Source organism: Balaenoptera acutorostrata, chromosome 4, assembly GCF_949987535.1.
Source record: "Balaenoptera acutorostrata chromosome 4, mBalAcu1.1, whole genome shotgun sequence".
NCBI classification, from domain to species: Eukaryota; Metazoa; Chordata; class Mammalia; order Artiodactyla; family Balaenopteridae; genus Balaenoptera; species Balaenoptera acutorostrata.
Genome location: NC_080067.1, coordinates 690927 through 979284, shown reverse-complemented (window position 1 = coordinate 979284; position 288358 = coordinate 690927). Strand labels below are relative to the sequence as shown.

General features: G+C 41.7%; 2 protein-coding genes and 1 pseudogene across 2 annotated transcripts; 1 reads left to right on the top strand and 2 right to left on the bottom strand.

Annotated features, from left to right (window-relative positions):
- Positions 1 to 47649: 47649 nt before the first annotated feature.
- On the bottom strand, positions 47650 to 202521 carry LOC130708142 (uncharacterized). The gene is made up of 7 exons (XM_057545785.1): positions 202476 to 202521; positions 194803 to 194947; positions 187544 to 187633; positions 154584 to 154675; positions 139647 to 139831; positions 100676 to 100735; positions 47650 to 47818 (listed from the first exon to the last, which is right to left on the bottom strand). Exons 2-7 carry the CDS (start codon positions 194807 to 194809, stop codon positions 47650 to 47652), a joined length of 603 nt encoding a protein of 200 aa, XP_057401768.1. The 5' UTR covers positions 194810 to 194947; positions 202476 to 202521.
- Positions 202522 to 202785: 264 nt separating this feature from the next.
- LOC103004572 (fructose-2,6-bisphosphatase TIGAR-like) lies at positions 202786 to 205118 on the top strand (annotated as a pseudogene).
- Positions 205119 to 283326: 78208 nt separating this feature from the next.
- LOC103005697 (ubiquitin carboxyl-terminal hydrolase 17-like protein 6) lies at positions 283327 to 285757 on the bottom strand. Its single transcript, XM_007173538.2, has 2 exons — positions 284035 to 285757; positions 283327 to 283463 (listed from the first exon to the last, which is right to left on the bottom strand). Exons 1-2 carry the CDS (start codon positions 285755 to 285757, stop codon positions 283327 to 283329), a joined length of 1860 nt encoding a protein of 619 aa, XP_007173600.2.
- Between the last annotated feature and the right edge of the window lie 2601 nt (positions 285758 to 288358).

Sequence of the window (288358 nt, the reverse complement as noted above, 5' to 3'; positions counted from 1 at the left end):
ACAATATAAGTGATGAACATAAGTGAGAAAACCATCAAAAAAGTTAGCAAACTGAATTCAACAATACATTAAAAGGATCATACACCATGATCAAGTGGGATTTATCCCAGGGATGTGAGGATTGTTCAACATCCATAAATCAATCAATGTGATATGATACATTAACAAATTGAAGAATAAAAATCATGATCATCTCAAAACATGCAAGAAAAGTTTCTGACAAAATTTAACATCCATTTATGATAAAAACTTTCAACAAAGTGACTATAGAGGGAACATACCTAAACATAATAAATGCCATATGACAAACCCACATCCAACATCATATTCAGTGATGAAAAGCTGAAACTATTTCTTCCAGCTTTAGGAAAAAGACCTGGATGCCCGCTCTTGCCACTTCTATTCAACATAGTATTGGAAGTCATAGCTACAGCAATGAGACAAGAAAAAGAAAAGAAAGGCATCCAAATTGGAAAGGAAGAAGTAAAATTGTTACTTCTTCCAGATGACATAATACTATATACAGAAAATCCCCCAAACAACCCAGTCAAAAAATGGGCAGAACATCTAAACAGACATTTCTCCAAAGAAGACATACGGATGGCCAACAGACACATGGAAATATGTCCAACATCACTAATCATCAGGGAAACGTAAACTGAAACCACAAATGATATTACTTCATACCTGCCAGAATGGCTATCATCAAAAAGACAACAAATAACAAGCATTAACAAGGATATGGAGAAAAGGGAAACCTTGTGCATTTTTGGTGGGATTGTGAATTGGTGCATCTACTACAGAAAGAGTATGGAGACCCCTCAAAAAATTAAAAATGGAATTGCCATACAATCCAGCAGTTTTAATTCTGGTTATTTACCCTCCCAAAACCCAAAATCACTAACTCAAAAACATATATATGTACACCAATGTTCATTGTAGCATTTTTTACAAAAACCAAGATATGGAAGCAACCGAAGTTCCCATCCACGGATGATCAGATAAAGAAGATATTGTGTGAGTGTGTGTATATGTGTGTGTGTGTGTGTGTGTGTGTGTGTGTGTGTATATATATATATAATGGAACATTAGTCATAAAAATATGAAATCTTGCCATCTGTGACAACATTAATGGATCTAGAGGCTATTATGCTAAGTGAAATAAGTCAGGCAGAGAAAGATCAATACCATATGATTTCATTTATATGTGTAGTCTAAAAACAAACAAACAAACAAAACAAAATGATAAAACAGAGAACAAATATGTAGTTGGTGGTAGCTGGGGGAGGAGGGCAAAATACGTGAAGGGGATTAAGAGGTTCAGAACTCCAATTATAAAATAAGTAAGTCACTGGTGTGTAATATACAGCATAGGAATATGATCAATAATATTGTAGTAACTTTGTATGGAGACAGTTGGTTACTAGACTTATCATAATGGTCATTTCATAATGTATGCAAATGACAAATCACTATGTGGTATCCCTAAAACTAACATAATGTTGTAAATCGACTATATTTCAATGTAAATATAAAGGGAAAAAATAAAATTATATTTCCTAAACGGGGGAAGGGACAGGGATTTAATACTGGTATACCAAGGAGTTCTTCTACTATGTCACTTCCCATTGTTCTAAACTTCCTACCCAATACAGACCCTACCCTGGATGAGATAGAGCAAATATATTTCTCTTTCTCAACAGCATCATTATTTGATTGATTTCTATTGGTGGGGTTATTATGATTGAAGCTTCAGGATGAAATTTAACACCTGACACAGAGCACTTTATGAATTCTGTATAACTCCATATCTATGATACAAGAAAATCACTTCACTCTAGGACATCTATCAGTAGAAGGGATTATTGGGGACACCAATGTTCTTACTAAATACTGGCTCTTCTAAAGTTATTTTTCAATGTGGAGTTTGTTTCTGCTCTTACTTGGGAAAATGGAACTTTACACAAAGTTCTAATATTAAGTAGGAGTGCTAAGGGTCAGATTCTTACAAAAGCAGGAAATCAGGGGTTCTCTGTCTCTCTCTCTCTCTCTCACACACACACACACACACACACACACAAAACACACACACACACATGCACACACACACACACCGTGGCATGATTCTAGAATCTAAAAGTCTCCAATAGCTTCAGCACACTTATGAAGTTGGGCAGACTGATCAATCAGATGTGTAGTACCATACACTGTTGAATTAGTCTCTGTAAAAATAGACACTCCCACCTACTCACCATGCTGCTTCAGAGAACACACTTTGGGAAAACTCACAGAATGAAAAAATAATGTGTCCAGAACACATCAGATTCTACTCCCTAGATTAAAAATTTCTCAGAGGACTAAATCATATCCCAATATGCCCATATGAAAACACACACTAAAATAACCTCTACTTTATTATTCTTCATCTTCAGTGTTTTTATATGGCCACATATATACCTAAAAGGCTTTATACACCAAACATTGGGGAGTTTTTATTTCCAATTTTTTCCTGAGGTGGTGAAGATTTGGTGTCTCCATATTCTCTCTCCCAGCCCACTGTCTCATCAGAACAGCCTAACAATCAGCTGGCCCAGGGTTAGGAACCCGCCCTGCTCTTTCTCTCTGCTATTGTTCTCATCTTTTCCTCCAAGCAAGTACTATTCAATTCTCAGAATTGCAGAATGACCCACTAACAGTGTGAGAATCTTATACAAAATTGGGTTTGACTGAATTTTCTTCAATATTTCTTCATTTTATATGACCCAATGGTAATATAAGGAAACTTGCTTTTTTTTTTTTTGTAACATGAAAGCTATATGAGAGAAATTCCAGAAATTCTATGGCTACCCTTCCAACAACAGATGCTATGAGGATATGCAATACAAATGACTCAATATTCTATAGTATTTTGAGAGCACTCAAAGTTCTGTCAGCTCAAACTCAAATAGACACTACATCTGGTTAACAGGAAGTAGACCACAGAACAGGTTCAAAGCAAGATAGGTCAAGAGACCTACAAAAGCCACAAATAGAGTCACCATATACATATTTACCAGGATATTTTATAGGTGTATGAGATAATATACATATAAAGACTTTGAGTTCTCTATCAGAAGAGCAAAACTAATTCCTTTCTCCTGTGAGGACACAGATTTCTCAGAAGCAGTTGAGCCAACCAACAATTAAAATCCTCTAATTATCTAGAAACAATTAAAATGCCAAGCATTCTGGTAATACAAGACGGATATAATTTGATTTCTCAAACTTTGCCGGTATTCAAGAAAGTAAAATCTTTCATTTCAATACTTTTGGTTACACGGTTTGCTGACATGACAGTGGGAACCGCTTGTATCTTTCCCCATTTATGGACCCGATTTCCACCTTTATCTCCAATTCCTCCTGCATTAAAGCACTCTTTTTTTTTTTAACATCTTTATTGGAGTATAATTGCTTTACAATGGTGTGTTAGTTTCTGCTTTATAACAAAGTGAATCAGCTATACATATACATATATCCCTATATCTCCTCCTTCTTGCGTCTCCCTCCCACCCTCCCTATCCCACCCCTCTAGGTGATCACAAAACACCGAGCTGATCTCCCTGTGCTATGCGGCTGCTTCCCACTAGCTATCTATTTTACGTTTGGTAGTGTATATATGTCCATGCCACTCTCTCACTTTGTCACAGCTTACCCTTCCCCCTCCCCGTATCCTCAAGTCCATTCTCTAGTAGGTCTGTGCCTTTATTCCCGTCTTACCCCTAGGTTCTGTCATACAGAGTGAAGTAAGTCAGAAAGAGAAAAACAAATACCATATGCTAACACATATGTATGGAATCTAAGGAAAAAAAAAAGGTCATAAAGCACTCTTTTCAGGCAATCTTAGGTATCATATCAAGACCTCGAAATTAATTCACTCACTTACTCATTCATTCTTTTATATATTTGTTCAATAAATATTAAGTACTCTCAGAGGAACAAAGTCAAGGAAATTGGTTTCCCTTACCTCAAGGAGGGGATGGCAATAAACCAATGTCTCAGGTGCTATGAGCAAGGCAAGCTCAATGTACTAAGGGAGCCCAGACTTGGAACCTATCAGATGTGGACATTAAAGATGCCACCTGGAGGAGTGGCATTAGAAGTGAGTAGCAGCAGGTCATCCAGACAGAGAGCAACATTTTGGAAGCTGCAGAGCAATACAACCCCAGCCTGGTCCATTCGAGAAACAGCAATCTGTCCCATGAATCCAGAGCAAAGGGCAAGGGTGAGATCAGGAAGAAAGGGCCTTGAGTGCCCTAAGAAATCTAAACTCTATCTTAAAAGTCATGGGGAGCTACTTGAAGAGTTTTAACCAGGAATGGATATAATCAGATTTCTAAATCAGTATGTCTAAAATCCCACACCTTAAATTTCCTCACCCAGTTCTCTTCCAATGATGTCACAATCCCACAAACTCAGACTCTTTCTCAACTGTTCTCACACCTCATTAACTGACCAGCAAATCTTTTTGATTCTGGGTCCCAATTAACTGCTGAATATAATCCTTCTGCCACATCCTCTTCTCTTTCTGCCATAGGTAAAACCCACAACATGTTTTTACGAAAAATGTCAAGAGGCTTTAGTGGCAAGTGCCATGAACTAGCTCTCCAAAAGTCATTGCCCAGCCCCACTCCCTTTCTCATCTGCAACTGTAGAGGCTGGGAGCTCACCTACAGGATCTCCTTTACAGCCGGGGTGGGGGGGTGGGTCACATAACTTGGCTTTGGCCAACAGAATGTAAAAAGTTTAACAAGGGCCTCTGTGAAAGATTTTCTTTCATGATAAAAGGAGTGGCCATTAGAAGAGCAGAATATTTTTTCATCCTAGCTGCCATCCTGCTTCCTGTCTTTGAATTTGGTAATGATACCTGGAGATCTGGCCAATCTGCTGGGGGAAATGGAGAGAAAGAATAGAAAAACCTAGATTGTGACTGACCTCCTTGAGCTGCTGGACCAGCCCTCTTGTGATGAGATAACTATGTGTCCTCACGGATTAAACCATTGGTATTCTGGCTTTTTGCACCCAAACGCATCCTAACTGATACGTCTCCTAAACTGGGGATCTGTCTCCAGTCTTTCCCCACAGTGCCCCCTCATCTGCCATAACAGTGATCCCTCCATCCCAAATCTGATCACAGAATTTCCAGTCTGAAGTCCTGAAGGTAAACCTCTGAACAGAGGTCGGTGTCCCAGTTCTCACCCACCAAAGCCTCTACTGGGCATCTTGCTAGCCCCTAGGCTCACGGTACTGCTTCAGGTCTCTAATGCTTTACATTTGCTGTACCCCTGCCTGAAACGCTTTTACCTCTCCTGGCCAACTCTTCACCAGAAGGCCCCCCCGGGCAGAGTTAGTCACCTTTTTTTCCCCTGTGCATAATAGTCGTGGAAGATTATATAACTACTCACTCACATTCTTTCCGGGGGAGGAACACATCCTCACCCTGGCAAACTTGGCTTGCTTTGACCAGCGAGTTCTGAGTAGAAGGAATATGTGACACTTTGGGACAGAAGTTTTAGGAGTCGAGGCATGGTTTGCCATGCTGTCTCTTTCCTGCCTCTGATATGGAAGCAGGTGTGGAGGGCTTCAGCCAGTCTGGTCTCTTGAGCACAGCCCCCTTACTGACCTACAGTGCTGGTGGACAGACTTTTCCTATAAAGGGCCAGATGATAAATACTTAAGCTTTGGGGGTCACATATGGTCACTGTCCTATGTCACATATTTTTCCTTTTAGCACCATTTAAAAATATAAAACCCTTCTTAGCTCACAGGACGTACAAAAACAGGCCACAGCTGGATCTGTCCCACAGGCTGTAGTTTGCCACTGTTTTAAGCTGCTGAGACTTTCAAGTTAATTGTTACCACAGCAAACCGTGACCCATCCTGACTAATGTAACAGTATTTTGCCTAGACAATACTCTAGCCTTTATCACCCTATAATGTCACTATAAGCTCCATGAAGATAGTGATCATGTCTGGCCTGTGTGTCTTGTTCACCGCAAGATGCTATAGTTGAATGAGTTTTGTTTTTTCCTTTTTCTTCCTTTTTTATTCGGGAGCAGGGGGTAAAAGAGGACACGCAGGTTTCAGATTAAAATGTGTATTTGAAAAGGTCAAGAATGTAAACTGGTGGGTTCAGAGGCAAGTTCACTTTCAGCAGGTTCCCTCCATCAGAGTCACTCTGTAACGGGATGGGGCAGCGTGGCGCCTGCTTGGCAGGTGTCAGCATTTAGGGCCAACTTTGTGCCTCTCCCAGTCTGCCACTGTCCTTTGTGCCACAGTCAGGGTCTGTTCCCTTGTGTAGCCTCCAAGGCTGCAAATAAATTCAGGGCTGAGACCTGGGAACGTTTCACAGCACAAATCATTAAAAGATACAGTCTTTTAAATGGAAATATATTTGGACATTAAATTAGATACCATTTGCAAAACCATACATCCCCAGTTATGTTATTACTTTCTACTCTGCTGCCTGAAAAACTCCAGCCAGTACACTTACTATATAAATAATAGCAAACCAGACTCAATCTTTAAAAATCTAATTTACCTACACCAAGAAAAAAAAAGAAAAAGGGAAATTTTCATTTTTCTGAAACTTTTTTTTTTTTTTCTGGTCACATTTTCAATACATTTTGTCTCATGTAGCTTAAACATCACTTGGCAATTCTGTGATCCTTTTCTGGCAGTAAATAAACCTAGCACAAGGAAAGAGAAAAATAAAAATATGACAAGGCTGCCCCCTTGTGGTGATATGCTTTTGTGCCCACATGCACACACACACCACAGCCTATTTTTACAGTCTCTATAAATTCCAACTTTATTTAAACCTCCCCCAAAATATGATTTGGTTTCAAATCAATGATGTAAGATTTTAATTTAAACATAACCCCTCTTAAAGTTAAGAGTCTATAATGTCCATATTTATATCCATAGTGATAGACACTGAAAAACATATTTCATCACTATTTTATTTAAAATATTTTTAAAAATCATGTCAGATTTCTGTGGATTATCTTCTTGTTTTATACTCACTGAAAATAATGTCACCTAATGCACCTAATGCCCTGTCCATACAACATCTTTAGTGGAGAGAAACTGGACCAGGATAAGATTCTGTTCTGAGATTTATCGCTGCTTCTTTATTTGAAACTAGAAAAATACCGCCTCACTTAAAACTAAAAAGTCTTGAAAACTGAAAATAAAATTTAAATGAATAACCCCTGAGCATAAAATAGCAATAAAAATAAATAGTAATAAGTATAAGTTTAGGCAGAATGGCAATGAGGGGCAAGACAGAATCAAAGAAAGGTTTGCTTATTCATGTAAAATGAAGTAACTTTTTCTAGAGAACTTTTACAATTTGAGTGCAAGTAAAAATTATGTTTCCATTAAAGTTTGAGAGTAAACATGAAAGTGGGATATTTTGTTAAGTTTAACATGTAGACTTAATAATGTAAACTGCCTGCCCATTTTGGGTTAAAGGGTGGCTTGACTATATGCATTTATCTCATCTAGCTCTCAAAACCTTGCCAAAATGAAGGAAAAGAAATTTTCTTTGAAAAGTTACTCAGAGGGACAATGAGAATATGCTTGGTAACAACAGAGGATGAGATAATCCAAAGAATTTTTGGAAGATGGAAAGTAGATGAAGAACAGAATTCCCAACCCATGTGTCTTGAGAATAGGAAGGCCCAAAGGGAGCCCATTTAGAGCCCAGGGATCTTCCCAAAGGAGAAATGAAGTAAAAAGCTAAAAACATGAAATCAAGATCAAGTCCCCAGGTCCCTTCCCAAACCCACGCATGGCACTACCAGTAAACTGAGTTCCCTTTGCCACTAAGAGAAAAACAGATTGATTTTCCAAAGAAACTGAACCAGAAAGACACCAAGCAGAGAGAGGCTGAACTCATGGGAATTCAGTAACAATCTGTCAACTGAATGTGGCTCTGTGAGATCTCTTCATCCACACTACTCCCAGAATGACAGCAGACAGATGGACATTGCCTCAGGAAAGATACTGGAGATGCATTATCTGGAAAAAGTTTAAGTAATGACGTGGAAGATCTCCAAAGAAAAATGTCCACTGTGCTCTACTGAAGTCCACCAGATGACAGCCTTAACTGGAACACACAGAACTTCCAACAGCCTTTTTAGTGTCTTCCTCATAAGCATTAAGGGCCAGCTTAGCTCAACAGACATTTGAGGAAAATCTCCAACAGAAAATAGAGTGCAAATGAAACAGGAAAGAAAAAAAATAAAGACGGACCCAGAAGATACAGAAACAATGCAAGGTGCTGAAAAGTCGATATTATCCTGAGAGGGAATAAAAGCATCATTCCATGAAAATGGGATAAAGAACAGATGAAATTTGGGGTAATTAAAACTATGATCATCAAAGTAAAATATTCAATAGAATCAGCAGAAATAACTCTAAAGTACTAAGGGCTGAAAACTAAGAGAAGAATTATTTTTTAAATTAGATAATTTAGAATGCAACACCTAAGACTAATAGGAATTTTAGAAGAGGAAACAGAAAGCAGAGAGAAGAAAAGTAGTGAAGAAAGAATGAAGAAAAAATTCCAAGGACTGAAGTTTTAAGTCTCCAGATTGAAGAGCACACCTAGTGCTCTAGACACATTGAATGGAAAGAGACCCATCCAAAGCAGTGGATACAAGGAATATCCTAACGTTTCCAGATAGATAAACAACTCATGTATCAAACAATGAAAATAGGAATAGCATTGGATTTCTTAAGAGAAAAACTAGGTACCAGAAGACTGAAGTAAAGCCTTCAAAATTTGGGAGAATTATGATGTTCACTTGGGAATAGTACACGTAGCCCAACTACCAACCAAATATGAAGGTTTCCAAAAATATTTTGTGATATGCAAGCATCTAAAAATTATAACTTCAAATGGTGTTGGGAAAACTGGACAACCACAAGGAAAAGAATGAAACTGGACACTACTTTACACCATACACAAAAGTTAGCTCAAAATGGATTAAAGACTTGACCCCAAACTGTAAAACTCCTTGAAGAAAACATAGGCTCCTTGACATAGGTCTTGGGAATAAGTTTTTGAACTGACACCAAAAGCAAAGTAACAAAAGCAAGAAAGAAGTGGGACTTCATCAAACTAAAAAGCTTCTGCACAGAAAATAAAACCACTAACGAAATTAAAAAGCAGCCCACTGAATGGGAGAAAATATTTGCAAATCATATATCCAATAATACAAAGAACTCATACAACTCAATAGCAAAAAAACAAACAAACAAAAAAACCCCCTAACAATCCAATTTAATAATGGGCAGAAGATCTGAATAGACCTTTATTTCTGGTCATATTTTCAATACATTTTGTCTCAGGCAGCTTAAACATCACTTGGCAATTCTGTGATTCTTTCCTGGGAGTAAACATAGCACAAGAGAAAAATAAAACATGAAAAGGCTGCCCCCTTGTGGTGATATGCTTTCATGTGTATGTTTGCGTGCACGCGTGCACGTGCACACACACACACACACACACACACCACAGTTTATTTTTATAGGCTCTATGAATTGCAGTTTTACTTAAATCTGCATAGATAAATACCATGAGAGTAACTCGGGTATTAATAAGTAAAGAAGGGCAGGAGAAAGCTAATACATCATTCTAAGCTAAGAAGTTAATTTTAAGTTATGATTGAGAATTAGACAACTGTGGGTGAAAAAATTAATTTTCTCATTTGTAAAATTTTATGTAGCGTTAGGACGATCTTCTGCAGTTGAAAATATTGTGATGAAAACTGAATGTTGATGTATTTTTTATAGCCCTTGATATGTGCATTTGTCACCCACATGTCATAGATTATTACATAGCTCAACAATATGCTTATGTGGTGGTTGAAAAGCCTGCGTTCATGAAGTAGTGTTCTACAGAAAGAAAAAAATCTAGAAACCATTTATTTGGGAATTAAATGCTCAAGCATCCTAAGAGTACTTTATTCTCTCATTTGGGCAAAATACAACTCAGTCATTAAGAACTACACTAATCATTGTCCAATAAGTAGCCACTAGTCATATAGGGGTGTTTAAAGTAATTAAAATTTAATAAAATTCATATCCTCAGTCACACTAGCCACATTTCAAGTGCGCAATAGTCACATGTAGTTAGCGGCTACCATATTAGACAATACAGATATAGAAAATGCCCATCAGTGCAGAAGAGTTGCAATGATATATATGTCATGGAGAAGTAATGTACAGCATAGTGCCTATAGTTAATAATAACGTATTACATATTTGTAAGTTGCTAAGAGAATAGATCTTAGAAGTTCTCAACACAAGGGAAAAAAATTGTAACTATGTAAGGTGATAGATGTTAACTAGACTTATTGTGATGATCACTTCATAACGTATATAAATATTGAATCATTATGTCGTATACCTGAAACTGATATAATTTTGTATGTCAGTTACACCTCAACAACAGATTTAAATAAGAATTTTTTTATAAAATAAAAAGAAGATAATTCCAAAGCACTCTTTCTTAGGAAAGTACTAGAAGATACACTTCAGCCAAATAGGGAAGTTAAAAAAGAAAAAGACACAAGATGTAAGAAATAGACTACAGTTGGATAGGGGCATGAAAGTTCCAGGACAGTGTTTGTGTAGCAGACCTGAAGTCAAACCCAGTCTACATGACAGCAAACAGCTACAGGAAATGAGTGTCCAGAAAAACAACGTTGAGAGTAATGGTCATGTTGACTATGTGGAAATAGTACGGAGAGGGTTTTTATAATCATTTTGGAAGATCTGAGAAGAAATAATAGGTACATAGAAAACTAGGAATACAAACAACAAAAAAGGCTATTATTAACCCCAAGAAAAACAAAATGGCCTATGAAGAAGGAAAGTTAATCAACATTGAACAATAATTACACAGTAGTAATAATGTAAACATAGAATATTGATTTAACCCCAAATTGTGCTGTAAGTGTATTACAGGATGGTAGATGGGGAAGGAGAGAAAATAGGAAAACTGAATCCTCAACTATCACAATGGAAAATCAAAAGCAGAAGAAAGAGCTAAAAATAATTAAAAGTGGTTGTTTTAGGGAAACAGAACTGGGGGTTGCAATGGGGTAGGTTTCTCTTTATAAGCTTTTTAGCACTATTTTGTTTTGTAAACCATTTTGATGGATGGTGCTAGTTAAAGAAAATAAATATAAAAATTACTTTAAATAAGTTTATAAAGAAAATAAATCAAGCTACTGCAATAAAAGATTAACCTCAATGTATTTAAATGTACTCAAAGGAAATGAATACAGCTAACCTTAGCAAGAAAATGGAGTGTGGAGTCATCCGTTACTCAGAAAATATGGCCTGAAGAGTCACTTAAGACGGGTTAAACAGATCTATTAAACTATTAAACAAGTCTGTTTTGTAGTGTTTAATATTATATATACTATTTGTTATGAAATTCAGACACAATTTGTAATAATGCTTATGAATATAAATTGAAATACCTACATGTGTATAAATAGTAAAAAATCTTAAGGAAACAAGTCTAATTTATATAAAGAAAAACAGTAAAAAGCTTATGGTAAACAAAATTATAATTAATTTCAAATAATTAAGCCAATGTGTGTTCAAGATGAAAATTCACAATTAATTGGTCTCATTTTATATTTCACGAAGTACTAGCTTGAAATATTTCCAAGTAACTTTGCATTGAAAGTCATCTATAGAGTCTCTGTTTTTGGTTTTGGTTTTTGGTTTTGGGTTTTTTTTTTTCCAAATTGATGTAGCATACTCTCCTTATAAAAATCTGGACAGTAAATCTAATCATTGTTAATGAAGACACGGGTATGGTACCTGTGTACATTTGGAATTGCATTCATGAGGAATCAGTCTTCTAAAACTAAGAGACTCAGCTTTAAAGTTTTGTCATATGTCTTTTGCAGCAGCAACCTTTAGGACAGTGGTCTCCAAAGCTCGATGCCTAAGGCGATCCACTGGGGACAGTGGAGAAAAAATATCAAAGCCTCCATTTTGATTTTTAATGCACTGCTCTATATTTTATTCCGGTAGACTTTATGTACTATAGAATAATTGTACAATTATATAGGTACAGAATTTATAAATGAGCATACATATATTAGCTGTGTATTATCAAAAAATTTACTGATGGAATGACATGATTAAAAATATTTGCAAACCACCGATTTAGAGATTCCTCCCTACTGTTGTTGGTCAACTATTAATAGTCCATGAGAGTAATTGTTTTATCAATGAGATTTTTATGTAAGCCTTGTGGTAGTAAAAATCTAGAGTAGATTCAGGAAAACATACAAAAATGGGGAATAGAATACCACAGATTTACAAAAGTAGGCAGAAACAAAGGGAAAAAGAATCAATGGGAATGCAAACAACCAGAAAGCAATCACTGAGATGGCAGCAGTCAGTCCTTACATTTCAATAACCACTCTCAGTGCTAATGGAGTAAATTCAAACAGAAGACACAGGTTTGCTGGATGGATGGACATATATACACTACCAAACGTAAAATAGATAGCTAGTGGGAAGCAGCCGCATAGCACAGGGAGATCAGCTCATAACCATTCTCAGTGCTAATGGAGTAAATTCAAACAGAAGACACGGGTTTGCTGGATGGATGGACATATATACACTACCAAATGTAAAATAGATAGCTAGTGGGAAGCAGGTGCATAGCACAGGGAGATCAGCTCCATGGTTTTTGACCACCTAGAAGGGTGGGATAGGGAGGGTGGGAGGGAGGGAGATGCAAAAGGGAAGAGATATGGGAACATATGTATATGTATAACTGATTCACTTTGTTGTAAAGCAGAAGCTAACACACCATTGTAAAGCAATTATACTTCAATAAAGATGTTGAAAAAAAAAAAAAAAAGAAGACCCGACTATATGCTGCCTGCAAGAGATGCACTTCAGCTTTAAAGACACACAAAAGCTCAAAGTGAAGGGGTGGAAAAATATATTCAACAGGAGTGAAAATGAAAAGACAGTGGGGGTAGTAATACTTATATCAGCCAAAATATACTTTAAGCAAAAAACAGTAGCAAGAATCAAGGGAGGTCATTATGGCAAAGGGGTAATTACATCAGAAAGATACACCAATCATAAGTCTGTATATATACACCCAACATCGGTGCAGGTAAGCATTTTAAGCAAATATTAACAGATCTGACGGAGGAAATAGACAACATTACAAAAATGTAGGGGACATCAACATCTATTATACTAATGATCAGCAATGAATAGTAATATTATTATTAATTATTAATATAATATCAGTAATCATTAATAATATGGATGGTTGTTAATGATTATTAATAAAAATAAGCAATGGACAGACCATCCAGGCAGAAAATCAATAAGGAAATGTTGTAATTGAACCATACTTTAGACCAAATTGAATTAAGAGACACATATAGGACATTCCATCCAACAGAAGCAGAATACACATTCTTCTCAAGTGAGCGTGGAACATTCTCCATAGATAGATCATATGATAAGACACAAAACAAGTCTTAGCAAATTTAAGAAAATTGAAATCATACCAACTATATTTTCTGAACACAAGGGTATGGAACTAGTAATCAACAAGAGGAAAGCTAGAAATTTTACAAATATGTAGAAACTAAACAATACACTTTTGAACAACCAACATATCAAAAAATAAATCAAAAGGGAAATTTTAAAAATATATTGAAACAAATGAAAATGGAAGTACAACATATCAAACCTATGGCATGCTGCAAAGGCAGTTCTGAGATGATGTTTTAGTGTTAGATGCATATGTTAAGATATTAAAATGGTCTCAAGTAAAGAGACTAAATTTACACCTCAAGAACTTGAAAAAAAATTAAGCCCAATGTTAGCAAAATGAATAATAAATATCAGAGTGGAAATAAAGGAAACACACACCAGGAAAACAATAGAAAGGGTCAACAAAACTAAAAACTGGTTCTTTGAGAACATAAGCAAAATTGACAAATTATTATCTAGAATAACTAAAAGAGAGGAAAGAGAGAGAGGTTTCAAATAAATAAAACCAGCAACAAGACAGGAGACATTACAACTGATACTATAGAAGTGTATAGGATCATCAGAAACTAATATGAACTATATGCCAACAAATTATATAATCTAAAGGAAATGGATACATTTCTAGAAACACACAACCTACCAAGGATGAATTATGAACAGAAAATCTGAACAAATAACAAATAAAGACATTAAGTCAGTAATCAAAGATCCTCCAAACACAGAAAACCACAGGACCAGATGGCTTCACTAGCAACTTCTACCAAACATTTAAAAAAGAATTAACGCAAATCCTTCTCAAAGTCTTTCAAAAACTTGAAGAGTTTTTGAACACATCCAAAATTGTTCTACGAGGCCAGCATTACACTGATACCAAAGCCAGATAAGGACATTGCAAGGAGAGAAAATGATAGCCCAGTATAGCTGATGAACATAAATACAAAAATTCTCAACAAAATGCAAAACTTTTAAAAAAAACAGTGTCTCTCTGAAACAGGCAACTTTATATGTCTATTTAAAGTTGAACATAGAAATGGAACACACTTCTGTGTTTGCTGTGTGAAGTAAAACGTTATTCTTGTATGTTATCAAGTTGTAATTGTTGGCAATATTTGTATGAAATACTTGGGAAGTAGTTATATTGAAATAAGTATTCATTATTTATCTGACTTCATATTTGACGGAGTGTCTTGTACTTTAGGTGTCCACCAAAATCTACAGGAAGTGTGGCTCAACTGTTCAGGTTCAGCAGCAATGACCTCTAGGATCTCACTGGAAAAAGATGCCATTTGATAATCCAGCAGCTAAGGTATTTTTCAGAATTATGTAATATTCATTTTCGTATCAGGGAGGGTAAGCTTTATATCTCATAGGGAGAGAGAAGACAATATTTAAATCCTTACCTGTTATCTATTTTATGATCTTTTTGGTAATGCTTTATAGTACATGCAGGATATTAATAAAAATTACATATATTATATACTTGTATATATATAAACACACATGTATGTATATTATATATGTAAATGTAAAACAGCATTGTGCATGGGCTACTATTATAGGTGTAATTACTTACATAATAGTAGTCCTGCGCAGTGTTCCTTTGCTGGTGCTTGGACGGTGACCCTTCAAATGTGGAGATTAGTGTGACTGTAAGTTTATATTTTCCTCTGGGTGCAACATGAAAGCAGAACCCAACATGCTGTGAGTAAAGACTTCTGTTGCTGGCGTGTTGTGTTGTGTGGTGTTGGCAGTTGAGATAAAAGTGTCCCTTTACTACATTAAGCTTTTGAAGAAATAGAGACAACCATTTAATCAAATATGCAATCTATCTTTTATAAACTCATACATATCAGAGAGTTTTAGAGCGATGTTCTATCTCAGTCATGGATTTCTTTCTTTTTTTTTTTTTTTTCAAACATCTTTATTGAAGTATAATTGCCTTACAATAGTGTGTTAGCATCTGCTTTATAACAGAGTGAATCTGTTATACATATACAATATGTTCCCATTTCTCTTCCCTCCTGCATCTCCCTCCCTCCCACCCTCCCCATCCCACCCCTCTAGGTGGTCACAAAGCACCGAGCTGATCTCCCTGTGCTATGCGGCTGCTTCCCACTAGCTATCTATTTTACATTTGGTAGTGTATATATGTCCATGACACTCTCTTACCCTGTCACATCTCACCCCACCCCCTCCCCATATCCTCAAGTCCATTCTCTAGTAGGTCTGTGTCTTTATTCCCGTCTTGCCACTAGGTTCTTCATGGCCTTTTTTTTTTTTTTTCCCTTAGATTCCATATATATGTGTTAGCATACTGTATTTGTTTTTCTCTTTCTGACTTACTTCACTCTGTATGACAGACTCTAACTCCATCCACCTCATTACAAATACCTCCATTTCATTTCTTTTGATGGCTGAGTAATATTCCATTGTATATATGTGCCACATCTTCTTTATCCATTCATCTGTCGATGGACATTTAGGTTGCTTCCATGTCCTGGCTATTGTAAATAGAGCTGCAATGAACATTTTGGTACATGACTCTTTTTGACCTATGGTTTTCTCAGGGTATATGCCCAGTAGTGGGATTGCTGGGTCGTATGGTAGTTCTATTTGTAGTTTTTTAAGGAACCTCCATACTGTTCTCCATAGTGGCTGTATCAATTTACATTCCCACCAACAGTGCAAGAGTGTTCCCTTTCCTCCACACCCTCTCCAGCATTTATTGTTTCTAGATTTTTTGATGATGGCCATTCTGACTGGTGTGAGATGATATCTCATTGTAGTTTTGATTTGCATTTCTCTAATGATTAATGATGTTGAGCATTCTTTCATGTGTCTGTAGGCCATCTGTATATCTTCTTTGGAGAAATGTCTATTTAGATCTTCTGCACATTTTTGGATTGGGTTGTTTGTTTTTTTGTTATTGAGCTGCATGAGCTGCTTGTAAATCTTGGAGATTAATCCTTTGTCAGTTGCTTCATTTGCAAATATTTTCTCCCATTCTGAGGGTTGTCTTTTGGTCTTGTTTATGGTTTCCTTTGCTGTGCAAAAGCTTTTCAGTTTCATTAGGTCCCATTTGTTTATTCGTGTTCTTATTTCCATTTCTCTGGGAGCTGGGTCAGAAAGAATCTTGCTGTGATGTATGTCATAGAGTGTTCTGCCTATGTTTTCCTCTAAGAGTTTGATAGTGTCTGCCCTTACACTTAGGTCTTTAATCCATTTTGAGTTTATTTTTGTGCATGGTGTCAGGGAGTGTTCTAATTTCATACTTTTACATGTTCCTGTCCAATTTTCCCAGCACCACTTATTGAAGAGGCTGTCTTTTCTCCACTGTATATGCTTGCCTCCTTTATCAAAGATAAGTTGACCATATGTGTGTGGGTTTATCTCTGGGCTTTCTATCCTGTTCCATTGATCTATATTTCTGTTTTTGTGCCAATACCAAACTGTCTTGATTACTGAAGCTTTGTAATATAGTCTGAAGTCAGGGAGCCTGATTCCCCCAGCTCCATTTTTCGTTCTCAAGATTGCTTTGGCTATTCGGGGTCTTTTGTGTTTCCAGACAAATTGTGAAATTTTTTGTTCTAGTTCTGTGAAAAATGCCAGTGGTAGTTTGATAGGGATTGCATTGAATCTGTAGATTGCTTTGGGTAGTAGAGACATTTTCACAATGTTGATTCTTCCAATCCAGGAACATGGTATATCTCTCCATCTATTTGTATCATATTTAATTTCTTTCATCAGTGTCTTATAATTTTCTGCATACAGGTCTTTTGTCTCCTTAGGTAGGTTTATTCCTAGATATTTTATTCTTTTTGTTGCAATGGTAAATGGGAGTGTTTTCTTAATTTCACTTTCAGATTTTTCGTCATTAGTGTATAGAAATGCAAGAGATTTCTGTGCATTAATTTTGTATCCTGCTACTTTACCAAATTCATTGATTAGCTCTAGGAGTTTTCTGGTAGCATCTTTAGGATTCTCTATGTATAGTATCATGTCATCTGCAAATAGTGACAGCTTTACTTCTTCTTTTCCGATTTGGATTCCTTTTATTTCTTTGTCTTCTCTGATTGCCGTGGCTAGGACTTCCAGAACTATGTTGAATAATAGTGGTGAGAGTGGGCAACCCTGTCTTGTTCCTGATCTTAGTGGAAATGGTTTCAGTTTTTCACCATTGAGGACAATGTTGGCTGTGGGTTTGTCATATATGGCCTTTATTATGTTGAGGAAAGTTCCCTCTATGCCTACTTTCTGCAGGGCTTTTATCATAAATGGGTGTTGAATTTTGTCAAAAGCTTTCTCTGCATCTATTGAGATGATCATATGGTTTTTCTCCTTCAATTTGTTAATATGGTGTATCACATTGATTGATTTGCGTATATTGAAGAATCCTTGCATTCCTGGGATAAACCCCACTTGATCATGGTGTATGATCCTTTTAATGTGCTGTTGGATTCTGTTTGCTAGTATTTTGTTGAGGATTTTTGCATCTATGTTCATCAGTGATATTGGCCTGTAGTTTTCTTTCTTTGTGACATCTTTGTCTGGTTTTGGTATCAGGGTGATGGTGGCCTCGTAGAATGAGTTTGGGAGTGTTCCTCCCTCTGCAATATTTTGGAAGAGTTTGAGAAGGATAGGTGTTAGCTCTTCTCTAAATGTTTGATAGAATTCGCCTGTGAAGCCATCTGGTCCTGGGCTTTTGTTTGTTGGAAGGTTTTTAATCACAGTTTCAATTTCAGTGCTTGTGATTGGTCTGTTCATATTTTCTATTTCTTCCTGGTTCAGTCTCGGCAGTTTGTGCATTTCTAAGAATCTGTCCATTTCTTCCAGGTTGTCCATTTTATTGGCATATAGTTGCTTGTAGTAATCTCTCATGATCTTTTGTATTTCTGCAGTGTCAGTGGTTACTTCTCCTTTTTCATTTCTAATTCTATTGATCTGAGTCTTCTCCCTTTTTCTCTTGATGAGTCTGGCTAATGGTTTATCAATTTTGTTTATCTTCTCAAAGAACCAGCTTTTAGTTTCATTGATTTTTGCTATTGTTTCCTTCATTTCTTTTTCATTTATTTCTGACCTGATCTTTATAATTTCTTTCCTTCTGCTGGCTTTGGGGTTTTTTTGTTCTTCTTTCTCTAATTGCTTTAGGTGCAAGGTTAGGTTGTTTATTCGAGATGTTTCCTGTTTCTTGAGGTAGGCTTGTATTGCTATAAACTTCCCTCTTAGCACTGCTTTTGCTGTGTCCCATAGGTTTTGGGTTGTCGTGTCTCCATTGTCATTTGTTTCTAGGTATTTTTTGATTTCCCCTTTGATTTCTTCAGTAATCACTTCGTTATTAAGTAATGTATTGTGTAGCCTCCATGTGTTTGTATTTTTTACAGATCTTTTCCTGTAATTGATATCTAGTCTCATAGCGTTGTGGTCGGAAAAGATACTTGATACGATTTCAATTTTCTTAAATTTACCAAGGCTTGATTTGTGACCCAAGATATGATCTATCCTGGAGAATGTTCCATGAGCACTTGAGAAAAATGTGTATTCTGTTGTTTTTGGGTGGAATGTCCTATAAATATCAATTAAGTCCATATTGTTTAATGTATCATTTAAAACTTGTGTTTCCTTATTTATTTTCATTTTGGATGATCTGTCCATTGGTGAAAGTGGGGTGTTAAAGTCCCCTACTATGATTGTGTTGCTGTCAATTTCCCCTTTCATGGCTGTTAGTATTTGCCTTATGTATTGAGGTGCTCCTATGTTGGGTGCATAAATATTTACAATTGTTATACCTTCCTCTTGGATCGATCCCTTGATCATTATATAGTGTCCTTCTTTGTCTCTTGTAATAGTCTTTATTTTAAAGTCTATTTTGTCTGATATGAGAATTGCTACTCCAGCTTTCTTTTGATTTCCATTTGCATGGAATATCTTTTTCCATCCCCTCACTTTCAGTCTGTATGTGTCCCTAGGTCTGAAGTGGGTCTCTTGTAGACAGCATATGTATGGGTCTTGTTTTTGTATCCATTCAGCCAGCCTGTGTCTTTTGGTGGGAGCATTTAATCCATTTACATTCAAGGTAATTATCGATATGTATGTTCCTATTCCCATTTTCTTAAATGTATTGGGTTTGTTATTGTAGGTGTTTTCCTTCTCTTGTGTTTCTTGCCTAGAGAATTTCCTTTAGCATTTGTTGTAAAGCTGGTTTGGTGGTGCTGAACTCTCTCAGCTTTTGCTTGTCTGTAAAGGTTTTAATTTCTCCATCGAATCTGAATGAGATCCTTGCTGGGTAGAGTAATCTTGGTTGTAGGTTTTTCTCCTTCATCACTTTAAGTATATCCTGCCACTCCCTTCTGGCTTGCAGAGTTTCTGCTGAGAGATCAGATGTTAACCTTATGGGGATTCCCTTGTGTGTTATTTGTTTTTTTTCCCTTGCTGCCTTTAATATGTTTTCCTTATATTTAATTTTTGACAGTTTGATTAATATGTGTCTTGGCGTGTTCCTCCTTGGGTTTATCCTGTATGGGACTCTCTGTGCTTCCAGGACTTGATTAACTATTTCCTTTCCCATATTAGGGAAGTTTTCAACTATAATCTCTTCAAAAATTTTCTCAGTCCCTTTCTTTTTCTCTTCTTCTTCTGGTACCCCTATAATTCGAATGTTGGCACGTTTAATGTTGTCCCAGAGGTCCCTGAGACTGTCCTCAGTTCTTTTCATTCTTTTTTCTTTATCCTGCTCTGTAGTAGTTATTTCCACCATTTTATCTTCCAGGTCACTTATCCTTTCTTCTGCCTCAGTTATTCTACTATTGATCCCATCTAGAGTATTTTTAATTTCATTTATTGTGTTTTTCATCATTGCTTGGTTCCTCTTTAGTTCTTCTACATCCTTGTTAAATGTTTCTTGCATTTTGTCTATTCTATTTCCAAGATTTTGGATCATCCTTACTATCATTATTCTGAATTCTTTTTCAGGTAGACTACCTATTTCCTCTTCATTTGTTAGGTCTGGTGGGTTTTTGCCTTGCTCCTTCATCTGCTGTGTGTTTTTCTGTCGTCTCATTTTGCCTATCTTACTGTGTTTGGGGTCTCCTTTTCACAGGCTGCAGGTTCGTAGTTCCCGTTGTTTTTGGTATCTGTCCCCAGTGGCTAAGGTTGGTTCAGTGGGTTGTGTAGGCTTCCTGGTGGAGGGGACTAGTGCCTGAGTTCTGGTGGATGAGGCTGGATCTTGTCTTTCTGGTGGGCACGTCCACGTCTGCTGGTGTATTTTGGGGTGTCTGTGGCCTTATTATGATTTTAGGCAGCCTCTCTGCCAATGGATGGGGTTGTGTTCCTGTCTAGCTAGTTGTTTGGCATAGGATGTCCAGCACTGTAGCTTGCTGGTCGTCGAGTGAAGCTGGGTCTTGATGTTGAGATGGAGATCTCTGGGAGATTTTTGCCGTTTGGTATTACGTGGAGCTGGGAGGTCTCTTGTGGACCAGTGTTCTGAAGTTGGCTCTCCCACCTCAGAGGCATGGCCCTGATGCCTGGCTGGAGCACCAAGAGCCTTTCGTCCACACGGCTCAGAGTAAAAGGGAGAAAAAATAGAAAGAAAGAAAGAAAGAGGCTATAATATAGTGAAGTAAAATAAAGCTATTGTAAAGCAAAGCTATACAGACAAAATCTCACCCAGAAGCATATACATATACACTCACTAAAAAAAGGAAAAGGGGAAAAATTAATATCTCCTGCTCCCAGAGTCCACCTCCTGAATTTGGGATGATTCGTTGTCTATTCAGGTATTCCACAGATGCAGGTACATCAAGTTGTCTGTGGAGCTTTAATCCGCTGCTCCCGAGGCTGCTGGGAGAGATTTCCCCTTCTCTTCCCTGTTCGCACAGCTCCTGGGGTTCAGCTTTGGATTTGGACCCGCCTCTGCGTGTAGGTCGCCTGAGGGCGTCTGTTCCCCGCCCAGACAGGACGGGGTTAAAGGAGCAGCTGCTTCGGGGGCTCTGGCTCACTCAGGCGGGGGGAGGGAGCGGTACGGAGGAGGCGGGGCGAGCCTGCGGCGGCCGAGGCCGGCGTGACGTTGCACCAGCTCGAGGCGCGCAGTGCGTTCTCCCGGGGATGTTGTCCCCGGATCCCGGGACCCTGGCAGTGGCGGGCTGCACAGGCTCCCGGGAGGGGAGGTGTGGAGAGTGACCTGTGCTCACACACAGGCTTTTTGGAGGCGGCAGCAGCAGCCCCAGCGTCTCACGCCCGTCTCTGGGGTCCGCGCTGATCGCCGTGGCTTGCGCCCTTCTCTGGAGTTCGTTTAGGCGGCGCTCTGAATCCCCTCTCCTTGCGCGCAGCGAAACAAAGAGGCAAGAAAAAGTCTCTTGCCTCTTCGGCAGCTGCAGACCTTTTCCCGGTCTCCCTCCCGGCTAGCTGTGGTGCGCCAACCCCTTCAGGCTGTGTTCACGCCGCCAGCCCCAGTCCTCTCCCTGCGATCCGACCGCAGCCCGAGCCTCAGCTCCCAGCCCCGCCCGCCCCGGCGGGGGAGCAGACAAGCCTCTCGGGCTGGTGAGCGCAGCTCGGCGCCGAGCCTCTGTGCGGGAGTCTCTCCGATTTTCCCTCTGCGCCCCTGTTGCTGTGGGATCCGCGCTGATCGCCGCGGCTCGCGCCCTTCTCTGGAGTTCGTTTAGGCGGCGCTCTGAATCCCCTCTCCTTGCCCGCCGCGAAACAAAGAGGCAAGAAAAAGTCTCTTGCCTCTTCGGCAGCTGCAGACTTTTTCCCGGACTTCTTCCGGGCTGGCTGTGGTGCACTAAACCCTTCAGGCTGTGTTCACGCCGCCAGCCCCAGTCCTCTCCCTGCGATCCGACCTCAGCCCGAGCCTCAGCTCCCAGCCCCGCCCGCCCCGGCGGCTAAGCAGACAAGCCTCTCGGGCTGCTGAGTGCTGCTCGGCGCCGAGCCTCTGTGCGGGAGTCTCTCCGATTTTCCCTCTGCGCCCCTGTTGCTGTGGGATCCGCGCTGATCGCCGCGGCTCGCGCCCTTCTCTGGAGTTCGTTTAGGCGGCGCTCTGAATCCCCTCTCCTTGCCCGCCGCGAAACAAAGAGGCAAGAAAAAGACTCTTGCCTCTTCGGCAGCTGCAGACTTTCTCCCGGACTCCCTCCGGGCTAGCTGTGGTGCGCTAACCCCTTCAGGCTGTGTTCACGCCGCCAGCCCCAGTCCTCTCCCTGCAATCCGACCGAAGCCCGAGCCTCAGCTCCCAGCCCCGCCCGCCCAGGCGGCTAAGCAGACAAGCCTCTCGGGCTGGTGAGTGCTACTCGGCGCCGAGCCTCCGTGCGGGAACCTCTCCGCTTTGCCCTCCGCACCTCTGTGGCTGCGCTCTCCTCCATGGCTCCGAAGCTTCCCCCCTCCGCCCCCCGCAGTCTCCGCCCGCGAAGGGGCTCCTAGTGCGTGGAAACCTTTCCTCCTTCACGGCTCCCTCCCACTGGTGCAGGTGCCGTCCCTATTCTTTTGTCTCTGTTATTTCTTTTTTCTTTTGCCCTACCCAAGTACGGGGGGAGTTTCTTGCCTTTTTGGAGGTCGGACATTTTCTGCCAGCGTTCAGTGGGTGTTCTGTAGGAGCAGTTCCACGTGTAGGTGTATTTCTACTGTATCTGTGGGAAGGAATGTGATCTCCACGTCTTACTCTTCCGCCATCTTCCCTCCCTTCCTCAGTCATGGATTTCTGAGTAAGTGTCAATAATACTAAATTATTTGCATTGCCTTATACACTTATATGAGCTACTATAGTTAGAAGTGACCTTGAAAACATAATTTAACACTTCCAACTCAGAAGATTCTGAGTGGATATGGTGATTTTCCAATTTTTTTTTTTTTTTTTTACTGTCACATAAGTCCTAGGTTGAATCAAGTGTATAAAATAATTTTGCCTGTGTCAATGGCACATAACACAAGACAGTAATTGCTAAATTATTCAGTGAAATTTTACAAAGGGTTCTGATATCTTAAGACATGAGGGGAATTGTCTTCATTACTAGGGACTTAAGCAGTGTTTTTCTTTTTTTTTTTTAAGGCATGAGAGGATTTCCCTATATTAAGCACAGTCTCTAGAAAAAGATCACAATGTGATTACTTTGATGCAACTTCATAGACAACATAAAGAAAAAAAATCTCTTGAAAATTGAGAGCTGGGTCTATGCCACTGTCAGTCCTTTAATGCTAATCAGTTCTGATCAATCCATATGATATAAAATATATGACAGAATGCCATCATTTTTAATAAGTTAATTGTCTGAAAAATAGATTATTCTGTCATCAGTTAAATTATTTAAGAAGCACAGGATTAGCGATCTGATTTAAGTAAAATGTATAGGATTACAATTTTGATATGTCCAAATACTTTTGAAACGGATGCTGTAGAGTTTTCTGTGTGCTTTTTTAGTTCAATGCCCATGGTGGTCTAATATTCCCATATGTTTACAAGCTTCTTACTTTGATTTTTAGTTTCAGACTTTCATACAGGAAGGCTTTTCTTTCTTTCTTGAATGTAGTCTTAAGAAGCTTCTGTTGGTAATCAAATCTCTTAGTGCTTTTTTTTTCCTTATCCACTACAGATATTTTATCTAAGTATCCAATTCTGACAGTCTTAACATGTATTTCTCTGTGTTTTGACTTCTAACAAGTCTGTGGAGATTTTGTTCTCAACTTTGCAGTTTATTTTTATCACTGCTTTTAAGTTTTTCCTTTCTTTTTTGGTGTTGTGCAGCTTGGCTATAATTTCTAATGTGTATTTCTTTATTTTTCTATTTTTGGAACAAGGCATATCTTAATTCAAGATTTGTGTCTGGTTTTTAAATGTAGAACTATTTACTATCTTGTGACCCTTCATCCTGGTAGCATAGTTCCTTCCGTGCTCCATAATTTATAATAATTTAGTTCTTATATTTGGGAGCTCTCACATTTTGGATGTCTCAGATCAGTGTATTTGTTTATTACAGTTGACTTGGGACAAGATGATCAGTCTTGCCTTGTGGTCAGTCAGTGAGGGGGCACTGGCTTCTCACTTTTATTACTCCTCTGAATCTTTCTCTTGACTTGTTTCTGGTATTTTAATTTCGGCTCTATTGGCCGCTTTAAGGATACTTGTAAATTCTGAGGTTTTTACTTGTCTACATTAAAATAATTATCAGAAAATATATTATTTTTCTCTAAAAACATAAACATCCATATTGTTTACAAGAGTAAATACTTCACCTAGATATTTTCTAGCAGACAACAGTGTCTCAGGAGACATCCTTAGTTTCTTAAGAGAGTCCCTGCTAAAACTCAAATATTTAGGAAACCCCATGTAAGCACAATTTGTCAGTCAGTATGGGTCTTTTTATTCCATATCAGCTTGACCTAACCAAAGTTCAAGGATTCTTCTAGACATTATTGATGACAGCGTCATAAAAACTTATCTCTATATGCAAAATTTTGTAAGCATTCAGAGCTGTCTCATTTTACCGAGAACAAGGGGTAAGACCTAATGCTAGAAGGTTGACCTCATTTGGGTGCTCAGGCATACTGTTCAACAAACACTGGACCAACTGACAGAAACAGAAGAAGCTTGGTCATTAAATTTTTTTTTTTTTTTACAATAAAAACTTTCTTTTCAGAGAATTTTTAGGTTTTGTGAACAAAAAAAAGTACAGTGTCACTCATCATTCAGATATGCAAGGCTTAAGTCACAATCCACTGCAGGGGCCCAGCAACAGTGTGCCCTGAGGGGAATTCAGGATAAAATAAACAAGTTGAGGCATTCTCTGCTATGGAGAGCTGAGCCTCTAGAGAGCCAAGATGCATATCTAAGAGAGAACATCAATGACCCCAGATTCTGTTTAGAAAAACACTAAAATTATTAACTTGAGATATCTGTTCTTTGTGATTAGCAGTAATCTCTTACCAAGGTGTATGCTTGACTACATGTATCTCCCAGACAAAAACTTCATGTATATATATGGTCCCTCCTCTACCTCTTCAGAGCAGTTTACTCAGAGCTCCTGAGTCGCTGCCTCCTGGGCTAGAGTCCTCAGTAAGTCCCCGAAAGAAAAAATTAAAGCACAACTCTCATGGTGTGTGTTTTAAGGTTGACAGTTAACAAAGTAATTGGGAGAAAGGTACAGAGAGTTCCTGTGTACCCCCGTCCCCGCACATGCATGGACTCCCCTGTTATCAATATCCCCACCAAGTTGGTACATTTGATACAAGTGACACAACCTTGACACAACCCTAGTCCAGAGTGTGTATTAGGGTTCACTTTTGCTTCAAAAGTCCTCATTAAATGCTAGCAAACCAAACTCAACAACACATCACAAAATGATTATAGGGCTTCCCTGGTGGCGCAGTGGTTAAGAATCTGCCTGCTAATGCAGGGGACACGGGTTCAAGCCCTGGTCTGGGAAGATCCCACATGCCGCAGGACAACTAAGCCCGTGCACCACAACTACTGAGCCTGCGCTCTAGAGCCTGCGAGCCACAACTACTGAACCCGCGTGCCAAGAGCCCGTGCTCCGCAACAAGAGAAGCCACCACAATGAGAAACCTGCGCACCACAACAAAGAGTAGCCCCCGTTTGCCGCAACTAGAGAAAGCCCGTACGCAGCAATGAAGACCCAACGCAGCCAAAGATTAATTAATTAATCAATTTTTAAAAAGATGATACACCATGATCAAGTGAGATTTTTACCTGGGATGCAAGATTTGTTTAACTTACACAAATCAATCAGTGTGATAAACCGCATTAATAAAATGAAAGATTAAAAAATGATTGTCTCAGGGAATTCCCTGGCGGTCCCGTGGTTAGGACTTGGTGCTTTCATTGCCAAAGGCCTGGGTTCAATCCCTGGTCGGGAACTAAGATCCCGCAAGCCACGTGGCACGGCCAAAAAAAAAAAAAGATTGTCTCAACAGATGCAGGAAAAACATTTCACAAAGTTCAAAACCCAGGCATGATAAAACTGAACAACAAAACAGGTGCAGGAGGAACTTACCACAGTAAGTATAATAAAGCACCTTTATGAAAAGCCCAACCTCATATTATTAACAAGGGGAAGCAGTAAGCTTTCCCTCTAAGTTCTAACTGAAGGCAAGGATGCCCACTGTCACCATTCCTATTCAATACAGTACTGGAAGTCCGAGCCTGAGGCATCAAGCAAGCAAGAGAAATCAAACACCTGAATGTGTGCAAGACCTTAAAGGCTGGAGGAAAGGGCTTGGAGCCTGCCCCCCCCCACCGCCAGTGACAGCACACTTGCTGAGTTGGCTACCGCAGGCCACAAGGGATGGTCCTGGTCCAGGCGCTCTTCTGCAAGCTTTCCATTTACCTGCCTGAGCTATCCCTCCTCTCCTGGCCCCCGCTGCTTTTCTCTTGCTTCCTCACCTCTGTCTGTGGAGAACTTACAATGGCAGGTGCGGGTGACACATCCTCTTCCTTAGCAGATGGCAGCCCAGCAACTCCTGCGAAAGGTCCAGCAGAGGCCCACACAGACCAGGCCCCCTATACAGCTATGGCCCCTCACTCCCAACTGCCAGCCCAGCCCCGCAGCTGCTGACAGGGCCGGGAGCATGGCCTGAGGTGCCCCTGTAGGTGCTCCTGCCGCTTGGAGGGGATGTTTACAGACCTCCATCCAGGCACAGCTGGGGAGGGCTGGCCGGCCGGGTCAGGCTGCCCAGGTCAGCCAATCCACACGCATCAGGGGCTCACAGTTGCAGAAAATGGGTTTTGTTGTTCTGGCCCGGTACTAGGAACAGCTGTGGAGCTCTGAGTGTCAGGGTGAATATGGGGCGGCAGCTCTGGCTTGTTTTCTAATCATTTTAACTGGCCCAGGAGTGGGAGGCAACTTCCAGAAGACCCTCTCCTCATGAGAGAATTCAAGGAGTCAGGGAGAGGAGGGGTGGTGGGTGGAGACAGTAGACCTGGTGCCCCGGCTGCAGCGGAAGCCTCTGGAAGGGAGGGAGGCCGCACAGTGAAGCCTAGGGTCACAGACCTGTCAGAGCTGCTGTTTGTTAGTTCAAGCCCTGCTCTGAGGTGCTCTGTGTCAGCTCTGAGCGACAGGTGTGCTGGGGGTGCTCTGCAATGAGGGCTATGTGCACGGTTCCTGTGTGCCCAGCCCTGCCGGGGTACCTGTCCAGGTGAGCTCCATATCCAGGGAGGGGCCTGACCACGAGAGCCCCATGGGCTGCTGGGTACCTGTCCAGGTGAGCTCCATATCCTGGGCTGCTGGGTACCTGCTCAGGTGAGTTCCATATCCTAGGAGGGCCCTGACCACAAGGGCCCCATGGGCTGCTGGGTACCTGCCCAGGTGAGTTCCATATCCTGGGATGGGCCTAACCACGAGAGCCCCGTGGGCTGCTGGGTACCTGCCCAGGTGAGCTCCATATCCTAGGAGTGCCCTGACCACGAGAGCCCCATGGGCTGCTGGGTACCTGCACAGGTGAGTTCCATATCCTGGGAGGGGCCTAACCACGAGAGCCCCGTGGGCTGCTGGGTACCTGCCCAGGTGAGCTCCATATCCTGGGAGGGGTCTGACCACGAGAACCCCGTGGGCTGGGAGGGGCATATGAACAAGCGTCCTCTGTGCAGCCGGCACAGAGCTATTTAGTGACTTACCCATGGGCAGTGCTGGGATGAGATGAGAACCAGGATATGCTGCAGGCCTCTGAATGCCGCCCTGGCCCATCTAGAGCAACAAGGTCAGTAGGTGGGTGCTGGCTGCTGTACTGGGTGAGGACGACCCCACGGGAACCTCTCGTTTGTCCCATTTGAAAACATGGAGGTCTCCCCGGGACAGCCTGCCCTGGAGTGGGTGGGAGCTCCTGGTGACCCTGTTGGGGACAGAGCAGGGAGGGACCTGGCAGGAGTGGGTGGGAGCCCAGGCAGAGCCATGGGGCTCTGGGCCCGAGGGGGCCTCTCTGGGTCTGAGCTGGGAGTGGATGAGCAAGTATAGTGAGCGTGACCCAAGAAAGCTGCCCTGGTGACGTGGGCTGAACCCACTTCAGGATGGCAAGCCTCCCGGGTGACCCCAAAAATAGGGTTGTAAGAAATCTTGTTTAAAGGCTTTGTAACATGAATCTCACTGAACGGGAGGTTTTGCAAAGCTAATCCCCACAAAGGGGTGACGTAGAGTCTGCCAGGAGCGGGCAGACACCCCGGGTGGGCAGTGGGTGCAGACCACACTCTGCAGCCCCGCGTCTCGGCTTCTGGGGGCTTACGTGGCTTCTCAGAGCCTCAGCTTCCCAGTCTGCTCAAGGGGTGACGGCAACATGGATTGACTAGTAAGTTGCTCAGAGCAAGGTATTCAGAAAGGGGTCTTGTGGAAATTTCCCAGAACTGTGTCTTTAAGAGAATCCCAGATCCCATTTCCTGTGGGTCGGCCTGTAGGATCAGGAGAGCGGATCCAAGCAGATCTGCAGTGGAGCCCAGGGGTGGGCTGGGTTTGGTGGTCCTCCTGTTTCCTGAATCACACAGGGAGGCTCCAGTGTTCATCCCACGTCTGAAAGTGTCCGGACCTCAAGGTCCAGCAGCCCCCGAGCCCTGTGTCTGGGCCCCTGGGTGGTGGGCAGGAGAGGCTGGCCGCCTCCTCAGCCTCTTTCTTTGCCAGCACGTGCCAGGGCCAGGCTGTCTTCAGGGAGAAGCAGGGATGGAGCGGCATCCCGTGTGGGAAGAGGCCACAGGGCAGCTTGTGTACACGCACGTCCACACCAGGAATGCTGGGCAGTGGGGAGGAACTCGGACACTGGGAGGTTTAGCTGGTGGGCCTGAGTAAGCAGATCGGGGCTGGAGGGGGCGTCCCGTGGAGGGGGTGGGTTGAGCTTCACCGATGCCGGGCCTCAGACTCCACCGGCCTTTGCTCTCCTGGTCACTGGGGAGGAGGAGCTGAACGGTGTTGGCGAAGTGACCACTTTCATCCCCAGGCCCTGCCAGCGTGGGCCCCTCGGGTTATCGGGGAGCCCGGGGAGTGCGGGTCCAACCGTGCCCACCAGGGAGGCCTGGCTGGTCGGGCAGGAAGCACTGGTGTGGCCAGCACGTGTGCAGAGGCTTCTGAGCCCGTGTCCGGAGGGAGCTCTGTCCCTGCGTGTAGGTTTCAGGTCCACACCTGGAGATCAGCTTCTAGTGGGCTCGGTTTATTTTCTAGACACAAAGTCCTGACATCCTGTGTGTCCACTGCCCATGGAAAGGCACGTCTGATGTGGTGACGGGTGCTGCCTCTGGGTCCTCCTGACTGAACCAGTGTCCCCGTGTCATGACTCTGTGGGTGGTGTCTGGGGGGGGGAAGATGAGAGCGAATGGTCCAGGCCCCCGAGGGGCTGCACTCTCCCTGGAGCCGGTGCTGTGGCCGTAGCTGTGCCCCCCACTCACCCCACGGGCAGAGACCACCGTCCCCTTCCAGACGAGACGAGGCAGTCGGTCTGACACCTGCCTTGGGGCCTGTGGCCGCCACGTGGAGACAGTCAGCCGGGGACACGAGGTCAGGGAACGCTTTCAGTGTGTTTGCAGGGCAGATGTGAAAGCGGTGCAGATGCAGAGCTGCCTGCAGAAGCTTCTGTGAACACTCCTGAATTCTTTCCTGAGAATATCGGGGGGGCATTCAGGCAGCAGGGCAAACAGCCTGTCTGGTGGGGGGCATAGGCAGGGGCTCAGCCGGCCAAACCCCAGAACCGCTCCCAGGATGCAAGAAGTGGGTCTTCCACCTACTAGACGTGGAGGGAAGGGGTGGGGTCTGCAGGGCCGCCCTCACCTTCAGGCACCTGCTGGGAGGCTCATGGGGCTTAGCACACGCTCAGGTGCTCAAGGCTAAGATGGGTCACGGTGCACAGTGGGGGTGCACGGTTGGGGGGATCCCTGGGCCGGCTTCCTCGTGCCCCCTCCTCCCCTCTAGGGTCTCCAGAACGTCTCTTCCCCAATGACAAAGGGTAAAACCATGACATTTCTCCCCAGGGAAGCTCACTAGAGACTTGGCCCTTGGCTGGGGGCTGGTCACGTGGTGTTTTCTGCCCTCACCCTGCAAAATGCCAGTGCCCAGAAGGGGAGCCGGGGCTCAGCATGAACCACATGCTTTGTGCAAACAGCACGGGCGCAGGGGGCTGCCCCTAACGGGAGGCGGGAGGGTTTAGATCAGGGCAGGGAGCTGCTCACCAGCTGTGTCAGCTTCCTGGAGTTTACATGACAGATGACCACAAACGGAGGCTCAGAGCAACAAAAACCCATCCTACCTGTGCTGGAGACCAGAAGACTGAGACCAAGGTGTCTCAGGGCTGAGCTCCCTCCAGAGGCTCCAAGAGAGGGTCCTCTCTGCCTCTTCCAATTTCTGGAGTCTCCAGGCAACCCTGGGCTTGTGGCCGCATCCCTCAAGTATCTGTCTCCATCTCAGGTGGTTTCTCCTCTGTCTGTCCTCTTCTGTCTCCTATGAGGATACCTGTCACTGGGCTACCTTCATCTCCAGGTACTTAACTAATTATAACTGCCAAGACCCTATTTCCAAACAAGGTTCCATTCCCAGGTTCCAGGGGTCAGGACGTGGACACAATTTTTAGGAGGGGGCATTCAACCCACTACAGCACCCCAGTTCCCAGACACTAGCCTAGAGCCATCTGTGCTGACTTTTTTTTTTTTTAATTAATTTTTATTGGAGTATAGTTGCTTTACAATGCTGTGTGAGTTTCTGCTGCACAGGAAAGTGAATCAGCTATACGTATACATACATCCTCTTTTTTAGATTTCCTTCCCATTTAGGTCACCGCAGAGCATGAGTAGAGTTCCCTGTGCTGTACAGTCGGTTCTCATTAGTTGTCTGTTTTATACATAGTAGTGTGTATATGCTGACTGACTTCTTTAGGACATCAGCCTAGCGATGTTCTGTCTTTCTGCACAGAGGAATCTTTTGCTTCAGGCACTTGGGGCAGGAAGTGCTGGTGGCAGACCTTCCAGCATTTCCAGGGGCCATGCCGAGATGTCATCTCTGGGAGTGGGGGAGCATGGCCAGGGCCCCAGGTACACACTCTACACTGACCTGACTGCTGGATGGTCAGACACCTGCACCGGACTGCGCACCCTCAACAGGCTGCCCTGTTCCCTGCACCACTGCACCTTCTACCACATAGACAGATGCACTGTGTGCGGACCTATGACCGTGACGTGTGGACAGGCAAGTTGGGTGGGAGCCCTCCTGCCTGGATTGTGGACTCCCACCCACCACAGAGTCTCCAGTCCTGTCATGGACACCCCCATCCTGTCATGGACCCCGCTTCTGCTGTGGAGACCCCCAACCCATTAGCCCCCCAAAGAGGCCTGCTGGGAGGGGTAAGAACTCCATCTAAAAGAAGAGACAGGGCGGCCCTAAGCACAGCAGTAGGGGATTACTGGGAGTACTTGGGTGCTTGTCTTCCAAAAAATCCAGGATGTCAGTGTCCAAGCCATGAGGGCTCCAACTTGCGTGGTCCAACTCAGCCTGCAGCTGGGGTCACCTGGGGCAGGGGTTGGTTCAGGGAAAGCATATCCTTGGGTGATTTTCCAACTCTACCTCCCCTCCCCCACCTTGGGCACCGCCCCCAACCCCTCGTCCCCCAGGGCATTTCACAGACGCCAGAGACTGGGCCAAGGAGGGAGGGAGCTGGCCGCTCCCTGATTCACAGGGCTAAGGTGCTCCTTATATAGGAGGGCCCTGGACTCAGCTTAACTATAACTTGGGGTCTTCTACACCTTACCTGGTAGAGGGGTCCTGCAGATTCTAGGGCTCTGAGACCACCCCTACTTCTGACCCTGACTGCAGGGCTGGGGGTCCTGAGACCACCCTGGGTTCTTTTTTACTTGGAGGCTCCCAGAACTCACTGAAGCTTTATACTCAGGGTCAGTGTTGGTTATGGTGAAAGGACGCAGATAAAATGAGCTGAGGGCAGAGGTCAGGAGTAGAGCTGGAGGTCCGTCAAGTTTGGCCGCCTAGGGAAGCTCACCTGAGTCCTGGGGTGCTGATTCAGAACATACACAACCTCCTGGAGAAAATGGACCCAACTTTGCCATGTCCTGCCACCTAGCTGGCCTGTAACAGAGTCACCAAAAGGTTTTGTTCTTTCCCTGATTCTTAATTCCTTTAGAATTCAATATTTTACTCTCATAAATGTTTAGTGTCCTTGTAATAAATCGTTAAAAAATAAATATGAACTAATGTACGTTAATTACTCCATAAATAAGTGATGAATGGATTACACTTAACATATAATTTAATTATTTTTTAGAATTATTAAAGTAATACACATTATAGAAAATGGAAATATCACCTAAAGGAGAAGAGAAGAGGTTTGCAAATCCCACCCCCCAGAGGTGACCGTCTTGCATGGTTTGGTGCATCTCTCTTACACTCTGTCTCTCTCCTTCTGTCTCCTTCTGTCTCTGTCTCTCTCACACACACACAAACACACACACAAGCAGATTCATCTGCATCTATGTTGATTTCACATCCATGTGGTCTTAACGGATGGGATCCTGGATGTAGATGATTGGTCCTCGTGTGTCCCACATAGAGAACCCTGAGGTCTCCCCTGTCATCAGGTCGACACCCTGCCCCCACTTTCTCAGCTGCACAGCATCCATTCATTCAAGCAAACCAGTACTGTTGGATCCCATCCCCTCTCCATGAACATTCCCGTTGTTGCCAAATCCCTACTATTTCAACCAGTGCTGTGATGGATGTGCTTGAAAAGACATCTTTAAAAAATTGTTGAAGAACTTTAGTGGGATCAACTCTAAGGATCAGCGCTTCTGGGAAAGGGATACCCCTGTGGGACTCTGAGGGGTTCTGCACACTGTTCTCCCAGAGAGGACTGTCGGTTCACTCTCCCCTCTAGGGGATCTGCTGGGGCCTCTGCTTCCTCACGTTGTCACCAGGGCTGGCGGTCACCAAACTGACAGCCAGTGTGCTGGTGACCAGTGCTGTCTCCATAGTGTTTACATTTGCGTGTGTCCTCAGCTAAGAGGTCAAGCGTCTCTAACATTGACTGGCGGTATGTACTACCTCTCCTTGGAAATGCCTGTGTTTGTGTTGTTTCTTGTTAAAACATTGGTTTTCAAAAAGTTTTTGGACCACCAGCATGTTAAATCTTTCTCTGGCCTTGGGTTATGAGGAATGCTTTTCCAGTTTATGGTTTGTCTTTCCAGTTGTCTGTCTTGGTTTTGTGTTTATTTGTTTACTTGTTTTTGATTGTTTCTTTGTTGTTTTGTTTTTATTTTTGCCACTGAAGAGCTAAGCATTTTCATTCTGTATTCTAGTTCTGGTGTCACACTTAGAAAATCAGTGCCTACTTCAAGATTATGTACACATTTACTAATAGGACTTCATTTTGTACGTCTCTTTTTTTTTTAAATTTTATTTATTTATTTATTTATTTATTTATTTATTTTTGGCTGTGTTGGGTCTTCGTTTCTGTGTGAGGGCTTTCTCTAGTTGTGGCAAGTGGGGGCCACTCTTCATCGAGGTGTGCGGGCCTCTCACTATCGCGGCCTCTCTCGTTGCGGAGCATGGGCTCCAGTCGCGCAGGCTAAGTAGTTGTGGCTCAAGGGTCTAGTTGCTCCGCGGCATGTGGGATCTTCCCAGACCAGGGCTGGAACCCGTGTCCCCTGTATTGGCAGGCAGATTCTCAACCACTGCGCCACCAGGGAAGCCCCGTACGTCTCTTTTTTAATCCAGCTGGGTTTTCCTTTCAAATAATAAAACAAAAACAGAAATTTACAAGTGACCTCTTAAAATATGTGGGCAGAAACAAAAAGCCACCTTTTGTATGGTTTTATTTATAGGAAACATCCAGAATAGGTAAAGAAACAGAGAGAGAGAAATGGAATTAGGTACTGTCAGGGGCTGGGGGAGGGAGCAATGGGGACTGCATGATAACTGATAATAAGTGATGTTGACCATTCTTTCATGTGTCTGTTGGCCATAAGTATGTATTCTTTAAAAAAATGTTCAGTCTTCTGCCAATTTTTTACTTGGGTTTTTGTCTTTTGAAGGTTGACTTGGGTGAGTTATTGGTCCATTTTGGGTATGAACCCCTTTTTAGATACATAGTTTGTAAATATTTTCTCAGGTTCAGTAGGCTGCCTTTTTGTTTTGCGTATGATTTCCTTTGCCATTGGAAAACATTTTAGTTGGATGCAATTCCATTGGTTTATTTGGCTTGGTTTCCCTTAAGGAGACAGGTCCAAAAAATATTGCTAAGAGCAAACTGCATACTCTGCAGTATGTTCTGCATTGTCAAAGAGCATAGTGCCTATGTTTTCTCCTAGGAGTTCCATGGCTTCAGGTCTTACATGGAAGTATTTGATTCATCTTAACATTAGTTTTGTAGATGGTATTGAGAAAGTAGTCCAGTTTGATTCTTGGGCATGTAGCTGTCCAGTTTTCCCAACACCATTAATTGAAGAGGTTATCTTTTCCCTGTTATATATTCTCACCTCCTTGTCATAGATAAGTTGACCATAGAAGCCTGGGTTTATTTCTGGGCTCTCCATTCTATTTCATGGATCTATGTGTATTTTTTTGTGTGTGCCAAAACCATACTGTCTTGATGTTTCTAGATTTGTAGTATAGTTTGAAATCAGGGAGGGTAATATATCCAGGTTTGTGCTTCTTTCTTAAGATTGTATTGACTATTCAGATTCTTTTGTGTTTCCATACACATTTTAGAACGCTTTGTTCTAGTTCTCCAAATAATTTCATTGCTATCTTGATATAAATAGCCTCAAATCTCTAGATTACCTTGGGGTGTGGAGAACCATTTGAGCAACACAAATTCTTCCAATTCATGAGCACAGCATATCTTGTCATTTATTCATGTGGCCTTCAGTTTCTTTCATCAAGGTCTTCCAATTTTCTGAGTACAGGTCTTTTAACTCCTGGGTTAGGTGTATCCCTAGGTATTTTATTTTGGTTAATGTCATTTTCATTGGGTTTATTTTCTTTCTTTAATATTTGTTTATTTGGCTCTATCAGGTCTTAGTTGCAGCATGTGGGATCTTCATTGCAGCATGTGGGATATTTTTTTAGTCGTGCCATGCAGGATCTTTAGTTGTGGCATATGGGATTTCATTCCCTGACCAGGAATCGAACCCGAGCTCCCTGCATTGGGAGCACAGAGTCTTAGCCACTGGACCACCAGGGAAGTCCCAGGGTTTATTTTCTTAATTTCTCATTCTGATAATTTTTTGTGAGTGTATAGAAATGCAGCTGATTTGTATAGATTAATTTTGTATTCTTCAACTTAACTGAATTTTCTGATGAGGTCTATTTGATTTTGGGTGTCATTTTCAGGATTTTCTATGTAGAGTATTGTGTCATTTACCGACAGTGACAGTGTTACTTTTTCCTCTGCCATCAGATTACTTTCAGTTCTTTTTTTTTTTTCATTTAATTATTATGGCTAGGGCTTCCTAGACCATGTCAAATGAAAGTGGCTAAAGTGGTCAAGGTTAGAGTTAAGTTTAAGCATAACTTTTCCTCTTCCCCTTTGTCAATCAAAATAAGCAATAAATAATCAATACTAAAAATAGAATAAAGTTTTCTTTGAGCCAAACTGAAGACTAACCCAGAAAACTGCTTCCCAGATTACTCTAAGAAACTGCTCTAGAGAAGCACATTTTCAGCAGTTTCATTTTCTCAGAACAAAGAACACTAAACAAGTCAGGGATACATTTCTATATGGTTTCAAAAAACAGACCAGGACATAGAGGTACAGCACATACAGCATGGGCTTGGCACCTGGGAAGGGAGTCTTATCCTCAAAGGGGTACAGTCATTGGTGTCCCAGGAAGAGGGGCATTTAATCATGATTTTTAACATGTACATTATTTGTTTCTGGTCAGTGTGCTCTTTTCTTTAAGAATTAAAGCAGATGTACACTGTATGTTTGATAGGCCAAAAACAGGCTATTTTTGTTAGCATAAAATTCAAGTTAACTCACGTATAAGCCAGAATGACTTCCCTATATTTCAGTATGTGAAAATTTCTTTTATCAATTCCCCCCATTTGATCATATATCTTTCAGTAGAAAGCATTAATTATCAAAAATTGTCCCTGGAGGCTGGGATGGTCATTGTTCCTGCCCTGGGTTCATTCCATCCCTCGGTTCTAAGCCTCTTTCCTCTTTTTTCCCTTAGGAATAGAGTTGCCTAGATATTCTCCTTGGGGGGCAGGTAATTAATTGAATGTAATGGATAAGCACGGAGATATATTGACAGGGAAGGATTTTCATAGTCTATACATTTTATCAGCCATATCAAATTGTCACACAAACATTGTGTGTGTGCTTTTATTAGCAGTAGACTGGAGGTACGCAATGATACATGTTATGAGAAGCTTGATAGCTAAGAAAAGAATAATATGTATTATGAAAATGATAATTATATGTAAAGCAGAGTGGAAAAAAATGTCTATTCCTGAAGGGAGCCAACTAAACAGGTCATTTAAAGTGTCAGTTTTGCTTACATCTGGCCTTTTGAGAAATTCTTTCTAGGTGTGTCTCAACTTCTCCAGAGGTATTAATATAAGTGCAACAAGTAGTATAAGCGATAGCACAAATACCTCCTTGTTTAGCCAGTAGAGGATCTAGTATTAATTGAGCTAATAAATTTAGGGATGTCTGCTGTGCTACAATGTTGTTTGCAATCTTTTCAATTATTTGACCAATGATGGCTGATAGATTTCTGAGCATAACTTTGTTGACATAAACTCTTGCATTAGGAGCCAAGATTCCCAAAAGATTTTTGCCACCAGATAACTTGGTATTTTGCTAACATGGATCTCTTGACTCTGTCTCTTGAAGAGAGAAAAGAGGGTCATCTATTTCCTGATGAATAGACAACGGGGTAACATAATGTCCTAATAAACATAAACCTGCTATCTGTCAGTTATTAAGACATTTATGTGCCCATCCTTGGGAAGGTGAGTCAATTCCAATACTACGTATAAAGACAAAACTGGGGCGGGGGGGGAAACAAGTGATCCCTCCCAGAATGTTCTCATTGATAGCCTCATTAATTGGGGGTTTTGTTCAGATGGTATTAAACCATGGGTCATTTCTCTTGCAGGCTTTCCAAAAAACATTTCTATGGAATTTGGTATAAGGGAGTTGCTGGCATAATTTTCTTGCGTTTTTAAAGACATTTTTCAATTAAGTAAGAGACAGAGCAAAGGAGTCCTAGGGTGAGTTGTTCTCAGTCTCTAAGGACTTAGGATAGTATGAAACGATGGACATATTAATATGTTAAATAATTTGAACCTGAAAGGTTATGCCAGAGGGAGGTTGGTCTAGGTAAGTGGTTATATTAGTGACATCTGAAAAGTTGATGACAGGAATTATGAGGGGCTTCTATTGGTCTTATATTGACCGAGGACTTTGATGACAGATCCGACAATTGGTAAGATGGCCCCCAGTCACTATACTCTGTGACAACTTTACTAAAGAATTTTCTTTTCACCCTGTACATTGGGGCAAAGTATAGTCAGAAGTAAAACAGTAACTTTAAATTTTGATGAAGAGACAGACATTTGGTAAACAGTACAGTTAGGTTAGTAGGGTGAATCTTACAGGCCTGGTCCAGACTCTTGGGTTAGCTGTTTACTACTGCTGTCATCCTCTTCTCGTCCTGGCTTGGTGGCATTGATCTTAGTCAAAACCAGGTGTCAGACGTAGGGGATGAAGTCCATTCAGGTGGAAGGGTCTTTTTTAAAATAGAGATGTGAATCCATGAGTCTATGCCTTCTAATTTGGCAGTCCATGGATTAGTGATTAATACTTGGTAAGGTCCTTTCCAACGTGCCTGCAAAGAATCTTCTATTTTAGGTCTTTTCCAAAAAACCAAAATTTCCAGGTTGTAATCCATGATCCTTAAGGTCTTCATCTCCCGGGAGCTCACTGTGAAAGGAGTTAGCTACTAATTTTTCATTTTCCTTAAGTGTTTTACTAAGGCCCTGACAATAATGTAATATATCTCCTTGGAGTGAGGTTGGTTCATATACTTTTTCATCTAATCGCATAGGCCATCCTGTTATGATTTCAAAAGGAGACAGCTGATGTTTACCAAAAGACATAGATCTAAGGTTGTGAAGCGATAGCAGAAGAGCTTTTGGCCGTGAGAGATTAAATGGTTCTGGGAGTTTTGCTAATTGCATTTTGATAGTGTCATTAGTCCTTTCTACCAATCCGGAAGACTGGGGATGATGAGTGCAGTGAAAATGCGGCATTATTGGCCAAATGTCACAAATAGGTTTAATTATTTGTTCAGTTAAATTAGTTCCCCAGTCACTGTGTAATTCAGAAGGACTTCCCCAAATAGGAATTATATTTTCTAATAACAGTTTACCTACTGTTAAAACTTCAACCCAGTGTGAAAACATGCAGATCATTACCAAGATATACTGACTTCCCTGACATGGTCAAATCTGTACAAAGTCCAATTGCCATACCACAGAAGGTCCCTTAGGAAGGGGGAAGTTGGCCTGGTGATCCCTGAAGTGACTTTCCTGGATTATATTTAGGACATATATTACAACAAGCGTATACTTTATGAGCCACCATGGGAGAAAGTTTCCAAATGTACTGTTTACCCATAGAATCATTTTCTCAGGTGCCCAATTAGTTAAGGAATGTACAATATATGCTGGAGCAAGAGCAATTGGGCTCCAACAGGTACTATAGGTTTAATATCAGGTCCAAACCATATCTGTGTGACAGGGTTAAAAATTCCGCCCCCCCCCACCTTTTTTTTTAACATCTTTATTGGAGTATAATTGCTTTACAATGGTGTGTTAGTTTCTGCTTTATAACAAAGTGAATCAGTTATACATATACATATGTTCCCATATGTCTTCCCTCTTGCATCTCCCTCCCTCCTACCCTCCCTATCCCACCCCTCTAGGTGGTCACAAAGCACCGAGCTAATCTCCCTGTGCTATGCGGCTGCTTCCCACTAGCTATCTATCTTACATTTGGTAGTGTATGCCACTCTCTCACCCTGTCACATCTTACCCCTCCCCATATCCTCAAGTCCATTCTCTAGTAGGTCTGCGTCTTTATTCCCGTCTTGCCACTAGATTCTTCATGACCTTTTTTTTTTCCCCTTAGATTCCATATATATGTGTTAGCATACTGTATTTGTTTTCCTCTTTCTGGCTTACTTCACTCTGTATGACTGACTCTAACTCCATCCACCTCACTACACATACCTCCATTTCGTTTCTTTTTATGGCTGAGTAATATTCCATTGTATATATGTGCTACGTCTTCTTTATCCATTCATCTGATGATGGACACTTAGGTTGCTTCCATGTCCTGGCTATTGTAAATTCTATTTACATATTTACAATGAACATTTTGGTACATGATTCTTTTTGAATTATGGTTTTCTCAGGGTATATGCCCAGTAGTGGGATTGCTGGCTCATATGGTAGTTCTATTTGTAGTTTTTTAAGGAACCTCCATACTGTTCTCCATAGTGGCTGCAGTAATTTATATTGCCACCAACAATGTAGGAGAGTTCCCTTTTCTCCACACTCCCCCCTGCATTTGTCATTTGTAGATTATTTTTTAACATCTTTATTGGAGTATAATTGCTTTACAATGGTGTGTTAGTTTCTGCTTTATAACAAAGTGAATCAGTTATACATATACATATGTTCCCATATCTCTTCCCTCTTGCATCTCCCTCCCTCCCACCCTCCCTATCCCACCCCTCTAGGTGGTCACAAAGCACCAAGCTGATCTCCCTGTGCTATGTGGTTGCCTCCCACTAGCTATCTATTTTACATTTGGTAGTGTATATATGTCCATGCCACTCTCTCACTTCATCCCAGCTTACCCTTCCCCTTCCCCATGTCCTCAAGTCCATTCTTTAGTAGGTCTGTGTCTTTATTCCCGTCTTGCCACTAGGTTCTTCATGACTTTTTCCCCCTTAGATTCCATATATGTGTGTTAGCATACTGTATTTGTTTTTCTCTTTCTGACTTACTTCATTCTTTATGACAGACTCTAACTCTATTCACCTCACTACAAATAATTAAATTTCGTTTCTTTTTTGGCTGACTTATATTCCATTGTATATATGTGCCACATCTTCTTTATCCATTCATCCGATGATGGACACTTTGGTTGCTTCCATGTCCTGGCTATTGTAAATAGAGCTGCAATGAACATTTTGGTACATGACTCTTTTTGAATTATGGTTTTCTCAGGGTATATGCCCAGTAGTGGAATTGCTGGGTCGTATGGTAGTTCTATTTTTAGTTTTTTAAGGAACCTCCATACTGTTCTCCATAGTGGCTGTATCAATTTACATTCCCACCAACAGTGCAAGAGTGTTCCTTTTCTCTACACCCTCTCCAGCATTTATTGTTTCTAGATTTTATGATCATGGCCATTCTGACCGGTGCGAGATGATATCTCATTGTAGTTTTGATTTGCATTTCTCTAATGATTAATGATGTTGAGCATTTTTTCATGTGTTTGTTGGCAATCTGTATATCTTCTTTGGAGAAATGTCTATTTAGGTCTTCTGCCCATTTTTGGATTGGGTTGTTTGTTTTATTGTTATTGAGCTGCATGAGCTCCTTGTAAATTTTAGAGATTGATCCTTTGTCAGTTGCTTCACTTGCAAATATTTTCTCCCATTCTGAGGGTTGTCTTTTGGTCTTGTTTATGGTTTCCTTTGCTGTGCAAAAGCTTTGAAGTTTCGTTAGGTCCCATTTGTTTGTGTTTTTATTTCCATTTCTCTAGGAGCTGGGTCAAAAAGAATCTTGCTGTGATTTGTGTCATAGAGTGTTCTGCCTATGTTTTCCTCTAAGAGTTTGATAGTGTCTGACCTTACATTTAGGTCTTTAATGCATTTTGAGTTTATTTTTGTGTATGGTGTTAGGGAGTGATCTAATTTCATACTTTTACATGTACCTGTCCAGTTTTCCGAGCACCACTTATTGAAGAGGCTGTCTTTTCTCCACTGTATTTGCTTGCCTCCTTTATCAACGATAAGGTGACCATATGTGTGTGGGTTTATCTCTGGGCTTTCTATCCTGTTCCACTGATCTACATTTCTGTTTTTGTGCCAGTCCCATACTGTCTTGATTACTGTAGCTTTGTAGTATAGTCAGAAGTCAGGGAGCCTGATTCCTCCAGCTCCGTTTTTCGTTCTCAAGATTGCTTTGGGTATTCGGGGTCTTTTGTGTTTCCATACAAATTGTGAAATTTTTTGTTCTAGTTCTGTGAAAAATGCCAGTGGTAGTTTTATAGGGATTGCATTGAATCTGTAGATTGCTTTGGGTAGTAGAGTCATTTTCACAATATTGATTCTTCCAATCCAAGAACATGGCATATCTCTCCATCTATTTGTATCATTTTTAATTTCTTTCATCAGTGTCTTATAATTTTCTGCATACAGGTTTTTTGTCTCCTAAGGTAGGTTTATTCCTAGATATTTAATTCTTTTTGTTGCAGTGGTAAATGAGGGTGTTTTCTTAATTTCACTTTCAGATTTTTCATCATAAGTGCACAGGAATGCAAGAGATTTCTGTGCATTAATTTCATATCCTGCTACTTTACCAAATTCATTGATTAGCTCTAGTAGTTTTCTGGTAGCATCTTTAGGATTCTCTATGTATAGTATCATGTCATCTGCACACAGTGACAGCTTTACTTCTTCTTTTCTGATTTGGATTCCTTTTATTTCTTTTTCTTCTCTGATTGCTGTGGCTAAAACTTCCAAAACTATGTTGAATAATAGTGGTGAGAGTGGGCAACCTTGTCTTGTTCCTGATCTTAGTGGAAATGGTTTCAGTTTTTCACCATTGAGAACGATGTTGGCTGTGGGTTTGTCATATATGGCCTTTATTGTTGAGGAAAGTTCCTTCTATGCCTACTTGCTGCAGGGCTCAATGGGTGTTGAATTTTGTCAAAGCTTTCTCTGCATCTATAGAGATGATCATATGGTTTTTCTCCTTCAATTTGTTAATATGGTGTATCACGTTGATTGATTTGCATATATTGAAGAATCCTTGCATTCCTGGAATAAAACCCAGTTGATCATGGTGTATGATCCTTTTAATGTGCTGTTGGATTCTGTTTGCTAGTATTTTGTTGAGGATTTTTGCATCTATGTTCATCAGTGATATTGGCCTGTAGTTTTCTTTTTTTGTGACCTCTTTGTCTAGTTTTGGTATCAGGGTGAGGGTGGCCTCACAGAATGAGTTGGGGAGTGTTCCTCCTTCTGCAATATTTTGGAAGAGTTTGAGAAGGATAGGTGTTAGCTCTTCTCTAAATGTTTGATAGAATTCTCCTGTGAAGCCATGTGGTCCTGGGCATTTGTTTGTTGGAAGATTTTAAATCACAGTTTCAATTTCAGTGCTTGTGATTGGTCTGTTCAAATTTTCTATTTCTTCCTGGTTCAGTCTCGGCAGGTTGTGCATTTCTAAGAATTTGTCCATTTCTTCCAGGTTGTCCATTTTATTGGCATAGAGTTGCTTGTAGTAATCTCTCATGATCGTTTGTATTTCTGCGGTGTCTGTTGTAACTTCTCCTTTTTCATTTCTAATTCTATTGATTTGAGTCTTCTCCCTTTTTTTCTTGATGAGTCTGGCTAATGGTTTATCAATTTTGTTTATCTTCTCAAAGAACCAGCTTTACTTTTATTGGTCTTTGCTATCATTTCCTTCATTTCTTTTTCATTTATTTCTGATCTGATCTTTATGATTTCTTTTCTTCTGCCAACTTTGGGGTTTTTTTGTTCTTCTTTCTCTAATTGCTTTAGGTGCAAGGTTAGGTTGTTTATTTCAGATGTTTCCTGTTTCTTAAGGATTGTATTGCTATAAACTTCCCTCTTAGAACTGCTTTTGCTGCATCCCATAGGTTTTGGGTTGTCGTGTCTCCATTGTCATTTGTTTCTAGGTATTTTTTTTATTTCTCCTTTGATTTCTTCAGTGATCACTTCGTTATTAAGTAGTGTATTGTTTAACCTCCATGTGTTTGCATTTTTTTTTTTATTAATTAATTAATTTATTTTTTTTTGTCTGTATTGGGTCTTCGGTTCGTGCGAGGGCTTTCTCCAGTTGCGGCAAGCGGGGGCCACTCTTCATCGCGGTGCGCGGGCCTTTCTCCATCGCGGCCCCTCCCGTTGCGGGGCACAGGCTCCAGACGCGCAGGCTCAGCAATTGTGGCTCACGGGCCCAGCTGCTCCGTGGCATGTGGGATCTTCCCAGACCAGGGCTCGAACCCGTGTCCCCTGCATTAGCAGGCAGATTCTCAACCACTGCGCCACCAGGGAAGCCCCCATGTGTTTGCATTTTTTACAGATCTTTTCCTGTAATTGGTATCTAGTCTCATAGCATTGTGGTCGGAAAAGATACTTGATACGATTTCAATTTTCTTAAATTTACCAAGGCTTGATTTGTGACCCAAGAAATGATCTAACCTCGAGAATGTTCCATGAGCACTTGAGAAAAATGTGTATTCTGTTGTTTTGGGGTGGAATATCCTATAAATATCACTTAAGTCCATCTTGTTTAATGTATCATTTAAAGCTTGTGTTTCCTTATTTATTTTCATTTTGGATGATCTGTCCATTGGTGAAAGTGGGGTGTTAAAGTCCCACTATGATTGTGTTACTGTCGATTTCCCCTTTTATGGCTGTTAGTATTTGCCTTATGTATTGAGGTGCGCCTATGTTGGGTGCATAAATATTTACAATTGTTAGATCTTCTTCTTGGATTGATCCCTTGATCATTGTGTAATGTCCTTCTGTGTCTCTTGTAATAGTCTTTGTTTTAAAGTCTATTTTGTCTGATATGAGAATTGCTACTCCAACTTTCTTTTGATTTCCATTTGCATGGAATGTCTTTTTCCATCCCCTCATTTTCAGTCTGTATGTGTCGCTAGGTCTGAAGTGGGTCTCTTGTAGATAGCATATATACAGGTCATGTTTTTGTATCCATTCAGCCAGTCTGTGTCTTTGGTTGGAGTATTTAATCCATTTACATTTGAAGTAATTATCAATATGTATGTTCCTATTACCATTTTCTTAATTGTTTTGGGTTTGTTATTGTAGGTCTTTTCCTTCTCTTGTGTTTCCTTCCTAGGGAAGTTCCTTTAGCATTTGTTGTAAAGCTGGTTTGGTGGTGCTGAACTCTCTCAGCTTTTGCTTGTCTGTAAAGGTTTTCATTTCTCCATCAAATCTGAATGAGATCCTTGCTGGGTAGAGTAATCTTGGTTGTAGGTTTTTCTCCTTCATCACTTTAAATATGTCCTGCCACTCCCTTCTGGCTTGCAGAGTTTCTGCTGAAAGATCAGCTGTAAACCTTATGGGGATTCCCTTGTGTCTTATTTGTTGTTTTTCCCTTGCTGCTTTCAATATGTATTCTTTATATTTAATTTTTGATAGTTTGATTAATATGTGTCTTGGCGTGTTTCTCCTTGGATTTATCCTGTATGGGACTCTCTGTGCTTCCAGGACTTGATTAACTATTTCCTTTCCCATGTTAGGGAAGTTTTCAACTATAATCTCTTCAAATATTTTCTCAGTCCCTTTCTTTTTCTCTTCTTCTTCTGTGACCCCTATAATTTGAATGTTGGTGCATTTAATGTTGTCCCAGATGTCTCTGAGACTGTTCTCAATTCTTTTCATTCTTTTTTCTTTATTCTGCTCTGCAGTAGCTATTTCCACTCTTTTATCTTCCAGGTCACTTATCCGTTCTTCTGCCTCAGTTATTCTGCTATTGATCCCTTCTAGAGTATTTTTAATTTCATTTATTTTGTTGTTCATCGTTGCTTGTTTCCCCTTTAGTTCTTCTAGGTCCTTGTTAAATGTTTCTTGCATTTTGTCTATTCTATTCCCAAGATTTCGGATCATCTTTACTATCATTATTCTGAATTCTTTTTCAGGTAGACTGCTTATTTCCTCTTCATTTGTTAGGTCTGGTGTGTTTTTACCTTGCTCCTTCATCTGCTGTGTGTTTTTCTGTCTTCTCATTTTGCTTATCTTACTGTGTTTGGGGTCTCCTTTTCATAGGCTGCAGGTTCGTAGTTCCCATTGTTTTTGGTGTCTGTCCCCAGTGGCTAAGGTTGGTTCAGTGGGTTTTGTAGGCTTCGTTTTGGAGGGGACGAGTGCCTGTGTTCTGGTGGATGAGGCTGGATCTTGTCTTTCTGGTGGGCAGGTCCACATCTGATGGTGTGTTTTCGGGTGTCTGTGGCCTTTTTATGATTTTAGGCAGCCTCTCTGCTAATGGATGGGACTGTGTTCCTGTCTTGCTAGTTGTTTGGCATAGGGTGTCCAGCACTGTACCTTGCTGGTCGTTGAGTGAAGCTGGGTCTTGGTGTTGAAATGGAGATTTCTGGGAGATTTGCACCATTCGGTATTAGGTGGAGCTGGAAGTTCTCTTGTGGACCAGTGTCCTGAAGTTGGCTCTCCCACCTCAGAGGCACAAGCCTGATGCCTGGCTGGAGCACCAAGAGGCTTTCATCCACAGAGCCTCTAAAATCGAGTCCATTGACTTGTAGAAGTTTGTCAGTTTCTTGCTTCAACTGCCAAGTGCTGGGGTAGTGGGTGCTGCTTCAAGGAATCTTGAAGGGAAGATCCTCAGCGCAAATAATCCTGACAGCTGCTAGGGCCTTGCCCCAATATTCCCTGACTCGTGCTGGCTAGCCACGAGCAGCAAGGCTCCTGGCTGGCTAAGCCAAATTTTTTACCTAGTCCAAGATCACTCTGCTCACTGCATGACAGGCCAAAAAATCAGGAGATGAGGTGTTGAGGCAAGAGATAGAGACTTTATTTGGAAAGCCAGCAGATGGAGAAGATGGCAGACTATAGAGTCCCCAGAAAATCATCTTCTGTAGATTTTTTAATGATGGCCATTCTGGCTAGTATGAAGTGGTAACTCATTGTAGTTTTGATTTGCATTTCTCTAATAATTAATGATGGTGTGCATCTTTTAATGTGCCTTTTGGCCATTTGTATGTCTTCTTTGGAGAAATGTCTATTTAGGTCTTCTGCCCATTTTTTGATTGAGTTATTTTTTATTTTGTTGAGTTGTATGAGCTGTTTGTATATTTTGGAAATTAAGCCCTTGTCAGTATCATCATTTGCAATCCAAGACCATGGGACACTGTTCCATATCTTTGAATCATCTTCAATTTTTTTATTAATGTTTTTCTCAGCATATAAGTCTTTCACCATTTTGGTGAGGTTTATTCCTAAGTAGTTTATCGTTTGATGCGATTTGAAAGGGATTGTTTGTTTACATTCACTTTCTGATATTTCATTGTTAGTTTAAAGAAATGCAACCCATTTCTGATTGTTAATCTTGTATCTGCTACTTTGCTGAATTCATTTATTAGTTCTAGGTTTTGTGTGGAGTCTTTAGGGTTTTCTATATATAGTATCATGTCATCTGCATATAATGAAAATTTTACCTCTTCCCTTCCAACTTGGGTATCATTCATTTCTTTTTCTTGTCAGATTGCTGCAGCTAGGACAGCCAATACTATGTTGAATAGAAGTGGTGACAGTGGGCATCCTTGTCTTCTTCCAGATTTTAGTGGGAAGGCTTTTAGCTTTTTACTGCTGAGTATTGTATTGGCTATTTTGTCATAAATAGCTTTTATCATGTTGAGATATGTTCCCTCTATACACAATTTTATAAGAGATTTTTTTATCATTAATGGATGTTGAATCTTATCTAATGCTTTTTCTGCATCTATTGAGGTGATCATTTGGTTTTTGTTTTTCTTTTGTTGATGTGGTGTATCACATTGATTGATTTGCCTATGTTGAACAATCCTTGTGACCCTGGGATGAATCTAACTTGGTCATGGTGTATAATCTCTTTTATGTGTTGTTGGATTTGGTTTTCTAATATTCTGTTGAGAATTTCTGCATCTATATTTATCAAAGATATTGGCCTGTATTTTTTTTTCCTGTTTTTGGTAGTGTCTTTGCCAGATTTTGGTATCAGGGTGATGGTGGCTTCATAAAATATCACTGGGAGTGTTCCTTCCCTTCAAACTTTTGGAAGAGTTTGAGAAGGATCATATAAGTTCTTCTTTGTATATTTGGTAGAATTCGCCTGTGAAGCCATCTGGCCCTGGACTTTTGTTTATAGGGAGGTTTTTTCTTATTATTATTACAGATTCTATTTCAGCTCTAGTGATCAGTCTGTTTGAGTTATTTATTTCGTCTTGATTCAGTTTTGGTGGGCTGTAAAAAAAAAAAACAAACATTTTTAGATTGGTTAGTACCTAAGTATTTACCATGTATTAGACCACAAAAGTGCAAAGGAAAAACTTGAAATATTTTTTCAAATAAAAAAGTATTGAAATATTGTTCAAGAAATTGGGTTAATAATGCCAATTACAATAATGGCAAATTGTTTAAGCTTTAAAACTACTTTATCTAAGATGTATATTATATGGTAATTGTTTTATTGGTTTTAATTACAAGGAGTGTATTTTCCTTTCCACTTTAATTCTTTATTTTACCTGTATCTTGTGAAAAATGTTTAATTGCACATAATATTAAAAAATACACTTTAATAGAAGATATTAGTCTATTTACATTTACTCTACTACTGTACATATTTAGGTTTAGATTTACCATGTTATTGTGTGCTCTTTTTTTTTTTTTTTTTTTTCAAACATCTTTATTGAAGTATAATTGCCTTACAATAGTGTGTTAGCATCTGCTTTATAACAAAGTGAATCTGTTATACATATACAATATGTTCCCATTTCTCTTCCCTCTTGCATCTCCCTCCCTCCCACCCTCCCCATCCCACCCCTCTAGGTGGTCACAAAGCACCGAGCTGATCTCCCTGTGCTATGCGGCTGCTTCCCACTAGCTATCTATTTTACATTTGGTAGTGTATATATGTCCATGACACTCTCTTACCCTGTCACATCTCACCCCACCCCCTCCCCATATCCTCAAGTCCATTCTCTAGTAGGTCTGTGTCTTTATTCCCGTCTTGCCACTAGGTTCTTCATGGCCTTTTTTTTTTTTTTTCCCTTAGATTCCATATATATGTGTTAGCATACTGTATTTGTTTTTCTCTTTCTGACTTACTTCACTCTGTATGACAGACTCTAACTCCATCCACCTCATTACAAATACCTCCATTTCATTTCTTTTTATGGCTGAGTAATATTCCATTGTATATATGTGCCACATCTTCTTTATCCATTCTTCTGTCGATGGACATTTAGGTTGCTTCCATGTCCTGGCTATTGTAAATAGAGCTGCAATGAACATTTTGGTACATGACTCTTTTTGACCTATGGTTTTCTCAGGGTATATGCCCAGTAGTGGGATTGCTGGGTCGTATGGTAGTTCTATTTGTAGTTTTTTAAGGAACCTCCATACTGTTCTCCATAGTGGCTGTATCAATTTACATTCCCACCAACAGTGCAAGAGTGTTCCCTTTCCTCCACACCCTCTCCAGCATTTATTGTTTCTAGATTTTTTGATGATGGCCATTCTGACCGGTGTGAGATGATATCTCATTGTAGTTTTGATTTGCATTTCTCTAATGATTAATGATGTTGAGCATTCTTTCATGTGTCTGTAGGCCATCTGTATATCTTCTTTGGAGAAATGTCTATTTAGATCTTCTGCCCATTTTTGGATTGGGTTGTTCGTTTTTTTGTTATTGAGCTGCATGAGCTGCTTGTAAATCTTGGAGATTAATCCTTTGTCAGTTGCTTCATTTGCAAATATTTTCTCCCATTCTGAGGGTTGTCTTTTGGTCTTGTTTATGGTTTCCTTTGCTGTGCAAAAGCTTTTCAGTTTCATTAGGTCCCATTTGTTTATTTGTGTACTTATTTCCATTTCTCTGGGAGCTGGGTCAAAAAGAATCTTGCTGTGATGTATGTCATAGAGTGTTCTGCCTATGTTTTCCTCTAAGAGTTTGATAGTGTCTGCCCTTACACTTAGGTCTTTAATCCATTTTGAGTTTATTTTTGTGCATGGTGTCAGGGAGTGTTCTAATTTCATACTTTTACATGTTCCTGTCCAATTTTCCCAGCACCACTTATTGAAGAGGCTGTCTTTTCTCCACTGTATATGCTTGCCTCCTTTATCAAAGATAAGTTGACCATATGTGTGTGGGTTTATCTCTGGGCTTTCTATCCTGTTCCATTGATCTATATTTCTGTTTTTGTGCCAATACCAAACTGTCTTGATTACTGAAGCTTTGTAATATAGTCTGAAGTCAGGGAGCCTGATTCCCCCAGCTCCATTTTTCGTTCTCAAGATTGCTTTGGCTATTCGGGGTCTTTTGTGTTTCCATACAAATTGTGAAATTTTTTGTTCTAGTTCTGTGAAAAATGCCAGTGGTAGTTTTATAGGGATTGCATTGAATCTGTAGATTGCTTTGGGTAGTAGAGACATTTTCACAATGTTGATTCTTCCAATCCAGGAACATGGTATATCTCTCCATCTATTTGTATCATCTTTAATTTCTTTCATCAGTGTCTTATAATTTTCTGCATACAGGTCTTTTGTCTCCTTAGGTAGGTTTATTCTTAGATATTTTATTCTTTTTGTTGCAATAGTAAATGGGAGTGTTTTCTTAATTTCACTTTCAGATTTTTCGTCATTAGTGTATAGAAATGCAAGAGATTTCTGTGCATTAATTTTGTATCCTGCTACTTTACCAAATTCATTGATTAGCTCTAGGAGTTTTCTGGTAGCATCTTTAGGATTCTCTATGTATAGTATCATGTCATCTGCAAATAGTGACAGCTTTACTTCTTCTTTTCCGATTTGGATTCCTTTTATTTCTTTGTCTTCTCTGATTGCCGTGGCTAGGACTTCCAGAACTATGTTGAATAATAGTGGTGAGAGTGGGCAACCTTGTCTTGTTCCTGATCTTAGTGGAAATGGTTTCAGTTTTTCACCATTGAGGACAATGTTGGCTGTGGGTTTGTCATATATGGCCTTTATTATGTTGAGGAAAGTTCCCTCTATGCCTACTTTCTGCAGGGCTTTTATCATAAATGGGTGTTGAATTTTGTCAAAAGCTTTCTCTGCATCTATTGAGATGATCATATGGTTTTTCTCCTTCAATTTGTTAATATGGTGTATCACATTGATTGATTTGCGTATATTGAAGAATCCTTGCATTCCTGGGATAAACCCCACTTGATCATGGTGTATGATCCTTTTAATGTGCTGTTGGATTCTGTTTGCTAGTATTTTGTTGAGGATTTTTGCATCTATGTTCATCAGTGATATTGGCCTGTAGTTTTCTTTCTTTGTGACATCTTTGTCTGGTTTTGGTATCAGGGTGATGGTGGCCTCGTAGAATGAGTTTGGGAGTGTTCCTCCCTCTGCAATATTTTGGAAGAGTTTGAGAAGGATAGGTGTTAGCTCTTCTCTAAATGTTTGATAGAATTCGCCTGTGAAGCCATCTGGTCCTGGGCTTTTGTTTGTTGGAAGGTTTTTAATCACAGTTTCAATTTCAGTGCTTGTGATTGGTCTGTTCATATTTTCTATTTCTTCCTGGTTCAGTCTCGGCAGTTTGTGCATTTCTAAGAATCTGTCCATTTCTTCCAGGTTGTCCATTTTATTGGCATATAGTTGCTTGTAGTAATCTCTCATGATCTTTTGTATTTCTGCAGTGTCAGTGGTTACTTCTCCTTTTTCATTTCTAATTCTATTGATCTGAGTCTTCTCCCTTTTTCTCTTGATGAGTCTGGCTAATGGTTTATCAATTTTGTTTATCTTCTCAAAGAACCAGCTTTTAGTTTCATTGATTTTTGCTATTGTTTCCTTCATTTCTTTTTCATTTATTTCTGACCTGATCTTTATAATTTCTTTCCTTCTGCTGGCTTTGGGGTTTTTTTGTTCTTCTTTCTCTAATTGCTTTAGGTGCAAGGTTAGGTTGTTTATTCGAGATGTTTCCTGTTTCTTGAGGTAGGCTTGTATTGCTATAAACTTCCCTCTTAGCACTGCTTTTGCTGTGTCCCATAGGTTTTGGGTCGTTGTGTCTCCATTGTCATTTGTTTCTAGGTATTTTTTGATTTCCCCTTTGATTTCTTCAGTAATCACTTCGTTATTAAGTAATGTATTGTGTAGCCTCCATGTGTTTGTATTTTTTACAGATCTTTTCCTGTAATTGATATCTAGTCTCATAGCATTGTGGTCGGAAAAGATACTTGATACGATTTCAATTTTCTTAAATTTACCAAGGCTTGATTTGTGACCCAAGATATGATCTATCCTGGAGAATGTTCCATGAGCACTTGAGAAAAATGTGTATTCTGTTGTTTTTGGGTGGAATGTCCTATAAATATCAATTAAGTCCATATTGTTTAATGTATCATTTAAAGCTTGTGTTTCCTTATTTATTTTCATTTTGGATGATCTGTCCATTGGTGAAAGTGGGGTGTTAAAGTCCCCTACTATGATTGTGTTGCTGTCAATTTCCCCTTTCATGGCTGTTAGTATTTGCCTTATGTATTGAGGTGCTCCTATGTTGGGTGCATAAATATTTACAATTGTTATACCTTCCTCTTGGATCGATCCCTTGATCATTATATAGTGTCCTTCTTTGTCTCTTGTAATAGTCTTTATTTTAAAGTCTATTTTGTCTGATATGAGAATTGCTACTCCAGCTTTCTTTTGCTTTCCATTTGCATGGAATATCTTTTTCCATCCCCTCACTTTCAGTCTGTATGTGTCCCTAGGTCTGAAGTGGGTCTCTTGTAGACAGCATATGTATGGGTCTTGTTTTTGTATCCATTCAGCCAGCCTGTGTCTTTTGGTGGGAGCATTTAATCCATTTACATTCAAGGTAATTATCGATATGTATGTTCCTATTCCCATTTTCTTAAATGTATTGGGTTTGTTATTGTAGGTGTTTTCCTTCTCTTGTGTTTCTTGCCTAGAGAATTTCCTTTAGCATTTGTTGTAAAGCTGGTTTGGTGGTGCTGAACTCTCTCAGCTGTTGCTTGTCTGTAAAGGTTTTAATTTCTCCATCGAATCTGAATGAGATCCTTGCTGGGTAGAGTAATCTTGGTTGTAGGTTTTTCTCCTTCATGACTTTAAGTATATCCTGCCACTCCCTTCTGGCTTGCAGAGTTTCTGCTGAGAGATCAGATGTTAACCTTATGGGGATTCCCTTGTGTGTTATTTGTTTTTTTTCCCTTGCTGCCTTTAATATGTTTTCCTTATATTTAATTTTTGACAGTTTGATTAATATGTGTCTTGGCATGTTCCTCCTTGGGTTTATCCTGTATGGGACTCTCTGTGCTTCCAGGACTTGATTAACTATTTCCTTTCCCATATTAGGGAAGTTTTCAACTATAATCTCTTCAAAAATTTTCTCAGTCCCTTTCTTTTTCTCTTCTTCTTCTGGTACCCCTATAATTCGAATGTTGGCACGTTTAATGTTGTCCCAGAGGTCCCTGAGACTGTCCTCAGTTCTTTTCATTCTTTTTTCTTTATCCTGCTCTGTAGTAGTTATTTCCACCATTTTATCTTCCAGGTCACTTATCCTTTCTTCTGCCTCAGTTATTCTACTATTGATCCCATCTAGAGTATTTTTAATTTCATTTATTGTGTTTTTCATCATTGCTTGGTTCCTCTTTAGTTCTTCTACATCCTTGTTAAATGTTTCTTGCATTTTGTCTATTCTATTTCCAAGATTTTGGATCATCCTTACTATCATTATTCTGAATTCTTTTTCAGGTAGACTACCTATTTCCTCTTCATTTGTTAAGTCCAGTGTGTTTTGAGCCTGCTCCTTCATCTGCTGTGTGTTTTTCTGTCGTCTCATTTTGCCTATCTTACTGTGTTTGGGGTCTCCTTTTCACAGGCTGCAGGTTTGTAGTTCCCGTTGTTTTTGGTATCTGTCCCCAGTGGCTAAGGTTGGTTCAGTGGGTTGTGTAGGCTTCCTGGTGGAGGGAACTAGTGCCTGAGTTCTGGTGGATGAGGCTAGATCTTGTCTTTCTGGTGGGCACGTCCACGTCTGGTGGTGTATTTTGTGGTGTCTGTGGCCTTATTATGATTTTAGGCAGCCTCTCTGCCAATGGATGGGGTTGTGTTCCTGTCTAGCTAGTTGTTTGGCATAGGATGTCCAGCACTGTAGCTTGCTGGTCGTTGAGTGAAGCTGGGTCTTGATGTTGAGATGGAGATCTCTGAGAGATTTTCGCCATTTGGTATTACGGGGAGCTGGGAGGTCTCTTGTGGACCAGTGTTCTGAAGTTGGCTCTCCCACCTCAGAAGCACGGCCCTGATGCCTGGCTGGAGCACCAAGAGCCTTTCATCCACACGGCTCAGAGTAAAAGGGAGAAAAAATAGAAAGAAAGAAAGAAAGAAAGAGGCTATAGTATAGTGAAGTAAAATAAAGCTATTGTAAAGCAAAGCTATACAGACAAAATCTCACCCAGAAGCATATACATATACACTCACAAAAAAAAGGAAAAGGGGAAAAATTAATATCTCCTGCTCCCAGAGTCCACCTCCTGAATTTGGGATGATTCGTTGTCTATTCAGGTGTTCAGCAGATGCAGGCACATCAAGTTGTTTGTGGAGCTTTAATCCGCTGCTCCTGAGGCTGCTGGGAGAGATTTCCCCTTCTCTTCCCTGTTCGCACAGCTCCTGGGGTTCAGCTTTGGATTTGGACCCGCCTCTGCGTGTAGGTCGCCTGAGGGCGTCTGTTCCCCGCCCAGACAGGACGGGGTTAAAGGAGCAGCTGCTTCGGGGGCTCTGGCTCACCCAGGCCGCGGGGAGGGAGCGGTACGGAGGAGGCGAGGCTAGCCTGCGGCGGCCGAGGCCGGCGTGACGTTGCACCAGCTCGAGGCGCGCAGTGCGTTCTCCCGGGGATGTTGTCCCCGGATCCCGGGCCCCTGGCAGTGGCGGGCTGCACAGGCTCCCGGGAGGGGAGGTGTGGAGAGTGACCTGTGCTCACACACAGGCTTTTTGGAGGCGGCAGCAGCAGCCCCAGCGTCTCACGCCCGTCTCTGGGGTCCGCGCTGATCGCCGTGGCTTGCGCCCTTCTCTGGAGTTCGTTTAGGCGGCGCTCTGAATCCCCTCTCCTTGCGCGCAGCGAAACAAAGAGGCAAGAAAAAGTCTCTTGCCTCTTCGGCAGCTGCAGACCTTTTCCCGGTCTCCCTCCCGGCTAGCTGTGGTGCGCCAACCCCTTCAGGCTGTGTTCACGCCGCCAGCCCCAGTCCTCTCCCTGCGATCCGACCGCAGCCCGAGCCTCAGCTCCCAGCCCCGCCCGCCCCGGCGGGGGAGCAGACAAGCCTCTCGGGCTGGTGAGCGCAGCTCGGCGCCGAGCCTCTGTGCGGGAGTCTCTCCGATTTTCCCTCTGCGCCCCTGTTGCTGTGGGATCCGCGCTGATCGCCGCGGCTCGCGCCCTTCTCTGGAGTTCGTTTAGGCGGCGCTCTGAATCCCCTCTCCTTGCCCGCCGCGAAACAAAGAGGCAAGAAAAAGTCTCTTGCCTCTTCGGCAGCTGCAGACTTTTTCCCGGACTTCTTCCGGGCTGGCTGTGGTGCACTAAACCCTTCAGGCTGTGTTCACGCCGCCAGCCCCAGTCCTCTCCCTGCGATCCGACCTCAGCCCGAGCCTCAGCTCCCAGCCCCGCCCGCACCGGCGGGGGAGCAGACAAGCCTCTCGGGCTGGTGAGCGCTGCTCGGCGCCGAGCCTCTGTGCGGGAGTCTCTCCGCTTTGCCCTCCGCACCTCTGTGGCTGCGCTCTCCTCCGTGGCTCTGAAGCTTCCCCCCTCCGCCCCCCGCAGTCTCCGCCCGCGAAGGGGCTCCTAGTGCGTGGAAACCTTTCCTCCTTCACGGCTCCCTCCCACTGGTGCAGGTGCCGTCCCTATTCTTTTGTCTCTGTTATTTCTTTTTTCTTTTGCCCTACCCAAGTACGGGGGGAGTTTCTTGCCTTTTTGGAGGTCGGACGTTTTCTGCCAGCGTTCAGTGGGTGTTCTGTAGGAGCAGTTCCACGTGTAGGTGTATTTCTACTGTATCTGTGGGAAGGAATGTGATCTCCGCGTCTTACTCTTCCGCCATCTTCTCTCCCCCTCCCTGTGTGCTCTTTTTTAAACCTAGTCTATTCTCATTATTTTCTATCTTAACTATTCTGTATTAATTTAAAAAAATCAATTCTCCTTTCTACCCTTCCTCTTTGAGGATTAGATATGAAGTATATCCTTTTTATTAATCTCAAATTTTCAGCTTACTTTTAAAAAGTAATCACAGTGTCAAGTATTTAATACCTCTCACTTCCACCTTGACAAAACATGGATATTTAAATGCTTATATAATTACCTTCCCTACCCTATATTATTTATTAGTGATATGTATAAAAAACAACTAAAGACATGCAAGGTTTATAAGGAAATGACAAATTTCAGAAAATTTAGAATCTAAATACACTCTATACGTAGCTCCAAGATAAGACACAGAGAATTGTTAGACATGCAGTGGCCCCCTGGTTCCCATTCTAGTCACTACCCTTAAGGTTTACTATTGTTCTGGTATCTAACAAAAAAATCAGTTTTCCTGTGTTTTATATTTTATATAAATGAAGTGACACAGCAGTAACTCTTCTGTATTTGGCTTTTTTATTACTTACGTTGTTTGTAAATATACCTATATGGTTGCCTGTTGTTGCAATAATGCATTGTTGTTCTTGTAGATTATTCCATAGTGTAAATATTTAACTATTAAGTTATTCCAATGTGTATTACAATATGAGTGATTTTCAGTTTGTGTCTATTGAGAATAGCACTGGTATTTAAATTCTAGAACGTGTGCTTTGGTGATATGTGTATAAATTATTGTTCATTATATATGTAGTAGTAAAATTTTCAAGTCATAAGTTTCATGTGTTTATCTGTTTTAAATACTTTTAAATATTTTCCAAACATTTGTATGAATTTCCATACTCACCAGCAGGGAATGAGATTCATGGATTATACACATTTTTGCCAGAACGTGATAATTCCTGTCATTTTCACTTCAGCTTTTTGGCTGATGAGTGATAATTCCAGATATTGGTTTTGTTGCATTTCCTTGATTACAAAAGAAGTCAAGCAGCTTTTGATATGTTTACTTAACATTTTGTATTCTCACTTTTGAAATACCTTTTGGTATGTTTTCCACATTTTTCCTATTGCATTAACTTCTTATTGAAGGACTTCTTATTTAGGAGTTCTTTATATATGTTTGGTATGTGTTCTTCTCTCTTTCTGTCTCTCCTTCTCTGTCTTCAGATGATTGTCAATTTTTAGTTTTCGTAATTTCTAATTTGTTATTTTCCCCTTTATAGTTAGTCTTTTTTTTCACACACACACTGTATTTTATTTTTACAAGACATAAATAGACTGACACCAAGCATTGTAAATGGATGACCACAACAAAAGCAACAATGATTGCAATTATTAAATACGAAACACACTCATGCTATGTCATAATATTGACATTCAGTCCAGTAATCCTCCACTGTAACAGCTCCTTTACTTTGCAGTGAAAATTGATTTGTATATTCTTTGCCTCTGAGTCCTTGTGGGATTTTTTTTTAATTCAAACAGAAAGTCACAAAAATTATAATCATCCTCATCAGTTCACTCAGTCCCATGTAATTAATTTTTTTTTCATCTTGATCTTTTGTCAGCACTTTTATGAGTTCATCAGTTTTTCATTAGAGTTCTGAAAATGCTTATTCATTCAGTTCAGCAGTACAGTCAGTTACCAGAAACCTGTACTTGTCAGAGTCTTTTCCATGAATTCCTTGAAGATGAAACCCTTTTATAGGAACATATTTGCAAAAGCATCACAGCAGAACACCCAGAACCGCCTGTAAATGACAAAAGACTTAAAAATGACCATGGTTAAAGATTAGATGAAAGTTCATAATAATGCAATTGACAAGGAAATTTAGTTATTTCTGAGATATACATTTTAAAGTAATAACTAGAATTATGACATAACATTATACCAGAACACATAAGATTTTTAGAAATTTCATGTAATGTCTGAAACATTTATATTAACATATTTCCATACAAATAACCCAATGAAAGTTTAGTATTAGTTGTTTTTATTTGTTTTTTTTATACTGCAGGTTCTTATTAGTCATCAATTTTGTACACATCAGTGTATGCATGTCAATCCCAATCGCTCAATTCAGCACACCACCATCCCCACCCCACCACAGTTTTCCCCCCTTGGTGTCTATATGTCTGTTTTCTACATCTGTGTCTCAACTTCTGCCCTGCAAACCGGCTCATCTGTACCATTTTTCTAGGTTCCACATACATGCGTTAATATACGATATTTGTTTTTCTCTTTCTGACTTACTTCACTCTGTATGACAGTCTCTAGATCCATCCACGTCTCAGCAAATGACTCAATTTCGTTCCTTTTTATGGCTGAGTAATATTCCATTGTATATATGTACCACAACTTCTTTAATCATATGTCTGTCCATGGCCATTTAGGTTGCTTCCATGACCTGGCTATTGTAAATAGTGCTGCAATGAACATTGGGGTGCATGTGTCTTCTTGAACTATGGTTTTCTCTGTGTATACGCCCAGTAGTGGGATTGCTGGATCATATGGTAAATCTATTTTTAGTTTTTTAAGGAACCTCCATACTGTTCTCCATAGTGGCTGTATCAATTTACATTCCCACCAACAGTGCAAGAGGGTTCCCTTTTCTCCACACCCTCTCCAGCATTTGTTGTTTGTAGATTTTCTGATGATGCCCATTCTAACCGGTGTGAGGTGATACCTCATTGTAGTTTTGATTTCTCTAATAATTAGTGATGTTGAGCATCTTTTCATATGCTTCTTGGCCATCTGTATATCTTCTTTGGAGAAATGTCTATTTAGGTCTTCTGCCCATTTTTGAATTGGGTTGTTTGTTTCTTTAATATTGAGCTGAATGAGCTGTTTATATATTTTGGAGATTAATCCTTTGTCCGTTGATTTCTTTGCAAATATTTTCTCCCATTCTGAGGGTTGTCCTTTCGTCTTGTTTATGGTTTCCTTTCCTGTGCAAAAGCTTTGAAGTTTCATTAGGTCCCATTTGTTTATTTTTGTTTTTATTTCTATTACTCTAGGAGGTGGATCAAAAAAGATCTTGCTGTGATTGATGTCAAAGAGCGTTCTTCCTATGTTTTCCTTTAAGAGTTTTATAGTGTCCGGTCTTATATTTAGGTCTATAATCCATTTTGAGTTTATTTTTGTGTATGGTGTTAGGGAGTGTTCTAATTTCATTCTTTTACATGTAGCTGTCCAGTTTTCCCAGCACCACTTATTGAAGAGACTGTCTTTTCTCCATTGTATATCTTTGCCTCCTTTGTCATAGATTAGTTGACCATATGTGCGTGGGTTTATCTCTGGGCTTTCTATCTTGTTTCATTGATCTATGGTTCTGTTTTTGTGCCAGTACCATATTGTCTTGATTACTGTAGCTTTGTAGTATAGTCTGAAGTCAGGGAGGCTGATTCCTCCAGCTCCGTTCTTTTCCCTCAAGGCTGCTTTGGCTATTTGGGGTCTTTTGTGCCTCCATACAAATTTTAAAATGATTTGTTCTAGTTCTGTAAAAAATGTCATTGGTAATTTGATAGGGATTGCATTGAATCTGTAGATTGCTTTGGGTAGTAGAGTCATTTTCACAATATTGATTCTTCCAATCCAAGAACATGGTATATCTCTCCATCTGTTGGTATCATCTTTAATTTCTTTCATCAGTGTCTTATAGTTTTCTGCATACAGGTCTTTTGTCTCCCTAGGTAGGTTTATTCCTAGGTATTTTATTCTTTTTGTTGCAGTGGTAAATGGCAGTGTTTCCTTAATTTCTCCTTCAGATTTTCCATCATTGGTATATAGGAATGCAAGAGATTTCTGTGCATTAATTTTGTATCCTGCAGCTTTACCAAATTCATTGATTAGCTCTAGTAGTTTTCTGGTGGCATTTTTAGGATTCTCTATGTATAGTATCATGTCATCTGCAAACAGTGACAGTATTATTTCTTCTTTTCCAATTTGTATTCCTTTTATTTATTTTTCTTCTCTGATTGCCATGGCTAGGACTTCCACAACTATGTTGAATAATAGTGGTGAGAGTGGACATCCTTGTCTTGTTCCTGATCTTAGAGGAAATGCTTCCAGTTTTTCACCATTGAAAATGATGTTTGCTGTGGGTTTGTCATATATGGCCTTTATTATGTTGAGGTAGGTTCCCTCTATGCCCACTTTCTGGAGAGTTTTTATCATAAATGGGTGTTGAGTTTTGTCAAAAGCTTTTTCTGCATCTATTGAGATGATCATATGGTTTTTATTCTTCAGTTTGTTAATATGGTGTATCACATTGATTGATTTGCGTATACTGAAGAATCCTTGCATCCCTGGGATAAATCCCACTTGATCGTGGTGTATGATCCTTTTAATGTGTTGTTGGATTCTGTTTGCCAGTATTTTGTTGAGGATTTTTGCATCTATATTCATCAGTGATATTGGTCTTTAATTTTCTCTTTTTGTAGTGTCTTTGTCTGGTTTTGGTATCAGAGTGATGGTGGCCTCATAGAATGAGTTTGGAAGTGTCCCTTCCTCTGCAATTTTTGGGAAGAGTTTGAGAAGGATGGGTGTTAGCTCTTCTCTAAATGTTTGATAGAATTCACCTGTGAAGCCATCTGGTCCTGGACTTTTGTTTGTTGGAAGATTTTTAATCACAGTTTCAATTTCAGTGCTTGTGATTGGTCTGTTCAAATTTCTATTTCTCCCTGGTTCAGTTTTGGAAGGTTATACCTTTCTAAGAATTTGTCCATTTCTTCCAGGTTGTCCATTTTATTGGCATAGAGTTGCTTGTAGTAGTCTCTTAGGATGCTCTGTATTTCTGCGGTGTCTGTTGTAACTTCTCCTTTTTCATTTCTAATTTTATTGATTTGAGTCCTCTCCTTCTTTTTCTTGATGAGTCTGGCTAATGGTTTATCAATTTTGTTTATCTTCTCAAAGAAGCAGCTTTTAGTTTTATTGATGTTTGCTACTGTTTTCTTAGTTTCTATTTCATTTACTTCTGCTCTGATCTTTATGATTTCTTTCCTTCTGCTAACTTTGGGTTTTGTTTGTTCTTCTTTCTCTAGTTCCTTTAGGTGTAAGGTTAGATTGTTTACTTGAGATTTTTCTTGTTTCTTGAGGTAGGCTTGTATAGCTATAAAATTCCCTCTTAGAACTGCTTTTGCTGCATCCCATAGGTTTTGGATCGTCGTGTTTTCATTTTCATTTGTCTCTAGGTATTTTTTGATTTCCTCTTTAATTTCTTCAGTGATCTCTTGGTTATTTAGTAACGTATTGTTTAGCCTCCATGTGTTTGTGTTTTTTACGTTTTTTTCCCTGTAATTCATTTCTAATCTCATAGCGTTGTGGTCAGAAAAGATGCTTGATATGATTTCAATTTTCTTAAATTTACTGAGGCTTGATTTGTGACCCAAGGTGTGATCTATCCTGGAGAATGTTCCATGCGCACTTGAGAAGAACGTGTAATCTGCTGTTTTTGGATGTAATGTCCTATAAATATCAATTAAATCTATCTGGTCTATTGTGTCATTTAAAGCTTCTGTTTCCTTATGAATTTTCATTTTGGATGATCTGTCCATTGGTGTAAGTGAGGTGTTAAAGTCCCCCACTATTACCATGTTACTGTCGATTTCCTCCTTTATAGCTGTTACCAGTTGTCTTATCTCTTGAGGTGCTCCTATGTTGGGTGCATATATATTTGTAATTATTATATCTTCTTCCTGGATTGATCCCTGGATCATTATGTAGTGTCCTTCCTTGTCTCTTGTAACATTCTTTATTTTAAAGTCTATTTTATCTGATATGAGTATAGCTACTCCAGCTTTCTTTTGATTTCCATTTGCATGGAATATCTTTTTCCATCCCCTCACTTTCAGTCTGTATGTGTCCCTAGGTCTGAAGTGGGTCTCTTATAGACAGCATATAGATGGGTCTTGTCTTTGTATCCATTCAGCAAACCTGTGTCTTTTGGTTGGAGCACTTAATCCACTCACGTTTAAGGTAATTATTGATATGTATGTTCCTATGACCATTTTCTTAATTGTTTTGGGTTTGTGTTCATAGGTACTTTTCTTCTCCTGTGTTCCCCACTTAGAGAAGTTCCTTTAGCATTTGTTGTAGAGCTGGTTTGGTGGTGCTGAATTCTCTTAGCTTTTGCATGTCTGTAAAGCTTTTGATTTCTCCATCGAATCTGAATGAGATCCTTGCTGGGTAGAGTAATCTTGGTTGTAGGTTCTTCCCTTTCATCACTTTAAGTATATCATGCCACTCCCTTCTGACTTCTAGAGCTTCTGCTGAGAAATCAGCTGTTAACCTTATGGTAGTTCCCTTGTATGTTATTTGTCGTTTTTCCCTTGTTGCTTTCAATAATTTTTCTTTGTCTTTAATTTTTGCCAATTTGATTACTATGTGTCTTGGCCTGTTTCTCCTTGGGTTTATCCTGTATGGGACTCGCTGCACTTTCTGGACGTGGGTGGCTATTTCCTTTCCCATGTTAGGGAAGTTTTCGACTATAATCTCTTCAAATATTTTCTCTCGTCCTTTCTCTCTCTCTCCTCCTTCTGGGACCCTTATAATGCGAATGTTGTTGCATTTAATGTGGTCCCAGAGGTCTCTTAGGCTGTCTTCATTTCTTTTCATTCTTTTTTCTTTAGTCTGTTCTGCAGCAGTGAATTCCACCATTCTGTCTTGCACGTCACTTATCCGTTCTTCTGCCTCAGTTATTCTGCTATTGATTCCTTCTAGTGTAGTTTTCATTTCAGTTATTGTATTGTTCATCTCTGTTTGTTTGTTCTTTAATTCTTCTAGGTCTCTGTTAAACATTTCTTGCATCTTCTGGATCTTTGCCTCCATTCTTATTCCGAGGTCCTGGATCATCTTCACTATCATTATTCTGAATTCTTTTTCTGGAAGGTTGCCTATCTCCACTTCATTTAGTTGTTTTTCTGGGGTTTTGTCTTGTTCCTTCATCTGGTATATAGCCCTCTGCCTTTTCATCTTGTCTATCTTTCTGTGAATGTGTTTTTTGTTCCACAGGCTGCAGGATTATAGTTTTTCTTGCTTCTGCTGTCTTCCCTCTGGTGGTTGAGGCTATCTAAGAGGCTTGATGGGAGGCTCCAGTGGTGGGTAGAGCTGACTGTTACTGTGGTGGTCAGAGCTCAGTAAAACTTTAATCCACTTGACTGTTGGTGGGTGGGGCTGGGTTCCCTCCCTGTTGGTTGTTTTGCCTGAGGCAACCCAACACTGGAGCCTACCTGGGCTCTTTGTTGGGGCTAATGACAGACTCTGGGAGGGCTCACACCAAGGAGTACTTCCCAGAACTTCTTCTGCCAATGTCTTTGTCCCCACGGTGAAACAGAGCCAACCCCTGCCTCTGCAGGAGACCTTCCAACACTAGCAGGTAGGTCTGGTTCAGTCTCCCCCGGGGTCACTGCTCCTTCCCCTGGGTCCCGATGTGCACATTTTTGTGTGCGCCCTCCAAGAGTGGGGTCTCTGTTTCCCCCCGTCCTGTTGAAGTCCTGCAGTTAATTCCCACTAAGCTTCAAAGTCTGATTCTCTATGAATTCCTCCTCCTATTGCCGGACCCCCAGGGTGGGAAGCCTGATGGGGGGGCTCAGAACCTTCACTCCAGTGGGTGGACTTCTTTGGTATAAGTGTTCTCCAGTCTGTGAGTCACCCACCCACCAGTTATGGGATTTGATTTTACTCTGATTGCGCTCCTCCTATTGTCTCATTGTGGCTTCTCCTTTGTCTTTCGATGTGGGGTATCTTTTTTGGTGAGTTCCAGTGTCTTCCTGTCAATGATTGTCCAGCAGCTAGTTGTGATTCTGGTGTTCTCACAAGAGGGAGTGAGAGCACGTCCTTCTACTCTGCCACCTTGGTTCCTCCTATAGTTAGTCTTTTTACCTGTAGCAAAACTAATTTTTTTATTTTAAACCACAGAGGTGTTTTCTTTTCTTCAATAAATTTAATTATTAAGCTTTAAATTTAATTTAGCTTTCTAAACAAAATCAAATTGTTGTATCATAGTGAGAATTTTTTTTCAATTCTGGCTAGAAAATTACCTTTATTCAGAAAATGTTGTATTCAGCTTTCTTTTCATTTGCTTCTACCTCTCATTGATTCACAGAGGTAAACATCACTTCATCCATGGCCCTGACTTTTCCCTGAAGTCTCATGGTCATTCTCACCAACTCTTTTTGCCTTCTGAAATCTTTAGCAACCCCATTGTATCACAAAAGCAAAAACCTTCCTTGGGCTTTTTCCTCAGAGGATTCATTATTCTCACATTTTAAATGGGAGATTGCAACATGTTAAGAGAAGATTCTACAAGGGTCTCAAATTTTTTCACATCTTGTATCAGCCTCTGCTTGCACACTCTGGTCAAGGATTTTTGTACGACACACTGATGGAAGATGCCAATTGTTTCTCTCATTGGGGCAAAGGACAGATTAATTACCTGACAAATAAAATAAAGACAGTGTCTTGCTCCGTTCAAATGCTGGACAAAATTACTTGCATCCTAATTAAAAGTTTCAGGTGACTGAAGCTTAAGATTTCTAAGCTTTAATCCATACCTACTCCATGCACAGCATCCAACTGGACTACTTTACATCACCCTGTGGGATTGTGTGTACAGAGGAACAGATAAAAACTTAAAACTGTTGTTGTCTGTTTGTGTCATAAAAATAATTTTTGTCTTATACTAAGGTATCTAAAATATTTTTTCTAAAAATCTATAAAACTGTCAGGCTAAAATAGTGGAATTTCAAATGTGGAAAAATCTAAGACCCTTCAAATTTCTTTCCACTTTTGGTGACTGATGGGGTGCCGTTGAGAGATATGACTTTCTTAAACAAAATAGATAAGGCTTCTTCATAAACCTGACTGGGAATTATGAAAATATTCCCTGGAAAAAGGTAGAAATTCTCTAGGCCAAGTAATGGGTAACATGGGGTAAGGGCCCTCTGTTGTTGTACATGTTAATGCAGATGATGTCAGAGGTGAGGATAAAACAGCCTAAATATACTTTATTTTTGTTTGTTGTACTATTAGTAAAAAGAGGAAGAGTCAAATAGTCACCATGGTTGATATAGCAAATGGGCTGCTTGAAATTACACAGAAGTGTACTTGCTTGTATTTTCTGTGCAGTTACTCTCTTTTTTAGTGTGCCTTGGTATCTCCGTCAACTTATACATCAACTCCAGCATCATTAAGCAGAAATCCAAGTCTATTCTTTGGAATTATGAGGAAGGGAAGAATTGAACTATTTATAGCATGTTTTATACAGGTATACATGTCAGCATCCTTTTCTATGTCATGCCATGTGTGGAGGGTCAGTAGGTTCAGAGGAGTCTGGAAGCACCAAGGTCTGTGGGGTTAATCATGGCTGCAATCATGGGTAGAAAAAAGAAGTCCCTTATCCTGGTCACTGTCTAGATGCCTGTAGCTCCAAAGAGAAGAAGGCAGTAGAGATCTCAGAGAGAAGAGCCAACATTAAACAAAATGTCCTCATTACTCTCAGCAACCTCTCATGATAGTCTCCCATATCTCCTTGAATCCCCACATATTGCACAGGGGATAGTGTAATATCACTAGAGCATGTGACTCCTTCAGATTAACATTATTATTGTTGAAAAAATAAAACAGGTTCAAGTGATTGATAGGGTTTGAAAAGGGTTCACAGTGGGTGGGAAACTACTGTAACAATGTAGACAGAACTCTTTGGATAGATTCATCATCTTGTGCTTTTGTTTTTGTTTTGTTTTTTGCTGCTTCACAATCTATAGTAGATTGGTGTGTTACATGATGTACTCCCCCATCTTAAAAGTTTAGATGGAGCACTTAGGAATAAGTTTGTTAGTGAGGCAAACTCCCCGGCCCTCGGTCAGCAGTGGGCGCAAAAGGATTTAGCCCAAATGCTTTCATCCTTTGATGTCCAAAGTTTTCACTATATGAATGATGTTTTGTTTGTTGGCAGTTGAGGAGCCTTTGTCTCAATATCCCTGTTTAAAAAGTATTATCACTGTCTGCCAGAAAGAATATCTGACAAAATAGGAAAAATCTAGAGTTATTCTTAACAATTAAGGGTTTTGGGGATTTTATAATAAATATAAATTTGCAAAACCTTTAACATGAAAGGAAAAATCAATTAACTCTGTGGTCACTGCTATGGTGTAAACATTTGGTCCCTCTAATTTTCAGAATTTGAAACCCAGCTCCCATGTTGATGGTATTAAGAGGTGTGGATTTGGGGAAGTGATCAGGTCATGAGGCCAGAGACCTCAAACATGGGATTAGTGACATCATAAATGTAGCCCAAAGGAGCTCTATTGCCCATTCCATCATTTCATTGAACAGCAAGACCCACTTTATGAACCAGAAATTGGCCCCTCACCAGATACTGAGTCAGTTGGTAATTTGTTCTTGAACTTTTCAGCCTCAGTCACTATGAGAAAAGAATATTGTTGTTTATGAACTACCAAGTTTCTGATATTTTGTTTAGCAGCCAAAGAGCTGACTGAAGATAAATATCTCTGAGCTTGAAGACATATCAAGAGAAACCTTCAAATCTCAAAAGAAAAGAGAAAATGGGCTGGAAAGAAATCAACACAACAGAATAATCAAACAACTAAAAATGCTATGACATATACATAATGGGTATAGCAGGAGGAGAATAAAGATAGAAGAGAAGATAGAAAAGACTTTTTTAACATGACTGAGAATTTCCCCAAATAAATGTCTGACACCAAAATCACAACATCCAAACTCAGACAAAAATATGAAAAGTAAACAAAGCTACCGACTGATATCACTCAGGAACATAGATTCAAAAATCCTCAAAAAATATTAACAAATCAAATCCAACAATGTTTTGAGAGAACTGTATGTCATGACTGAGAGGGATTAATCTCAGGTATGCAAGGCTGGTTCAACATTCTAAAATCAAGTAATTATATCCATCATTATCAACACCCGAAAAAAGAAAATTATCATATCAATAGATTCAGAAGACCTTTGAAAAAATCCAACGCCCAAACTTCATAAAAACTATCAGTAAAATAGAAATAAAATGGAGCTTTCTCAAGTAGATAACAAAAATTTACAAAAAACTTTCATCTCACATCATGCTTAATGGTAAAACAAACAAAATCCTCAAGCTTTCCCACTGAGTTAAGGTAAAAAGCAAGAATGACCCCTTTCATCACTCCTTTTCAGTATTTTACTCAAAGGCCTTGCTAACATGATAAGGCAAGAAAAGAAATATATTAAGATTGGGTAGAAAAAACTAAAAGTAGCCCAATTAAAAAGTGAACCAACACATTTTACAGACACCTCACCAAAGAAAATAGACACTTTGCATATAAGTATATGGGAGAATAATCCATGCTGTCATTAAAATGCAAATTAAAAATACAATGTTATACTAATACATAACTCTTAGAATGGCCAAAATGTGGAACAATGACAAGAACACATGTAGAGGATGTGGGGCAATAGGAACTCTCATTTGTTATTGGCGGAAATGAAAAATAATACAGCTATTTTGGTAGGCATATTGACACTTTCTATGATATTGAACATACTCTTACCATACGATCCAGCATGTGTTCTCATGGATACATACAGGATAAATTTGAAAATACATGACCATACAAAAACCTGCATGTGGATATTTCTAGCACGTTTATTGAATATTGTTAAAATGTGAATGAAACCAAGGTGTCCTTCAGTAGATGAATGAAAACATAGAGTATATTCTAAGAATGGAGTAATATTAAGCACCAAATAAGTAAGCTATCAAGCCATAAAAATACATGGAGAATTCTTTTTTTTTTCCTTTGAGGTATAGGCAATTTTTTAAAATTTAAATTTTATTGGCGTATAGTTGATGTACAATGTTCTGTTAGTTTCAGGTGTACAGCAAGTAATTCAGTTATATATACAAATTTATAAATATATTCATTCATTTTCATATTCCTTTTTTAAAAAGATTTATTTATTTTTGGCTGCGTCGGGTCTTAGTTGCAGCACTCAGGATCTTTGTTGAGGCATGTGGAATCTTTCGTTGCAGGGCGTGGGCTTCTCTTCTAGTTGTGGCATGTGGGTTTTCTCTTCTCTAGTTGTGGCATGGACTGCAGCACACTTGGGCTCTGTAGTTTGTGGCATTTGGACTCTCTAGCTGAGGTGCATGAGCTCAGTAGTTGTGGAACGTGGGCTTAGCTGCCCTGTGGCATGTGGGATACTAGTTACCCAACCAGGGATCGAACCCACATTCCCTGCATTGTAAGGTGGATTCTTTACCACTAGACCACCAGGGAAGTCCCATTTTCGTATTCTTTTCACATACAGATTATCCCAGAATACTGACTAGAGTTCCATATGCTATACAGTTGATCTTGTTGGTTGTCTATCCTATATCTATCTTATATATAGTAGTGTTTGTATGTTCATCCCAAACTCCTGATTTATCCCTACCCGCCAATTTTTCCCTTTGATAACCATAGTTTGTTACTGAGACTCTGTTTCCATTTGGTAAATTAATTCATTTGTATCAATTTTTAGATTCCACCTATAAGTGATATCATGTGATATTTTGTCTTTCTCTGTCTGACTTACTTAGTATGATTGTCTCTAGGTCCATCTGTGTTGCTGCAAAGGGCATTATTTCATTCATTCTATGGCTGAGTAATATTCCATTGCATATATGTACCACATCATCTTTATCCATTCGTCTGCTGGTGGACATTTTGGTTCCTTCCATTTGTTTGCCACTGTAGTAGTGCTTCACTGAAGGTTGGGGTGCATCTGTGCTTTCTAATTATGGCTTTCTCTGGATATATGCCCAGGAGTGAAACTGTCTGATCATCTGGTAGCTCTATTTTTATTGTATTGTATTGTATTGTATTGCAGTATAGTTAATTTACAATGTTGGTTACTTTCTGCTGTACAGCAAAGTGAATCAGTTACACAGATACATATATCCACTCCATTTAGATTCCTTTCCCATATAGGTCATTAAAGATATAGAGTTCCCTGTGCTATACAATTGATCATTACTAGTTATCTATTTTATATATAACAGTGTATATGTCAATCCCAATCTCATAATTTATCCCTCCCCCCTTTCCCACCTGGTAACCATAAGACTGTTTTCTACATCTGTAACTCTATTTCTGTTTTGTAAATAAGTTCATTTGTACCTTTTTTTTTTTTTTTTAGATTCCTACTATAAGCAATATCATACAATGTTTCTCCATAATTTTCAGACTAATTTTACCCAGGATGACAATCTCTAGGTCTATCCATGTTGCTCAAAATGACATTATTTCATTATTTTTTATGGCTAAGTAATATCCCATTGTATATATGTATCCATATCTTCTTTATCAATTAATCTATTGGGAAACATTTATGTTGCTTCCATGTCCTGGCTACTGTAAACAGTGCTGCAATGAACATGGGGGTGAAAGAAATTTTCAAATAACGTTTTTCTCTGAGTATACACCCAGGAGTGGGATTGCTGGATCATATGGTAGCTCTATTTTCAGTTTTTTAAGGAACCTCCATACTGTTTCCATAGTGGCTGTTACCAGTTTACATTCCCACAAATGGCGCAGCAGGGTTGAATTTTCTCCACGCTTTATCCAGCACTTCTTTTTGTAGACTTTTTGATAACGGCCATCCTGACTGGGGTGAGGCGATACCTCATTGTAGTTTGGATTTCCATTTTGCTATTAATTACCAATGTTGACAACCTTTTGCTATTGCTTTTCAAACAGTGTAAGTAAAAATTACCTCTTGATATTGGATTCTTAAAAGTCAACCCGGTTCTGAATTCCTTTTCCATTACATACACTAAGATATTTTTTGAGGGCAGTTGTCACTTATAGCCCCCAGGCCTTCCAAATATGAAGTGGCCATAAGCATCAAGATTAAAGTTGTTGTTATAAGGATCTGACACAAGACAGCAGAATGTCTTCAAGAACAACACTTTACTGGGAAAACCAAGGCCTTAGGGAAAGTCCTGTACCTAGTTTGCAATTTAGAGTGGAATGTGCCTGATGAAACACCCAAGGGCTGTGTCTCATTACTTCTTCTCCCTTACCCTACATGCCCCAGATAAATCACAACCCCTGCAAAACCGCCTGTTGAGGGTGTTAATTTCCAGAGGTGGGGCAACTCAAATAAAGGAGGATGGAAGAGAGAACACCACAACAAGGGGATGTGGAGACCATGTAAATTTTCAAAGCACTTTCATCCCAGAGGGTCCACCAGCTTTGGGTGCCCATGGCTGGGTTTGGCTGTAGAAGGTCCAACATGAACCTGAATATTGTGGTCCCATGCAGAGGGGACCAGGCACTACAGGTCCAAGGGGGGGTTGCATTTCCTGGCATATTCTCGAGCTTCCTCAAACCCATGACAGTCCAGCCTTGGGCCCAAGCGTGCTCTGACTCCAGGGATGTGACACCAGCCTGGGTCACCAGTACTTAGGGGGATTCAGCAACCATATCTTAATCTTTTAATTTCTACATTATATTGGAGTATAGTTGATTTATAATGTTCTGTTTCATTTTCTTTTTCTTTCTTTCGTTCTTTCTTTCTTTCTTTCTTTTTTTCAGAGTATAGCAAATTGGTTCATTTCTATAGAAACTTCTCTATATTTTCTCAGAGTGTTTGGTATACAAGTCATTACAGTGTGTTGAGTAGAGTTCCCTGTGCTATGCATAGGTCTTTGTTGATGAGCTATTTTCTATACATAAGGGTTTCTATGCTAATTCGACCACCTAATTTATCCCTCCATTCCTCCTTTCCCTTTTCATAACCATAAGTTTGCTTTCTAAGTCTGTGACTCTGTTTCTCTTTTGTAAATTCGTTCATTTTTGTCCATTTTTAGATTCCATCTCTAAGTGATATCATATGATAATTGTCTTTCTCTGTCTGATTTATTTCACTTAGCACGATCATCTGTAGGTCCATCCCACTTGCTGCAAATGACATTATTTCATTATTTTATGGATCAGAAATATTTTCTTGTATATATTTCCCACATCTTTTTCATCCATTCGTATAACAATAGACATTTTGGTTGCTTCCAAGTTATGCCTATTGTAAGTAGTTCTGCAGTGAACACTGCATGTGTCTTTTCAAATTATGTTTTAGCCTGGGTATGTGACCAAGAGTGGAATTGCCAAATGGTCTGCTAGCTCTATTTTGACATTTTTTAGGAACCTCCACACTGTTCTCCGTAGTGGCTGTATGCATTTACGTTTCCACCCACAGCGTAGCAGTGTTCCCTTTTCCCCACGCCCTCTCCAGCACTTCTTGTTAGGAGACTTTGTGTTAACGGCCATTCTGACTGGTGCGAGGTGACACCCCATGGTTGTTTTGATTTGCATTTCCCTGATAATTAGCCATGTTGAGCATCTTTTCATGTGCTTCTGTTTTTTAACAGTGTGAGTAAAATTTATCTCTTGAAATCGGGTTCTTGGAAGCCTGAGCCTGATTTGAAGTCAGTCTCTATTACCTGCCCCAAGACACTTTTTGAGAACACGTGGCATGTGCAGCCCCACAGGCCTTGTGACTATGCACTGCCTATAAGCACCTGTTTTCTAGCGGTTGTTCTGGGAATCGGCCACAAGGCGGCAGGATTTCTTCATACCCCACTCTGATTACTCAGGGAACCTGAGCCTTAGGGAAAGTCCTCTTCCTGTGTTATCAGAGTGGAATGTGCCTGAACAGACACCCAAGGGCTTCTGTTTTTTTACTTCTTCTTCCTTATCCTTCTTCTCATGGACTAATCTGGACGTCTGAAAAACCATCTATTGAAGTGCTGTCTTCCAGAGGCAGGGTGACTCTAAGGAAGGAGGCTGGGAGTGGGAACCCCGCCTCGAGGTGATGTGGAGACTAGGTGACTTTAAATCTCTTCTAGCCCAGAGGCTCCACCATCCTTTTGGGTGCCCAGGGCTCGGTTTAACTGTAGGAGGGACTGCCTGGCCCTGGAGTACATCTTCCCAGTGCAGACGGGACCAGGCACTACAGGTCTAAGGAGGGTGCTTTCTGGCTCATCTGTCCCAGGTCCCTCAGTCTCATGACATTCCCACCTTGGGAACCAAGCCTGCTCTGGCTCCATGGTGGGACACCAGCAGTTGGAATATCAGACTCATCACTGAATTACAGACTTTTATGGTCATAATTTTTGAATATTATTATTGCTTGGAACAAACTAACAACCTTTATCAGTGAGAATAATATTAAAACACTTTAGGACCCATTACAGATTGGTATGGAATGTCACACATCTAACCTCTCTCCACAACCTCACCTCAACTTTTAGCAATATGACTTCTTCCCATGTGGCTATGGCACCCCAGAAAAATTCATTCTGTACCCAGACACAGACCCTGAAGGACTCTCAGAGTGAAGTTTAAAAAATACTCATTTGTGCACCTAAATTTCTAATCACATTTTAACAAACCTAAGGGGATAAATGGACAGTACAACAGTAACAGTAGGGAATTTTAATTGTCTACTTCCTTCAATGGGCAAATCATTCAGACAAAAATATCAATAAGAAAACTCTGCAAAAGAATGACACATTAGACCATGCAGACTTAACAGACTGATATCAAATATTCCATTCTAACGCCGAATACATTCCTAAATGCACATGGGATATTCCCTATTATAGATCACATACTGGACCATGAAACAACTCATTAAATGTAAGAAAACTGGAAACATATCAAACATTTTTTCTCACCAAAATGCCATGAGAATAGAAATCAACTATAAAACGGCAAAAAAAAAAAAAGAAAACATGTTGAGGCTAAATAATAAACAACCAATGGATCACTGAAAAAGTCAAGAAGAAATTTTAAATTGCAAAGGAAAATGAAATCATGATGATCCAAAATACATGGGATACAGCAAAAGGGTTATAAAAGGGAAGTTTATACCATTACAAGTCTACCTCAAGAAATAAGAAAAATATAAACAACCTAGCCTTACACCTAAATAACTGGGAAAACAAGGACAAACAAATCTCAAGTTAGTAGAAGAAAATAATCATAAAGATCACATCAAAAATAAACCAAATAGAGAACTTCTGCTGCCAGTGACCTTGTCCCCCTGGTGAGCCAAAGCCACCCCCTACCTCTGCAGGAGACCCTCCAACACTAGCAGAGGGCAGAGAGCAGAAGCAAGAAGAACTACAATCCTGCAGCCTGTGGAACAAAAACCACATTCACAGAAAGATAGACAAGATGAAAAGGCAGAGGGCTATATACCAGATGAAGGAACAAGATAAAACCCCAGAAAAACAACTAAATGAAGTGGAGATAGGCAACCTTCCAGAAAAAGAATTCAGAATAATGATAGTGAAGATGATCCAGGACCTTGGGAAAAGAATGGAGGCAAAGATTGAGAAGATGCAAGAAATGTTTAACAAAGACCTAGAAGAATAAAAGAACAAACAAACAGAGATGAACAATAAAATAACTGAAATGAAAACTACACTAGAAGGAATCAATAGCAGAATAACTGAGGCAGAAGAACGGATAAGTGACATGCAAGACAGAATGATGGAATTCACTGCTGCAGAACAGACTAAAGAAAAAAGAATGAAAAGAAATGAAGACAGCCAAAGAGACTTCTGGGACAACATTAAACACAACAAAATTTGCATTATAGGGGTCCCAGAAGGAGAAGAGAGAGAGAAAGGACCAGAGAAAATATTTGAAGAGATTATAGTCGAAAACTTCCCTAACATGGGAAAGGAAATAGCCACCCAAGTCCAGGAAGCACAGAGAGTCCCATACAGGATAAACCCAAGGAGAAACACGCAGAGACACATAGTAATCAAATTGGCAAAAATTAAAGACAAAGAAAAATTATTAAAAGCAGCAAGGGAAAAACAACAAATAACTTACAAGGGAACTCCCATAAGGTTAACAGTTGATTTCTCAGCAGAAACTCTAGAAGCCAGAAGGGAGTGGCAGGATATACTTAAAGGGATGAAAGGGAAGAACCTACAACCAAGATTACTCAACCCGGCAAGGATCTCATTCAGATTTGATGGAGAAATCAAAAGCTTTACAGACAAGCAAAAGCTAAGAGAATTCAGCATCACCAAACCAGCTCTACAACAAATGCTAAACGAACTTCTCTAAGTGGGAAACATGGTCAAAGGAAATACATATCGATAATTACCCTAAAGGTGAATGGATTAAATGCTCCAACTAAAAGACACAGGCTCGCTGAATGGATACAAAAACAAGACCCATATATATGCTGTCTACAAGAGACCCACTTCAGACCTAGGGACACATTCAGACTGAAAGTGAGGGGATGGAAAAAGATATTCCATGCAAATGGAAATCAAAAGAAAGCTGGAGTAGCAATACTCATATCAGATAAAATAAACTTTAAAATAAAGAATGTTACAAGAGACAAGGAAGGGCACTACATAATGATCAAGGGATCAATCCAGGAAGAAGATATAACAATTATAAATATACATGCACCCAACATAGGAGCCCCTCAATAGATAAGGCAACTGCTAACAGCTATAAAAGAGGAAATCGACAGTAACACAGTAATAATGGGGGACTTTAACACCTCAATTACACCAATGGACAGATCATCCAAAATGAAAATAAATAAGGAACAGAGCTTTAAATGACACAATACACCAAATAGATTTAATTGATATTTATAGGACATTACATCTAAAAATAGCAGATTACACTTTTCTCTCAAGTGCTCATGGAACATTCTCCAGGATAGATCACATCTTGGGTCACAAATCAGGCCTCAGTAAATTTAAGAAAATTGAAATCATATTAAGCATCTTTTCTGACAACAATGCTATGAGATTAGAAATCAATTAGAGGGGGGAAAAACGTAAAAAACACAAACACATGGAGGCTAAACAATACATTATTAAATAACCAAGAGATCACTGAAGAAATCAAAGAGGAAATCAAAAAATAACTAGAGACAAATGACAATGAAAACACGACAATCCAAAACCTATGGGATGCAGCAAAAGCAGTTCTAAAAGGGAAGTTTATAACAATACAAGCGTACCTCAAGAAACAAGAAAAATCTCAAATAAACAATCTAAACTTACAACTAAAGGAACTAGGGAAAGAAGAACAAACAAAACCCAAAGTTAGCAGAAGGAAAGAAATCATAAAGATCAGAGCAGAAGTAAATGAAATAGAAACTAAGAAAACAATAGCAAACATCAATAAAACTAAAAGCTGGTTCTTTGAGAAGATAAACAAAATTGATAAACCATTAGCCAGACTCATCAAGAAAAAGAGGGAGAGGACTCAAATCAATAAAATTAGAAATGAAAAAGGAGAAGTTACAATAGACACCGCAGAAATACAGAGCATCCTAAGAGACTACTACAAGCAACTCTATGCCAATAAAATGGACAACCTGGAAGAAATGGACAAATTCTTAGAAAGGTATAACCTTCCCAGACTGAACCAGGGAGAAATAGAAAATATGAACAGACCAATCACAAGTAATGAAATTGAAACTGTGATTAAAAATCTTCCAACAAACAAAAGTCCCGGACCAGATGGCTTCACAGGTGAATTCTATCAAACATTTAGAGAAGAGTTAACACCCATCCTTCTCAAACTCTTCCCAAAAATTGCAGAGGAAGGAACACTCCCAAACTCATTCTATGAGGCCACCATCACCCTGATACCAAAACCAGACAAAGATACTACAAAAAAAGAAAATTACAGACCAATATCACTGATGAATATAGATGCAAAAATCCTCAACAAAATACTAGCAAACAGAATCCAACAACACATTAAAAGGATCATACACCATGACCAAGTGGGATTTATCCCAAGGATGCAAGGATTCTCCAGTATACGCAAATCAATCAATGTGATACACCATATTAACAAATTGAAGAATAAAAACCATATGATCATCTCAATAGATGCAGAAAAAGCTTTTGACAAAATTCAACACCCATTTATGATAAAAACTCTCCAGAAAGTGAGCATAGAGGGAACCTACCTCAACATAATAAAGGCCATATACGACAAACCCACAGTAAACATCATTCTCAGTGGTGAAAAACTGAAAGCATTTCCTCTAAGATCAGGAACAAGACAAGGATGTCCACTCTCACCACTATTATTCAACATAATTTTGGAAGTCCTAGCCACAGAAATCAGAGAAGAAGAAGAAATAAAAGGAATACAAATTGGAAAAGAAGTAAAACTGTCACTGTTTGCAAATGACATGATACTATACATAGAGAATCCTAAAGATGCCACCAGAAAACTACTAGAGCTAATCAATGAATTTGGTAAAGTTGCAGGATACAAAATTAATGCACAGAAATCTCTTGCATTCCTATAACCTAATGATGAAAAATCTGAAACAGAAATTAAGGAAACACTCCCATTTCCCATTGCAAGAAAAAGAATAAAATATCTAGGAATAAACCTACCTAGGGAGACAAAAGACCTGTATGCAGAAAACTATAAGACACTGATGAAAGAAAGTAAAGATGATACCAACAGATGGAGAGATATACCATGTTCTTGGATTGGAAGAATCAATATTGTGAAAATGAGTATACTACCCAAAGCAATCTACAGATTCAATGCAATCCCTATCAAATTACCAATGGCTTTTTTTATGGAACTAAAAAAAAAATCTTAAAATTTGTATGGAGACACAAAAGACCCCAAATAGCCAAAGCGGTCTTGAGGGAAAAAAATGGAGCTGGAGGAATCAGACTCCCTGACTTCAGACTATACTATAAAGCTACAGTAATCAAGACAATATGGTACTGGCACAAAAACAGAAACATAGATCAGTGGAACAAGATAGAAAGTCCAGAGATAAACTCACGCAGCTATGCTCAACTAATCTATGATGAAGGAGGCAAGGACATACAATGGAGAAAAGATCTCTTCAATAAGTGGTGCTGGGAAAACTGGACAGCTACATGTAAAAGAATGAAATTAGAACACTCCCTAACACCATACACAAAAATAAACTCAAAATGGATTAGAGACCTAAATGTAAGACCGGACACTATAAGAGGAAAACACTCTTAGAGGAAAACATAGGCGGAACACTCTATGACATAAGTCACAGCAAGATCCTTTTTGACCCACCTCCTAGAGAAATGGAAATAAAAACAAAAATAGGCAAATGGGACCTAAAGAAACTTCAAAGCTTTTACACAGCAAAGGAAACCATAAACAAGATGAAAAGACAACCCTCAGAATGGGAGAAAATATTTGCAAACAATTCAATGGACAAAGGATTAATCTCCAAAATATATAAACAGCTCATGCAGCTCAATATTAAAGAAACAAACAACCCAATCCAAAAATGGGCAGAAGAACTAAATAGACATTTGTCCCAAGAAGACGTACAGATGGCCAAGAAGCACATGAAAAGCTGCTCAACATCACTAATTATTAGAGAAATGCAAATCAAAACTACAATGACGTATCACCTCACACCAGTTAGAATGGGCATCATCAGAAAATCTACAAATAACAAATGCTGGAGATGGTGTGGAGAAAAGGGACCCTCTTGCACTGTTGGTGGGAATGTAAATTGATACAGCTGCTATGGAGAACAGTATGGAGGTTCCTTAAAAAACTAAAAATAGAATTACCATATGATCCAGCAATCCCACTACTGGCCATATACACAGAGAAAACTGTAATTCAAAAAGACACATGCACCCCAATGTTCATTGCAGCACTATTTACAATAGCCAGGTCATGGAAGCAACCTAAATGTACATCGACAGAAGAATGGATAAAGAAGATGTGGTACATGTATACAGTGGAATATTACTCAGCCATAAAAAGGAACGAAATTGGGTCATTTGTTGAGACGTGGATGGATCTAGAGACTGTCATACAGAGTGAAGTAAGTCAGAAAGAGAAAAACAAATATCGTATATTAACGCATACATGTGGAACCTAGAAAAATGGTACAGATGAAGTGGTTTGCAGGACAGAAATTGAGACACAGATGTAGAGAACAAATGTATGGACACCAAGTGGGGAAAGCAGCAGAGGGGTATGGGTGGTGATTGATGAATTGGGCAATTGGGATTGACATGTATACACTGATGTGTATAAAATGGATGACTAATAAGAACCTGCTGTATAAAAATATATATATATTATTCAAGTCATCCAATGAATAAATAAATAAGTAAATTTAAAAAATAATAATGAACCAAATAGATACTAAGAAACCAATAGAAAAATTCATTGAAAAAAATCTGGTTATTTTAAAAAATAAAAGAAAATGATAGGCCTTTATCTATACTCATCTAGAAAAAAAAGATCGAATTAAAAAAAAGAGAAGTCTCAGTTAAAAGAAATTGGAAAAGAAAAAGGAAAAGTTTCAAATAATAACACAAAAATGGGAAGGATTATAAGAGCTTACTATGAACAGCTATACAGCAACAAAACGGACAACTTAAAAAGAAATGGAAAAATTCCTAAAAATATAGAATCGCCCAAGACTGAATCAGGAAAAAACAGAAAATATAAAGAGACAAATTACCAGCAATGAATTTGAATCAACAATAACAATAATTTAAAAAACCCCAACAAACCAAACTCAGGGCCAAACAGCTTCATAGGAGAATTGTATGAAACACTGAGAAGAGTTTAAACCTGTCCTTCTCAGACTAACACCCCCCAAAAAAAATTGCAGAAGAAGAAATGTTTCTGAAATCATTCCATGAGGTCACTATCACCATGATACAAAAACCAGACAAAGATACCACAGAAAAGTAAATTACAAGCCAGTATCACTGATGAACAAAGATGCAAATATGCTGAACCAATTTTAGCAAATCAAATTTAAGAATACAATAAAAAAAATCATATACCATGATCAACTGTGATTTATCTTGGGGAAAATAAATTTATATGATATACCTTATTAATGACTTGAAGAATAAAAATCATATGGTCATCTCAGTAGATGCAGAGGGCTTCCCTGGTGGTGCAGTGGTTAAGAATCCGCCTGCCAATGCAGGGTACATGGGTTTGAGCCCTGGTCCAGGAAGATTCCACATGCCACAGAGCAGCTAAGCCCGTGCGCCACAACTACTGAGCCTGCACTCTAGAGCCCGTGAGCCACAACTACTGAGGCTTGCGTGCCTAGAGCCTGTGCTCTGCAACAAGAGAAGCCACACAATGAAGGACCTGCACACCACAGTGAGGAGTGGCCCCCACTCGCCACAACTAGCAAAAGCCTGCGTGCAGCAACGCAGACCCAAAGCAGCCAAAAATAAAAATAAATAAATTTTTTTAAAAAATTATTTATTTATTTATTTATTTATTTATGGCTGTGTTAGTTCTTCATTTCTGTGTGAGGGCTTTCTCTAGTTGCGGTAAGTGGGGGCCACTCTTCATCACGGTGCATGGGCCTCTCACTATTGCGGCCTCTCTTGTTGCAGAGCACAGGCCTCCAGACGTGCAGGCTCAGTAATTGTGGCTCACGGGCCTAGTTGCTCCACGGCATGTGGGATCTTCCCAGGCCAGGGCTCGAACCCGTGTCCCCTGCAGTGGCAGGCAGATTCTCAACCACTGCACCACCAGGGAAGCCCCTAAATAAATAAATTTAATTAAAAAAATAGATGCAGAAAAAGCCTTTGTAAAAACTCAACATCAATTTATGATTCTCGGGGGTGGAGTCAAGATGGCGGACTAGGAGGATGCAGAATTCGTGTCTCTGCACAACTAGGGCGCCTATCAGGCATTGGTAGGGGACCACGGATACCTAAGGGGATGGGAGGAACCCCCAGCGACCGGGTAGCACGTGGTGGGGGAGAGAGGGGGGAGGAGAAGTGGAGGTGGGATGGGACTGGTGCCCCTGAGGGGAGGCTGGGGGAGGGGAAGGGATCCCATGCCCAGAGAGGGAAGGGGGGAACCTTTGGGAGGGCAGAGGATCAAAAGGGAGCATGGCCAGCCTTTCCCCTGCCTGCTTGGGCCCCAGGGAACCTGCTGAGATTTCAGGCCTGATCCTCTGCCCACCCAGGCTCCCTCCAGACACATGGGTCCTGAGGGAGTGGGAGGGAGGGAAGGGGGAGCAAAAGTAAAGGCCAGACCTATGGGACCGGCACCCCTGAGGGGCGACTGGGGGAGGGGAAGAGTTCCTACACCCAGAGGGACCCACCCACTGTTAGGGGTCCAGCGGCAACGGGAGAGACCCTCGGGAGAGCAGAGGAAAGGAGAGGAGAGTGGCCAGTAGTTTCCCTGACCATCTGGGCACCAGGGAGCATGTCAGGCTCCCAGGCCTAATCCTCTGCCCTCGGAGCCTCCCTCCTGCAGCACAGAGCCCAAGTCCCGCCCCTACACCCCCACCCAGGGCCCCACCTCTGCACTCGGAAACCCCCTCCCTCCAACTGCGCTGGGCCTAAGCCCCACCCATACACCCTCATTCAGGGCCCTACCTCCAAACTCCAGAACTCCATACTCCAGAGGCCCCCCCTTTCCACATGCTGCCGCTCCCCTTCAGGACAGGTCCTAAGCAGACGCCCGGCCCCAGGCTCAAACATCACCCCCCACTCGCCTAGGTCCTGCTCCACCCAAAACCCCGCCCCTGCCTAAGTTCCACTCCTGCCTAAACTCGGCTCCCATAGCCAAGGCTTTTTTTTTTCCTCCTCTTTTAAATTGGGGTTCTGTTTTACCTTGTTGATTCACCGTAGTTGATTCTTTTATATTTTTATTTTTCCAATTTTACTTTATTCTTTCTACTTTGTTATTGTCCTCTCCTTTTGGCTTGTTCCCTCTCCTTTTGTTTTTTCTTTTTTCTGTTGTAGTTTTATTTTACCTTGTTGCAGTTGTTTCAATTATAGTTTTATTTTTCCTAATATATTTTTTATCTTTCTAATTTTATATTGTTTTTTATTCTTTGAAATCGTGCTGCTCCTTTTTTTCTTTCTTTTTTTATTTATTTTTTTGCTGCGCCACAAAGCTTGTGGGATCTTGGTTCCCAGGCCGGAGGTCGGGCCCAAGCTTCTGTGGTGGGAGCTCTGAGTCCAAACCGCTGGACTAACAGAGAACCTTGGACCCCAGGGAATATCAATCAGGGTGAGGCCTCCCAGAGGTCCTCATCTCAGCACCAAGACCCAGCTCTATCCAACGGCCTGCACAATCCAGTGCTGGACGTCTCAGGCCAAACCAGTAAGACAAGACTACAGCACCATCCATAAAAAAAAAAAAAAAAATGAAACGACAAAAAAATTTCTTACAGATGAAGGAGCAAGGTAAAAACCTACAAGACCAAATAAATGAAGACGAAATACGCAACCTACCTGAAAAGCATTCAGAGTAATGATAGTAAACATGGGCTTCCCTGGTGGCGCAGTGGTTGAGAATCTGCCTGCTAATGCAGGGGACACGGGTTCGAGCCCTGGTCTGGGAAGATCCCACATGCCACGGAGCAGCTGGGCCCGTGAGCCACAACTACTGAGCCTGCGCATCTGGAGCCTGTGCCCCGCAACGGGAGGGGCCGTGATAGTGAAAGGCCCGCGCACCGCGATGAAGAGCGGTCCCCGCACCGCGATGAAGAGTGGACCCCACTTGCCGTAACCAGAGAAAGCCCTCACACGAACCGAAGACCCAACACAGCCAAAAAATAAAATAAAATATAAATAAATAATAAAATAAAGTAGCTATAAAAAAAAATGATAGTAAACATGATCCAAAATCTCGGAAACAGAATGGAGAATATACGAGAAACATTTAACAAGGATCTAGAAGAATTAAAGAGGGAACAGTGATGAACAACACGATTACTGAAATTAAAAATACTCTAGAAGGAATCAATAACTGAATAACTGAGGCAGAAGAACGGGTAAGTGAGCTGAAAGATAAAATGGTGGAAATAACTTCTGAGGAGCAGAATAAAGACAAAAGAATGAAAGGAATTGAGGATACTCTCAGAGACCTCTGGGACAACATCAAACGCACCAACATTCGAATTATAGGGGTCCCAGAAGAAGAAGAGAAAAAGAAAGAGTCTGAGAAAATATTTGAAGAGATTATAGTCGAAAACTTCCCTAACATGGGAAAGGAAATAGTCAATCAAGTCTAGGAAGCACAGAGAGTCCCATACAGGATAAATCCAAGGAGAAACACGCCAAGACACATATTAATCAAACTATCAAAAATTAAATATAAAGAAAACATATTAAAAGCAGAAACGGAAAAACAACAAATAACACACAAGGGAATCCCCATAAGGTTTACAGCTGATCTTTCAGCAGAAACTCTGCAAGCCAGAAGGGAGTGGAAGGACATATTTAAAGTGATGAAAGGGAAAAACCTACAACCAAGATTACTCTACCCAGCAAGGATCTCATTCAGATTTGATGGAGAAATTAAAACCTTTACAGATAAGCAAAAGTTAAGAGAATTCAGCACCACCAAACCAGCTTTACAACAAATTGCCAAAGGAACTTCTCTAGGCAGGAAACACAAGAGAAGGAAAAGACCTACAATAACAAATGCAAAACAAATAACAAAATGGTAATAGGAACATACATATCGATAATTACCTTAAATGTAAATGGATTAAATGCTCCCACCAAAAGACACAGACTGGCTGAATGGATACAAAAACAAGACCCATATATATGTTGTCTACAAGAGACCCATTCAGACCTAGGGACACATACAGACTGAAAGTGAGGGGATGGAAAAAGATATTCCATGCAAATGGAAATCAAAAGAAAGCTGGAGTAGCAATTCTCATATCAGACAAAATAGACTTTAAAATAAAGAATGTAACAAGAGACAAGGAAGGACACTACATAATGATCAAGGGATCAATCCAGGAAGAAGATATAACAATTGTAAATATTTATGCACCCAACATAGGAGCACCTCAATACATAAGACAAATGTTAACTGCCATAAAAGGGGAAATCAACAGTAACACAATCATAGTAGGGGACTTTAACACCCCACTTTCACCAATGGACAGATCATCCAAAATGAAAATAAATAAGGAAACACAAGCTTTAAATGACACATTAAACAAGATGGACTTAATTGAAATTTATACGGCATTCCATCCAAAAACAACAGAATACACTTTCTTCTCAAGTGCTCATGGAACATTCTCCAGGACAGACCATATCTTGGGTCACAAATCAAACCTTGGTAAATTTAAGAAAACTGAAATCGTATCAAGTATCTTATCCAACCACAACGCTTTGAGACTAGATATCAATTACAGGAAAAAAGCTGTAAAAAGTACAGACACGTGGAGGCTAAACGATACGCTACTAAATAACCAACAGGTCACTGAAGAAATCAAAGAGGAAATCAAAAAATACCTAGAAACAAATGACAATGAAAACATGACGACCCAAAACCTATGGGATGCAGCAAAAGCAGTTCTAAGAGAGAAGTTTATAGCAATACAAGCCTACCTCAAGAAACAAGAAAAATCTCAAATAACCTAACCTTACACCTAAAGCAATTAGAGAAAGAAAAACAACAACAAAAAAACCCCCCAAAGTTAGCAAAAGGAAAGAAATCATTAAGATCAGATCAGAAATAAATGAAAAAGAAATGAAAGAAACAATAGCAAAGATCAATAAAACTAAAACCTGGTTCTTTGAGAAGATAAACAAAATTGATAAACCATTAGCCAGACTCATCAAGAAAAAGAGGGAGAGGACTCAAATCAATAAAATTAGAAATGAAAAAGGAGAAGTTATAACAGACACTGCAGAAATACAAACGATCATGAGAGATTACTACAAGCAACTATATGCCAATCAAATGGACAACCTGGAAGAAATGGAAAAATTCTTACAAAAGCACAACCTTCCGAGACTGAACCAGGAAGAAATAGAAAATATAAACAGACCAATGACAAGCACTGAAATTGAAACTGTGCTTAAAAATCTTCCAACAAACAAAAGCCTAGGACCAGATGGCTTCACAGGCGAATTCTATCGAACATTTAGAGAAGAGCTAACACCTATCCTTCTCAAACTCTTCCAAAATATAGCAGAGGGAGGAACACTCCCAAACTCATCCTATGAGGCCACCATCACCCTGATACAAAAACCAGACAAAGATGTCACAAGAAAAGAAAATTACAGGCTTATGTCACTGATGAACATAGATGCAAAAATCCTCAACAAAATGCTAGCAAACAGAATGCAACAACACATTAAAAGGATCATACACTATGATCAAGTGGGGTTTATCCCAAGAATGCAAGGATTCTTCAGTATATGCAAATCAATCAATGTGATACACCATATTAACAAATTGAAGGATAAAAACCATATGATAATCTCAACAGATGAAGAAAAAGCTTTTGACAAAATTCAACACCCATTTGTGATAAAAAACTCTCAAGAAAGTAGGCATAGAGGGAACCTACCTCAACATAATAAAGGCCATATATGAAAAACCCACAGCCAACATCATTCTCAATGGTGAAAAACTGAAACCATTTCCTCTAAGATCAGGAGCAAGAAAAGGTTGTCCACCCTCACCACTATTATTCAACACAGTTTTGGAAGTTTTAGCCACAGCAATCAGAGAAAAAGAAAAGCAATCCAAATCAGAAAAGAAGTAAAGCTGTCACAGTTTGCATATGACATGGTACTATACATAGAGAATCCTAAAGATGCTACCAGAAAACTACTAGAGCTAATCAATGAATTTGGTAGAGCAGCAGGATACAAAATTAAATTAACGCACAGAAATCTTTTGCATTCCTATACACTAATGATGAAAAATCTGAAAGAGAAATTAAGGAAACACTCCCATTTACCACTGCAACAAAAAGAATAAAATACCTAGGAATAAACCTACCTAAGGAGAAAAAAGACCTGTATTAAGAAAACTATAAGACACTGATGAAAGAAATTTAAAATGATACAAACAGATGGAGAGATATACTATGTTCTTGGATTGAAAGAATCAAATTCGTGAAAATGACTATACTACCCAAAGCAATCTACAGATTCAATGCAATCCTTATCAAACTACCACTGGCATTTTTCACAGAACTAGAACAAAAAATTTCACAATTTGTATGGAAACACAAAGACCCCGAATAGCCAAAACAATCTTGAGAAAGAATAATGGAGTTGGAGGAATCAGGGTCCCCAACTTCAGACTATACTACAAAGCTACAGTAATCAAGACAGTATGCTACTGGCACAAAAACAGAAATATAGATCAATGGAACAGGACAGAAAGCCCAGAGATAAACCCACACACATATGGTCACCTTATCTTTGATAAAGGAGGCAAGAATATACAATGAAGAAAAGACAGCCTCTTCAATAAGTGGTGTTGGGAAAACTGGACAGCTACATGTAAAAGAATGAATTTAGAACACTCCCTAACACCATACACAAAAATAAACTCAAAATGTATTAAAGACCTAAATGTAAGGCCAGATACTATAAAGCTCTTAGAGGAAAACATAGGCAGAACACTCTGTGACATCACAGCAAGATCCTTTTTGACCCACCTCCTAGAGAAATGGAAATAAAAACAAAAATAAACAAATGGGACCTAATGAAACTTAAAAGCTTTTGCACAGCAAAGGAAACCATAAACAAGACCAAAAGACAACCCTCAGAATGGGAGAAAATATTTCCAAATGAAGCAACTGACAAAGGATTAATCTCCTAAATATACAAGCAGCTCATGAAGCTCAATATCAAAAAAACAAACAACCCAATCTAAAAAATGGGCAGACGACCTAAATAGACATTTCTCCAAAGAAGATACAGAGATTGCCAACAAACACATGAAAGGATGCTCAACATCACTAATCATTAGAGAAATGCAAGTCAAAAGTACAATGAGGAATCACCTCACACTGGTCAGAATGGCCATCATCAAAAAATCTACAAACAGTAAATGCTGGAGAGGGTGGAGAAAAGGGACCCCTCTTGAACTGTTGGTGGGAATGTAAATTGATACAGCCACCATGGAGAACAGTATGGTGGTTCCTTAAAAACTAAAAATAAAACTACCATATGACCTAGGAATCCCACTACTGGGCATATACCCTGAGAAAACCATAATTCAAAAAGAGTCATGTACCACAAATTTCATTGAAGCACTATTTACAATAGCCAGGACATGGAAGCAACCTAAGTGTCCACTGACAGATGAATGGATAAAGAAGATGTGGCGCATACATACAATGGAATATTACTCAGCCATAAAAAGAAATGAAATTGAGTTATTTGTAGAGAGGTAGATGGACCCAGAATCTGTCATACAGAGTGAAGTAAGTCAGAAAGAGAAAAAGAAATACCGTATGCTAACACATATATATGGAATCATAAAAAAAAAAAAAGTTCTGAAGGACCTAGGGACAGGACAGGAATGAAGACACAGATATAGAGAATGGACTTGAGGACACAGGGAGGGGGAAGGGTAAGCTGGGACTAAGTGAGAGAGTGGCATGGTCATATATACACTACCAAATGTAAAATAGATAGCTAGTGGGAAGCAGCTGCATAGCACAGGGAGATCAGCTCGGTGCTTTGTGACCACCTAGAGGGGTGGGATAGGGAGGGTGGGAGGGAGACGCAAGAGGGAGGGGATATGGGGATATATGTATACGTATAGCTGATTCACTTTGTTATACAGCAGCAACTAACACAACATTGTAAAGCAATTATACTCCAATAAAGATGTCAAAAAAAATAAAATAAGAAACAAAAAGATAAGGAAGGAGAAACTCACATAACCTCCATAAAAGAACTTTGTATGTGCACAGTTTTTCCCAGGCCCCCATAAGCAATGGAAGAATACGTAGAACATACAGACTTTCACTGGCTGTGGGGAAGACTTTGGCTCTCACTCTGATTGCCATGGAGGATCACTGGAACAGAGGGAAAATCCTTAGAGAATTTAGGAGCATGATACGAGTGGAGCAGGAGATGCATCTCTGGGACAGCAATAACCTAGGCTTCTCAAAATAATTTCCATTGAAGCAAAGCTTCCCAAACAACATTTTAAAGCGTAGATTCCTCCTTCACATTTGGACATCACACTTGTGCTATCTGCTTTATTCATTCCCACCTACCTGGGTGTATGACTGTTGTCTCCCTTTCTTCACATCCCGGCTCTTTCCTTTGCTCAAAAAAGGTGATCAGATTCAGCTTAGAGACAGCAAGACGTGTTTATTTTAAAAGGGACATGACTCATCCTGGGGATTCTACAATTTCCAATCCAGTACTGTGTTCAGCAGAGAAGAGAGGACACTATATGTTATAGAAAATCACTTAGCCAAATAGTATTTCCTGACAGCCACTTTAAAACACTTAGGAAGTATTTTTAAATTGCAGATCCTAAAATCTACTTCCAAATACTCAGTCTATTCAAAATAAGGAATAGATATTTGATTTTAAGATGTGGGCAACAATATTTTTCCTCATTTTATGAATATCTAGAATTATCACTGATCTAGAGTGACAGATGCAGATCAGCTCAAAAATGAGAAGGATGAGATGAAACATCTTGAAGATTTTCTTTGCATCAACAAACCCCTGTTTCCTTGACATAATTTCATTTCTCATTTGTGCTGATTATATTATAGCACTTTAAAATACTTGAACATATACTATAGGACTCTTGTTTTCTTTTCCTGAAGATACAAAAATTAATAAACAGAGTAACTGTGACATGACGGTGGAATAAAAAGGAAATTTACAGAACATTTGCTAACAAAAGTGTGAAAAAAAGTGAGAATGATAATTTTCCAAAGGAATCTACAAGTAAAGGGAAATGAACTAGACAGGGGGAGTTTTCAGATTAAATGCTATGGTTTATGCAGGTCTCTCAGTAAATACGTCCAAGGCCCTGTTAATGATAATTGTAAAATTATTAGCTTCTCAGTTGAGGAATCTGGCAGACAGCCCCTGAAGCAAGTGAACAAAATTGACATCAGCTGTACTGGGACAAACTGATATCACCTGCCCCATGCACACAGGACTAATCATCATTGCTGTGATAGTTTTGCAAAAAAAAAAAAACAAAAAACAATCAGGAGATCAGGGTTCAGCACATTTAAAGCCACATGTAACACTCACATCCTGTACTCTTGTGTATTTTAAATAGTAACTCTTTCCTTGATGCAACTGAGAGATCTGTTTATTTTCAGAACTTTGAGTTACTCTGGACCATATAGCAATCTGCATTATTGGTGAGTTTTCATAATCCTAGTCTACATAGACTGATGCTGCATCCAGACAGGACCTAAACATTACATAGTCTCCTTCTTCACTGATATCCCAGGACCCAATCTCACATTCAGTGGGAATCTGTGTATCAACACATCCCCAAGTTGATCTGACAAAAAGGGAACATTTTCAACATTTGCACGTCAGTAATCCATGGCAGGAATTCTTTATTCTGTAAAGGGAGCCTGGATGGAGAAAATGAAGAGAAGCAATGGGATATGAGAGAGGAATAACCAAAAGCTCTACCCTAGGCTACCAGTAGGAAAAACAGAAAAGTATTGAAAACAAATTTGTTAGGCAGGACCACCAGAGGTACAGAAGTAAATGTTTGTAAATTCTAAATACCTGGGATTTCAACAAGAAAAAGGAACACAGCCTCTGACTTGGGTCACAATATTTCCCTGAGAACCTGCATTTCTCCCACTTCCTCATCCATTTCTAGCTGTCTTTCTCAGGCGATTTTATGTAGAGAAATCACACATGTACATCCTTAAAGGCACCAGCACAGCACCTTCACCTACTACCCCCGCACTCAGAGACAGAAGAACTTTGAAATGCAGAAAGGCCGTGGTCCCCATCCTTTGTCACATGACAGATTCAGAAAAAAAATGAGCTCATACATGGAGACCAAAGGTGATCTTCTCCTTCCCTGTTATCGTGTGCCTCACATTCAGCCACAAATTCTGCTACAGCAACAGAGCATGTGATTTGCACTGACCTGCCCTGCCCACAAAGACTCCATTACCTTTCCTTGATCCAAAAGCTGGATTAAACTCTCACACCACAAAAATATCTGAGCGCCCTCTTGCATAATCCTGGTTTCACCCTGGCATTGCCTGGAGAACATAATGAAAACAAATTTACTTGTAATCTATATCCATTATGTTCACGTGAAAATATGTTGTACACCTGAATCAAATACAATATTGTATGTCAACTTTACGTCATTTTAGAAAAATACACTCTCACCCAGGCCAACAGACAAAATCTGTGAGGGAGGTCCCAGGTGATAGTACTTATTAAAACTCACCAAGTCATCTTTATTGTAAGCCTAGAGTGATAAGCGCTTATGTAAATAGTGCCTCTAAAAATTTAAATATGTATACAAAGCTTTCCAGGACCCTTGGAAGAAATTTGATTCTGTAGAATTGGAGTGCGGTCCATGAATTGGCATCTTTAACAAGTTCCTTCTTTGTTCCAATGCTGCTCCCCTAGACCCGTTTTTAGTAGCACTACACTACAGAAAGCAGGCACAGCACTCCTGAGCCCCTTATACGAAGCAACTTATCACAAAATGATTACTGCTCATTCCAATGAAAACCACCATCACCTTGATCCTGAGGAATTTGTTTCTAAAATGAACCTGAAATACTGTATTTTTCTCCTTTTGTGTCCAAGGAGAAAGAGCTCTAGTTTAATAAGTCATTTTTAAAAAGTTATAAACATGACACGACATTCTGGGCAAGAGATAAAACACCCACATTTTAGGGCCCCCTGGACCCCACTGCCCTTCAAGTCAAGTGATGGGCTTTAGAATCAGTCAGCTGACCACTCCATCTCACCAGTTAGTGGTTAAATCATCTCCGCCTCAGTATTATATTCCTGACCCAGCATTAAGCCACTTTCTGACCCTGAAACCTGCAACTTCAAAAGTTGGGAGCTTCACGGTTATCCCAGCCCCGAACATAGCTTTGGGCATAGAGGCTCTGATCACTGATGGTTCAACAGATGATTAGAGAGACACTTCTGCTGAGGCCAGGGGTGTGAGGACGAGAGGAAGAGGCTCAGATGGAAAGGGAAGAAAGAAGTTTGGGAAGAACTCTCAAGAGAAAGGCAGCAGGGATGAACAAAGCCGACCCACCAAAATACCACTGCTTTTACAGGCTCCACCTTCAGACCACCAGCTCTGTTTTCCAGATTCCAACACTCACACAAGCCTGCAGCTTGAAAACTGCCAGCCCAAAATTCAAGCAAGAGACTTCTGGGTGCAGAGTCCTGCCTCTGGTGAAAGAAAAAGCATTCACAGTGCACACAGCCTGCCAGAGTGAACGGCCATTATGACACTTGACCAGGCTTTAAGTTCCCATTCCCATTTTGATGGCTGAGGGATGCCACCTGTGTGCAGCACGCCAATGTGGGCCGTAAAGTCAGGGGCGCATGGTGATAAACCCCCTCCAATCTAGGCACCTCCTTAGTGTTACAGCCACCCACCTTCAATTCCATTGCAGATTCCGGAGGTCTGAACTGCAGGTGGGCTCCACCGGTGCTCCGGCGCCCTCTAGCGGCCAACACTCTAACAACTACTCTCAACCCCGCCTCCGGCCTCCTGCCTCAGTTCCACAGCTGCACGGACTAAAAACTTCCAGCCTGAGTACCTTCCCCTTCTTCCTCTCATCACAATGGCGTGACCTACAGAGTTTCAGGGTCCTCTGAGATCAATACACCTTAATCCAAAGAAGTGTGTTTCAAGAATGAACCTGGGGGACTTCCCTGGGGGTCCAGTGGTTAAGAATCTGCCTTCCAGTGCAGGGGACACGGGTTTGATCCCTGGTCAGGGAACTAATATCCCACATGCTGTGGGGCAACTAAGCCCGCATGTCACAACTACTGAGCCCACACACCTCAACTAGAAAGCATGCGTGCTGCAAACTACAGAGACCATGTGCTCTGGAGCCTGTGTGCCACAGCTAGAGAGAGAAAACTCGCATGCCACAGCTAGAGAGAAGCCCACGCACCACAATGAAGAGCCCACATGCCACAACAAAATATCCTGCATGCTGCAACTAAGACCCGATGCAGCAAAAAATAAAAATTAAAAAATTTTAAAAACCCAAAACAATTAAGAAAATGGCAGTAGGAACATACATATTGATAATTACCTTAAGTGTAATGGATTAAATGCTCCAACCAAAAGACAGAGACTGACTGAATGGATACAAAAACAAGACCCATATATATGCTGTCTACAAAAGACCCACTTCAAACCTAGAGACACACATACAGACTGAAAGTGAGCGAATGGGAAAAGTTATTCCATGCAAATGGAAATCAAAAGAAAGCTGGAGTAGCAATATATCACACAAAATAGACTTTAAAGAATGTTACAAGAGACAAGGATACAAGATTAACAGACAGTAATTTTTGCTGTTCTAAACATTAATAATGTACTATAAGAAAGAGAAAGCAATAAAATATCTTTATTATCTCATCAAAAAGAATAAAATAAATAGGAATAAACTTAACTGAGGAGGTGAAAGGCCTGTACTCTGAAAACTATAATACACTGAGGAAGGAAATGGCAGATTATACAAAGAAACAGAAAAACACCCCATGCTTTTTGAAGAATTAATATTGTCAAAATGGCCATACTACCCAAAGTGATTAGCAGATTTAATGCACTCCCTATCAAAATAAGCACAACATTTTTACAAAACTAGAACAAATAATCCTAAAATTCATCAAGAACCACAAAAGAGCCTGAATAGCCAAAGCTATCTTGAGGAAAAACAAAACACCCCGCAGCTGGAGGTATCACACTTCCTGAGTTCAGACTACACCACAATGCTACAGTAATCAAAACAGCATGACACTGGCACAAAAACAGACACAGAGATTAATGGAATAGAACAGAGAGCCCAGGAACGAACCTACACGCTGAATCTATGACAAAGAAGGCAAGAATACACAATGGACAAAACAGCCTCTTCAATAAGTGGTGCTGGGAAAACTGGACAGCTACATGTAAAACAATGAGATTAGAACACTCCCTAACACCATACACAAAAATAAACCCCAAATGGATTAGAGACCTAAATGTAAGATGTGAAACCATAAAACCCCTCAAAGAGAACATAGGCAGAACACTTTCATATAAATGATAGCAATTTCCTTTTTGGATCTGTTTCCCAGGGCAAAATAAATAAAAGCAAAAATAAACAAAAGGGACCTATTAAATTTAAAATTGTTTGCAGAGCAAAGGAAATGTTAGACAAAATGAAAAGATAATCTAGAAGATGGGAGAAAATATATGCAAATTACATGACAGAGAAGGGGTTAATATCTAAAATATATAAACAGCTCATATAACCCAATATCAAAAACTCAAAAAGCAAAAAAAATAAAAAATAAAAAAATGGGCAGAGTACCTTATTATACATTTTTCCAAAGAAGATATAGCCAACAGACACATGAAAAAATGTTAATCACTAATCATTGGATAAATGCAAATCAAAACCACAATGAGGGGCTTCCCTGGTGGCGCAGTGGTTGAGAGTCTGCCTGCTAATGCGGGGGACACGGGTTCGAGCCCTGGTCTGGGAAGATCCCACATGCCGCGGAGCGGCTGGACCCGTGAGCCACAATTGCTGAGCCTGCGCATCTGGAGCCTGTGCCCCGCGACGGGAGGGGCCGCGATAGAGAAAGGCCCGCGCACCGCGATGAAGGGCGGTCCCCGCACCGCGATGAAGAGTGGCCCCCGCTTGCCGCAACTGGAGAAAGCCCTCGCACGAACCGAAGACCCAACACAGCCAAAAATAAATAAATAAATAAATAAATAAATAAGAAAATCCTTTAAAAAAAAAAAAAAAAAAACCACAATGAGACATCATCTCACACCTGTCAAAATGGCTACCATCAAAAAGTCTACAATTAACAAATGTTAGTAAGGATATGGACAAAAGGTAACCCAAGTACACTGTTTGGGGGATTGAAAATTTTTAAAACCACTATGAAAACAGTATGGAGGTCCTCCAAAAAACTAAAAGTAGAACTACCATATTAGCCAACACCTCCACTACTAGGTATATGTCCAAAGAAAATGAAAACAGCAATTTGAAAAGACACATGCACCCCAATGTTAATAGCAGCACTATTTGCAATTGCCAAGACATGGAAGCAACCTAAATGTCCATCAACAGATGAATGGATAAAGAAGATGTGGTATGAATACACAATAGAATATTACTCAGACATAAAAAAACAATAAATCCTGCCACTTACAACAACATGGATGGGCTTCAAATGTATTATATCTAGTGAAACAAGTCAGATAGAGACAAATACTCTATGTTCTCACCCATATGAGGAATCTAAAAAATGCAACAAAGGAGTGTATATAACAAAACAGCAGTAGACTCACAGAGAACAAATTAGTGGTTACTGGTGGGGAGAGTGAAGGGAGGAGGGAAAGATAGTAGTTTGTTTCTCTTAATGAATACTCCCATGTATTAGATAAACAAACAAGGATATATTGTACAACACAGGAAAATATAGCCATTATTTTGTAATAACTTTAAATGGAGCATAACCTATAAAAATATTAAATTGCTGGGCTTCCCTGGTGGCGCAGTGGTTGGGAGTCCGCCTGCCAGTGCAGGGGACACGGGTTCGAGCCCTGGTCCGGGGGGATCCCACATGCCGCAGAGCAACTGGGCTCGTGCGCCGCAACTGCTGAGCCTGCGCTCTGGAGCCTGTGAGCCACAACTACTGAGCCCAAGTGCCACAACTGCTGAAGCCCATGCGCCTGGAGCCCGTGCTCCGCAATGGGGGGGGCCGCCGCAGTGAGGGGCCTGCGCACCGCGGTGGGGGGTGGCCCCCGCTCGCCGCAACTGGAGGGAGCCCGCGCGCAGCGGCGGGGACCCAACACAGCCAAAAATAAATAAATAAAATAAATAAATTTATAAAAAAAAAAAAAAATTAAATTGCTATGTTGTAACCCTGAAACTAATGTAATATTGTAAATCATCTATACTTCAATTTTAAAAATCCATATGGTAGGCAAATAGATTTTAAAAAATCAATTATATATTGTGTACAAGAGATTCTTGGTAACTTTAGGTCCATATATAGGATAAAATTGTATGACTGGAAAACATATTCCATGCAAATGATACCTGACTGGTCTAATGTCAGGCAACATGGACTTGATGTCAAACCTCTCAAACAAACAAAGCATATCACATAATGATAAAAGGATTAATTCATCAAGAAATTATGACAATTATCAATATGTATGTACCCAGCATTGAAGTCTCTATACATACAAATAAAATATTAACAGATATGAAGGGAAAAATGTACAGAGATAAAATAATGGTAAGAAACATCAATACCCAACTTTCAACACTGTATAGATCATCCAGATAGAACGTCAATCAGAAACATTGGAGTTGAAATTACATGTGATATCAACAGACATATATAGTATGTTCCACTCAACATCAGCAAAATGTCCATTCCTGGGGACACAAAGAACTTTTCCTAGGATAGATCATATGTTAAGCCACAAAACAAGTCTTCAAAAATCCAAGAAGATTGAAATCATATCCAGTATCTTCTCCAACCACAGTGGTATGAAACGGAAATTCAATATTAAGAAGAATAATTGAAAATTCGAGAACACTTAGAAATTGAACAACAAGCTCCTGAACAGCCAATGCATACAAAATAAATCAAAGGGAAATTTTAAAAATCTTAAAGCAAACAAAAGTAGAAACACAAAGTACCTAAACTTATGGAATACAGGAAAAACAACTCAATTCAGAGATAAGTTCACACTGATAAATGCATATATTAAAAAAAAAGTTCTTGAGGGGAGATCAAGATGATGGAGTAGGAAAATCCTGAGCTCACCTCCTCCTATGGACACACTAAAATTACAACTACTTACACAGAAATTATCTCTGAGAATGACCTGAAGACTAGCGGAGAAAATTTTCTACAACTAAAGATGTAACGAAGGAGAAACCTCAAGGCAGGTAGGAGGATTGGAAACATAGTCTAGTTGGAACCCACACATCCAGCACAGTGACCCACAGTTGGAAGATATCACAACTGTATAGGTCCTCCACAAGTAGGGAAGGGTCTGAGCCCTGCATCAGGCTGCTCAGCCCTGGGTTGCTGCACCGGGAAGAAAAGAACACAGGAGGTCTGGCTTTGAAAACCTGCAGGGCTTACTTTCAGGAGACCTGGAGGCTAAAGGAAACTAAGGCTCTGCTCTCATAGGGCACACACAAAACCTCACATGTTCTCAGTCCCTGTGCAGAGCCAATAGTGTGAAAGACACCTGGGTCAGACCCAAGTGCTAACCTCGGAGAGCTTCCTGGAAAGGCAAGAGGTAGCTGGGACTCCTGCTAGGGACTGAGACACAGGCAGGAAAATTTTAGACTCTTCTCTCTAATTGATTAGTATCAGGGTCCTGTCCCATCTACCACCATGCCTAGAACAGTGATGCACCGAAAGCCCTTACAATTACACAGGTGGGTAGGGTAGGACCCAGACACAATGGGTCCTACCCTACCCACCTGTGTAACTGGAACACCACAAAGCCACCCATAATAGAGGGCGGCCTTGCCTACGTGCACCCTGACAGCAGTCACATACTGCAGGGCCTCACAGTCATTTAGGCCAGGGTCCAACACCACCTACCAGCTTGTCCACAGTAGTTGGCCCTGCTATAACAGAAAGGTGCATGCAGCCCACATAGGGGACAGCCCTGGAGCATCTGGCTCTGCTAGCCAGAGAAGAATGTGCTGCTGGCCTTATAAACCATCTCCTATATAAGTCCACTTCTCCAAGACCAGGGAATGTAATGAACCAAACCTAATGAATAGAAATGCACATAGAATTAGGAAACATAAGGAAACAGACGAATATGTTACAAATGAAGTAACAAGACATAACATGAGGAAAAATAATAGACAAAACAGAGATAAGCATCCTACCTGAAAAAAAAAGTGTTCAAGGTAATGATTATAAAAATGCTCACCCAAGTCAGGAGAAGAATAGATAGACACAGTGAGCATTTCAACAAAGAGTTAATAAAGTGTAAAAAAGAACCCAACAGCTGAAAAATACAATAACTGAGATTAAACAGACACACACACACACACACACACACACACACACACACACACAAGTGGGAAGCAACATTAGATTATATGATACAGAAGAACAGATCAGTGATCTGGAAGACAGAGTAGTGAAAATCACCCAAGCTGAATAGCAAGAAGAAAAAAGAATTAAGACGACACATAAAGAGACCTCTGAGGTAACATCAAGAATACTAACATTAGCATTATAGGTGTCCCAGGAGAAAGAGAGAAACTGGCAGATAATTTATTAGAGGATATAATAACTGACAACTTTCCTAACCTGGAGAAGGAAACAGACATCCAGGTCCAGGAAACACAGAGCCCCAAACAAGATGAAGACAAACAGGTCCACATCGAGACACATTATAGTTAAAGTATCAAAAATTAAAGATAAAGAGGGATCATAGAAACAGTGAAATAAAAGCAGTTAGTCATGTGCACAGTATTCCCATAAGACTATCAACTGACTTTTCATCAGATTTTGCAGACCAGAAAGGAATGACAGGATATATTCAATGGGCTAAGAGGAAAAAGCCTACAACAAGCATACTCCAGCAGTAAGATTATTATTCAGAATTGAAGGAGAGATCAAGAGTTTCCCAGACAGCAAAAGCTAAATGAGTTCATCACTAATACAGCAGCCTTATAAGAAATGTTGAAGGAATTTATTTAAGTTTAAAAGAATTGTCACTAATTCGTTACTAGAAAACACACAAAAGTATAGGTCTCTCCGGAAAATGTATACATACAGTAAGGGTAGTAGACCAAACACTTATTAAGCTTATGTAAAGGACAAAAGGCAAACAATATTTTTTTTTTAAAGAAAGGTCCCAAATACATCAGAAATGAAAGAGACAAAGTTACAACAGATAGCATAGAAATACTAAGTATCATAACAGATTACTACAAACAATTACACACCAACAAATTGGACAACTAGAAGAAGCGGATAAACTCCTAGAAACATAAATCTTCCAAGATTGATTCAGGAATCAATAAAAAATCTAAACAGATCAATTACTAGTAATGAAATGGAATCAGTAATCAAAAAAACTCCCAATAAACAAAGTCCCAGGACCAAGTGGCTTCACTGATATATTCTACCAAACATTGAAAGGAAAGTTAACATCTACCCTTCTCAAACTATTCCAAACAATTGATGAAGGAGTGCTTCCAAACTTATTTTCTGAGGCTAGCATCACCCATATATGAAAACGAGACAAAGGCATTACAGTAAAAAGTAAATTACAGGCCAATACCCGTGATGAACATAGATGTAAAAATCCTCAACAAACATTAGCAAACTGAATCCAACAATACACAATTAGATACAATTAGAAGAACTATACACCATGATCAAATGGGATCTATCTCAGCAATGCAGGAATGATTCAATATATATAAATCAATTAAGTAACACACTTAAATTAAGATTGGCATAACAAAGGATAAAGCTCGTATGATCAGGTTAAGAGCTCAATCAAAAGCATTTAACAAAATTCAAAATTTGATTTATGAAAAAACTCTCAACAAAGTGGGTTTAGAGGCAACGTGCCTTTATATAATAAAGGGCATATATGACAAAATCACAGCTAACACCATACTCAATGGTGAAAAGCTGAAAGCATTTCCTCTGAGAATAGGAGCAAGACACAGATGCCTACTCTCACTGCTTTTATTCAACATAGTATTAATAGTCCTAGCCAAACCAAAAGACAAAAATAAAAATTAAAAGTGGGATCTAACTTCTAGAGTAAGTAAAACTGTCACTGTTTGCAGATGACCTGATAATATATAGAGAAGGGCTTCCCTGGTGGTGCAGTGGTTGAGAGTCTGACTGCCAATGCAGGGGACATGGGTTCGAGCCCTGGTCTGGGAAGATCCCACATGCCGCGGAGCAACTAGGCCCGTGAGCCACAACTACTGAGCTTGCGCATCTGGAGCCTGTGCTCCGCAACAAGAGAGGCCACGATAGTGAGAGGCCCGCGCACCGCGATGAAGAGTGGCCCCCACTTGCCGCAACTAGAGAAAGCCCTCGCACAGAAACGAAGACCCAACACAGCCAAAAATAAATAAATAAATAAACAAATAAATAAATATATATATATATATATAGAGAGAGAGAGAGAGAGAGAGAGAGAAAGAGAAAATCCTAAAGATTTTACCAACAAATTATTAGCATAATGAAATTCAGTAAATGTGAAGCATACACAATTAATATGCAGAAATATGTTATTTTCACTGCACTAATAAAAAACTATCAGAGAAATTAAGAAAAAAATATTTACTATTGTATCAAAAATAATATCTAGGAATAAATTTAACCATGGAGGTGAAAGATTTATACCCTGAAAAGTATAAGACATTGATGAAGGAAACTGAAGATGACACAAATAAATAAAAAGATAACCTATGCTCTTGGATTGGATGGAAGAATTAATGTTTTTAAAATAGCCATACAACTCAAAGTAACCTACAGATTTAAAGCAATCCTTATCAAAATACCCATGCCATTTTTCACCAAACTAGGACAAATAATCCTAAAATAAATATAGAACCAAAAAATACACACATTGGCAAAGCAATCCTGAGCAAAAAGACCAAAGCTGGAGATATCACACTCCCTGACTACAAAGGTACAATGTTCACAAAAACAGACATATAGATCAATGTAACAGAATAGAGAGCCCAGAAAGGAATCCACACACTATGGTCAATAAGTCTACTAAGAATTATGCAAGAATATACTGTGGAGAAAAGACAGTCTCTTCAATAACTGGTGCTGGAAAAACTGGAGAGCTACATGTAAAATAATGAAATTAGAACCTTTCCTCACACCATACACAAAAAATAAATTAAAAATGAATTAATGGCCTAAAAATAATACCCCAACCATAAAACTCCAAGGAGAGAAACATCGGCAGAACACTCTTTGACATAAATTGTAGCAATTTTTTTTGGATCTGTCTCCTAAGGCAAAAGAAATAAAAGCAAAAATAAACAAATGGGACCTAAATAAACAAGAGTTTTTTGCACAGCAATGAAAACCATCAACAAAATAAAAAGTCAAACTACAAAATGGGAGAAAATATTTGCAAATAATATGACTGACGAAGGGTTAATATCCAAAATATATGAATGGCTCATACAACTCAATATCAACAAACAAACGATGTAATTGGTAGTGGACAGAAGATGTGAATAGAAATCTTTCCAAAGAAGACATACAGATGGCTAGTAGGTACATGAAAAGATGCTCAACATCACTAATTATTTTTTTTTTTTTTTTTTAATGAGGATCTTGAATCAGATGCGTATGTTTTGATTGATTGATTGATTGATTGATTTTGGCTGTGTTGGGTCTTCGTTTCTGTGCGAGGGCTTTCTCCAGTTGTGGCAAGCGGGGGCCACTCTTCATCGCGATGCGCGGGCCTCTCTCGTTGCGGAGCACAGGCTCCAGACGCGCAGGCTCAGCAGTTGTGGCTCACGGGCCCAGCCGCTCTGCGGCATGTGGGATCTTCCCAGGCCAGGGCTCGAACCCGTGTCCCCTGCATTAGCAGGCAGATTCTCAACCACTGCGCCACCAGGGAAGCCCTAATTATTTTTTAAATATTTATTTATTTGTTTATTTAGGCTGCACCGGGTCTTAGTTGTGGCGCACAGGATCTTTAGTTGCGGCACATAGGATCTTTTGTTGTGGCTTGCAGATGTCTTAGTTGCAGCATGCATGCAGGATCTAGTTCCCTAACCAGGGATGGAACCCAGGCCCCCTGCATTGGGAGCATGGAGTCTTACCCACTGGACCACCAGGGAAGTCCCAACATCACTAATTATTAAAGAAGTTCAATTCCAAACAGCAATGAGATATCAACCTCACACATCAAAACAGCTATCATCAAAATGTCTACAAATGAATTTTGGAGAGGATGTGGAGAAAAGTGAACCCTTGTACACTGTTGGTAGGACTTGTAATTTATTGCAGCCACTATGGAAAACAGTATGGAGGTTCCTCAAAAAGCTAAAAATAGAACTATCAATGGCTCCATCAATAAATCTCCTGGGTACATATCCAGAAAAAAAAAATGAAAACACTAATTCAAAAAGATACATAAACCCCAATGTTCATAGCAGCACTAATGACAATGGCCAAGATACGAAAGCAATGCAAATGCCCATGAATAGACAAATGGGTAGAGAAGATATGGTGTATATATACAGTGCAATATTACACAGCCAAAAATAGAAGTAAATTTTGCCATTTGCAGCAACATGGATGGAGATTAGTATGCTTAATGAAGTAAGTCAAAGGAAGACCAGTACAGTGTGATATCATTGATATGTGGAATCTAAAAATAATAAAAATGGATATGCAAAACAGAAACAGACTCACAGTTATACAAACTAGTGGTTACCAGTGGGCAGAGGTGGGGGGAGGAGCAAATTAGGGGTATAGGATTAAGAGGTACAAACTATGTATAAAATAGATAAGCAACAAAGATATATTGTATAGGACATGGGCTTACAGCCATTGTCTTGTAATAACTTTTAATCAAGTATAATCTGTAAAAATTACTGGATCACTATGCTGTATACCTGAAACCAATATAATATTTCAAATAAATTATACTTTAATTTTTTAAAATAAATTAAATAAAAATATACATAATTAGGTAGAGGAGCTGAATACATATTTTCCCCCCCAAAAAAATTACAGATGGCCAAAAGGCACATGGAAACATGAGCAACATCATTAATCATCAGGGAAATGCAAATCAAAACCACAGAAAGATATCAGCTTACTGTTGTCAGAAGGGCTATCATCAAAATGACAAAAATTAAAAAGTGTTCCTGAGGATGTGGAGAAAAGAGATCTCACCTGCATTGTTCATAGGAATGTAATCCAGTGCAGCCACTATTGAAAACAGTATAGAGGGTCCTGAAAATAAATATAAAAAATAAAACTACCATGTGACATAGCAATTCCACTTTTCGTTATTTATCTAAAGAAAACAAAACAAAAAACTAAAGAGATATATACACCACTATATTCATTGCAACATTATTTACAATAGCCAATATATGGTAGCAACCAAAATGTTCAATAATAGATAAACGGATAAAAAAGTGATATATATATGTATATGCGTGTATACACATATATACATATGCACACATACATATACATATACATGTATACACATATACATATATACATATATAGTTATATACATTACTCATCCATAAAAAAGATGAAATCTTGCCATTTGTGACAACATGGATGGACCTAGAGAGTATTATGCTAAGTGAAGTCACATAGAAAAAGACAAATACCACATAATCTCACTTATATGTGGAATGTGAAAACAAAACAAACACAACAAAACCAGTCTTATAGACACAATGAACAAATTGAGGATTGCAAGAGGTGAGGTGAGGTGAGGTGGGTGGGTGTTGGGCAACACAGGTGAAGGGGAGTAAGAAGTACAAAATTCCAGTTATAAAATTAAAAAGTGGTAAGAATTTAATATATAATATAAAAATATGGTTCATGATATTGAAATAACTTTGGATGGGGACACATGGATACTAGACTCATCATGGTGATCATTTTGTAATATACTTAAATGTTCAGTCATTATGCTGTACACCTAAAACTAACACCATATTGTATGTCAACAATTCTTCAATTAAAAAAATAAGAAAGAAAGAAAAAGGATGCATGCCCTGACACCATTTTACCTGAGCCATTTCTTGGGAGTGTGTTTGTAACGAATAGCCTTGGGGAAAGAGGTAATGTTTCTCCCACAGATAAACAGGAAGCTTGCTAACCTCTCATATTGAAAGCAGTGGAGTGTGCAAACTCAGTGTTCCTCAGTGTAACACAACCAAGTACATGCATAGTATCCAACTGGATCCCTCTGTGTCATCCCTGTGGGAACTGAGAGGGATGGAGAACAAATAAAATATTATGCTCATGCTTGCTGTGCCATAAGTAATAAAATCTTTTCTCTCTAAAAAATTTTTTTCTATTAAACAACATAACTTTGCAACTAAAGGAACCAGAAAAAGAACAAACTAAGTGCAATGAAGGAAGAATAAAATAAATAATAAGGATTAGAGCAGTTATAAAAGTAATAGATACTACAAAAATAGTAGAAAGATTAATAATATTTAGGAGGTTATTTTTGGAAAAGATGAAAAAAATTGACAAACTGTTAGCTAGAATAACTAAGAAAAAGAGAGATCAAAAGCTTTTACATTGAATTAGATCCCGTTTGTTTATTTTTGTTTTTATTTTCATTACTCTAGGAGGTGGATCAAAAAAGATCTTGCTGCGATTTATGTCAAAGAGTGTACTGCCTCTGTTTTCCTCTAAAGGTTTTATAGTGTCCAGCTTTACATGTAGGTCTTTAATATATCTGGAGTTTATTTTTGTGTGTGGTGTTAAGGAGTATTTTAATTTCATTCTTTTACATGTAGCTGTCCAGTTTTCCCAGCACCACTTATTAGAATGGGAGAAAATATTGTCAAATGAAGCAACCGCCAAGGGATTAAATCTCCAAAATATACAAACAGCTCATGCAGCTCAAAATGAAGAAAAAAAAAAACCCAATCAAAATATGGGTGGAAGATCTAAATAGACATTTCTCCAAAGAAGACATACATATGGCCAAAAAGCACACGAAAAGATGCTCAACATCACTAATTATTAGAGAAATGCAAATCAAAACTACAATGAGGTATCACCTCACACTGATCAGAATGGCCATCATCAAAATATCTACAAACAGTAAATGCTGGAGAGGGTGTGGAAAAAAGGGATCACTACTACACTGTTGGTAGGAATGTAAATTAGTACAGCCATTATGGAGAACAGTATGGAGGTTCCTTAAAACCGTAAAAGTAGAACTACCATATGACCCAGCAATCCCACTCCTAGGCAGATACCTGGAGAAATCCATAATTCAAAAAGATACACGCACCCCAATGTTCACTGCAGCACTATTTACAATAGCCAGGACATGGAAGCAACCTAAATGTCCATCAACAGAAGAATGGATAAAGAAGAAGTGGTACATATATACAACGGAATATTACTCAGCCATGAAAAAGAACAAATTAATGCCATTTGCAGCAACATGGATGGACCTAGGTATTGTCATCTGAGTGAAATAAGTCAGACACAGAAAGACAAATATTATATGATATCACTTATATGTGGAATCTAAAGAAAGGGTACAAAAACAGAAGTAGAGTCACAGATGTAGAAAACAAACTTCTGGTTACCAGGGAACAAGGTGGGGGAGGGATAAATTGGGAGATTAGGATTGACATATATACACGACTATATATAAAATAGATAACTAATAAGGACCTACTGTATAGCACAGGGAACTCTACTCAATACTCTGTAATGGCTTATATGGGAAAAGAATCTAAAAAAGAGTGGATATATGTATATGTGTAAGTGATTCACTTTGCTGTGTACCTGAAAATAACACAACACTGTAAATCAACTATACTCCAATAAAAATTAGAAAAGAGACCAAATATATGTATATATTTGTATTTGTGTGTATGTGTGTATATATATACACATATATATATACATATATATGTATGACTTCTCTTCTTCTCTCATATGTATATAAAGGCATTACAGTGATGCGACAGGGATACAAAGAACAATAGGAGACTACTAACTGTTAACAATCATATGCAAACAACTTGGATTACCTAGAAAAAATGGACAAATTCCTAGAAATGGACAAGCTACTAAGACTAAATAATTAAGAAATAGAAAATCTGAACAGGCCAGTAATGAGTAAAGAGAATAAAATAGTATTGAAAAACCTCTCAATAAACAAAATTCCATGACCAAACGGTTTCACTAGGGAATTATACTAGATATTCAAAGAGAAAGTCAATACTTCTCAAATACTTCCACAAAATTAAAGAGGAGGGGACACTTTCAAACCATCTTATGAGGCATTACCCCAATAACAAAACCAGACAAGGACACTATGAGAAAAGTACAGGTCAATATTCCTGAAAAACATGGATGAAATATACTCAAAATACTGGCAAACCAAATTCAACAGCACATTAAAGGGATCATTCAGCATGGTCAAGTGCGATTTTTGCCTGGATGCAAGGATGGCTCAATGCTTGCCAATCAATAAATGTGATATATCACATTAAGAGAATAAAGGGAAATATGGTCATATTAATAGCTACAGCAAAACTATTTGACAAAATCTAACCTCCTTTCATGATAAAGACTTTCAAGAAATTAGTTATTAAGGAATATATCTCAACATATTAAAAGTCATATGACAAGCCCAAAGCTAACAACATATTGAGTAATGAATCCTGAAAGCTTTTCTTCTAAGATTCAGAGCAAGACAAGGTTACCAGTTCTTGCCACTTCTATTCAGCATGGTACTGGAATTCCTAGCCAGAGCAAATAGGCAAGAAAAATAAATAAAATAAATCCAAATCATAATGGTAAAGCTAAATTTTCTCTGTTTGCAGAGGACATGTTCTTATATCTGGAAAACCCTAAAACTGCAACCTCCAAAAAATGTTAAAACTAATAAATGAATAGAGTAAGCTCCAGGATACAAATTCAACTTACAAAATTCATTTGTGTTTCTATACACTAAGAACAGAAACTATCAGACAAAGTTTTTAAAAATTCCCATTTATAATAGCACTGAAAATAATAAAATATTTAGGGATAAATTTAACCAAGAATGTGAAAGATCTGTACACTGAAAACTATAAAATACTGATGAAAGAATTTGAAGAAGACACAAATAAACAGAAAGATAGCCCATGTTAATGGATTGAATAAATTAATATTGTTAAAATGTCCATAGTACACAAAGAAATCTACATATTTAATGCAATCTGTGTCAAAATTCCAAGAGTAATTTTCACAGAAAATAGAAAAAGAAATCCTAAAATTTATATGGAAACAAAAAAGACCCAAAATGTCCAAAGCCATCTTGAGCACAAAGAGCACAGCTGAAGACATCATGCTTCATAATTTCAAACTATACTGCAAAGCATAGTAATCAAAGCAGTATGGTAGTAGTATAAAAACAGACATATAGAACAATGAAACAAAATACAGACCTCAGAAATAAATCCATATATTTACAATCAACTGATCTTTGATAAAAGTGGCAGGAATATACATGAGGAAAAGATGTCCCCTACAATAAATTCGTGGGAAACTGAATATTCACAAGCATAAGGGAGAAATTATACCTGTTATCTCATGCTATACACAAAAATTAATTCAAAGTGGTTTAGAGAATTAAATATAAGATCTGGAACTGTAAAATTACTAGAAGAAGATATGGGGGAAAAACCTTCTTGACACGGGTATGGGCAATGTATTTTTAGATATGACCCCAAAAGCACAGGTAACAAAAGAAAAAATAATAATAATAGTAATAAAAGAAAAATAGATTACATTAAACTATAAAGGTTTGAACAGCAAAGGAAAAATTTACAGAGAGAAGACAGTACATACAAATGGGAAGAAATAGTTGAAAAACATCTAATATATAAAATATATAATATGTTCAAACAACTGAATAGGAAAAAATAAAATAAATATCCTGATTTTATAAATGGATAAACAACCTGAAAAGACATTATTCAAAAGAAGACATATAAATGTCAAAGTGATATATGAAATGGTGCTCAATATCACTGATAGACAAGGAAATGCAGATTAAAAATCACAATGAAATATCACCTCACACTGATTAGCATGGCTATTATCAAGAAGATAAAAGATAAATGTTGTCAAAGATGTGAAGAAAAGAATGGTACCCTTGTACACTCTTGGTGTGAATGTAATATCTGTATTCTCAGGTTTATTTAAGTATTATTTATAATAGCAAATATATGAAAATAATATGTGTCTGTGGACAGATTGATAGAGAACTTACAAAACTCAATAGAAACAAAAAAGCATTCTAATTTAAAAATGGGCAGAGGATCTGAATACACATTTTCACCAAAGAAGACCTACAAATGACCAACAGGTACGTGAAAATGTACTCTACATCACTATCACTAAATGAAATGCAGTTTAAAACTACAATGAGATCAACTCACACCCGTCAGAATGACTATTAGAATGACTATTATTATCAAAAAGACAAGAAATAATAGGTTTTGGTGAGAATGTGGAGAAAAGGAAACTTTTATGCACTATTGGTGGGAATGTTGGTGCAGTCACTATGGAAAATGTTACAGAGGTTTCTCAAATGTTTAAAATTAGAATTATCATATGACCCAGCAATTCCACTTCAGGGTATTTATGCCAAGGTAATAAAATCACTATTTCAAAAATAAATCCATACTCCTGTCTTCATTGCTGCATTATTTAAAATAGCCAAGAAGAGAAAACAACCTAAATGCCCATCAATGGATAAATAATTAATGAAAATCCTATGCACAAATACACACACACACAGAGGGAGAGACAGACAGACAGACAGTGAATATTATCCAGACATAAAAAAGGTCACCATCATGCTGATGCCAAAACCAGACAAAGATGAAAGAAAGAAAAGGAAGGAAGGAAGGAAGGGAGGGAGGGAGGGAGGGAGGAAGGAAGGAAGGAAGGAAGGAAGGAAAGAAGGAAGGAATGAAGGAAGGAAGGAAGAAATAGTTAAGAATCCACCTGCCAATGCAGGGGACATGGGTTCAATCCCTGGTCCGGGAAGATCCCACATGCCGTGGAGCACCTAAGCCTGTGCGCCACAACTACTGAGCCCATGCTCTAGAGCCCGCGAGCCACAACTACTGAAGCCCGTGCACCTAGAGCCATGCTCTGCAACAAGAGAAGCCACCTCAATGAGAGGCCTGAGCACCATAACGAAGAGTAGCACCCACTCGCCGCAACTAGAGAAAGCCCGCATGCAGCAACAAAGACCCTGCGCAGCCAAAAATAAAAATAAATTAATTAATTAATTAATTTTTTTTAAAAAAGAAAGAAAGTTACAGGCCAATATCTCTGATGAATATAGACACAAAAATATTCAAAAAATACTTGCAAATTGAATCCAACAATACATTAAAAGGATCATACACCATGGTCAAGTGGGATTTATCCCAGGGATGCAAGGATTTTTCAGTATCCATTAACCAATCACTGTGATACACCACATCAACAAATTGAAGAATAAAAACCATATGATCATCTTAATAGATGCAGAAAAACTTTTGATAAAATTCAACACCAATTTATGATAAAAACGTCTCCAGAAAGTGGGCATAGAGGAAACATACCTCAACATAATAAAGGCCATATATGACAAACCCACAGCTAACATCATACTCAATGGTGAAAAGCTGAAAGCATTTCCTTTAAGATCAGGAACAAGACAAGGATGTCCACTCTTGCCACTTATATTCAACATAGTTTTGAAAGTCCTAGCCACAGCAATCAGAGAAGAAAAAGAAATAAAAGGAATCCAAGTGGGAAATTAAGAAGTAAAAGTGTCACTGTTTGCAGATGACATGATACTATATATAGAAAATCCTAAAGATGCTACCAGAAAACTCTAGAGCTCATCAATGAATTCAGTAAAGTTGCAGGATACAAAATTAATACACAGAAATCTGCTGCATTTCTATACACTAACAATGAAAGATCAGAAAGAGAAATTAAAGAAACAATCCCAGTTATCATAGCATCAAAAAGAATAAAATACCTTAGGAATAAACCTATCTAACATGACAAAAGACCTGTACTCTGAAACTATAGGATGCTGATGAAAGAAATCGAAGATGACACAAGTAGATGGAAAGATGTATCATGTTCTTGGATCAGAAAAATCAATATTGTTTAAATGACTATACTACCTAAGGCAATCTACAGATTCAATGCAATCCCTATTAAATTACCCGTGGCACTTTTCACAGAACTAGAAAAAAATATCTTAAAATTTGTATGGAGACACAAAAGACTCTGAATAGCCAATGAAATCTTGAGAAAGAAAAATGGAGCTGGAGGAATCAGGCTCCCTGACTTCAGACTATACGACAAACCTACAGTCATCAAAACAGTATGGTACTGACACAAAAACAAGATTCTTTTTGACCCAGCTCCTAGAGAAATGGAAATAAAAACACAAATAAACAAATGGGACCTAATGAAACTTCAAAGCCTTTGCACAACAAAGGAAACCATAAACAAGACCAAAAGACAACCCTCAGAATGGGAGAAGATATTTGCAAATGAAGCAACTGACAAAGGATTAATCTCCAAGATTTACAAGCAGCTCATGCAGCTCAATAACAAAAAAACAAACAACCCAATCCAAAAATGGGCAGAAGACCTAAATAGACATTTCTCCAAAGAAGATATACAGATTGCCAACAAACACATGAAAGAATGCTCAACATCATTAATCATTAGAGAAAGGCAAATCAAAACTACAATGAGATATCATCTCACACCGGTCAGAATGGCCATCTTCAAAAAATCTAGAAACAATAAATGCTGGAGAGGGTGTGGAGAAAAGGGAACACTCTTGCACTGTTGGTGGGAATGTAAATTGATACAGCCACTACGGAGAACAGTATGGAGGTTCCTTAAAAAACTAAAAATAGAACTACCATACGACCCAGCAATCCCACTACTGGGCATATACCCTGAGAAAACCATAATTCAAAAAGAGTCATGTACCAAAATGTTCATTGCAGCTCTATATACAAGAGCCAGGACATGGAAGCAACCTAAGTGTCCATCATCGGATGAATGGATAAAGAAGATGTGGCACATATACACAATGGAATATTACTCAGCCATAAAAAGAAACGAAATGGAATTATTTGTAGTGAGGTGGATGGAGTTAGAGTCTGTCATACAGAGTGAAATAAGTCAGAAAGAGAAAAACAAATACAGTATGCTAACACATATATATATGGAATCTAAGGAAAAAAGAAAAAAAAAGGTCATGAAGAACCTAGTGGCAAGACGGGAATAAAGACACAGACCTACCAGAGAATGGACTGAGGATATGGGGAGTGGGAAGGGTAAGATGTGACAAAGTGAGAGAGTGGCATGGAGATATATACACTACCAAACGTAAAATAGATTGCCAGTGGGAAGCAGCCGCATAGCACAGGGAGATCAGCTTGGTTCTTTGTGACCACCTAGAGGGGTGGGATAGGGAGGGTGGGAGGGGGGGAGATGCAAGAGTGAAGAGATATGGGAATATATGTATATGTATAACTGATTCACTTTGTTATAAAGCAGAAACTAATACACCATTGTAAAGCAATTATACTCCAATAAAGATGTTAAAAAGAAAACAGAAATATAGATCAATGGAACAGGATAGAAAGCCCAGAGATAAACCCACGCACATATGGTCAATGAATCTATGACAAGGGAGGCAAGACTATACAATAGAGAAAAGAAAGTCTCTGCAATAAGTGGTGCTGGGAAAACTGGACAGCTACATGTAAAAGAATGAAATTAAAACACTCCCTAACACCATACACAAAATTAAACTCAAGATGGATTAAAAACCTAAATGTAAGGCTGGATACTATAAAACTCTTAGAGGAAAACATAGGCAGAACACTCTCTGACATAAATTGCAGCAATATCTTTTCTGAGCCATCTCTTAGAGTAAAGGAAATAAACACAAAAAATATACAAATGGGACCTGATTAAACTCAAAAACTTTTGCACAGCAAAGGAAACCATAAACAAAACAAAAACACAACCCACAGAATGGGAGAAAATATTTGCAAATGATGCAACTGACAAGGGATTATTCTTCAAGATATACAAGCAGCTCATGCAGTTCAATATCCAAAAAACAAAGAAGCCAATCAAAAAAAATGGGCAGAAGACCTAAATAGACATTTCTCCAAAGAAGACATACAGATGGCAAAGAGACACATAAAAATATTCACAACATCACTAATTATTGGAGAAATGAAATCAAAACTACAATGAGATATTGCCTCACACCAGTCAGAATGGCCATCATCAAAAAACCTACTAACAATAAATGCTGGAGAGGGTGTGGAGAACAGGAAACCCTCCTGCACTACTGGTGGGAATATAAAGTGGTACATCCAATGGAGAACAGTATGGAGGTTCCGTAAGTAACTTAAAACAGAGCTCCCATATGATACAGCAACCCCACTCCTGGGCATATATCCAGAGAAAAACTTGGTTCAAAAGGGTACATGCAGCGCTGTTTACAATAGTCAAGACATGGTAGCAACTGAAATGTCCATCAACAGAAGAATGGATAAAGACGATGTGTTATGTATATACAGTGGAATATTACTCAGCCATTAAAAAGAATAAACTAATGCCATTTACAGCAACATGGATGGACCTGGAGATTGTCATACTAAGTGAAGTAAGTCAGACACAGAAAGACAAATATTATATGATATGGCTTATATGTAGAATCTAAACACAAAATGATACAAATTAACTAATTTACAAAACAGAAACAGACTCACAGACTTAGAGAATAAACTTATGGTTACCGGGGTGGTGGGGGAGGGATAGACTGGGAGTTTGGGATTGACATGTACAGACTGCTACATTAAAAATAGATAACCAACAAGGACCTACTGTATAGCACAGCGAATGCTGCTCAATATTCTGTAACAACCTAAATGGGAAAAGAACTTGAAAAAGAATAATTACATGTATATGTAGAACTGAATCACTTTGCTGTACACCTGAAACAAATACAACATTGTTTATCAACTACACTCCAAGATAAAATGAAAAAAAAAATTTTTAAAGTGTGAAGTCACAGTAGCTTCCAGGAGATTTCAAGTGATCCTTGTTTAATGAAATGTTTCCTTCAGTTTGTACTCAGCAGGTTATGTGGTAATTTCTTTCATAAGCTTTCCATTTCAGCCGTATTTATGACTTTGGGGTGACTTAGCCTTTTTAGTTAAACATGACACTTAGAAATACAACCTTCAATTCCTGTTCTCAGTCAAAGCCCATGCTTTGAAGTCTCTTGGTTTGATACAAATAAGCCCATTTTCTCCCCAGAGACACCATTACATGGAAGTGGGTGGGTGGCAGTGGGCCAAAGCTGTCCCCTAGATGCCATCAGTTGGCCAAGCATATGGTTTCCTAGGTCCTACCGATAAGATTAAGAAGAGGTTGCACTGGGAAAACTGGACAGCCACATGCAAAACAATGAAACTAGACCACTATCTCATACCATGTGCAAAAATCAACTCAATATAAATGAAAGACTTGAATATGTTCTGAAACCATAAAAAGAAGGAAATCCTGCCATGTGCAACAACAGGGATGGAGTTTGAGGACACTATGCTAAGTAAAGAAGTCAAACAGAGAAAGACAAATACTGTATCATCTCACTTATTATTGGAATCCTTAAAAAAAAACTGGAATCATAGAGAGAACAGATTGGTGATTGCCAGATGCAGGTGGTGAGGGGTGAGCAAAATGGGGAAAAGGGGACAAAGGTATAAACTTCCGGTTGTAAGATAAATAAGTCATAGGGATGCAGTGTATGCATTGTGACTATTGTTAACAATACTGTATTGTATATTTGAAATTTCTAAGAGAGTTCTTAAAATTTTTCATCACAAGCAACAAAAAAAAATCTAATTATGTGTGGTGATGTATGTTAATTAAACTCGTGGTAATCATTTTGCAATATATATATTTCAAACCATTATATTTTATGCCTAAAAGTTATACAATATTATGTCAATTACTTATCAATTTTTAAATACAAATACATTTTCAGAATACTTCAAATATTTACACACAGAAATTTAAAAATTGCCTCTCCAGAGACAGCATAGGTGGAACTGTTATACCATTATAGCACAAAATTGATTAGTGTAATAGTCATTCTATTCATTTGAAGGGGGGAAATATGGTTAAATTATTACAGGCAATATTTTAAAATTTGATAGAGTTAAACACATTTATTATGAAAGGAAAAGAAAACAAACTGCTAGAATACTGTATATTCCCTGTAATAAAACATTATAGGAGACATGAATCTTCATGGTAAAACTGAGTGCTCTTTGAACACAGATAAACATATCAACGGGCCCCAGACCATCGTTTCTCATTAACATTGTGCTGGCAGACTCAACCAGTGTTCTGTGGGATAAAAACAGTACAGCGTGTAATTTTGGAAGTCATGAGCAAGTGCTTTCACTATGGGCAGATGATGTGATGGTCTACATGGCAAATCTAAGGAAAGTAACAGAAAATCTGTTAGAATAGGATATTTCAGCAGAGTTGTGGGGTGTAAGATCAAGCTATGAAAATCAAATATATTTTCAATTAATTAAAAGATTATTTAGCAGCCATATTTAAATGTTTTGAGGATAAACCTCAGAAGAGCTGTGCAAAGCATTATGAAGAAAATTATATTTCTGGAAGTCATAAACATTAAAAAAGTAGAGAGTGGGGCTTCCCTGGTGGTGCAGTGGTTGAGAATCTGCCTGCCAATGCAGGGGACACGGGTTCGAGCCCTGGTCTGGGAAGATCCCACATGCCGTGGAGCAACTAGGCCTGTGAGCCACAACTACTGAGCCTGCGCGTCTGGAGCTTGTGCTCCGCAACAAGAGAGGCCACGATAGTGAGAGGCCCGTGCACCGCGATGAAGAGTGGCCCCCGCTTGCCGCAACTAGAGGAAGCCCTCGCACAGAAACGAAGACCCAACACAGCCAAAAAATAATAATAATAATAAAATAAATAATAATTAAAGGTGCTAATTAAAAAAAAAAGAGAGTGACCCAAATCCATATTTAGAAAAATTGATAATTCTCTCCAAACCAATGTTTGACTCCATCAGTTCCAATCAACTTATCAATGGATTTTTCTGGAAAATGACCAGATTGTTGAAAAATTAACAAAAGTACAGGGCCAAAATTAGCAAAGAAATATTTGAAGAAAAAACAGCATAAGGAACTTACCCTACCATAGACAGTGATCTGTTGTAACAAAATAGTAATGAAAAGAAGGTGATGATGGAATAATAATAACCCTAAGATGAAACAGAATACATAGCCCTTAAACAGACATTCATATATAATAAACACTGAAATATAAGTTGGTTCTTATATTGAATGGATAAAACTTTAATATATCCTTACATTAAATTATTTACATAAATGAAAGCTAGATGGATCAAGTGATAAGAATGAAATTTGAAAACATGAAAACATTCAATAAAATTTTTTAAATAAACACTATGACTTCAGAACAGGGGAGGATTTATTTAGGAAGATACAAAATGCAAACTACAAAGGAGTATATTAATATTCTGACATTAAATTAGTAAATGCTGTCTTGAAACAGTTTAATCTTTAAAACGGAAGGATATATTATAAATAAACATCATCCAGAACAAAATAAGGTCCAGAATAGATTAAAAAAGAAAAATTTTATAAACAATTGAAAATAACTCACAAATAACAGAATTATGACTATGACTGGGCAATTTACAGAGAACTAACTTAAGGTGGTGGGCAATATATTCCACTATAAACACCATCACTAGTAATCAAAGAAATGCAAATAAAATCAACCACAGGGCTTCCCTGGTGGCGCAGTGGTTGAGAGTCTGCCTGCCAATGCAGGGGACACGGGTTCGAGCCCTGGTCTGGGAAGATCCCACATGCCGCGGAGCAACTGGGCCCGTGAGCCACAACTGCTGAGCCTGCGCGTCTGGAGCCTGTGCTCCGCAACAAGAGAGGCCGCGACAGTGAGAGGCCCGCGCACCGCGATGAAGAGTGGCCCCCACTTGCCACAACTAGAGAAAGCCCTCGCACAGAAACGAAGACCCAACACAGCCAGAAATGAATAAATAAATACATAAATTTATTTAAAAAAATCAACCACATATCATATACATATAATTCATAAAAATTTGGACATTAACCAGAAGGGTTGTTGATGTGGGGAAATGGAGACTCTCCTCCAGGTTAGTGTTGGTGGGATGGATTTAATCATTCTGGAAGATAGAAAAAATGGTCTGATGGAGTAAACTTGAAGATGCACAAAAAGATGCAGCAGCAATTCCATTCCTCACATTCTGTTTATAACAACAAAGATATGTGCCTAAAACTATTCACAGCAGCAGCGCTAGTGAAAGGGAAATATTCACCAGTGTATCTATGTAAAGAAACAACAATAAAACACAATGACCTAGAGATACATGTGTCAAGATGGTAACTTTTCAGAAACAAGTATCAGACTGAAAACAAAACATGCAGAATTAGTGTACTGGCACATGCACAAAATAAGCATTAATTGGGGGAAGAGCAGAAGGTGGTAGGGGTGGTGTTTAGTGGTCAAGTAGTGTTCCAACTCATCCCCACATGGAGAAATAGGTATATGGAGGACTTCTGTCTCTGAGACTGTATGACTTTTTGTTTTAATGGCAAGAACATAGATTTTTTAAAATATTATTTTATTGAAGTATAGTTGATTTACAATGTTGTGTTTAAGTCTGCTGTATAGCAAAGCAATTCAGTCATGCATACATATACTTTTTCACATTCTTTTCCATTATGGTTTATTACAGGATATTTAATATAGTTCCCCATGCTATACAGTAGGGTCTTGTTGTTTATCCTCTATATATAAAAGTTTGCATCTGCTAATCCCAAACTCCCAATCCATCCCTCCCTCACCCTCTCTCCCCCTTGGCAACCACAAGTCTGTTCTCTATGTCTGTGAATCTCTTTCTATTTCCTAGATAATTTGTGTCATATTTTAGATTCCACATATAAGTGATGTCATATGGTATTTGTCTTTTTCTGACTTACTTCACTTAGTATGCTAATCTCTAGGTCCATCCATGTAGCTGCAAATGGCATCATTTCATTCTTTTCTATGGCTATATACATATACATACACACACACACACACACACACACACACACACACACACACACACACCCCACATCTCCTTTATCCATTCATCTGTCAATTGACATTTACGTTGTTTCCATGTATTGGCTGCTGTAAATAGTGCTGCTATGAACATAGGGGTGCATGTTTGTATTTATACAAATTATAGTTTTGTCTGGATATATGCCCAGGAGTGGGGTTGCTGCAGAATATGGCAACTCTCTTTTTAGTTTTTTTGAGGATCCGCCATACTGTTTTCCATAGTGGCTGCACCCATTTACATTCCCACCAACAGTGCAAGAGGGTCCCCTTTCTCCACACCCTCTCCTGCATTTGTTATTTGTAGACGTTTTAATGATGTTCCTTCCGACTGGTGAGAGGTGGTATCTTATTGTCCAACTTCCCCAACAACACTTGCTGAAGAGAATATCTTTTCCCCATTGTATATTCTTAGCTCCTTTGTCTAAGATTAATTGGCTATAGGTGCGTGGGTTTACTTCTGGGTTCTGTATTCTGTTCCATTGATCCATATGTTTGTTTTTGTGCCAATACCACACTGTTTTGATTCTTGTAGCTTTGTAGTATTGTCTGAAGTCTGGAAGGGTTATGCCTCCTGCTTTGTTCTATTTCCTCAGTTTGCTTTGACAACTCTGAGTCTTTTATGGTTCCATATAAACTTTAGAATTATTTGTTCTAGTTCTGTAAAAAATGTCATGGATAATTTGATAGGGATCACATTAAATCTGCAGGTTGCTTTGGGTATTATGGCCATTTTAACAATACTAATTCTTCCAATCCAAGAGCATGGGATATCCCTTTCTTTGAATCATCTTCAATTTCCTTTATTAATGTTTTGTAGTTCTCAGCATATAAGTCTTTCACCTACTTGGTGAAGTTTATTCCTAAGTAGTTTATTGTTTGATGTGATTTTAAAGGGGATTGTTTGCTTACATTCCCTTTTTGATATTTCATTGTTAATGTAAACAAATGCAATCTATTTCTGTATGTTAATCTTGTATCCTGCTACCTTGCTGAATTTGTTTATCAGTTCTAGTAGTTTTTGTGTGGAGTCTTTAGAGTTTTCTATATATAATATCATGTAATCTGAATATAATGACAATTTTACCTCTTCCCTTCCACTCTGGATACCTTTTCTTTTTCTTGTCTGATTGCTGTGGCTGGGACTTCCAATACTATGTTGAAGAGAAGTGGTGAGACTGGGCATCCTTGTGTTGTTCCAGATTTTAGTGGGAAGTCTTTCACCTTCTTACCATTGAGTATTACATTGACTGTGGGTTTGTCATAAATAGCTTTTATTATGTTGGGATATGTTCCCTCTATGCCCACTTTCATAAGGGTTTTTATCATGAGTAGATGTTAAATTTTAGGAAATGCTTTTTTTGCATCTCTTGAGATGATAATGTGGATCTTGTCTTTTAATGTTGTTGTTGTTGATGTGGTGTATCACATTGATTTGTGTATGTTGAATCATCCTTGTGACCCTGGGATAAATCCAATGTGGTCATGGTATATAATTTTTTATGTTATTTGATTTGGTTTGTTAATATTTTGTTAGTAGTTTTTGCATCTATATTCATCAGAGATATTGGCCTGTAATTTTATTTATTTATTTATTTATTTATTTATTTATTTATTTATTTATTTATTTATTGGGTAGCATCTCTGTCTGGTTTTGGTATCAGGGTGATGCTGGCTTCATAGAATGTCTTTGGGTGTAGTGCTTCTTATTCAATCTTTTGGAAGAGGTGGAAAACAATTTGTATAATTTCTTCTTTGTATGTTTGGTAGAATTTCCCTGTGAAGCCGTCTGGTCCTGGACTTTTGTTGGGAGGGAATTTTTTAAATTACAGATTCTACTTCACTTCTAGTGATAGGTCTGTTCAAATTGTCTGTTTCTTCTTGGTTGTCGAATTTGTTGCCATATAATTGTTCATAGTATTCTCTTGTGTTTTTCTTGTTGTTGCTGTTATTTCTGTGGTATTGGTTGTAGTTTCTCCTCTTTTATTTCTTATTTTGTTTGAGTTCTCCCTCTTTTCTTCCTGGTGAGCCTGGCCAGAGGTTTGTCAATTCTGTTCACCCTTTCAAAGAACCAGCTCTTGGTTTTATTAATTTTTTTCTATTTTTTAAATCTCTATTTTATTTATTTATTTACTCTCTGGTCTTTATTATTTCCTATTAACTTTTGCCATTTTAATTATAATATGTCTTGGTGTAGGTCTGTTAGGGTTCATGTTGTTTAGGACCCTCTGTGTTTTCTGTACCTGGATATCTGTTTCTTTCTTTAGGTTTGGGAAGTTTTGATACTTTCTTCAAATACATTTTTGATACCCTTTTCTCTTTTCTCTCCTTTGGGGATCCCTATTATGTGTAGATTGACATGCTTTATAATATCCCACAGGTCTCATATTGCTTTTATTTCTTTCTTTCTTTATTTATTTTCATTTGGCTTTCTGTCTGATGTTCTGATTGGGTGATTTTCATTACTCTATTTTCCAGATCACTTATTCACTCTTCTGCATTATTCATTCTGTTATTCTTTGCCTTTAGTTCAGCTTCTGTCTTGACAAATGAGTTTTCTAATTTTTCTCACTTCCTCTTCATACTTTCTTCTTCCTTTTTACAATAATCTGCATTTCTGTCCCTAGCCCTTCTTAATTCCCTCAATATTTTCCTTATCTCTTTTTTGAACTTGGTGCCTATTAGCCTGAATAGGTCTGTTTTATTGTTTGTTCTTTCAGAGAAATTCACTTGATCTTTTAATTGGGAGTCCTTCTTCTGCTTCTTCATTTTACTTATATTTCTCTTACTCTATGAGTTTAGGAGAAACAATTATCTACTTTGGTCTCAGAGGGCTGTTTTTATATGCAAGCATCCCTCTGTAGCCTGTTTGAATTTAATATTTTTGGTATGATGGCTGTTGTTAGTATGAATGCCTGCCATGTCTTTCCTCAGTGTGTGTGGCCATTATCTCCTTGATAGGGGGTGTGACTGGTGGTGTGGTGACCAGTGCCTGCACTGGATATTGTATGGGGCTTCCTCTTTGCTCGGTGGTTGTCACAGCTCTGTCAGGGGCAGGGTCTGCTCCCTAGTTGTTGGAGTAGAAGACCCCAGATTCATTTCTAAGCTTCAGTGTGAGGTAGGTTGTATTGGAGTACTCCCTGCTGGGAGAGGGGCCGCTGAGTATTCCTCCTCTGGAGCTGTCCACTAGGGAGTGTGCTCTGTGGCATCACCTGTCACCCACTGTGTGGGCTCACAATGTACACTGTTGTTGGCATTGCCCTTGGTCCCACTTCAACTGTGGGAATGCAGGCAATAGGCCCTGGTGTCCCTCAGGTGCACTGCTCACAAAGCAACCCATGCAGATCCACAGGGGCTGATCCACTGAAGTCAGGTACCAGGACTGCAGTAGCTGCACACCTGGACCCACCATGGAAGCAATGAAAGCAGGCCACACCCCAGCCCAGCCCAGCCTCCATGTGCCTGTTCCCACAAGGCCCACAGCTGCTAAGGCCAGACCCATTCCAGCCATGAGAACATCCACTGTCCACTCAGATGCCCCACAGGCACTGAGTTTACAAAGTCAGTGCAGTGGTGTACATCCATGGATTGCACAGCCGCAGGGAGCAGGCTTAGGTTTCAGCCCTGCTTTCTAAGGTGCACGGTCCCTGGAGATCAGCTCCGATTTCAGCCCTGCCTCCACACATGGAGAATCTGCTGGCTGGTGCTTGCGCTCTCCCAGAGCTCACAGGGGTGGCACCAAGAAAGAGGCTGCTATGGTGGCCAACATCTCCCTTCATTCCCCTCAACAGTGGTGCTTTACTTCTATGGCAGGCCCAGGCTTCTTCTGTGTACACACCTGTTTGTGGCTGTGTCACACTCCAGACCCTTCAGGCTGTCTTCAGGCAGCCAACCACAGTTCTCTCCTCCACTCAGTCCTCTGAAACCCAAGTTTTGGCATCTAGCCCCTGCATGTACCAGCAGGCATGCTTCTTAGGCTGGGAACTGCAGCGAGGTAGCACAGATCCTCTGTGCCAGTCTCTCTCTGTCTTGCCTGCTGCAAACTTGCCGCTGTCTTCTCCTTCAAGCCTCTGAAACTCCCTTTCTGTCCCAGCTGATCTCCCTGCCAGTGAAGGGGCTTCCCAGGGGAGGGAACCTTTCCTCTTTCACAGTTTCCTCCCAGGGGTGCAGGTCCTGTCTGGTTTCCTTCTCTTTTTTTTTTTCTTTCATCATATCTGGTTACGTGGAGATCATTCTTGCACTTCTGAGAACGTGAGATCTTCTGCTAGTGTTCAGTAGGTATTCTGTGAGGACTGTTTCACATGTAGATGTATTCTTTCTGTATTTGTGGGAGGAGATGAGCTCCATGTCCTTCTATTCCACTGTTTTCATTTCATGTCTATGACATTTTTGCCTTTTATCTTCTACTTCAGGAAATCAAATAATCAATGCCTAAATGAGACTGACAGAGGCCCAAGGACACAGCAAATATCAGGGTTATTACAGAAACATCAGCCCCATAGAATCCCTGAAGCCCAGAACCTGAAGAAGCAAAAGAGGGGACAAACTGCCTTAAAAAAGACATTAGTCATGTATACTCCCTGCAAGAGTGTATCAAAGGGCTTGTTTCCACTGATTTTGACAAGAGGTACTACAAAGGCACTTTAAGTAAGTTTCCAATATAATAGGGAAAAAAACTATTACGTTGGCATTCTAATGTATTTTCCCCTGAACATCATTGAAGCTCGGTGCCTCTTCATATGTAAAATTATCATTTTTATTTCTTTTACAGTGAAATTTAATTTCATATGTTCAAAATATTTTTATTTGTTCACTTCTGTTTTTTCTCTTCATTGAGACTCAATTCAAATATAATTTATATATATGGTATCTTCTCCCACGGCATTCTTGCAAGCCAATTACTGTCCACACGGTCCATAAAAAAGCTGTCAAGAAACTTGTTTTCACAGGTCACCTACCACTCAGGACACCTGATATGAGGGCATCTGCCATGCACAGCCTTACATAAAGTGCTCTGTACTGAGCTCTTTGCTCTAAACTTGTGGACATCATTATTCCCTCACAACCTGTACCCAAGTACATTGGCCAGTGCTCAAACATCATTGCCAAGCTGATAGCCTGTGCTATGATGTTCCCGAGCTTGCCACCAAGACATTTGGTCTGGACCATGTCCTCAACCACAAGGCACAACTCAAGTGTCTTGAAGTAGACTCAATGCCCAGACCATAGCCTGTCAAACATAAAATTGGCCAAGACTCCAAGCTCAGGCACCAGGCAAAAGACCTGCCCAGGACTCCATCCAGACTTGCTAGATCCTCCCCTACACCCTATACCCCTCCCCCCAAAAAAAAGTAAGACTCAGGTCCTTTTTATCCTCTGAGGATACCCAGAGACCTGACCTGTTGAGTTGTCCATAGTCTCCATCCTCTTCCCAGTACAACTGGACTTGGATACAAACAGGCACACCAGATGACCATGAGGAAATCTGCCCCACTGCTAAGCACTGACCCCCAGCCTCACCTCACCTCACCTCACCTCACCTGAGCCCAATCCAGGCCTGCACTGTCCTCCAGCCCCCACCATGTATGCATGTCCCAGACCAACCCCTCAGAGCTGCTCTCATGAGATGGGACAGGGGATGGCGCACTGGGTCCAGGTTCAGAACGACCCTTGCATTTTGTCCTCCTAAGAAGTGTCCCCTGCAAGTCGTAGGTCTCACATCCTGGAGGAATCTGAGTGACACTGACGCACATCCCAGTCCATGTTCTCCTTGCGGACCTCCTAGTCTCTTCTGAGGAGAGTGACCCCCCCACACACACACACATGGCAGAGAAGCCTCAGCCTCCAGGCTAACATGTCTTGGACGTGACTACTGAAGTAGGAGAGAGAAGAAAAGAGCAGACTTTGTCTCAGGAATCAGCACTCCCCCAGCTGTGGGATATGTAAGAATTTTGGAACACCAAATAATATTGAGGGTTTCACAGCCCACGTCTTGTAACGTTATGAATTATGTAACTTTAACTTACGCATTAAAAGGAGATTACCGGGCTTCCCCGGTGGCGCAGTGGTTGAGAATCTGCCTGCTAATGCAGGGGACACGGGTTCGAGCCCTGGTCTGGGAAGATCCCACATGCCACGGAGCAGCTGGGCCCGTGAGCCACAACTACTGAGCCTGCGCGTCTGGAGCCTGTGCCCCGCAACGGGAGGGGCCGCGATAGTGAAAGGCCCGCGCACTGCGATGAAGAGCGGTCCCCGCACCGCGATGAAGAGTGGCCCCCACTTGCCATAACCAGAGAAAGCCCTCGCACGAACCGAAGACCCAACACAGCCAAAAATAAATAAATAAATAAAATAAAGTAGCTATAAAAAATTAAAAAAAAAAAAGGAGATTACCAAACTGTCATATAAAGTATTTAGTAAATTAGAAAATTTTTAATTGTTCGCTACTCCTTTCACAGTGTATAAATCACTATGCTGTACAGCTCCAACTTCTATAGTACTGTATGTTGATTATATCTCAATAAAACTGAAAGGAAAATATTAGTAAATTAATAAGAAACTGAGTCAACACATTGGAAAATATAAAGCTATGTCAGTAGGAAAGCTATCAATGAATTTAAATTATTTGTATTCCGTGTGCAAGTGACTGGAATTTGGGAAACTCTGGATAAAATAGACACCTATGGGGATGAAAAGGTCTGTACTTTTTAAGCTGAGTCTTTCCTGAAACTAGAATGTTTGTCTCTGAGAGAGAGTTGAACTGATAACTATAATGGAGGATACTGTCATCATTTTATATGCTTAATTATTAAAAATCACTTGAAATGACATTTGGTTAGTTTCTTCGTAATGCGATCCTCCCAATGTGATATATTGTACAAATATTCTCACTTCCAATCATCTTTTATAAGTTTTTTCTTTTTTTTGTCACCAAGCTTTATTGAGTGTAAAAGAGGACCTTCGTAGTCTCAGTGTATTCTATGTCCCTGAACTGTGTTCAGATTTCAGACTTTTAGGCATAACTCTGGCCTCCTTGTCAGAAAGTGCATTTTAACAGTATTTTCATGTGACTTACATGCACTTTTTTTTTTAACTAAGTAGGGCAAGTGTACTTATTCTCAATTTGATAGCATTTTGCATAAGCTTTCCTTTAAAAATATTTTTAAATAATGATGCCCAGAAATACTAATTTACTGAATCCTTTTAAGTCCTAGGCATGGGAATTTTTAAATGTTTTCCAAGTAATAATGATGTAAAGCAAAGAGAACTCCTGGAGGTGAAGAACAAGGGTGACAGCTCCCTGATTTCTTCGTGTCTTTTTCCAGCATGGGAAGAAACTCTGACCTGGGTCAAGAAACTGTGGGTGTTTTATAGAGAGTGGGGTTCTGTTAGGAGGGGCAAAGGACCTAATCATTTTTCCATGTGAGAATCTATCACATGGAAGTGTCTCTCTCTCTCTAGGACTTCTTCTCAATGAATGAAGAATGGGAGACTTCAAGTGGCCTCCTAGTTGAGGCCTCAAGACCAATGAAAAGATAAAAGTAAAGTAAAGGAAGCTCAGGGTGAGTTACTCACTTTGACTTGAATATACTTCAGTAAGGAGTTACATCAGCATTATGATTGAATGAGATGTGCCTCATCATACCCCTCTTTAACGACAACTTGGCTTCACTCACAGACCAAAGTGTCTTTGTGGGTGCTGTGGAATCCAGCACCATACATCAAGGGGAACATGAGGAGTCTCACCCACCCGTGCACAGGGTATTAGGCACAGAGAACTCAGTCCCAGCTGTGAACCTTGTGGTCATGTTAACTGGCTCCACACCCTCTTGGCTACAGCCTAGGGGTACCTGGAAAATCCTGTTTTAATCCATCTCTCATGAACAAAAGAGCCTTTATGTATATTCAGGTTTCTTGTAGAGAAGTACTAGCACAATACTGGGGGAAAAAATTTGTGCGAGTTTGGATGAATTGAACAAAGTAAAAGGAATAGTTTCACTTTACCAACATCATGCCTCCCCCAATACTGAACAACTTAGGGCCAAGAGGGCTCTTCCTGGCCCATGATTTCTCCTGCAGAGGCAAGTGAGAGCATGTGAGTGAACATGTGGCTTCTCCAACTGTGTGGGGTGCTGCCCAAAAGGCCCACTGATTTCTTGCCCCATCCAGAGTGCTGGATTAGGAGGTGCATGACTGGGGGTGGGTGGGAAGAAGTAGCAGGTAGAAAGGCATTGATGTGCTGCAGATTCTACCTGCTATATCCCAGACTCCATCAAGAAGTCCATCCATGAGCGAATAGGGGTGCCTCACCCATGGATCCTCCCAGCTGACTGATGGGCACCCTCAGCGCTCTGCACACCTTACCAACACAAATCCCCACACTGTGGCCAGTTCACCATGTGTGCTATCAACCAAGGCAGTGAGGGCAAGCTTTGGCAGACAGCCTGAGAAAACACACAGAAGGCTGACTCACATCTGTAGGCCAGAGACAGACCGTAACTTTCTACATTAGCACTACCCTTATGAGAAAAAAAGGGGCTCTATCAGCCCCCAGTGTATTGTGTTGCAAGATCAAAATACAGCAAATAAGCTCAAGAATTCTGCCAAAAGATGAAATAAGAAGTGTGAAACAGTTTTATCCATAGAAGGTCTGAGAAAGCCTCAGAATTCCTACACCCAGAGGGCCGACAGAAGGTGTTTCTCTCCTGAAGACAATTAGTAAATGCTGGAGTAGGTGGCTGCTACTTCAAAAGTGATGACAGCAGCACAGGATGCCAGGAGCATTAAAAACACCCAAGTAGATTCCGCACTAGGAACTCCGGTTGGAAGAGCCGGGTGCGAGGCCTCTGCACGGTGACCCGCTGTGAGCAAGTGAAACCGGACTAAGCACAAGGAAAAAAAAAAAGGTTGCTGTTATGCTGTTATATTGAAGAAAGAAATGAAAACACTAAGAAAATGTATTAGAAATCAGATTAGATCAATGGGAAATCAGGTTGACTGTGGACACTGGACCACATGCTCTCTTTGGGCAGTAATTTTTAATGCTGTGTGGACGAAAGGCTCTTGGTGCTCCAGCCAGGCATCAGGGCCGTGCCTCTGAGGTGGGAGAGCCAACTTCAGAACACTGGTCCACAAGAGACCTCCCAGCTCCACGTAATACCAAACGGCAAAAATCTCCCAGAGATCTCCATCTCAACATCAAGACCCAGCTTCACCCAACGACCAGCAAGCTACAGTGCTGGACACCCTATGCCAAACAACTAGCTAGACAGGAACACAACCCCATCCATTAGCAGAGAGGCTGCCTAAAATCATAATAAGGCCACAGATACCCCAAAATACACCACCAGACGTGGACGTGCCCACCAGAAAGACAAGATCTAGCCTCATCCACAAGAACTCAGGCACTAGTTCCCTCCACCAGGAAGCCTACACAACCCACTGAACCAACCTTAGCCACTGGGGACAGATACCAAAAACAACGGGAACTACGAACCTGCAGCCTGTGAAAAGGAGACCCCAAACACAGTAAGATAGGCAAAATGAGACGACAGAAAAACACACAGCAGATGAAGGAGCAGGCTCAAAACACACTGGACTTAACAAATGAAGAGGAAATAGGTAGTCTACCTGAAAAAGAATTCAGAATAATGATAGTAAGGATGATCCAAAATCTTGGAAATAGAATAGACAAAATGCAAGAAACATTTAACAAGGATGTAGAAGAACTAAAGAGGAACCAAGCAATGATGAAGAACACAATAAATGAAATTAAAAATACTCTAGATGGGATCAATAGTAGAATAACTGAGGCAGAAGAAAGGATAAGTGACCTGGAAGATAAAACGGTGGAAATAACTACTACAGAGCAGGATAAAGAAAAAAGAATGAAAAGAACTGAGGACAGTCTCAGGGACCTCTGGGACAACATTAAACGCTCCAACATTCGAATTATAGGGGTACCAGAAGAAGAAGAGAAAAAGAAAGGGACTGAGAAAATTTTTGAAGAGATTATAGTTGAAAACTTCCCTAATATGGGAAAGGAAATAGTTAATCAAGTCCTGGAAGCACAGAGAGTCCCATACAGGATAAACCCAAGGAGGAACACGCCAAGACACATATTAATCAAACTGTCAAAAATTAAATATAAGGAAAACATATTAAAGGCAGCAAGGGAAAAAAAACAAATAACACACAAGGGAATCCCCATAAGGTTAACATCTGATCTCTCAGCAGAAACTCTGCAAGCCAGAAGGGAGTGGCAGGATATACTTAAAGTCATGAAGGAGAAAAACCTACAACCAAGATTACTCTACCCAGCAAGGATCTCATTCAGATTTGATGGAGAAATTAAAACCTTTACAGACAAGCAAAAGCTGAGAGAGTTCAGCACCACCAAACCAGCTTTACAACAAATGCTAAAGGAACTTCTCTAGGCAAGAAACACAAGAGAAGGAAAACACCTACAATAACAAACCCAATACATTTAAGAAAATGGGAATAGGAACATACATATCGATAATTACCTTGAATGTAAATGGATTAAATGCTCCCACCAAAAGACACAGGCTGGCTGAATGGATACAAAAACAAGACCCAGATATATGCTGTCTACAAGAGACCCACTTCAGACCTAGAGACACATACAGAATGAAAGTGAGGGGATGGAAAAAGATATTCCATGCAAATGGAAATCAAAAGAAAGCTGGAGTAGCAATTCTCATATCAGACAAAATAGACTTTAAAATAAAGACTATTACAAGAGACAAAGAAGGACACTATATAATGATCAAGGGATCGATCCAAGAGGAAGGTATAACAATTGTAAATATTTATGCACCCAACATAGGAGCACCTCAATACATAAGGCAAATACTAACAGCCATAAAAGGGGAAATTGACAGCAACACAATCATAGTAGGGGACTTTAACACCCCACTTTCACCAATGGACAGATCATCCAAAATGAAAATAAATAAGGAAACACAAGCTTTAAATGATACATTAAACAATATGGACTTAATTGATATTTATAGGACATTCCACCCAAAAACAACAGAATACACATTTTTCTCAAGTGCTCATGGAACATTCTCCAGGATAGATCATATCTTGGGTCACAAATCAAGCCTTGGTAAATTTAAGAAAATTGAAATCGTATCAAGTATCTTTTCCGACCACAACGCTATGAGACTAGATATCAATTACAGGAAAAGATCTGTAAAAAATACAAACACATGGAGGCTACACAATACATTACTTAATAACGAAGTGATTACTGAAGAAATCAAAGGGGAAATCAAAAAATACCTAGAAACAAATGACAACGGAGACACGACGACCCAAAACCTATGGGACGCAGCAAAAGCAGTGCTAAGAGGGAAGTTTATAGCAATACAAGCCTACCTCAAGAAACAGGAAACATCTCGAATAAACAACCTAACCTTGCACCTAAAGCAATTAGAGAAAGAAGAACAAAAAAACCCCAAAGCCAGCAGAAGGAAAGAAATTATAAAGATCAGGTCAGAAATAAATGAAAAAGAAATGAAGGAAACAATAGCAAAAATCAATGAAACTAAAAGCTGGTTCTTTGAGAAGATAAACAAAATTGATAAACCATTAGCCAGACTCATCAAGAGAAAAAGGGAGAAGACCCAGATCAATAGAATTAGAAATGAAAAAGGAGAAGTAACCACTGACACTGCAGAAATACAAAAGATCATGAGAGATTACTACAAGCAACTCTATGCCAATAAAATGGACAACCTGGAAGAAATGGACAGATTCTTAGAAATGCACAAACTGCCGAGACTGAACCAGGAAGAAATAGAAAATATGAACAGACCAATCACAAGCACTGAAATTGAAACTGTGATTAAAAACCTTCCAACAAACAAAAGCCCAGGACCAGATGGCTTCACAGGTGAATTCTATCAAATATTTAGAGAAGAGCTAACACCTATCCTTCTCAAACTCTTCCAAAATATTGCAGAGGGAGGAACACTCCCAAACTCATTCTACGAGGCCACCATCACCCTGATACCAAAACCAGACAAAGAAGTCACAAAGAAAGAAAACTACAGGCCAATATCACTGATGAACATAGATGCAAAAATCCTCAACAAAATACTAGCAAACAGAATCCAACAGCACATTAAAAGGATCATACACCATGATCAAGTGGGGTTTATCCCAGGAATGCAAGGATTCTTCAAAATACGCAAATCAATCAATGTGATACACCATATTAACAAATTGAAGGAGAAAAACCATATGATCATCTCAATAGATGCAGAGAAAGCTTTCGACAAAATTCAACACCCATTTATGATAAAAGCCCTGCAGAAAGTAGGCATAGAGGGAACTTTCCTCAACATAATAAAGGCCATATATGACAAACCCACAGCCAACATTGTCCTCAATGGTGAAAAACTGAAACCATTTCCACTAAGATCAGGAACAAGACAAGGTTGCCCACTCTCACCACTATTATTCAACATAGTTTTGGAAGTGTTAGCCACAGCAATCAGAGAAGACAAAGAAATAAAAGGAATCCAAATCGGAAAAGAAGAAGTAAAGCTGTCACTATTTGCAGATGACATGATACTATACATAGAGAATCCTAAAGATGCTACCAGAAAACTCCTAGAGCTAATCAATGAATTTGGTAAAGTAGCAGGATACAAAATTAATGCACAGAAATCTCTTGCATTTCTATACACTAATGACGAAAAATCTGAAAGTGAAATTAAGAAAACACTCCCATTTACCATTGCAACAAAAAGAATAAAATATCTAGGAATAAACCTACCTAAGGAGACAAAAGACCTGTATGCAGAAAATTATAAGACACTGATGAAAGAAATTAAAGATGATACAAATAGATGGAGAGATATACCATGTTCCTGGATTGGAAGAATCAACATTGTGAAAATGACTCTACTACCCAAAGCAATCTACAGATTCAATGCAATCCCTATCAAACTACCACTGGCATTTTTCACAGAACTAGAACCAAAAATTTCACAATTTGTATGGAAACACAAAAGACCCCGAATAGCCCAAGCAATCTTCAGAACGAAAAATGGAGCTGGGGGAATCAGGCTCCCTGACTTCAGACTATATTACAAAGCTTCAGTAATCAAGACAGTTTGGTACTGGCACAAAAACAGAAATATAGATCAATGGAACAGGATAGAAAGCCCAGAGATAAACCCACACACATATGGTCAACTTATCTTTGATAAAGGAGGCAAGCATATACAGTGGAGAAAAGACAGCCTCTTCAATAAGTGGTGCTGGGAAAATTGGACAGGAACATGTAAAAGTATGAAATTAGAACACTCCCTGACACCATGCACAAAAATAAACTCAAAATGGATTAAAGACCTAAGTGTAAGGGCAGACACTATCAAACTCTTAGAGGAAAACATAGGCAGAACACTCTATGACATACATCACAGCAAGATTCTTTGTGACCCAGCTCCCAGAGAAATGGAAATAAGAACACAAATAAACAAATGGGACCTAATGAAACTTAAAAGCTTTTGCACAGCAAAGGAAACCATAAACAAGACCAAAAGACAACCCTCAGAATAGGAGAAAATATTTGCAAATGAAGCAACTGACAAAGGATTAATCTCCAAGATTTACAAGCAGCTCATGCAGCTCAATAACAAAAAAACAAACAACCCAATCCAAAAATGGGCAGAAGATCTAAATAGACATTTCTCCAAAGAAGATATACAGATGGCCTACAGACACATGAAAGAATGCTCAACATCATTAATCATTAGAGAAATGCAAATCAAAACTACAATGAGATATCATCTCACACCGGTCAGAATGGCCATCATCAAAAAATCTAGAAACAATAAATGCTGGAGAGGGTGTGGAGGAAAGGGAACACTCTTGCACTGTTGGTGGGAATGTAAATTGATACAGCCACTATGGAGAACAGTATGGAGGTTCCTTAAAAAACTAAAAATAGAACTACCATATGACCCAGCTATCCCACTACTGGGCATATACCCTGAGAAAACCATAATTCAAAAAGAGTCATGTACCACAATGTTCACTGCAGCTCTATTTACAATAGCCAGGACATGGAACCAACCTAAATGTCCATCATCAGATGAATGGATAAAGTAGAGGTGGTACATATATACAGTGGAATATTACCCAGCCATAAAAAGAAATGAAATTGAGTTATTTGTAGTGAGGTGGATGGACCTAGAGACTGCCATACAGAGTGAAGTAAGTCAGAAAGAGAAAAACAAATACAGTATGCTAACACATATATACGGAATCTAAGGAAAAAAAAAAAGGCCATGAAGAACCTAGTGGCAAGACGGGAATAAAGACACAGACCTACTAGAGAATGGACTTGAGGATATGGGGAGGGGGTGGGGTGAGATGTGACAGGGTAAGACAGTGTCATGGACATATATACACTACCAAATGTAAAATAGATAACTAGTGGGAAGCAGCTGCATAGCACAGGGAGATCAGCTCGGTGCTTTATGACCACCTAGAGGGGTGGGATGGGGAGGGTGGGAGGGAGGGAGATGCAAGAGGGAAGAGAAATGGGAACATATTGTATATGTATAACTGATTCACTTTGTTATAAAGCAGAAGCTAACACACTATTGTAAGGCAATTATACTTCAATAAAGATGTTTAAAAAAAAAAAAAAAAAAACACCCAAGTAAGCTAACACAACTAAAGGATTACAAAAGGCTTCCAGTTATTAATCCCAAAGATTCTGAAACCTGCAATCTATGTAACAAATAATTCAAAAACACTGTTTTAAAAAACCAAAAGACAATTCAATGAAATCAGAAAAAACATGAAGAAAACAAAAATAGACAAAAACTGTAAAAAAAAAAAAAAAAAAAAAAAAAAAAAAAAAGAACCAGCAACATCCTGGAGCTGAAATGAAAAATGCAATAGAAAAATCTATAGCTACAATAGCTTTTAAAAAAATATGGGGCTTCCCTGGTGGCGCAGTGGTTGAGAATCTGCCTGCTAATGCAGGGGACACGGGTTCGAGCCCTGGTCTGGGAAGATCCCACATGCCACGGAGCAGCTGGGCCCGTGAGCCACAATTGCTGAGCCTGCGCGTCTGGAGCCTGTGCCCCGCGACGGGAGGGGCCGCGATAGAGAAAGGCCCGCGCACCGCGATGAAGGGCGGTCCCCGCACCGCGATGAAGAGTGGCCCCCGCTTGCCGCAACTGGAGAAAGCCCTCGCACGAACCGAAGACCCAACACAGCCAAAAATAAATAAATAAATAAATAAATAAATAAGAAAATCCTTTAAAAAAAAAAAAACTCCTTTAAAAAAAAAAAAAAAAAAAAATATGCCGAATTGGGGACCTCCCAGTGGCGCAGTGGTTAAGAATCCACCTGCCAATGCAGGGGACATGGGTTCGATCCCTGGTCTGGGAAGATCCCACATGCCACGGAGCAACTAAGCCCATACGCCACAACTACTGAGCCTGTGCTCTAGAGCCCACGAGCCACAACTACTGAGCCCTCGTGCCACAACTACAGAAACCCACGCACCTAGAGCCCATGCTCCGCCATAAGAGAAACCACCACAATGAGAAGCACATGCACCGCAATGAAGAGTAGCCCCCACTTTCCGCAACTAGAGAAAGCCCGCACGCAGCAATGAAAACCCAACAGAGCCAAAAATAAATAAAATAAATTTTTTTTAAAATGCCGAATAAAATGAACTATATTGTAACATTAAAAATATAAAGGGAGAATTAAAAATGGAACATTTGTAGGCCTACAAAGATAAGTTTCTATCAGCATAAAATGGACTGTTTTAACTATGAGATATTTTATGTATGCCTCATGGTAAACCCAAAGCAAACATTTTTAGTAGAATCACAAACAAACACTAAAAAAGGAAACAGAGCATACCAACATGGTAAACCACCAACTACAAACACAGAGATAACCAGAGGGGAAAAAAGAAACAGTGGAGATATAAAAGAATCAGAAAGCAACTAATAAGATGGCAATAATAAGTCCTTACATATCAAAATTCACTCTAAATGTAAATGGATTTAATTCACAAAGCCACAGAGTGGCTGGATGTATAAAATATATATAAGGCACAATTATATTTTGAATATAAGATACTCATTTCAGTTTTAAGACACACATATACTCAAAATAAAGAGATGGAATATTATATTCCATGCAAGTGGAAGCCAGATAACGTGGGGGTAGCCGTACTTATATCAGACAAAACAGACTTGAGGATTTCCCTGGTGGCACAGTGGTTGAGAGTCCTCCTGCCAATGCAGGGGACGCGGTTCAAGCCCTGGTCCGGGAAGATCCCACATGCCGCGGAGGAGCTGGGCCTGTGTGCCACAGCTGCTGGGCTTGCACTCTAGAGCTCGTGAGCCACAGTTGCTGAGCCCACGTGCTACATCTGCTGAGGCCTGCCGCCTAGATCCTGTGCTCTGCAATGCCCCGCTCGCAGCAACTGGAGAGGTCCTGAGCACAGCAATGAAGACCCAATGCAGCCAAAAATAAATAAATTAAATAAATAAATTAAAAAAAAAACAGACTTTAAGCCAAGAACAATATCAAGACACAAAGAAAGTCATAATATAATGATACAAAGGTCAATATATCAAGAAGATATAACAGGGGCTTCCCTGGTGGCGCAGTGGTTGGGCATCCGCCTGCCAATGCGGGGGACACGGGTTCGAGCCCTGGTCCCAGAAGATCCCACATGCCGTGGAGCGGCTGGGCCCGTGAGCCACAATTGCTGAGCCTGCACGTTTGGAGCCTGTGCTCCGCAGCAGGAGAGGCCGCGATAGTGAGAGGCCCGTGCACTGCAATGAGGAGTGGCCCCCGCTTGCCGCAGCTGGAGAAAGCCCTCGTGCAGAGGCGAGGACCCAACACAGCCATAAATAAATAAATAAAATTAAAAAAAATTTAAAAAAAAAAGATATAACAATTGTGAATATATACACACCCAATATCAGAGTACCTAAATATATTAAGCAAATGCTGACAGACCTGAAGGGAGAAATAGGCAATACAATAATAATAGGGAACTTCAATACTCCTCTCTCAGCAATGGATAGATCATCCATATAGTAAATCAATAAAAAAAAAAAAAAAACACTGGTCTATATGTTACACACAATGGACTTAACAGGCATATATAGAACATTCCATCCAGCAACTTGTTCTCAAGTGCACATGGGACATACTCAAGGATAGATCATATGATAAAATGCAATGACATCTTAGCAAATTTAAGAAGATCAAAAGCATACCAACTATCTGAACACAATGATATAAACCTAGAAATCAACAAGAAGATATCTGGAAAATCTACAAAGATGGGAAAACTACAAAGTACACTTCCAAAAAAGTCAATGAGTCAAAAAGAAATCAAAAGGAAAAATTTTTTAAAGCCTCAAAACAAACGATAATGGAGACACAACTTACCAAATCCTATGAGATGCTGCAAAAGCAGTCCAGAAAGGAAAGTGTATAGTGATCAGTGCAAACGGTAAGAAATTAGAAAGTGCCTAAATAATCTAACCCTACACCTCAAGGAACTAGAAAAAAAAAGAAATTGATCCCAAAGTCAGCAGTGGGAAGAATATAATAAAGACTAGAGTGGAAATAAACAAAATAGATACAAGAAAATCAATAGAAAGGATCAACAAACTAAAAGCTGGATTTTCAAAAATATAAAACTCACAAACTTTTACCTAGACTAGGAAAAAAGAGACAAGACTCAAAATTAGAAATTCAAGAGGAGACATGACCACTGGTACTACAGAAATACAAAGGATCATAAGAGACTACTATGAACAATTATATGCTAACAAATTAGATATCCTACAAGAAACTGGTAATTCCTAGAAACACACTACCTACCAAAATTGAATCAGAAAGAAACAGAAAATGTAAACAAACCAATAACAAGGGATTGATTCAGTAATCAAAACACTCCCAACACAGAAAACTCAAGGACCAGATGACTTTACTGGTTAATTCTACCAAGACTATGAAGAATTAACACTAGTAATTCTCAAACTCTTCCAAAAAAAACTGAAGAGAAAGGAATACTTCCAAACTTGTTCTATGAGGCCAGCATTTTCATGACACCAAAGCCAGATGAAGACTCTGTAAGAAAAGAAAACTACAGGCCAATAAAACTGATTAATATAGATGCCAGGGGCTTCCCTGGTGGCTCAGTGGTTGAGAGTCTGCCTGCCAATGCAGGGGACACGGGTTCGAGCCCTGGTCTGGGAAGATCCCACATGCCGCAGAGCAACTGGACCCGCAAGCCACAACTACTGAGCCTGCGCGTCTGGAGCGTGTGCTCCGCAACAAGAGAGGCCGTGATAGTGAGAGGCCCGTGCACCGCGATGAAGAGTGGCCCCCGCTCGCGGCAACTAGAGAAAGCCCTCGCATGGTAACGAAGACCCAACACAGCCATAAATAAATAAATAAATAAATTTAAAAATATATATATATAGATGCCAAAATTCTGAATAAAATATTAGCAAATATAATGTATTCAACAATACATTAAAAGGACTATACACTGTGACTAAGTGGGATTTATCGCTGGGGTGTAAGAATGGTTCAACATACACAAATGAATATGCGAGATACAACACAGTAATAGAGTAAAAATAAAAATCACACGATCATTTCATTAGATGCAGAAAAAGCATGGGACAAAATGCATCTTTCTATGATTAAAAACTGAACAGACTGAGGATAGGGGGAACATACCTCAACATAATTAAGGCCATATGTAACAAGCCCACAGCTAACATCACACTCAGTGGTAAAAAGGTAAAAGCTATTCCTCTAAGATCAAGAACAAGACAATGATGCCCACTTAATCACTCTTATTCAGTATAGTACTGCAAGTATTTATATTAGCTGGAGCAATTAGGTAAGACAAAGAAAGGCATCTAATTAAGAAAGGAAGAACTAAAAGATGATATGATTTTCTATATAAAAAATCCTAAGAAATCAACAAAAAAGTTGTAACTAATCAACAAAGTAGGGAAAATTGCACTGTATAAAATCAACATACATAATCAGTTGTATTTCTATACACAAAGAGTAAAACATCTCTCTGAAAAAATAAAGAAAACTATCTAAATTAAAATAGCATCAAAAATAATAAAACACTTAGGAATAAATTTAACAAAGCTGTGAAACGTCTCTGCATTGAACACTACAAGACATTCATAAAATAAGTTGAAGACTCTAACAAATGGGAAGATACCTTATGCTCATAGATTGGAGGAATTTCTAAGATTAAAAAGTCCTTAGTTCAACACCATCTGTAGATTCAAAGAAACTACTCTCAAAAATCCAATGACATTCTCCACAGAAATTGAAAAATCAATTCTAAACTTTCTACTGAACCAGAAAAGAACTGAATAGCCAAAACAATTCTGAGAAAGAAGAAAACCAGTCATCACAGTTCCTAATTTCAAACTCTACTACAATTTATACTATTTAAAGCAGTATGGTACTGGCATCAAAATAGACACCCAGACCAAAGGGACAGAATAAAGAGCCCAGAGTTAAACTCCCACATATAAGGTTAACTAATTTTTGACAAAGTAGCCAAGAACAACCATGGGGAAATAATAATGTCCTCAAAAACTAGTGTTGGAAAACCTGGATAAACACAAGGAAAAAATAAATTTGTACCCCTATCTTAACCATTCAAAGAATTAACTCAAGATGAATCAAAGACTTGAACCTAAGACCTGATACTATAAAAGTCCTTAAAGAAAGTAAGAAACTCCTTTACATTTGTTTTGATGATGATTTTTTTAAAATAAGACACCAAAAGCACACACACACACACACACAAAAAGCAAAAGTCAACAACTGAGAATAAATCAAACTTAAAATCTTCCGTACAACAAATAAAAAAATCAACAAAATGAAAAGTCAACCTACTAAATGGGAAAAAAATGTAAACCCTATATTGGATTAGGGACACATAATGAAAATACATTTTAAAAACCTCATAAAACACACATGAAACCAAACAATCCAACATATGAATGGGCAAAGGAAATAATTTTTTTTTCAAAAAGACATATAGATGAGCAACAGGTATATGAAAATGTGGTCATCATGATAAATCATAAGAACAATGGAAATCAAAACCACAATAAGGTATTACCTCACACCTGTTAGAATGGCTATCACCAAAATGACAAGAGATAATGAGCATTGGTGAGGATTTGGGCAAAAGGGAACACTTGTGAACTGTTAATGGGGATATACTTTGTGCAGCAACTATGGAAAACAATATGAAATTTTCTGAAAACTTTAAAAATACATATACTATATGATCCAGCAATTCCACTTCTGGGTATTTATCCAAAGAAAATAAAAGCATTAACTTGAAAAGATATATGCACACCCCCATGTTTATTGTAGCATTGTCCACAATAGCCAAGACATGGAATCAGCCTAAGTTCCTATCAACTGATGAATGGATAAGACAGATGTGATGTCTATATTTATATATTATCTATATTTACATACACACAATGTATATTATCAGTCATTAGAAAAAAGGAAATTCTACCATTTTCAACATTGACTACTTTGGGTAAATTATGTTGAGATAAGTCAAAAAGAGAAAGAAAAATACTATGTAATATCACCTATATGTAAAATTTTTTAAAAAGCCAAACTCATAAAAACAAGGAGTAGAACATTGGTTACCAGGGGCTGGGGTGTGGAGAATAGGAGAGATGTTGTTTAAGGGTACAAACTTAACTAATAGTAAATAATTCTTAAAGATCTGATGCACAGTCCAGAGAATATAGACAATGGTATTTTCTTATAATCATCAAACTTGCTAAAAGACTAGAACTTAATTTTTCTAAACACAATAAAGAATTAATAAAGATAGCTACTGCTACAATGGCAATCATAGTATAATATGTAAATGTATCAAATCACCATGTTGTACACCTTAAATTCAAATAATATTATATGAGAAATATAAGAAAAAAAGAAATGCTAAAAGTATCATCAATATCAAAACAGATCAAGCAGAAGAAATTTTCTGTGAGTTAGAAGACAGTAAGCTGAAACTATCCACTCAGAGGAGAACAAAGAGAAAGACTGAAGAATGACTATGTGATCTAAAGGATAAAGTCAAAAGAAACGTTCTGTGAATTATGGAGTTTTAGAAGGAAAAGATAGAGACAGAAGGCTAATTTAAAGAAACAGTAGCTGAGAAATTTCCAAATCAGGGGAGAGATTTGGATATCCAAATTCATCAGTTCATAGGGCACCAGACACACTCAACTCAAAAAAATATCTTCTCCAAAACACAGTATGGTAAAACTGTCAACTGTCAAAAACAAAGAATTTTAAAAGCAGCAAGAGGAGAGAAGCTTATAATTTACAAGAGAACCCTCATAAGGTTATCTGTTGATTTCTCAGCAGAAATCTCACAGGCCAGGAGACAGTGGGATGATAGATTCAAATTGTTCAATAAAAAATGCCAACCAAGAATATCCTCTCCATCATAACTGTCCCTCTAAAATGGAGAGATTAAAAACTCTTTCCAAAAAAAAAAGAAAAAAGAAAAAAAGCTGAGGGAGTGTGTCATCACTAGATCTGCCTTAAAAGAAATTCTAAGAGTTCCTCAAGCTAAAATAAAATAAAATAAATAGTATGACAAAAACATGAGAATACACAACAGATGTGTAAACATAAGTATATAATTAAGGCAGGAATACTTAAATAGTGTGATATGGTGGTGTGTCAACCAGTTAACTTTAGTATAAAGGTTAAAGTATGTGATTATTAAAATAACTGCAGCAATAATCATTTTAATGTATAAACAATACACAAAGGGGTAAATTGTACACCATATACAAAAATTCATGGAAGGAAGTAAAAGCATAGTTTTATGTTTGTGTGATGGAGTTAAATTGTTATCAACATAAAATAGACTGTTGTATCTATAAGATGTTTTCCATGAGCCTCATGGAACTGCAAAGCAAAAACATATAGTAGATTCAAAAAATAAAAAGACAAGGAAATCATAATATACCATTACAGAATATCTCTAATTGACAAAGAAAGACAGCAAAAGAGGAAGAAATAAACAAGAAATGACAAAACATCCAGAAAACAGTAAGATGGCACTGGTTAATCCTTACCTATCAATAATTACTGTAAACATTAATATATTAAATTCCTTAGTCAAAAGTCACAGAGTGGCTAGACAGATAAAAATCCATGATCAAACTATAAGCAACCTATCAGAGACTCACTTCAGTGTTAAAAACACAAATAGGCTCAAAGTGAAGCTTTGGAACAAGATATTCCATACAAGTGGAAACCAAAATAAAGCAGTGGTAGCTACAGCTCTACAAGACAAAAAAAAAAAAAAAAAAAAAAAATGTCAAAAGCTGCAACGACAACAACCAAAATAAGGTCATTATCTAATGATAACACTGTCAATTCATCAAGAAGACAATCATAAATAAATACGCCTTAACAGTGGAGGACATGAATATGTTAAGCAAATACGAACAGATTTGAAGTTAGAAACAGACAATACAAAAAAGGGTAGGGGGCTTCCCTGGTGGCGCAGTGGTTGAGAGTCTGCCTGCCAACGCAGGGGACATGGGTTCAAACCCTGGTCCGGGAAGATCCCACATGCCGTGGAGCAACTAGGCCCGTGAGCCACAACTACTGAGCCTGCGCGTCTGGAGCCTGTGCTCCGCAACAAGAGAGGCCGCGATAGTGAGAGGCCCGCGCACCGCGATGAAGAGTGGCTCCTGCTCGCCGCAACTAGCGAAAGCCCTCGCACAGAAACGAAGACCCAACACAGCTAAAAAAAAAAAAAAAATCCACCAGAAAGCACAGCCTCTCAGACGATTTCCCCTGCTCTGAGCAACTGTCCACCAAACGCACACTTGCCAGTCCCCTTAAGCGGGGGGTTGGAGTTTCAATTACTATGATCAAAAGGAAACCATCTACATAGGAAAATAACTCATGCAGAACACTCGCTCATTACAAAAAATAAAAAAGGGTAGGGATCTCTCATACCCAACTTTCAACAATGAATCCAGAAAGAAAATCAATGAGGAAGTACTGAACTTGAATTATACATTAGACCAAATGGACTTAACAGATAAAAACAGAACAGTCCATCAAACAGGGGCAGAATACATATTCTTCTCATGTGCACATTGAACATTCTCCAGGACAGATCATGTGATGGGTCACTAAACAAGTCTTAGCAAATTTAAGATGATTGATACCATACTAAGTATTTTTTTCAACCACAATGTTAAGAAATGAGAAATGAACAACAGGAAGAATCTGGAAAATTTACAAACATGTGGAAATTAAACAACACGCTCTTAAAGAACCAATGGGTTACAGAAAAAATTTTAAAATAAAAAATAAAAAGACAGAACCATGAAGAAATAAAACAATCTGAACAGACCAAATTACTATTAAGGAGATTGAATCAGTTCTCAAAAACCTCTCCTGCAAAAAATACCAGGATTAGATTGCTTCATTGGTGAACCAAACTTTTAAAGAAGAATCAATACAAATTATTTTTAATTAGGTAAATCCTATAAATCTATTTGTGGGTAATACATTTTGTATTTTATAAATACACTAGGAGAGATATACACACAATGATATAAAATAAGTTAGAGCTATTGGTTTTGAATCCTTGATTTAGAAAATAATTATCATTTGAGTTGATCTACATTTCAGAAATTTAACACAACTGAGAATATATTAGCAATATGATTCTTGTAAACCTTTTTGAAAATACAAAGAAGTAATAAAGAAGAGTATGTCTGTTGCATGAGGATGTAGTATAACGGAAACTTACAAGAACAAGGCTTGACCAATTACAGCCTCCACTTGAAAAACCAATGTCTTTAATAAACAAAGATGAAAATGTTCATTTTCCAAAGGAAACTGCAAGCCAAGGAAAACTAAGAAGAAATGGGAGTTTCCAGATTTACTGTGGTGGTTTATGCACATTTCTCTGTGAATCACACCAAACCCTTACTAAAGATAAAAGAAATATATGAACATCATAGAGGAATCTTGCAGAAAGCACCTGAACCAGTGAACATCAGGTGTATTGGGACAAATGATTATCAGGTGACTGAAGCTCACAAGACATTATCACTGCTGTGGTATTCTCAGTGAAAATGCATAAGAAAATCATAATCTAAAACTATCGTGAAAAAAATGTCAGTTTTATGCAAATTTCAGTCCACACACACCTCCCATGCTCCCTGACTCTGTGTATTTAAATAGTCTTTCTTATCAATATAGAGAGCAAGTCTCTCCTAATTACTTTTTTTTTCCCCAGAACTTTGAGTTATCTGGACCACTAATGTCATCCCATTTAAAAGTGCATTCTCTTAATCCCAAATTGTTGCATTCAGATGTACATTAATCATTTCACTTTCCCCTTCTTCACTAATAGTTCAACATCTGAAATTATCCCATAGGGAATTTTGCATATTAATGCCTTCCCATGTTGATCTTTCACAAAGGGAATCATTTCAATAACTGAATGTCATTAATTCATGGTGAGAATTCTCCATGCTCTGTAGGGAGCCTGTATGCAGACAATGGGAAAAAGGCTCTGGAATACAAGGAAGAAGTATTCTAAAGAGCTGACTTTGACTATCACAAGAAGGAAAAAAATAAGTAGTTAAAAGCAACCTTGCTAGGCATGCACATAAGAAGTAGAGAATTAAAGATTTGCAGGTTCTCAATCCATGACATTTCAGGAGGAAAATCAAACACGGCCTCTGACCCAGGACAGGACATTTACCTGAGACGCTGCCATTTCCGACTCTCCTTCCTCCTGCTCTGGGTCCTTTTCTCATCAATATCGTGTTGAGGCACCACATCAGCATCTTGAAAATATGCCTTCAACACCGTCAGCACAGCTTCTTCACCTCTTCCCGCAGCACCAACAGGCAAAAGGTGTTGACCTTGAAACGCTGACAGGGCAACCTTTCAAAAAAGAGATTCAGGAACAATGAGCTCCTGCATGGAGAACAAACTTGTGAGCTTTTTTTTTTCCTGCCGACACATGTTCTCCTCTCACACGGACGCCCAGAAATCCTGCTACGGCACAGAGTAAGTGGGCTACGCTGCCCTGCCCCTTCCAATCCCGTGTAGAGCAGACACCGATGCCTCCCCAAAGGAAAGAGGACCAAAGACTGGAAGCAACTCTCACCAACGTACCCAGCAGCCCTCGGGGTTCAACCTGGCCTAAACTTAGAATCACCTGGAGTTAAAACAACACGGATGCTCCCACCCAGATCACTAGACAGACGCTGTGGGGAGGGCACAGGTGATGGTATTTCTAAATACTCATCACGTAGTACTAATGGGAAACTGCATGGGAACCAGGTAGCAAACATTGCTTCTGCAGCTTCAAAGAGCGTACAAATTCTGGGGGAATCAGGGCCCCACTCTAAGTTATGATCCTCCTGTGGGTCCCATGAAACGGCATCTTTAACAAGTTTTTTGTTGGAGCAGGTGTTACTCCCTCAGACCCGTATTCAGCAGCACTGAGCTAGAGCTATCAGGCATAGCACACCTGAGACCACTGAGTAGTGTGAAGGCTTCAGGTAACAACTCCCAGAAGTGCAGGTTCCCTGGGCCTGATTCCTAGGGGCTGAGCTTCTCTTGGAATAGGTGTGGCCTTGCTGTTGCCTAGGGTAGATGCTGCTGGGTTGGTGGAAATCACGTGGTGGGTTTAGGGATGTGTGAGAGGTCACACTTAGAAATCTACCCAAAGGCACTCTTAGTCCTCAGGTCCTCTAGCCCCCTCTCCTCTCAGGGCCCACTTGACCCACAGGACTCCCGGGGGTAGAGCATGACCACCTGTCCTCAGGTGAGCTGAGACTCCACACCCCAAAAGATCCACAGCATGAAGTTGTTTACATCACAGATCTGTTTGAAAATAAACCAAATGCAGCAATGAAGGGTGGATTAACATTTTGGGCTGGGAATGGACAGAAGTCTTTGAAAATGATGTCATGAATGCATATTTGATGATTAACAAAGGCAGTCATGATCTATACTAAGTAATAAACCACATTATAACTGAATTAGCAGGTCAGAATTTTTTTTTTTTAATTTATTTTTATTTATTTTATTTTTTTGTCTGTGTTGGGTCTTCGTGTCTGTGCGAGGGCTTTCTCCAGTTGCGGCAAGTGGGGGCCACTCTTCATCGCGGTGCGCGGGCCTCTCACTATTGTGGCCTCTCTTGTTGCGGAGCACAGGCTCCAGACGCGCAGGCTCAGTAATTGTGGCTCACGGGCCCAGTTGCTCCGTGGCATGTGGGATCCTCCCAGACCGGGGCTCGAACCCGTGTCCCCTGCATTGGCAGGCAGATTCTCAACCACTGCGCCACCAGGGAAGCCCCAGAATTTTTTCATCATCGTGTGTTTGTCTATGTGTGTGTCTTGTAAATTGTGGTACCACCGTTTGTCCTCCCCATCCCCCCGTACGTATTTATACTTCCTCACATTTTTTAAAGTGCATTGATTAAGGTAAAAATTAGGGAAAAGCATATCTACTTTTTCAAATATTCTTTGAGAATTCTGAATCTTTTAAAAATTTTATTTAAAAATTTCTTTTTAATTTTTATACAACTTTAAAGGTTAATTTCATTTACAGTTATTATAAAATATTGCTCATTTCCCCCATGTTGTACAATACATCTTTAAGCCTATCTTACACCCATAGTTTGTACTCCCCACTGCCCAATTCCTATATTGCCCCTCTCCCTTCCCCACTGGTAAACACTAGTTTGTTCTGTATGAGTTTTGTTATATGTACTAGTTTGTTGTATTTTTTAGATTCTACATATAAGTGATATCATACAGTATTTGACTTTCTCTGTCTGAGTTACTTCACTTAGCATAATGCCCTGCAAGTCTGCAAATGGTAAAATTTCATTTTTTCGTGGCTGAGTAGTATTGCATTGTGTGTGTGTGTGTGTGTGTGTATCTCTCACATCTTTTATAATTTTTATTTTATATTGGAGTATATTTAATTGACAATGTTGTATTAGTTTCAGGTGTACAGCCAAGTGGTTCAGATATAAGTATATATGTACTTTGTCAAATTCTTTTCCCATTTACATTATTACAGAATATTGAGTAGAGTTCCCTGTGCTATACAGTAGGTCCTTGCTGGTTATCTAGTTTAAATATGTGGATATGTCAATCCCAAACTCTCAATTTATCCCCCCCCCCAACCTTGCCCCTTTGGTAACCATAAATTTGTTTTCAAAGTCTGTGAGTCTGTTTTGTAAATAAGTTCATTTGTATCATTTTTTTTAGATTCCACATATAAGTGATATCATATGATATTTGTCTTTCTCTGTCTGACTTACTTCACTTAGTATGATAATCTCCAGGTCCATCTATGTTGCTTCAAATAGCATTATTTCATTGGTTTTAATGGCTAAATAATATTCCATTGTATATATGTATATATGTACCACATCTTCTTTATCCATTCATTTGTTGATGGACATTTAGGTTGCATCCATGTCTTGCTATTGTAAATAGTGCTTCTGTGAACACTGGGGTGCATACACCTTTTCGAGCTACGGTTTTCTCTGGATATATGCCCAGGAGTTGGATTGTTGGATCATATGGTAGTTCTATTTTTAGCTTTTAAAGGAACCTCCATGCTGTTCTCCATAGTGATTGTACCAATTTACATTCCCACCAACAGCATAGCAGGGTTCCGTTTCCTTCCACCCCGTCACTAACATTTCTTTGTAGACTTTTTGATGATGGCCATTCGGATTGATGTGAGGTAAAACCTCATTGCAGTTTATTTATTTATTTATTTTTGGCTGCGTTGGGTCTTTGTTGCTGCACACAGGCTTTCTCTAGTTGCGGTGAGCGAGAACATGGGCTCTAGGTGTGCAGGCTTCAGTAGTTGTGGCACGTGGGCTCAGTAGTTGTGCCTCGTGGGCTCTAGAGCACAGGCTCAGTAGTTGTGGTGCATGGGCTTAGTTGCTCCACAACATGTGGGATCTTCCCAGAACAGGGGTTGAACCCGTGTCCCCTGCATTGGCAGGCGGATTCTTAACCACTGTGCCACCGGGGAAGCCCCATCATTGCAGTTTAGATTTGCATTTCTCTAATAATTTTTCAACATTGATGTACCTTGGGTAAATTATGCTGCGATAAGACAAAAAGAGGAAAGACATTTTTTGCAGCTAAATTTCTTCAAGATTCATCCATGTTTTAGCATATTCCTAGATCTTTTCCTTCTAAAGACTGAATAATATTCTATTATATGTGTATACCTGTTTATCCAGGAACTAGTGGATGAACACTTGGGTTGCCTTCATACTTTAGCTACTGTGAATATTACTGCTATAAACATTGGAGTACAAATATTTCTTCAAGACACTGCTTTCAATTATTTTGAGTATACCCCGAAGTAAAATTACTGGATCATGTAGTAATTCTGTTTTTCAATATCTGAAAAGTCGCCCTACTGTTTTGCAAAGCAGCTGTATCGTTCTACATTCCCAATGACATAGCACAATGGTTCCAATTCCTTCACATACTTGTTTTCTGCTTGTGTATGTATGTGTGTGTGTGCATACAAATATATAAATATGTATTTAGTGAATGGAGCATCTTTTCAAGTGCTTACCGTTATTTGTTCATCTTTTTTTTGGAGAAATATCTAGTCAAGTCTTTTGTCCATTTTTGAATCAGGGTGTTTGCTTTTTGTTGAGTTGTAGCAGTTCTCTGTATATTCTGAGTAGAAAGTCCTTCTCAGATATATGGCTTTAAAATATTTTCTCCCATCTTGTGGGTTGCCATTATATTGTTTATGATTTCTGATACACATTTTTTTAAGAAAATTAGGTATTGCAAGTTATTTATTTTCTTGTTAGTTGTGCCTTTGTTGTTCCTTTGTTTCATATTGAAGAAAACACTGCCAAATCCAATGTCATGATCTCTTGTCCTATGTCTTCTTCTAATACTTTTATTGTTTTAGGTCTTATACTGAGTTTCCTGATACATTTTTATTAATCTTGTATATGATGATAGGTAAGCATCCATCTTCCTTCTTTTGCATGTTGACATCAAGACTTCTCAGCACCATTTTTTGAAGACTGTCCTTTCTACTTTGAATGGTCTTGGCAAATTGTCAAAAATCATTTGGCCATATATCAGGGTTTACTTCCGATTGCTCTATTCTATTCTAGTGGTCATAAATAATGGAGAAAATGGTATAATCTATCCAAGTTGATGAAGAACATAAAGAAATACCAGGACTGGATTTAGAAGGGCAATATAGGAGAGCAGGAAGTAAAAGGGAGTATGAGAGAAGATCTCGTATTTGCAAGCTCATGGAAATATGATCATGCTAAAACCACTAAAAGCCTGACCCTGAACAAGAGAATAAATGTTTTAGAAGGAAACGTAACACTTACCCATCTCTGGGAAATATAGTGTGGGCATAAAGATAAACCACACAGAAATATATGTAAAAGGGAAGGGTTTTCCTGGTGTGAGAATATTGTGGGATTTGAAATACAATTTACTTCTGTTCTACCATTGTCTCTAAAATTTATCAAAGTGTATATACCAGCAATTCCAATTCTGGTAATGTGCTTGACAGGCTTGCATATGAACTTCAGCAGACCAGTAAATGTACCTTCACTGTAGGACTGTTCCCCAAAACAAAACAAAAAAAACCCTGGAAAGACTATAAAGAGGAATATAGGTAAATTTATAATATCAATACTTTGTTAACACACACACAGATGCAATGATGGTTAACAGTCCAAAAACAGAGGGTGAGCATGTGTGCAAGATGTTAATCCCCAGGCTGGTGGTGGGGTTCAGAGTTCAAAGGTAACACAAGTAGAAAAGGCTTTTGTCAAGTCCTTGATTTTTGAGTTAGGTAGATTCACAGGTAACTTTTATTTCAAGATGAATGTATGCACTATACAATTTTTTAAATCAGGAGAAGTAAACATGAGTGATAAGGAATTTCAAACTGTTACAATTCAAACAGGATATTAAGAAAGATTAAGTCATATGATTTAAGAATGAAGTAAAGAGATTGTCTAAGATGATGGTGTGGAAAAACCCAGAGCTCAACTCCTCTCCCCAGGGCATCAAAATCACAACTATTTACAGAACAGCAACTGATGGAGAAGACCAAAACCTACCATAAAAGATCTTCTACAGCTAAGGACATGAAGAAGGCACCACAACAAGACAGGTAGGGGGGGGCGGAATCTCGGTATAGTCAAGACCGTACCCGCAGTGGGTGACCCACACATGGGAGAATAATTACAATTTCAGAGCTTCTCCCAGAGAGCGAGGGGTATGAACCCCAGATTGGGCTCCCCAGCCCAGGGTTCCTGGGCTGGGAAGAAGTGTCCCTAGAATGTTGGGCTTTGAAAACCAGTAGGGCTTATTTTCCAGAGAACCAGAGGACAGTGTGAAATAGAGACTCCACTCTTGAGGTGTACAGAAAACCCCACATGCTCTGAGACACAGGGCAGAAGCAGTCATTTGAAAGGATCCTGGGTCACACCTACCTCCTGATCTTGGAGAGTCTCCTGGAGAGACAGGAGGCAACTATAGCACACCCGCAGGGACACAGACACTAGCAGCAGCCATATTTGGGAGCTCCTTCTACCTTGTGAACACTGGTACCAGCAAGCATAATTTCAGAATCCTCCCTCTAGCTTATTAGCCTCAAGACTTAGCCCCACCCATTTCCACCAGACTATAGACACAAGGAGTAGGATGCCACAGGCCAAGCAACTAACTGAGCAGGGACACAGCCTCATCCACCAGCAGACAGGCTGCCTCAAGACCCTCTCAAGCCCACAGCTGCCCCTGAACCTGACCCCAAACACTAGAAGCGCCAGGACCAGGCTCCACACACCAGAGCACAGGAACTAGATCCAGGACCCCCAGGACCCTCCAGCCAGAGACCCTGGTTCCCAACTCTTCCCACCAGTGGGCAGGCACCAGCACCAGGATCCCTGGTCCCTCCCACAAGTGAGCCTGCTCTAGCCTTGGGACCAGCCTCACACACCAACAGGCAGACACCAGCCTCAATACCACAGCCCAGCAGCCTGTGAAACCAGCCCACACACTAGCAGTCCAGAACCAGCCCTAAGACTGGTGGGGCCCTGGCGCCAGCCACCACTGAGCCTGCTAGAGCTTCACAACCAGCCCACTTACCAGTTGATGGACAGCAGCCCTAAGAATACTACAGCCCAGCAGCCTGCAGACCCAGCCTAAACACCAGCAGGCCAGCACCAGCCATGGACTCAGCTGGGTCCTGACCCTGCCCATCAGAATGCCGACACAGGATTTGGGACGCCCCAGACCCCACAGCCAGATGTGTCAGGAACAATGGTCCGACACCACCTCTGGGAACCCTGGGCTCTACAGCTAGAGCCCAGGACCTGGCTCTGCCTGCCAGTAAGCCAGCATAGTCCCAGGACTTGGCTTTACACACCAGTGGTTGGGCACCAGCCCTGGTATCTTCTGGACCTCGATTCTACCCACAAGTGAGCCAGCAGTAGATTTGGTGTCACCCATGGTTGTGCAGCCAGCTACCTCATAATTCTGTCCCACCAAGCAGTACTTACAGGCTCCATACAAGGCAGAGTCTGGCAAACAACCAGACTGGGGGCAGCCAAGCCTACAGGAACACCCACAGTAGTCAGCCCACCACAACCCAGCAGCCCACATAGGGGGTATACCTAGAGCATATAGTTCTAATGACCAGGGAAGAGTGAGCTGTCGGGACACATACAACATCTCTTACAAAAGGCCACTTCTCCAAGGTCAGGAAATGTAACTAACCTACCAGAAACACAGCAAGAAAATGAGGTGACAGAGAAACATGATCCAAATGAAGGAAAAAGACAAGAACCCAGAAGAAGATCTAAGTGAAGTGCAGCTAGCCAATCTACTCAAGGATGACTTCAAGGTAATGATTGTAGAGATGATCAAAGAACTAAGGACAAGAATGAATGACTAGAGTAAGAAGTTAGAAGTTTTTAAAAAAGAGTTAGAATCTTAAAGAACAACATTACAGAGATGAGGAATACAGTAACTGAAATGAAAAATACACTGAAAGGAAACAATTGTAGACTAAATGATATAGAGAAATGAATCAGAAAACTGGAAGACAGAGTACTGGAAATCACTGAAGGTGGACAAGAAAAATAGAATAAAAGAAATGAGGACATTTTAACAGACCTCTGAAACAACATCAAGTGTACTAACATTGGCATTATAGTGGTCCCAGAACGAGAAGAGAAAGAGAAAGAGGCAGAGAACATACTTGGAGACACAAAAGCTGAAAACTGCCTTAACCTGGGAAAGAAAACAGACATCCAAGTCCAGTAAACATAGTAAGCCCCAAACAGGATCAACCCAAAAAGGACCACACCAAGACTCATTGCAATAAAAATGGCAAAAATTAAATATAGAGAGACTATTAAAAGGAGCAAAGGAAAAGCAACAAGTTACAAACATATAAACTAGCATAAGGTCATCACCTGACTTTTCAGGATAAACTCTGCAGACCAGAAGTGAGTGGCATGGTATATTTAAAGTGATGAAAGGGAAAACCCTATAACCAAAAATATTCTACCGAGCAAGGCTATCCTTCAGATTTGATGGAGAGCTAAAGTTTTACAGAGAAGCATAACTGAAAGAGTTCAGCATCACCAAACCAGCTTTATGAGAAATGTTAAAGGGGCTTCTCTAAGTGAAAAAGAAAAGACCACAACTGAAACATGAAAATTATGAAAGGAAAAACCTCACTGGTAAAGGCAAATATTCAGTAAAGGTAGTAAATCAACCATGTACATAGCTAGTAGGAAGGATAAAAGAAAAAGTAGTAAAATCACCTATGTTCACAATAGGAAGTTAGGGAACACACAAAACAAGTAGGTATGAAATATGATATCAAAAGCAGTACTTGGTAGGAGAGTAAAAATGCAGGGTTGTTAATATGCATTTGAAATCAAGAGATCAGCAACTTAAATTAGTCATACACACACACATATAAACGTCATGATAACTATAAACCAAAAATCAATAATAGATAAACACACACAAAACAAACAAACCTACAAAAAAACTGAAAGAAATCCAAACGTAATATTAAAGATAGTCCTCACATCACAGGAGAAGAGAATAAAAAAAGAAAGGAATACAAGAAATTAAAGAGGAATTCCAAAAATACCTGGAGACAAATAAAAATGAACACTGAACGATCCAAAATCTATGGGTCACAGCCAACAGTGATACAAGTTTAGTCTCAGGAAACAAGCAAAGAAAATCAAATAAACAACCTAACATTATACCTGAAGCAACTAGAAAAAGAAAAAACAAAACTCAAATTTAGTAGAAACATAGGAATTATAAAGATCAGAGCAGATTTTTTTAATAGCAACTAAAAATTCAATAGAAAAGATCAGTGAAACTAAGGGCTGGTTCTCTGAAAAGATACACAAAATAGATACACATTTAGCCAGACTCATAGAGAAAAAAAAGAGAGGGCCCAAATCAATAACATCAAAAATGAAAAAAAGAGAAGTTACAAACAACATAACAGAAATAAAAAGGATCACAAGAAATTAATGTGAACAACTATATGCCAATAAAAGGAACAAAGTGATGAAATGGACAAATTCCTAGAATTGTACCATCTCCCAAGACTGAACCAGAAGAAATAGAAAATCTGAACAGAGAAATTGCCAGTAATGAAATAGAATCAGTAATAATTAAAAAAAAAAGAACTCAACAAACAAAAGTCAAGGATCAGATGGCTTCAGAGTTGAATTCTACCAAACACTTAGAAAAGAGTTAACACATAACCTTCTCAAACTGTTCCAAAATATTGCAGAGGATGAGGTCAGTACCATCCTCATACCAAAATCAGACAAAAATATCACAAAAAAAAGAAAATTACTAGGCAATATCACTGATGAACATTCATGCAAAAATCCTCAAAAAATATTAGCAAACTGAGTCCAACAATATATTAAAAGGATCATACACCATGGTCAAGTGGCATTAATCCCAGGGAGTCAAGGATAGTTCATCATCTTCTTATCAATAAATGCGATAAACCACAGTAACAAATTTGAAGAATAAAAACTATATAATCATCTCAATAGATGCATAAAAAGTTTTTGACAAAATTCAACATCGATTCATGATTAAAAGCTCTCCAGAAACTGGGTATAGAGGGGACATACCTCAACATAATAAAGGTCATTTGGAGAAGGCAATGGCTAACATCATACGCAATGGTGAAAAACTGAAAGCATTTCCTCTAAGATATGGGACAAGTCAGGAATGCCCACTCGTGCCACTTTTATTCAACATAGTATTGGAAGTCCTAGGCACACCAAATCAGACAAGAAAAAGAAATAAAAGTAAACCAAATCAGAAAGGAAGAAGTACAACTGTCACTTTCTGCAGATGACATAACACTGTACATAGAAAATCCTAAAGATGCCACCAGAAAACAACTAGAGCACATCAATGAATTCAGAGAAGTTGTGAGAAGCAAAATTAATATACGGACACCAAGGGGGGAAGCGGTGGTAGCGGGTGGTGGTGGGATGAACTGTGAGATTGGGATTGACATATACACACTAATATGTATAAAATAGATAACTAATAAAAACCTGCTGTATTAAAAAAATATATATGGATCTGCTGCATTTCTATACACTGACAATGAACTATCAGAAAGAGAGATTAAGGAAACTATACCATATGCAATCACATCAAAAAGAATAAGATACCTAGGAATAAACATACCTAAGCAGGTAAAAGACACGTACTCAGAAAACTATCAGACATTGATAAAAGAAGTTGAAGGTGACACAAAAAGATGAAAAAAATACTATGTGCATGGTTTGGAAGAATTAATACTGTTAAAATGACCCTACTACCATATATATATGATATATCTCACATGCTGTTTCATTTCACGTAGCTCTTCCTACAATTCCAGGCTGAGTTTGTTTCCAGGAAAATATATTATTTCAGATACATATCTGTGCACTCAAGACTCCTCTGTAATCCCAGGTTATTTAAGAGACTTCTGCTTGACACTGCCTAGATTCTGAAGCTCCACTACAAGCATTAATAAAGTTATATTTACATAGGTATTTATACGATAATCAAACAATAATGCAATTACAATTGTATTATGATTTATTGCTTCTTTTGGAGCATAAGATTGTCTCATTTGCCACTCTCTTGTAAATGACTGTTTACAAATTATGCTTAGGACTTAGAGAGGAATGAATCTACAAAAAACTGACCAATGTGCAAATATCACCAATTTACATACATCTCACAAGATTAGGAAATTCTCTAATTTTTGTCAAAGAAAAATAAAGCCTGGACGCTCTGCAGTCATGAATCAAGGGAATGCAGGGGACTAGAGTTAAGAAACAGACAGTAATCAATGCAGCAGAGTGCACTGTCCACCAGCTGGGATTACTAAAAGGCACGAAACAAACGTGAAATATGGAGGAGAGGGCTACAAAGACACAAAAGTGCCCACCAAGACAAGGGCGCTTTGGGTGGCTCTAGATTCAGGGAAGGATCTAGGGAAGATGTTAGTGCTATGGATGTGTTGAATCTGCTGCCTGTGTCTACTCAAGATGAAACCATAGAGACATGGATCAGATCATGAGCACCTAACATGAAACTTATCAGGGAATAATAACAGTCCTACAATCAGTAAGAAGGTGATTCTGTTATGAAATAAAGCATAACCGAATCCCCAATCCTTTTCCTGTTATCAAACATAGCATACTCCATTACTATGATATACTTACAAATCTTGTTCTTCCAACAGTTTAGATATATATTTATCTGTTTTCCTAATTATTTGTCATTACAGTTTAAGTTGGTGGTAATTTATTTTTTTATTTTAGTAGTGACAAGTTTCTATTTAGGTATAAAGATTTATTTAATAGGCCAATACCAATTATTCAGAAGACTTAGTGACCTTAACTTAATATAGATGCTCTCATTGAAATACTACAGAAACCTGCTACATGACCAAGTTGGATTTAATACATGCAAGACAGGCTCAATATTAGGACAGCAACAAAGGAGTCATTTGTTTCTGTGCCTGAACAAAATGGAATACCACCTATCACAGGAATTGTTGAATAGTATTGTTGTGTGCCTTAAAGTAGTTGTTATAAATCACTAATATTAATAAAAATGTGCAGGGTAAAAAAATCACAATTTTACATCCTATTCTCATCAATTTCTTAACATCTGAGTGAAGTAAAACTATTAGCAATGAAGATAGATGTGCGTTTTATGTTATTTTAACATACAAGATAGTTATGCAAAAATGGAATCTCTCATGTGTAAAATCTTGTGCATTTTGTTAAATTGAAATCATACATTTTCACTGATAGAATACGTTCAAAACAGAGCAACTATCACAAGGTACATTTGAGCCTGACTTCTGCTCTCTGAAACTCATGATTATACATTCACATTCCTTAAGGACTGATTCCTTTTCTTCAAGAGGGAAGAGCACCTCATCAAAATGAACCAACCACTGATGATGGCAGCAGAAGAGAGCTTCAGTCTCCATTGAGCCCTCCATACACCCTAAGCTAGAGGACACATTTCTCTCCAGCAACTGCCATTTGCATACAACGTTCTATGCAGGACTAAATGACTTATATACGTTTCTCTTAGCCTTTACCATAAGCATGTGGTGTTACAGGCTCAAACCTGCAGTAATCCTGAACATTTAGTCTCTGATTCTGTCATTAATATGAACAACAGATTGGTTTCCGCACTTAAGAGTATATTAAAAGTCAGGTTGCAGCATTACTTGGATTCAGCACCAAGAATCAAGGTCATTGTGAATTACACTAAACTACATTAGAAGCCACAATGGGCTGATGCAGGAACTATAATCCCAAACTCTCTTTACTAGTTCAGCTCAAGGTTCAGAATTATTTCATCTTCCTGTGTGGCTCTGGCACTGGACCAGAATCAAACCCTGAAGAATCACTTTTTCTGAAATGAACATTTACCTAGATTCCTGATACCCTCCCTTCCACGGAGAGTCATCCCTTCAGATACAAAGAAAACATTGTCACCTGACTCCTTTCTGCTGCCGGGATGGTGGGCTCAGTGTGATGGTCAAGACAGCCAGTACCTACACTGGAGGGAGACAGGCATAAACCAGGTGTAGGTTTGTGATTCTCTGACCTCACCTCCCCTCAAAACTGCACATATCTTTTCACCTGTAGGTACAATAAGAGAACAGTTTGGGGGAATGGAGGATATTTGTGAAAAACTTTATCCCAGTTGTTAATTACCAAAAACAGCTTCAATCTACTAGTTATTTCCAAGGAGATCATTGAAGAGTTTTGAGAGACTCTTTTTTGTTTTGTTTTACTTTATCCCAAAAGTAAAAGTCAGAGTCTCATGTGAAGGAAGCAGGAAATACTGAGTTGATTGTGGAAACTGGAAATACACCGGAGACTGGAAGATCTTATAGAGGCTATAAATAATGCTTGAATCAAAAGTTTGGTGGTGGGACTTCCCTGGCAGTCCAGTGGGTAAGACTCTGCACTCCCAATGCAGGGGGCCGAGATCGATCCCTGGTCGGGGAACTAGATCCCACATGCATGCCGCAACTTAGGAGCCCGCGTGCCACAACTAAGACAAGAGAGAGAGTGACAGAGACAGAGAGAGACAGAGAGAGAGGGAGAGGGAGAGAGAAAGAGAGGAGGAAAAAAGCAAAGAAGGAAAGAAGGGAAGAAAGGCAGGAAGGAAGGAATTGGTTCATTGAATTAAACAAAACAATATTTAAAAAGAAAAAGGTTGGTGGCCCATCATGGGGAAATAGAACCAACCTGAAAAAGCTCCCAATGGCCAAGTGTACAAAAACTTGAACAACAAAATAAAGAGCATGGAACTGAATGATAATACAGAATATTCAATAAATACATAGGATTCCATATCAATATTAAAATATAATTGTAGAAATAAATGGAGACAAGGAATATATTTCTTACATAAGGATGATGAATAATATAGGGAGTTATTCCTCTTTTAAAGTGGGGAAGCTTACTTTATCCCCTTAGCCCCTCCTTGCATATGAGATGCACTTAGTGATTTCCCTACAAAGAATAGAGTATGGAAAACAAAAACACAGTAACTTCATGGTGGAGAAACCTGGCAAATACGTTAAACAAGTGATTGACCACTTTAATGATAAATCATGTCAATTACCAAATGACATGACATGATGAGAGGTGGAAGTTTTCTCCAAAATAATTCATTTTTTTCTAATCATGAGGAACACATAACACAAACTCAACTTTAGAGGCATTCTAAGCAGTGTCTCATCAGTATTCCTCAAACTTGTCAAGGTCATGAAAAATAAGGGAAGACTGAGAGAGGGTCATAGAGCACAAGAGACAGGGAACATATGATGACTATATATACCTAATGTTCTGGACTGGGTCCTGGAAGAGAAGAATGACATAGGGTCAAAACTGGTGAGATGCGGGCTTCCCTGGTGGCGCAGCGGTTGAGAATCCGCCTGCCAATGCAGGGGACACAGGTTCGAGCCCTGGTCTGGGAACATCCCACATGCCGCAGAGCAACTGGGCCCGTGAGCCACAATTACTGAGCCTGCGCGTCTGGAGCCTGTGCTCCACAACAAGAGAGGCCGCGATAGTGAGAGGCCGCGATAGTGAGAGGCCCGCGCACCGCGATGAAGAGTGGCCCCCGCTCACCGCAACTAGAGAAAGCCCTCGCACAGAAACGAAGGCCCAACACAGCTAAAAATAAAATAAATAAATAAATAAATAAATTTATATAAAAAAAAAAAACTGGTGAGATGCAAATGAAGTCTGGAATTCAGCTAACAGTATTGTAGCAATGTAGATTTCCTAGTTTTCACAAATGCACCATGGTAATATACAATGGTAACTACAGAGAAAACTGGATGAAAAGATATTTGAGACCTCTCTGTATGACCCTGCAGCTTTTCTACAATTCTAAAATTATTTTTAAAATATTTACTTAAAATTATATAAAAGCTTATGTTTTGTTAACTGATTACCTCTTTGAGTTTATACCCTTTTTTATTTTCTATGGAAGGCATTTTAACTCTTTTCTTGATTTCAAAAATAATCAAACTATTAAACAAAATAGATTCATATACTTTGCCTTCTTTGTTATTCCAAATTTAATGAAAAGATCCTCTGTAAATGTGTTTTATAGAGGTCAGAAATACAGGATTCCATCTTGCAACCTCTTTCTCTGTCAATAAACGGGGTAACACAGGAAAATCTTCCTTCTACAGAGTATAAGAATCCATTTTTCAAGTACACCAAATCTCTAATCAATCGTTTTCTCTTACATGCTGTTTCCCTAAAATTCAGCTGAAACATCTTCCTCTGTTCTTTGTAGTGACCCCACAGCTCATTATTCCAGTGTTTACTGGAAATTTTTCAGTAATTTAATCTATGTCAATAAGCATGATATTTCAAAGGTCCACCATTCATGACAGCAAGAGACATAAACCTAGGTTTCTCAAAATAATTTCCATTGAAGCAGAGCTTCCCATACCACATTTTAAAGGCTAGATTCCTCCTTCAGCTTTGGACATCACACCTGTGCTATCTGCTTTATTCACTCTCACCTACCTGAGTGTATGACTGTTGTCTCCTTTTCTTCACATCCCAGCTCTTCCTTTTGCTCAAAAAGGTGACCAGGTTCAGCTTAGAGACAGCAAGACCTGTTTATTTAAAAAAGGAACATGACTCATCCTGGGGATTCTACAATTTCCAATCCAGTACTATGTTCAGCAGAGAAGAGAGGATACTACCTGTTATAGAAAATTATTTCACCAAATAGTATTTCCTGACAGCCACTTTAAAGTACATAGGGGGACTTCCCTGGTGGTGCAGTGGTTAAGAATCCGCCTGCCAATGCAGGGGACATGGGTTCGAGCCCTGGTCTGGGAAGATCCCACATGCTGTGGAGCAACTAAGCCTGTGCACCACAACTACTGAGCCTGCGCTCTAGAGCCCGTGCTCCACAACAAGAGAAGCCACCGCAATGAGAAGCCTGCGCACTGCAACAAAGAGTAGCCCCCGCTCACCGCAACTAGAGAAAGCCCACGCGCAGCAACAAAGACCCAATGCAGCCAAGAGTAAATAAATAAATAAATTTATAAAAATTAAAAATAAAATACATAGGAAGCAATTCTAATTTGCAGTTCCTTAACTCTACTTTCAAAAATAAGGAACTCTACCAAAAATAAGGAATGGATACACAACTTTAAGATGTGGCAGAAACAGTATTTTATTTCATTTTATGGATATCTAGAATTATCACTGATTTAGAGTGAAAGATGCAGATCAACTCAAGAAATGAGGACAAGATGAAACATCTTGAAGATTTTCTTTGCATCAACAAAGATGCTGATTATAGCATTTTAAGATAATTGAATCAATACTATACAACGGTTGTTTTATTTTCCTGAAGATACAAAAAGTTATAAAGAACAGAATAACTGTGACATGACTGTGGAATAAAATGAAAATTTACAAAACAGTTACTAACAAAAGCCAGTATCTCCAGTTAGTAACAGTTAGTACTGTTTTGTAAATCTTCATCTTATTCCACAGTCATGTCAGTTATTTCTAGGTGTCTTTCTCAGGCCATATGATACAGATAAACCACATGGGTGCATCTCTGAAGGCATCAGCACAGCGCCTTTACCTGCTACCCCACACTCAGAGGCAGAAGGACCTTGAAATGCAGAAAGGCCAAGGTCCCCTATCATTTGTCATGTGACAGATTCAGAAAAAAATGAGCTCCTACATGGAGACCAAAATGTGATATATTCTCCTTCCCTGTTTTCATATGCCGTTCCGCCTCACAGTCAGTCACTAATTCCGCTACAGCAATGGGGAATGTGGGTTGCAAGGACCACATGTCTTTTCTTGAACCAAAGGCTGGACTCAGCTCTCACATCACAAATATATCTAAGAGCCCTCTTGCTTAATTCTGGTTTCACCCTGGAATTGCCTGGAGCATGTAGTTTAAAAAAAACTTATTTGTAATCATCTATATAAGTTATGTTGTTCACCTAAAACTATGTTGTACTATGTTGTACTATGTTGAATCAAATGTACACTGTAGGTCAATTAAACTTTTTTTTTTTTAATGTGCTCTCAGGCAGGATCTGTGAAGGAGGTCACAGGTGATACTGGTTATTAAAGCTCACCATGTCATGTTTATTGTAAGACTAGAGTGATAAGCATTTATGTAAATCGTGCCCCTCAAGTTTAAATATGCATACAAAGCATTCCAGGACCCATGGAAGAAACTGTGGTTCTGCAGGTTTGGAGTGGGGCCTATGAATTGGCATCTTTATCAAGTTTCTTATTTGTGCCGATGCTGCCTCCTCAGACCCGTTTTTAGTAGCACTGCACTTACACTATACAATTACCACGAGGATGTAAACACCGGGACTCACCTTTCTGTCTCTTCTTCTGTTTCCCTACGATTGATTTTAAAAAAAAAAAAGTTTGCATGCAATAGATGCTAACTATTGATAGTGGAGGAATACAGAAAAGAAGGGTATCTTAGAAGTTCAGAGATTTTTCATTGTTTTCTGTTTACTGTCACTTCTTTTTCCTAATAGGGTAGATAAAGTTTTACGTTTATGAGTAAAAGTCTATCATCAGTTTTTCTAACTGGATGTATTTTTTATTCTCCCATCAGCGACACGAGAGATTAATTGTTCTTCACTGGTGTCTAGCATAAATTTAAAAATGCGATCTATATGAATGCAAATTACTCAGCCTTAAAAAAAGAACACCCTTCTTTTTGGGACAACATGAATGAAGCTGAAGTACATTATGCTAAGTGGAATAGGACAACACAGAAAGGAAAATACTGTATTATCTCAATTATATGTGCAATCTACTAAAGTCCATCTCATAAAACAGCAGAATCTTGATTGTCAGGAACCTGCTGCGGAGGAGATGGGAGATGTTGTTCAAATGGTACAAAAATGTGTTTCTGCAGGACGAATAAACTGTAGAGATCCAAGTACAGCCTGGTGAAACAGTTCATTATAGGGTACAGTATACTTGAGATTTGATAAGAGAGTGTATCTGAAGTGTTCTCCTCAGAAAAAAATGCAAATAAGTGAGATGACACATATGTTAATTACCCTGAATGTGGAAATCATCTCACAACACACATGTGCATTTTTTTTTTTTAAAGGATTTTCTTATTTATTTATTTATTTATTTATTTATTTTTGGCTGTGTTGGGTCTTCGGTTCGTGCGAGGGCTTTCTCCAGTTGCGGCAAGCGGGGGCCACTCTTCATCGCGGTGCGGGGACCGCTCTTCATCGCGGTGCGCGGGCCTTTCTCTATCGCGGCCCCTCCCGTCGCGGGGCACAGGCTCCAGACGCGCAGGCTCAGCAATTGTGGCTCACGGGCCCAGCTGCTCCGTGGCATGTGGGATCTTCCCAGACCAGGGCTCGAACCCGTGTCCCCTGCATTAGCAGGCAGATTCTCAACCACTGCGCCACCAGGGAAGCCCACATGTGCATTTTTGAACTTGAACAACTACTGGATCTGCAGGAATGGAAAGCAGGGTGCTGGATGGGAGGGGTCATGAAATGCAGAATTTAATGAGAAATTAAGACTCCGAAACACTCACTATTTGCCCTTCACATATCTGCTTGTGGGTTTCAGCAAAATGTGAGCACCTTCCACTGGGGCGTGGGAGAAGCAGCCAACCAAACACTGATCTCCTGTGACCTGTGCAGTGAGGGGAGGACCCAGGGTGGGTACAGACCTGGACACAGCCTCTTGAGGGTGTAGATCTGGGCAGGGCTGGGGAAGGAGCTCGCTCCCTGCACTGCCCTCCCTCTCTCTGGGACATTTCCCTCACTGTCTTTCCTAAGCCTGCCCAACAGAAACTTAATTTCCGAAGTTCATATTATTTTAACCCATTTAGTCACTTCCCCACCTATTTTATAAAATAAAATAAACAGTTTAACATAAATAAAATTTTCTGGGACAATTATACTAGAAACTCTTTTCTTAACAAGTTCAAAGAAAAACAAATCGTTGTCATCATCATCACCATCATCATAACATCTTCTGACAGTTGATGGCCCCTCAAGGGGTGATATCAGGATGTACACACAACAGCGAAAGGGAATTGGCCCAAATGAAGCCGAAGTCCGCTACACATCACTCCTTTTTTTTGAACCATCCACACAATCCTGAATTCAAACAATTAACCATTTGCAACAGCCTTTGTGTCAGGCTCTGTGAAAGAGTTCAGGTCACATCAGCCATTCACAGATATCTTTTCACATGTTCCCTGTGCTACAGAACATGTATTTCCTCAGAGCGGCCACGTGATAGAATTCTAACCAATGATATAAGAGAGCTGTTCAGGGGAGGTTGATATTCCCCAAGTCAAAAAAAAGTGGCTTCACATCAAAATCCCTTTGTGCTATCAGATTCACACAGCTTCCTTCCTGTTGCATGGAACAGGGTTAGATGTTTGACTGTGGGGCAACCATACTGGGTTATGAGAGAACCAAAATGTGCAAAACGCCTGCATGTAGACAACACCAGAGAGAAGAAGTAAAAAAAAGAAAACGTAGCTCATAAGTTTTCTCAGCCATTTTTTCCAGCTATGAGCATCTACCTATATGCACTGTGTACATAATACCAAATATACATCTTTTCTATGCATATGCATTAGTCCGTTCTTGGTATAACTGAAAACAAACCACTAGCTGCAGAAAAAGACACATGATTATATTTCACTTATACCAATGTTAAAAGTGAGCATAAACTGCTACCCAAATCCATTGTATCAATTAGCACAACTGAAAAACAATCCTCTTTCCATTCCAGGCAAGGTTGATAAAAAGACAGCACAGGCTATGAAAAAACTCAGGAACTTCTAGCATAAAAATGAAATAACCTGTTTGAAAAAGAAATGCTCCCTGCCTCTGACCAATGGACTCTTCCCCCAATTATTTGACGCCTGGTATAGAACCCAGAGCACATGACAAGGCCATCACTCTGTTGAGAGGAAGTGAGGATGCTTCCTGCCACCTGTGGGTCAGCTTCCCTGGAAGGTCACTCGTTTACAGTAGATATATTTTATGTTGTGGGGATGTACCTGGCACCTAGTTTTCTGTTAAACCACAGCATATGCTGTGCTGACCTGCCTATCACAGTGTCCAGAAGGCTTCCTCATCTCCACATCTAGTCTGCCACGGGACATTTGAAAGCTATGTTCACAAAATTTGTTTCATTCCACACCCCTTCTCCATCAAATTGCCACTGATCTGAGCCTGGGAAAATGTAATAATCTCTGTATATGAACAGCATCCCGTCCTCAGTACTGCCCAGGAAATACTTTAAATCATGAGTACAGTATCTGATTTCCTGGATTCTCAGGAACACAGCACATTTGGCAAGTCTCCATCTCTGTCATCTGTACATCAGAATACACCACCACCAGCTGCCTAAGACCTGGCGTGAATGTGGGGAGCTTCCTTGCACTTTCCTACCTGCATTTCCAAAGTACTCTCCATATTTACTTTCAATAAAAAAGTAAATCTCTCTAAAACAACAACAACAACAAAAAACACCATTGTCTTATTTTATCAGTCTTCACACATCGCCTAGTGCTGCCTGAGTTAAAATTCTGGTCCACTGAATCTGCTCTACTCTTATCACAATTAAGTGATCACAATGTTGTATTTGAATCATATAACTGACCTCAAATTCCTCACTTAAATTTCTCATTGCTTTAGAAAAAATTGAAAGTACACATGAGAAACCTGCATGGATGACTGCGGGTGAGGAGAGCAGTGAGAACCCTGTGTCCATAACGAAGGCAAAGAAGGAGAATGACTGTGATTCACACGTAGCAAGGATGGCGATGAGGATAAATTTAAAAAGAAATGGAGGACTTCCCTGGTGGCGCAGTGGTTGAGAATCTGCCTGCCAATGCAGGGAACACGGGTTCGAGCCCTGGTCTGGGAAGATCCCACATGCCGCGGAGCAACTGGGCCCGTGAGCCACAACTACTGAGCCTGCGCATCTGGAGCCTGTGCTCCGCAACAAGAGAGGCCGCGACAGTGAGAGGCCCGCGCACCGCGATGAAGAGTGGCCCCCGCTCGCAGCAACTAGAGAAAGCCCTCGCACAGAAACGACCCAACACAGCCAAAAATAAATAAATTAATTAATTAATTAAAAAGAAACTGGAAATAATCAGGAAATGAAACAAGTAGATTTTTCTCCTAAATTCAGGGTGTGTCAGTTGTGCAGTCCAAGAACAGGTATCCTCTCTACACATGCAGAAATCATGCAGTTCTTCATCCTGCACATTTTCTGTCTTTTACATCATGCTTCAGCATCATTCAAATTGGAATATTTTTCTCCTAATTTTACAAAATGTATTAAACACCCATCACCATCATGTGTGTTTGTTCACCTCATATATATGCCTAAACAACCCCATGACTTATGAATTCTCCAGGTTTTCACCTGATCTAATTTTTACAGTAAAGTGAATAACTTTGATAATGTTACATATAAGAAGTGGAAGAAACAGTAACTGAAGAAAAGCCATCTTAGTGTTCCTCTCCAATTAAGAAGTAATAAACTGTATTAATTTTAAAAATCAACTTAATATGCTCACTGGGGAATTATGGTCATCTTTAAATTAATTTCTGAACACCAAAAAATTAATGAAAACCATCCTAAAAATACCTCAGCGTATAATAAAAGCAATAGTTCATGAGTTCTGGACAAATGAAATCATAAACTAGATTTTTCATGATTAATGGGCAAGTAAAAAGATGGTTTGAGAGCATCTCAACCATAATTCATGACATATGGAAAAAATGAATTCAATGTAATGTAGACCAAATAGATTTACACTACAAATCTACCAGTGTCTTGAGTTTGTTAGCACTTCATCCACCATTTTGAAATTACCAGTTGTGATACTATATTTCTAAATTATTTCTGAAGCTATGCATATACCCAAGCACTCTTCCTTCTTAGTTTTAGCACTCCTAAATATATCTTCATATATTTACATTTTGCATCCCCTGTAGATCAAAACCATGAACAACAGTTTGTGTTCCCTCTGCTGAGTAAAGAAACATGTGCAAAGAAAAATATAGTGTCAAATATTACAAATATCTGCTCAGAAGTTCAGAAGTATGGATGTTCATTACACTTATTGTGAATTTGCCAAATTAACATTTAAAAAATAGAGCCCTCGCCAAAGCATGGTGAGCTCCGGTTCAGTAAAAGACCAGAAGGGAAACTGAAGTAGATGACTTTATTACTCACAGGTCCTGAAATAATTAATAGCAAACCTTGAGGGCCCGTTCATGAAAGCCAAGGCAAGATGCAGGCAGACAGCGTGGCAGTACTTGGGCTCATGCCTTCGTCAGTGACAATGGGTGAAATTCTTTGGGTTTCCAGGCTTAAGTGTGTATTGTTGAGTTAAAACCAAAATGAGCAGGATTCTCATAAGCTCTGAAGGTCTTACTGAAGGGTTCCATGAGAAGAGGGACCAGGGTTTCTGGAAGACAGAGGATCACAAGGGCTGCTGGGGAAGACACAGCAGGAACTTACATTTGCCTGTGAATTTGCAGCCAGTTTTCTAGTGCATGTGCTCACAGGAATGGTTGGTGTCAGTTCAAGGCACCTGCAGTTTGCCTGGCTACACAAAATGATTGCTGAGGAAGCAGTATCAGGCAGTGGTTTTGGTAAGCTCTCAACAATCCTCCTGTATAAACCTTGCTACAACTACCATAATGTGCCAGCAGTTACAAACAGGAGGAAAAGATACAATATACAAATTATGAAAAATATAATCTCAAACGACTTGAGTGCTAAGACAAGTAGAAAAGGGATTACTATAGATGTCATCCCACTCTGTCCTTAAATAGTTTTTTTGTGATCATCTGTTACCTAAAATAATGCTTAAATAATATGGAAGAAGTTAACTTTCATTTATTATACAAGTTTATCATATTATTTAAAATTGAGTTTTATTAATTAACACACATTAAGTTCACATACAGCCTAAATAAATCTTTAACAATCCACTTATGATTCTCTATCAAAATACAGATTACAGAAATTCAGAGTCATTCTTGTTCTTCTGATAGAATGATCTGAGATTGTGATTTATATCATTTACAAAAAAGAGGCTAATTATTTAGTAAACATGCATGTACATTACTTTTATAACCACTTATGGAAGGGTTACCTATACTTTTCTTGGATACCAATAAAGTAATTTGAGAGTTGAATGCTATTAATTATTGTTTTCAAATAATCTCAAATAAAGCCAATATAAATATACTGATAACAATTATACCTGTCCAAACATTCATCCCTTGATCCTGTGATCAATACCAACAAATAAATTTTATAAGTGTTTGTCTTTAGATTATTTTCCACAATATTCTGATTTAAAGTAATGCCGAAAAAGAGTTATTGACTGAATGCTTTCTACTACGTATTCTGGTATTTAATTAGATTTTATTTTTGATTAACTACTTACATTTTTTCATCATTCAAGTTTCTTTCCATTATGAACTCTCAGGTGTCTTCTAAAGTATATATTTAGGACTAATATCTTTAATCACTTACTACGTTTGTAGGGTTTCCCTCCACTTTGGACTCTCCGATGTTGAGCAAGGTGACAATCCTGATTAAAAGCTTTGTCATATTCTCTACATTTGCACAGTTTTCCCTAGTAGTAAAATGTCTAGAAAGTTTTGAGAGCCAGTTAAAGGCTTTGGCAGATTCCCTACATTTGTGAGGTTTCTCTCCAGCATGAACTAATGCTGAGTAAGATATGAACACTGATTAAAGGCTTTGCCCCATTCTTTACATTTGTAAGGCGTCCCTCCAGTATGGATTTCCCTATGTCTTCTTAGATTTAATGACTGATGAACGCCCTTCCCACATTTATTACACTTGTAACGTTCCTCCCTAGTATGAATTCTCTGATGCTGAGTAAGACTTGAAGACTGGTTAAGAACATTACCGCACTCACTGCATTTGGAAGTCTTCTCTCCAAAACGAACATGCTTAACACACAGTAAGATTAGAACTTTGATGAAAGACATTTCTACATTTATTACTTTTATAATGGTTCTCTGAAAATTGAATTCCCTGATGTTTCATAAGATTTGAGTCTGGGCCAAAGTTATTCCCTGTTTCAAGGCATGGATACCTTCTTGCTCTATTATAAATATTCCTGTGATTGTTGAAGATAAGAGCTCTTGTTTAAGGCCTTACTCATTTTATTGCACATGAAAAGTTGTTTTGTATTACCTATACTATGATAACTATAGAACAACGCTGGCTGGATCAAGACTCTCCCATTATTATCAACATTACAGGTTTTAGAATAGGGAGAAATTTTTTGTTGGTTAAGGAATAAAGAACACTTGCTAGTGGATCTCCCAAACTGATATTGGGATTTTTTTCTTCATTTTTAAAACTCTTGTTTTCATATGTGAGTATTTGCAGTATAGACTAGATGACTTTCCAGGTTTTCCAAATTTCCATTCAGAGAATGTGTATAATTTTAAAATGATGTGCATTTTTACATACAAAAACATATTCTTCTGCCAAAGTTACTGACTTAAAGTGGAGTTTTTCTCAATTTGATTTATATCCTTGGTTTATTTTGGCAGTAATGTTTTTCCTATGGGAAATTTTCCTAATATGATTATATCCATAATAACATCCTTTTAGTCCCTCATATGCCTGCTTACATTCCCAGTCTATCATTAAGTGTAAATTTCCAAGGCGACAGCTTTCAAATTTTCTGAACAGCACTTTTAAGAATAAATCTTCTATGTCTGGCTTTTTTGGCATCAAACCTGGGATGTCATGAAAAGATACAGATGAAAGATACCAAATAAATTATCCCACCTAATAATCTCAGTGAAGATACTCTACAGTATTAGGTATATTTGACAAATGGTTACCTAAATTAAGAATAAAACAGAAATTACCCAAGTAAAATCGTAAGTGAAAGCAGAGATATAATAAATAATGCTATAGAAATAAAAGTAATTATAGGAGGGTACTATGAACAATTATACAACAAATTTGACACTTAAAAAATACATGAATATCTAGAAAGATACAGCCTACTTAGACTTTAGCATGAAGAAATTTTAAAAATCACATTAAGCTTGCAATTATTAGGCAGACAAAAATACTAATTTTAAAGAATTCCCAACAACAACAAAAAATCTATGAACCAGATGAATTAACTAGATAATTCCAACAACATTTCAGGAAAAATTAATACAAATTCTCAACACATATTTCTGAAGTTTGAAGAAGGGAGAAATTATCAGGACACTTTCTATTAAGCCAGCGTTACCCAATATAAATTAAAGCAAACTACTGGAATATAATGAAGATTATACATGAAAAGACCACAATTATCAATATACTCAATAGTGGAAGACTGAAAGATTTTCCTCTATATTCCAGAAAAATGTAAGAGTGCACATTCTCACCACCTGGATTCAACATAGTACTGGATTTCCTAGTCAAAATGATCATACAAGGGAAAAAAGGCATCCAAACTGGAAGGGAAGGAGTAAAATATCTCTGATTACAGATGACAAAATCTTATGTAGAAAAACCTAAAGCATCCACATTAAAAAGAAAATAAGCACAGAAATCATAAACAAATTTAGCAAATTTCAAAATACAAAATGAAACAAAAACTAGTTGAGTTTCTATACACTAACAAAAAATAATCCAAGAAAGATATTAAGAGTATATTTTCATTTACACTAGCTTCAAACAGAATACTATATTAGGCATTAATGAAGGAAGTGAAAAACTTGTATGATAAAATTTGTTAAAACTGCCGGAAGTAACTCGAGAAGATACAAATAAACAAACACACATTCCATGTTCCCAGATGGGAATACTTATATTATTAATTGTCAATACTACCCAAGGTGATCTATAGATTCAGAACAGTCTCTTTCAAAATCCCAAAGACACCTCTGACAAAAATAGAAAAGTTCCTTCTAAAATGTATGTGGAATATCACAAAACATTGACTATCAAAACTAACCTGATAAAGAAAGTGGAAAGTTGGAAGCATGACACTTCCTGATTTTAAATATACTCCAAAGCTATAGTTTTCAAAAAAGGGTAATGCAAACATGCAGACAGAAAAAGAATAATTGATGAGCACAGAGAGCACAGATAGAAGGTCTCATATTTATGTCAAAGAATCTTGAACCAGCCTATAGCACACGACTGGAAATGGATTGTCTCTTAAACAAAAGGCACTGGAAAAATTGGATGTTTACATGTGGAAAGAATGATATTGGACTCTTACCTAATGCCACATACAAATGTTAACTCTAAAAGGATTGAAGGGACTTCTCTGGTGGTGCAGTGGTTAAGAATCTTCCTGCCAATGCAAGAGACATGGGTTCGAGCCCTGGTCCAGGAAGATACCACATGCTGCAGAGCAACTAAGCCCACGCACCACAACTGCTGAGCCTGCTCTCTAGAGCCTGCGAGCCACAACTACTGAGCCTGCACACAACTACTGAAGCCCACATGCCTAAAGCCCGTGCTCTGCAATAAGAGAAGCCATGGCAACAAAAAGCCCCCGCACCATGACGAATAGTAGCCCCCAATCTCTGCAACTAGAGAAAGCCCATGTACAGCAACGAAGACCCAACACAGCCTAAATAAATAAATAATAAAATGATTGAAGATTTAAATACAAACCTATAACTTATAAACCCCCTAGAAGAAAACATAGGAGACATTTTTTATGACATTCGATTTGGCAATGATTTTTTGGATATGAAACTAAAAACTCAGGCAAGAAAAGCAATACAGTTGAATGGGATGACAACATATGTAAAAACTTGCCCACATTAGAGGAAACAGTCAATGAGGGTGGAAAGGCAACCTGCGGAAGGAGAGAAAATTTTTGCAAAGCATGTATCTGCTAAGGAGGTAAGGTATAAAATATATAAATAACACCTAGAACACAATAACATCAAAAAACAAGTAATACAATGTATGGGCTGAAGATTTAATAGACATTAATTTAAATAAGATATACAAATAAACAACAGAAATGTGATAGATGCTCAAAATAAGTAATTATTATGGAAATAAACAACACGACCACAATGAGGTATCACCTCATACTGATTAGGATGACCACTACATACATATATATACATTCATATAGTATATAGCAAATGTTGACAAGGATATGGAGAAATTCGAATCCCTATGCATTGTTCAAGGAAATATAAAAGAGTATAGCCAGCATAAAAAATAATATGGAGTTTTCTCAAACAATTAAAGATAGAATTATATGATCCAGCCCTCCCACATCTGGGTATGTATATAAAGGACTTCAAAGGAGCATCTGTTAGAGATATTTTCACACTCAGTTACTTTGTAGCATTACTCACAAAATAAGTAATAGATGGAACCAGTCCAATATTCATGAATACATGAACGGTTAAGAAATGTAGCATATACATACAATGGATCACTATTCAGCTTTGAAAAAGTGATGGATCTTGTCACATGATACAACGTGAATAAATCTAAAAGACTTTATGTTGTGATATGCAATAGTCACAAAGGAACGGACAGTATATGACTTCCTTTATGTGAGCACTCTGATAATGAAAAAGTGGAATGTTAGTTGACAGAGGCTTGGAGTACAGGGAAATGAGGAAGCGTTTGTTTAACAAGTATTCAGTCAGTTTTTCATGATGAAAGTATCCAGAGATCGATGCCATAATCATAATTATATTCATTATATACGTGAATATAATTAACACACTGAACTGTACAGTTAAAAATGGTTAAGATGATAAATATTATGTTTTACCCACAATTACAAATTAAATACCCAAAATAGAAGTGTAAAACTTATCAAAAATTACTTCTTTTTTTGACATTTCCCTTGACCTATGGTTACTTAAAATCATTCTGTGTAATTTCCATATGTTTGGGGATTTTCCAAATATCTTTTTAGTATTGATTTCTAATTAAATTCCATTGTAGTCAGAGAATATTTGCTCTTTATTTTCAATCCTCTTCTTATAAATTTATTTTATTTATTTCATTTTTGGCTGCGTTGGGTGTTCGTTGCTGCGTGTGGGCTTTCTCTAGTTGTGGCGAGAGGGGACTACTCTTTGTTGTGGTGCACAGGCTTCTCATTACAGTGTCTTCTCTTGTTGCAGAGCACGGGTTCTAGCCATGTGGGCTTCAGTAGTTGCAGCACGTGGGCTCAGGAGTTGTGGTGCACGGGCTTAGTTGCTCTGCAGCATGTGGGATCTTCCTGGACCAGGGCTCGAACTTGTGTCCCCTGCACTGGCAGGCGGATTCTTAACCACTGCACCACCAGGGAAGTCCCCCCCAAAATTACTTTTAATTCAAAATTTTCTCTCACACAAATAACTTCATTTAAAAAGTAGATGAGAAATTAAGACTATTTCCATAACTACTCACCAAGATAGAATAAAGCAAACAGTGATCATTAACCAAGAAGACAAAGTTGATAAGTCATAAGCACAGTAGGGGTAATAATTAAACAAACAATCACATATATTATTGGCAACATATGGGAGATTCAAATTTGAATTCAACACCACATTGTCTTAAGTGTACTGAGTTGAAAATTATCATTTACAGACATGAAATATAGGTTAAAAACAAAATGAAATTAACTAATTTGGGGGAAACACACTATAAAAAAGGAAGCATATTGTTGTGGATTTTCTAAAGAAAAATAAGAGAAAATTTATTGACCTGAATTCTGAATACAATATATACGTACTGTTAAAAAAGAATCTTTCTAATTAACAATAATTTTCATCTGTGAGGGATAAATGAGGAGTTTGGGATTAGCAGATACAAACTACTATACATAAAATAAACAACAAGGACCTACTGTATACCACAGTGAAATATATTCAGTAACCTCTAATAAAAATGGAAAATATGAAAAAATATTTATGTATAAAGGAATCACTTTGCTGTATAGCAGAAATTAATACAACATTGTAAATCAACTATATTTCAATAAAAACTTATTTTAAGAAAGTAAGTTTTGGGCTTCCCTGGTGGCACAGTGGTTGAGAATCTGCCTGCTAATGCAGGGGACACGGGTTCGAGCCCTGGTCCGGGAAGATCCCACATGCCGCGGAGCAACTAGGCCCGTGAGACACAATTGCTGAGCCTGCGTGTCTGGAGCCTGTGCTCCGCAACAAGAGAGGCCGCGATAGTGAGAGGCCCGCGCACCGCGATGAAGAGTGGCCCCCACTTGCCGCAACTAGAGAAAGCCCTCATACAGAAACGAAGACCCAACACAGCCATAAATAAATAAATAGATAAAAATAAATTTTAAAAAATAAAAAAAAGAAAGTTTTATGCAAATTTTAATCCTTATATACTTCCTATGTTCTGCATTCCAAATAGTGCATTTAGTAAGGCTTACTTATTACATATTACTATTTAGTAAGGCTTTCTTATTAATATAGGGAACAGACTCTCCTTTATTTTTTTTTCCAGAACTCTGAGGAATTCAAGACCACTAAGGTCATCCTGTCTATTTATACATTTTCTTAATCCTACCCAAAAGCTGATCCTGCATCCAAATGTAAATGAATCACTACATTTTCCCATTCTTCCCTAGGAGCCTGAAACCCAACTCCACCACTATGGGACTCTTGGATATGAATGCCTTCCTGTGTTAATCTCTCAAAAAGGGAGTATTTTCAATACTTGAACATCATTAATTCATGGTGAGAATTCTTCAGACTCTATAGAGAACATGGAGGCTGACTATCAAAAAAAGGTTCTGGGAAATAAGAGAGAATTATTCTAAAATGCTGTTCTTGACTATCACAAGAATAAAGGAAAATAAAAGTATTTGAAAACAACCTCCCTGGGAACTTCCCTGGTGGTGCAGTGGTTAAGACTCCGTGCTCCCAATGCAAGGGGCCCGGGGTTCGATCCCTGGTCAGGGAACTAGACCAGGGATGCTGCAACTAAGAGTTTGCATGCCACAACTAAGGAGCCCACCTGCAACAACTAAGGAGCCGGCGAGACACAACTAAGACCCAGAGCAAACAAATAAGTAAATAAATAAATAAATAACAACCTCCCTAGGCAGTGAGAAATGGAATATTTCCTGCTGTATCAGTAAACAAAGGATGCCACAAGAATCTGCGATTGCAGCCCTCCAATGTGAGCCCTTGAGCCCTGAAAAAACCCAGGAAGGAAAGAATACCTGTCATCTAGCGGCCATCAGGCTGCAGCCACTCCCTACGGTGAGCCCTGAGGAAACTCAGGATTGTGAAAACACAGGATACAAGCCCCAGATAGGTGAGATGCATATCAAAGGAATGATTTCGGTGAGCCCAGACATCTTCCCATACATAGAAAAGCACTAAATTCCTTAACTTGGGCTAGTTGGTTTTCTTTAATTAACAATAATCTTTTGATGTTCCCAACTACCTGCCCTTTGTTGCAAGACTCCTATATATCCTAGCTCCCCCCTCACCCCCACAGCAGTTCTCTTAGAGTTACTTGACATGCTGGGCTTGAAGTCCTAAAAATTCCTACTGAATAAAACATAACTCTCGACTTTTAGGTTGTGAATATTTTTTAAGTCGACGGCAGGAACATCAAAAGTTCATGATTAACGTTTTGTAGGTTCTCAATCCAAGACACATCAGGAGGAAAAGCAGACACAGCCTCTGACCCAGGACAGGACATTTACCTGAGAAGCTGCCATTTCCGCCTCTCCTTCCTCCTGCTTTAGGTCGTTTTCTCACCAGTATTATGTTGAGGAATCACATCAGCCTCTTGGGAATATACCTTCAAAGATGTCAGCACAGCTCCCTCACCTGCTCTCAACACACCCACAGGCAAAAGGACCTTGAACTGCTGAAAAGAGTAAACTCTCCTGTCCTCTGTCTCAAGAGAGGTTTAGGAACAGTCAGCTCCTACAGGAAGATCAGGCTGTGAGGTTCTCCTCGCTGTCTGTGCATGTTCCTTCCTCATAGATGTCCACACCTTCAGCTACAATGAACTGTGTGGGCTGCACTGACTTTCCTCTTCCAAACTCAGGTAGAGCAGACACTGCTGCCTCTCCTTGGACTAAAGCTTGCGCTCAACTCTCACAAATATTCCAAGAGCCCACATTTAACCCTGGCCTCATCTTAGAATCACCTGGAGCACTTAATTAGCACAGCACTGATGCTCTCACACAACCAATAAACAGACTCTGTGTTGAAGGCACAGGTGATGTTATTTCTTAAGACTGGTCATCTGATCCTGGTGGGAAGCTGGAAGGGAACCACTTAGCTAAACTTTTCTCTTTTTTTCCCTGAATACAAATGAATACAATTTTTTTTTTCCTGAAAACACAAAGTGAATACAAATCCTTCTGTGATCAGTTCCCCACTCTTAAGAAGTTACGAATCTGCAGGTTTGTGGTGGAACCCATAAATATCACCTTTAACAAGTTCCTTCTTGGTGCAGGTATTTCCCCCCCAACCCCCATTTTCAGTTGCACTCAGCTAGAGAAATCACACACAGCACACCTGAGACCCCTGGAGTAGTGTGAGGATTTGGGGTGGAAACTTCTAGAAGCACAGGCTCTTTCAGCCTGATTCCCTGGGGAGGGGCTCTTCCTGGAATGGACGTGGCCCTGTCATTACCTAGTGCATCTCTACTTGGGGAAGGGAGGTGGGAGGTGAATGGCTGGTGGGAATCACATGGTGGCACTGGGGTTGTGTGAGGCTTTGCTGTAAGAATTCTTCCCAAGGTTACCCTGAGCCAGTAGGTCCTCCCACCCCCTCCCCTCCCTGGGGCCACAAAATGATTTGCAGCCTGACCACATCTCTGCAGGTGAGGGAGCCTCCAATTTCTCCAACTTCAGAAACCAGGGGAACGAAGGTGTTTACATCACAGATGTCTCTGAAAATAAACCAAAGGCAGCAATGGAGGATTGATTAAAAGTGTGTGATGGGAAGGGACAAAAGCCTTTGAAAATGATGCCATGAATGCATATTTGATGCACAAAGTCATGATCTATGTTAAGTAACAAGGCACATTATAAGTGAATAAACAAATGAGAATTTTTTGCTGTTGTTGCCCCGTTGTGTGTTTATTTCTGTTTTATGAATTGTGTTGCTACCGTTTGTTCTCTCCCCCATCTTAGTTACTTATATTTTATTACATTTTTAAAGGACATTGATGAAGGTAGAAATTAGAGATGCACATTCTTTTTTCAAATATTATTTGAAAGCACTGATTATTAAAATATTAAGTGTGCGAGTAGCGATACCAATATATATGTTTTTTAATTTTAAGATTTTCTTATAAAAGGTTTCGTTTCACAGCAAACTTGAGAGTAAGGCACATAAATTTCCCATCTACCTCTTGCTCCCTCACATTCATTGGCTTCCTCAATATCATCATCACCAGCAGAGTGGTACACTTCTAACCATTAATAAATCTTCATTGAATCATAAATATTTCAAGTCCATAGTTTACCTTATGCTTCACTTTTAGGGATGTGCATTCTATGGCTTTGGACAAATATATGACATGTCTCTATCATTATAGTTTTACACAGAATATTTTCATTGTCCTGAAAATCCTCTAGACTTAGGCTATTCATAGCCCCACCTCTGCCACCCCTTTGTAAACACTGAAATTTTTACTGTCTTACACGTATGCCTTTAGGAAATACCGTATTGTTAAAAATCATGCATTATGTCGCCTTTTCAGATTGCTGGCATGTGATGTGGGTCATCTTTCCATATGTTTATGTGCCAAGCGTCTATCTTCTTTGGTGAGCTGTCTGTTAAGTTTTTTGGCCCAGTTTTTAATCAGGTTGCTAGTTTTCTTATTTTTTTTTATCTTCCTATCCAATGTGTGTTCATTTTATTTCCTATTCTTGTCTAATTGCATTAGCATGGACATCTAGTACAATACTGAAAAGTGGGGAAAGGGGAAAACCTTGCTTTCTACCTGAACTTAGTAAGAAAGTTTTGTTTCTGACCATTAAGTGTGATGAAAGCTCTAAATTTTTTTTTGTAGATTTTCTTTATTAAGATGAGGAATCTCCTTTCTCTTCCCAGTTTACGGAGAATTTTTACCAAGAATGGGTGTTGGAGTTTGTCAAAAGCTTCCTCTGCATATTGACAGGATCATATTTTTTTTCTTCATTAAGGTGTTGATAAAATGGATACAAGTAATTAATTTTTGAGTGTTGAAACAGCCTTGCCTAACTGGGATAAATCCCTCTTGGTCTAGTGTACAATTCTTTTAAAACATTGTTGGATTCAGTTTGCTTCTTTTTGGTTGAGGATTTTTGCATCTTTGTTCCTGAGAGATATTGGACAGTCATTGTGAATATTAATAGTATTTTGTCTGGATTTGAATATTCTGGCTTTGACGTAGTCATTCACTGGGGAAAATTCTGAGTCATTATCATTTCAAGTATTTTTCATTCCTTTTTTTTTTTTTTTTTCTGGTATACCCATACACATATGATGCACTGTTTTAACTGTCACACAATTTTTGTATGTTCTGTTTGGTTGATTTTTTTTCCAGTCCATTTTCTCCTTTCTTTCACATGTGGAGGTTTCTACTGAAATGTTTTCAAGCACAGATATAATTTTCCTCAGTTGTATCAGGTCTACTAATAAGCCCCTCAAACACATTCTTTATTGTTGTTAGTTTGTTTTATGTAGAGCTTTTTAAAAAACTTTTATTGATATATCTCTCTGCTTCCATTGCTATCTGTTCATGCATGTTTTATATTTTATCCTTATAGCCTTTAATATATTAATTGTAGTTGTTTTCAATTGCTGCCTGAGAATTTTTCCAAATTTTAAGCTCTGCTTCTAGTTTGATTAATGCTTCCATATCTACATTTTTCCCACTTCCCCCCGTTTATTATAAGCATTTAAGAGAAATCAGACTGCTCCTACAACACTTTGCATAGAAACTTCCTCAGCCAAAGTTCCAATTTTATCGCTTACAAGAACTACCTTGCAGAGAATCCTAGGAGAGGACCACATTTCAGGCAAGCTCTTTGCCACATTAAAACAACAATGACCTCACCTCCAGTTTCCAAAGAAATGTTCCTCATTTCTGTCTGAGACCTCATCAGATTGAGCTTTATTTATTTGTTTATTTTAATTTATTTATTTAATTTATTTATTTTGGGCTGCATTGGGTCTTCGTTGCTGTGTGCGGGTTTCTCACTGAGGTAGCTTCTCTTTGTTGCAGAGCACCGGCCCTAGGTGCACGGGCTTCAGTAGTTGTGGCTCGCAGACTCAAGTTGCTCCACGGCATGTGGGATCTTCCCGGACCAGGGCTTGAACCCATGTCCCCTGCATTGGCAGGTGGATTCCTAACCACTGTGCCACCAGGGAAGCCCCAGATTGAGCTTTAGAGTACACATTTCTCTCAAAATTTTGTTTACGGACCGTAGGTATTCTCTGAGATGATTGAGGCTCTCTCTAGAGCTCTCCCCTATTCAGAAGGAACACTGACCTTTCACCAAAATTGCCCTTAATAGTTCTTTCACAGTGATACAGGCTTTTTCTGGCATGCAGTTTCAAATTCTTCTATATCCTATCCATTATGCAGTTCCAATAACACACATTTTAAAGTATTTTTTTTTTCAGTTGTACCCTTACTTCTCATACCAATTTCTGCCTTAACCTGTTTAATTTGCTAAAAATAATACCAGAGACTGGGTAGTTTATAAACAACTGATTTTTTTTTTTTTCTCTCACTGCGGTAGGGGCTGGGAAGTTCGAGATCAAGGCACCAGCAAATTCAGTGTCTAGTGAGGACACAACTTCTGGCTCAAAGAGGGGGTCCTCTAGCTATGTGGTCAAAGGAGAGTAACGGCAAAGGAGCTTTTCTGGGGTACTATGATGAGGGCACTAATCCCCTTTATGAGATCACTTCCCTCATGACCTAATTACCTCTTAAACTCACCACCTCCTAATACCATCAACCCTGCAGCTGGGTTTCAACACAAGACTATTGGAGGAACCAATGAGAATACTGATTATTCTTTTACTGCTGGAAGGTTTGAACATTGTAAATTGGCTTACATAGTCCCAATATACCTAAATTGGTAAGCAGGACTCTCAATTTTGTTGTTTTATGAGTTACTCATGTAGCTCATTATGAGCCAGACATGTAATAAAACCTTTTGAGAGGGATAGTGAGATCAAGTCCCCTGAACTGCCAACAAATAAAACATGATGACCATGGTGAAAACCTGGAACTTTAAAGGATGGAGGCACTCGGGCTACATCCTTGTGCACCACTCCTGGCAGAGAGAGGGATGTTGGTCTCACATCTAACTTCTCACTTCTCTACCTGTGCTTCTCCCCAGTGGAGACACGCCCTCTAAAACTTGTAAGATAGGGAAATACATCATGTAACACATCGATTCCTGCTATAGATTTTGAAGCAGCAAAAAATCATACGACATGGAATTCATCAAAAAGGTTGTATCCACCTTGTTATGGGAAGCTTCCTTCCCCAATGTAAACACATTCAAAACCCTGTGAGTTGAGGGTTTTTTTTTTTTTCTCCCTAAGTGATCACCCTAAGAGGATTTTAACATCTTAAAGTGTCAGCTGCTCTAGCAATATTGTACCATTCTCTGGACAAGCACGTGAAATAATTCAAAGGGCTAGTTATGGAAGCCTACCAAGAAGGGCTGCTTAAGATAATAGGAGTATTTCCTATTGGCTCATTTCCTTTTGGCTCTTCACCCTAAGATCTCTGCTAGCTTCCTCACTTTGTAGCTACCACTTATCTAGAGTGTAAACAAGATAAGGGGCTTCCCTCTCTCTGCCCATGAATGCAACCATGCTTCACCTCACAGTCCTTAGTGATTCCACACTCCCCTGTTCCTAGTGCCCCTACATTCATGACATCACATAAATCAGAAGGGTGACATGTGTACCTGTATAAAACACGCTAAAATATTTCAGTTTTTCCCTTCCTCATAATTCCCATAAATACATTTGGCTTTTTTTTTTTTTTTTTTTTTAGTGTATCCTAAGTAAGTATATTAGTTGCAAGAGGTATCAGAGCACATCAAAAGGAGGTGCCTAGGGGGCTTCCCTGGTGGTCCAGTGGTTACAACTCCATGCTTCCAATGCAGGGGGCGTGGGTTTGATACCTGGTCAGGGAGCTAAGATCCCACATGGCGTGCGGCACAGCAAAATAAAGTAAAATAAGATAAAATAAAATATTTTTTTTTAAACTTAAAAAAAAAGAAGAGGTGCCTACACACGTTACCAGCAAGATACAGTTCTGTTTAATTTCAAGCAGCCTATTGGCTCCCTGCAGCTCAACCAATAAACTTAACAATACTTTTGAATCACCCAAAGCTCTGCATCAATGTTGGTAACTCACTGATCCTCACTCCTTCCACCAGAAGGACAACAAAGAAAAACTGAGCACATCTAGGCTGCTTCCCTTATCCCCACTTTCCACAATTAGCTGCATTAACATATAGAACAATGGAAGGCACTTAACTTCCAACTCACCCACTACTCGGGCTAGAGAATTTGCTTCTTTTTTGGAAATGTTCTCATAATTACCAATCAGATGTATCAGTATAAAGGAGCCTCATTTATTCTAAGAAAGTCATGTATCTCTTGACATTCCATCATCACTAAACCTGGAAATAAATTTGAAGTGTCTTTGAATTTACCATATTTGCAAAGACCACATGTTAAGCTGACAACTGCATAGATTTTGAAAAATAAAACCCACATTTTAGATGCCTTAATATGAGACAAAATGCTTTATTTTTTATGACACAACAGGCAGCTAGAGTTTCATCATCACCTATCTTCCCTTATCCACCCCATATCCCAGGGGGTGATGCAAAGAGGTCCAAGTAGATGCTACACATGGGAGAGGTTTGGATCACAGCTGAGGATTCTTTAGTTTAAGACACCCCAATCTCTGAAAGCGGGTTGCAAGCAATCCTGCCCAACCTTTGATCAGAGTGAGACATTATGTTTATTATATTAGTCAGGCAATTATTCTGCCCTTTGCTGCAGTCAAAACACTACTTACATCTTCCAGTTTAGTGTGTGGTACAAAATTCTTGAACAGAGAGTGCAAGCTGAGGCTGATACAAGATGTGAAACAATATGGGAGGCCCATGTACACTCACCTCCTAACATGTTGCAAGTTCCCGTTTGAAATGTGGGAATAATCAATCCTCTGAGTAAAGTTTTTTGTCCTTAAGGACGACATTTATTTGTAGTACCATGGGATTGCTAAAGATTTCAGGAGGCAGGAAGAACTGGAGGGAATGACTATGAGAATTCACAGAAAATGTCAGATCCCTGGGTAAGATGATGTTTATATCAGGGAATCAATGAGACTTAAGAGCAATTGGAAAGAAAGCTGAATAATACATTTTAAGAATAAATGTAACTTTTTAGACTTGATAGAAAAATATTGTTTACTATGATACAAGAAACTGATTCTGTGTGGATTGCTAACCTAACTTTAAAGCTAAGTAAATAAATTTCTTAAGGGACTTCCCTGCTGGCGCAGTGGTTAAGAGTCCACCTGCCAATGCAGGGGACACAGGTTCTGAGTCCTGGTCCGGGAAGATCCCACATGCCACGGAGCAACTAACCCCGTGTGCCACAACTACTGAGCCTGTGCTCTTGAGCCCGCGAGCCACAACTACTGAAGCCCACGTGCCCAGAGCCCGTGCTCCCCAACAAGAGAAGCCAGTGCAGTGAGAAGCCTGCGTACTGCAACGAAGAGTAGTCCCCGCTCACCACAACTAGAGAAAGCCTGCGCAGCAACAAAGACCCAACGCAGCCAAAAAATTAAAAAAATTAAAAAAAATAAAAATTTCTTAAGAAAACAAAGGGGAATATCTCCATGGCTTAGAATAGGAAAATAATTCTATAACAGAAAAAAAAAATAAGTAAAACAATGAAAATCACAAATTAGATAATATTAAATTAAAAATTGATAATGATTAAAAGACACAGAAGGAGAGTCTGAGAGAGACTCATATTAAGCATGTACAAAGAACTCCTACAAATCAATAAGACAGCACAAGAACAGAAGTGCGATGATTAACCAAAAAACTTTTCAAGAAGAGGTTACTTAGTTCTTGGGTAATTAGGTTCAATATTAACTGAACATTTGAAAACGATGGTTCACTTTCATAGTAATCAATAAAGTGCAGCATAATCAATATCTGGAATTTTCACACATTAATCAGAAAGCTAAGATGATAATGACAGGAATTATTAATTGTTGGCATGACTGCATATAACTAAGAGTCTCATTCCCTACTGATGAGTATAAAAATAGACACTATCGTTTTGAAAATATTTGGAAGTATCTAAAAATGATGAACAGATGAAACAATTCCACTACTACATATATACCAATGATTAATTCATACTTGAATCACCAAAACACAAGTTCTAGAATTGATATACCAGCATTATTCTTAATAGACACAAACTGAAAATCACTCATGCTGATACACAGTGGAATAATTAATACTTAAGTATTTACACAATGGAATCATAAACAACAATGGCAAAGTGTGATTAACAACAACAGGCAACAATATAGTTATATTCACAAAAGACATAAATAAAAATCCAGGTACAAAAGTGTATATGCTCTGTAATCCATTTACATAAAATTAAAAGTAGGAAAATTTGATCTGAATTGTTAGATATCAGAACAATAGTTACCCTTTCTGGTAGTGACTAGGAGGGGAAACAAGTGCATCTGAGTGTCTAACGATTTTCTGTTTCTTTATCCAGGAGCTATATACAGAGTATATTCAGATTCTGAACTTCTGAAATTTGCTGTTTACATATAAAACGTCTCTGTGTCTTTACCTGTTTTTTAATACATATCTCCAATTTTTCAAAAGCAATTTTTATATCCATGAGTCACCAAAGTAGAAGTGGAATGCTTTAAATAATTGACACTGTGATCATCTTTTTAAAGTAAGCTAAAATTCTGAGATTATTAACTAAGATATACTGCTCATGTAATTTTCAAAGAGAAGGGATAAAAAGAATTATTTTTAAAAATTAATACAGAGGAGTTAAGATTAAAAAATAACAAAATAGAACAGGTTCAGTGAAGAACACACAGTAAGATGGAAAATCTAAACCTAAAAATGTCCATTACTATAGTAAACATAAATAGACTCATGCTCCTGTTAAAATCAAATGTTTTTTCAATACATGCAATTAGATTTTTTTCATGAGATATACATAAATTACAAGAATTAAAGTAAAAAACAGGAAATATATTCCGTGTAATTTTAAACAATTAAACTGTTAGCCTATGATATACTACTTAAAGTAGGTTTTAGTTTAAAACAATTTCTTATTATTGTAATTAATATTATTTTTCAATTTCTTGAACAATATTTCAATGTTACTATAAGGAAACAATTTGGATATACATATGCATATATATGTGTGTATGTTTATATGCACATATAGGTATACGATTTATAGATGTGTTTCATATACATACTATATACATACTTATACCCACATACACACATCATATATATATATATATATATATATATATATATATATATAAGCACACACACACTCACACTAATGTATTATGTATGTGTATATGTATATACTTTTTCCTTTGCTTCTTTGTAGTCTAATAGATGGAAAATATTTAGGTGGTAAAATAAGCTACCACAGGTTCAATGCATACAGGTTAGGTCAAGATAATTCTATTGTGTTAAAAAAAAATGTAGAATCCTCAATTCCACGTATCAGCTTCATAATGCAAATGCAAAGAGAACTATATTTTTTTTCTAAAATTTAAGAATACCCATTTTGCTCATTTGGTAAACTACAATCCACAACTTTTCATTAAAAACCTAGATTTATGGCTTGTCCCCTCCAAACCAATATTTCCCCACTCTTCCAATTTGAATGAAAGTCTCTATCAGAAAGTGATTTCCCCACATTAGGGAGAAGAACTTTGCCTCCTGAACACTCTCTCTGGCAAAAATGCCAAACTAGCATCCACATACGACAAGGAAAGAAACCCTACTCTGTTACGTATCTCCAACTGCAAGCAATTTTACCCCGGATATCATGTATTAAATATCAGGTCACAGAATGTCTTTTTAAAAAACAGCAAAAACAATCTTTGGGCTCTCTTTCACCCATTCTGGTTCTAACTGGATATTTCCAAATGAAAATATTTTATATATAAACAGCACATACAGCTCAATACCAAAAAAACTACCCAATCAAAAATTGGGCAGATCTAAATAGACATTTCTCCAAAGAAGACATCCAGATAGCCAACAGGCACATAAAAAAAATGTTCTACATCCATAATTATTAGAGAAATGCAAATCAAAACTACAATGAGGTATCACCTCACTCCAGTCAGAATGACCATCATTAAAAAGTCTACAAATAATAAATGCTAGAGAGGGTGTGGAGAAAAAGGAACCCTCCTATTGATGGGAATGTAAATTGGTGAAGCCACTATAGAGAACAGTATGGAGGTTCCTTAAAAAACTAAAAATAGAGGTACCATATGATCCAGCAATCCCACTCCTGAGCATATATCATAGAAAACTACAATTCAAAAAGCTACATGCACTTCAGCGTTCACTGCAGTGCTATTCACAATTGCCAAGACGGGGCTTCCCTGGTGGCGCAGTGGTTGAGAATCTGCCTGCCAATGCAGGGGACGCGGGTTCGAGCCCTGGTCTGGGAGGATCCCACATGCCGTGGAGCGACTGGGCCCGTGAGCCACAATTACTGAGCCTGCACGTCTGGAGCCTGTGCTCCGCAACAAGAGAGGCTGCGATAATGAGAGGCCCGCACACTGCGATGAAGAGTGGTCCCCACTTGCTGCAACTAGAGAAAGCCCTCGCACAGAAACGAAGACCCAACACAGCCATAAATAAATAAATTAATTAATTAATTGAAACAAAACAAAACAAAACAATTGCCAAGACATGGAAACAACCTAAATGTCTATTGGTAGATAAATGGATAAAGAGGATGTAGGGAGGACCTTCCTGGTGGTCCAATGGTTAGAACTCCACACTTCCACTGCAGCAGGGGGCCCGGGTTTGATCCCTGGTCAGGGAACTAAGATCCAACAGGCATGTGACACAGCCAATAAATAAATAAATAAATAAATAAATAAATAAAAAGAAGATGCAGTACATATATATATAATGGAATACTACTCAGCCATAAAAAAGAACAAAATAATGCCATTTGCAGCAACATGGATGTAACTAGAGACTATCATACTAAATGAAGTAAGTTAGAAAGAGAAAGACAAATACTATATATCACTTATATGTGGAATCTAAAATATGACACAAATGAACCTATCTATGAAACAGAAACAGACTCACAGACATAGGGAACAGACTTATAGTTGCCAAGGGGGAGGGATGGAGTGGGAGGTTGGGGATTAGCAGATGTAAGCTATTATATACGGAATGGATAAACAACAAGGTCTTACCGTGTAGCACAGAGAACTGTATTCAGTATCCTATGATAACCATAATAGAAAAGAATATGAAAAAGAATGTAAATATATATATATGTATAACTGAATCACTTTGCTGTACAGCAGAAATTATCACAACATTGTAAATCAGCTACACTAAAATTAAAATGGGGGGTGCTTAGCACAGAGTTACTCAGAAATGGGCACAGCTTTTCCTAGAACCCAAAAGCAGTGGAAGAGCAGCCAGATCATGCAGGTCGTCACAGGTCAAGACCAGGATTTTGGCTCTCAGTGTGGAGGTGAGGGATAATCCCTGGAGCCGAAGGAGAATACATGGAGGATTTAAGAGCACAAGAAACAGGCAGGAGATGTCCCCCTATGACAGTGACAGAAATAAAACTAGGCTTCACAAATATCATTTCCACTGAAGCAGATCTTCCCAAACCGTACTAGGTTTGACAGAGGTTTGACTTCCTCTGTGATCTTTGGACCTCTCACCTGCATCACCTGCGCTATCTATTCACACATGCCTGGGCATATGGCTACTGTCTCCATTCCTTTCACATCCCAGAGATCCTTCTTTTGCTCCAACAAGGTGACCAGTTCTGGCTTAGAGAACACAAGACCTGTCCATTAAAAAGAGCAACGTAAGTTTTGCTGTAGATGCGTCAATTTCCAATCTAGTATTGTGCTCAGGTGAGAAGAGAAGGCATTGTGGAATGTTAAAATATTTGAGAAATTAATTTCCCCAAAGACTGTTTTTTGAAAGAACATTTAAAATACTAGGCAACAGGTAAAAATCAGTTCCTGCGATCCATGTCTAAGTAATAAATAAGGGGTGGAAATCTGATCTTTAGTGTATTTTATACAAATGAACTTACAGAATGACCAGTAATCTAGGGTGAAAGATGCAGATCACCTCAAGAAAGAGGAAGGTTATCCATTGGCACATATATACAATGGAATATTACTCAGCCACAAAAAGAAATGAAATGGAGGTATTTGTAATGAGGTGGATGGAGTTAGAGTCTGTCATACAGAGTGAAGTAAGTCAGAAAGAGAAAAACAAATACAGTATGCTAACACATATATATGGAATCTAAGGAAAAAAAAAAAAAGGTCATGAAGAACCTAGTGGCAAGATGGGAATAAAGACACAGACCTACTAGAGAATGGACTTGAGGATATGGGGAGGGGGAGGGGTGAGATGTGACAGGGTGAGAGAGTGGCATGGACATATATACACTACCAAATGTAAAATAGATAGCTAGTGGGAAGCAGCCGCATAGCACAGGGAGATCAGCTCGGTGCTTTGTGACCACCTAGAGGGGTGGGATGGGGAGGGTGGGAGGGAGGGAGATGCAAGAGGGAAGAGATATGGGAACATATGTTTATGTGTAACTGATTCACTTTATTATAAAGCAGAAACTAACACAGCATTGTAAAGCAATTATACTTCAATAAAGATGTTTAAAAAAAAAAAAAGAAAGAGGAAGGTTAGAATCACGATCAAGCCTTTCTGACTATACCCACAAACTCCCAATTTTTCCTAAAAAGCAGGAACCTGAAGCTCTATCATAGGAAGCAGAAGATTTCAGGAAACAATCTACATGTGAAGGAATCCAAACCCTGTGGGTGGATAAGGAATTCTGGAAGAAAGGTATCCTCACTGAAGGAGACCAGTTTCCTATACTTCTCTAACATCACATCCCTGTACAAATCCTGTTGATATTGGTCCAGGCATTCCCACTCCTCTTGAGATAAATCTATGGCCACATCCTGGAATGTCAGCAGATTTTGAAATTAAAAGTACACATGCCATGTCGTCACAGGAAGAGTTCATTATGTGACCCAAGAAGAAAACAGCAAGTTAAGAGAACTGGTTTTAATTTAGAAGAGTGTCTTGAATTACCCAATAAGATCGTTTTGTACACAGTAGTATTCTCTGTTTATATTCAATGTATTTCTAACTACAAGAAAAGGAAATAACATGTGATTCACAAAACCACTTTACAGACTGTACTTATCTGGAAGACTAATTATAAAATGATGACATCAGCACAGGCATATGCATTTTTGAGTGTTTTATATATATCATACTAGATAAAATGTGTGTGTTTCTCAGAAGGAAAGGCCATGGTGAGATAGAAATGTACTTTCAATTTTGAACAGGCACACAAGTACACTGGGGATGCTGTAAAAATGCAGATCTCATTTAGGAATTATGGGGTAGTGCATGAGTTCCACCTTTTTAACAAGCTCATTTTTCACTAGTGATGCCACAGTCTCTGATTCATTAACCACAATTCTGAATAGCAGAGATAGTAAGGAAAGGTTAAGAATTCACAGTTAACTTGGAACTGTAAGTGTTTTATGGCTTTTACTCATTTAATAGAATAGTAAGCATACCAGCAACAATCCTTTTTTGAATATTTACTATATACTACGTATATTTCTAACATTTTTTGAAAAGTATTGAGTGCACCCCATAAATAATTTAAGAAAAATAATATTACTGTTTCTCTGTTTTGAGATATTTTGTCAAACACTCAGTAAATATTAGAGCTTGGGTTTTATTCCAGTTTACCCGAACTAAAATTTACCTAAAAAGAACAATTCAAATTCACAAAGACAACACTAATTAATGTTTACCGCAGATTCTTTAACTGGCAAGAATAACAGAATCAAGAAAAAAGTGGATCAAATGTTGACATTTCAAGCACACAGACATACATTTATTTGGGCACTTTGTACATATTAAAATTGATACTGAAGAAATTCATGCCAATGAAATCAAGATTATTTTAATTGAGTAAATATAAATCTATTTGTGGATGATACTCTTTGTGTTTTAAAGATACACAGGGTGAGAATATATACAATAGTATAAAATAAATTATCGCTACTGGTTTTGAATTTTTATTTCTTTGAAAACTTTTATTATTTTTGCTGAGCTATATCTTAGAAATTGAACACTGTTGAGCATATCTTGCTAATATGATCCCTGTGAACTTTTCTGAAAATACAAAGAAGTGATAAAAAAGAATATGTCTGTGATATGAGCGTGGAATATAATGAAAACTATCATAACCTAGGCTTGACTGATGAAAACCTGTAGCTGATGTTCTTGCCTAATAAAAATTAGTAACATGCTGAACGCTTAACTAATGGTGACCTATAGAAATGTTTTAAATCAATGACAAACATTGTCTCCATTTAGATTGTTATTGTACATTTTATATTACAGGGTCATTAAACTTCCATGGAATATTAGACATACAGGATTCCCACCTAATACAAACAGGCTTCCCTTATCTTTGAGGGTGCAACAATCAAAAACAGAAGTTCACATACACAGTAGAAAAAAAGGCATAGCATGTAGTCATTTGAGAGCTGAATTACATAAATTTTCCTTTTCAAAAACTCTCAAATAATGTTAATGTCAATATAAATAAGGATACATTGAAAATAATTATACCAGTTCAAATATCCCTCTCTTTGATCCTCTTATCCATACTAACAAAATTAAGTGTTTTAACTTTGTTTTATTTTCTATAAGTTCTGATTTAGAGTAATACCAGAAGAGAGTCATTGACTCAATGCATTCTACTATATATTCTCTAATATTTATTTAGATTTAATTTTGATTAAATACATTGGTACATTTTTTACATCATTCAAGTTTCTTTCCAGTATGAACTCTCTGGTGTTTTCTAAAGTGTGTATTTAGGACAAACGTCTTTCATCACTTATGACATCCATAGGGTTTCTCTCCAGTACACACTCTCTGATGTCGAGCAAGGTGACAGCTCTGGTTAAAGGCTTTGCCACATTCTCTACATCTGTAGATTTTTTTTGCCCTAGTATGTATTTTCTGATGTCTAGAAAGGATTGAAAGCTGGTCAAAGGCTTTGTCACATTCTTAACATTTGTAAGTCTTCTCCCCAGTATGAATTCTCTGATGTTGAGTAAAGCTTGCACACCATTTAAAGGATTCGCCGATCCTGTACATTTGTAAGGTTTCTCTCTAGTATCAAACATCTGATGCTGAGTAAGATACAAATGCCGATTAAAGGCTTTGCCCCATTCTGTACATTTGTACAGGCAATTTGCATTCCAATTTGCAATGAAAATTCCCTACAATCCTAAGCTATTACTTGTCTTTTTCACTTTTATCTCTCACAAGGGCACAGTGGGATTTTCCAGGAGCCACATGATGTATGCCAACACCATTGTTCTAACAACTAAGAGAACATGTGCTTGTAGGATTGGAATTTGGGGGTGATTTTGCACCTTACTCGTACACTTCTAATAACCAGACCGCATAGGTCACCTCTAATCACAAAGCCTCAAATAAATCCCACTCACTCTGTCTCTAAAGTACGGATAGCCATTATCACTTAAATCTGGCAGAAACCCCAACTTGGAAGCAGAATGTCTATATGAGGGAAGGAATAATTCCAATGGGAAATTTAACAGACTAGTAAGGAACAAACATGTTATTCAGTCATAGAGCCTTAGCATGGGGCGAAGATGCCGGCTAGGTACACGCAAAAGCAGCAAGTGCAGAGTGGCAGAGTAGACACCAGAGCCTGGTGCTGGAAGACAGGGGTTCTCAGCCCTGGCTGCCCATGAGGTGTACCGGGGGAGCTTTCAGAAGCTATCATGCCCATGTCCCACCTTCTAGGGATTCTGGTTTCATTGGTCTAGAGAGGGTCCATGCGTGGGAATGTTTTAATAACTCCCCAGGTAATTCTAATGTGAAACTAGTTTTAAGAATTACAATTACAAATGATGAAAGATACCAAAAAGTCCTTGCCTATTGAATAATATATTTTGATACAATACGAGCTGTTGCCTATACTTTATTCTTTCCATTCACACAGTCTTGGGGCTCTTCTTGAATTTGCAAACCAAAAGAGGAGGGGAGACACTAAATTTTTCAACTCATAAGGCACCTATGGTTCAACATTAACTTGGACCACTGCTGTCAGCAAGGCAGGACTTAAGTAAAGGTACATTTATTTTACAAATAGGTGGCCCAGCAAGCTAGAGAGCTTTCCAAAAAGTCATTCAGCAAAGTTGGGTTAAGCCAGGAATAGATCAAAATGTCAGGCCAAACCAGTCAGCCACATCCATAGCCTTTAGAAGGTCTGTCTTACATTTATTGGTCTGATCTAAACAGCTCAAAACAGTGAGGTCAGTTAGATCAACCTGGGCAAGACTGCCAGAATTCTGAGCTGCCGACTTTGGGACAGGATTTCCTGCTGCCCCTTGCCTGGTGTCAGACACCCTGCCCCAGTGACTGAGCCCTAACCTCTCCATGGTGGCCCACAGACTGCAGAGGAGTAGAATTTGGCCATGACCACAGGGCTCCTGACACATAAAGAGCTTAACAATATCCCCAGCCCATACCTACAATGAGCTCCTTCTGAAAGTCTCAAGTTCTTAAAAGTTTTCTCAACTGGAACTGCCTTTGCCCAGGAGACCCGTTAAACCTCAGGGCAGATTTGCATCTCCTCAGAGCAGATGATGACTGAAAAACAAACAAAACACAAAGCCAGGCATTTGGAAATACAACACATGACACCCTCAGAGGGCAGGCAGACCCTAACCAAGCCTGTCCAGGGGCCCAGGGCAGGAGGGGAAAGCGGAATGCAGCACAACACAAGTCAGGAAGCCCTTTCTGTGTCCTTTGGGTGAAGGCTGCCTCAAATGTTGTAATTTGGTTAACTGACCCCAGTCCTTTAGGGATGCTGGAAAAGAGGCTTCTTAGCCCCACAAGAATTCACCAGATCTCTTTGTCTTTGGATGAAATGACAGCCTGTGTGGAAATGAATCTCTCCCTGCCCTCTGCCATATGCCCTTCAGCATATGTGTCTTTCTTATAGTATTTTCAGTTTGTCTCATATCAGGGTGATTTGTGTTTATGCTTGTCTGTCTTCTCCACTAGATCATAAACCAGAAAGACAGATGTGGTGCACTTTGCACTTTCCCATGGTGGGAGCCAAGTATGTTTGTTGAATATGACAGAAGCTTCTAGAGATGAAATTTTCAAAGTGGCCTCAATTAACATTGAGTCGAGCAGCTCTTTAGCAGGAAGGCAGCCCGGTGGGTGAGCTGAGAGAGTGAAGAGGGCCACTGCAAGACTGGAGTGCAGGGAGAGGGTGGGGGGGAGGTGTCAGCGGCGTGCTGGCACATGCACGACCAGGGGCAGGATTTCAAAACCTCTCTTAACAGCAGCTCCTGAAAGATGTGAGTATCCACTGCACACTCCCGAAACGAACACCCAAAGGTGCACCAGCTGAGAAGGAATGCACTGCTTACAGCACCCTGCCACCAAGCCTACCCACAACATCTAGGCATTCCTGGCACCTGTCAGCCAAGCTCTGATCTGTTCAGACCCCCTGATCATCTTCTGAGAAAGAGTGAGATCATAGCTTTTGGAGCTGGTAGGACTTCAAGTCATCAATAATGTAACAGAATTCCCATAAACACTAAGGACTTCATATCTGACAGCTGCAAGCAAGAACCTAGCAGGCATCCAGAGGGTGAAATGCCATCACTCTCAATCTATTTTCCTGCCCCAAATTCATTTTTAATATATGCCATTCACCAAATAAATATGTATATTTAATATTAATGTGATAAATGTAACTCTGCCTACTTATGAACAAATAACTTCTAGAAACATTTCAGATCATAAGGCTAAATAAACACGTCCTTCACAGTCAGAAAAAGATGAGCCACCACTCCCCCACTACCACACACACACCTGCCCCCCCACAAATAAAGAAGAAATCAAATTATGTCAGTGCTGCGGTACATATTCAGGTCTGCTGGAATATAATTAGAAGGGCCAGAGATGTTTTAGAGTATAATTCCTCAAACCAAACTGCAAACCGTGACATGTAATATTTCCCCAATAAGAATAGAAAAAGATCTGTTCTGACCTGGTAGGGCACACGTCCTTCTTTTTCTTTTTCTCAGTGTTCTCAGACATCCAGTGAAGAGTGGTCCTTTATTTGGACAGCAACATGCACCTTCATCGAGGATAATTTCCTGTTAGTATCTATTACTGTTAAGAGGATCTCAGTCCACAGAGTGAAAACTGGGGCTGGAGGTTCTCCAAAAAAGCTCGTGCTGTCAAAGGCAATAGGAAAAGACTTTCTATATACATATATTGTAACTGCAGTTGCCTCCTAATAACCTCACTCCCTTCCTCTCTGGATTTGAATCACTTCACCACCCCATGGAAAGGCTTGAGGACAGCGGAGTGAGACTCTAGTGCAGACACAAGGTCCAAGTGACCGGACCAGCTTCCACTTGCTTTAAAAGAAGCAGAACTGTGAGGAGAGAGGCAAGAGAACCAGCCAACAGGATGTGTGTGGCTGGAGTTCCTGGCATGAAGTCTTGGCTTTCATGTTTATTTTTGGATGTATTTTTCTTAACCCTTTGATGCAAATTTCTGGCCTGGGAAGTAACCCTACAGTACAAGCTCCAACGTTGTTAAAAGTAAGTGCAATCGTCCGACTTGGAAGAAAGCAAGTCCCTTGGCTTTTAGGCCCCAGTTAATCCTCAGATGAGGGTGTCGGTCCCTGTGCATTAACAGGCAGGCCAGGGACTGCCCATCTGAGGATGGATCATGCAGTTCTACCTCATCACCCAGGGCCAGTAAACATGGATACAAAATACCGGTCCATCTTGAAAGCCTACCATTAATGTAGGCTGAAATTGTTTGCATGTTAAATAAAATATTAAAACACAACCAAAAGGCTTCTGAGATTTTTGTTCTAAGATATTATGTTTTAAGTATTTGGCTTTAATTTTTCTGACAGCCCAAGACAGATAGGAATATCAAATCTGTTCAAGCAGGAGCAGATGTCTCTGAGAAGTATATTTTTCCAACTTACCTTTTTAAAAGTACATCAGCAAAGACTAAGCTGCTGTTATTTCAAGAATTCCTATTCTCATAGTGGCTTGAAAGATTATTCATGGATAAGGGCTTTTTCCCCCTGCACAGTCCAAAAGAGGCAGTAAAAAGAAATAGCGAGGGCTTCCCTGGTGGCGCAGTGGTTGAGAATCTGCCTGTCAATGCAGGGGACACGGGTTCGCGCCCTGGTCTGGGAAGATCCCACATGCCGCGGAGTGACTGAGCCCGTGAGCCACAATTACTGAGCCTGCGCGTCTGGAGCCTGTGCTCCGCAACAAGAGAGGCCCGCACACCGCGATGAAGAGTGGCCCCCGCTCGCCGCAACTGGAGAAAGCCCTCGCACAGAAACGAAGACCCAACACAGCCAAAAATAAATAAATAAATAAATAAATAAAATATTAAAATAAAAAAAAAAAAAGAAATAGCGAAAAAGCTTTTCAGTCCAACAACTGCCAACATATCTGATAGAATCAAGAAATAAAACACTGAAAATTAAGAGACAGATGTAAAACTATTTCTTCAACAATATTCATTACTCTTAGAAATATTCTTGTTTACAAATTGAAACTACCACTGGCATTTTTCACAGAACTAGAACAAAAAATTCCACAATTTGTACGGAAACACAAAAGACCCCGAATAGCCAAAGCAATCTTAAGAACGAAAAATGGAGCTGGAGGAATCAGGCTCCCTGACTTCAGAAAATACTACAAAGCTACAGTAATCAAGACATTTTGGTACTGGCACAAAAACAGAAATATAGATCAATGGAACAGGATAGAAAGCCCAGAGATAAACCCACGCACATGTGGTCACCTTATCTTTGATAAAGGAGGCAAGCATATACAGTGGAGAAAAGACAGCCTCTTCAATAAGTGGTGCTGGGAAAACTGGACAGGTACATGTAAAAGTATGAAATTAGAACACTCCCTAACACCATACACAAAAATAAACTCAAAATGGATTAAAGACCTAAATGTAAGGCCAGACATTATCAAACTCTTAGAGGAAAACATAGGCAGAACACTCTATGACATAAATCACAGCAAGATCCTTTTGGACCCAGCACCTACAGAAATGGAACTAAAAACACAATTAAACAAATGGGACCAAATGAAACTTAAAAGCTTTTGCACAGCAAAGGAAACCATAAACAAGACCAAAAGACAACCCTCAGAATGGGAGAAAATATTTGCAAATGAAGCAACTGACAAAGGATTAATCTCCAAAATTTATAAGCAGCTCATGCAGCTCAATATCAAAAAAACAAACAACCCAATCCAAAAATGGGCAGAAGACCTAAATAGACATTTCTCCAAAGAAGATATACAGATTGCCAACAAACACATGAAGGAATGCTCAACATCATTAATCATTAGAGAAATGCAAATCAAAACTACAATGAGATATCATCTCACACCGGTCAGAATGGCCATCATCAAAAAATCTAGAAACAATAAATGCTGGAGAGGGTGTGGAGAAAAGGGAACCCTCTTGCACTGTTGGTGGGAATGTAAATTGATAAAGCCACTATGGAGAACAGTATGGAGGTTCCTTAAAAAACTAAAAATAGAACTACCATACGACCCAGCAATCCCACTACTGGGCATATACCCTAAGAAAACCATAATTCAAAAAGAGTCATGTACCAAAATGTTCACTGCAGCTCTATTTACAATAGCCAGGACATGGGAACAACCTAAATGTCCATCGACAGATGAATGGATAAAGAAGATGTGGCACATATATGCAGTGGAATATTACTCAGCCATAAAAAGAAATGAAATGGAGTTATTTGTAGTGAGGTGGATGGAGTTAGAGTCTGTCATATAGAGTGAAGTAAGTCAGAAAGAGAAAAACAAATACAGTATGCTAACACATATATATGGAATCTAAGGGAAAAAAAAAAGGTCATGAAGAACCTAGTGGCAAGACAGGAATAGACACAGACCTACTAGAGAATGGACTTGAGGATATGGGGAGGGGGAAGGGTAAGCTGTGACAAAGTGAGAGAGTGGCATGGACATATATACACTACCAAACGTAAAATAGATAGCTAGTGGGAAGCAACAGCATAGCACAGGGAGATCAGCTCTGTGCTTTGTGACCACTTAGAGGGGTGGGATAGGGAGGGTAGGAGGGAGGGAGATGTAAGAGGGAAGAGATATGGGAACATATGTGTATGTATAACTGATTCACTTTGTTATAAAGCAGAAACTAACACACCATTGTAAAGCAATTATACTCCAATAAAGATGTTAAAAAAAAATTGCATTATTTTCCTAAGACAGAAACCGTCACATATTTTTTATTTTTACCACTTAGTTTTGTATCCAAGAAAGCATAAAAAATTGTCAGTCAACATTTACTGAGGCCACAGACACACTTGGGGAATAAATGTTACTGGATCAATCACTATATCCAAGCAATGGTTCTCTGTGATACTATATGTCCTGGTTAGGCTAAAATCACAATAGCTTCTGGGTAACTATCACAGCTAAGAAATCACATTTGTTGCAGCATGAGTCAGACTACAAATTTAAAATATTGCTTTTCTTTTTTTTTTTTCTTTTTCTTTTTGTTGGAATATAATTGCTTTATAACGTGTGTTAGTTTCTGCTGTACAATGAAGTGAATCAGCTATATGTATACATATATCCCCATATCCCCTCCCTCTTGGACCTCCCTCCCACCCACCCCCCATCCCACCCCTCTAGGTCATCACAGAGCACCAAGCTGAGCTCCCTGCGCTATACTGCACGTTCCCACTAGCTATCTATTTTACACATGGTAGTGTATTTATGTCAAACCTAATCTCCCAATTCATCCCCCCTCCCCTTCCCCGCATGTCCACATGTCCATTCTCTACATCTAGTCTCTATTCCTGCTCTGCAAATAGGTTCATCTGTACCATTTTTCTAGATTCTACATATATGCATTAATATATGATCTTTCTTTTTCTCATCCTGGCTTACTTCACTCTGTATGACAGTCTCTAGGTCCATCCACATCTCTACAAATGACCCAATTTCATTCGTTTCTAAGGCTGAGTAATATTCCATTGTATATATGTACCACATCTTTATCCATTCATCTGTCATTGGACATTTAGGTTGCTTCCATGTCCTGGATATTGTAAATAGAGCTGCAATGAACATTGTGGTACATGAGTCCTTTTGAATTATGGTTTTCTCAGGGTATATGCCCAGTAGTGGGATTGCTGGGTCATACTGTAGTTCTATTTTTAGTTTTCTAAGGAACCTCCATACTGTTCTCCATAGTGGCTTTATCAATTTACATTCCCACCAACAGTGCAAGAGGGTTCCCTTTTCTCCACACCCTCTCCAGCATTTATTGTTTGTAGATTTCTTTCTTTCTTTTTTTTTTTTTTCTGTCTGCGCGGGGTCTTTGTTGCTGTGCATGGGCTTTCTCTAGTTGCAGCGAGCAGGGGTTACTCTTTGTTGCAGTGTGCGGGCTTCTCATTGCGGTGGCTTCTCTTGTTGCAGAGCATGGGCTCTAGAGCGCAGGCTCAGTAGTTGTGGCGCATGGGCTTAGTTGCTCTGCGGCATGTGGGATCTTCCCGGACCAGGGCTCGAACCCGTGTCTCCTGCATTGGCAGGCGGGTTCTTAACCACTGCACCACCAGGGAAGCCTGTAGATTTTTTGATGATTGACATTCTGACTGGTGTGAGGTGATACCTCATTGTAATTTTGATTTGCATTTCTGTAATAATTAGAGATGTTGAGAATCTTTTCATGTGCCTCTTGCCCATCTGTATGCCTTCTTTGGTGAAATGTCTTCTGTGCATTTTTAATTGGGTTGTTTGTTTTTTTGATGTTGAGCTCCATGAGCTGTTTGTATATTTTGGAGATTTATCTTTTGTCCGTTGCTTCGTTTGCAAATATTTTCTCCCATTCTGAGGTTTGTTTTTAAAGACTCCAGTTTCACTGCTGTCTTAAATTTCAAATAATTTATTCACAAGTGTGTATTTGTGGACATGCTCAAACACGTCCACAATGAAGGAAAGTTTTTGGCCAGAATGATGTTCATGCAATTGGAACACAGGTAAACAGGTGTAGGTCACTAGTGCCAGGACCTCTCAGTGGCGTCTCTGTAAGTTTGATGGAAAGTCCCTCTCTAATCTACTTCTCTGGACACACTGGACACATCTCCCCATTCAAGTTCATGTATTTGGAATACTCCAGGTAAAGATGTCAAAACATGCTGCTGACCTGAAAGTACCTTCATATACAATGTTAGAAAATCAGGAAGAAAATCAAAAAAGCCCTCGTTGTTGTTCTAACCACTGTAATTTAGACTGTGTGTGCTGAGAAGAAATTCATGGAATTGGACAGTAAATCAGTATTTTTTTATTCTAAGAGCCACCAGCAATCATAAATACTCACAATCTTGGATTAGGTATTAATAAATGGCTTAATTAAAACTTCCAAGCCTACACTTAACTACTTAGATATAACAATCCAATGTAACACACAGTTCTTTATTTGAACCTCATTTGAAATAAAGCAAATATAAGATGCTTATGTAGTAAATTTATTTATTTACAGATATTTATGGGGAATTTGAACTGTGGACTGGGTATTAGATGACATTAGCATATTATTTAGTTTTGTAGGTGAAATAATGGTATTATGGGTATGTAGCAGGATATTCTGATTTTTTGGAGATATATGCTAATGTTTAGGATGAAATGTCATGATGTCTGTCATTTACATTAAAGTGGTTCAGCAAAAAAAAAAAAGATGAAGCAAATATGGCTATATGTTAACAACTGCTGAACTAAGTGAGAGTGTATGGGTGTATTGTATTATCCTTTTTGATTTTCTGTATGTTTGAAAATTGTTTTAATAAATTTTTAAAAATGTTTACAGGTAGCAAGCAGTTGCTTCTCAGGAACTTCTTTCACATCACTGAGGCCTCCTAATTAAAATAAATTTTTAAATATTGCCACAAACTCTCCTTGACCAGCAACTTGAATAAGTCATCACAGACAAAAGCAATTAAAATGACATACATCACAAGTAGGAGTCATCAACCAGTTTTCCAAATTTTATTTTTGGAAAAGACTTTTCAGTTTACCTTTTAAGTGAAAGATCCAAAAAGTGGCTTATTTGCCTCAAGCTTGCTTGGTCCCTTTTACTTGACAGAAAACCTCTCTGCACACACCTCATGCAAACCTACTTTAGCTTTGCCTTCCTAAAACTCGCTTTTGTCTCTGAACTTTACAGACCAGTTGGAGCTCCTTAATATTTTCTAAGAGGAATATTTCAAACAAATAACCCTGCAATTTATTCACTACTGCCAAGAATAAAAGTAACAGGTTTCACCGCCAAGGCCTTCCAAGGCTTTGCAGGACTTTGAAAGCAAAGCAGCACTCTTTCACCTGCAGGTTTGCTCCCTTAAAGCATGTGTCATTTGTTTGGCTCTGGAAGAAACTATTTGATTACACAAAATTCTTTTTAGATCAAGTTTAATATCTTAGCCACTCAGGGACAAGTGGCGAAGCCGGCCAGCTCGATGGGTTAACACTTGGACATACTGAATCGAGGACAAAGATAAGGAACAACCACAGGTTAAAATCAGAAGCTTGAAGAACTGAAAAGGAATGAGCTCCATTCTAAGCACTCCATTTGCCATCACTGCATGTAAGATGATTTGTTTCCTGCCCCTCGCAGTACCCTAAGGGGCGCTGGTGAGAAATGGGAAATGCACACGCCACCAGACCCATCCATCCACTGCTGTGCTCCCTGTGCACTGTGAAGTTGGCATGTAACCAGTCATCTTTACGTCCCTCATTTCCCGCACCTTACTACAGGGCACCTCATTTTTAAAAGCATTTAAATGAAGCAGATGTTAACCCCATTCATTCCACTTTCCCAGGGAACATGTCGACGATGATTTTTAAAACGCCAAAGAAAACATCCAAGTATTTTGTTCCCTGGTTAAGAATACATCCGTGGAATAGGCGGAAGGAAATACATAAAACACACTATGGTCATTCAAGAAATAACTATAAGGCATGTCAAGCGACAGAAAACTGAGTACTCACTAAATTAAAAAAAAAAAAAAAAGAAGGATGTCTTGTGTCAAAATGGCTTTTTTACACACTCATTTCAAAAACAAGTTTTGAAAATTAAATTCCATACACCGGCTCGAAGCAGAACGCATTAAGGCTTGACTATAATGTCATTATCCAAGTGGCAGCTCCCTTTCTCTTCTGCAACCACGTTAACTGACAAAGCAGCCTTGGGGCTCACCTTGCATAGTGCCTTGAAGTCCTTCTGCTTGATGCGGAGCAGTTCGCTGCTCCCCAGTAACGAGGGTCGAATGGCGGGGTGTGGCATCCAGAATGGACTCTCCAAAGGCTGTCCCGTTTCCCAGAGCACAGATGGGCACTGCATCCTAAGAATCCCCAAAACTGGTCGTTAGAAAAGTAAACATTGTCTTTTCTTTGAACTGAAGTATATAGTTGACCCTTGAACAATGCGGGGGTCAGGGGTGCCAAACTTCCACTCAGTAGAAAATCTGAGTAAATCGTGGTTCCTCTGTATCCACCTCTTCTACGTCAGCAGATTCAACCAGCCACAGATCATGAGGTATTGTAGTATTTACTATTGAAAAAACTCTGCTGTAAGTGGACCCGCATAGTTCAAAGCCATGTTGTTCAAGGGTCAACTGTAATTTGCATACAGTAAAACACTCAAATTAATTGCACAGTTCAGCAAGTTTTGACAAATATATACACCATATAATCACCACCCAAATCAAGAAACAGAGCGCTTCTATCACCCCTGAAAGTTTCTTCATGCTCCTTTCCAGTCAGGACTCTCCTTTCAGAGGCAATCAACGTTCTGATTTCCAACACCATAAAAGAATTTCACCAGTCTTAGAACGTCACATAAAAGGAATCGGACAGGGCTTCCCTGGTGGTGCAGTGGTTGAGAATCCGCCTGCCAATGCAGGGGATGTGGGTTCGAGCCCTGGTCCGGGAAGATCCCATATGCTGCGGAGCAACTAAGCCCTTGCGCCACAACTACTGAGCCTGCGCACCTAGAGCCGGTGCTCCACAACAAGAGAGGCCACCGCAGTGAGAGGCCTGTGCACTGCAATGAAAAGCATCCCCCGCTTGCCACAACTAGTGAAAGCCCGTGCACAGCAACGAAGCCCCAGTGCAGCCAAAAATAAAATAAGTAAGTAAATTTATTTTTTTAAAAAATCACGTGGACATTAATTTTGCAAGGCATTATCAACTAAGGGAGATACACAAGGGTAATCCTGAGTTAGAAAGCACAGTTTTCCTTTCATGCATCTAATACACGATAATAGGCAAATGTTATTTATACATTACTAAGACAAACGCCCATACAAACCCAGTTCATTGAATGATACCAAATTGCTTCTGCACAGATATGACCGTATAAAACTGTGTTCAGGAAAATAAAATCAAAAATATCTCAAAAGAGCATGAAAGATCATGGGGAAATGTAAAAATGGCTTGCTAATAAATTTTCCGGAAAGGGAGCTGCCAACAAATTCAGTCAGAAAAATATCCCCAGAGCTGAAATACCAGTAATCAGCAAATTAGATACTTCTGAGTAATTTTCAAATTCTAGTAAAAGCACAAGATGGATTACGATAAATCACAGCCTTTCACAAATTCTCTAGGCTATCATGTTTGCTTGAGGATCCCACCAGCCTACTTCATCTTTTTTGTATCATCTGAACCCTTCAGAAAGAATTCTCTTAGCCTAATTTCTACTTTCCAGTGTAAATTTCTATTTTAAAACCTGACAAGGATGAACCATAAATATTACTCCTGCCACTATCCACGTAGATTAATTATCTATGGTTATCCACAAACTACAATGCAAAAGAACTATGAAGATCTGTTATTTGTGACCCAGCTGTAGATTTATTTATTTATTTATTTATGGCTGCGTTGGGTCTTCGTGGCTATATGCGGGCTTTCTCTGGTTGCTGGTGAGCGGGGGTTACTCTTCATTGCGATGTGCGGGTTTCTCATTGCAGTGGCTTCTCTTGTTGCGGAGCACGGGCTCCAGGTGCACGGGCTTCAGTAGTTGCGGCATGTGGGCTCAGTAGTTGTGGCTCACGGGCTTAGTTGCTCTGCAGCATGTGGGCTCTTCCCAGACCAGGGCTCAAACCCTTGTCCCCTGCACTGGCAGGCGGACTCTTAACCACTGCGCTACCAGGGAAGCCCCCAGCTGCAGATTTTTATGGATCAAGTTGTCCTCTGCATTTCTCACCTTCTATCCCTGACACATCACCACATGTCACCAAAGGTACACAAAGTAAGACACAGGCTGTGAAAGTCACTTGAGCCCGTCTTCCTGCTAATGAGCAGTTCCTGTACTAAAGAAAAAAGGTTGAAATTATTCCTGGATTTCCGCTAGAGAGTTTAACAGGACCCTTGCCTCATCACAGGTAACAACATTCAGTCATGTCAGTATTTCCAAGCGCCTTCTCGGTGCAGCTCACTGTCAGGACCTCCGCGTGCAGACAGACACCAGCCCGGTCATTTCATCCAGCACCTCGGCTGACAGCCAGTATCCCACACTCTCCCACCGAAGCTGAGTGTGGGATCCGTCCTTCCTTCATCTTCTCTTTCACACTTGATCTTCCCAAATGGAAGGACAGGGATTACAAAAACAAGCTACGGTCTTGAAGGTAGGACTGTAAACCCTCACCTGAAAGAAGTGTTACCTGCAAGTCCAAACTTGACTATCAGCCGACTCAGTATTTTTAGGACAAATTTACTTAGGAATCTGAATGGATTTGGGAAGTGTGCACTGGGCACTGGGATAATTGGGCACAGGGAAGAAGAAAGTCCTAAGAAGACCATCTTCACCCTAAAGATGAATCACTCTCTTTACAGTCCCTGGAGGCCAGGCCTTGTTTACACTTGAATTCCGGGGGGCGTTGTGCACTGTGTTTAGAAAATAATTATCAAATAAGGACACTGACATTCAAATTTTCTCTCATGTAGCAGAACCAGTATGTGTCTCTCAGTTTGTAAATTCAAAGATAGGGTAATTGTGCACAGCATGAATGTGAGTCGGTGTGGCAGAAGGACTCTTATTTTGGTCCACGCTGCCAGCTAACCAGACCCCTCCCTGTAGGTAAGAGTTGCAAGCCTGAAACCCTGTAGAGATGCTCACTGCACGCTTTCACCAGTAGCTGCACGTGTCAGTTTCTGAATGCAACTCTGTTACTCCTTTTAAGCTCATACAGGCTCTAGAGATCTGCTCATGTCTCAATAATTATTAAATAGGACTCTTATTTTCTGCTCATTTGCAGATTAATGTTCAGAAAGGTTACCCAAAAGGAAATATTTACAGTGACAGAGGCTGAAGAAAGCAATCAGCAAAGATGATGAAACATCAACAGTGAAGGAAGGTCTTATTTTACATTAAGGTGGCAATTTCTTTTGAGGACTTTCAGAGATGAAGAGTTAAAAACTTGAGTGTCTTCAAATACGAAGATGTGTTTAGCAGATGCTGCTGGGGTCCTGCCTGATTCCCCCACCCCACCCCTACCCTCGAAGGCATCCTTGCATTCTGGACAGTGCCCACACATACCTGTGCTTTCCCCTGTCACTTGCACTGCTCTGCCTGAGAGGACAGCGCTGGGCAGTTCATGCCTGTAACATGCATCTTCCACCAGAGGGGCATGAACGTAGGAAGATAAATACCCCAGCTTCCTACCCTGCACGGTTTCTTAGAGGGTCCCCAGAAGGAGTGACCCCAGCTGCCCACAGCTGAACTCCTTATCCACACACTTTTGCTGGCATTCCTCATTCCTCGTCTCAATTCCCCGCTTCCTTAGAGTGTTTCCTGGGGTCTCCTCCATAAAAACCACACGCAGCCAAATCCCTGTCTCCAGGTTGGCTTCTGGGGAAACAAGAGACTGGGTGGGTTAAACATGGCTGTGAGTCCCAAATTACACTGAGACCTCTGGGGAGGTACTGGGCTGAACCAATATTCCCAGCAAGATTCTGTAATACTGACAGATTCCAGCTTATCACTGACTGCTTTGCATCAGACACATTCTACGTGCAGTAGCCCTTGGGTGACACCTGGGAAGACTTCATTGTCTTAGGAAAGCACACCGGGTCTCTGAGGCCAGTGCTACTATATGACTAGGGGTGATGGGCTCTCAAACAAAGAATTACCTATGGCAGGTTACTGATATGACTGATATGATACCTGGTTTCTTCTTTGGATCTGATAAAGCTCTCTCTCATCCATCAGTCCACCTGATCACTCCTTCTCCTACCATCTAAACCCTTAATTACCCACTCACCCTTAATAATACACATCCTCCTGTGTAGCACTATGCACATGAGTCTCCACACATGTGAGTGGAGTACTATATGCCATGCACTGGACCAGGTGTTATGACTATGACGTCTGCTTAATTCCTCACAGCAGTTAAAGGAGATAATGTATTTAAGTCCTCTGCACAGCGCCTGACTCAAAAGAAATGCTTAATAAATTGTGGATATTCTTACTGATGGTAGTATTAAAACAATCCTGCAACATTGGGATTATTGCTATTTTATAGGTTGAGGAAAATCAGGCTCAAAGATGTTCGATAATCTGCCCAAACGTGACTAACGAACTGTCTAGAAGAGTTGGGACTAGACACTAGTCAACCTAATTAGCTCCCATGTATTTCTTAAACTATTATATGAAATTTAAGTACTTCTTTCCAAGGCTCAGTAGGAAAATTGATTAATTGGATTGATTGATTGAAGTATTAATTTACTCCATACAGGTTCTTTTTTCAATCAGCCAATTTACAGATTTACTGAACACCTAGTAATTCCATATCGCCAGGAAAATACCCACATTTGGCACTGCTCTCCCTCTAACCCTCCAATTCCAATAGTGGGGCCCACTTGACCCTTATCTAGAGGATCAAATCTATTCCAGGCTGGGGCACCAATCCTCTTACTCAACAGGAGAAATATAAAGAATCAAAGCCAGAAACTAAGGATCACATCCACATTTCTGCTTTTCCCACTCTGATCCTGTGCCCCAGTTCTGATCACAGAGTGCCTACTTCAGCTGGAGAAACTGGGTTCCTATCTTTCTGCGTCTCTGCCCTGATAACCTGCCTGGTATCCTAATTCTTCCCAAAGTGACAGACTGCCTTGTTCTGACAGCCTCCCTGCGCCCCGGCTCCCCTCGGGCATCCTTCCAACACCAGGCCTCTTCGTCAGCCTGCCTGGCCTCCCACCTCCATCCCTGGGCCTGCTTCCTGCCTCCCTGCCCATGACCAAGCCCTACCCATCACGTTAGACCTGCCTCAGCCCTTCACCTGCTCACCTGGGGGCTGTGCTTCTCCAGCACTCTGCTTGCCCCTCGACTCCTGCCCAGCACCCCCTGCTCAGGCCCTCGAGATGGCAGCCACCTCCACCATAGGCAGCCCCTAGCTTCCGGCTTCTCCTCCTGCCCAGCTTGGTACCAACGGAAGTCAGGAGCAATGTCTTGGTGTGGTATGGGTTTCAGCGGAATAGGTGGGGTCTGGTTATCTTCACTCATAAAAGTTGGTGCTAGGAAAGTTAACACAGATGTCAATGATCCAGCCCTGCGGGAAGGCAGGGAGCATCCAAGGCTACACACCTGGTGGCAGCAGGGTCAGCACACTCCACGCTTAGCGGGAAAATCCCCTGCAGGCAGCCCAGGGAGAAGAGCATGTACCTTGCAGACCAGATTCAAAGCTCATCTCTGCCAGTTACTAACCCTGGGCTTTGGGGAGAAGGCTCCCAGGTGCCTCAGTATCCTCATTTGCGAATGCACACAATCTTTCTCATGAGATTATTAACAGAATTCAATGTAAGTAATAGTCCTATGTGATTCCTGGCAAACAGTAGTTGCTCCATAAAAAATGGAAGATATTATTTCTGACTTAATCTACACATGCGTATAAATAAGACCATCTACATTTCTAAAAAGCAAATCAGAGTTTTCTACTATTTAAGTAACAGAGAATCTCTATATTCATTTTGTGTTCATCTCCAATTAATGATGGCTTTTCAACACTTAAATTCTGAGTTTCTCTGTCCCCCAGTCTGGGTGTCAAGTGATGTGAATGATCTGCAAAACACGTCAGCTCTCTGGGGGAGCTTGTATTCAAAGGAACCCTTCTGACGAATCCTGAGAATCCTTTTGTACGGCAACAAATCACCCCTTAATTTATCTGCTTTATACATCTGGAGTACAGTATACTGGGTTTTCTTAAAGCAGGTATTCTCGTAGGAGGCATTTTCTTTGTTTCATAACTAACTACAGTATGAACATGGGAACTGTGTTAAGAAAGCCCATGGTTGTGTGTGACTGATATCCACGCTAATAAACATAGGTCTTGCAAATGATGTCTGTGAGCAGCTGCTGAAATCCAATTTGCACAAGTTAGACATTCTGATGAAATTTAAAACAATAAAATAGAAGAATTCTCTGTGGTAAGTACATCAGTTTTTTTGACTGTCCTATAACTTTAAGGGATATTAGATATTTTATTATACATATTTAACTCACTTCCCTATTAATGGTTCAAGAAGAGTTAAATGTCTCACCGCAGATTTATTGTTATGGACACACACTGGGTTAACGTCAAGGAACAAATCTGTCTTTAAGTGTGTAGCCCTTGAAACATAAGTTATTACAAAAAAAATATTTTGACAATTTTTATTTTAGGCCTATAGGCAATACTTGCCATTAAATCTGGTAGTGCCTAGGTTTATTTCATGAGTTTGAATTTAGTTCTGGAATTTACGGGGTGCTCCAAATCCTTGTAGTAAATAAAAATTTGTCTCTGAATTTGTCAAGACATCAGAGCACATGTGCAGTCCAAAGGATTTACTGCCAAGCATGAAGGGAAAACGCTTCTAAGACAAAGGTGTTTCTTTCCTAACAAACAGCACAAAGTCTGTTACTTTGAGAGCACTTCTCTAGAATCACAGCTTAACAAGATCAGGCAAGCTGGCTGCAGAACGTGCCGTGAGAATGGACTAGCATTAGCATCTGATAACTGAATCAGGGAGGCCAGCCCATTTTAGCGGAGAGCAAGTCTGTCCTGCACCGCGGCTCTCTCTCACCTCCGCCCAAACGGAGAATTACGTGACAACAAAACTAAATACAGTACGCAGATGCCCCATGCAGAATGCTAAATAAACGCTGATCAGATACTAACAGAGTGTGACCAGAGCATAGACAAGTACTGATAGTAAGAGATGACAGACAAGCACTGTGGACCTGGCCCCTTTCCCGTTTTATTGACTCAATAAATGTATTCAGAAAATGTTTCCTAATGATGGCAATGTTCTATGTCTGAAAATAATGGGGTGAAGTGAGAATGAACCGAGGAATCAGGCAAAAACACAAAGACAGGGAAAGACACAGAAAGCCAAGTGGTGGAGAAACATGCCTGTCCTCCAAATTGTATACACAAATATGTACCACTTAAAAACATCTTTGTTGTAGAGACAGAGAGGGTTTAAAAAAAATAATAAAAGCAGTTTACTTTGGGGGAGAACCAGTAAGAGATCATTTTGCAAAATCTGGCTAAAAATTGCCAGAGAACTCTATAGAGACGGATGAGAGGATGAATAAAGTGATGACCAAGGCCAAGTGAAGCCCCATTCTCTGATCCCACGAAATACATGAACAGTACTGTTAAACTTCTTGCCATTTCTAATACCAAGTGCATGTCCTGCTTTCTCTATTCTAGCACTGCCCTCTTGTGATAAAATGACAACATTGCAACCAACTTTTCCTTCTCAGAATAGTCATTAAAAAGCCCATAATCCCTGCTCTTTGCCAAGCTTCGTACTAAGTGCTGCATATAGATTAACTCATTTAAGGTAGGAACTATTTTCCCCAACTTGTAGGTACTCTAACTTGCTTACGGTCACACAGCAATTAAGTGGCTCTGAGGATTTCAGAAGAGGTCTGATTTAAACCATTGTGGGTTGCATTAGGAAAATATTAACACTTTAAGCATCTGTTAGAGATCTCACGAATTAATAAACCATCCCATTCCCTATTTTGCAGCATGAACTTCTATTTGCTCCGCAGCCATCAGAAATTCTTCTTTCAGGCCCCCCGCCACCCTGATTGGCCGTCCGCGAGTGACGTGGCGGCCGCCTCGGCCTATGGCAGTGGAGCCGGCCGGTGGCGGGTGCGGAAGCGGCGGGACGCTGCGGGAGCGGGTGCCCGGCGGCGAGGGCGGGTGCGGGCGGCGCGCAAGGTCTTTGTTTCACTCTATCCCAGCGCCAGGGGGATGACGCGCTTTGGTCTGACTGTGGTCCGGCATGGAGACACAAGACTTAGCAAGGAGAAAATACTTCAAGGACAATGAATAGATGAGCCTCTTTCAGAAACTGGATTTAAACAAGCAGCTGCTGCTGGTATATGTCTTAATAATCTGAAGTTTACGCACATTTTTTCCAGTGATCTTATGAGGACAAAGCAGACCGTGCATGGAATTTTGGAGAAGAGCAAATTTTGCAAAGATATGACAGTAAAGTATGATTGAAGACTTGGAGAAAGGAAATACGGGGTTGCAGAAGGCTGGCCACTGAGTGAGCTAAGGGCCATGGCCAAAGCAGCTGGGCAGGAGTGCCCTGTGTTCACACCGCCCGGAGGAAAGACCTTGGACCAGGTGAAAATGAGTGGAAAAGACTTCTTTGAATTTGTCAGCTGATCCTGAAAGGTCAGAATGAACAGTTTTCCCGAGAAGCCCCGAGCGACTGTCTGGAAAGTTCTTTGGCAGAGATATTTCCTTTAGGGAAAAACTGTGCCTCCAAGTTTAACTCGGACAGCGGCGCTCCAGGGTTAATGGCCAGTGTCTTAGTTGTGAGTCACGGCGCCTACATGAGAAGCCTGTTGGATTATTTCCTGACCGACCTTAAGTGTTCCTTCCTGGTGACCCTGAGCAGGTCCGAACTCACATCAGTCAGCCCCAATACAGGGATGAGCATCTTCATCATAAACTTTGAGAAAGGAGAAGTGAAACCAACCACCCAGAGTGTGTGTGAACCTACAGGGCCACCTGACCGGGGTGACCAAAACTCACTAAATTTAAATCTGCATCGAAATCTAAAAAAATATGAGCCTCTGAGGGAGCGCCTTTGACTTTATTTCCACTCTCTGCTAATGCAGACTTGGAAACAGTTAAAAAGCTGTCCGTTATAGCAGGTTATAAAGCTCGAATGGAATCAGAGCCACATGAAACACTAACGGAAAACCATCGGGAATTGACTTCTTTTTAGTGAGTACAGTTGGAATTTCCCAGGGTAATTTTACCGCCAATGGATGAAGGAACTCAGTATTGCAAATTGGGGGACTAATAATCCTGTTACTATGGGGTTTTTTGCTTTTTTAATATCCTGGGGTTTTTTTTGGTATTTTTCTTTAATGTCTGAAAAATCTAGCCTATTTTATTGGCTCTTGGTAAGATACTGTATGTTTTCTTTTTTACTATCTCATCCAGTTCTTAGAAGAGGGAACTATTTGTAATTTCCACTCTATATTTATGTGACAATGTTATATTCAAAAAGTCCTTTAAAGGAGAAATAGGTGCTGTCATAGTTTATGTAAAAGCAAATGACAATGTTTAATACAAAAATCAACTGTTGAAATTGTTTACTATGGAGGGTTTGAGATGCAGATGAATGTGGATTGCGGTTGCAGAATAGTCACATGAGGAAGAAGCATCATCTGATTACAAAATTTTTAAAGAAGGAATCGGAGCGGAGGAAGAGAAAAGAGCAGATCTTTCTTATCTAACCTGTAGGCTGAAGAATTTAGTTTGAAGATGGCGCTAAAGACAGTAAACGGCTGCTTCACAGTAGCCCCAGAATAAAAGAGGCTTCACTGAAGAGAACCGTGGTTTTTTTGTGGAAGGTACAGATGAGGTTTCCTCTCCTTTCCACCAGATGGCACCAGAGAACAGGGAGTTTGGTTCCCGTAATTCTGTACAAAAGATGGGTCGCTCTGAGGCCCTCATCGAAATGGAGAACGTGTTTTCCATGCAGTTTGCTTTTAAATGATCACGTTGATGAATGCTGTGAGTCTCAGCTCACAAGAGGGTAGGACTGAGGCTGTCAGTTAAGGCTAAAATCACGTGTGGTCATATTTCAAGTTCAGGATCATGCTGTCCTTAGTGTGTCCAGCGCTGCCCGTGTTCGTGCCAGTACTGGAGCAGAGCACGTGGTCGAGCGCAGAGGCAGTTCACCGCAGACGAAAAGCTGGAAAGTAACCAAAAAGGACAGATAATAAATGTCCACATCCCCGCCATCCAGAAGTAATATCCCCCCCCCCTTTTTTCTTAAAAAGAAATAACACATTGCGATGTAAGCCAAGTTCCTTTAAGCAGCTGTCAGTGTCCTGTTTCCTCCTGTTCTCTACAGAGGCAGCCAGCACTGCGAGTCTGTACACCCATCCACCCTTCACGTGGCCACCTAGTGTCATAACGGAAGAACGGTATTGTTCTGGTGTTTTTAAAATGTACAAAATATCAAGCTGTCTTCTGTATTTTCACTTATTACATGTATCTTGGGGCTCTATATTGGTATGTATAGATAGATCTGGTTACTTGTAACCACTGTATTGTACAGAATAAATGTAGTACCTTTTATTTCTTTATTCTCATAAAAAAGAAAAAAAAACATTCTTTCATGTGACTGGGAAAATGGTATACTTTTTTGATGTAAAGATTAATTTAAAACCCTCTTTATTTTTAAGATTTAAATAGTTACCATGCCAAACAGACCCCTCACTTAAAAACTGTGCAGAGAAAAGCAGGACCTCGTCTCTCTTCCTCTCCTTCTCTCTCTGACACAAACATGCACACACATGCACAGAGCTGAGTATTGTCTGAGATAGTGAGGTTTATATTTATTGTTTTTAAGTTTATTATTTGTTTATAACTTGTTCCAACACTCACTTCTAACCCTAAATCCATTCAAATATTAATAAGAAAAAGTCCACCCACAGTATTATTCATCCTAGTGGGAATGTAAAAATCTCTGGCTTTCAGTGCATTAAGTTAAATAGGCTCCCAGGACAGGCAGGTTCTCGAGCCAACGAGTTGAGCTGTAGACAGCTGAAGGCGTGCATGTCCTGCTTAGGCTTAGGGAAGAGACCGAGGGTGGGAACAGGCATCGCTGGGAACGGGAGATGAATCCCCGACAGGATCGGCGCTGCCAGGTGGAAACCTACACACGCACGTGAGCCAGGCTGGGACCCCCTGGGATGGCGAGGTGCTGTGTGGGCAGGGCCCCTGCCAGGCATCCTCAGCGTCTGGGGGTGAGACACAGATGGCCCGGCAGGAGAATGATGGGAAGCTGGGAGCGGGGCCTCCTGACGACTGCGCAGGGACACAGGGCTGGGCTGCTTCCGAAGCAGCTTTTGTTTCATGGAGCAGGGGGAACCCATATAACTTACAGGAAGATATTTCCAAGGATGGCAGTCTCTAAAAGGTCATCAAAATAACAGGAACAGAAGGGTCACGTACTTCCCAGAGTTCTTAGCGCAAGAATGGTTTCAAGGCTGTAACAGGAGGAATGAAAGCACTGCAGCAGCAGCTCCCGGGGAGGGTCTCTGGGAGGGAGGCCCGTCATCCCTCTCGTCATCCAGAGGCTCCTGTCTCTCCCCTCCAGCCCACGCCGGAGGCCTCAGACTGGGGACACTCAGCTGCAGACACGGCAGGCGAGCGGAGCAGAGCGCTGGCCTGCCTGTGTGAGAGGGAGATGCGGGTCCCAGCCAGAGCGCAGCGGGATTTGGTACGACGTGACGTCTGCCGGTCCTGAGCCGGGAGCAGACCCGCAGGGCGAGGCCGAGTCAGCGGGCGAGGTCGTGCCTCCCCAGCTGGCAGCCGTGCGTTCCTAAACTGACCGGGGTGGTGGGGGGGGGGGGGGCTGACCCCGAGCAGAACTGGGAGGCCAGCTCCCTCACTCCCCACAGCCCAGTGGCTTTTTTCCTCCACCCCCTCCTGCCAGGAAAGGGCCTGAAGTTTGCATGACCACTCAGCAGACTGGCTGCATTTTCATCCTTCTCCCCAGTGTGGAAGCCACGGCTTTGTTGTGATGTTGGGCATCAGTGTGCTCCAAGGGGGCACAGCTGGCTCCACACTCCCGTGACCACCACCGCGAACAGCGGCGGCGCCTGGGAGCGAGTGCCTTTGCGTTTGCAGACCCCTCCTGGACACCCCAAACGGATGGTCACCCGTGTGGGTAACACGGCGGGGCGGGGGCAGAGCACGGGGGTGGGTAAGGAAATCAGAGTGACCCCCAGCTCTAAGTGTTAGCCCTGTGTCATCCTGAGTGAACAACTCATTCATCTGTGACTTAAGCAAGATACAGCCCAGCTGGGTGTGCTCCAACAAGCGTGCAAGTGCAATGCTTTGCCCATGATGAGGTTTCACACTACTGTGCTCGCAGGATATCACCAATGAGAAGTAAGTGTGACCCTCCACCTGGGGTCCAAAGAATTCAAGAAGAACCTGCCAAACCAATCATACAGAGAGCAAGAAGTGTGTTTTCTTACCCTAGAGAGCAGAGAAGGATAAAGGAATGATGTGAAAGGAGGAAAAGTAATATATTGAAACAGGCAGGAAGGGAACGTGATTTTATGGGCCAAATAATAATATTTCTGCTCTATGTATTCTGGAAAGTTATATATAGTTATATCTCCCTATCACATAAAGGAATTGGGTGATTTTTTTCAGAAAAAATCCCATCAAATCAATAACACCTAATAAGTGTGTGATATAAAAGTACGGTCCCAGCGTCTGCAAAGGGTTCTCTTCCTTGTTTCAATCAGCGGCGTCACCACCCATCTCCTCATGGCAGTCGGGCTCCTCCCTTTCTCAGCCCCCCACACCCCCCATCAACACCAGTTCCACCCATTTCCCCTCCACCTCGGAGGCACCGGACCTCAGTGTCCCTCCCTGACCCCCTACCTCTCTGCCCCACCCTCTGGCCCAGACGCCCTTTGAGGGGACGGGCCACACTCAGCTCCCCGGGCGCCCCCAGGTCTGGCAGGGGGGGCAGGAGCCCCACGCCACGGGCGGTCCAGTGGGCGGGAGAAGCAGGCCTTCCCCAGCAGCACACGTCGGGGGGCACATACCTGCCGGGGGGCTGGGGGGAGACGTGGAGCTCTGCGCCGGCGACGGACATGCGGGAGGGCGGCCGCTCCCCACCCGCATGACCCCTAAGCGGCTCAGCCCTCCCTCTCCCCTTCCCCTCACGTCCTCTGGACGCCCCCGTGCAACCACAATGGTCCAGACCTCGAGCCCTAGCATCACAAAGAACTGGCTCTGACACCTCATCACCGTATAACCCGGGGCAAGTTATTGAGCATCTAACCTGTGAAATGAGACTAATAATAGCGCTGAATGGCGGCGGGGAGGGGGGCGGGGAAGGGGGGACAGTGTGGGGAGTAGCCAGTGAAATGAGGCTTGTAAAGTGCTTTGCACAAAGCTGTCTGTAGTGGGCGCCCTGTTACCATTAGCCAGGCCTGCCCTCATCTCACCATTAGGGCTCAGCTAAAACCCCACTGAGGAGCTGAGACTCAGAGATAAGCATGGAGATCGATCACCACCACCTCCTCTGACTTCTGACTCTCAGGTGAGAACAGAGGTGTGCAGGGCAGAGGAGACCTGAGGAAAGAAAATGAGGAGCAAGCCAGCAGGAAACGCTGCCCCGCTCGCTTTTGGAGATTTGACTCTCAATTCTCTCTTAGTCTCTTGTAACTCTTCTTCTTTTTCTTTCACTGCTCCCTGCCTACCTTTTTTTGTGTGTGAGAAGCAGGAAGAACATGAAATCTGGAGTGTGTCACACCTGAATTCAAATCTTAATTTAGCCACATATGTTTGTGCGGCCCTAGGAGAGTTAGGTCGCTGAGCCTTGTTTTCAAGCCCCTGTAAAACTGGACAGGAATAACTAAAGATGAAGTCAGTTAATATTCACGGAACCCCTAGCAAAGCACAAGACACAAAGGCACTTAGCAATGCTGCTGCTGGTCTCTAGGAATTCCCCGGCTTTCGTGGATTCTCCTCCCATGGACCACTGCCCAATCCCATTTCGCTCCCATGATAGGGGTATAGGATGGTTAATTTTCTGTATCAGCTTGGCTAGACTATGGTAACCAGCTGTATAGTCAAACAGCCTCTATTCTGCTGTATAAGTATTTTTTAGATGTGATTAGCATTTACAATCAGTAAACTTTAAGTAAAGCAGATTGCTACCCTCCATAACGTGGGCGGGCCTCGTACAATCAGCCGAAGGCCTTAACGAGCAACTAGGTCTCCTGTGAGGTTTCCCAGAGAAGGAATTCTGCTTTCTGACTGCAACATGGAAATTCTGCCTGAGATTCCAGCTTTCAGACTCGAGACTGAAGCATCAACTTTCACCTGAATCTCCAGCGTCCTAGCTCGCTCTAAAGGTTTCAAACTTGGCAGCTACCACACTCATGTAAGCCAGTTCCTTAAAAGAAACATCTACCAATCTATCTGTGTATCTGCCAATCTCCTGTCAGAACTGTTTTTCCGGAGAACCCTGGGTACTGCTCTGACCGGCTAACCCATCACCCTGATTTGGCCACATCGCTAGTGGGCAGAGACCCAGAGTCCATTGCAAGCCCAGAGCAGGTAGATATGGCTTTTTCATTTCTCCCTTTTGAGCAGCTTGTCCTGGCAGAAGGGTCAGCTATCTCGCTCATTCTCCTTAGTTTCTTCATCCCGTGTGGCTAGAACCCTGTCTTGCCCATCGGAGCTGGCTTGAAGGCTGGGCCCTCTGTCTACCTCAGGCTGCTCTCTGCAGGGTTGGAGGATGAAGAGGTCAGTGTGGTTTCTCTTCCTTATTTCTTGGTGATTCTACAAAGCAATTCAGAAAACTCTGGTTGGACATTGCGGGTGGGGTGAAGTACACAGAGAAGGCAGTTAAGCCAGCTTTGGTATAAAGCTAATAATTCATAACAAAGTAAGAGAAAAGCAAGCCCAGCTTTTAGGAAAGTTCTCTGCATTGGGGCTGAGGTCAAAACCACAGCTAAAATCCAAAGTTGAAAGTTTACTAAAATTTTTTTAAACCCACAGATAATATCAAACTGTTGCTCAGCTATTCTTGGCTAGCACCCCATGGTGAGAGATAACCGGTCCGGGGCAATACTCTGGCAGCCCCGGGCCAAACGGTACTTTAATACCATCAAAATCTCATGCCAGCTTTTGACATCTGAGGTGTCAGCACATCAGTGCTGATGTTATTATTCATCCCTTAGGAACATCTGCTCTGCCTTTTTAAAATTAGTCTTCTTTCCTCATCTCTCTTCCCTGCTTTTCTTTCCTTCTCACCTTTCTCCTTATTTTTCATCTTCCTTCCCTCGCCTCTCTTTCCTCACCTTTCTCTTTTCGGCTTTTCTGCCTCACCATCATTACTCATTCAGGAAAATCCTCCTCCTCTAGGCGCCATCCCCTCTACACGTCCACGCAGGTGAGATCAGGTTAAGGAGAGCATCTCTGAGCAAAGGGGGCCAGAGAGTACCCACCAGGACAGCAGTCTGCAGGTAGAAAGTGTGCAGAGATAAGGGGCATGGGGTAATCTGAAAGGATGAGAAACAGCCAAGAGAGAGGAAAATTGCATGCTTCATCACGTTTCTTTGGAGTCTAATAGTACAGAACATTGGCTAAGAGCATACATTCAGCCTGACTGCTTGGGTTTTAATCTTGGTTCCCCTAATTTCTAGATACGTTACTTGGAGCAAGTTATTTAACCACTCAAGGCCTTAGTTTCCTCATCTGTAAAATGAAACAGTAATGTGACCTACCTCATAGGGTTACTGTGAGGATTAAAGGAGTGTAAATAAATACCTGTTAAGTGCTTAGAACACCGCCTAGCACATAACAAACATCCAAGAATCGCTAGGCGTCCTCAGTCCCGCTGGGAAACGGAGGCAGCTTACAAGAGCCTCAACCCGCCTCTCCCCGTGGCCATCTCTGAAATCTAGGCGGAAACTGGCCCTGTGAGAGGGGGAGACGGACAGCGCCATCAAGGCCACAGGCAGAGGCTCCAGGCAGTTTCTGATGGAACTTTCGATGCTTTGATGCATAGAAGTATACTCTCTTTTAAGTAAGACAGGCACAGGCCTAAGACCCTAACCCTCCATAACAATGCGGTTAACACAGGCAACTATACTCCAAACTCCGAAGGCCCACTTACCAACAATCCATTTTTTAGATGGCAACCGCCCACAACTGCAATATACACACAAGGTCCTACAAAATTTAAACCTCACATTGAGTATGTCATAAATGTTTCTCACATTTGAAGTGTGCTACGTACGAAAAAGGCTCAGAATCACTGTCTTAAACATGGTGCTTGGCTGTAGATCACTTGTCCCTTTAACTGATTCTTTCAGTATTCTTGATACTTTTTTCTGATTTTGTAGTTAGCCAATTCTCTTCCTTCAGTGTTTATCTGAATCCTGAAGGTGTGAATGTAAGACCTGGAATATTTTCATACTGAAGCCTGACAGTAGCGTCTAAAGGGGCATCCTTTTGAGATGTGAGGTTCTTGTCTGTAAACAGGAAGGTTCTGACCTTTAGGCCACATGGACTAATGATGGAGCAGGGCTCACTGCAGACGTGAAAGGAGGCACTGGGTCCAATTTTAAATGCACAAATATTGTGAAGAATGAGTTTTATCTACCAGGATGCCAAGCTCCTCGAAGGCGACTAGTGAAGATAAAGGAAGCCAGAGCTGCACTTTAGACAAAAAAAGGATGATTGGCCCTCCCCAATTTGGCAAGATGAGGTAGCAAAGTAGAGAGCTTTTCGGGGGACTGCACAGACCACGTCTCCCCTGCATCGCTGGAGCTCCTAAAGGGCTAACAAGGGGATCGCTTCTAGAACAAAGAAAAGTCAGGAAACCAGGTGCAGGAGGATCTAAGGAGAAACCACACAAGACTCGCTCCGCCCTCCCCTTTGCTCCCATTTCACCTTCCGCAACACAAGTTTCTCACTGCAGTGGACTTGTTTGCATTTTCCCAATAGACAGCAAGCTCCTGGAGGGCAGCCCACGTGTTCGTGCTTTATGAATCTCGTCTAGATAAAAAAAGAAATGTGGCTCTAGGAGGAGTTCAAAGCCCACCCACCCTTCTTATCAATATGAGAGTCTCCACTTTCTTTCATGTCAGGGGACAGGGAAAAGAACTACCGTACACTCAAGAAAGAAGAAACACTTAAATAGTAATTGCCCCACACCTCTGATAATAGGAAATATGCCCAGAAGTTCTTCTTTAAGATGCTTGCACCCTCCCTCAGGCCCTTCTGCCAGCAAGAGCTCTGTCCTCCTGGTCCTGAGAACCAAGTCTTTAAATGCGAACATCCAAGGAAATAACTTTAACTTGAGGGTGCCTTGCTTTTACTGTGCTTCTTGCCTCCTGTCATAAAATAGGAGACATTATTTCTTCACCTGATAAATGCAATTAAAACCTCCTCCACCCACGCCACTCCCCCCTTCCAAAAGCGCAATGCTCTCTTCCTTCGCATGTCCAGCCATTGAAATTAACTAAGTCCACTAAAGTCGCTACCCAAGACTGGAAGGGAAAATGTTAATTGTAGACAAACTGGATATTTTGTCCACTCAGATTGGCTTTAAAAAACACCAAGATGGCCACAGGTATTTCCAAAAATTCCTTTGTCCAGAATTTAGTCCACAGCCTCCAAAAGATTACATATCAGGGCAAATCTAAATCTGAAAAGGAGCCTCCACAGATATTAGTAAAAATCTTTAGCTCTCACTAAGCAAGTAATCATTCTTGTTCCATCTGCCAGAAACACAATTCAGAGTCTACCATTTTCTATACACAGATGATTTTGCATTACTCAGTTTTACTGACTCATGGCTAATATTTTGGAAAGAAAGATGATATATCTACTGGCATCTGTCTGTATGATTATGTTTGTCTTTTCCTACGAGGGGTAGGGGTGTGGAGTCCTCAGTCAAGAACCTAGGAGGGTAGAGGGAAAGTTATTTTGCCTCCCGTATGCATGCAATGGAAACTATTCAGAAACAGAAAGGAATAAACCAGCAACCCATGCAAAAAAAAACATCGGTGACTCTCACATGTGTACTGCTAACTGAAAGAATTAAGAATTCAGTCTGAGGCAGCTACACACCACAGGACTCCATTTCTATGACATTCTGGGACAGGTCAATCAGAGGTGGTAAACAGGTTATGGGGTGGGGAGCTGAAATATTCCATGGGATACTTCAGTGACGGATGCCTGCCACTATGCCACTATGCAGTAGTCTAAAGCCATAGATCTTTACAACCCAGCCAGGAAATCATCATACACTCAAATGTAGTGGTTTAAGATATGGGAATGTCACAGGATGGAACAGAGAATGTGACAAAGAATCTAACTCATTTAGAAATGTAATGAAAAAAACTCACTCCTGGATGGTGGGGCAAAAGATACTTGACCTAATTAAATATAGAAAAAAAGACCAGAATCTGTAGAACAAAGGCAAGTTGCGCCATCCATAAATAGTGGGCTCTATACGTTCCTTCCCATGGTGGTAGAAGCTAACAATACTGAAACTAGTATATCTGTAATCCGGAATGGAGCAAGCAGTGAATGCAATGAAGGACAAATGGTGGAAGCCAGGTTTCTTACCTTTAGAGTGAGAGGTTACAGACAAGCAAAGGAAGAAGCTTACAATACCCATGTGATAATGGATAGATTATATTTCCTCAATTTTAAAAACTTTAGTGCATCAAAAAGTGCTATCCAGAAAGTGAAAACACAGCCCACAGAAGGGAAGAAAATATTTGCATGTGGTATATCTGACAAGAGCCTGCTTTTCAGAATACATCAACAACTTTTACAAATCATCAACAACAAAAAGATAACCAAATTTTTAAAATGGAAAAGGACTTGAACAGACCCTTCTCCAGACGAGAAATGCAAATGGTCAACAAGCACATGAGAAAATGTGCACCAAGAAGAAAGGAAACCCACAAGATGGAACTATGTCAGAGGAAAGCAGGAGCCCATGGAAGGAGCTCTCAAGAGCCAAAGCAGGAGTGAACTGAACAACCAAATACCGTTCTGCTGAATTATAACCAAAAGCTTAAAATAACGATCTGGGTGGAGTGTCCACACTGGTAAAAGTAAATGATTATATACTCTGTGTGTGTGTGTATATGTGTGTGTGTGTGTGTGTGTGTGTGTGTGTGTTTTATGAGTGCTGTTGAATCAACTGCGTGGAACAACTCCGAAGAGTTGATGTAGATACTCAGTCATTCATTAAGGAAGTGGGGCTCACTCCCCTGGCCTGAAGTGTAGGGGCCGCATAGTGACTTCATCCTAAAGAAGACACACGGCGCAGACTTAAGGAAAAAGTGACATTACAGTGGGGAAAAACACTACCTAAGCCAGGAAGACAAAGTTAACATGAACAGTGATAAGTTAGTTTTATGTATGTTCCCGTGATATACAGTCATGAGAAAGCACTTTACCTCTGGGATCTGCTTCCTCAAAACCCATGAACCCATTCTAATCACAAGAAAAACACCAAGTAAATCTCAATTTGGGACAGTCTGAAAAATACCTGATTAGTCCTCCTGAACACTGTGTAGGTCACTGAGAGAAGGACAGTGTGAGAAAATGTCAAAACCAAAGAGATCCTAAAGTGACATGATGACCCAATGCCCTGTGACATGCTGGATGGGACCCTAGGACAGAAAATGGGAGAATGATGGGAACCTGAATAAAATATGGATTATAGTTCATGGTAAAGTATCCATATTTGTTCATTAACTGTGACAATTCTGTAGAAAACTAGGATGAGAGGTGAAATTAAATGTCAAATGAGAACAAGCGATTGCACCACCCTGTAAATCTAGAATAAAAAGGTGATTTCTTAATAACACACAAACAAAATGAACCCTAAAATACAGCGAATACAAGCACACCAATTATCCATCCTATGACCCTTTCTCCGGGCTAGTTCTCCTCTCGTTGTTCTGAGGTTCCCCTCTCCCAGGACATAGAAGGAACAGGCACCGAGTCGTTGGCTGCTCCCCTTAGATCCGACCCAACCCAGTGTCTTCATCTCCCCCAGACACGCCCGCCCAATGAGGACACCAGGCCAGAGGGAGTCTCAGGAATCATTGGTCCTGATGTGTCAGGACTTCTTTGATTACAAGGGACTAGACATGCTTACTCAAGTAAAATAAATAATATTATTATAAATTACAGAAATAAATTAATACTTACAAGAGACAAGTTGAAGAGTGGGGTTGGAGGTATCAGGCCCAAGGGCTCACATTCTCATAGTGTGACCTGGTCCCTCTCCAACCATCAGTCCTGCTGAGTGCCTTGGGTGGTCCCAATCATAGGCACAGTCTTTCTCACTGCATTCAGGGCCTCCAGCAACTCCAGGATGAAACCCACTCAATCTCCATTCTTCCTGGAGGGGTTTCTCCTTCCCTAAGGCTCCATGAAAACTCATGACTTTGAATGTCTTTGGCCTGGCTTGGGTCACGTTCTCATCCTTGAACCGGTCACAGCAAGCACAGGATGGAAAATGGGATTGGCTAGACATGGATTATACACCCATCTTCCAGGTGGGTGGAACGTGGGATCAGCCCCCTGAAACTGTTTGGACAGGAAGCAGGTGAGAGGTAGTTCCCAAAGGAAAGCTGAGGTGCTGCACTTGGACAGATGCTGAGGACAGATGCTGGCTCAGTGAAAGCGTGAGATTCCACATCACATCACTGACAGCAATATCTTTTTTTCGAGACAGCTCCTAGAGTAATGGAAATAAAGACAAAAATAAACAAATGGGACCTAATTAAATTGAAAAGCTTTTGCACAGAAAAGGAAACCATAAACAAAAAGACAACCCACACAATGGGAGAAAATATTTGCAAAGTATGTGACTGACAAGGGATTAATCTCCAAAATTTACAAACAGCTCAAGCAGCTCAATATCAAGAAAAAAACAAACAACCCAATCAATAAATGGACAGAAGACCTAAATAGACATTTCTCCAAAGAAGACATACGGATGGCCAAGAGGCACATAAAAAGATGCTCATCACTAATTACTAGAGAAATGTAAATCAAAACTACAATGAAATACCACCTCGTACCAATCAGAATGGCCATCATCAAAAAATCTACAAAAAAAGGCTGGAGAGGGTGTGGAGAAAAAAGAAGCCTTCCACACTGTTGGTGGGAATGTAAATTTGTAGTCACTATGGAAAACAATATAGAGGTGCCTCAAAAAATTAAAAATAGAGTTACCATACGATCCAGCAATCCCACTCCTGGGTATATATCCAGAGAAAAATCTAATTCAAAAAGATACATGTACCCCAATGTTCACTGCAGCACTATTTACAATAGCCAAGACATGGAAGCAACCTAAATGTCAATCGACAGAGGAATGGATAAAGAAGATGTGGTACATGTATACAATGGAATATTACTCAGCCATAAAAAAGAATGAAATAATGCCATTTGCAATAACATGGATGGACCTAGAGATTATCATACTAAGTGAAGTAAGTCAGACAGAGAAAGACCATATGATATCACTTACATGTGGAATCTATAATATGACACAAATCAACATATTTACCAAGCAGAAACAGGCTTACAGACAGAGAGAACAGACTTGTGGTTACCAAGGCGGAACCTCCAAGGGGAGGGATGGATTGGGAGTTTGGGATTAGTAGATGCAAACTACTGAATACAGAATGGTTAAACAACAAGGTCCTACTGTATAGCACAGGGAACTATATTCAATATCCTGTGATAAACCAGAATGAAAAAGAATGCATATATAGGTGTATAACTGAATCACTTTGCTGTACAGTAAAAATTCACACAACATTGTAAATCAATTCTACCTCAATTTTAAAAAGAATCTGAAAAACAAAATTTGCCAATAAAAAATGAAAATTATTTAAATCCAAAAAGTATGGCTGGAGAACGTTCAGGAAAAGGGGGAAATCAGCAAATCGGGGACACAGAATCGCAGGGTACTCAGGGGACCAGGGAGAGTCAAAGTGGAGAAGGGAGAAGGGAGAAGGCAGGGGAGTGCCGATCCGGTCGGGGTGTGCACCATGTGAGCAGGACCAGGGGGCCCTCAGTAAAATAAAGCAGACCCGGTCCTGGTGAGAATGAGCCACAACAAGCAGGGGATGGGAAGTATGGGGACTGATCCAGGCAAGAGGCCTAAAGCGAGAGGTGGTGGGGACCCCGGGCTGAGAGGCAGACTTCCCAGGAGCTGAGGGCCACAGGGCTTCGGTGCAGAGGCAGGCAAGGTTTTGCACCTGGAAGAAAGCCACAGTCATACCCTTGAGAAAAGAGGACCACTTGAGGATGTTCTGCAAAGGAGTCTGATTTCAGGTAAGTTGAATCTGAGATGCCAGGGGAACATGGAGGTCAAGGCTTTCATCAGGCAGACAGATGCACAATCAGAGCTTGCAGATGTAACTGGGCTGGGCATCTGCATGCAATCCAGTCCGTGGGCACACGTGTGGGTGAAGACAAAGAAGGGGGGAAGGGAGGGGAGAGAGACACAAGGACTTTGCTTTCTACATTTTAGCAGCAGGAAGAAGAAAGGAAAAAAATCGTGCTTTGCAGCAAGCGAAGAGGAGTTTGCAGGAAGCATTGTTTAAAACCGCCTCAAATCCTACTAGAAGTTAAGGAAAGCGAATTCTCAAAACTAAGGGAACAGACATCTTTTCAGAAATATGTTAACTATGTTGATGGGACTGGATATTGGATAATAAAGGACAAAATAGTGGTAGAAAAGTAGAAGCACGTTTTCCAGAAGTCTTGCAAGAAGAATTAGTCCACATAAGATGAAATTGAGGAAGATCACATAAAACTGCAAACCTCCCAATGAAATGAAAAACAGTCCCGGCTCAGAATGAGTGGCTGGAAGGTTGCTGAGAAGAAGGAAAGACATTTGAAACAGGGAAGGGCCAACAGCAGGCAGCGGGGGAGGAGACGTGTGCTGAGCGTAACGCATAAGCAGGCAGCTCAGACCAGGCCTCGTGGAGGTTCGGTTCTGTGGACTTCCTGCCATAACTGTTGCCAGGTCCGAGTAAGACAGCCAGAGGCGATGAGCAGTAAGGCAGAAAATCCAGATGATGCAAGCTCTTCTCTGCACACATCTGCTCCGTAGAGCAGCAAGGGTTGCAGCAACAGAATTTCCTAATTGGTACCTAGCAGGACTTTGTTTCCAGGGATGCGATCCCTGCCTCACCCTCCAGCTCACAGCAGAAGCAGCGACAGGCGACGGGGCCGGGTGCTGAGGTTCCCAGTGATCCGGGAGCAGGCCCAGGGAGGGAGAGCCTGGTGGGGAGGTGCTGTATGACCCTACTGATGCACGCGCACGTGCACACACACCCCCCGCCTGCCGGTACTAGGAGGTTACGAGAGTCAGAGAGAAGGCCAACAAAGGTATGGATTTCAAAAAACTGCGGTCTGATGAAAGGAAACCAATTTTAAGTTAAAGGAAGGAGTGAAAGTAATTTTTTGAGGGGAAAAAAGAGCTCAGAGTAACAAAAGGGCCCAGATTAGGGCACACAGGCTCAGCCGGGCCTGGAGGAGAGACGAGGGCTGAATGAGACAGAGGGAGCGTGACGTGTACGTTGTAAACGTCAGGGCCCTTGGAGGCAGACACCCGCGAGGAGTATCAGGAAGCGGGCGCTGAGAGCCAGGGCTGGCGGGGACCGCAGGCTCCTGCTCGGAGCGGGGCAGAGCCACGCTCACTGGCGACCCACCTCAGGCGGATGAAGCTTCCTTCTCTAGGAGGAAGTGCTGCAGGAAACTGCATTCCTGAGTTTTCAGGACACGACCCCCTCCCCGGAATCCAGGCTCCACACACCAGCGCCTACACTTTCTCACAGGTATCAGCTGAGGGGGAGGTCTGACAATGCGCTCCAGGAAAACACAGACCAAGTGGAAGCAGCACATCTGCTACAGCTGCCTGTTGAGCCTCTCTCACAGAAAGAGGAGCTAAAATAAAGGCTCAGCCTTAAAATGTGTCACGAGCCACAAGCAACAATGTGGAAGTGAGGTAAAAATCTATAATGAGCTTTACTCCTTACAGACAAGGGGGCCTGGACGGTGCTTCCAGGGAAACTGATGGATGATTAGTGAACGGCGCTGCCATTAAGGCTACAGCTGTGATCATCCTCGTTCAGAGACCAGCCACTCTCCAGAGCGCAAACACTACACAAAACAGAGGCCTTGACGAGCCATTTCCAAAGATCAAGCACTTATACTAATGTAACAACTGGGACTTAGGACTAACAAAATTTATCGATATGACCCATGTATCCATAAGCTATCCAGGAAAGATAGTTTATTAGCTTCATCTTGCTTCTACTACGTATCACTTATTTTCTGAAGTTATTAACAAAGGAAGGCTCCTGTTAGAACTTGTGCATTTGTCTTAGACCATACTTGTGAGATGCTAACATGTTTGTGTCCATAGACTGTACTGATTCTAAAAGTTATTCAACGGCCTCTGCATGACAGACACAATAGTCAAGAGGAGGCATTTCAGAGTTCAACAGACTTAGATGGGGACCATCTCCTGCTAATTGCAATGCCCAGTTTCCCTCTCTCTAAAATAGACATTAATAATAATACCTCCAGGGTGTTATAAGGTGTGTAAGATCAAATGACATGTGCAAAATCCTTAGCAAAGTAACAGCTTCACAAATGTTACTGTTATTTAAAGGATCATGGAATTGGACTTCATTTTACCAGTGAGGTAACACAACTCATTAGAGTTTAGAAACAAAATCAATTTTCATCCCCTAGCTCAGTGCTCTTTAGCTGGATTTTAATCTCTAATTATTATTAAATGTCAGTGTGACCTTAATTAAAGTCATGATCCAGCAAGGCTCTCAGCAGGAGGTACCTTAATTGTGTTTGCTTGGTCTTGCCTTGTGGAAGCTTTCCTCAAGCTCAAAGACAATGCTTCTTGCTCATAGCTAAGGAGATCATGGGATGGCCTGGTGTCTCGTTTAATCAATGGTAGTTTACTGCTGGGTACAGATGAGGTTAACCGGTTCCCGTCAGTACTCTGTGTTCACTATGTCTGATGGCTGGTTGTTCTGAAATGTGCATTTGTAGGGACTTCCCTGGAGGTGCAGTGGTTAAGACTCTGTGCTCCCAATGCAGGGGGCCCAGGTTCGATCCCCGGTCAGGGAACTAGATCCCGCATGCCGCAATGAAGTTCCCAAGTGCCACAACTAAGGCCTGGCGCACAGCCAAAGAAATAAATACATTTTTTTTTTTAATGTGCATTTGTAGCCCATCATGTCTGTAAGCACCCATGATCTTTATATCTTGACACAAGCTCCTTCACAAAGTTTTGTACAAATCCTTAAAAGGGAAAGAATATTTCAGTAAAAGTTAATCCTGTAGCTAAGGGAGGTAATCAGTTAGCAAATTCATCTTAATGAAAACTGTTTTATCTAAAAAGGAAGGTCTGCTCCTTTAACCTAAAAGTCAACTGAAGGGAGTTATCCAGAGCTTGAACTGAGAAAGTACTGGGTCAGAAGAGTACAAAAAATCCTTTAACTTCATCAGCGTCAACATTCAAAATATTGGCTTATTCTAATATGACTGTAACCTTAACTATATTTGTATTTGTTTTCATCTGTACTTGGAGAAAGAAAATTACAATGACTTTTCTTGAGCAATGTAGAAAGCAGTTTCCATTTTTCTCCAATTTGAATGATTATTTTACATTTTAAAAATCAAAACTATTACAATTAAGTTTTCAGTGAATATATTCTATGGTGCTGAAATTTTAAAACGTCTTCCAGCCACTCTGTAACCTTGGAAGTTACAGCTGACCCTTCAACAACAAGGGTTTGAACTGCACGGGTCTGCTTGCACGTGGATTTTCTCAATAGTAAATACTGCAGCCCAACCCGCTGGCTGAACGGCAGACACGGAGAGCTCACTATAAAGTATACACAGCTTGTCGACGGCTCGGAGGGTAGCCCTCACCCCACATTGTTCAAGGGTCATCTGTAATCCTGTTCTGGGAATTCCCTTTGCATAATTTGAAATCACCAGAAGAGGGCAGAGCTAAGCATGTGCTACTTGGATCCCTGTGCAGGAATGAGAAGAAACTTTCAAAATGATGCTGACTTTTACTTTTGACTGAAATTTAGCAACTCGGTTGCGTATTTGCTGAGCGTAGAGACTTGCCAAGAAGAAATGGCCACCTAACTTCTCTTCCACAAAATAGGGGAATGGCAATCAACAATGCAGCAGAATAAACGCTATAGAATAAATGCCACAGAAATGCTTGGCACGAACAGAGCAAAGAAAGGAAGAATCTAACAGTAATAGTACCTTGCTCATTTTATGCATTCACATTTATGTGGTACAATTAAATAGCTTACAAATCAAATCAGAAATACTTAGTATATGTGATAACAGTAGAGATAAAAATATCTGTAAAAAATAACTTTATCTATATCTGTATATGCATTCCATAACAACTTCTTAATCTAGAATACGTACCCTGTAGACAAGATTATTGAAAAGCTTTAAAATTTTTCTCTCTAGAATTGTTTGAAACTTTGGTAAACTCATAAATAATTATTTTATTCTCAGTCTTAATATTCTGTAACTTCCTTGTTCCACAACCCCCTGTATTTCAAAAGTAAAATTCCGAAGAACATGCTTATAAATATATAAAGGGAGAAAAATCCCAGGGATTAGGCCTGGGGCCACAGTAAATACTGAATAAGATTAAATTTAATAAACTTTTTGTTAAAGACAGGGATTTATTCAGAGTTACGCTTCCAGGTCTGAATATCTGCATTTTACATCTCATCTTTTTTCAAATGAGAACAATGAAAGAATTAAACAGAGAAAGTTCCCATAATAAATTAGAGGTGGCATTAGCTCCACTGAAGGGTCCGTCAACCACCTGGAGACCAGCTCCATCTCTCTCTCTCTCTCTCTCTCTCTCTCTCTCTCACGTGAGCAGTTTCTCAATTACACACAGAAAGTGAACCAAAACGTAACGAGCCGTCTGGGGAAGACGTTGGGTCATTAAGCTTAGCCTAGTGGCCCTCATTGGCTGAGCTCAAACTCTTGAGAATTCAAAGGTAGGACCTCTTTGGGGTTAATGAAAAAAGGCAAAAAGCAGCTTCCACATCTAAGCAGCAACTAATAATCATAGAACACATTTTCTAGAGCAAGGCTTTCCCAAACCTGGCTGATCAAAACCCCCTATTTCCAGAGGTCAACCTCAGACCTAATCAATCGGACTTTCCAAAACTGGAGCCCAAATTTGAATTTTAGGAAGCTCTGCGGTAGCACGGTAACGTGGCAGAGAGGAGCAGAGGCTGCAGACCCAGCCGGGAGCCCGCTGAGGGAGGGCCCTGCAGGAGTGAGTGAGGGCTCCGAGGCCACCTCAGGTGAGGGTGAACATCTCCAGCAGGTGACGGGATCGTTTGTCTGTGGAGAAGGAGCTGAGGGGCAGGAGGCGGGACGCGGAGACCAAGCAGGAGGCACAGAGGTGACGTGCACCAGAGTGACGACAACGGAACAAGGCCAGAGTTTCCAGATAGACAAGTGACCCCTGAACAACGCGGGTCTGAACGGCGCGGGTCCGCTTCCACACGGATTCTGTTCAGGAGGCAACACTTCAGAATCATATGCTCCGCAGAGAACCGCGGCTGCAGGCGGAGGGCCGCCCATAACTTAGGGGAGGATGTACCCTCCGGGGGTCGGAGGAGGCCCCGCGCTGTTCACGGGCAGCAGCGTCTCTGAATCAACAGCTCTGGCAACACATCAGCTACAGAAGTGAGGAAAGGCAGGAGACGTGGGGTCAGCTTTCCGGGGTCTGGAGTCCGCCTCTGCCACTTACAGAACTCCGGGACTTAGCAAGTGACACTCTCTATGCCTCAGTTTTCACACCAGAAACTGGAAGTAGGGTTAAATAAATAAATGTTTGAATTAAATAACACTTAGCACAGTGCTTGGACCTAAGACTAAATGTTGGCTTCTATTCATGGGTTTTGTCGTTAATGATGTCGCTATAAAAACATAACTCATTGAGACCTACTTTGGGTGAGATGGAAACAAAAGCTCCCCTGATGATAAATATGGGGACCCAAGACCACTTTCAGTTTCCCCCATAACTACTGCTGAGGTATGTATGTATGTATGTATGTATGTATGTATGTATGTATGTATGTATGTATTTAGCAAAACAGAGAAATGCTGAAGTATGGAAACAGTTTAGTTTTGTTACCATGGTCCTGAAAGCCACAGACCATCTACATCATGTGTCTCATGGCATCAAGAACAAGAAATAAATTCCAGTTTTCTGACTCTCCTCAGTCCTAACGCCTGGACTGGGGGAACCCAACAGACCCACGTGGATTCACTTAACCTGCATTTGCCATGGACATAATCACTCCCTCTCACATTTTCCTGCTCACACTGAGGAAACCATCGCCTGCCTTTAGGTCTTCATTGCCTATTGTCCACAGTGAGTTGACATTCCTGGTTTGGATGGAACCCAGGCCCCCTGCAGTGGAAGCACTAAGTCTTAACCACTGGACCGCCAGGGAATTCCCAAGATACCATTTTAAAGGACAAGCCTGCAGCAGTTGCCAACTGAAATACCACAATACTGCTATCAGATTTGTGCCTGATAAATCAGGGGCAGCTTCTTAAATATTAAGTCAATACATCCTCTATGAGAGTAAATTTTTTCTTATTAGATAGCAAACCTCAGTACATACTTTTTCCCAAATACTTTGAAAGTCAGCATATGTAGACCACTGTCTTTCAGTTTTGTAACTGACACCCAGGAAGGAGAGTGGTGGATGCACCAACGGGCGCCCCTCAAAGACCTTCTGCTACTTGGTGCACGAATCTCAGAGCCTGTCTCCCGAACATCCCTGTTTGCAGAGTATTAAGTCAAGATCAGCATTCTAAGGTACATAACGCAGGATTTCCACTCAGATCTTGCCCTGGCTTCCACTGCCATCTATTTTGAATCTGAAGATCACCTCCTACTGTAGTAAATATTGGTTGCATTTGTAACAGAAAACTAGAAAGAAAGGCCTTCTCCACCGCGCCTGTGACCCTCCTCGGGAGGCACCTGTCCTCCTCCTCCACCTCCACGTGTCCAGATGTCCTCTTCCCTGTCCACCTTCAGTAAATATATAGACAACATACAACCAGTATTTACTACTAAATGAGGCCACTTTCAGATTCAGAATCCATTAATGCCAATCCCTAACCTCAGTTATGTTTTGACTTTGCATCAGATGCTTTGTTTGCAAGGATACCCTATTGTCATGCCCCTGGTGGGATCAGTAAGACCTTCAATACAGCCCACCTGGTACCTTGAGAAGCTTGGCCTTGGAACACAATGGTGATGACACCCAGACCCCTTACGCCTACGCGCAGGCTCACATGTGGTCTCTCCAGACTCACGGGAACCAGGACACTCCAACACGTTTCTGAGCTGCACCCAAGGCCCATCCCCTCAGTCTCTGATCTAAACTGACCTCCTCCCAGGCTGCTCCAAGTGAACTGGTGACACCAGGGTTTTCACATGGAACATCGTGGAAAAATTCTCTTTTTTAAAGTTCTCCTTTCAGGGCAGTATTTCAAGTACATTTTTGGGTCTTCATTTTCCACGCAGATTTCTCAAGCTACTAATACTAAGCTCCACTCTTCGTAGGCTGTCTTCCATCTGTGAATCCCTAGTATTTACTTACAAGGATCCCCAACATCTTTTTCAAACAGCTTTATTTTTTTTTAATTTATTTATTTTATTTATTTATTTTTGGCAGCGTTGGGTCTTCCTTGTTGCGCGCGGGCTTTCTCTAGTTGCGGTTCGCGGGGGCTACTCTTCGTTGTGGTGCGCAGGTTTCTCATTGCGGTGGCTTCTCTTGTTGCGGAGCACGAGGGCTTCAGTAGTTGTGGCACGCGGGCTCAGTAGTTGTGACTTGCAGGCTCTAGAGCGCAGGCTCAGTAGTTGTGGCTCACGGGCTTAGTTGCTCCGCGGCATGTGGGATCTTCCTGGACCAGGGCTCGAGCCCGTGTTCCCTGCATTGGCAGGCAGATTCTTAACTACTGCGCCACCAGGGAAGCCCTCAAACAGCTTTAAAAATGTCCAAGATTCTTTACAGCACATTCACCTGACCCGAAGCCACAGGATTACTTTGTTAAAAAAATACTCATTACCCAACTTCAGTTAATGAATACACTGTATCTAGGAATAAACCTACCTAAGGAGACAAAAGACCTGTATGCAGAAAATTATAAGACACTGATGAAAGAAATTAAAGATGATACAAATAGATGGAGAGATATACCATGTTCCTGGATTGGAAGAACCAACACTGTGAAAATGACTCTACTACCCAAAGCAATCTACAGATTCAATGCAATCCCTATCAAACTACCACTGGCATTTTTCACAGAACTAGAACCAAAAATTTCACAATTTGTATGGAAACACAAAAGACCCCGAATAGCCAAAGCCATCTTGAGAACGAAAAATGGAGCTGGGGGAATCAGGCTCCCTGACTTCAGACTATATTACAAAGCTTCAGTAATCAAGACAGTTTGGTACTGGCACAAAAACAGAAATATAGATCAATGGAACAGGATAGAAAGCCCAGAGATAAACCCACACACATATGGTCAACTTATCTTTGATAAAGGAGGCAAGCATATACAGTGGAGAAAAGACAGCCTCTTCAATAAGTGGTGCTGGGAAAATTGGACAGGAACATGTAAAAGTATGAAATTAGAACACTCCCTGACACCATGCACAAAAATAAACTCAAAATGGATTAAAGACCTAAGTGTAAGGGCAGACACTATCAAACTCTTAGAGGAAAACATAGGCAGAACGCTCTATGACATACATCACAGCAAGATTCTTTTTGACCCAGCTCCCAGAGAAATGGAAATAAGAACACAAAGAAACAAATGGGACCTAATGAAACTTAAAAGCTTTTGCACAGCAAAGGAAACCATAAACAAGACCAAAAGACAACCCTCAGAATGGGAGAAAATATTTGCAAATGAAGCAACTGACAAAGGATTAATCTCCAAGATTTACAAGCAGCTCATGCAGCTCAATAACAAAAAAACGAACAACCCAATCCAAAAATGGGCAGAAGATCTAAATAGACATTTCTCCAAAGAAGATATACAGATGGCCTACAGACACATGAAAGAATGCTCAACATCATTAATCATTAGAGAAATGCAAATCAAAACTACAATGAGATATCATCTCACACCGGTCAGAATGGCCATCATCAAAAAATCTAGAAACAATAAATGCTGGAGAGGGTGTGGAGGAAAGGGAACACTCTTGCACTGTTGGTGGGAATGTAAATTGATACAGCCACTATGGAGAACAGTATGGAGGTTCCTTAAAAAACTACAAATAGAACTATCATACGACCCAGCAATCCCACTACTGGGCATATACCCTGAGAAAACCATAGGTCAAAAAGAGTCATGTACCACAATGTTCATTGCAGCACTATTTACAATAGCCAGGTCATGGAAGCAACCTAAATGCCCATCGACAGATGAATGGATAAAGAAGGTGTGGCACATATATACAATGGAATATTACTCAGCCATAAAAAGAAATGAAATGGAGGTATTTGTAATGAGGTGGATGGAGTTAGAGTCTGTCATACAGAGTGAAGTAAGTCAGAAAGAGAAAAACAAATACAGTATGCTAACCCATATATATGGAATCTAAGGGAAAAAAAAAAAAAGGCCATGAAGAACCTAGTGGCAGGATGGGAATAAAGACACAGACCTACTAGAGAATGGACCTGAGGACAGGGGGAGGGGGAAGGGTAAGCTGGGACGAAGTGAGAGAGTGGCATGGACATATATACACTACCAAATGTAAAACAGATAGCTAGTGGGAAGCAGCCGCATAGCACAGGGAGATCAGCTCGGTGCTTTGTGACCACCTAGAGGGGTGGGATGGGGAGGGTGGGAGGGAGGGAGATGCAAAAGGGAAGAGAAATGGGAACATATTGTATATGTATAACTGATTCACTTTGTTATAAAGCAGAAGCTAACACACCATTGTAAGGCAATTATACTTCAATAAAGATGTTTAAAAAAAAAAAAATGAATACACTGGCACCATTAACCACCAAGAACACGGGGAAAGTTAGAATGTTTCAAGTGGAAGAAGTTTTTCCTTCTCTCAGGGAGGCAGGGTGGCTGTGGAGAAAAGCAATCCACCTGAGTGTCAGGAGACAGGTTTCTGGCTCTGTCCAAAGCATTTCGGCCACAGGTAAGTCACTGCCCCTTTCTGAGCTCTTTGACTCCCAACTCCCATCCTCACTCACCTTCGGATGCATCACCCGGCACAGCGCCAGCCTGAGATCCCTGTGCTGCTTTGCCTTTGCCACACCCAGTGCTAGGGCAGGGCCGACATTAAGCCACCACCCTGCACCTCTGCCGGCCTCCATGGGCACCCCTATCCCTCCCGCCAGCCTTCAGTCCCAGTTCTGTGCATCCAAATGAACTGTTTCCACCCCATTTTCAAACATCTGGCCTCACATACCCCTACTCATCCAGTGCAGAGGTCAACGTCTCCTAATTCACAGCGAACACGGAAGCCGCCAGCACTCCCTCACCTTCCTGTGAGCCACCTAGAAAGCCCACCTGCACTGCGTCCCCCTTCCCACGGCTGTTTTCACACACAGGTGTTCCTGTCCGTGTCCCAGGCCAACCCCGACCTGAGCTACGTATGCCCTCCCTCTGCGTTCCAGGACCACACGCTATCCATCAGTTCTCCTTCTCTATGGGACCCCTCCCATCGGCATCTGCACAGGCTCTAAACACTCCCAAGCTTTTTAAAAAAGGTACTTCTCCTTCCCCACTCATAACCCACCTGACACAAAGCCGCTGGCACTCATCACACACCTGCGCTGACCCCCTCCCATCTCCCCAGCTCACCCAGACCCTCCGTCCAGCCTCAGCCTGCGGAGACCTGGCCGGCACCCCCCTGCACCCCACCCAGACTGCTCTCTACATCTGCAAGGTTACTGACGATAACAATAACCTTCGGCAAATTCAATGACTGCTTTTCAGCCTTACTCGATCTTGACCTCTCAGCAACATTTAATATCACTTAATACTCCATCTGTCTGTTTTTCTAATCTTTTTTTCTGCCCCACCTCTGACTGCTCTTTACCTGCCCCGTGCAGCTTGCCCCCTGCCCACTGCATAAATGTTCATCTGTAAATCAGGCCCTGCTTGATTCTCACCCTGCAGGCCTTTTCAATGCATAACGGCTTCAGGGATCATCTACGATGAAGAGTTCTCCATCTCTCTCCCCCTAGGCTCTGTCTCCTGACCCCGAGACACACATAACCAGTTACTTTTGCATATCTTTCAGGAGATTATCCCCAAATTCCGTAAGACCTAAACTGAACTAACTGTTCTCCCACCCTGCTCCTCCTGTACTTCACACAGTAAACAGCACCACCGTCTCCCCTGTCGCACAAGCCGGAAATCTGGGCACATACCCTCCTCATTCCTGCCCTCTCCCTCGCCTTTATATCATCAGCCAAATCCCTGAGGCTCGTCATGTGGACCTTCTAAGGCAGAGCGTCTCAGAGTGTGGTCCCGGGCCACCATCAGCAGCATCACTTGGGAACCCAGCCCAGACCTCCTCAGAACCTCTGGGGCGGGCCCAGCAATTGTGCTCACAAGTCCTCCAGGTGATTCCAACGCCCGCGCGTGCTGGGAGAACCACTAATCTACCAGTATCATCACAACTGCCCCTTCTTCATCCCCAGCACCATGTCTATAGCGAAGGGCAGCACCTCCACTCCCCTGGATTCCCACTTCAACTTCCTCAGAATCTTCCAGCCTCCAAGTCAGACCCACAGAATACCCCTCGGTCCAGACTCCACAGCACCCAGAATGCCCTCTCCTCCGCCTAAACCCTCCAGTGGTTCCCCACCGCTCCCAGGATTGAGTTCCAATTCCTAAACCCGTCTTCCAGAAGCCTCCATCCAAGGCTCTGGGTACCACCCAGAATCTTCTCTGCAGATGCCCCGCCCCCATGCCGGCCCCTCACACTGGACACTGTGCTCCAGCCGCAATGACCACTCGGAACTCAAGTCTCCTGTCCCCACGAGACACTGTGCATTGCACCTGCCCACCTGGCAGCCCCTTGGAAGTGAGCGACACAGCACAGGGAGAGGAGCTGCATTTTTCATGAAAAAAGTCAGTAACGATTATGTGACTGGCTGGTGACCACACATGGTTAGAGACGGAAAGAAAAGCCACACTACACAATACATTTACATTTTACGTTTTACCTAAGTATAGACCAGGGGCCAGCAAACTGCAGCCGCTGCCATGTTTGTAAATGAAGTCTTGTTAGGAAGTAACAGCCACGCTTATTCACTGCACGTTGTCCACGGCGGCTCTCACAGGACGACAGCAGAGCTGGGTACTGAGACAGAGGTTGTAAAACAGTTACTAAAGCCTAAGATATCTTCTCTCTGGCCAATGTTAAGAAACTGTGCCAACCCCTCATCTAGACAATAAAGTGATACAACGGAAATAAATCATCTTTCAGATTTCCAAAGGCTAGTAAAAATCTGGAGGAAAAGCCCTCTAAGCTCCTGGTTGGCTGGTGTCCTCTGGGTCCAAGGGCCCTTCAGGTTCTGCACTCCTCCTGGCTCTTGAGACGGGAGAAGGAGGCCACCAAAATGCGAGTCACATCCACAGAACTTACTACTCAGTGCACATCCACGAGAAAGAGAAGAGAATCACAACAGAAAAGTTGGGCTGAGTCACCCATTTTCATAAAAGTCCATCATATAAACTCAAAATGGATTCTGCGTCACCCACACTGTTTGCCAAAGAAGTGATAAGAGCACCAGTTGTGAAAGCAAAACAGGCATCTGAAACAGCATGATCCTTAAATAAGAAAAACAAAGCACAGAGAAGAAAGTATGTCATTAACTTAAAAAGGGTGACTGACACTAATGAGTTTTTAAAAGCTGATTTTTCTAAACCTCAACGAACTTCATGGCTGGAGATTATTATTCTGAAATCCATAAAAGTCCTGGCAGCATTTACACCGTGGTGAGGGAACAGCAATCAGCAGCATCACTACTTTTGCAACAATACTCTCCATCTGAGCGTAACTGGGGGGTGGGGGTGGGGGGAATCACCTGTCTGCCTTCTGAGAAGGAATACACAAAAAGCAGCACATGTTAGAAATTTACTAAACCACATACCAAGTCAAAAAAATAAAATAATCTCAAAATATATGTGCTTCAATTCATATGCATGAAAGCTTGGATACTGATTACTACATACAACCATACAATGATGGAGTCCAGAGAAATAACTTTCAAAACATGTATTAAAATCCTTCTCCTTCACACTGAACCATATGACTACAAACCTGGGGGATGTAACCTGACCCGGCACACAATCAAGCCTGTGCTAAAGAAAGGTTACTAACACAACTATTGAAAAACCATGCAAGTGCACAGCCAGCAAAGAGAGAAACCAACTCAGAACTTCTTGACACAATCTACTTATCATATTCTTTAGGAAATAAACTACTTTTTAACTAAAAATAAAGTTGGATGAAAAAATGCCCCTTGAAGAAAACTAAGAATAGTAAGCAGATTTCTTCCTGTTTACATTTATTGACAGTTCCCTTCAATAATTTTACCCTACAAGAATTATTCAGCCAAGAAAATTAAGTGTATTCCACATGGTAGAGTCCTTGAGAGAGAAGAACAATGTTGTGCATAAACAACCTCTAGCACTTGGGTTCCTCTGTCTCAGGAATTCTGAGTAAAGCAGAGGTCCTTGTAGACAGCGGTACTTTCATTCTTTCAGGCCATATTATCTGCAAAGTATGCCGGACACACACACAACAGAGTGAGTGAAAGTGACCACGAGAGGATTTCAGTCTGAAATAGAACTGGGGGAGGGGATGGAGACTCTCACGCACACGCCCCCAGGAAACAAACTGAGGAACCAAGAGACTGATTTCCCCTAAGTGCCTGGTTTACAGAAGACGGAAACCTGTCTCCTGACCAGTGAACACCTGCCAAGAGTCCCTCCCCATCTTCAAGTCAATGAACTCACTGCCTGGACTCTGGCTGGACGCCCCGTTGTCACTCCTTGTCCATAAACAGAGCTGCCCCGAGCCTTCAACCAACTTCCTGAATTGCAATTCCTCTGCTACTCCCCAATAAACTCAATTTCTGGTCATTTGAGGTTGCCTCAGTTTACCTTCTTTATTTAGGTTGACACTGCAAGTAAGTAACTGATGTACCAGTATTTGCAGGTGACGCTTCCCCCGAAAGCACGTGGTCACTGTGAAGTGGCCATGAACACACCACCAGGTGGGCGTGATGGCCTCACCTTCACAAACTGCCAGGTGTCTGACTCACAGCTTTTCCCACTCTCTCCAGAAAAATGTGCAGCGGGAGGGTTGGGGGAAGAAGGTGGGCATTACACCAGGAAAATCAAAAGCAGCAAGCAGATTAAGAAAGAAGAATGACAATAAGCCCTGAAGCAGAAATCCAGTAGAGAGTCAGTTCCCAAGACAAGCAATTCCTGAGCAAATCCACATTCCATCCCATCCTCTACCTCTTTCCCTCCAAGTTCATGAGATTATGAAATACAGGAAACTCCTGATCATTCAAACAATCCACTTAATAGATCCTCCAGGTCTTCCTTTTCTCAGTCACCACGGCTTTCCTTCCAGCCTCCTCTCCATGAAATCAGGGCGTATTTAATGAATGGCTATGCTGGATTCTTTGACAGAAACTTGAAATATAATAAAAACAGTCATCTCTAGTATTTACTTCACACTTATCACATGACAGGTAGTGTGCTAAATGCTTTAACAATTAGTCTCATTCAATCTTCAAAATAACCCCCAATAGGTACTATTCTTATACATGAAAATTTTTAATCTGTGACCTTGGGTAACTGCCCCAACGTCTTCAGTAAGTTGAGGAGATGGGCAGGAATCCACAGTCTAGGACTAGAGTCTGCTCTGACCACTCTGGGGACACCAGATCCCTGCGTTCATCGTAGATCTATGTTTCTACGGTAAATACAGGGATGCAGCACTGCACCATCACGAGGGCAGCTCCACGGGAGATTTAATATGCACTGGGGCATGCAGGGTATGTAGCCTATAATGACAGAGGTTAGGTCCTTTGAGAGAGAAAAAAATGCAGACTTTGGTAGTGAAGGCAGGTGTCTGAGGAGTGACATCTAATTCTGAAGAGCATCCTCTGACAGAGAGTATAACTGAACTAGGAAGTAACAGTTCAGAAGCAGAAGCAGGAGCCTTCACCCAGCCCCAGGGACAGTCCAGGAAACCGAACAGCACTTCAGCAGGTGAAGGGCAGGGTGTGGAGGAACAGAACGGGAGGTGGGTCACGAGCTGGAGGAGGCAGGTCATGGAGATCCAAGGAATGTGGGCTTCATCCTGACAGAAAAACTACTAAAAAGGCTTTACGTGGGAATATGATGCAGTCAAATGTCATCACGGGGTTCCTCAACTGCTCGCATTGGTACTGGACACTCTCCGTTGGGGGAGGGGTCCTGTAAAGTACTGGACAGCATCCCTGGTCTCCACCATTACATGCCAGCTGCACCCCTCCCCCACTGCGGCGACCAAATGTCCTCAGACATTGCCAATCCCACCCTGGAAAGACTGTGGCCCTGAACTGAGAAGCACCGGCTGAAGCGAGGAGCGGGAATAAGGACCCAAGACGGTAACTGACAAGACGGATGTGAAAGCCAAGCAAGTGACAGCCGAGCTGAAAGGTGACTTTCCTGATTCCTCTCATACAACGTGGCCGCACAACCTAGGCCTCCAGAATCATCTAGAGAATGTTCCAGGCCCACCCTGTGCAAACTCCTCTCCCCCTCTGAATCCCCTTTCACCTGGCAGTGTCATCATCGACCCCCTCAGTGAGGACCCTGGCTGGCCTCCTCGGCCCCGCCTACCTCCCGCGGCCCCGCCTTCCTCTCGAGGCCCCGCCTTCCTCCCGCGGCCCCGCCTTCCTCCCGCGGCCCCGCGACCCCGCGACCCCGCGTCTGCTTCTCAGAACGTCCTCCACCACTCAGGGGGCGTCCACTCTCAGCCGACAGCTCAGTTCTAATCACTCAACAGACTGGACTTCGGAATCAGGAGACCAGCTCCGCCCCTCAGATCTTAAACAATATCCTCCAGCCAAGCCTCCCGTGAATCCATTCCGTCTACTCTCTCTACACCTGCACCTCACTGTTCCTGAGAACTTTATCCCAATGTACTTCTCTCCACTGTATCGTAACTTACGAGATTCATACGCTTACCTTTTTAGCATATAACTCATGGCCTATGCCAGTAACCCCAGTTCCTCTGTTCTCCAAGAACTGCCACCACAATGTCCCAAAGAGTCGCGAATTCTCGATGTCCAAAAGAAAATGACCACCTTGCCTGAAATCTGTTCTCGCTTTCATATTCTGACGTTTCGTAGAGAATCACCATCCACCCAAAGATGTGACTCAGAAACCAAGGAAATCATCCAATCAAACGTCGAGTCCTGACAACTGTAAATCCCGAATATTCCCCATATCTGTCTTTCCTTCCCCACTGCCCCTGTTTCAGTTTAGGCACTTTTACCGACCACCCAGACACTAATTTTAAATTTCTTCAATCCATTCTCCGTTCTGCCACCAGAATATTTTTTTTAAATAAATGCCAACCTGTTCATGGTATAACTACACAAAATTATTTAAAAGCACCACCAGGATGACACAAATGTCCTTGTTTACACGTCTGGCCTCCTTGCCACCCATCAGTCTCCGAGTTTACAACCCAGAACCACCTGTACTCCATGGTCACCTGCATCTGCATGCCGAGCACACACACTCCTTTTACAGCCGGTCCCTGCAGTCAACTCCTCGTGGACTCTCAGGTCCTGCCTCCGATACTATCTACCGAGCTACAAGGAGACTCCAACCCTCCCCTTTTGCTCCCCTACTGTGCATGGCTCCACTGGGACCCCAAATACTGTAACACTGCATACATCGAACATTTACTGTACACCCCATACTGTGCAAAATGTTTTACTTGTATTCATGCTTTCTTCTTACCCAGGAACTACGGTGACCCCTCATTTTACAGAAAAAACAAACTTAGAAATTAAGCCATTTACCTTAGTTTGCCCAGGAAAGTGGAAAATCCAGGACTCAAATCCAGGACGGTCTGACTAGAGCCCACTTCAACCAAGCGGCGGCAGCGGGCGGGTCTGGGGCCCGGCGGGCGGGGGTCGGTCCAGGCCCAGCAGGGCCCCGGCGTGGGGAGGGGGAGGGCGCAGCTGCTGCAGCTCCTGGACGCGGATCGCCTGCTGGACGTCCGAGAGCAGGTCCTCCTGCCTCGCGGCCAAGTGAAAGCTGTGGAGGTCTGTGTCCACGCTGCGCCCCGCCGCGGTCTCGGACTCCGCGGCCACCGCCGGGCCCCCCAACCCGGCCCAGCCGGGATGCCGGAAGAAGGGTCACCTCGAAAGGGTCGGCACACTCGGTATCGGACGGGCCCGTCTCGACGGCCGAGAGGCTGAGGTCCGGGGTTCTGGTGACCAGGGAGTGGGCGCTGTCCAGCTCGCCGGCCTGCAGGGCCTGAGGGTCCGGCAGAGCGTCACAGGAGCCGCCGGCACCTCTGCCCTTGGACAGGATCTTCCGGATGCGCAGGCTGGAAAAGACCGAGGCCCTGGGGTCCGACCGGCTCTTCTTCCTGCCCGGCTCCTCCCCGCCAGCCCCTCCCCGTGCAAGCCCGGCCCTTCTCGCCCCCGCCTGCCTTCTTTGCGCCTCGGCCTCGCGGGGCCTTCGTGCGGGGCATCGCCATGCTCCTCTTCGGCTTCGCGTCCTGGTTCCCCACGCTGCCGCCACCGCCGCCGCCCCGGGCGCTCAGGCGACGCCGGCCCCTCGGCCGGGCCGCGCTGTGCTCCCGGGGAGGGGAGTGGGGGGCGGGCGAGCCTGGGAGGTGGGAGGCTGGCAGCGCACCTGGCGCGCTTCGCACAGCTCACTGCGGCTGCGCCCGCCCGCGCAGACCCAACGCGCTCACGCAGCGCCGCCAATGGCCGCGCAGGACGTCCAAGGCCCCGCCCCCTACCGGCCGCTCGGCCCCGCCCCCTCGGCCCGCTGGCCCCTCGGCGCCCCCGGGCGTAGGTCTGGGGACCTTAATCTTCATCCGGGGAATCCAATGCCTGGTCCCCGCCAGAGAGCTTGGCAGCTGGAATATGAATGCCGAGCATAACAGAAAAACTTTAAAGGGGAAAAAGGGAAGCCAAATTCCAGTTTAGAGGTGTGAAAATATTAAGGCCACATACACTACCCCCTCTCGCCTGCCTGCGGAAGCATGGCTATTTAAAAAATATTGGTTGAATGCATTGGTCTTTTCTTCAATAATTGATCATCTTAAACACTGTTAACGTGCTTGACCTATGGTTTAGGAAAGGTTGCTACACATAATGCTGCTTTTATGTTCATGCAGACTTTGCATCTCCATGAGAGAACATTAGTGGTCATTTCAAAATTTCATTTTTCAAACTTTCTTTGACAAAATGGCGAGGGGGGGAATCAGGAAATACTAAGAGATTAGACTTGATTAAAATATTAATTTCAGGGACTTCCCTGGGGGTCCAGTGGTAAAAAATCTGCCTTGCAATGCAGTGGATGCAGTTCGATCCCTGGTCAGGGAACTAAGATCCCACATGCCTCCGGGTAACTAAACCCGCGTTCCACAGCTACTGAGCTCCGTGAGCCTCAACTGGAGCCCGTGTGCAACAAACCACAGAGCCCACGTGCCCTGGAGCCTACGTGCCACAACTAGAGAGAAGAGAAGCCCAAACTCCACAACTAGATAGATGGCGTGGGCCACAAAGAAGATCCTGCATGCCTCAACTAAGACCCGATGCACCCAAAAACAGACAAGGAAGGAAGAAAGGAAAAGACAGGGGGAGGGAAAGAAGGAAAGGAAGAAAGAGAAAGAAAATGGTGGTGGAAAGGCCACATTACCAAATTATTCTGGTCTGCGCGCGGGAGGGTCGCTGCAAATACAACAAGCGGACTTCCCGATAGACCTGGGAAAGCCGACCCCCTTTGTGGGCTAGTAGCCAACTTTTATAGCTTCAAGACAAAGAACCTGCTGGCAGGTTGGCATTAGGTGATTGGTCAGGATGCTACAAGGTTGCTACATGGCGAATATTTTACCTAATATGGAGTGGGGGAGGGGTGTCCCGTTTAGGTCAGGAGAGCCCATGGCAAAAGTTGCCATGGGGGCTCAGTTAATTCCAGAGTTTTTGTCCTGTGCCCTAGATATAGGGCTCCACACAAATTTTAAAAAATAATAAATAAAATAAAATAAAATGCTGAACTCTGAATTTCTATGCTGTTACCAAATAAAACAAACAGCATTTATATTCAAAAAGTGTGCATATATTTAACTCCCAGGAGGTCAAACTCATCAAGATTAAACATGCCTAAGAATTCCCAACGTGAAAGGCCTCTAGGGAGTGTGTCCAGATATTTGGCTTTGCAAAATGTATTTTCTAATTTAACTGCATTGTGGTTGGAGAACATACTTTTTGTATTTCTATCCTTTCTATGAGTTTTAGGGCCCAGCGTATGCTTGATCCTGGAGAATGTTCCATGTGTCCTTGAATGCATTTCCTTTAATATCTTAGATTCTGTTGTGGAAGCTCCCACCTGGACTACAAATGATGTATTGCAGTAAGTAACCACTTACCTCTGTGGCCATCTCTGTTCTCATGAAATCCAGCCTAACTCTCCGCTACAAACCATGTGTGTCCAGGAGACATTGAATTTTCTTTCTGGGCCAAACAATAAACAGGATAACCCGTTGGGTAAGTTCATCATGAGAATCTGGAGTGGCATTCCAAAAGTAACTTTCCAAGACCTGTTCATCTGTGAACCAAAGAAGGTAAAATACTGCCTTAATGTGTATTATACTTATTCCATAATCTGGAAATTTTCGCTATGTCGGTGTCTGACAAATTAATGCTTGACTACATTCTTTATCTGGTGGAAAGTTCAAAGGTCTGGAATCTAAAGAAAGATCCAACCTGGACCCCAAGACCGCCAGCAGCAAGAAGACCTCATGCTGTGACCCTCAAGGGGGGGCATTTTCTGTTTCCTATACGGGAAAGTACTTCCCTGAGTGACACCAGGTGAGGAAAGACACTTTGAAGGCAAAAAAGACACTGGCAGTTTCCACAGAATCAAGTTTGTGAGTTAAAACGTTTGTGGAGATTTACACAGACACCTTGTTAGTAACATTGTGTTGGCCTCTGCATGAAGATTCATGGATCCTCTGCCCTTTTAGGTTTTGCTCAAGACCATCTCTCAGAACAGAGGTGCTTCTGCAGCACAGGTGCAGTCAAGTTTTTTCAAACTCTTCTGCTGTTAATCACCAACCCTAATAAACTTTGTTTATTCGTTTTGCTGACTTAAAAAAAAAAAAAAAAGACCCAGCATCAATTTTACACTAGTGGCCACATCTCAGTTCAGACCGGCCGCACTCACTTGTACGACAGCCTCGTATAGTGAATGGCTGCTCTCTCTGGACAACAAGACCTTACCTTTGATTTCTTGGAGCTTCTGGAGCAACGCTTAGAATCTGCAAAGGCTGATCCAAACTGTGTTACTGAGTTGTTCAAAACAGTATTATGTATTTGGATGGATTTAAAATGACATGTAGGTATTAAAACTCTTTGTGTTTTCACATGTAAGCATAACATTTCTTACTCACCACACTGTGGGAAAAAAAAATTTGCCATCTTTTTTCAACCATTTAGTTTATTAAGGATTTCTTGCCATCATGACAGTAAAGAATTCACAAAACATGAAGGACCCTGGGAAGAGATTCCAGTATAAATATGGACATGGAAACAAACAGAACAAAGAGTATTGCTCATGAGCCCCTTTTACAAGGGTTAATTCACAATCTACTGCACAAAGTGTGCCCTGAGGGGAAATGAGGATGAAATAGCAGGAAGCACCCTGTGCCTTCGGATATATGGGCCCCTAGATAGTGAAGATGCATGTCCAAGGAAGAATTTCAATGGTCCGAGATTCCAGCATCTTCCCATACATAGAAAAGCACTAAAATCATTAACTTGAGATATTTGTGATTAGTCAAGCCAATGTTTTCCCAGTGCTTGACTACATGTACTTCCTCGGCAAAAATTTCATATATAAACTGGCCTCTCCCCCACCTCTTCAGAGAAGCTCTTCAGAGTATCTGATGGGCTCCTCCTGGGCCACAGTCCTTAGTAAGTTCTCTGAAAAAAACTGAAACTCACCGCTCTTACACTGTGTTTTTTTTTCAGTCAACAGACAGAAGAGAGGGAACTATATTCCAGAGAGCACTCCAGTTTTGGTAATCTTTTCTCCGCCTAACTACTAAAATAAGAGCTGCCTACAAAAATTAGGCCAAACATGAATTTTCATTAAGCCAAGACTCCACAAATAGCATGCATACACATATTTTCCCTAATAAAGATTGGTTTGTCCAGTCCAGAAGATGATCTTAATGTTGATTTGTCACACTGCTCCCTAAAATCTTCACTATATATATATATATATTTTTAAGGTGCTCTTACATCAAATTATAACTGTCAGCATTTTGTGTTAGAATATAAGAGATAATTTGGTTAACTATCACAATATGGGAAAAGGCCAAAAAAGAGTGAAAAAGAGAAAATAAATGTTTTGGTTTAGGGGCAGTGGCTTGCCTGCTGCATTACAAAACCTTTGCACTTCCACACAGAAATTAAGGGCACTTGTTCTGATAAGAAACGAATCTAAAGCAAGTTTGAAACTCACATCTCCTTCCAGCAGATCCTTCTTCCAGAGAACTGCGCTCAGGTAATTTACATTCACAGGAAATGGCTACTTGCCAATTTTTTTTTTTTTTTTTGCAACACAAAGTAGCGTTTCTGAGGCGCTTTGCCTCAGCTTCCTTTTCCGCAGAGGAGCAGATAAATGCAGGCGGGAGACTGGATTCCTTTCACCTGTGTTGGAGCTTCAGCTGTGCAAACGTGAACTCAGTGTACTCCCTGGGGAAGGGGGAAATTTTACCCTTGACAACATATCTAGCTTTTCTTGTAATAGTATAGATACAACTGTCACCAGAGTTTCAGGGCAAAGTGACTGCATTACTTGCTTCCTGGGAATTAATTTATGAGTATCTACCTCAACACTAAACCCTTCCTACCTCAGAGATTAGAGAGGCAGGAAAAGAAAAGATTGGGAAGTCTGCCTTTCCTTGCCCGCGATGCTACATTAAAGACCGCTAGAGCTCTTCCGTGCATTCGTCTCATCTTGTCTTCTAGAAGCTTATTGGCCTGGAAAACATTTTCTAGGCATTTTCTTCCTCAGTCCCAGGAAAGCTCCTGGGACTTCATTTAAGGCGGATGCACACACAGGATTAAAAATGACAACAAAAATTCAGATAGCAGTTGAAGAGTTGAGTGGTTCCTTTCACGATTTGCAATGTCCCTTGTTGGGATTCTGTGGGGCTGTTGAATCTGAGGAGCCCGGGGAGGAAGGCCAGGGTATGCCAGCTTGTCCCCATCAATAGCTTTACTGGCCTCAGGCGATGTTGGATGGAGCGCATCCTCGCAAGCCAAGGCCAGCTGCGGATGGAAGCCAGGGGAGTGCAGCTCGGCTTCCTTGTACCCCCCAGCCTGCCGGTCTCCAAAATGGATCAACTCCGCAAAGTGGCAACTTCCTCCAATATTCTAAGAGCTTGTGAGCAAGTGTGGAAGGCATCGCTTGAAGCCTGACCTGTCTGTCTTACTGCTGATTTTTTTTTTTTTAAACAGACTTGCTCCCTGTGCTCAGGGAATTTACAGTGTAACGGGTGAGGCGAGACAGTCACCGCGCAAGCCAATAAAGCACATGATTACAAATTGCGAACGCCTGCAGATTTGGAAGTTAAGAACAGGTTCTTTGTCTAAGAATGGGAGGTCTTGGGCTTGTCTGGTGGCGCAGTGGCTGAGAATCTGCCTGCCAATGCAGGGGACACAGGTTCAAGCCCTGGTTTGGGAAGATCCCACATGCCGCGGGGCAACTAGGCCCGTGAGCCACAATTACTGAGCCTGCGCGTCTGGAGCCTGTGCTCCGCAACAAGAGAGGCCGCGATAGCGAGAGGCCCGCGCACCGCGATGAAGAGTGGCCCCCACTTGCCGCAACTAGAGAGAAAAGCCCTCGCACAGAAACGAAGACCCAACACAGCCATAAATAAATAAATTAATTAATTAAAAAAAATATATACGTCACATTTTCTTTACCCATTCATCTGTTGATAGACACGTAGGTTGTTTCCATGTTACTGAACACAAGTCTGCATGCCCGATGTACAGTGAGGCCAAATAAATTGAACCACCAGAGTTTGGAGCAGAGAAAGATTTATTGCAAGGCCAGCAAGGAGACGGGTGGCTCGTGCCCCCAAAACTCTGAACTCCCCAGAGGGTTTCAGCAAAGCATTTTTAAAGGCCAGGTGAGGGAAGGGGGTCTCAGGGTGTGTGATCAGCTTGTGCATAATTCTCTGATTGATTGATGGTGCGGTGTCACAGGGGTTAACATTATCCATCCTTAGGCGCCTGTAGGTCTGGGGGCTCATGATCATCAAATAGTTAATTTCTTCCATTTGGAGGGGAGTTTTACCATCTGAAAAACTCAGGAAACATGCATGAGATACTATTATCTGGCTACTCAGAGAGGAGCTGCAGCAGAGGATATAGGGGTGGGGTCTGTCCCGGGAAGGTCCCATAGGGTCCTGCTCGGTTACATCTACACCTTGGTTATTGTAAATAATGCTGCCATGAACTGCTTTCAACATCCATTGCAGGCCTGCAGCCCTGCTGGCAGCATAGAGCCGGTCGTAAAAGACACTGGCCATGGGGCCCGGGTGATAGCAGGTTCCCTGCTCCCTCTTTGTGCCTCAGTGTCCTTGGCTGTAACAGACGACTAGTGACAGGGCACCAGGAAAACTCACTAAGACCCTGCTGTGTGACCTTGGGCAGCCACTACCCTCTCTGTGCCTCAGAGACCTCATGTATAATAAAGACGTTGTAATAGGGTCACAGGATGGCTCACTACGATCCTGCTCTGTGACCTTGGGTGGCCACTTCCCTCTCTCTGGCTTAGTGTCCTCATATGTAACAGAGAACTAGTAACAGGAAGACTCACTAAGACCTGCTGTGTGACCTTGGGCATTCACTTCCCTCTCTGTGCTGTGTCCTCATCTGTATTAAAGGACTAGTAATGGATACCCCAGGGAGGCTCCCTAAATCCTGCTGTGTGACTTTAGGCGGGCCCTGCCCTCTCTGTGCCTGTGTCCTTATCTGTAATAGAGAACTAATAACAGGGTCCCAGGAGAGCACACTGAGAGCTGCTCTCATCAGCAGCCCCCTCATTACAAAGGGGGAAGGAGGACTGCTGCAGGGACAGGGTCACATCTCTGCACTCCCCACACCTTCTGAGCCATTGTGCATGCTGTTCCACCAAGCACACCTGTTCCCTGTCCCCCGCAGATCACATGGTGGTGATGCTCCGAGGCCACCACAGTCACCGACCCCCCTCCCCCATCAGATGTATCTTCCCTCCTCCTTGAAGCCCTGGACATCATTGCCTTCTCAGCTGGTTTATTTGGTCCCTTGTGGTCCCCCAGGCTCCCCCATTCCCCAAGCTTCCAACCTAGGACCAAGTACACAGCAGGTGCTCAGTACAGGTTTAAGGCTGCTGGGAAGGCACACTCGCTCTCCTGCACAGGGATGCTTCTCTCGGGGAGGTCAACTCCTGCTCTTCAGTGCGCAGGGCAAGCCTAGTCTGGCTGGTAGAGGGCTGGATCAGTGCCGTGTGTGTGTGTGTGTGTGTGTGTGTGTGTGTGTGTGCGCGCGCGTGTGTGTGTGATGGGGACACGGGAGGTCTCAAAGCTCCAGCTGCCCAGGGTCCGCTGAAGCAAAGGGCAGCCCTGAAGAGCCCTGTCTCCTCCACACCCTGACCGGGGGGCTGGTTCCTGGGGTGAAGCTGTTCCCTGAACATCCACAAGGAGGCACCGGGCGGGGACTTGGGGCTGTGCAGTCACAGGACATCCGGTCTGAACCCTGCCTCAAGGCGGCTACCCAGCCCACCGTTAGTCTGAAACCAACAGCCTTGAATGAGGGCCCAGGGGCAAATGTAGATTTTTTTGAATTAATTCTAGTGTTTTAAAGCTGGAAGATTTCAGACAAAAACCCAGGTTTCTAGCTTTGTTAGTTTTGCTATGAGATGAGAAGTTCCGGCCTCCTGGGTGACGTTCCCTCCGGGCAAAGCTCTTCTGGGGCTGAGTGGGAGGCCCCTCTGGATGGAGCTTGTGTCCCCAGCTCACCACCGTCCCCTCCACCCCCTAAGCTTCCCCCAGGCCCAGGCCCTCCGCCGGCCTCTCCTTGCCTGGTCCCTGCAGACATCTGAGTTTGCAGTCCTCCCTCTAGCCCCGTGGAGCTTCCCTGCTTCACAAGGGGCAAGAGGGCCACAGCCTCGCGGAGGCTGCCCTGACCGCCGGGCGGGCGGGATAAACGGGCTGAGAGTGCAGCCCTCAGAGCAGGGGTACATCGCATGCCCTCTGAAGGCAGCTGGGAAGGCGTGGCGGTGGGCGTGGACCAGGGCCAGGGGCTCTGGAAAGTGTGCCCTGGAGGCCCTGTCTTCTGGCTCCACAGCTGCCCCCTGACCCCCGCCCTTCTCCCATGCCCTCCTTCATGGCTGACCCAGGCTTTCCGCACACCCTGGCCATGCAGGCCGGTCCCAGGGTCAGCCCTGAGGCCACAGCCAGAGGCCCCGGCCCAGCTCCTCCTCCGGCAGCTCCGCCCGCTCAACGTCGCTGTGGGGTGGCCACTGCTGGACCCTCTGCAGTGAGAGGTGCAGCCTCCAAGGGGATAGGGACTCGCCCAGGGTCACGCACACTTAGAGCTTATAACCGAGGTCTGCTGCCTCTCAGCTGGTCCCGAGGAGCAGACCATGTCCCGGGAAACAGGTCATCCTCAGGCTGTGACAACCAGGAGAGCTGAGTAGAGCGGGTGAGTGAGTCACGGTGGGACAGGTGCACAGGGCAGGCAGGGTCAGGGACAAGCCCCCAGAAGAGCAGGGTCTTGAAGGGCGAGGGCATTGCTGCTGGTGAGTGGAGGAGAGGGTTCCTGGTGGAGGCCCAGCCATGTGAGGGCCTGCAGGTGTGATGCAGCGAGGGAAACAGGCCCCCGTGTTGAGGCAGGAGCAGCAGGAAGTGACAGGAGGGACCCTGGGAGCCCCTGGTCCCCCGCCTCCTGCCGTGACCTCCTCCTCTCTCTCTGTCTCCCCTTCCTGTGCCCGAGGCCCAGCCCCTGAGCCGTCCCACATCCTGCGTCCCCATCTCGTCCAGTCTCAGCTCAGACATGACACGTGGATCCCACTCCTGAAGTGGTGACTGAGTTTCTCACTACTGAGGGGCGCCGTTGTGACATGGCTTCCGAGTTTAAACAAAATTAAAATTGGAAAAAACATCCAGGCGGTCAATGGTCTAAATGAGCACGTCAGAGATGTCCAGGAGGATGGGAGGGGGGGAGAGGAAGGTGCAACCGAGGTCAGGGGTGGAGCTTGAGACGCAGATGAGGTCGGGGGGTGGGGGGGTGTGGGGGGGGGCAGCGGACGGGGCCTGAGGGCATCTGGATGTTCACCAACTGCGTCCTCGGGGCGGAGATCATCGTGTTCACTTCACAGCCACCTGGTGCCGAACACGGCTGGGCCCAGGGAGGCCACTCAGTAAACACGCGCTGACGTGACCCAGAGTCACCCGTTTCCACTTTAAGTCACTGGGATAGAATTTGCTAAACTCAACAGATTGGTGACTCAGACTCAGGTTAATTAGCTAAAAAGGTGAAACCGAGGGTTGTAAATAAATGCAACATACCGACTGGAGAGAAAACTAAGAATCCACACGGAGGGCTTCCCTGGTGGCGCAGTGGTTAAGAATCCGCCTGCCAATGCAGGGGACACGGGTTCGAGCCCTGGTCCGGGAAGATCCCACATGCCGCGGAGCAACTAAGCCCGTGCGCCACAACTACTGAGCCTGCGCTCTAGAGCCTGCGAGCCACAACTACTGAGCCCGCGTGCCACAACTACTGAAGCCCACGTGCCTAGAGCCTGTGCTCCGCAACAAGAGAAGCCACTGCAATGAGAAGCCCGCGCACCGCAACGAAGAGTACCCCTGCTCGCCGCAACCAGAGAAAGCCCGCACACAGCAACGAAGATCCAAGGCAGCCAAAAATAAAAATAAAATTTAAATAAAATTTAAAAAAAAAAGGAATCCACACGGATAACTACGACTCTGGACCTGCAGCCCACTGTGGCTCAGGGCCTTTGCACTGGCCTTCGTCTCAGCTGGAAACTCTCTCCCTCTGCATCGCTCGCTCCCTAAACACCTCCAGGAGTTTTCTCCAGCGTCCTGCCTGACTTGATTTTTCTCCATGGAACATCTCACCGCCCGACTTTGTGTATATTTTACTTATTTTCCTCTGTCTCCCTGCCGCTTCCCCCACCCCAGGTTATCTGCTGCATGAGAATGGAGACCCACTTGCTTCACTCCCCACTGCGCCCGGTGTCTGGAGCCCACCCAGCACACAGTAGGGCCTCAGTGAAGGTGCACTGGGTGTGTGGACGCGGAGGCCATGCACAAGAACCTTCCAGGCAGTGACGGTAAGAGTCGTCGGTTCACTGCTTGCTGAGCCTCCTGGGTGCCCGGCACTGACCGAGGCACGCGCTGAGCACACAGCTGTTAGAAGGACACGTGCTGTGAGGACACGCAGGGCTCGGGGAAGTCAGGAGTGCAGGTGGGGAGGAGAGGGCCGGGGGGACAGTGGTGGGAGAGAGATGGGAGACCAGGTCGTGCAGGGCCTGTGGCCCCTGTGAGGACCTTTCCTCTGGGTGGGGGGAGCCATGGCTGGGTGCAGAGCAGGGGGCCGGGCCCTGCATGCTGGGCAGGAATGAAGGGGGTGAGGGCTGGGGAGCCTGTCCCTGTAGACTGTGCAGGCAGGGAAGGCTCCCCCGAGGAGGTGACATCTGAGCTGAGCCTTGTACGGACCCTGCTTCTACCTTCTGTAAACTCGGTGCTTTGCTTTTGCAAGACACCCCCTGTTCTCAGCCTCCTGCCCTCCTTGTCAGCCCCCTCCCCCCGCCCAGGAGGAGTCCTTCTAGGACCCACTGCCCTGCAGGCATATGCGGGACACCCCCTGTTCTGAGTCACATGGACTTGGCCTGCTGCCCCCCTCATCAGCCCCCTCCCGCCCAGGAGGAGTCCTTGCAGGGCCCACTTTTTTTTTTTTTTGGCCGTGTTGCCTGGCTTGTGGGATCTTAGTTCCCCGACCAGGGATCAAACCTGGGCCCCTGGCAGTGAGAGCACCAAGTCCTAACCACTGGACCGCCAGGGAAGTCCCCGAGCGCCCACTTTTCAAATACAAACCAAGTACCTCCTCTGTTGGACTCACGCTCCAAGCCGCTGTCCACCTGCCCTGCTCCCACAGGGTCAGGGTCCACACTGCCCGGGGCCCCCCCACCCCAGAGCCCATGAAGTTGCTCAGCCCGGCCGGTCCACAGCCTGCTCACCCCGCCTGCCGTTCCCTCCGCAGAGACGCGAGGAAGGCTCCCGTCTGTGGGAGGCATGCAGTCTTAGCCGGAGGTAACTCCTGGTGGAGACAGTATGTCTCTCGCAAAAAGCAAAGTCACTCAAGGGCTTTGCCCCCTTGACTTGGAATGCACTCTTTGTTCCAGGCCTGAGGGATGTAAAAGAGATTAGCAAAGCTATCTCAGCCCAGGAGACCTCAGGGAACTGAGAGTCCTGATGGTTCCTTATGGCTGGGGGCTGTGTGTGAGCCTGGTTAAGGGAAGTTATTGTTCAGGAATGGTTGTTGCAACCTTGCTGAAGTCCATGGTGGTGACTGAACTGAGACGATAAGCAATTCTATGGGTCCATTGTCTGATAATGGGCTCCTCTTCTGTCTATATAAGTTTCGGTAGATTCTAAATAAAGCGCCTTGCAACCATCAGTTGTCTTGGTCCTTCTGATCCCATACTCGCGGTGCTATTCAGTCCCTTGCCCCGCTCCGTCGGGACCTGGAAGACCCTCTGCAATCGCTGGACCATCGCACATGTCCATCCACAGCTCCGGGCTCCTCCACCTCCTGCCCTCCCGGTGCTCCCCGAGTGGGGAGGCCCTGCGCGGTGCGCCCTCCCCCTCCTCCGGGACTGTGGGTGGAAACTCTCCAATGGCAGTTGTCTCCTGATCTGCTGGCCTTACCGAACCTCAAACTTTCTACTAAATTTTCTATTTTAAAGCAGCCTGGGAGACACTTTGCAGACACGTAAACAAATGAAGATCAAGTGAACTGTACACCTTTTTACAATATCGTCAACAAGCGTAATATTTGAATGTACATTAGAACTCCTTTCCCCATAAAAATCACAGGCTCCATCCGGGTGGAGGGTGTATAAAAATCACGTGGGCAGGACCAGGCACCTGCGAGGTCCTAACTATCCATCTCCCCAAACTGAGGGCTCAGGCTCAGGCTTGACCAAGTCCCAGTCTCTGCCTTCACACTGTGAGTGGAATTTGGTTGGGTTTTCAAATTAAGCTTTTACACTTATCAGCTTAGTGGGGAAGTTGTCGGTTCCATACTCATCTTTCCAGCAAGAATCAAGTTACACCACACATGAGATGGCCTGTTCCCTGAGTTATACGATTAGAATCTGCAGATATCAGCAGGGAAAGAGTCAGTGGAACATATTTCAAAACAAGCTGCGTCTCTGGGAGAGAGTGGGGGTGATGCCCCTGGAAGTTACCAGCTCCTGACTCGTTCAGTCGGGAGTATCTGTCTTCCCGCATTAGATTTCCAGAGAAGAGCCCGGAGAGGACAGCGGGCTGGAGCTAAGCTTGGCTGCCACCCACGGAAGGGAGGGCTGGAAACGTCAGACAGCTGCGGTCCTGGGAGCAGCCAGACCCAAGGGAACCACAAGAAATGTCCCCTCTGGGACCGCTGTCCTGCTTAGGATGAGGCCCATTGGCTGTACCACAGGGCCCACGGCAGAGTGGCAAGTGGAAGCTGGCATCCGTCGCGCTGGGTCTGGAGGCTGACAGTCCAGGGCTGGTCCAGGAAGCCCCTGTCCCTGCTGCCCTGTCGTCCCAGAGGAGTTGCCTCGTCCCCACGGGCAGGACGAGCTCCAACCTCAGAGCTCACGTTCCCAGCGGCAGGACAGAGGGAGAAGCAGAAAGGGCCTGCTTCTCTCTCCCAGGACATACTCTAGAGCTTGTGCAGATCGCTTCCCTTCCCGTCCTGGAGGGAGAGCTTGGTCACACAAGCAGCCTCGCTGCAGAGGAGGTGGGACCTCTGTCGTCCCGGGCGGCCGCGTGACCAGCTGAAAGTCAGTGTTCGGTGCTCTGGGAAGCGGACAAGGCTATGGGGAGACACCCGGACCCCTTGGCCCCGCCCCTTCTAGTGCTCCCTCCCACCCGCCGACCCCTCTCCCCTGAGGACAGGTTTTATGAGAGACTGGCCATTAGACAAATGGCATTAAGCAATTCATAACTCGGGAATCAGCTGAAAATCGTGGGCTGGTGGGTGCTTTTCATGAGTTTTACTGGCAAATTGCTGGCAGGGCTCCATCACCGACGCTGAGGCTCTCTCCTCCCCAGAGCCCACTGGGCACCAGTAGGCAGAGGTGTCTTGTCCGGAGGTAGGCCACCATGTCAATCCCTGCTCATGGGTCCACTGCTCTGTAGACCAAAACCCACAGCCGTCCCTGTGGGACTGGGCTTGGACTAATGAGGGTGACCAGAGGCAGCCGTGGGCCGGCCAGCCCAGGCCCGAGTCTGTGAGCACGTGTTCCGTCATCGGAGCCGACTGCTTTCCAGCTTTTTGCCGGGGGATGTTTCAGTTTGGAGACGCAGAGCACAGTGCGCCAGTGAGGATGGTCCTGGAAGCAAGGGGGCCCCGTCCAGCCCCCCACCCCCCAGCCTCGCTCCCGACGTCTGTCCCATGTGTGCCTGACACTCCAGCTTCCTCCTGCCAGGACGCCTACTCTCCAGTCTCTGTGGTCAAACCCATGCATCAGGACCCTCTCCCCCAACGGGGGAAGGGGAGAGCCCTGCATGATAGCCAGGGCTCTACTCAGCTGCACGGGGACCTGACCACACTGCACACAGGCTGGTTCACGGGGCCTGGTTATCCTATTATGGGCGTCTCAGTCAAAAGTAACACAGGCCGTGGGACCAAAAGTTCCCCTCGGCCCTTCTGAAAATATTCTCTAATGTTAGCGCAGGAAGGTAATACACATTTCCTGCATTTCTGCCCTGCAGTGCAGCAATTGTTGCTGTTGGGAGTCATCGTGCTAATTGTCTTAGGTCATTTTTCCATTTAGTTGTTCTGATTAACTCCAGTTACTACATGACTACACGCTTCTCTAACTGGAAAGTGCACAGCCCCAATTCTGTGCAGGGAGGATGCAAAACAGAGTGTGGGAATTGCCTGGTGGTGCAGTGGTTAAGAATCCACCTGCCAATGCAGGGGACACGGGTTCGAGCCCTGGTCTGGGAAGATCCCACACGCCGTGGAGCAACTAAGCCCATGTGCCACAACTACTGAGCCTGCGCTCTAGAGCCTTCGAGCCACATGTACCGAAGCCCGCGTGCCTAGAGCCCGTGCTCCGCAGCAAGAGAAGCCGCTGCAATGAGAAGCCCGCGCACCACAACGAAGAGCAGCCCCCGCTCGCCGCAACTAGAGAAAGGCTGCACACAGCAACGAAGACCCAACACAGTCAAAAATAAATAAATTTATGAAAAGAAACAAAAAACAAACACAAACAAAAATAGTGTTATACATCTCTCTGAAGCATCAAGTTTATTAACAAGAATTGGAAGAACCAAGGAGTTGACGAGAACGATCCCCCTCCCCCACCAACATGGAAGACGGAAGAGCGGGGGAGGGGAGGAGTGCCCAGGAATGACAGTCCAGTCTCTGACGTTTCACCCAGGTCGGGGCCAAGGGGTGGACCTGCAACTAGGGTGGCCTCTCTTCTGGTCACCCAGGCCGCTCCAGGCCATCCTCTGAGCTGGAGAGGTTTTGGGATGCGATGCTTCTGAAGGCCATGGAGGTGCCAGACACCCTCCTGATCTGAATGCCAGTAAGAGAACACACTCACATTCCCCTGGACTAGTTCCCAGGGAGCGCAGCCTGGCCTTCCTGCCTCGGTCATCCATGGAGTTTACATGGGCTCACCTTGCTGTGACACTCCTTGCTGGGCAGCCTGCAGCAGAAATGTTTGACAATAAAGTTCTGGATTCTCCCAGCCACCCCCTGCTGTTTCTGGCTGTGGCCAGAGGGAGTGGCCGGGGACACACTCTCGGGCTTCCCAGCGTGGGAGGAGCTTCTGGTGTTGGACACACCCGGGGGGGGCAGCTGGCTCCCTCGGGGGCTCCCGTCCTGCTGCTGGTGCCGCTGGTGGAGGGGAGGCCCCAGGGCCACGCTGGGGGCTGGGCTGGGGCTGGCGGTCCTCGCCTCCAGGCTGGATGGGGGACTGGTGTGCCCACTGGCCTTCTGCCCTGACTCCTGGTCCTCCCAGTCCTCCTGCAGCTGCTCGCTCACTGCCTGGTAGAGCCACGTGGGTATCGGGGGGGACACCTCAGGGCTTGGGGAAGGCTCAGTGTCATGGCTGTGAGGTCAGCAGAAGGGGAGGGCCTCACAGTGATGGTGCAGCTCCCCCACCCCGGGTTCCTCGGAGCTCACACTGTCATGCTTCTTGCCTGTTCCTGGGTCCTGGATCTGGTCCCACCTCAAGCCCAGAGTCATCAGCACTGTCACTCCCAGGGTCCTTGTCACAGGACAGCTCACAGTATGGCTCGAGTGGCTCCTCCTGGCCCATGTTCACCCATGGATGCCTCCTGAGGTCAGGTAAGGTGCCTCTGTCCCTGGGGTCAAGGGTCATCATTTTTTTAAAGAGGTTCTTTTTATCTCTGAGGAGAGATACAGTGGGATGGGGTATTGGCCTCGTAGGATCCTCTGCCACAGCTCCCAGAAGTCCCGTCCCTCAGAGGGCAGGGACCCAGTCGCCATGGAGTAGAGGACTATTCCCAGACTCCACACGTCCACCACAGGGCCGTCATAGCTCTGCCCCAGGAAGAGTTCTGGGGCAGCGTAAGCGGGGCTGCCACAGAAGGTGTCAAGTTTGCCACTCTCGTCACACTGCTGAGGCCAAAGTCCATAATTTTGATGTTCATCTCAGCATCACAGAGGATTTTCCCTGGCTTCAGGCCCCGTGCATGACGCCCCTCTGATGGCAGGGCTGCAGGGCGGAGAGCAGCTGCTGGAACGGGCCTCGGGCCTCCACCTCTGTCATGCAGCTGTGGTCCTTCAAATGGCTGGACATGTCCCCCCCCCCCCACTGAGGTACTCCATCACCAGGAACAATGGTCCTCCATGTCAGTCACCTCCAATAGCTTTACAGTATTGGGTGATTCAGAGCCTTCATACTGTGCATTTCCTGGAAAGTTCTGGGAGGCTGGAGGAGCTCTGCTGCCTTTTCTTAATGACCTTGACAGCCACCTCTGTTCTGGTCAGAATGTGCTGGGCTAACTTCACCTTGGTGAACCTATCTTCACCAGTGGTGTGGAGGATCTCATAATTGTCAATACGAGTCTCCTCGTTAGCAGAGATGGCTGTGAGGCCCTGCATCACGGTGACCTGCTAACTACACTGACAACACTAACTTGCAATGCTAACTATACTAACAAACAGTGCTAATGAATACTAACTATACTAATAAACTATTAACCATACCAATTATGCTAACTATGCCAATGATACTATTTATGCTAACTGTACCAATACTAGCAATACGAAGTAAAAAAAAAATTTAAGCTAAACTGAGAAAAAGAACAAAGGAAAAAAAGAAAGCAGAAAGAAAAAAATGGGAAAATAGAAAAAAATTGAGAAGAAAAATTCTTTAAATAAAAGAAAAAATGATAAGACAAAAATAAAGAAAAATGAGAAAAAGGTGAAGAAAAAAGAAAAATGAGAAAAATAAAAAAGAGTGGAGAGAAAATCAACAAAATCACAAAAACAAGGAAAAACCAACATAACTGTGGGTCCAAGTCCATCAGGTCACCAAAAGCAGCTTCCTGGGCTCTAAGGACCAAAAACCAGGGGCCAGCTGGAGACTTACATAGGTTTTTTTTTTTTCTTTTGTGAAGTTCATCACAGTGGTGCCCTGTGAGGTCAGAGCAAGAAACAGACCAATCACAGCTGAGGGTAAACCACAGTGGTTTTCTCACTTTTGGGGTTCAAGACCCCTTTACACTTAGGAAAAAGGATCTCAATGAGATTTTTCTTTATGTGTGTTATTAGAAATTGGTATTTACTTTGTTAGAAATTAAAATCTGTAGGATGCTTCACTGGCCTTCTCATTTCTAGTTTGAAAATCTGACATAATTTTGAAGACCTCATAATGTCGACATTTGAAATTTTCCTTAAACTCTGGTCTCAAAATAATGTTACAACTTAACTGACTTCACAATACTGTAGGAAAATATTCTGTTACATAAGACATGATAAGGTACATTATGAACGTCTATGAAGCTGACAGAAGATTTGCCAGGAAGATCCTGAGCAGATTTCTCATCAGGAGCGTCGGAGGCCAGATGGCATGGGTCGATGTATTTGAAGTGTTAAAGGAAAGAAGCTGTCAACCAAGAATCCTGTATTTAGCAAAACTGTCCTTTGAAAATGAGGGAGAAATTAAGACATTCCCAGTTAATCGAGAGTTGAGAGAGTTCTTAACCACCAGACCTGCCTGCAGCGGTCAGTCCTTCAGGTTGGGCTGAGGGACTTGTACAGTAACTCAAAGCATTATGAAGAAATAAAGATTTCTGGTAAAAGTAGATAGACAGGTGATTAGAAAAGCTAGTACTATTGTAACTTTGGTTTGTAGCTCCACTTTTTGGTTTCTGTTTGACTTAAGAGACTAATATGTAATTTAAAAAAAACAATGATTAGTCTGGTTTTGGACACACAATGCATAAAGATGCAATATTTCAACATCAGTAACTGAAAGGGGGTGGAATCAGGGCTGTATATGAGCAGAGGTTTTATATGCTATTGAAATTAAACTGGTTTAAATTGGCATTAGAGTGTTATAACTTTAGGATGTTATTTGTCATCTCATGGTAACCACAAAGAAAATAGCTATAGAATATCCACAAAAAGAAATGAGAAGGGAATCAAAACGTTTCACTACAAAAAATCAACTAAATGCAAAAGAAGATGGTCAGGAAAGAAATGAGGGACAAAAAATCATAAGGCATATAGAAAATAAAGAGCGAAATGACAGATGTATATGTGTCAATCCTAATCTCCCAATTTGTCCCACCCTCCCCTTCCCCCACGAGCCCACATGTCCAATCTCTACGTCTGCATCTCTATTCCTGCCCTGGAAATAGGCTCATCTGTACAGTTTTTCTAGATTCCACATATATGCGTTAATATACGATATTTGTTTTTCTCTTTCTGACTTACTTCACTCTGTATGACAGACGCTAGGTCCATCCACATCTCTACATATGACCCAATTTCATTCCTTTTTATGGCTGAGTAATATTGTATATATGTACCACATCTTCTTTATCCATTCATCTGTTGTTGGACATTTAGGTTGTTTCCATGTCCTGGCTATTGTAAATAGTGCTGCAATGAACATTAGGGTACATGTGTCATTTTGAATTATGGTTTTCTCAGTGTATATGCTGTATAGTACAGGGAGCTGAGCTTGGTGCTCAGTGATGACCTAGATGGGTAGGATGGGGGGTGAGAGGGAGGTCCAAGAGGGAGGGAATATAGGTATACATATATCTGATCCACTTCATTGTACAGCAGAAACTAACACAACATTGTAAAGCAATTATACTCCAAAAAAAAAATGACCGAGGTAACTCCTTTATTATCAGTAATTACTTTAAATGTAAACAGATTAAACTCTCCAGTCAAAAGATTGGCAGAATGGATAAAAACATATGCAACTATTTGCTATCTATAAGAGACTCACTTTAGATCCAAAGATGGAGAAAAGTTGAACATGAAAGGGTAGAAAGAGATAGTCCATGCAAATAGTAATCGAAAGAGAGCAAAAATCTCAAACCAATAACCTATCCTCATGCAACTTAGGGAACTAGAAAAAGAGGAACAAACTAAACCCAAAGCTAGCAGAAGGAAGTTAGTAGTAAAGCTTAGAGCAGAGACAAAATAGAGGATAGAAAAACTGAGAAAATCAACAAAACCCAAAGTTCGTTCTTCGGAAAAAATTAACAAAGTTGACAAGCTGTTAGCTAGACTGACTAAGAAAAAAGGGAAGACAAATTAAGATCAGAAATGAACATGGGGCAAAAAAAAAAAAAAGGATTATAGAGAGTACTATAAATTTTTCTCTAACAAATTGGACAACTAGATAAAATGGACAAATTCCTAGAACTACAAACCCTCCCAAGACTAAGCCACAAAGAAATAGAGAATCTGAATAGACTCATAACTAGTAAGGTGATTGGATCTGTAATCAAAAGCCCCTCTACAGAAAAAGCTCTCAATTGATGGCTTCACTGGTGAATCCTACCAGACATTTAGAGAAGAACTAACACCAATCCTTCTCAAACTCATCTAAAAAATTCAGGAGAAAGAGCACTTCCTAACTCCTTCTCTGGGGCCAACATTGCCTTAATATCTGGCCCACAGCCACGACACAGAGACAGGTTCACATCAGACCCATTGTCATGATCATGCACCCTTTTCTGGGTGAGAGACCCCTCAGAGAATCTGATCAAAGCCATGGACCTCACTCATGGTCAACACGCACACGCTCAACTGCAACTCCAGTCATCGAGCCCGTGTGCACTGGCCTCACAGGAACCAGACAGGCAGTGGCATTTGGGACAGCTGGCTCTGACTTCACAGTTTTTATGTGCTCCAGCCCGGTGTCTTTTAACCATCTGGGGCTGTGCTGGCTTTGGGAAAGAGCTGGCCAATGTGCACTTCAAGGTCAAGAAGATAAATAGCCCAGGAGATGTGCTGTGTTTCCTGCAGCGCGTGGCTGAGAGAAGACGAGGTCCGTGTATCCCTGGGGTGGGGGTGGGGGAAATGGGGAGAGGTTGGTCAAAGGGTAAAATTTACATCTCTGCAGGCTGAGTGAGTCTAGAGATGCAATGCACAGCAGGATGAGGGCAGTTAATGACACTGCATCGTGCGGGGGAAACTCGCCAGGAGAGTAGACTTGAGGTGCTCAGACCACACCGAAAGGTGAGAGTTATCTGAGCAGATGGACACATTAGCTCGCCTGTAGTAATCATTCCACTATGTGCATAGACACCAAAATGTCATGTTGTGCACCTGGAATTCATACAATTTTTATTTAAAAAGACGAGGTCTAGTGATGTGAGTGGCCAGCAGCTGTACCTGGATGCTGTGACTTCAACAGTGGAAGAAATGACATTCCTGCCAGGGTCACGCCCCACCTGCAAAGGGATGGGTGGCTTTTGCTCCCTCGCTCTTGGATACCAGTCCCCAGGCTGTGAAGAAGCCTGGCAGCCACACAGAGGAGGACGAGGCCCGGCCACCCGCCCAGCTGAACCCTGGACGGTGGCCACTGTGAGCAAGGCCTCAGCTGAGGTCACATGCACCAGAGAGGAGCTGACCCCCAGGCCCTGCCCAAAGCGTGAAGTCCCACGGGAATAAATGGTGATTGTTTTATTTTTTAAAAGATTTTTAAAGTTTTTTTAAAAAAATTAATTTAATTAATTTTATTTATTTTTGGCTGTGTTGGGTCTTTGTTGGTGTGCGCGGGCTTTCTCTAGTTGCGGCGAGCGGGAGCTACTCTTTGTTGCGGTACGTGGGCTTCTCATTACGTTGGCTTCTCTTGTGGAGCACGGGCTGTAGGCATGAGGGCTTCAGTAGTTGTGGTGCGTGGGCTCAGTAGTTGTGGCACACGGGCTTACTTGCTCCGTGGCATGTGGGATCTTCCTGGCCCAGGGCTCGAACCCATGTCCCCTGCATTGGCAGGCGGATTCTTAACCACTGCGCCACCAGGGAAGCCCCACGATGATTATTTTAAACGCCTGCGTTTAGGAGTGGTTGGTTTCACAGCAGCAGGCCCTGAAACGCTGCCACCCCCTCTCCCCGTGCGTGTTCCAGGCCCTCCAACTACTTTCACCCCTGTCACAGATGGAGTGTGCCCGTCCCCCCGATTCATATGCTGGGGTCCCAGCCCCCCGGTGTGGCGCTGTTTGGAGATGGGGCCTGTGAGGTGACACAAAGGTTGAACGTGGTCCTAAGGATGGGGCCTAATCCAGTAGGGCCGGGGTCCTGACATAAGAGGAAGGTGCTCCAGGGCTCCCGCCCCACGTGAGGACCCCGTGAGGAGGAGAATCCACACCGGACACCCACCCGCCGGACTGTGATCTGCGACTTCCGGCCTCCAGAGCTGTGGGAAGACACACTTCTGTTGTTCAAGCCACCCGGGCAGCGGCCTGTGTCATGGCAGCCGCTGCGCATTCCTCATACGCCCTCCAGCCTCGAAGCCTCCGCACACACCCTCCCTCCTGCCTGGATGCTTCCCACAGCTCACACCCCCTGGCCACGGTCACTGTCCTAATTCGGGGAGGGGGTCGGAGGCCGGGGGCATCGGCCAGGCCCCTCCCTGTTCACCCCTCTCAAAGCAGCCGCCAGCCCCCCGCCGCCCCCCCGCACAGGTCAGCCCGCAGCTGCAGCTTTGATTTCTTTGAATAATGGTTTGATGGGTGCCTCCCCTCCTCCGGGGTCTGCACGGGGCCTGGAACGTACACGTGCCCCAGTTTTAGAAAAGATGCTGGCCTTGACGGGGAAGGTAAAGCACCCTTTGACCCAGACGTTCTGCTCCTGGGTGTAAGTGCCAGTGAAACATAGGACGCGGCCCAGCAGTGTGTCCCGGGCCCCGGGCTAGAACAGGCCTCGTGTGTCTCATCAGGAGAATGGATGCATGTGGCCTGTCCACACGAGTGACACTGAGCAGCCACCGGAACGCTCGAGCCTGGCCACCCCGAGCCCCCAAAGAGGGCATGTGTCACAATCCATCTGAATGAAGTAGCACAGAAAAACCCAGTGCCTTGGCGGAGAGGTGCCCGCCTGGGGGTCAGACTCTGAGGCCGAGCAGGGACAGGATTGTCACAAATGTCAGGGCACCGTCACCTCGGGGAGAGGGCTGTTTTCAGGAGGGATGCACTGGAAATGCCCAAATACCGACTCGGGGTGAATACCCGTGTCCACATAGTGGAGCTTGCAAGTGTATGCAACACACACACACGTGTATAGATACGTTTTGTATGTCTCCTGTGTACATCAACAAGTTTTAGTGGAAAAAATGAACAATTGTTCAGCAAAGGGGTGAACTTATTTTTAAAAGGGGAACAGAGCCCCCAGTTGCTCCTCAAACACCCAGGTCCGCTGTCACAGGTGGAGGAACCTGGGCTCCCCTGGCAGCACTGCCCTTCGATCTCACTGGTAGCAAATGAGAGATCAGCAGGTAGTTCCCAGTTGCCTGAGTGTAGACCCCTTCTCCAGAAGGACCCCGGACTCCCTGCCCGGCAATTCCAGGTGGGCATCAGCGTCCCCCAGCAGGACCTCAGCGCCCCGACGCTGGTAGGTGACGAAGACTGGGATGGCCCGCAGACCCTGTGCTCTCTGCCTGCCCCGGGGCAGTGACAAGGCCAGCCCAGCCCCCTGTCAGCTGGAGGCTCTCCACAGCTGTTCTCAGGACGGAGGATGCACGGCTTCTCCTCCAGCCCTCCCCACCCCTCAGGGCCCTGGAAGCGACCTTGTCTATGTCTATTTACTGCTCTGTCTTGCTCCACGAGGACTAGGGGTGTGTTAGGTGCAGAACAGTGTCTCCAGTGCTAAGACTGGCAGAGGTTCCTGGCTAAATGGCTGAGGGGCAGTGAGGCAGCAATGCCAGGAGCCCCGTGTCCTGGGACGTCCTGTGTCTGAGAGGCCGGGACGCACCAGGGAACAGGAAGGGACCCTGAGCAGACCTTCCTGGTCCCTGCCCAGCCCCGCCCCTTACTGCCTACCAAGCGACCTCAGAATGTCACTCAACCTCCAGGAGCCCCATCTGTGGATTGGGGGGACGACAGGAACAATTAGCCCCAAGAATGTGGAAGGAGACAAGGCAGACACCCGACCCAGAGCCACATGCCTGAAGGTGTAACTGAGGGTGTGAGCTCCCTGCCACTGGGCAGTGCTTGTGGGCAGCTCTGCAGGGCACGGAGGGAAGGGTGACTTCTGGGGTGGGTGATGCAGGGCCTGGCACCGAGCAGGCTCCAGGGAAATGTTTGTTGCCTGCACCCACGATGGAGTCGGCCAAACCTCTCATGCTAACAGCAGAGTCACATTTAAACCAAGGACAGCGGACAGCCTTCCTGGTCCTAGGGCAGAAGGAGCAATGCGTGGTGCAGACAGGGGTTGGGCAGAACTCTGGTGGTGACGCCTGTCTGTGCACGTGGTGGCATCAGTGTGGGCAGGGCAGCAGGCAGCGGGAGCGTCCCAGAGCCCTCTGGTTTCCTGCCCAGGAGGATGAGAACCAGGAACAAGATGACTTTCCAAACTGGTGTGAATGGATGCAAGGTCACACAAGCAGCCTCACACCTGTTAACCTACTGCCAGGGCACTGTTCCCAGCAGGTCTTCCAGAGCCAGGATGAGTCTTTACACGTGCACGTGTTCTGGCCAGAGATGCCTTAGCTTGGGCTGTCCCAGACACACCTGAAGGTAAGGATTCTGGCACAAGGACTTTACTTGGAGGTCAAGGCAAGGTTGTAGGGAAGTGAGAAGTGGAAGAGAAGGTGACTAATTACGGCTGTTATCTAGCTGCCCACCACTGTGGAGCCCCCACTAGAGGATCCCCCCCACTGCGGGATCCTCCCACTGCAGGATCCCCCCACTGTGGCCAACAGGAATCGGCCCACCAGGGAGCGTGGGTGCCAGTGCAGAGAGGTGGCTGGGTCCTGGCTGAGTCTGCCCCTGGGGACGCTAAGCCTCACACTGCAGCCTGCCCCAAGGAGGCCAAGTGGTCTCCAGCAGCAGGAGAAGTCCCCAGGCAGAGAGGTGATGGCATTTGGAAAGGAGAGGAGGCCAGGGCAAGGGACACTGGCAGCTAGCACTCCCTGGACTGAAAGAGAGCCTCCTGCTGTCCTTATCATAAGACCTTGGATAACTGAGCCGCCCTGTGGACTTCAGAAGGTCAAGGGTATATGTGATCGTCTTTTCACCCTTGCCTCGTTTCTGTGGTGGATCATGCAGACTGAGTCATTCAATCTATGTGCCACCCTCTCCTTCCATGCCTTTTGTCTCTGGGAAACCTGAAATCTACATTTCCTAGACACACGTGCAGCTAGGGTTCTGCAGGTGGCCTCAGCTCTCTCTGGACAGATGCCTGCGTGAGATCTAAAAGGTGGAAGTGAGCAACTTAGGGTGGTGGAGGGATGGGGCTCTTGGCTGGCAGGGAACAGAGGGGTCTGGTTCTTCCACGGCAGCAGCCCAGTGTCTGGGCCTGAGCATCACAAACAGTGGGGTTTCCATGGCAACAGTCTCGGGTGGAGTCAGGTGATTGTCTAGGCTGTGTTGTCCCTGGCTATGGGGCCTCCACTCTTGGTTCCCTGGTAGTCCTGGCATCTCAGTCTTAACACCCAGGAATAAGCCCCGCTCTGCTCAAAACACAAAGAGTGGATTCTGTCATCTGTAACTAATCATTGTGACCGATACAAAGTCAGATTCTGAAATCACCTCGTTGTTTTTCCTGCGCAGAAGAAATACAGAAAACTTAGGAAAAACAAGTAAAAAACATCTGTAATCCCACCATCTGGAGGTAGTCACTGTAATATTTTTGCATGTTTTCTATTTTTTTTCTATAGTCAAAATGACAGAGTTTGTATTATTCTCTGCCAGCTTTGCTCACTTAATGTGAATTATAAATGTGTCCCAGTAACTTTGTCCATGTGACCTTCAGCTCCCTAGACCAAATCAGGTTCTATTCACTTTTTTAAACCACCGTATTGATGTACAATTGATATAGAAAAAGCTGTATGTATTTAATGTATACAACCCGATGACTTTGGAGATAAGTATACATCTGTGAAGCCATCCCCATTCTATGGCATAAATATATACATCATGTCCAAGTTTCCTCCACCCTCTCTATTTATTATGGTGATAAGAACACTTAATGGGAGATCTATCCTCTTAACCAAGCTCTAAGTATATAACATGGTTTTATGAACCTCAGGCACCCTGCCGTGCAGATCTCTAGAACTTACTTATCTCGGGTACCTGACACTCTGTACCCTTTGATTATCACCTCCCTGTTTCCCCCCTCCCTAGCCCCAGGCAACCACCCTTCTACTCTTGTCTAAGGGTTTGGCCATCTTAGATTCTTCATATAAGTGGTACTATGTAGTATTTGTCCCCTGTGTCTGGCTTATTTCACTTGGCATGATGTCCCCCAGGTTCATCCATGTTGTTGCAAATGGCAGGATTTCCTTTTTCTTAAAAGGCTGACTAATATCCCATTTTGTGTATATACCACATTTTCTTTAACCATTCATCAGGCAATGCACATTTAGGTTGCTTCCATGTTTTGGCTATTGTGAACAATGCTGCAATGAACAGGGGGTGCAGATACCTCTTTGAGATCCTGATTTCAATTCCTTTGTGTATGTAAGTGGGATCATCTGGTAGCTCTATTTCTAATTTTTTGTCTGCCTTTGGTGTTAGGGTAATGCTGGCTTCATAAAATGTGTTGGGAAGTGTTCTTTCTTTCATTTGTGGAAGAGTTTAAGAACGATTGGTATTAATTCTTCTTTAAATGTTTGCTAGAACTGCCTGTGAAGACCTGGCCCTGAGTTTTTCTTTGTTGAGAGGTGTTTGGTTACTGATTCAATCTCCTTATTTATTATTGGTCTGTTCAAGCTTTCAATTTCTCCTTGGTTCTGTCTTGGTAGATTGTATGTTCCTAGGAATTTATCCATTCTTTCTTGGTTGTCCAATTTATTGGTATATAATTGTTCACAATAGTTTCTAATATTTTTAAAACACTTCTCTGGCATCTGTTATGATGTCTTCTCTATCATTTATTATTTTATTTATTTGAGTCTTCTTTCTTTTTTATTTCTCAATCTTGCTAAGCGTTTGTCAGTTTTATCTTTTCAAAAAACACATCTTAGTTTCATCTATTTTTTCTACTGTTTTTCTATTTTCTAACTTTATTTATTTATGCTTTGACCTTTAGTTTTTTCTTTCCTTCTGCTAACTTGGGTCTTAGTCTGTTCTTTTTCTAGTTCCTTGAGGTGTAAATTTAGGTTATTTGAGATTTTTCTTTTGTGATGTATGTATTTATTTGTATCTCTTGGTACTTTCCATTTGTCTCAAAATATTTCTAATTTCCCTTAAGTTTCTTCTTTGATCCAATGTTATCCAAGAGAGTGTTGTTTAATTTCTGTGTATTTATAAATGTCCCCATTTTCCTTCTGTTATTGATTTGTAATTTCATTCTGTTGTGTTCAGAAAAGACATTTGGGATGATTTCAATCTCCTTAAATTTGTTTTAAGACTTGTTTTGTGATCTATAATGTGATTTATCCTGGAGAATCCATGTGTGCTTGAGAAGAAGGTGCATTCTGCTGCTGTTGGATGTTCACTATATATCTGTTGGGTCCATTGGTTTATAGTGATGTTCAACTCTGCTGTTTCCTTACTGATTTTTGTCTGGATGTTCCATCCATTATTGAAAATGGAGTATTCAAGTCTCCTACTATCATTGTATGGCCATCTATTTCTCCCTTTAGATCTGTAGATGTTTGCTTTATATGTTTAGGAGCTCTGATGTTGGATGCATATGTATATATATATATATATATATATATATATATATATATATATATATTGTTTTTATAACCATTTTAAAAATGGAAGTATAGTTAATTTACAATGTGTTAGTTTCAGGTTTACAGCAACGTGATACATATATACATATATGGATATGTATATATGTATATATATACATATATATATATATTCTTTGTCAGATTCTTTTCCATTATAGGTTATTACAAAATATTGAATATAGTTCCCTGTGTTATACAGTAGGTCCTTGTTGTTTATCTATTTTTAGTACTGTGTATATGTTAATCCCAAACTTCTTGTTTTATTTATTTGTATTAAAATTTTTTTTAAAATTTAAAACATTTTTAAACGTTACTTTCCATTTTTAGTTATTACAAAATATTGGCTATATTTCCCATATTGTACAATACATCCTTGCGCTTATCTTACAACCAATAGTTTGTACCTCCCACTCTCTTATGCCAATATTGCCCCCCCGGCAACTGGTAACCACAAGTTTGTTCTCTATATCTGTGAGTCTACTTCTTTTTTGTTATATTCACTAATTTTATTGTATTTTATAGATTCCACATATAAGTGATTTCATATAGTATTTGTCTTTCTCTGTCTGACTTATTTCACTTAGCATTATGCCTTCCAAGTTCATCCATGTTGCTGCAAATGGCAAAATTTCATTCTTTTTTTATGGCTGAGTAGTATTCCATTATATATATATATATATGTACCACACCTTCTTTATCCATTCTTCTGTTGGCCACTTAGATTGCTTCTATATCTTGGCAATTGTAAATGACGCTGCTGTGAACACTGGGCGCATGTATCTTTTAGAATTAGTGTTTTTTCTATTTTTCAGATATATACCCAGGAGTGGATGGGTGCATAGATAATTGTTGTATCTTCCTGTTGAATAAACTTTTGTATCATTATGTAATGATCTTCTTTAGCCCCTGTAGCAGTTTTTGATTCAAAGTCTATTTTGTCTCATAAAAATATAGCCACTCCTGCTTTCTTTGGTTACCATTTGTATGGAATATCTTTTTATATCCCTTTACTTTCAACCTTTGAGTGTTCTTAAGGCTATAGTGAGTCTCTTGTACACAGCATATGGTTGCAGCTTGTTGTTTTATCCATTCAGTCACTCACTGTCTTTCAATTAGTGAGTTTAATCCATTTAAATTCAAAGTAATTATTGATTGATTATTGTAGTTATAGTTATTCTTAATACTTTTGTCTTTTAACTTTTCAGCTAGGGATAAAAGCGATTTGTGTACCACCATTACAGTATTGAATTGTTCTTTATTTGTGTATATATTTACCAGTAAAAATTATACTTTCTTATGCTTTTGTCTTGCTCTTTAGTATCCTTTTGTTTCAACTTGACAAACTCCTTTCAGCACTTCTTGTAAGGCAGGCCTAATGGTAACAAACTCCCTCAATTTTTGTTTGTATGGGAAAGTCTACCTCTCCTTCATTTTTTTTTTCTAAAGAGCTCCTGAATTATTTATTTAATTTATTTATTTAATTTATTTATTTATTTTGGCTGTGTTGGGTCTTCGTTTCTATGCAAGGGCTTTCTCTAGTTGTGGCAAGTGGGGGCCACTCTTCATCACGGTGCGCGGGCCTTTCACTGTCGCGGCCTCTCGTTGCAGGGCACAGGCTCCAGACACGCAGGCTCAGTAGTTGTGGCTCACAGGCCCAGTTGCTCTGCTGCATGTGGGATCTTCCCAGACCGGGGCTCGTACCCGTGTCCCCTGCATTGGCAGGCAGATTCTCAACCACTGCCACCAGGGAAGCCCTCTCCTTCATTTTTAAAGGACAGTTTTGCCAGGCATAGTATTCTTGGTTGGCAGATTTTTCCTCAGCATTTTGAATGTATCATCCTACTCTCTCCTGGACTTCAAGGTTTGTGCTAAAAATTCTGCTGATAATCTTAATGGAGTTTCATTTTATATGATGAATCATTTTTCTTTTGCTGTTTCAACATTCTCTCTTTAACTTTTGACAATTTAATTTTACTGTGCCTTAGTGTAGACCTTTTTTAGGTTCAACCTATTTGAGGTCTTTGGGCTTTATGAATCTAGGTGTCCTTTTCCTTCCCCAGATTTAGGAAAATGTTAGCCATTATTTCTTTAAATAAGCTTTCTTCTCCTTTCTATTGTTCTCCTGAAACTCCCATTATGTTATATTGTTTTTCTTGACTGTGTCCTATGAGTCCTGTGGGCTTTATTCACTCTTTTTCATTCCTTTATACTTTTGCTCCTCTGAGTAGAGCATTTCAAATAACCTGCTGTCAAGTTCACTGACTCTTTCTTCTGCTTGATCAAGTCTGCAATTGAAGCTCTCTCTTGAAAATTTTCAGTGCAGTCATTGTGTTCTTTGCTCCAGAATTTATGTTTTGGTTCTTTTTTATGGTTTCTATCTCTTTGTTGAACTTCTCATTGTGATCATGTATTGCTTTTTCTGATTTTGTCTAGTTTGTCTGCATTCTCTTATAGCTCAATGAGCTTCTTTAGGATGATTATTTTGAATTCTTTGTTAGGCAATTCACAGATCTCCATTTCTTTGGGGTCAGTTACTGGAACTTTGTTTTGTTCCTTTGGTGATGTCATGTTTCCCTGATTATTTGTGATCATTTTATCCTGTGTTGCTTCTGCACATTTGAAGAAGTAGCCACCCCTTCTAGTCCTTATGTACTGGCTTGGAAAGGGAAAGACCTTCACCTGGCTAGAGATTCTGGGAATCTATCAAACATTTTGTATAGAGGTGTCCACTCTACTCCTCTCATGCCTCCTTGGGGAGCTAGTTTTAGGATTGTGTGCCTTCCCCTGATCCCATAGAGCTGTGTAAGGTGCTGAGAGCTGCCTATTCCTTTTCTCTAGGGTGTGCCCTGCTAGGCCAGGGCATTGGGTTCAAGCACCACTTCCATCCCTCCCTTCTGAAAGGCATGTCTTATAATTTTGTGCCTTTTCTCTACCCCACAGAGCCATGTCGAGTGCCAGGCATCACCCACCCCTTTTCCATAGGGCAGTGCACTGAGGTGCCAGGACAAAGAGCTCAATCCCACTCTGTCCCTCCCTCCTGAAGGAGCAGTCTCATGGTGGTGTACCTTCTTCCAATCCTGCAGAGTCAAGTTGGTTGCTGAGATCTTCACTGGTTGCTGAGGTTCATGTGCCATCTGTGGGCATGTGTGGGGCACCATCTTTGGGGAATTGTTGCTTTGGGGGTGTATATGTTGGTTGCTATGATCCTCCACCCTTTTCTTTGTTCTTAGCAGCTCCCAGAGACTCCAACCATGCTGATTTCTTCAGTGTTCTGGATGCATCAAGATAAGCAGAGCTTTTAGACATTGCCTCAAAAGGCTGGGGAGCAAGCCCCTCACCTGTTCTCTCTTTATCCTGTGGGAGAAATCGTGGGCTGGCTGATCTCTCTTCATTCTGAGTTTTATCAGCCTGGGGGAGGGGTGATGCAGACAAAGTGACACTGTTCTTTCTATCCTTTCAGTGTGGCTGATCTTGCATTTTGTGGTTCACTGGGGTGCTAGAACCTCTCAACTGGACTTCAGAGCTCTCACACAGGTATTTTTGTCTGTAGATTGTTGTCAAATCATCAGTGTTTCTATGGGGGAATGAGGGCTGGAACCTCCTATTCTGCCATCTTATGGATATGATTCCCTTTCTCCATGTACTCTTGCAACACTCAGCCCTTAGAACAAGACTCAAACTTCACTCACAGCCCAGGAGTGCTGAGGGGTCTGGCTCTGCTCACTTCTTCAGCCTCCTCAGCTTCCAGCTTCCTCTGGCTTACCCTGCTCCAGCCACACATCTTCCATTACTTCCCTCTCCCAGCCAAGCTCCTCTAGCCCAGCATCCTGGCAATTCCTGTTCCCCTTGCCTGGAAGGTCTTTTCCTGGCTGTTCATTTGGCTGGCTTCTGCTCGACTTTTGGATTTCATTTTAAATGCCAGCTCCTAGAGCAGGTTTTCCCTGTTTCCCCATCTAAGTAACCTCCCCAACTCACCCATGGTTCTCTACCACATTACCCCTTCTTCCTTCTGTGTACTTGTCACATTTGTCCACTTACTTATTGTCTGTCTTCCCCCATAGCATGTCAACTCCAAGAGGGCAGACACTGTGTCTGTCTTGTTTATCACTATATTCCTTGCCCATTCCCTATAGATTACTTTTAAAACAATATTTCAAGCGGTAACATAACAGTCAATGTGTATATGGCGCCATACTTGACCTCGTTCTTTCCTGTTTGTGGATATGCAGTAGTTTCTGATTATAAATAGTACTGCAATGAACATCTCCGTGCATAACATTCTTTGTCCCTGTCTCTGGTGATTTTGTTCAGTAATGTCTCAGAAGTAGAAATATTGGCTCTATGATAGAGCATGAGTACGTTTAAGGCTTCTTCATAAACATGGCCACACTGCACTCCAGAAAGGCTGACTGACGACCTAACATAAGTTCCACCACCCCTGAATGTGAGGGCTATGAGACAAGAGATGAGTCTTCAGATGAGCAGTGCATATGAACCATCTGGGGATCTGATTATAATTCAGATTCTGATACGGGAGGTCTGGAGTCAGGCCTGAGATGCTGCATTTCTAACAAGCTCCCTGGAGGATTCCCCCAGAGCTCCTCATCCTGCCTGCTCTTTCCTGTCGGTGTCTGGGCTCTATACAGACACAGCCCCTGGGCACCTGTGTCTCTGCCCAGACCTCAGCCTCCTAGGACAGCAGCCCCAGCAGGACAGCCTGTGCTTGTTTCCGCTCTGCTTGCCTCAGGCCCTGTCTCCATTTGGCAATCAACTCCAGGCTCTATAACTCCTGATGCATGTGTGGCTCTTAGGGGTTCTGAGTTCGGTTTTCCACTAGGTGTGGGTTGAACTCATCCCTTCAGATCCCAGGATGCTCCACTGCCCTGGGTGGGGTAGTGGACATCTGTGACTACCTTTCCTTCCAGCCCTCTCTCTCCTCATCGTATGGCAATAGTACCTCTTTTTTCCTGTGAAGACTGCCCCCACACACACCACCAGCCTTTCCTAGTCCATGTGGTTTGGGGAAGTTAACCCTCTATAATACCAGAATCAAAAGGTGAGCATATAACCTAAATCTAGCCAATCAACAGATTTCATCTCCCTTGTTTCAGCAACCTGTGTGCAGGTGGACATGTGACCTTGTCCCAGGAAACCTGTGCCAGGACTTACAACAGAACTATTGTGAATGAGAAGTTCTCTCCCCTCTGGGGGGCTGCCAGGGCCACTATATGTAGCTAACAGGCCAGAGAGTAAGGCCAGCATGGAAACCAGAGATAAGGTAACTCATGATGTCATAATTTGAGGCCTTGGGTCAAGCTGGACCTGAAGCTGAATTGATTTTAATGGAGTTGGGCCACAGTTGAGCTAGGACCAAAGCCATCACAGCAAGGCATCAGCTTGGGCAGCGAGGCTTGTGTGTGTCAGTGTATTCAGCACAAACTAAGGAAGGCAGAGGACTCCAGAAAGAGAAACCCCAAGAATGTGCCTGCCCCTCCCACACATGCACCCATGGGCACGTGGGCACCCACACAGTCCAGGCCAGAATAGTGGGGATCATGATGGGGATGCGGGACTGCAGCCAGCAGAGAGGAGGGCTGCTGCCATCAGATGGGAGGTTTTCCCATGTTACTGGTATCTTTGCATGATACACAATGAGCTTTGAAACAAAAATAAGAGACGCACTGAGCAGGTAAGAGGTAGCTTAAAGCGAGTGTGAGTCACAATAGCATTAAATCTGGTACAGCCTCTAGACAGCCTCACACCTTTCATCTCTCCCTGGAGAGGAAGTCCTCAGTGCTGTCGCTGTCTTGTTCTTACACATGTACAGGGCCGTCAAATGCACCATCGTGGGGGTGGGGGGGAAAGCAGAGAGGAGAGGTGGCCAGGTCAAGGTCATACAGCTCATTGTGTACAAAGCACCATCTGAGGGAGAGGTTCCTGATCAAGGACACACAACCTACTGGGGCAGAGCAGACAAGCAGGCAAAGTTTTCTTACTAAATCCCTGGGTTTGACTCATCATCAGAGGCAGGTTTCCTGGGAAGCTATGGAGGCTGAAACCACAGGGCCCTCACTTGTTCAGCCCCTTCTTTGATCCCAACGTAATTCTGGGTTCTTTCTCTTTAAAAAAGTCACCCAAAACTATATAGTTCTACGTTTTAGGCCCCCCAAGGTGTGGATCAGCCCCAACCCCCAACTGACCCAAGGCTGTTTCCCACTTCCTTCCCATCACCTTTCAAGAACCCCAAACTCAAGGGCATTGTCATAAACTTGAAATACGTGCTGAAAGGCCTTTGCTTCTAGGGTACCTCTGCTTGTCTTCAAGTGTAGTTTTTTCCCCCTATTTTTGATGATTTAGGCACTTGTTATGCAAATGACATCTACAGAGATCCATTCTGCGAAATGCTTACATGCCTCTTTCAATGTCTTCTGCTTCAACTTCAACATAAAACCAAATCTTCTTGCTTCTCCCTGGGCCAGTGCTCAGGGGTCTCAGCCTGCAGAAATGAGAGAAGCCCATGAGAAGCTCCCTAGCCATCCACCCAGTGACTCATAAGAGAAAACCCCACCTCCTGGCCAGTCAGTGCCAGTTAGTTGAGAGTGGACTGTGTTTCATAGGTAAAATAGCTCCACCTTGTCACACGTGCTTCTGTCTGTCGGTGCCTGTCACTCCACAGGAAGCATCTGCAAAGCCCAGCTTGGTGCCTGGTCCTGGGACGGATACTGACAAGACTCAGCAGGCAGACGCCTGCTCAGGGCTGGGTGTGCTTTAAGCTCCCAGAGGGGACACAGAGGGGTGCAAGTGTCCCAGGGCAAAAGGTCGGGGGGCAATGAGAGAGGCCTCTGGGAGGAAACCTGTGGGCAACCACCTCCTGGAGGAGAGCACGAAATGTGTCTTCACTCTTCCAGAGCCTGTGGAGGGATGCAGGCCCCACTCCACATTAGCTCACTTGCAGGATGCACTTTACAGAAGCAGTGTCTGTGGGTAGGACATATCCTTCCTGTCCAAATCACATTTTGCAAAAAAATAAAGTAAAATAAAATAAAATAAAATAAAATAAAATAAAATAAAATAAAAATAAAATAGTTAGACACTTTCTTCTTCTCCCCTTCCCCAGCCGAGTCCTCCATGGACAGTGGGGACTCAGCCTCCAGCCTGCTGACCATTGGTGGACAAGGTTGGGTCTGGAACTACTGGCAGCAGTTTTGCTTTTCTGTAAAACTTTAGATCTCTCCATCAAATCTGAATGAGGGGGCTTCCCTGGTGACGCAGTGGTTAAGAATCCTTCTGCCAATGCAGGTGACATGGGTTCGAGCCCTGGTCCAGGAAAATCCCGCATGCCTTGGAGCAACTAAGCCCGTGCACCACAAATACTGAGCCTGTGCTCTGGAGCCTGTGAGCCACAACTACTGAGCCCGTGTGCCACAACTACTGAAGCCCATGCACTTAGAGCCCGTGCTCCACAACAATAGAAGCCACCACAATGAGAAGACCACACACCACACCGAAGAGTAGCTCCCACTTGCTGCTACTAGAGAAAACCCGTGTACAACAAAGACCAATTGCAACCAAAAATAAATATTAAATGAATTTTTTTAAATGTTAAAAAAAAATTTGAAGGAGAGCCTTGCTGGGTAGAGTAAATTTGGTTATAGGATTTTCCCTTTTATCACTTTAAATATACCATGCCATTCCTTCTGGCTTGCAGAGTTTATCCTGAAAAGTCAGATGATAACCTTATGCAAGTTCCCAAGTATGTAACTTATTGCTTTACCTTTGCACCTTTTAAAAGTTTATATCTTTAATTTTTTGCCATTTTAATTATGAGTCTTGGAGTGGTCCTCTTTGGGTTGATCCTGTTTGGGGCTTACTGTGTCTACTGGACTTGGGTGTCTGTTTTCTGAGCTGAAGTTTTCAGCTTTTATGTCTTTAAGTATGTTCTCTGCCCCTTTCCCTTTCCGTTTTCCTTCTGGGACCGCAAATGTTAGTACATTTGATGTTGTTTCAGAGGTCTGTTAAACTGTCCTCAATTCTTTTTATCCTATTTTTTTTCTGTTCATATTCAGTGATTTCTAGTACTCTGTCCTCCAGTTTTCTGATTTGTTCCTCTGTATCATTTTATCTACAGTTGTTTCCTTTTAGTGTATTTTTCATTTCAGTTATTGTATTCCTCATCTCTGTTTGGTTGTCCTTTAAGATCACCTTTTTTATAAGTATATTTATTTATTTTTGGCTGCATTGGGTCTTCGTTGCTGTGCATGGGCTTTCTCTAGTTGCGGCGAGCAGGGGTTACTCTTTGTTGCAGTGTGCAGGCTTCTCATTGTGGTGGCTTCTCTTGTTGCCAAGCACGGGCTCTAGGCACGCAGGCTTCAGTAGCTGTAGCACACAGGCTCAGTAGTTGTGGCTCATGGGCTCTAGAGCGTAGACTCAGTAGTTGTGGCACACGGGCTTAGTTGCTCCAAGGAATGCGGGATCTTCCTGGACCAGGGCTTGAACCCATGTCCCCTGCATTGGCAGGCAGATTCTTAACCACTGTGCGACCAGGGGAGCCCCTAGATCACCTTTTTAAAAAGCTTCTAAGGGACTTCTCTCATTGTCCAGTGGTTAAGACTTTGCCTTCCAATGCAGGGGGTGCGGGTTCAATCCCTGGTCAGGGAGCTAAGTTCCCACATGCCTAGCAGCCAAAAAACAAAAACACAAAATAAAAGCAATATTGTAACAAATTCAATAAGAGACAAAAACCCCCACAAACTTCTAACTTCTTGCTCTGGTTGTCCATTTTTCTCCTAAGTTCTTTGATTATCTTTACAATCATTACCTTGAACACTTTCTTGAGTAGATTGGCTATTTCCACTTCATTTAGATCTTCTGGGTTATCTTGTTCCATCATCTGTATAGTGTTTCTCTGTCATCTCACTTTTCTTAACTTGCTGTTTTTATTGCTATGTATCTGGTAGGTTAGTTACATTTCCTGACCTTGGAGAAGTGGCCTTTTGTAGGAGAGGTCCTATGTGTCCCAGCAGCCCACTGTCCCCTGGTCACTAGAATTATATGTTCTAGATGTACCCCCTATGTGGGCTGCCTGGGCTCTTCTGTTGTGGCGGGCTGACTACTGTGGGTGGTCTAGTAGGCTTGGCTGCCCCCAGTCTGGTTGTTTGCCAGGCTCTGCCTTGCTTGGAGGCTGTCAATGCTGCTTGATGGGAGAAGATAATGAGGCAGCTGGTTGGACAACCTTGGGTGACATCGAGACTAGCGTTGGCTCACTTGTGGGTGGAGATGGGGTCCAGGAGATACCAGGGCTGGTGCCCAACCACCGATGTGTAAAGCCAAGTCCTGGGGCTATCCTGGCCCACTTGCTGGCAGAGCCAGGTCCTGGGTTCTGCTTGCAGGGCCCAGGAGAACCAGAGCTGGTGTCAGACCACTGCTCTGGACACAGCTGGCTGCAGCGTCTGGGGTGTCCTGAATCTTGTGTTGGCATTCTGATGGGCAGGGTCAGGACCCAGCCGAGTCCATAGATGGTCCTTGCCTGCTGGCGTTTGGCTGGGTCAGTGGGCTGCTGGGCTGTGGCAGTCTTAGGACTGCTCTCTGTCCACTGGTAGGTGGGGCTGGTTGTGAAGCTTGAGCAGGCTCAGTGGTGGTTGTTGTCAGGGCCCAGCCAGTCTTAGGACTTTTTCTGGCCTTCTAGAAAGTGGGCTGCTTCCACAGTTGTTAGACAGAGTTATTTCTGGGACTGGTGTCTGACTCTTTTTTTGTGAGGCTGGTCCCAAGGCTAGAGCAGGCTCACTTGTGGGAGGGACCAGGGATTCTGGGGCTGGTGCCTGCCCGCTGGTGGGTGGAGTTGGGAACCAGTGTCTCTGGCTGGAGGGTCCTGGGGGCCCTGGATCTAGTTCCTGTGCACTGGTGTGTGTGGAGCCTGGTCTTGGGACTTCTGGTGGTTGGAGGCCAAGGCCAGGAGCAGCTGTGGGCTTGAGAGGGTCTTAAGGTAGCCTGAATGCTGGTGGAAGGGCTGTGTCCCTGCTCAGTTCGTTGCTTGGCCTGCGACATTCTAGTAGTTGGACTAAGGGTATCCTTGGGTAGATTTCTAGGGGTGACCCCTCGCACAACCCTAAACCCACCATGCAATTTCCACCAAGCCAGCAGCATCTACTCTAGGCAACGGCAAGGCCACACCTATTCCAGGAGGAGCTCAGCCCCTAGGAATTAGGCCCAGGGAGCCTGCACTTCTGCAAGTTGTTACCTGAAACCTTCACGCTATGCAGTGGTCTCAGGTGTGCTATGCCTGATAGCTCTAGCTCAGTGCTACTGAATACGGGTCTGAGGGAGTAACATCTGCACCAACAAAAAACTTGTTAAAGATGCCATTTCATGGGACCCACAGGAGGATCATAACTTAGAGTGGGGCCCTGATCCCCCCCAACTTTGTGCTCACTTTAAAGCTTCAGAAATGTTTGCTCCGTTGTTCCCATGCAGTTTCCCATTAGTATTACACAATAAATATTTAGATATAACATCACCTGTGCCCTCCCCACAGAGTCCGTCTGTTGATTTGGGTGGGAGCATCTGTGTTGTTTTAACTCCAGGTGATTCTAGGTTTAAGCCAACTTTAAGCACGAGGACTGCTGGGTAATCAGTGAGAGTTGCTTCTGGTCTTTGGCCCCTTTGCCTTTGGAGAGGCATCAGTGTCTGCTCTACATGGAATTGGAAGGGGCAGGGCAGTGTAGCCCACTTACTATGCTGTATCAGAAGTTTTGGACATCTGTGTGAGGGGGGAGCATGTGTAGACAGGAAAGAAAAAGCTCACAGCTTGTTCTCCATGCAGGAGCTCATTGTTCCTGAATCTCTCTTTTTCAAAAGGTTGGCATTTGTATCATTTTTAAAGATTCCACATGTAAGCATATCATGATATTTGCCTTTCTCTGTCTGACTTCCTTCACTCAGTATGACAATCTCTAGGTCCATCCATGTTGCAAATGGCATTATTTCATTCATTTTTTATGGCTGAGGAATATTCCATTGTATATGTGTACTACATCATCTTTATCCATTCCTCTCTTGATGGACACTTAGGTTGCTTCTATATCCTAGCTATTATAAGTAGCGCTGCAATGAACATTGGGGTGCATGTATCTTTCTGAATTACAGTTTTCTATGGATACATGGCCAGGATTGGGATTGCTGGATCATATGGTAGCTCTATTTTAAATTTTTTTAAGGAAACTTCATACTGTTCTCCATAGTGGCTGTACCACTTTATGTTCCCACAAACAGTATAGGAGGGTTCCCTTTTCTCCATACCCTCTCCAGCATTTATTGTTTGTAGAATTTTTGATGATGACCATTCTGACTGGTGGATAGAGTTATAGATGTAGAAAATAAACTTATAGTTACCAGGGGATAAGGGGGGGGGGGAGAGATAACGTTGGGAGATGGGGATTGACATATACACACTACTATATATAAAATAGATAACTAATAAGGACCTACTGTATAGCACAGGGAACTCTACTCAGTACTCTGTAATGGCTTATCTTGGAAAAGAATCTGAAAAAGAGTGGATATATGTATATGTATAACTGAATCACTTTGCTGTACACCTGAAACTAACACAACATTGTAAATCAGCTATACTTCAATAAAATTTAAAATAAAAAGTTGGGGATTTAACATATCAAGGTCCTTTTGCCGGTTGGTGCTGCGGGAAGAGGTGAAGGAGCTGTGCTGACGGTGCTGGAGGCACATTTTCAAGATGCTGATGTAGTTCGTCAACACGATATTAATGAGAAAATGACCCAGAGCAGGAGGAAGGAGAGGAGGAAATGGCAGCTTAGGTAAATGTCCTGTCCTGGGTCAGAGGCCGTGTCTGCTTTTCCTCCTGAAATGTCATGGATTGCGAACCTGCAAGCATTTAGTTTTGTACTTCTTATGTGCTTGCCTAGCAAGGTTGTTTTCAACTACTTATTTTTCCTTCTTATGATAGCCAAAGTCAGCCAAAGTCAGCTCAGTCATACTTCTCGCCTGTGTTCCAGAGCCTTTTCCCCATTGTCTCCATCCAGGCTCCCTATGGAGCATGGAGAATTCTCACCATGAATTAATGACATTCAACTATTGAAATGATTCCCTTCGTGAAAGATCAACATGGGAAGGCATTAATATGCAAAATTCCCTATGGGATAATTTCACATATTGAAATATTAGTAAAGAAGGGGAAAGTGGAATGATTAATGAGCATCTGAATTCAATGTCAAATTATCACAACAGGATTAAGAAAATGCACTTTTAAATGGGATGGCGTTAGTGGTCCAGATAACTCAAAGTTCTGAAAAAAAAATAATTTGGAGAGACTTGCTCTCTATATTGATAAGAATGACTTACTATTTAAATACACTATTAGAGTTAGAGAACATCGGAGGTATACGTGGACTGAAATTTGTGTAAAACTGACATTTTTTCTTGATAGTTTCAGATCATAATTTTCTAACTTATTTTTGCCCAGAATACCACAGCAGTGATAATGTGTCCTGTGAGCTTCAGTCACCTGATAATCATTTGTTCCATTACACCTAATGTTCACTGGTTCAGATGCTTTCTGCAAGATTCCTCCACTATGAAGTTCATATATTTCTTATATCTTTAGTAAGGGTTTGCTGTGATTCACTGAGAATGTGCATAAACCATCACGATAAATCTGGAAACTTCCATTTCTTCTTAGTTTTCCTTTGTTTGTAGTTTGCTTTGGAAAATGAACATTGTCACCTTTGTTTCTTAAAGATGTTGGCTTTTCAAGTGGAAGTTGTAATCAGTCAAGCCTTGTTCTTCAAAGTTTCCATTATACTCCACGCTCATGTAACAGACATACTTTTCTTTGTCACTTCTTTGTATTTTCAAAAAAATTTACAAGAATCATATTATTGATGTATGTTCAATTGTGTTAAATTCCTGAAATATAGCTCAACTCAAATGATAAATATTTTCAAAGAAATCAAAGATTCAGGACCAATAGCTCTAACTTATTTTATATCATTGTATGTATATCTCCCCTAGTTTATTTATAAAATACAAAGTGTATCATCCACAAATAGATTTATAAGGTTTACCCAATTAAAAATAATAAGATTTAATTCTTCTTTAAGTTTGTTAGAACTCATCAGTGAAGCCATCTCATCCTGATATATATATATATATATATATATATATATATATATATATATATATATATATATATATATATATATATATATATTGGTTAAGAGGTTTTGGAGAACTGGTTCAATCTCCTTAATAGTAATTTGGTCTGTTCAGATTGTTTTATTTCTTCGTGATTCAGTCTTTTTAAAAAAAAATCTTTTTTGGCCCATTGATTCTTTAGGATCATGTTGTTTAATTTCCATGTATTTGTAAATTTTCCAGATTCTGTCTTGTTGTTCATTTCTAGTTTCTTACCATTGTGATTGAAAAAAATACTTAGTATGATATCAGTCTTCTTAACTTTGCAAAGATTTGTTTAGTGACCCATCACATGATCTGTCCTGGAGAATGTTTAATGTGCATTTGAGAAGAATATGTGTATTCTGCTTCCGTTGGATGGACTGTTCTATTTTAGTCTAAGTCATTTTGTCTAATGTATAATTCCAGTTCAGTACTTCTTTATTGATTTTCTTTCTGGATTCATTGTTGAAAGTTGGGTATGAGAGATCCCTACACTTTTTTTGTGTGTGTTGTCTATTTCTCTCTTCAAATCTGTTAGTACTTGCTTAACATACTAAAGTCCTCCACTGTTGGGTGAGTATTTATTTATGATCGTTGTCTTCTTGATTAATTGACAATGTTTTCATTATATAATGATCTTATTTCTTTTTCCTTGTTGCAGCTTTTGACTTAAAGTCTCTTATGTCTGGTATAACTCTAGCTACCATTGGTTTCTTTTCGTTTCCACTTGTATGGAATATCTTGTTCCAAAGCTTTGCTTTGAGCCTATTTCTTTTTTTATTACTGAGTGAGTCTCTGATAGACTGCATATCATGTATTTTTATCTGTCTAGCCACTATGACTTTTGACTACAAAATTTAATATATTAATGTTTACAGCAATTGTTGATAGGTAAGGACTTACAAATCCCATCTTATTGCTTTCTGGATGTTTTTTTGTTTCTTGTTCCTTTCTTCCTCTTTTGCTGCCTTTCTTTGTGTATTAGTGATATTCTGTAGTGGTATGTTATGATTTCCTTCTCTTTATATTTTCTGAATGTGCTATAAGTTTTTGCTTTGTGGTTCCATGAGGCTCATGGAAAACATCTTATAGATACAACACTCTATTTTACGTTGATAACAATTCAACTTCCATCACATACAAAAAATTTACTCTCTTACACCCCTCCATGAATTTTTGTATATGGTGTTATAATTTACCTCTCTGTATATTGCTTATCCATTAAAATTATTATAACTGCTCTTCACTTAAGAAAGACAATATTCTTGGTTGGCACATGTGTTTTTTCACTGAGCAATTTGAATGTATTATTCTGCTCTCTCTTTGCCTATGAGGTTTCTGCTGAGAAATCAACTGATAACCTTATGAGGGCTCTCCTGTAATTTATAAGTTTCTCTCCTCTTGCTGCTTTTAAGATTCTTTGGGGACTTCCCTGGTGGTCCAGGGGTTAAGAATCCACCTTCCAGTGCAGGGGATGCAGGTTCAGTCCCTGGCTGGGAAACTAAGATCCCACATGCTGTGAGGCAACTAAGCCCACGGGCCAAAACTACTGAGCTCGTGCTCCTCAACTAGAGAGCCCGTGTGCCACAACTACAGAGCCCAGGTGCCCTGGAGCCTGTACGTCACAACTAGAGAGAGAAAACCTGCACCCCACAACTAGAGAGAAGCCTGCACCCCACAACTAGAGAGAAGCCCACATGCCACAACTAGAGAGAAGAGAACGTGTCACAACTAGAGAGAAGCCCGTGCAGCACAACGAAGAGCCTGCGCACTGCAGCAAAGTATCCTGCATGCCTCAACAAAGATCCTGTGTGCTGCAACTAACACGTGGCACGGCCAAAAAATTAAATAACTAAATCAATAAATGAAAAGTTTTTAAAAGAAGCCTTTGCTTAAAAAAAAAAGATTCTTTGTTTTTGATTGTTGACAGTTTAACTATAATGTGTTTTGGAGAAGATTTTTTTTTTTAGTGGTGTTTGTCTGGTGCCCTATGAGCTCATGAACTTGGATATCCAAATTTCTCCCCTGATTTGGAAAGTTCTCAGCCACTTTTTCTTTAAATAAGCCTTCTGTCTCTTTTCCTTCTAAGACTCCATGATTCACAGAATGTTTCTTTCGATTTTATCTTACAGATCACACAGTCATTCTGCACTCTTTTTCTCTTTGTTCTCTCTTGAGTGGATGTTTTCATCTTACTGTCTTCTAACTCACAGAAAATTTCTTCTGCTTGATCGGTTTTGATATTGATGGTACTTTTTGCATTTCTTCTTTTCCTTGTAACATATAATATTATTTGACCTTAAGGTGTACAGCATGGTGATTTGATACATTTACATATTATACCATGATTGCTATTGTAGCAGTATTTATTATTATTATTTCTTTATTGTGTTTGGAAAAATTAAGTTCTAGTCTCTTGGCAAGTTTGATGATTATAATACAATACGTCATCTTGGCAGCAGATGGTCAATGTCTCATCCTGAGACAACACTTTGTGTAAAGAAGAAAGTCCTATTGGTTTGATGCATGGTCACGGAGGCCCCATCACCTCCGCTTGGAGAAGAAGGTGCAGGAGGGACATCTCTCTGGTCTGTCTCTCTATATGACATAATTTTCCTTTTCATGTGATTCAGGATCTCTAAAATGAATATCTGAGGAAGACTGACCGAAAGCTTCAAGAAGATAAGGCAGATGGCAGGTCAAAAGCAGAATCAGCTCCACAGACCCCTATATGTGAGAATGTGATGTCAGGACTGTGGGGACCAGTGTGACAGAGGGCTCTCCACAGCGGGGAGGAGGATCCCAGGGTAAGCAGAGGCTCGAAGCCGTCCTCAAGTTCCCCTTTGAAAGCTGACTGTGATTCCTACTGATTCACTGATCGCAGGTGCGTGCGAGGCCCGGAGGGTCCTTGGGCCACAGCGAGTGAGCATGGGAGCTGCCCTGTGAAGGGCCAAGATGGGACTCTACTTCCCTGGCCCTTGGGTCAAATCAAGGGAAGGAGAACCAAGAGGGCTCTGGGATCATCAGAGCCCAAGATCCTCTCACAAGACTGAAGAAAGGGGCACAGACAGTGGTGAGGAAGGGTTAGCATAACGTGGTGGATTGTGACCTAGAGGTGCTGTGTTTCTCCACCTCTGCACCAGGTGCACAGCCGTCTCCAGGCAAGGATCGGCAACCGGGAGAGAAACCGGCAAGGGATCCGTATCCTCCTTGGTCTACACGGGGGAAGGGGCTCATTCTACTCTGAGAGAATCACTGGTGCAGCTGGGGAGAGAGGAGGGCACCTCTGGGAACTCGGGCCCATGGCAGGAATGAAAACAACAGAATCATTAGTGGGGAAGCCTGGTAGACCCTGGAGTGGGTCGATGGCTCTGAGACGAGGGAAGGGGCAGTCTTGGCCAAGGTCACAGCACTTCAGTACTTCCCCCACCCGAAAACATGGAATAAGCCTGGGTCCCGGTTATTGCTCTCCCTAGTGGGACAGGACCTTGAGGCGCATCCACTTACCACGGTCTGTTTTGCAGGCCAGGAAAGCCGACGTGGAAGCCTTGGGGTCCCAATCCACAAGGAGACTCTGAGGAAGGAAGCCACAGCACTGGGAGGAGTGGGCTGACAGAATTGGGGGTCGCTTGCCCAGGCCAGTCCGGTTCCCCATCCTGCACCAGCCAACCATCTTCAGGGTGGCCCCTGGGACGGTCTTTACTAGATAGGGCAATGGATGGTGGGTCTCCAGGTTCAGAAGAGCTCCCTTCCTCCAGCCCCTGAGACAACAACCCTTTTCGGCCGGAGCCCTCCTACCTGCCCTTCAGGGACTCTGGAGGACATGGATTGTCCTGTGTCCTCTTAGATGAGTTCAAGCACTTGGACTAGAGTGAGAAGCTCACAGAGCAGCTCCGACTTGGCTTTCAGGTTCAAGGGACCTGGAAGGGGCTCTCAGACTGAGGCAGGGGAAGCACATGGGGCAGGCCGTGTCCGATGAACCAGGCTCACCCGGCTCTGGGGCAGGCATGGTGGGAGGAGCCCTGTGGAGCCCCAGGAGACAGACCCCCCAACACAGCCTCTTCTAATGATGGACATAGCCAGTGCTTGTAATATGGAACTAATGGAACTGGCATGGGAAATGGTTTTGATGCAGTGAACTTGGTGGTAAACTGAGTGGGAAAATTGGCATAAGGATTTAATATACGTGAGGAGCTACGAAATTAATCTGCGCTGGAGGAGGGAGGTGGGCACTCTCTGTCTTTTAAGAGGTGCCCTGTCCTGAGACAATCGTTTTGTTTTATAGACGACAGAGGTCTTGTTTCTGTGGAAGTGCATTACAGGAAACCCATAAATTTTGTTCTTCAGTATCACTGTAAAGTTGTGCTTCTAAAATGTCTTTTACTGTTAATAAATCCACAGAATAAGACAATATTGCACAGGTATTTGGATTTCTAAACACCACCAGTCCATTTGATATATATGTTTTTAATTTATTAAGTTCATCCTCCTGATAATAAGGTGAAACTAGGCACCTGCAGCTTCAGAGAAGTACAGTCTCTTGGATGTCCAGGGATCCATGCTCAGAAAAGAGGATTCTGCCAGGTTGGATGGACCCACGGATTTTCAGTTTCAACCAACTTCCCAGTGATGGTGGAGCTGGTCTCCAGACGTCCATCAGCCAGCACTAAGAGAAAGAGCAAGCAGAGTGCAGCCTGTGCCTTAGTGCCAACCAGCTTGTTTCCAGGGACATCACCACTGTGTCTCAGAAAGATCCCATTGTGTGCTGAGCCTTCCCTAGCAAAGACAAGAAGGGAGAAGGCAGCGGGTTCCGAGCAAGGCAGTGTCTGAGAAACAACAGGCCTTCATTCCTTCATGAAATTTGCATGGAGCATCTACTATGCTCTCTTAGGTGGGTTAGGGGGCACTGTGTGCTGGGCACCATAGTGCATGGATGTGAGTTCATCCTCATATACACTTTAAGCGATCAGTCGATTCATACATGGGAGTGGAATTCTCATGGTTGTGGAGATAGGCTCTTTCAGCTGAGAATTCCTGATTCCCAGGTGGTCATAATTCCACCAGAAGACAAAGTATTTTGTTGCATCTGACTGAGGACATTTTGGTTATTTCTCCTAAAACACCTGGCAATCCTGTGACATCAAACATCTTGATTCTGTCTCCCATGCTCATTGTTAAAGGATCATTCCACCTGAAACTACTAGAATGTAAATCAACTATACTTCAAGTAAATATATATATATATATATATATATATATATATATATATATATATATATATATATATATATAATTTAAAACCTTTGGCATTTCCGCCAATATCCATGGACTCAACTTTTCTCTCACATTCATCAGATTATATGTAAACTATTACACAAATGAAACATAATTTTGGATGTAGGTACTTTCCATCACAAGATTTAAAATAATATTTACTTACTGTCATTTATTACTTTGTCCCTCTCCCTCATACAAGGAAATAAATTGCTTTTCATCTCAGCTAGGTAATTTTTTCTGCATCTGTGTTTTTTCCTATTCTCTCCTGTTGTGTCAGAATTTATGTTATCCTTTAAAACAATTACACCTTATTATAGTTTTATTTTTTTAAGTCTGGATGATTTACAATATTAGTTTCAGGTGTACAGCTAGTGGTTCAATTATTTTAAACATTATACTCCACTTAAAGTTATTATGAAATATTGCCTATATGTTTTGTGTCATACAATTTATCCTTGTAGCTAAGTTTATTTTATTTTTTTTTATTTATTTTTTTGAAAGAATTTCATTTATTTATTTATTATTATTATTATTTTTTGGCTGTGTTGGGTCTTCGTTTCTCTGCGAGGGCTTTCTCTAGTTGTGGCAAGGGGGGGCCACTCTTCATCGCGGTGCACGGGCCTCTCACTATCGCGGCCTCTCTTGTTGCGGAGCACAGGCTCCAGATGCGCAGGCTCAGTAGTTGTGGCTCACGGGCCTAGTTGCTCCGCGGCATGTGGGATCTTCCCAGACCAGGGCCCAAACCCGTGTCCCCTGCATTGGCAGGCAGATTCTCAACCACTGCGCCACCAGGGAAACCTTATTTTTAAATTTTATTTATTTATTCATTTATTTAATTTTTGGCTGCATTGGATCTTTGCTGCTGCATGCTGGTTTTCTCTAGTTGCTGAGAGCGGGGGCTACTCTTTGTTGCGGTGCACAGGCTTCTTATTGCGGTGGCTTCTCTTGTGGAGCACAGGCTCTAGGCATGTGGGCTTCAGTATTTGTGGCACCCGGGCTTCAGTAGTTGTGGATCGTGGGCTCTAGAATGCAGACTCAGTAGTTGTGGTGCATGGGCTTAGTTGCTCCACGGCCTGTGGGATCTTCCTGGACCAGGGCTCGAACCCGTGTCTCCTGCATTGGCAGGCGGATCCTTAACCACTGCACCACCAGGGAAGCCCCATGTAGCTAAGTTTTTCCCCCATTTGTATGTATAGTAGTTAGTATCTCTTCATCTCATGTTTCTTATTTGTCCCTCTCCCCCTTCCCTCTCCCCTATGGTAAACAGTTTTTTGTTTTCTATATCTGTGAGACTGTTTCTGTGTTCTTATTTCATTTCTTTGTTTCATTTTTTAAATGATTTTACACATTTTTTCTTTTTTCTTTTTTTGGCCTGATGTATTTCCTGAAACATAAGACTCTCCAAGTCCATCCATGTTGTCAACAAATGGCAACGTTTCATTGTTTTTCTCATGGCAGAGTTATATTCCATTGTATATATACACCACTAGTCATTTATCCATTCATCTGTTGATGGACACATAGGTTGCTTCCATGTCTTGGCTATTGTAAATAATATTGTTATGAATATTGGGGTGCATGTATCTTTTCAAAATAGTGTTTCCATTTTCTTCAGATATATAACCAGGAGTGGAATTGTTGGATCATATAGTAGTTCTATGTTAATTAAAAAACTTTTTTAGGAACCTCCATAGTCTTTTCCATAGTACTGCACCAATTTGCATTCTCCCCGACAGTGTAGTAGTGTTCTTTTTTTCTCCATATCCTGGAAAATTTTTTCTATTTGTAGACATTTTAATGAAGGTATTTAGTCTGGTGCATGGTGATACCTCATTTTGGATTTTTGGATTCGTATTTCTTTCTTTTTTTTTTTTTTTTTAGAGATGGTTTTCTTAATTTTTATTTATTTATTTATTTTTAGTTTATGGCTATGTTGGGTCTTCGTTTCTGTGCGAGGGCCTTCACTAGTTGTGGCAAGTGGGGGCCACTCTTCATCGCTGTGCGCGGGCCTCTCACTATCGCGGCCTCTCTTGTTGCGGAGCACAGGCTCCAGACACGCAGGCTCAGTAGTTGTGGCTCACGGGCCCTGTTGCTCCGCGGCATGTGGGATCCTCCCAGACCAGGGCTCGAACCCGTGTTCCCTGCATTAGCAGGCAGATTCTCAACCACTGCGCCACCAGGGAAGCCCTGGATTCATATTTCTTGATGTGTAGTGTTGTTGAGCACCTTTTCATGTGCCTGTTGCCATGTGTATTTCTCCTTTGTGAAAATGTCTGTTCATATCCTCTTCTCATTTTTAAAATTGAGTTGCTTGGTTTTTTGATATTGAACTGTCTTGAGTTGTAAAATGATGTACACTCTATTTGAAACTACTCCCTGTCTCTGAACCATCCTCTTAGCATTTAAATAAGCTTTGGTATCACCCAACCTTAAATTTGATTTTTTGGAGAAGGTTAAAATTTTGAAATCCTTTTGTTTCCAATAGCTTCCCTTTCATTTTTAAAATCCAGTTTTGAAGGCACATCCATTAATAAACATTTCCCCTCACCTCAAACAATCTTGTCTTTGTCCCCATTAATTCATGGATATTATTCCTTTATTTAATAAAAAAGAAAAATAAGTTTTTAAGATATAAAAATATGAAAAGAATGAACTAACTTTTATAAACTGAACTGTGTTCCCCTCCCTTAAATTCATACGTTGAAGCCCTAACATTTATTTCATCAGAATGCAATTGTATATGGACATAGGGTAGTTACATATGTGATTAGTTTAAGGTGAGTCCTTTAGCATGGGTCCCTAATCCAAGCAGACCTATGCTCTTGAAGAAAAGCAAGAGACTCTGCAGAACTCTGTATCCCAAGGACAGAAGAGCTGCTGGTTGAAGGCATGATGTGCATTTATTCACCAGTAGATCTGGAAGGGCCTGAGATTTGAAAAAGCCTTAGGTCCTCCCAATCACCCCTTTCCTCTCAGTTACATGAGCTTCGATGACTAAAAATGAATGTTAAGATGACCTTTCAAGGCTGAGAAATAAAGACCATGTACAGTATGACTTTTTTGGTAGAATTTTATTTATACTGAATAAAAATTTTAAAAGAAAGCTTTAGAATAACATTCATTAAAATATAATAAGCAAAGCCATGGGAATGTTTACCACCATGATTTACATGGGAAGAACTACACAGAGTCCACAACACTTGTCTCAAGACAGGGAACTGCTGAAATTTTGCAAAACACAGGGTTTGGCCCTTAAGCCAGTTTCAAAAAGTTCAGACATTTGCCACCAAAGTCTGATGAATGCCGTAGCTTCCTATTCACACCAAGTTACTCAGTTACTTAAAATGGATTTAGATTGACTAACAATTTGACATGTCATTTTGCTAAGTACCATTTGACATAGGACTCTGTTTCTGTCGTGAGACAGCACAGTGCTTGCATGTGTGTGTGCCGAAGCATGATATGGGTTTCCACCATTGTGTCACCCACTCTTAATTGGATTAAGCGTCTGAGGGTGTGGTCACTCTCAACCCCGAGAGAGAAGAATGGACTCTTTACTGAGGAATTCTCTTATCAAACTCCAGGAATGCCTCTGAGAGGCTCCCAAGTAGATTCACATGGGGGTGTAGACGTTCAGCATACAAATTTGGGGGCACACAATTCAGTTCACAACACATTTCACTTGTTAAAAAGATTTCTGTCCAAAGGAAAACAAACATTTTAACACTTCACTCAACTTCCTGAATTTCCACTCTACTCTTATTTTTTTAATTAATTAATTAATTAACTTATGTATTTATTCATTATTTATTTTTGGCTGCGTTGTGTCTTCATTGCTGCGTGTGGACTTTCTCTAGTTGTGGCTAGTGGGGGCTACTCCTTGTTGTGGTGCACAGACTTCTTATTGCGGTGGCTTCTCTGGTTGTGGAGCACAGGCTCTAGGTGCACGGGCTTCAGTAGTTGTGGCTCACGGTCTCAGTAGATGTAGCTCAGAGGTTCTAGAGCACAGGCTCAGTAGTTCCTGTGCAAGATATTAGTTGTTCCACACAATGTGGGATCTTCCTGGACCAGGACTCAACCCATGTCACCTGCATTGGCAGGCAGATCCTTAACAACTACGCCACCAGGGCGCCCCCAACAAGCATCTTGGTGGCAGGCACCTTCTTGAGACAAACACTGCAATGATAAGCATTTTTGCCATCCAGCTTCTTGGGGTTCACCAACTCGTTCAAAGCTTGCACCACACTCTGAGCTGCCGTGATATCCAGGTAAGGGTTGAGAGTGTCCAAAACCCCGAGGCAGTGGAGACATTGGATCTGAGATCTCCAAGACCCGCCAACGGTTCAACGGATGAGAGTGGTGCCCTCGGAGGGATGGCCTAACAGCTCATGTGCACTCAAGCATGCTTGCTGCATGGCAACCAGAGTGAATATCAGAAACTTGTGGGCACCTTCCTGCTTGTGTCTGTGGAAGCTAATGACCAGGCCCTTCCAGGGCTGGATCACTTCTCCAGGATGAAGGAGGACTTGGGTAATGTGAGTTTGCATAGCACACAACATGCAGAAGGTGTGGTTCGGACAGATTGTTGAGTACTGCTGGGACAGCATCGAGCTGGCCAGGGGTGGTGTGTGGGTCAGACACTGCAACGCTGCATTCATGTAGCAGGTGTTCCCCACATTCTGAAGCCTGGCTCCCACTACAGAGGGTCTCCTCTGGGTTCTGCAAGGCTAGAGTAGCCACACTTGTGACACAAACTCTTTCCTCTGTGTGACTCTAGGTTTGTCAGTTGGATGTGTGGGTGTCTGCAAGGATGTGCATCAGACCTTTCTGCAGTGCACCCACAGACCTCTGCTTCTTCTTGTTCTTTTTCCTGGAGGCTCTGGCTCTCCTACTGAGACAAGGGATGTTGCTGCCGATGTTTATTGGCCTCTTGGGTGCAGTGTCCCCGCTGGCACGGTTGAACTGGTAGTTCTCTTGCTCACACAGCTTTGTGCTCATCCCACCTTCATAGTTCGATGGGTGAATCACGACTGCATCGGCAGGCAAGGCAGACTCGATCTTCCTGAGGTTGAACTCAGGCTTAGGTCGGTTGGGTGCCTGGAGGCGTCTCCACTGCTCTAAGCTGACTTCTTGAACGTCCGTTCCCTCCAGGGGCTCCTCCGACCCAGGAACTCCGATGCTGACGTCTCTTTCAGGCTCCCTGTGGGCCGTCACGGTGCGTGTGGGCTCAGCCCCCAGGGGTGTCCGTGCCCCTCCTGGTGACACTCTCCCACAGTCTCCTTCCAGTGCACTATTCTGGACGTAAAAGAGGACATAGGCACTTTGGCTCAGGGCAGAAGTCACATCACAGGCTGTTACCATGGCATCGTCCACTTTATACCACTGGCCACTTCCAGCTTTGACATAACAAAAGTAGTGTCCTTGGTGACCACTCCACCCGGCGTGCACCAGCACAGCATAGAGCGCATAATCTAGTGGCCCTGCCTTCTGCTCAGACACGTACGGTCGCAAGTCGAGGCACTCGGGATAGTGCACTTTCTGAACCATTTTGACTCCTGTGACCTCTGTGAACCGTTTCAGCACAACGATGAGGACCTGGGAGGCACTGTGCAGAGTCAACCTCTTGGTGGCAGGCACCTTCTTGAGACAAACACTACAATGATAGGCATTTTCGCCGTCCAGCTTCTCGGGCTTCACCAACTCGTTCAAAGCTTGTACTACACTCTGAGCTGCCGTGATATCCAAGGTGATGTCCAGGTAAGGGTCGAGAGTGTCTGAAACCCTGAGGCAGTGGAGACACTGGATCTGACATCTCCAAGACCCACCAAAGATTCGATGGACGAGGGTGGTGTCCTCGGAGGGATGGCCTAACAGCTCATATGCACTCAAGCATGCTTGCTGCATGGCATCCAGAGTGAACATCAGAAACTCGTGGGCATCTTCCTGCTTGTGTCTGTGGAAGCTAGCGACCAGATCCTTCCGGGGCCGGATCACCTCTCCAGGATGAAGAAGGGCTCGGGTAATGTGAGTTTGCATAGCACACAGCATGCAGAAGGTCTGGTTCGGACAGATTGTTGAGTGCTGCTGGGACAGCATCGAGCTGGCCAGGGGTGGTGTGTGGGTCAGACACTGCAGCGCTGCATTCATGTAGCAGGTGTTCCCCACATTCTGAAGTCCGGCCCCCACCACAAACGGTAACCTCCAAGGCAGGAGAAGTTTCTGGGCACAAGCCAGCCCTGCTGACACTGGAGTCAAGTCACCGCGCTGACTGCACCAAACCATCTGGGATGGCGGGGACGGCTCCTCAGGTCGAGGGGACCCCCAGTGGGCATCAACACCAGTGGCACTTGGCTGAGGAGAGTGGAGTTTGGGAAAGATGTCGAACTGAAGTGGACACTCATCTCCCCAGTCGAGAGAAGCAGCCTCCACGTCTCTGCAAACAAGGTCCACAAGATTTTCCATCTGGTGCTCCAGCAGCACAACGATGCCTCCTTCCCGGAGACAGTCGGTCTGCAAGTGACAGCCTGGGACACTCCCATCAGCCATTTTATAGCTCACTCCTAGCCCTGCCCCCACCCCTGCCACCCCACCGGTACAAGATCCACCAATGCGTTGCAAGCTCTTAATTGGATTAAGGGTCTGAGGGCGTGGTCTCTCTGAATCCGAAGAAAGAGAGAACAATGGACACATTTCCTGAGGAATTCTCTTTATCAAAATCCAGGACCACCTCCGAGAGGCCCCCCAGTAGATTCACACAGTGGTGTAGACGTTCAGCATACGCATGTGAGGGAACACAATTCAATCCAGAACACACTTCACTTGTTAAAAAGATTTCTGACCGAAGGGAAAACAAACATTTTAACACTTCTCTCAACTTCACGAATTTCAAAGGTACTCTGACGTGACAGAATTTCTTGAGAGCTTTCCACATCAACTTCGATAGTTTATGAATCGCAACTTGCACTCAGAGTCCAAGCAAGTGATTCAAGGAGTGTAAAACCTCTCAGGAAATACATGATTCCATCACTCTTAGGTGAGGAAGCTCTTATGTACCCCCTCAACATCCTCAAATTATCTGTCCTTCTCTGCAACAGTGAAACAGTGTGCTTGCTAACTCATTCCCCGAGACTTAATTGAAGTGTGGAACTGTGCTTGTGTGCGTGTGTGTGGGTGTGTGTTTAGACGTTTCTGAAGGTGGTGTGTGGAAAATTTGACACCCCAAGAAAAAGTGTCCATAGGGAAAGCCAATCAGTCTTTGGCGATGCTCTGTAAGGTCGCAGGCGAGGTGTTCCTACCTTTGGTGACTCCTCTCCAACCTGCCCAGAGAGGGAAGTCTTCAGCAAGGCTAGCTCCTCGGAGGCCAGCCATCAAGGGAACACCTCCCTGGCACCACCAGGCCCTCCTGCTTCCTTGGCCCCTCGCCCTTTATTCTTGACCACCCATTTGAATGGACCTCTCGCCACACAGCTCAGTCTGGCCACGTTTTCCAAAGGGAGCCACCTTCCTTGCCAAGATTCGAGTCCCTGCTGTCTGGAGCACCCAGAAGAGGAAGCCCCAAGAGCAAGGACTTCAGCTGGCGTAGGGCGACTTGCGCCTGGACATGGACCCCGAGAGGGAGAATGGATCGAGAGACTCGGACGTACCTGAACTCTGCTTTCTGGAATGCCCAGTTCTCGTGCCAGCCGTTCTCTGGTCGTTATCCCGGGGTAGGGGTTCTGTTGAAAGAGTGCTTGCAGGGTGTCCTTCTGACTCAGCCTCAGAACCAGCCTCCTCCTTCGCGATGGTCTTGAGAGTCGGCCTGTGGGAGAGAAAAGGGGGAATGTGTCAGGGGCGAATCCATGGAGGTGCAAACCAATGGTACCGGCACAGCGCTGGTCCTTGTGCCACGTGAAAAATCTCTAAGCCAGGGGAAGACTCTGCATTTGGAACAACCGTGGGCAAACCCTGAAAGCCACGCTGAGTGGGACCGTGTGGGCTCAAGCTAAGCTGAGGGTCAAGGCTATGGGGATCCCCCCACCACTCGCCAAGGATCCACAGGGCGCTATGCAAGCAGAAGGGGAAAGCCCTAGAAAAACAGGCTAACGTGACCAAAATGGGTGGAAGGATTGTCCACCTGTGGAGGCCTCAGAAAGTCTTGATGGCTTCTACCAGATTTACCTTGAACTCTATGCTAACGGAAGGAGCCCGGCTTCTGGCCTGTCATACGCACAGGGCACATCCGCTTTCACTATTTGAAAGGAAACGAGACGAAAGCCAAACGAAGCCAGACAAACACACAAGCCAACCCCCAACACAGAACGCACTAGGAGATTGTTTAGAAGACCCACTTTTGTGAGATAAGGACCAACGTGGGGCCCCGTGTGATGGCGCCCGCCCACCCACACACCCACAACAGCCCAGTATTCTTCGGAAGATGAGTTTCCCTTTCCAGGCACCAAGGTCTTGCTGACTCGCCGTGTGTGTGTGCTATTCTTTCAGTTGGGCAGCCTTGAAGGGCTGCCCCCCCCCATCCCTGTCCTATTTGAGGTTGCGTCTTTCTGGTGGCAAGGGAATAGATGGGTGTTTGTTTCCTGCCTTCTAAGGCAGGAGCCGGGCGTGATGGCCAGGGTGGATGTGGTTTCAGGCACGTCCTGCACATCCTTGAGATTTGAGTTTCCTGAACTCTCTCCAACTCTAGGACAACACCAACCCTTCTGCAAGGGCCACCCGCTCTAGCAGCTGGCAGCTGGTGACGTAGGGTCGTCTCCAGGTCTCGCGCTGGAAGGAGGCAAGGCAAGGCAAGGGTTTCGGACCCCCAACGGGGACTTCCTTTAAAAGCGCCCTTCCTTCCTGCCAGCTCCAAGGAAAATCTTTGGAAAGCACTCAAGGAACGAACGTGTCACACTGCGGATTTTGCCTTTCCAGAGGCTCCTGCACTGGCTACCTTGGAGTCCAATGAGAGACAGTTCGAGTGCTCCTGGAATCTCTGTTTCCCAGGCTCTAGCTTTCAGTTGGGCTCAAAGAAAAACTCTCTTTTTCTTCTAGTCTTAATACATACTGGATGTGGATTCTTTCCATGGACACCATGGAAGGTAACCAGTTCAAATGGAACACGAAACCAAAGAGAGCAAATCCGTAACAACAGCAAGAATAGAACATGGGAAACCA

Bases quoted from the DNA above. Each gene is read 5' to 3' on its own strand.
- LOC103005697 (XM_007173538.2), bottom strand. From the start codon at position 285,757: ATGGCTGATGGGAGTGTCCCAGGCTGTCACTTGCAGACCGACTGTCTC. The intron at 283,464-284,034 runs GTCTGATGCACA...ATATCACGGCAG, and splicing joins TGTGGGTGCACTGCAGAAAG to CTCAGAGTGTGGTGCAAGCT.
- LOC130708142 (XM_057545785.1), bottom strand. The intron at 154,676-187,543 runs GTCAGAACAGAT...TTAAATAAACAG, and splicing joins AAGGACGTGTGCCCTACCAG to GTCTTGCTGTCTCTAAGCTG. The intron at 47,819-100,675 runs GTGAGATCTCTT...TTTTTTTTACAG, and splicing joins CATTCCTATGAACAATGCAG to CCCACCAAAACTGAATCAAG.